Source organism: Carcharhinus amblyrhynchos, chromosome 3 (genome assembly GCF_965287045.1).
Source record: "Carcharhinus amblyrhynchos chromosome 3, sCarAmb.v2.hapA, whole genome shotgun sequence".
NCBI classification, from domain to species: domain Eukaryota; kingdom Metazoa; phylum Chordata; class Chondrichthyes; order Carcharhiniformes; family Carcharhinidae; genus Carcharhinus; species Carcharhinus amblyrhynchos.
The window spans coordinates 77,347,867-77,593,748 of NC_137326.1; the positions used below are offsets into that span (position 1 = coordinate 77,347,867).

The 245,882-nt window shown below is 43.0% G+C and overlaps 3 protein-coding genes and 2 non-coding genes across 16 annotated transcripts; 1 reads left to right on the top strand and 4 right to left on the bottom strand.

The window, feature by feature from the left end:
* The first annotated feature begins 47,261 nt into the window (after positions 1 to 47,261).
* LOC145340879 (beta-arrestin-1-like) lies at positions 47,262 to 106,690 on the top strand. The gene is made up of 15 exons (XM_080185397.1): positions 47,262 to 47,461; positions 54,448 to 54,583; positions 59,758 to 59,818; positions 65,658 to 65,702; positions 68,432 to 68,631; positions 72,913 to 72,972; positions 80,417 to 80,490; positions 85,425 to 85,560; positions 89,239 to 89,323; positions 91,254 to 91,326; positions 91,909 to 92,046; positions 96,754 to 96,831; positions 98,632 to 98,655; positions 101,916 to 101,968; positions 102,375 to 106,690. The coding sequence occupies exons 2-15, from the start codon at positions 54,467 to 54,469 to the stop codon at positions 102,383 to 102,385; spliced, it is 1,155 nt and encodes a 384-aa protein (XP_080041523.1). The 5' UTR covers positions 47,262 to 47,461; positions 54,448 to 54,466; the 3' UTR covers positions 102,386 to 106,690.
* Positions 106,691 to 117,136: 10,446 nt separating this feature from the next.
* Positions 117,137 to 167,460, bottom strand: LOC145340880 (S-arrestin-like). Of its 3 annotated transcripts, none has more exons than XM_080185400.1 (16): positions 167,191 to 167,460; positions 165,974 to 166,152; positions 160,339 to 160,428; positions 156,883 to 156,943; positions 155,471 to 155,515; positions 153,858 to 154,054; positions 153,275 to 153,334; positions 143,392 to 143,459; positions 136,965 to 137,100; positions 135,544 to 135,628; positions 132,411 to 132,483; positions 129,713 to 129,850; positions 124,186 to 124,263; positions 122,160 to 122,183; positions 120,503 to 120,549; positions 117,137 to 117,165 (listed from the first exon to the last, which is right to left on the bottom strand). In XM_080185400.1, the coding sequence occupies exons 3-16, from the start codon at positions 160,390 to 160,392 to the stop codon at positions 117,152 to 117,154; spliced, it is 1,080 nt and encodes a 359-aa protein (XP_080041526.1). In that variant the 5' UTR covers positions 160,393 to 160,428; positions 165,974 to 166,152; positions 167,191 to 167,460; the 3' UTR covers positions 117,137 to 117,151. The 3 variants fall into 3 exon arrangements, with proteins under 3 accessions (XP_080041526.1, XP_080041527.1, XP_080041524.1); XM_080185401.1 differs by having other exon boundaries at positions 165,974 to 166,164; XM_080185398.1 differs by lacking the exon at positions 165,974 to 166,152 and having other exon boundaries at positions 167,191 to 167,459.
* A 5,157-nt stretch (positions 167,461 to 172,617) lies between these two features.
* On the bottom strand, positions 172,618 to 243,574 carry atg16l1 (ATG16 autophagy related 16-like 1 (S. cerevisiae)). 10 transcript variants are annotated; one of them, XM_080185404.1, is made up of 18 exons: positions 236,292 to 236,365; positions 208,912 to 209,005; positions 203,773 to 203,875; positions 202,673 to 202,746; positions 201,831 to 202,082; positions 198,151 to 198,216; positions 197,777 to 197,863; positions 195,045 to 195,095; positions 193,955 to 194,057; positions 191,193 to 191,298; positions 189,498 to 189,568; positions 188,815 to 188,886; positions 185,950 to 186,070; positions 185,017 to 185,122; positions 182,954 to 183,103; positions 180,162 to 180,209; positions 177,770 to 177,871; positions 172,618 to 176,667 (listed from the first exon to the last, which is right to left on the bottom strand). In XM_080185404.1, exons 1-18 carry the CDS (start codon positions 236,299 to 236,301, stop codon positions 176,574 to 176,576), a joined length of 1,710 nt encoding a protein of 569 aa, XP_080041530.1. In that variant the 5' UTR covers positions 236,302 to 236,365; the 3' UTR covers positions 172,618 to 176,573. The 10 variants fall into 10 exon arrangements, with proteins under 10 accessions (XP_080041530.1, XP_080041528.1, XP_080041532.1 ...); XM_080185402.1 differs by lacking the exon at positions 236,292 to 236,365 and adding an exon at positions 214,071 to 214,219; XM_080185406.1 differs by lacking the exon at positions 236,292 to 236,365 and adding an exon at positions 214,071 to 214,184 and having other exon boundaries at positions 203,778 to 203,875.
* On the bottom strand, positions 188,079 to 188,343 carry LOC145341642 (small Cajal body-specific RNA 6). The gene has a single exon (XR_013886408.1).
* On the bottom strand, positions 190,340 to 190,590 carry LOC145341641 (small Cajal body-specific RNA 6). Its single transcript, XR_013886407.1, has one exon.
* Positions 243,575 to 245,882: the final 2,308 nt, after the last annotated feature.

The window sequence follows — 245,882 nt, forward strand, 5'->3', positions numbered from 1 at the left end:
GTGGAACCATTAGCATCAATGATACCGAATAGTACTTCTTAATATTCAAATCTAACCCTTTTGGATATTTTGACAGTACCTACAAATTGCTGACATTACTGTTAAAATTCTTGCAAATTATTGATTCTTTGCCCAGAATTATCACACATCAGTGCTTTTTTAAAAAATTGATAGATTTATAACATTGTATCATGTAATTATCCTTAGCCACAATTACAAAATAAACTAAAATGATAGACACTTTGACACTAATCTCTAACAAAATTTTACTGTGGTAAATATTACTGAGCTAGTGAACCGCTTATAACATTGCACTATTTATAAAGACCAATAGGAGCCTTTAAATAAAACATTTTGCCAACTGGGCTTGAAAAAATCAGTATTGACACTAAGGGTAACAGCCAGTGTATAGCTTTATTTTTGTCAACTTTTAAAATTAAACATCTGAATATATATAAAGAATAAAGATCATTTCATTAGTTAAAAGAACTGGGATAGCATCAGCTGGACCAGGATTGCTGAACCAATATGTCACCAGTTGGACTGAGAGCTGTTCGACCAAGAAAGATATCACCCACTGAACCAAGATTTGACTAAATGGACAAAGATGCTGCTGATTGAACAGAGATGGCTCTAGCTACAAGGCCTTTACAATGAATAACCTAATGGCATTCACTATCTATGTATTCACATTGATACTGAATACTTGGATAATGTATAAGAAGCTGACTGGTGCTCTAGGGAGAGAGAAATCAGAGGGAAGTTAAAAAAATGAGTGCAGCCAGTGATTGAACAGCTTTTCTAATCTCCAAAAAATAAACTCAAGCTGAAGAATTCATAATGGAGCTTGACAGTAGATTTCCCTAAAAGCAAATTTAAACTCATGTAAAGTTTGTCCTGCTCTTTATTCGTAGCAGCATTGGAACTTGCATCCTATTATGTATTATCAGCTTGGGAATTCTTCTTTTAATATTAGTGAAAGAATAATGGAGAAATGTTACTATTGAATGAATTAAATACATATACTTCCTTTCCCTGGGTTGCTCAATTAATGTTTTCCTCCTGAGATTTACATGAATGAACAGAGGATGAAGGCAACTAAGCAGCTTGTTAGGCAAATTAGGTAATTTGCCATCTTTGCTCTGTAACTTTTTCTGTCTCCATTGATAGTATTCTTAGTTCTGAGTCAGAAGCTTAAAGCTCACATAATTCTGGTTGCTTCTTCATTCCATTACTAAGGAGTGTTATAAAGGCACCTTCCTTCAGGTGGAGACCCTATATTGGTGTGCCACCAAAATCCAATCATCTGATCATTTATCGCATTTGCAGTTTCTAGGACCTAATCTTATGCCAAATGTGCCTATAGAAAAACAGTAACAGCATTTCAAAAGTCATTATCGCATGGATGCTTCTGAGAGTTATGATAAGGCATAATATAAAATGACATCTCTTTTTCTTTCTCTTAGTGTGAAGTCCCCAACTTTGTTATGTGCTTCCTTCAGCCAGAATACCAAAACTGTTCATTAGTGTCAGACTCGCATTTTTATTCAATTGAACAGCTCTAGATCCTGTATGAATGGATAGATGGAAGTCGGTAGTAAGCAATAGAGGAATAAGCCACTTTGACTTTGCCCCCTTGCAGTCAGAGTTGTTACATTGCCTGGCAAGCAGTACAATGGGATACAACCTATGCCATGTAAATTATAACTTGATATGCATTGACACTCCATCACTTGGATAAATAAGATTAATTCTGAATGTTCCCTTCATCACAGGTTTTGGAGTGGGAGTAAGAATGCTGAATGTAATCACAGTGCTGGCTCTGCTAACGATTGCAGAAGGTACCCCTCCAAATGAAACTGCACAACCATTGAACCGTGGACTTTCTGATTCAGTTGTTGAATATAACATGTGCCCGCTTCCAGACCAAGAGTATCCTTTTAGCACAGATATGGTCCCATCGTATTGTGTCTGCATGCATTGTCAAGGGCCAAAAGGAGATCTGGGTCCTAAAGGGGACAGAGGAAACCCAGGACCACCAGGTATGTTGGAAAAAATTTTGTTTAGACCTGCAAGTTATTTGATAACAAATGTCTTCCTTGCACATTATTGGAAGAACCTTCTTTAGTTATGAGCTTAGAAAACTAAACAAGTCCCGTAAACTAGACCAATCAGGTAAAGCTAAACAGCCTTACTAAACCAATCGAGCAAAACTAAACAACCCTGTGTAAAGGTGAAGGAAATCAAATAAAACTGAACCAATACAGGTAGCTGTAAAATCAAACCAATCCTGTAAAACTGAGTCAATCCCTTTAAAAATGAACAAAGCCATATAAAACTGAACCTGTCTCTGTAAAGGTGACAACCTCATTGTAAAACTAAACCAAACCCTTGAAACCAAATTGGTATCCAAAACTGAACTAACTCTTAACACTGAATCAGTCCCTATAAAAATTCACCAGACCCAATGAAATAGAACCAGCCAATGTAAAGCAGAGCCACCCTTTATAAAACTGAACCAGTTCCTATCCACCTGGAAAATAGTCATTTGCTGTAAAACTGAACATGTTCCTTAAAGTGGTTAGATGGTGTAAGCTAATTAGCACAATTTGTAAATGTCTGTAGATTATAGGAGGAAGGCTTGACAGGGACAAAGGAATTCCAGAGATTTGAGATCCTAATTTTTATCCCAAACTATGAATCAGTAAATAAAATGTAACTCAATCCAGCTCACTCTATCATGATGATTATTGATTTTGTAAATTGTGTATAAAACCATCTAATAACTCTTGCAAGAATACTCAGATCATGTGAATCATATTACACATTACAATGTGCTCTTCTTCTGGAAACCATCCTTTGAAAAGTGCAGAACAATGAGAATGCACAATCTGTTTTATAATATGCTCTTTTTTCAGGTAAATAAATCTGTAATTATAAATGAGCAATATTCATTTTCAAAAGTTAATTGTGAAAAGGACTGGACATGAGCACAAGGCTGAAGGTTCTCATCAGATGCTTGATACTCTTGCAGTGATTCTGAAGTCCCTATCCTCCGCCTGCAGACCTCGGAAGCCCTTAAGTGGTCACTACTTGGCCACTTGGGGTGAGGGTGGGCTCTTAGTCTCACCCGCCCTTTGTAAAGTCAAGGATAGATCAGGAGACGGCAGTGGGAAGGCCATCCAGGGAATATTACGGGCTCCCCTTACCTGTAAATCCACCAGCAGGGGACTATAAAATTCTGCCCAAGGAGTTAAAAAAATTTTAAGTTGAAGTTGAAACGTTAAAGAACAATTACTTGCATTTGTAAAGCATACAACATAGTAGCATTTCTATAGATGATTGCCAGGAGTGGTTCTCAAACAAATGAAGTGATGTTGTATAGAAGTACATAGAATATACAGCCATTCAGCTTTACCAGCTCAAGTGGTTTGTGTTCCATTTGAGTCTCCTTCCGTCCTTCCTCATCTAATTCTTTCATATCTCCTTCTACCTTATATGTTTATTTAACTTCCCCTTAAATGCATGTTTGCCCAATTCCTCCTGGATGCGCGTTCCATGTTTTTTCTGAGAAGTTTCTTCTGAATTCCCATTTTGATTTCTTTGTGGCCACCTTATATTGATATCTTCTAATGTGCTCTTCCCAACAAGTGGACTCAATCCTGCTTCTACTTTTCATAATGTTAACCTCTATTAGGTCGCCTCTATTTATCCCTTCCTAATACATACAGGTCAGGATTTTCTGGTGGTGGAGGCAGCCTGGTATTACCTGGAGATGGGATCGCCTGGTCCCGCCAATATCTGCACGGTTTTGTGCGCCCTGCACCCACCGCTGGTAGGGAACGCACCAGAAGGGGTCACCATCAGCAGGACCAGGGGGAAGGGCTGGAAAATTTTGGCCATTATCTCACAGTTTAGGTATTATGCATTTAAATCTTCATTTGCACCTTCTCCATTATGTCTATAATTCTTATTAAGCTCGTGGCAACCAAAATGATGCACAATATTCCAAGGTTTAAAACAAGTGACGACAGGCTGAGTCAAAGAGGTAGGTTTTAAGGAGCATCTTAAAGGAGAGAGAATTAGAGGGGCTTCTAATCTTGCAATTCTGGAATCAGGTTTTTTGCACCCTTGCCAGTGCCTCTACATCTTTTTTATGAGAGAGGTAGAGAACTGAATTAATTCAGGAAGTGAATTCCACAGCTTAGGGTCTAGGCAATTGAAGGCATGGTCACTAGTGACAGTGAAGAAAATTCAGAATGTTCAAGAAGCCAGAACTGGAGGAGTGCAAGGATCTCAGAAGTGTTGCCTTGGTGTAAATCTCGCCAGGGAAAAAGATATTATGAAGAGTTGTTTACTTCCAGCTTAAGAGAAATTAAGGGTCAAAAGAGGAAGCTTGGGAGGAACAATGACCAAATATAATGATTACAAATATAAATGGAAATATCTCTTTATGTAGGCAACCTGGGATAAAAATTTGCTGGAGCATTTTGGGCAGATTGCAGAGCAAATTTTCATCTGATGCTTTGCCTCATTGTTAACTAAATTCCTTTAAAGTGTTAATAGGACTTTCGGAGAGGCATCCAAGCCTTTGACAATTGTCACTGGATCCAAATCTAGGAATTTCCTTCCCAAAAGCATTCTACATGTAACTCCACCCAGTGGACTGCAATGGTGTAAGGTGGCAGCTCACCATCGTTTTCTTAAGCGCAATTAGGGATGAGCAAGAAATGTTAGCCTTGCCAGCCACACTCACATCCCATGAAATAATGAAAAAAAAAACCGCTTTCACTGGAATTCTGTATTATGGGAATTAAGGGACTAATTTCAATAATACATATTAGGAGACACTAGGAATTGATTTGTATCATTTGAAAATATGTAGAACAAAGAGTGTTGCCATCCACTGGAATTCTCTATAATTAAAGTGAATAAGTTAGGGGGTGGGAGGGGTTCATTGGGCCTTTGTGTAATTAAATTAAATTGAATGTGAAAGGGTTTAGTGACTTGGGATTATTTGTAATAAGAGTGTGTTGTAATTTGCAATAGCTGTACATTTTGACTTTTTAAAGCTACCAGCATTATATTCTTCTTTATTGAGCAAACTGACATTTATGTTCTTTTGTTGCAGGAAAACCAGGCTTGCCTGGCATAAAAGGAATAATGGGATCAGTAGGACACCTAGGTCCAAGAGGCTTTAGAGGGATAAAAGGTTTGTATTTGTTAAACCTTGTTTCGTCCTATGCAGATGCGTATAGAAGCATCATTGGAATGACACTGATGCATCAAAGGTTCATTATGATATGATACGAAAGAACTACATAGTCAGTGAATCCAACAAAATGAATATTTATCTGTAACCTTTTTTTATTTGTTAATCCAAATTGTCTGACTGAAATTAACAATATTCAACCTAAGTGTATTCCACAAAGATCTTGTAGTCAAAACCAAGATTCATTTTTGTACTAAGCTATATAGATCAGAATGTCTTGGGTTGGCTGTTTTCAGTTAGGTTGCTACAATTAGTTCGGTTTCCAATTATAATGATTTTAAAGGAACCATTAGTGGAGAATGTTTACATATGTTAAATGGATGAGGACAGAATTAGGTTTTATTTGAATGCTGCCCATAGTTAAATAGTCCTGCTAATATTTTTCCAGAATGCCCATTTGAGTGAGGCACTGGTGAGCTGTCAGCCCTATTTAAACTGCGCTGCTTCAAAAGCCACTCTTCCGGAGGAAGGGAATGGAAAGACTGATCAGTGTATAACACTGTGGAGACAAAGTGGGAGAAAGTGGTCTTCTAAAATTCTAATGGTGAAATTTTACAACCTCATCATGTCTGTTTTTGGTATGTAAGATGACAAGATCGTGTGAGAAGGATCGTACCAAACTGTTTTTCCATGTGTGATGAAAAGCACACCCAAAATAGGCAAGATGTCAATTTGCATGCACAATTAACATGGTAGTCACACAATCGTCCCCCCTTACTTACCTTAACAACCTTGTTGGTGAGACTTCATGCCAGCGAGGAAAACACCTGCTCCATAAAAGGCTGCTGCAGGTGCAGCAGTAGTGAAGGGGAGTGAGGAGGCAAGTTGATATCAGTACCAGCCACCATGGAAGCTTGACCATGGGTGTGGTTGGGGACTTGCATGGTTGTTGTGGGGTAGGGGTGCTGGTGCCAGTTATGGAATTGCCAAGCTCTTGGCTCAGTGCTGGCTAAGGCCAGCAGTGTGGGGGAAGGTGCTGCTGGTTATGAGGGTGCAGATCAGGGGCCCAGCGCTTGCTGGGGCCAGTAGTCAGGTTGTCACGCCAGTCTGGGGGTGCAGAGCTCGGAGTTCAGTGCTGGCTGAGACCAGCAGTGAGGGGGGGTGCTTGTCATGCCCATGTGGGGGTGTAGAGCTCGGGGTTTGGCGCTGGCTGGTATTGAATGAATTTCCTGGCTGCTGATTGAAACCCCTGAGGGCTTGCTTATGAATACGGACACCAACCTTCCATTTGTCAGCTACACAGGCTGTCCAGCTGACGGTGATGTTCCATCCCAGAAATCTCAATAACACAAAAAAAAAGCAGGTCTTAAAGGTGCTGCTCAAAGTAAGAGACCACAGGTGTTAACATGGCTTCTTACAGAGCATGAACACGTCAGTGCTGCCCTCCATGGGAACCCATCCTGTGATGGTAAGAAGAGTGCCCCACCTCCTCCTTCTGTGTAAACTTATAGCCATTCCTGGAAGCTACTGCACCTGACATCCAGGTGGACACCCCATGTTTATGCTTGAAGGTTTCCCAATACAGACCTCCGCAAAGCACCCATATACTCTCTGTACTGCACATAGTGAGGGTACAGTAACGCTCATCATTCCATCGAGGTGGAACATGGCATCGGGTATGGTGTCAGCTCGCCACCATCCATGCTGAGTTGGGACATGGATTGCTGGGAGGGAGTATGGTCCCGGGATGGAGAACCTGACAGAATTACACTCTCTCTCTCTTCTCCCCACCACCAACCCCACCTTTCAGATCAATGATGGACTTCGCCATGTAGCCAGTAAACCTGACAGTGATTCTTGTGACTGCTGCTGTGGAAGAGGAGACACTGCAAGGCCAGCCTAGGCCTGAGGCTGCAACAGGAGGACAGGGAGCTGCCGGTTGAGGGCAGGAGGCAGGTGGCCATTGGCCCCAGGGTGGTGCCAGGGCACAGAGGAGACAGAGACCCCGGCAGTTCAGGACATACATGTCCTTCGAAGAGCCACCAGACAGCATATACCACCGCCGCAGACTCCAGCTCCACAAGGAGATAGTGCGGAACCTGTTTCAGGTCCTCGTGGACTTGGCACCTCGAGAGACAGGGAAATAACAGCAACCGGTGGATGTGAAGTCGCAGCAGCCTTCAACCTTTACACAACTGTGTCCTTCCAGGCCGCCAGCAGGGATCTTTGTGAGATCTCTCAGTCCTCGGTGCGTCCACAAGGTGACAGATGGCCTGTTCGCCCGGGCTGGCCAGTACATCAACTTCAACCTGAAGCAGGCCCAGCAGGAAGCCAAGGCCACAGGATTTGCCACCATCCCATGATGCCGAACATGCAAGGGCAATTGATTGCATACAGGTTGCCCCTGCGGTCCCCACAATGCCAGTAGTGCACTTTGTCAACAGGAAGGGGTTCCACTCTTTGAATGTTCATTTGGTTTGTGACCATAGAATGAACATCACACACACATGTGCACAACACCCAGGCAGCATGCATGATAGCTTTAGCCCACAGAGCTCTGAAATCCCTGAAGTCTTCGGAGACTAGCCTAGGCTACCAGGATGGCAGGGGTTAGACAACAAGGACTTGACTGATGATGCTGATGTAAAAACCAGAAACTGAGATGGAGACCTGTTACAATGAGGCACATGATGCCACCCGGTCCATTGTGGAGCAGTGCATTGGGAGGCCTTCATCAACACAAGGTTCTCAGACTAGGGGGTGTCAGATATAACAGATGCAAACCTCATCTCCTCTTCCTAGTAGCCTGCATTGACGTGTCCCCCCAGGATATATATCAGAGGTGGTGGCAATCAGTTAGGTGCCAGTGCATCATTGCCTGTGATGCCCTTGGCAGGCATCCTCTCGAGGGACAGGACCTGGAGGGCATAGGCTTACGGCAGCCTGTTTATCCCATTGCCCTTGAGATACTGGTGTCAGGAAGGGGGGAGTCAGAAGACTCTGCGATGGCATGAGTCCCCAAGTGGAAGGTCCTGGAATAGATTCGAGCCCTAACCCCTCCCTCTGGGTGCTAGTGGGCCCTTGGGTTACTCCATGGGGCAGTGGAGCAGGTGGACTGAGCTCCAGAGGCCCTGGCATCTCCTGGCCCTGCCAGTCCTGGAGCCCAACTGCATTTGCTCCATGGTGTGTGAGATCTCAGTGATGGCCCTTGGAGTCTGGGCCAATCTCATGATGCCCGCAGCAAGTGCCCTCTGAGACTGGACCAAATTCTGCAGCCCCTCAGCCATGTCTCACTGTAACTAGACCATGCTTTTGTGGCCTGCAGCTGTAACCTACTGTGTCTCAACCATGGCCCACTGGGTCTCCATGATGCTTCCAAGCCCCAAAGCCATGGGCCACAGTGGCTGGACAAGGGTCCCGATGCCCTCAGCGGTGGTCCGCAGGGACTCAGCAATGGCCAGCTGTGATTCGGCCATGGCCTGTCGTGACTCTGCCATGCCTTGGACCCTGACAATCATGGTGACCATTTCCTGCTGAAGAGTTCTACTGTTGATGCCACCCTTGCAGTGTTGGCCCGGGTGCCCCGCTGTGCTTGCAACCATATACTACAGCTGAAGGATGTGGGACTCCTGCCAACAGCTTCGCAAGTTGATGCAATGTTGCTGACAGCCCCTCCTGCATTGTTGGAGTGGCCCAGCACCTTGCTTGGCGTTGGCTGAATCCATGCCTCTGGCAGGCCCCCATGTGCTAGAAGCCTCGGATGTTCCCGCCTCCACCCAATGTACGTTAACTAATTCCAGTGGCTTGGTACCTGGCTTGAGGCCAACTGATTCCTTGCCTCCGGCAGATCTCCGTGTACCCAAAGCTTGGATGTTCTCGCCTCCATCTGCTGTAGAATGAGAGTAACCCAGAAGCCTCACCACTGCCTTGTCCCACCATACTGGTAGTATCTGCTCTGATGGATTGTGTGGTGGAAACCTGTGAACTGACTGCTAGCCTCGGAGATTTCCTTGGACCCTTCCTTTGAGGTTTCCTCCAAGTATTATAGAGCATCTTGGTGGGCGCAGCTGCAGGAGGGAAAGGTGGGTGGGGGGGTTTGGATAGGTATCTGGGCTGCATGCCACTTACTTGAGTTATGTCATATGGATGAAGGATTGGCGGATGCTCACTCTTATGACGCAGGCCAACCTGGCTGTCAGTGTGGTCCTGTCTTCCCCCACCAGATCATGACTATCCCCTCAAAGGGAATAAGGATTTTCAGGTCAGATACCTGCCCTCACTACCTGTCTTCTCCTGCTCCCAGCGGTTATGGGTCATCTTCTCCTGTGGGGACAGAAAGGGATTTGAAAGCTTGATGATGGAAGGGCACGGAGTGTCAGGGGATGAAGTTGGTTGGGTGAAGTCAGTCTGTCAGGGCTGTGCCTCGGCAGGCAGGAGTTGTGGTGAGAGGTGCCAGAGGGGTTGGAGGCTAGTGCGAGGGCATTAGGTAGGGGGCTGGAAGGCCACGGGGGGGTCAAGAAGTGGATGGACATTGCAGGCACCACATGTGGGACCGATGCCAGGACAGGATGGACACTCACCCTTGCTGCCCGAAGGAGGTCATTAATCTTCCGCACCGGTGGCAGGTCCTACATGCCAATGGATGGACACTGACTGCCACTGCCACCACCTCCCAGACCACTTTGCCTTCCCAACCCCTGGCTTGTCGACTGTTCTCGCGGGAGGGGGAGGAATGTTTCCTTCCTCCCTTCCACTGAGCCTAGCTGTCCCTCAGAAAATCTTGGGACTGTACTTCTGGGTGCCATCTTCTTGGCATGACTGCCTGTATGCCCATTGTTAGAGCTTATATGGAGCTCTCCCTCGTTAAGAGAATTCAGCTGCAGGCAGTTTGGGCAAGTCACATACCTGGAGGCTCCATTCCAACAAGAATCACTAGAGGCTGTTTTGCTGCAATAAGGGAGGAGGCAAGGGGAACTCTGCAGGGGTGGTGATCAAGAGTGGGTGGTTTGGGAGGGGAAGAGGAATCTCTGCTGAGGTTGAAAGAGAGGGGGGAGTTTTGCAATGGGAATAGTTTCGGGAGGGGGGAGAGAGGGCAATTCTGCAGTAGTGGTTGCTCGAGGAGGGGGTCGAGAAGTGGGAATTCTGCAGTGGTAGTCGATCGAGGAAGAAGGTGAGAAGTAGGAATTCTGCAATGATGGGAAAGGGAACTCTGCAGAGGGGGGCAATTCTCGCGTGCTGGGTGGGAGAGGCAATGTCTGTTACAGGAGGGGGGATGCCAGTAGAAGATCTCCTGGAACACTGGGAGACCAGGGTGCATGCGCAATGGCACACCCCAATTTCAGCAGCTGGCTTCCCAGCAAGATTAGGCTTTGCTTCCACCCTGCTGATGGCATTGCAAGCCAGACATCCTGGCAGTGCCTAGGGGCAGAAACCACTGAGAGAGGGCCGGGCCTGGAGGGGTGGGGCCTGAAAGGACAGGTCCATGACGGCAAGTGGGTGGGGGTAGCTCTTTAAGGAGGGTTCTCTGCATCAGGGATCATTCGGAGCTGTGAACATCTTGGGGGAATGTTGGGGCGGCGATCGCCCAGGGGGAGTGAGGGAAATTATATGAGGTAATCAGCCAGGGCAATGATCAGGATGGGAGAGGCAATATCCGGGTATTGACTTATTGATTGGGAGGGGGGTGATATATGCGGAGTGGATTGGGGAGATGCGATGTCCAATGGCGGGATGGGTGGGGGGGCAGTTGAGGGATGACATGATGTCTGAAGAGTGACAGATCTCCCAGAGCACTGTGTACACACTGTACAGTGCACTGAAAAATCAGGATCCCTGCGCAATGATGCCCCTACAACTTAGCAGCCGACTTCCTGGCTTCCTGACCCAGTCCTCCTGCTGATGAGAATAATAGTTTGCCTGTTTTTGCTTAGTACTATATCATTATGTCTGGGAACTCACCCAAAAAATGAGTATGACTCTCTCCTGTTTGCAGGCTTGTTCGGCATTTTTTTTGGTTACATCATCCCCAGGACTTTTTCATAAGATTGCCCCCTAAATGCTGAACGAGTGAGAAAACAGGAGGGAGTAGCACCTGTTTTTTTTTAGCAAGCTGTAAGTTGCAGTTTTACGACATTGAGTGCAATAAAAGAGCATCGATGAGATTCCCACGAGAATAGACCCTCCAGATGCGAGAGTCACCCAAAATGCTGCAACTATATGCCATTACAATGGAGAGCTAATGATGGATACACAGTCAATCACACCAGGAAGATGGCACCAGAAGATTTACTGAGGGAGAACTGGGCCATCTGTTGGATGCAGTTGAGAGGAGGGACATTTTCCTGCCGCTGAATGGGTGACAAGCCATGGGTGGCACTTGCACTGGCAATGAGGCCTGGGAGGCAGAGGTGGTGGCAGTCAGTGCCCATGCACAGGCACAGAGGACCAGCTAGAAGAAAATGAATGACCTTGTTCAGGCAGCAAGGGTGAGTGTCCATCCCATCCGGCCATCAATACTGTTTGTTGTACCTGCCATGCCCATGAAGATCCACACCCTGACACCTCATGGTCTTCCAGCACCTGATCCCATAGCACCTTCCTCCAACTCATCTGGCAACCACTGTCACAACCCCTACCTGCTGAGGCACAGCCCCACTCAACTGACGCTACCCCTGGCATCTCCAACACCCTGTGCTCTTCCAGCCATCAGGCTTCAACCCCCCACTTACTGACCCCACAAGGGTAGATGGCCAATAACAGGAGAGAGTGGGAGAAAACATGAGGGAAGGTCGCTGACCTGCGAGTCCGCATTCCTTTTGAGGATAGAGCCTTGATCTGGCAAGGAAGAAGGAGGACAGGGCCATGAATGACAGACAGGTCAGAGTGCGACCAGGAAGTGAGTATCCACAAATCATAGAACATAGAACATTACAGCACAGTACAGGCCCTTCGGCCCTTGATGTTGCACTGACCTGTGAAACCAATCTTAAGCCCATCTAACCTACACTATTCCAATATCATCCATATGTTTATCCAATGACACTTAAATGCCCTTAATGTTGGTGAGTCCACTACTGTTGCAGGCAGGGCATTCCATGCCCTTACGACTCTCTGAGTAAAAAACCTACCCCTGACATCTGCCCTATATCTATCACCCCTCAATTTAAAGCTATGTCCCCTCGAGCCATCTCCAACCAAGGAAAAAGGCTCTCACTGTCTACCCTATCTAATCCTCTGATCATCTTATATGCCTCTATTAAATCACCTCTTAACCTTCTCTCTAACAAAAATAGCCTCAAGTCCCTCAGCATTTCCTCATAAGACCTTCCCACCATACCAGGCAACATCCTGGTAAATCTCCTCTGCACCCTTTCCAATGCTTCCACATCCTTCCTATAATGCAGTGACCAGAACTGTACTCAATACTCCAAGTGTGGCTGCACCAGAGTTTTGTACAGCTGTAACATGACCTCATGGCTCCAAAACTCAATCCCTCTACCAATAAAAGCTAAAAATCCTTCATTCATATAACATACCTCAAGTACATGGCATACTTCCCAGATACTCATCCCTTCCTTACACTAAACTCATGCCCTTTGTTGCAGGAGACAACCATGATGCACCTGGCCTGTCTGGAGTCACTGTCCTTCCCCCTCCTTCCTCACCCCCTGCTGATCCCATTGAGATGCCCTACAACAGCTTGGAGGAAACCCCTGAGGAAACCTCTGAGGTCCGTGCCAGTCAATCTGCACAGATTTTCACCACACAATCCACCAGAATGGATACTATCACCACATTGTGACAAGTTAGTGGTGAAGTTTCTAGGTCACTCTCTGGTAGACACAACACAGCCATTGATGTACATTGGGTGGAGGCAGGAATGTCCAAGGCCTTGGGTAAACGAAGGTCTTCAGGAGCCAAGGAATCAGCTAGCCCCAAACCAGGTGCAGAGTCACGGGAATTAGTACTCCCTAAGCAGCTGAAGATGTAAAAGCAGAGCTGCAGAATGCAGGAGATATCAACAACTCTGCAGCAACTACAGTGCTGTCGGGAGGAGTCCCGACTGCATATGGAGGAGATATTGCTGGCATTGTGTGCTACCCAGGCCAATACTACAAGGGTAGCGACCGCAGTGGAAAGGCTGGGTCAGGAAATCGTTGCCATGTGTGGCAGTGTCCAAGGCATGGCCAAGTCACAGTGGGCCATGGATGAGATAAAGCTGAGGGGCTTGGGAGCATTCTCGAACACAGCTTCGAGAGCGTGGCCCAGTCACAGCGGGCCATCGCTGGGGGGCTTAGTATCAGAGGATACTTGCTGTGGGCATCAAGAGCTTGGCCCAGATTCAGAGAGCCATTGCCGAGAGTATGCATACCATGGCTAAACGCAATTGGGCTTCCAGGACTGGCAGGCCCAGATGACAGCTGGGCTTCTGGAGCTCACTCCAGGTGCTTTGCCATCCAATGGAGTGTCTCCAAGGCCCATTGGCATCCCAAGGAAGAATGAATAGCTCACGCTGGAGCTTCCACCCAAGAGACCCTGGCAGTCGTTAGTTATTCTCAATCCCCCCTTCATGACATCAGGGCGTTTCATGGGCTGTGCAATGAGCAGGGTGGCATGGATATATCCATGACACCAGAAGGTCGGCCAGTGTCCTCCGGGGGCACCAAGGGACACCCACCAAGGGCATCACAGGGCACAGGGCACAGGATGCAGCTGACTGCCTCCAGCTCAGATGTATATCTTGTGGGAACACCCTAACATAGCGGTAGGCCACACAAGATAAACAAGTTGTAGGGTCACCAAGAGGGACAGGTACTGCACCATCTCCTTGCTGAGCTAGAGCCTGCGATGGCACACGGCATTAGCTCATTAAAGGACTGCGTGTTCTGAACTGCCAGGTTGCCCATTTTCTCTGTGCTCTGGTTCCCTCCTCAGGTCAATGGGCGCCAACCTGCTGCCTCTGACCGGCAGCCCCCTGTCCTCCTGCTGCAGACTCTAGCCTGGGCTGGCCTTACAGTGCATGGACATCTCCCTCCTCCTCATCGAACTCCTCTTCTGCAGCAGCAGCCACAAGCCATTGGGTTGGGAGGGAAGAGAGAGAGACAGTCTGTGAGGTTAACCATCCCGCGATCCACACTCCCTCCCAGTAGCCCTCTGTGGGTGTGGAAGGCAATCTGACACCATCCCCAGTGTCATGCACTACCTGGCAATGTTGACGACCATCACTGCATCCTTTCTATTCAGGGCATGGAGAGCATGCAGGTGGCTGTGCGAGGGTCCCCATTGGGAACCCTTGAAGCATAAGCGCGATGCACTCACCTAGATATCTGGTGCAATGGCTTCCACGAATGACTTGCAGTTTAGACAGCTGGGGAGAAGCACCCTTGTGATTGTACGAGCTGAGCTCCCATCGAAGGCAGCACTGCATAGTCCATGCAGTGAGAGGAGCCATGTTAACACCTGCCAAGCTCCCTTGATTGGAACAGGAGCTGCCAGATCTGCTGCTTGTTTCTGTTAGTGGGGCCTGGGATGGGGTGTCGGCAACCAGCCGGAGAGCCTTCCAGCACACAGATGGCAGGGTAACCTTGGCAATGTCAGTGGAGTTGGGAGTCAACCTCATAGGCAACCCCTCGTGGCTCATTCATTTGGAAGGAGGAATGCGGGCAACACAGGACTCAGGCCTATGCCGACCCCCGACTGTAGCCCAGACCTCCCTCAAACAACTGCACCCATGCAAGCCTCCCATCCCATCCTGCACCATGGCTGTGGCTGAGACACCCCCTCCCGCACCCTGGAGGTTGTTACTCAGTGGTACTCACCTCCTCACACGCCTTTGTCACTGCTGCATCTGAATATAGAGCAGCTTATATAGAGCAGCTGTAATTTTTCCTGGTGTTGCATCTGACCGATGACATGGTTGACCTAAGTGAGGGGGATGGATTCATGCTGCACTCACTAATTGAAATGCATTCAAATGCATGCAAACTGACATCTTGACCCTTTTAGGCACAAAGCTGTTTATGCCCGGAAACAGTGACTTGTGAGTTTATTTATTTATTTGTCACAAGTGGGCTTACACTAACACTGAAATGAAGTTACTATGAAAATCCCCGAGTCGCCACTATATTTTTATATTTTTGAATATAAAAGTAGGGAGGTCTTGCTGCGGCTGTATAGGGCATTGGTGAGGCCGCAGCTGGAGTACTGTGTGCAGTTTTGGTCGCCACACTTACGCAAGGATATTTTGGCCTTGGAGGGAGTGCAGAGGAGGTTTACTAGGCTGATAGCGGAGTTGAGGGGGTTGAGCTATGAGGAGAGGCTGAATAAACTAGGCTTGTACTCGTTAGAGTTTAGAAAAATGAGGGGAGATCTCATTGAGACGTATAAGATGATGAATGGGATGGATAGGATAGAGGTGGAGAGACTCTTCCCGCTCAGAAAGGACAATAGGACTAGGGGGCACAGCCTCAAGATAAAGGGGGGACGGTTTAGAATGGAGTTGAGGAGGAACTTCTTCACTCAAAGGGTGGTGAATCTCTGGAATTCTCTGCCCGTTGAGGTGGTGGAGGCTGCCTCGCTAAATATTTTTAAGACGCGGGTTGATGGGTTTTTGATAAGCGAGGGGATTAAGGGTTATGGGGAGAGGGCGGGAATGTGGAACTGAGCCACGACAGATCAGCCATGATCTTATTGAATGGAACTGAGCCACGACAGATCAGCCATGATCTTATTGAATGGCGGGGCAGGCTCGAAGGGCAAGATGGCCTACTCCTGCTCCTATTTCTTATGTTCTTATGCCACACTCTGGCACCTGTTCAGGTATGCTGAGGGAGAATTTAGCAAAACCAATGCACCTAACAAGCATATTTTTCTTGATTGTGGGAGGAAACTGGAGCACCTGAAGGAAACCCACACAGACATGGAGAGCATGTGCAAACTCCACACAGACAGTGGCCCAAGCTGGGAATCAAACTTGGGTCCCTGGTGCTGTGAGGCAGCAGTGCTAACCACTGTGCCACCATGGGAACTGGCGTGAAACTGGGTGCATTTCTGAAATATCGCTTCACACGCAACCTGACCAAATGACAGGTGGGATGAGGGTCTAAGATCACGCCCTTTATCTTTAGTACACGATGGATAATAGCTAGTTAGCAGCCCCCTTTAAAACTCCTTGACTTATTTACTTTTCTAATTGAAATCAAAGGAAAAGACAATTGGGCAGTTCTGCACCCTCTCCTTTCCTTCTCCATATATGATGTTTTGTCTATAAAGCATGCAAGAAACTGTATATTAATACACATGACAGTATTAAATCAAATCAAATTATCAACTGTTTGTTTTAACCAATGACTAATTTTATCCCCATGAACTTTTTTTATTATCTTGAGTAAGAGAAATCCATTTTATCTGTAACATAGAATGAAACCATTCACACCTTAGCCAGTATTACTTTGGATTTACAATTTTTATCAATGAAGGGAACAATCTTGATTCATTGCAAATATAAGTCAATATTGTGATTCTGGAAGAGGTGCTGCAAAGGTGGTGTAATAGCCAATAATGAATTCTTTACTCTTAAAGCCCATTTACTATCATTCTGTGTACAAGGCTTCCATTATCATTACAACATGTATCAGGAAAACTGCCAATAAATTCCAGGGTTTTTTGATAATTGACAGTGTGCAACTTGAGTTTATCTTGCTTGCTTCTAATTGCAGGTCAGAAAGGTAGTCGAGGACCTAGGGGCATGATGGGACTCAAGGGGATTCGAGGACGTAGGGGCTTTCGTGGTCTTAGAGGTAAGCGATAGAAATGTTTAATTCCCACTTGTATTTTACTCTTTTTCTTATCATACTAGTGAAAATGGCCACTTGACCTAAGTCATGGAAGATTGCCAACCACTATGGAACTCAGGAAAAATTTTGCATTTTCAGGAGATAAGGGGAGAAAGTAATTCCTGATTGTTAAACCAACCTATTATTTGAGTACAGATTGGCCCAAACTACATTAGGTTGACTTTCTTATCTGGATTGTGAGAAAGTGTTGAGACACATCTGGTTAGTGAGGGACCTGGAGCTGAATAAATCTGGCACTGACAGCAAGCTGTGTAACTGAGTAGTCAGTGTATGGGAATGCATTCATCTTCAAAGTTATTAGAGATATAATTGGGTAGAATTTCCACTGGTCTTCCTCAATCTCCCATCACTTCAGCAAAAGCTTCGGAGAGACAGTATAAATGTCTCCAATGTTTTACTCGTCCTTGCTGATTTTTCATTAAAGTTATGGCAGGAATTCACGTGAACCCTGCCAGAAATTATTGGTACATATTTGTAGCATGAGGGCTGAAAGTGACTAATGGCATCTATCAATTTCAAAGCAAAAATTCAAGATAGAGCTACAATATGGTAACCATTTTTCTGATTCATAGTCCCTTCATGTGCAAGCCCACATTTTGAGTGGAGGATTAGCCAATTTTTATACTGGTGTTGAGTAGACCCTTACTGATGTACAGAGCAGTTCCCTTCATTTTTTCTTGTCCTCTTTGAAACTTAGGCTGGAATTTGCTAGCCATTCACACACTGCCACCACTGCCAGTAAGAACAGAGAATTTGGCACTCAGCTAAATCTCTGTTCAGCTCAGCAGCACCAGAGAATCTCAGCTGCAAGCAAGGTGGGAGAATCCGGTTCTTAAGCTCTGGGACAGAAGTTAGTTGAGAATGTTATGAAGATGTGTTAATGTAGAACATTAATTTTTAATGCTGGATGTATACATATTGAATATTTGAAAAAATAAATTTTGCAAAGAAAAAAACACTAATCTATGGTAGCTTCTATTTTGCATTTACTAAAAACACAAGCTGTTTATGGAGACACAGATGGCGCTCTCTGAGGGAATTGCTGAAATAAGACCAGATTGAAATCAGAATGAAGTCAGGTGATCAAGCTCTTGGGTGAAAAAGATTCTGTATTTGAACTAACAGTCTGAGAGACTGCCATGGGGCAACAGTCTAACCCCTCCCTTTTGCTCTGAAACTCTTGCATTAGAGCTGAGATGTTTGTGATGTGAAAACCCACCAGAAGATTTTGGTGTTGCTGCAAAATAAAAGTTGTTAAAATAAAATTCCAAATTAACCCTATGGTCTCCAAGGGAAAAGAAAATTAACCATCATGATTACAGAACGATTATTGCAGTGAGAATCCCAAGTACAGCAGCTACTGTGGAAAGTGCCCCGTCAACTGTAAACAAATACCTGGACAATCGGTGAATTTTTTAGGTCTCACTTTAACTTTTACAATGCCATGTTTTAAGATTTGATACTCTGAAGAGTATTATTTATTTTTTGCATTGTTGGGAGGCTGGAGTGGGGTGGGAATGATGATGATTGTGTGTGTGTTGATTTTGCATTTGTAAGTAGTTGGACATATTTGCACTTTTTAAACATTTTGTTAATAATTTTCACATCTTTAGCTGAGTGAGTTTTAACAATAAAACCAAGTCTTTACTTCTTAACTTAAGGAACTGGCTGGCCTACTTCTTATGCTAAATACACACAATTAAAGATATATAGGTATTGAATTGGCAATATCATCTTTTTAAATTCAAACTCAGTTATAACTAACCCAGGAGTGCGACAAAAAGAGGTCTCCACCCCTACTAACCTGGTCGTAACAAAGTTTTGAATCCACCTAATTACAATTAAGCCACAGCCTCAACAAAGCAATTTTATTCTCTTCATTAAATTCAGAAAGGAATCAAAATATAGAATATATTTAATTGCTAACTTTCCATTTTTTGATTCTAGGTCCGAGGGGTATCCCAGGTGCTAATGGACTTCCAGGCCTTAAAGGAAGTGCAGGTTTACCTGGCCAATGCCCAGCTGATTGCCTTAGCCAAAAAGGAGATAGCGGTCCGAAAGGTGATATTGGTCTCCGTGGTCCAAAGGGGGAAATAGGTGATTCTGGCTTGGTTGGGCAACCTGGAAGAAAAGGTGAACCAGGAAGCATTGGACTGAAAGGAGATGAAGGAGTTAAAGGAGTAAAAGGTGACCAAGGGGAAAAAGGTATTTGTGACTGTGTGGATGGAGAGAAAGGTGAACATGGAAATGATGGAGCTGCTGGACCACAGGGAGCCAAAGGAGACCCAGGGCCAATGGGTCAGCAAGGAAATCAGGGTGAGAAAGGAGACAAAGGTGAAAAGGGCAAAGAAGGTGAGATAGGACCTCCTGGCCCATGTGTTCCTACTAAACAATCTGCATTTTCTGCTGGTCGAAGTGCTGAAGAAGGCTTACCAAGTCCGTATTTCCCAATACCATTCACTGTTGTCTTCTACAATTTGCAAGGACATTTCAATCCTCCAGTTGGAGTTTACACAGCCCCAGTGAATGGAACATATGTATTTAGTTATCATTTGTCAATAGCTGAAAATCCTGTTAAAATGGGATTATTCAAAAACCGTAAATTAATTGTCAAAACAGCTAACAAAGTTAACAAGGACCAGGCTTCCCAAACTCTAATAATACACCTTGATGAAGGGGACAAGGTATGGTTACAAGTAAAGGATTCCAGTTTCAATGGCATATACGCAAATCAGGACACGGACAGCACATTCAGTGGCTTTCTGCTTTATCCGGATTCCTGTCATCCAGCTAATTTCAGGGAGTGGTTTCCACCCATTGGACAACAAAGTTCTGATTATTACAATCCTGATTTTGGCAATGAAAACCCAGCACACCCTGACGATGATGGCTCTGGCTCCGGTTCTGACTATGGGTATGGCTCAGGCAGTGGCTCCAGCTCAGGCTCAGGCTCCGGCTCTGGCTTAGACACAGGCTCCGGCTCTGGCTCCGGCTCAGGCTCCGGCTCCGGCTCCGGCTCTGGCTTAGGCTCAGGCTCAGGCTCCGGCTCAAGCTCTGGCTTAGGCTCAGGCTCAGGCTCAGGCTCAGGCTCAGGCTCAGGCTCAGGCTCCGGCTTAGGCTCAGGCTCAGGCTTAGGCTCCGGCTCTGGCTTAGGCCCAGGCTCAGGCTCCGGCTCAAGCTCTGGCTTAGGCTCAGGCTCAGGCTCAGGCTCAGGCTCAGGCTCAGGCTCCGGCTCAGGCTCAGGCTCCGGCTCAGGCTCCGGCTCTGGCTCAGGCTCAGGCTCCGGCTCCGGCTTAGGCTCAGGCTCAGGCTCAGGCTCAGGCTCTGGCTTAGGCTCAGGCTCCGGCTTTGGCTCAGGCTCAGGCTCCGGCTCTGGCTTAGGCTCCGGCTCTGGCTCTGGCTCTGGCTCCGGCTCCGGCTCAGGCTCAGGCTCCGGCTCTGGCTTAGGCTCCGGCTCTGGCTCTGGCTCTGGCTTAGGCTCAGGCTCAGGCTCAGGCTCCAGCTCTGGCTCAGGCTCCGGCTCTGGCTCAGGCTCCGGCTCTGGCTTAGGCTCAGGCTCAGGCTCCGGCTCTGGCTCTGGCTTAGGCTCCAGCATTGGTTCTGGCTCTGGCTCGGATTCTGACTCTGGCTCCGGCTCCAGCTCTGGCTATGGCTCTGGCTCCGGCTCTGGCTCTGGCTCTGGCTCCAACTCCGGTTCAGGCTCTGGCATTGGCTCCGGCTCTGGGTCTGGCTCTGGCTCAACATCCGGATCTGGTTCCAGTTTTCATTAATTTGAGTCCAATGCTCAAATATCAGTGAAGCCCGATGGTAGAAGCAAGCACACTTTAAATCTCTGAGAGATCAAAGTCAAAAACTCAAGATCACCAACTTCAAGATTGCACTCATTTCCACAGTCTTCTCAGCTGTAATCACCAATTAGGCTAACTAGTTCATAAGGAAGCATCCAAAATATTGATTTAATTATATTGTAAAATCATGAGCCAAGGCTTGTAGTTATTTGTTTGTTACACTGCGAGCAAACCATTATTATCATTTGCTAAATAGGAATGTAAACATAGCGTTTGTTTCTTTCCCCTCTGAACCCAAACAGCTTTAATTTTGCTCTCCTAAGTTTAGGAACCTAAAGACATGTTTCAGGTATGCTGATTGACATACTTACAGTTGGCTGCTTTATTTGATTCCATTCACATGCTACTTTTGAACCAGGTAGTTCCCTTATTAACTGTTCAAACTTAGTTATTAGATGAAGGTGTCAGTCAATGGAAGTCAAGAATTCCAGATGCGTTGCACCAACAAAACGTTCCATCTCAAATATGTGGATAGGAAGCATGGTTCAGATACTGCTCAGTTTACCTAGGACATGGCTGTTTCAGAGAATGTATGAATTAGAATAAAATTCTGAAAATACATGCAGTGTGGTTTTCAATTTCTCTCAAACTAACTCTGTCTTTTCGCTTCAACACATTAACATGAAACTGCATCGGGCCATGTTATCAGACATATACATGGTCAGTGTGTGTTTCAAATCCCTCTGTATGATATTCTAATGGAAAAGTTGGAACATGGAAACAGACTGGATCTGAAAAAAACCTATTTGGCATATATAGTCAAACACAAGTTTCAGTACAGTCTTTACTGTTCACTACTAGTGTCCCTTTTCTTAACTTTCACACCAAATAGCTGATGTTATCAGCCTTAATCACCCATCTAAGCAGTCCATCACAAACATTTACCACCCATGTGTGAAGTAATTACATCTGTTCTATTCATCCTCCCTGTTCTGCAATTCAAACTATCTCCCTTATATAATAACTGGGTTAGCAGTTTCTCAGGATGCAATTTGTTGAATCCTTAAGTATCTTGAATATCTGAATAAGATTTCTCTCAGCCTTTTCTCCAGTATAAACAAACTCAGTTTTGTAGATTAAGTGTTATGAGTCGATTAGGTGTCCAGTACCTAATTATTAGATGAGTAGCCCTTTGTTGCACCTTTTTAGTGCCAAAAAGAGCATCCTGTAGTAAGATGACTAGAACTACTCAAAACACTTCACAAAGGAATGAACCAATGTCCTAGATAGACTCAAATATCAAAACCTGAGATTTATATTCCATGTGTGAAATATCCTCTTTTTTAATTTGTTCATGGGATATGGGTATCACTGGTAAGGCCAGCATTTATTGTCTATCCCAAATTGATATTGAGAAGGTAACCTTCTTGAACTACTGCAGTCCATCTGATTTGATACACCCAAATCTGCTGTTTGGAAAGGAAGTTCAGGACTTTGACGCAGGGGAAAAAGTGATTATATAGTTCCAAGTCAAGGTGTTGTTTGATTTGGAGGGGAACTTGCAGGTGGTGCTGATGTCCTCATGTGCCTGCTACCCTTGTTTTTTTAGATACTAGATGGTAACAGTTGTGGTTTGGAAGATGCTGGTAAAGGAGCCCTGATGAATTACTACAATGTATTTTGCAGATGGTAAACACTGTTGGTACACTAAGCTGATCATGAAGGGAAGATAAGGTGCCAGTCAAGCAGCCTACTTTGTCCTGAATAGAGTTAACCTTCTTGATTTTGAGAGCTGTGTGAATCCATGTAAGTGGAGAGTATACTTTCCTGCTCTCATATCCTGTAGATAGTGGAAATGCTTTGGGAAGTCATGGGGCAAGTTATATGCCACAAAACTCACAGCTTTTCTCCTGTCTTGCAACCACAGCACTTATATGGCTGGTTCAGTTAAGTTTGATAAATGGTCACCCAAAAATGTTTGTGAGAACTCTGTGATAGTAATGTAATTGAACATCAAAATGAGATGGTTAGATTCTTTCTTGTTGGAAATGGTCATTTCCTAGCCCTAGTGTGAAACAAAGGTTACTTGCCATTTACCAGCCTAAGTTTAAACGTTGTAAATTTCTGCTACAATTGCCTTATTGACACTTCCTGTGCACATTTTGAATGAACTGACCAGCAACACCCTAGCTCTCTTTCTAGGCTATATAAATATCCTTTGGACCAATGTATTTTGTTACATGCCAGTCTTCATTCTTTTTACCTTTCCTCATCATGTTGCTCTTGTTGACATTAAATCTCATTTACCATTTCTCAGACCAGCTACTCAATCTACCTGCATCCAGGTTATTGCCCTCATATCGAACATTATTTCAGTCACCACTTTTAGTACAGCTTGAATACAGCTTTTAAAGATCATAATAGCGCATGATCTCAAAATGACAAAATGCTAGTATAGTTTCACAGCAATTAAGTACATCAGACTCAATCAGCCACAGTATAAACTTCTCCTACCCTCTCCTGTCTTTCCTTTTTTTCATAGAATCATAGAACCCCTGCAGCGCAGAAGGAGGCCCACCAATCACAATCCCACCCAGACCCTATTCCCGTAACCCCTCATATTTACCCTGCTAATCCCCCTGACACTAAGGTCAATTTAGCACGGACAATCAACCTAACCCGCACATCTTTGGACTGTGGGAGGAAACTGGAGCATCCAGAGGAAATCCATGCAGACAAGATGAGAATGTGCAAACTCCACACAGACAGTCACCCAAGGCCAGAATTGAATCCTGATTCCTGGCGCTATGAGACAGCAGTGCTAACCAGTGTGCCACCATGCCACCCCCAAAGTTTCTTTATTTATTATTAGTCACAAATAAGGTTTACATTAACACTGCAGTGAAGTTACTATGAAATTCCTCTAGTCGCCACACTCCGGTGACTGGATCAATGCATCTAACCAGCATATCTTTCAGACTGGAGGAGAAAACCTGAGCACCTAGGCTCAGGATTCCCTGCAATCCTCTTGTTTCCTTTTTCAGTTAATTGTTCTGCACTCTATTGCTGCCCCCGTCCCATTCTTTTCCACCCTGTTCTTTCTCTCTTTCCATTTTTCCTCTCCTCTTCTGCACTTATCTCTTTCCTTTTACATAGTATTAAGTGATATTCACAGCACAGAAAATGCCTATTTGGCTCAACTGGTCTGTGTCATTGTTGTGCTCCACAGAAGCATTCTTCTGCCCTTCATCTAATCCTGTCAACATATCCATCTTTTTCTTCTTTTTATCTTGCTTCTCTTTCAATGCATCTGTGTAATTTGCGTTGTAGTAGTGAGTTCCATGTTCTCATTACTCTCGGGGTAAAGATGTTTATCCTGAATCTCCCATTTGTTGGTGACTATCATATTTATGAACCCCAATTGTAATTTTAGTCATAATCATAAATACCTCTCCCAAGTCATTTCCCAGTCTTCTGTTTTCTAGAGAAAAGAGCTCTGCATAGCTTACTCACAGAATCAGAGCCTTACAGTACACAAAGAAGCCATTTAACCCATCGTGCTTGCATTAGCTGTTCGAAAAAACTCGCACTTAATCTCACATCCCCACTTTTTATCCATAACCTGTAAGTTTCTCTACCTCAAGTACTTCCTTTTAAATTATTTATGGAATCAGCTATCACCTTTTCAGAGTCCAATTCCAAAACTCAGTGAAAACATTGCTCCCTATCTACAATCTAAATTTTTTGCCAATGATTTTATATCTATGACCTCTGATAATTAATCTGCTTACCAGTGGGAATAACTTTTTTCTAACTGTTCAGTCAAACCTCCCATCTTGAAATCCTCTATTGGGTCAACTCTGAAACCTTCTCTGGTTCCAAGGAGAATAGTCTTAATTCTTCCAACTGTCCCTTGTAATTATACTCCCTCATCCCTAATAATGTCCTTATAAAACTTCTCTGCACCCTCATCCTTCTCAGTTCTTCTCCTCCGTCCCCTTCCTGCCCTTTCAAAAGATTGGTTCTTTGCAGAGGTTCATTTCCATAACCAACATACTCTGCGTCTTGACCAGGTAACATTCTTTATATATGAATCTCTACAGAGAATGTGGCCATTCATGTAGAAACTAAACAAATGCATTGGATGGAAAAAGTTACTGAGTCGAACATGGATTAACATCAGTAGAAATGCAGTCAGATATGGCAAGGAAATGGCTTTGGTGAATAATTCAATCTAATAATGGAGGTATTTTCCGGACAAGCTGTGAGAATCCTGATGTCCCGTTGAATGGGGTGTCAGCCAAAAATTAGGATTCCCTCCGGTTGGGAAGGCAAAAGGGGTTCACCCAACCCACTTCAACAACCCTAATCGAAAATTATTCAAACCTGCAAGTCGTAATACAATTTCAATTGTAATACATATCTCCTAAAAGGGGGAGTGGGAGGGCGCTTCTGAGGGGGAAGGGGGATGGAGTAGGTGCCTGAGGGGGAGGGAGTTGTGTGGGATCTGAGGGCTTGGAGGTGTCAGGTCCCCCTCATCCCTGTGTGGCTGTGTGGGGATGGGAGATTGCATCACCCTCATGCCTGTGTGGTTTTTGGTGAGGGGGTGGGGGATGGTGATGACCCATGGCTTGAGTGGTGGGCAGGAGGATGTCCCTTTTGGCTGAGGGATTGGTTGTTCTCCCTTGGTCAGCGGGGATAGGGGGGGATGCCATTTATAAAAGGCATCCTGATCTCTGAAAAGCCAGGCTGGCCAGCGTGATTCGTGGGGTACATGAATTTGCATTCATCAGATGGAATTCATCGGTGGGAAACACTTTGTTTTTTTCGCTGGTGTGGTTGCTTAGTCCCAATTCAGGAGAAATATGCTCATTGTGTGGGAGCTGGTGGTTGTACCTTTGAAGCAGAGTATTGAGAAGTTTGCCCACATAATCCAGGCTGATATTTTAGTGCAATACTGAGGCAGTATTATTTTGTTGGAGATGCCTGGCCTGGATATTTGCTACTGAGGCGGGTTGATGATATGGAAAATTTCCCAGCTCAGCAGATTAGTCTCAGTGGAAAGTACCCCATCAGACCCAATTTTCACTTGGGGAGAATGGTGCAGGATGGAGTCGGACTTGATGGCCCACTAGCAGATCAGAGGTAGTCACAGAAAATATAGCTTGTTAATACATCATAGTGCTGTCAATCTTCTCTGCTTCTCTGTACCTATGTCAACAAACTCACATAATTCTTTTATGAGAGTCTGGACTTTCAGTCAAGCATTCGTAATGAGAGTGGGAGGCATGAATTGCGACGGAAAAGATTTTTTGATCTTACCTTTCAAAAGGTTCCTGAATCCAGACCGTGGCCAATGACTCCTCTGATTGGCTGTGAGCCACAAATCATGGAGAAACTAGCCCAACTCCACGAAAGTTATAGGATTTGGGTTATTTGTGAAATGCCTATTCCAGAAAGGAGTCAGCCAGAGCAGGAGAGCAGGGTGCAGTGGTTAGCACTGCTGCCTCACAATGCTAGAAACCTGGGTTTGACTCCAGCCTTGGGTTTAGTTTATTTTTTAAACATTTATTTATTATTGTCACAGTAGGCTTAAATTAACAATTGCTATGAAGATACTGTGAAAATCCTCCAGTCACCAACCCCGGCACCTGTTCGGGTACACTGAGGGAGAACTTAGCATGACCAATGCACCTAACCAACACATTGGAACACCCAGAGGACACCCATGCAGACACAGGGAGAATGTGTAGATTCCACACAGGCAGTGACACAAGCCGGGAATTGAATGGGGCTCTCTGGCGCTGTAAGACAGCAGTGCTAACCACGCGGCACCATGCTGCTTCAAAAGGGTGATGATCTGTGGAGTTTGCATGTTCTCTCACTATCTGTCTGGGTTTCCTCCAGGTGCTCCAGTTTCCTCCCATAGTCCAAAGATGTACAAGTTAGGTGAATTGGCCATGTTAAACTGCCCCTTAATGTCCAAAGATATGTAGGTTAGTTGGATTGGTCATGGTAAATGCAGGGGGTTGTGGGAATAGGGTGGGGAGTTGAGCCTGGGTATGATGTTCTTTCAGAGAGTTTGTGCAGACTCAATGGGCTGAATGGCCATCTCTTCACCTTAGAGATTCAATGGAAAATTGAGTGTACCAGGAATGGAATGGAAATCCTGTAGTCATGTCCTGTTAGCCATTTTTAAATACATAGAAACATGCATGGAAAATAAGCAGGAATCAGCCATTTGGCTCGTTGAGCCTGCTCTGACATTCATTGTGATCATGACTGATCACCAAATTCAATGCTATGTTTCCACCTTCCGCCTAAATTCCTTGGCACCTTTAGCCCTAAGAACTATGTCTAATACCTTCTTGGAATCACAGAACAATCACTCAACTACTTTCTGTGGCAGTGAATTCCACAGATACACCACTCTCTGAGTGAAGAAATTTCTCCTCACCTCAGTCCTGGAAGGTTTACCCTTGTCCTCAAACTCCTAGTTTGATCCCTAGTTCTGAACTCTTCCCACCCCCAATCCCCACTACCAATCCCCACCACCCCTCCCCCCCCATCTTCCTCCCACCTCCCACCATCCCAATTGGGAACATTGTTTCTGAATCTACCCTGTTTAATCCTGCTAGATTTTTATCAGTGAGATCCCTCTCCCTCTTCTAAACTGAAATGAATATAATCCCAACCGATTTAGTCTCTCATTGTATGAAAGTCCTGCCACCCAAGGAATCAACCTGGTAAATCTTCACTGTCCTCCCTCCATAGCAAGAACATCCTTCAACACAAACTCCTTACCAATGTCCTGCACAACAACAGTAAAATATCCCTATTCTTATACTCAAAACTTCCTGTTATGAAAGACAACGTACCATTTGCCTTCTTTACTCTTGCTGTATATGCTCGCTTATTTTCAGTGACTAATGCATGAATCAATTCTCTCTCAGTTTACACTCAATAACCTAAATAATAACCTGCCTTCCTATTTTTGCTATTGAAGTGGATAACCTTGCATTTGTTCACATTATACTGCATCTGCCATGCATATGCCTCCTCACTCAGCTTGTCCAAATCATACTGAAGCATTTCTGCATCCTCCTCACAACTCACCCTTCCGCCCAACCTGTAAATTTGGAAATAATACATTTGGTTTTCTCATCCAAATCATTAACATATAATGTGAACAGTTGGGGTCCTAGCACAGATCCCTGTGGTATTCCACTAGTCGTAGCCTGCCAATCGGTAAAAGCCCATTTATTCTAACTCTTTGTTTCCTGACTGCTAAGCAGCTTTCTATCCATCTCATGACTCACTACCCACAGTCCCATGCACTTTAAACTTTACATAGTAATCTGCTATGTAAGACTTTGTCAAAAGCCTGCTGAAAGTAAAATCAACCACATCCACCAGTTCTCCCTGGTCAACTCTATTGGATACATCCTCAAAGAATTCCAGTAGATTTGTCAGGCATGATTCCCCCTTTTGAAAATCCATGCTGACTTAGAAACATAGAAAATAGGAGCAAGAGGAAGCCATTCTTTCCTTTGAGCCTGCTCTGCCATTCGTTACTCAATAGCCAACTCAATGGCCTGATCCCACTTTCCCCCATATCCTCAGTCCAGCCAGTTGCAAGTCTCCCAGCGCTTTTTCTTTTAACCGCAATTGGTTCCACACCAGAAATTGGAGCAGAGCTGATTATCAAATGGAAATTAGAATTTCCACACGATTAGCAGGCGTGGGACACTATTCTTTGCACCTGTGAGCATGTCTCCCACCCACCCACTGGGAGTGATTCCCACCAGCAGCGTTTACGACTGCTCCCTACGAACAGGAATAGGTATCCTCACTTCACTGGGGGGGACAGAAGCCATTGAGGCCCTCTGGGAGGTCAGAGGCAAAGGGAGGGGTACCCCTTGTTTAGTGCATCCTGGCACCCTGGTACTGCCCAAGGGCCAAACTGGCAGTGCCAAAAGAGCAGGACCAGAGAGAGGCAGGCCATACTGGGTGTGGGGCTGATGGGGGATAATCGGTGTGGGGGAGGAGCACCAAATGCTGCTCTGAAAGTGGAACTGGTGGGAGAGGGAGGGAGGAGGTGATCGGGGCTGGCCATGAAGGAAGTTTCGGGCCTCATCTTCGGGCTGGGGAGGTTGGAGTGGCCACTGGGGTGGGGGGTGAGGGGTGGGGGGGGGGGTCAGGGTTGGCCATGGGAGGAGTTGGGCCTGGCCAGGGGAGTGCAAGGTGGGGGTTGGGGCTAGCTGGGAATAGAGATCTGGGCTGGGCTAGGGAAGTCTGGTAGGCCACGATCAGTGGATGGTGGGGTATGGAATGCCAGTGATCACGGGTGTCACGGGGCAGGCCAGTGATCAGAGGCCAACGGTCCAGAGGCTGGAGATGCGGGGAGAGGGGGACCGGTGCTCACATGTCAGTCTCCTTGTTGACAGATTGGCACATGCGCATTGGCCCACTCAGCATTGATGCCAGCCCCTTGAGTGGGTAAAGGTCCCACCCCCTTCTTTTCAGAGTGAATCACGCTGACGCATTCTGCATTTCACAGAGTATTGGAATTCGTTCTGGCATGTACGCTCAAAAAATGGGCAGGGAATACTGATGTTTTCCTGCCTGTTTGGCACTTAGTTTTGTTTTTGGAGAATATCAGCAACAAAATTTTGGCCTCAACTATTTTCTGGTGTAGGGAATTCCACAGGTTGACCACTCTCTGGGCGAAGAATCTTTTCCCAATCTCGGTCCTAAATTGTCTACCCTCTATCCTCAGATTGTGACCTCTGGTTCTGGACACCGCCAGCATCAGGAACATCCTTCTTGCATCTACCATGTCTATTGCTATTTGAATTTTATAGGTTTGTACAAGATCCCCCCTCATTCTTCTGAATTTCACTGAATACAATTCGAATTGACTTAATCTTTCCTTATACGTCAATTCCATCATCTCAGGAATTAGTCTGGTAAGCCTTTTCTGCACTCACTCTAGCACAAGAACATCCTTCCTCAGATAAGGTGACCAAAGTTGCACACAATATTCCAGGTCTGGCCTCATCAAAGCCCTGTATAATTGCAGCAAGTCATCCCTGTACGTTAATCCTCTCGCTATGAAGGCCAACATGTTATTTGCCTTTTTTACTGCCTGCTACACCTGCATGCTTACCTTAAGTGACTGATGTATGAGGATACCCAGGTCTTGTTGCACATTCCCTTTTCCTAATTTATGGCCATTCAAATGGTAATCTGGAGTAATTCCTGTTTTGCATCCAAAGTGGATAATCTCACATTTATTCAAATTATACTGCATCTGCCTTAATTTGCCTACTCACTCAACTTGTCCAAATCATACTGAAGCATCTCTGCATCCTCCTCACAGCTCACCCTCCCACCCAACTCTGAGTCATCTGCAATTTGGAGATATTACATTCAATTCCCTCATCTAAATCATTATATACAGTGAATAGCTAGGGTCCCAGCAGTAATCCCTGCAAAACCCCACTAGTCACTGCTTGCCATTTGAAATAAGACCCATTTATTCATACTCTTTGTTTCTTGTCCATCAATTAGTTTTCTATCCTTTGTCATAGTCATAGAGGTTTACAGCATGGAAACAGGCCCTTTGGCCCAACTTGTCCATGCTGCCCTTATTTTTTAAACCCCTAAACTAAACTTGGTGGTTATTTTCCAAACGTCGCTGGATTCCGGGGAAGTGCCGGATGATTGGAAATCGGCTAATGTTACGCCGTTGTTTAAGAAGGGTGCCAGGCAAAAGGCGGGGAATTATAGGCCGGTTAGTTTAACATCTGTGGTAGGTAAAATGTTAGAATCTGTCATTAAGGAGGAAATTGCGAGGCATCTTGAAGGGAATTGCTTGATAGAGCAGACGCAGCACGGTTTCATTAAAGGGAAGTCGTGTCTGACAAATTTACTGGAGTTCTATGAGGATGTGTCTAGGGTGGTGGATAGAGGAGAGCCGGTGGATGTGGTCTTTCTAGATTTTCAGAAAGCGTTTGACAAAGTGCCTCACAAGAGGTTATTGCAGAAGGTCGAGGGACATGGAGTTGGGGGTAGGGTGTTAGCGTGGATAGAAGATTGGTTGTCAAATAGGAGGCAGAGAGTGGGGGTCAACGGGTGCTATTCGGATTGGCGGATGGTGACTAGTGGAGTGCCCCAGGGGTCGGTGCTGGGGCCTCAGCTTTTTACCATTTATATAGATGATCTGGAGGAGGGAACCGAGTGTAGAGTGTCGAAATTTGCTGATGACACCAAGATTGGTGGAACGGCAAATTGTGCGGAGGGTGTGGAGAGTCTGCAGAAGGATCTAGATAGGCTGGGCAAATGGTCCAGGAAATGGCAAATGGAATTTAATGTTGGCAAGTGTGAGGTGGTCCACTTTGGTAAGAAAAATGGTAGGAAGGACTATTACTTACGAGGCGAAAAACTGCAGCAGGCAACGGTGCAGAGGGACCTCGGGGTCCTTGTGCATGAGTCGCAAAAACCCAGCTTGCAGGTGCAGCAGGTGGTCAGGAAGGCGAATGGGATGCTGGCCTTCATAGCGAAGGGGATTGAATATAAAAGTAGGGAGGTCTTGCTGCAGCTGTATAGGGCATTGGTGAGGCCGCAACTGGAGTACTGTGTGCATTTTTGGGCGCCGCACCTGCGCAAAGATATTTTGGCCTTGGAGGGAGTGCAGAGGAGGTTTACTAGGCTGATGCCGGAGTTGAGGGGGTTGAGCTATGAGGAGAGGCTGAATAAACTGGGCTTGTACTCGTTAGAGTTTAGAAGAATGAGAGGAGATCTCATTGAGACGTATAAGATGATGAATGGGATGGATAGGATAGAGGTGGAAAGACTCTTCCCGCTCAAAAAAGACAATAGGACTAGGGGGCACAGCCTCAAGATAAAAGAGGGGCGGTTTAGAACGGAGTTGAGGAGGAACTTCTTCACTCAAAGGGTGGTGAATCTCTGGAATTCTCTGCCCGTTGAAGTGGTGGAGGCTGCCTCGCTAAATATTTTTAAGACGCGGGTTGATGGGTTTTTGATAGGAGAGGGGATTAAGGGTTATGGGGAGAAGGCGGGAAAGTGGAACTGAGCAGCGACAGATCAGCCATGATCTTATTGAATGGCGGGGCAGGCTCGAAGGGCTGGATGGCCTACTCCTGCTCCTATTTCTTATGTTCTTATGTTCTTAATCCCAATTGCCCACCATTTGGCCCATGTCCCTCTATACCCATCGTACCCATGTAACTAGCTGAATGCTTTTTAAAAGATATAATTGTACCTGCTTCTGCTACTACTGCTGGCAGCCTGTCCAGACATTTGCCACCTCTGTATGAAAAAATTGCCCCTGTAGACACTTCTGTATCTTTCCCCCATCACCTTAAATCTATGCCCTCTAGTTTTAGACTCCCCTACCTTTGGGAAAAGATATTGACTATCTATCTTGTCTTTGCCCCTTATTGTTTTATAGACCTCTATAAGGTTACCCCTCAGCTTCCTATGCTCCAGAGAAAAAAGTCCCAGTCAATTCTGCCTCTCCTCATTACCCTGTAGCATCTTAGTAAATCTTTTCTGCACTCTTTCTGGTTTAATAATATCATTTCTATAATAGGGTGACCAGAATTGCACACAGCATTTCAAGTGTGGCCTTACCAATGTCTTGTACAACTTTAACAAGATGTCCCAACTCCTGTATTCAATGTTGTGACCGATAAAACCAAGCATGCCGAATGCCTTCTTCACCATTTCGTCCACCTGTGACTCTACTTTCAAGGAGCTATGAACATGCACCCCTAGATCTCTTTGTTCTGTAATTCTCCCCAATGCCTTACCATTTAACTGAGTAAGTCCTACCCTGGTTCAATCTACCAAAATGCATTACCTCGCATTTGTCTAAATTAAACTCCGTCTACCATTCATCAGCCCACTGGCTCAATTGATCAAGATGCCGCTGCAAATGAAGATAATCTTCCTCACTGTGCACCATGCCACCAATCTTGGTGTCATCTGCAAACTTACTAACCATGCCCCCTATGAAGAACAAAGAACAAAATCAGCCCGGGAAACAGGCCCTTCGTCCCAACGAGCCCGCGCCGCCATCTCAACACCACCAGTCCACCTCTCTACTCATGACCCCTATCTAATGTTTTATGGCCATCCAGATTGAGGGAAACTGATTTAGGGACAATTTATTCCTGCCAATCAGCCTAACAGCACATCTTTGGGGTGTGGGAGGAAACCGGAGCACCCAGAGAAAACCCACGCAAGCACGGGGAGAATGCGCAAACTCCCACAGACACCGGCCCATAACATAAATTTCAAATAACAGTGGGCCCAGCACTGATCCCTGAGGCACACCGCTGGTCACAGGCCTCCAGTTTGAAAAACAATTCTCTACAACTACCCTCTGGTTTCTGTCAAGAAGCCAATTTTGTATCCATTTAGATACCTCACCCTGGATCCCGTGAGATTTAACTTTATGCAACAACCTACCATGCGGTACCTTGTCATAGGCCTTGCTAAAGTCCATGTAGACAACATCAACTGCACTGCCTTCATCTACCTTCTTGGTTACCCCTTCAAAAAACTCAATTAAGTTTGTAAGACATGATTTTCCACTCACATAGCCGCGCTGACTGTCCCTAATCAGTCCTTGCGTATCTAAATGCCTGTAGATCCTGTCTGTCAAAATACCTTTCAACAATTTACCCACCACAGATGTGACACTCACTGGCCTGTAGTTCCCAAGCTTTTCCCTGCAGTCCTTTTTAAACAAAGCACAACATTTGCCAATTTCCAACCTTCAGGCATCTCCCCCATGACTATTGATGATTCAAATATCTCAGCTAGGGGACCTGCAATTTCCTCCCTAGCCTCCCAAATATCCTGGCATATACCTCATCAGATCCTGCAGATTTATTTACCTTAATGCGCTTTAAGACTTCCAGTACCTCATTTTCTGTAATATGTACACTCCTCAAGACATCAATATTTATTTTCCCAAGTTCTCTAACATTCATGCTTTTCTTAACAGTAAATACTTTGTCTATCAGACTTTGGATTCTACCACTGCTTTCTAAATGCTGAAATACAAAATCCTTGATAATGGACTCAAGCAACTGCTCCACTAATTAAGTTAGTATCACTAGTTTATAGTTCCCTGTTTTCTCTCCACCTTCCTTTTTGAATAGTGGGCTTACATTAGTTCTGTAGGAATTATCCCAGAGACCAAAGAATTTTGGAAAAGACGAGCAATGGATCCACTGTTTGTGAGGCCACTTTCTTAAATATTCGAGGATGAGGATCATCAGGCCCTGGAGCTTTAACCACCTTCAATCCCATCAATTTCCCCAAAACAATTTATCTACTAATACTGATTTCCATCAGCTTCTCACTAAAACTTGCAGTGCATTATCATGTCTTCTTTTGTGTAGATAGAAGCAAAATATGAATTTAGTTCCTCAGTCATTTTTATTATCCCTCATTTTGAATTTCCCTGTTTCTAATTGTAAGGGCTCTACATTTGTTTTTGTCAATCTTTTTCTTTTTACGTACCTATAGAAAATTTTACATTCCACTTTGATGTTTCTTGCTAGCTTACTTTCATCCTCTATTTTCCCATTCTTAATCAATTCCTTGGTCCACTTCTGCTGACTTTTAAACAGCTCCCAATCCTCAGGTCTATTGTTTTTTGTTGTCAATTTGTATGCTCTTCTTTGAATCTAAAACTGTCTCTAATTTCCCTTGTAAGCCATAGTTTGGCCACACTTGCCCTTCTACTCTTATGCTTGATAGGAACAAACAACTTTTGGCATTCACTTATTCATCCCTTGAAAACCTGCCATTGTCTGTCCACTGTCCTTCCTTTTAGTAATGTTTCCCAGTCCATCATAGCCAGTTGGGGCCTCACACTATCATAGTTATCTATATTGAGATTCAGGACCCTGGTCTCAGAATCAACTACCTCACTGTCCACCTTGATAAAGAATTCTATCGTATTATGGTCACTCATCCCCAAGGGTTCTCTTACAACTAGATTGCCAACTAATCCTTTCTCATTGCACAATACCCAGTCCAAGATGTTTCTTTATTGGTTCTTCAATGCATTGGTTTAGGAAACCATCCTGTGTACACCCAGAAATTCTTCCTCTATTATACTGTGATTAACTTGACTCACCCAATCTATATGCAGATTAAAGTCACCCATATCACAGGCGTTCCTTAACAATAACATAACGACTCAAAGCATATTCTCTATCCAATTCATGTCATATAATCATAGAAACCCCACAGTGCAGAAGGAGGCCCTCTGGCCCATCGAGTCCACACCGACCACAATCCCACCCAGGCCATACCCCCATATACTTGACCCACCAATCCCTCTAAGCTACGCATCTCAGGTCACTAAGGGGCAATTTTTTAGCATGGCCAATCAACCTAACCTGCACATCTTTGGACTTTGATTCCCTGATCTTTGATTCCCTGTCCAATGCTATTCCCAACTTTACCAGTACAGTTTGGTGGTCTGTATATCACCCCCATGAATGTTTTTGCCCCTTGATGTTTCTTAATTTGACCCATACATATTCCACATTGTCTATGCTAATAATACCTTTTCTCAATATTTTATCAATATCTTCCTTAATCATAGTTAATATCTTATTTAATAATGGTTCCAGAGTTCTCAAAACTCCATGAAAATCCAGCCTACTGTCTTTTAGGTCAGACAAGTCAGGGTACATCCTGCCCCCTCATATAGATTTAAAAAAAATCCCATGGCACTATTCAATAAGAACAAGGGTGACCTCCCATTGTCTTGGCAAATATGACCTACAAAAGATTAAGTACAGCTCAGCAAGGCAAAATGTGAATTATCAATTTTCTGATGAGGAGGAGCCTTTGGTACAGAAGATATTTTGCTTTGATAAATAGAGTAGTTGCATACAAAAACAGGGAAATTACTCTGAACTTTTATAAAGCTCTGGTTAGGTCTCAACCTGAGTATTGCATCTGTTTTGGGGAAATTCTATTACGGTCTATAATTTAAAGAGGGCTACAACTTGCTGAATTGAGGATGGCCTAGAGAGACAAAGAAACAACAATGAGCCTCCAACTGAATGCAAAATTACAGTAGACTTTATTATTGTTGCAACGAGAGATGTGAGCTTTCAGAAAGAGCCATCCTTGCAGAGAAAGCTATTACCGAATTTTTATAGTGTGGCTTTTACACTCTCTCCCATTGAAACATATCTTTCTGGAGGTCATGTCCACGCTTGGAGATTGTTTACCATTACATATTTAATGATGTTACACAGCAGAATTGTGGTTTCTATGGGTCGAGGGTGCATATTAATATCTCCCAATTCGTTGTTAACGTATAGAGACAAGATCCGCTAAATATTAATGTAGATCCATTGTCAATTTCCAGACATTTTACAGCCCTGTAACAATAACCTCTCCCAGCACTTTGAGTTTTAAGACAGTTCTGATTGTGTTCAAATACACAGATGCTTATTTCACTCCTCTGATTGCTTTTAAATCAGCCCAACCTTAGTTTTTGTTTTAACATCTGCAAGGAGTCCCAAGTTTTGGCACCAAGGTATGTATTCCTATTAATTCTGCTGTGCAGCTATGTCTGTGAATTTCCTATCTACTCAGGGAGCATGACTCCTTTTCTGAAATCCACAACAACAATCCAATTCTGGCCACTACACTTTAGAAAGGCTATAAGGGTCCTTGAGAAGTTTCAAAGGAGAATTACCAGAATGCCTTCAGGAATGAGGAATCTTAACTACAAAGTCTGATTGAAAAAAATTGGACTTGTTCTGCTTGTAGTGAAGAAGATAGAGGTGTGATTTGATTGAGGTGTACAAGACTATGATGGGTTTGGAAAAAGTAGACAAAGACAAACTGTTTCCATTAGCTGATGATACAAGGACTAAGATCCACAAATTTAAGGTTTTGGGCAAGGAATACAGGGATATGAGGAAAAATATTTTTACATGTTGTGTTTTAATGATCTGAAACCCACTGCTTGCAAGATTTTCAAAAGAAAATCAGATGGACACTTGAGGGAAATAACCTTGCAGGGCTATGGGAACAAAATGGGAGGATGAGACAGATTGGATTGCTCTACAGAGAGCTGGCATGAACCCAATGACCTTTTTCTGTGGCCAGTCTGGCTTTGCCACTGTCTATGTTTTTGGCTGAAGGGGTGGGGTATGCATATAATACAAACGGTGGCAATCCCACCATCTTCCTGCTCATCCCTGTCCTGGTCCCATGAGAAGTACCTTTATCTTTCCCACCCTTGGCATCTAAAATTGGACTTGCGTTCCTCTCCTCATGCCCCTTCACAGAGGTCTCTCTGCCAGGCCCTTCCAAAATGCTGGTTCTGTTCTTTTGTATCTTTTTCCCGACAGAGGAAGGTACAGGAGAGTATTTCCTGGGTGCATGGGGACTTGATTATGCTGGCTACTGTTCCAAGGTAGGATGGATAGGGGAGCTTACATGATGGATTGGGCTATGTTCACACCCTTTGTAGTTTCTTGCAGACTTGATAGAGCAGAAGCTATACCAAGCTGTGATATGTCTGGAAAGGATGCTTTCTATGGTCCATCTGTAAAAATTTGTAAGAATCGTGGTGGACATGCTGAATTTCCTGAGCCTACTGAGTAAGTAGAGGTGTTGGTGGGCTTTTTTAATCAAAACTTCAGCATGGAGGGTCAAGGACACATTGGTGATCTGGTTATCTAGGAATTTGAAACTCTCCACCATTTCCACTTCATACCCATTGATGTAGACAGGGACATGTCCTCCACTATGCTTCCTGAAATCTACCTCCTTCATTTTACTGACATTGAGGGAGAAATTATTGTCATTGCACCAATAGCTAAAGCTTGATTGATGTTTAAAGGATTTTGCCGGTTTTTGGAACTCTCACTCTCTCTGAAAGCTTCAAAACTGCTTATACTCATTATAGCAAGTTTATGGTTTTTATAGTTGCTAACTCTATATTAAGTGATTTTTAAGTATGTAAGAAGAATGTTGCTATTTGGAACTGAAACAGTGATAAATTATAAATTAAAGTTGTATCCTTTTCAATTTTAAATATTGTTCAATTGTTAATAGTTAAGTTGTTTCATTTGTTAGAGTGATATTTAAACTATGTTATTAAATAAAATTTGTCTTACTATTAAAGATCCCTACTTTGTCAGTGGAATCATCCTGGAAGGAAGCACCTTTTCCTCACAATTAAAAAACTGTTGGGGTCTAATCTGGCTTCATAATATACCTCGGGATTCTTGTCCAAGATCCTAATGCCTGTCTTCGACTAGGAGCCTCTCTTTCTACTTGACTTAACTGAATAGAACTCTTTCTCAAGATCTCTTCTCTTCCTTTATCTTCCTCTTTTGCCCAATTCCCTGATTTCTGGGACTCTCTGTTCTTTAGCTTTTTGTTCATTGGATGCTGTACTCTTTACACTACAATAGTGACTAGTCTTCAAAGCAAGTACTTATTTGGCTGTGGAGCACTCTGGAACATCCTGACAGCATGAAAGGCACCATATTCTTTCCATGTCAACAAGCATTTATAAATAAAGAAATAATAATTTGGCCAATCTAGTGTGATGAGATACCGTGCTCCTTTAATGTGCCATTGTGTCTACTGGTCCCTGCTAATGCAGGCAGTGATGACCAAGGGAGGTGTAGATTACATAGGGATTACAGTGTAATGACATCAGCTGGACTCATTAATGTACTAAACTCTAGAGGGTTTCTAACCTTATTTATTACTGATACAAATCATACAAAGCAGTGACCTGCAGAGATGGCTGTTAAATCTATACACAGGATGGTTCCTGTGCAGTAACAACCCCTTTCTTTCAATTTCAGACTTATTTTTTGGTGGTAATACTGAAAGATTACAGTTGAGGAACTGAAGATTGTTATACAACAAGACATCTCATTTGGAACACTGAAAGTTCCTTGCAGAAGGAATAAAAGAACTAGAAACCTAATGATGTAAATCTCCCCATCATACTCACTGACAAATGTACTCTAATAAGATGTATTGTGTGTCTTAGTAAAATCCCTATACATCTATATCTAAAATCTGGAATACTGAGGCAAAGTTTGTTAATTTAATAAAATTTGTTAATTTAATAAAACCCAAGTCACCTCTAACACCCAATGCTACTGCTGGTCGTGCTCATGCTTTTTCACATGCCATGCCGGCAGCAGCTAAGGTCCTACACTCTGCTATACCCTCCCTCACCCCTTTGCCTTTCCACCTCTCTTTCCTCCTTTAAGACACCAAAACTACCTCTTTGACAAAGTGCCCTAATGTCTCCTTATGCTGCTCAGTATCAAATTTTGTTTGATAATGTTCCTTTGAAGGGCCTTAGGGCATTATTAATGTCAAAGGTGCTATATAAATACATGTTACTGTTGTTGAATACTGCTGTCTGCTCATCTTTACCTTTTCTGTAAAATCTTGTTGCCTTAGCAGCTGATTTTCACTCTCTGTCTTGCTGAGTGCTTGTCCCTGCTCTGTCATCCATTGCATTCCATATTGCAAGTTTCCCTAAGTTCCAGGATGTGATTGATGAAACACATTGCCATCTGAATCCCTACATAGAATGTGTCTCCTGGGAGAATGAAACTATGCTTCAACAGTAGCACAGTTACAATCAGCAGCTTAGTGAAACTGACATCCATGCCACCACTTGAAATATTATATAAACATCTTGAAGCAACATTTCAGTAATGGCACATTGTCCAAAAGAATATCATACTCTACTACATGCTGCATTTTGTCATCCAGAGCGGCAATTGAAACCAAGTGGTGGTTATCCAATAGCAAATAACAATGAGGCTAGAGAAGCGACACCCTTGGAACATGGAGCCCAAGGTTTCTAAGCAATAATGTGAATATTTGCTGGAAGTACTCCCACTGTGTGAGGGATGTCGGACTGGGCTGTGCTGCAGAGGTGACCCTGATATTGCCACATATTGCAAGCTATGTTGCAATTAAGCCATGCAGTAATGCTTCAATGCACAGCTATAGCTGTTCTTTTTCCTTCACAGTTATTCCATATGTAATGGAGTGTTTTGCGCTGTGCGTAGAATGTTAATGCTCAAAGTAAAATCTTTTGATGAAAGACCTACATTGTATATGTAGATGATTAGGAGTTGGGGACCAAGTGTACTGTATCAAAATTCGCAGATGACACTAAGATGAGTGGAAGAACAAAGTGTGCAGAAGATGCTAAAAATGTGCAAAGGGACATAGATAGTCTAAGTGTTTGGGTGAGGGTCTGGCAGATGGAATACAATGTTGGTAAATGTGGTAGGAATAATAGCAAAATGGGCTGTTATTTAAATGGTAAAAAATTGCAGCATGCTGTTGTGCAGAGGGACCTGGGTGTTGTGCAGGAATCTCAGCGAGTTGGTTTGTAGGTGCAACTGGTAATTAAGAAGGTAAATGGAACTTTGTCCTTCATTGCTAGAGGGGTGGAGTTTCAAAACAGCGAGGTTATGTTGCAGCTGTATAAGGTACTGGTGAGACCACACCTGGAGTACTGTATATAGTTTTGGTCTCCTTACTTGAGAAAGGATATATTGACACTAGAGGGGGTGCAGAGGAGATTCACCAGGTTGATTCCGGAGTTGAGACAGCTGGCTTATGAGGTGAGACTGAGTAGACTGGGGCTATACTCATTGGAATTCAGAAGAATGAGGGGAGATCTTACAGAAGCATATAAGATTCTGAAGGGGAATAGATAAGATAGAAGCAGGGAAGTCGTTTCCACTGGCAAGTGAAACTAGAACTGGGGGCATAGCATCAAAATAAGGTGAAGCATATTTAGGACTGAGTTAAAGAGGAACTTCTTCACACAAAGAGTTGTGAATCTGTGGAATTCCCTGCCCAGTGAAGCAGTTGAGGCTACCTCATTGAATGTTTTTAAGGCAAGGATAGATAAATTTTTGAACAGTAAAGGAATTAAGGATTATGGTGAGTGGGCAGGTAAGTGGAGCTGAGCCCATGAAAAGATCAACCATGATCTTATTGAATGGCAGAGCAGGCTCGAGGGGCCAGATGGCCTACTCCTGCTCCATGTTCTTATGTTCTTACGTTCTTTTAGAGATCCAAATTGACCTACTGTGTACTTCCAATGCATGCAGGTTTTCCTGCAGCCCTAGCTAGAGTATTCTGGCTGTTAAGGCCTTAGACAGGGATGATAGACTTTAGTTTTGTGGAAACTGCCAGGGCATGATTTTTCAGCTGTGTTTGCCCCGAAACCAGAAAATCCCTCCCAAAGTCAACAGACCTTTCCATGGTCACCCCTCACTTGCTACAATTTCCATGGCGGGTGGAATGTGAAAATTCACCCCATGATATTTTCCTTGGAACAAAGAAAGCCATAGGGAGATTTGATAAAGTTGTTCAAAACCATGAAGGGCTTTGTTAGGGAAACTGTTCCACCTGGCAGAAGGGTCAATTCCCAGTTCACGCAAATTTATGATAATTAGCAACAGTGACTAGAGGAAAAAGTATTATACAGTGAACTATTTATTATGTTCTGGAATACTCTGTCTGAAAGAATGGTGGAAGCAGATTCAATCATAACTTTCAAAAGGGAATTGGATAAACATTTGAAGGGAGAAAATTGCAGCAATTTGCAGCTCTGTCATCGAGAAGGACAAGAGAAGCAAGTGAATGGGAACATCACCACCTACAAGTTGTCCATCATACCATCTTGACTGTTGTTGAGTCAAAATCCTAAAACTCCTTCCCAAAAAGTACTATGGGTGTACCCACAAGCAGGTAATTCATCACCATCTCAATGGCAATTAGGGATAGGCAATAAAAATGCTGGTCTAGCAAAGCTCACAGAATAAGAAAAAAAGTGAACCTAATTTGATTTCAAGAAGCCAGCACAGACTGTGTGAATTGAGTGTCTTCCTTTCTACCCTGTATTGTTCTAGAATTAAAACAAGCATAAATAAATAGATGCAGGATGGTTGGCTTCGCTTTTGTTTAGATTTATTTTTCAGTGATATGCTTTTAAAGTTCAGATACAGACGACTGCTACACAAAACACCTCATTGAACCATTGAAGGTTCTTTGGAGAAGAAATTATAAAAACATTCTGGGGGCATGGTGATGTACAAAAGAGATTACCTGCAAATCCTGTCTTCATACTGTCACTGCTTGAATGCATTCTAATGAGATTTGTATGTGTCTTAGACAGAAAATCCTATACATCAACACTGTCCCTAACATCTGAGATACTGAGGCAAAGATTTATTTCTAAGATTGTTGAAAGGTGAGAAGTGGAACACAACTGGTCTACTGGCCAAACGATCACCTTTTAATTGAATTAAAATGCACACGGAACTGTTACATTTTTGACAAGAGAACCATTAGTTACTCTAGAAACATGGGAGCAGGCAGAAATAGAAGCAGACAGGAGTAGGTCAATCCGTTGACAAAGAAATATGGCAAAAGTAGCAATAACTTACTCCTTGTTAAAAATCAAAATCATTGCAACTGAAACTAGACTTCTGAGTGCATGTAACTAAGTAAGAAAGGATTTGTAGCCCTAGCAGTCCTTTTATTTAGCACTCTGCATACATTTTCCATTCAGCTTTTGGGAATTTAAGTGCAGGAAATCCATCCATGATAGAGGCGTTTCATTTTAATTTGTTGATGGTGGCCCAATTTTATCAATTAAATAGGGACATTGTTTTTGGAAATTCCCATTCCCATAATGCTTTTCAAGTTGTTACTCAGTAAAGGTGGGTAGGGAAAGAGCTGGATGTAGATGCAGCTTTCTCCTATCTGATAACAGTTAACAGCATCTTCTCAGCATTTCTGATCCTTTTACTTTCACCTCTCACTTTTTTTTACTCCAACTCAGGTGTTTGGAACTATAGTGACAATCATTATGATGCAGCTTTTATTTGTCATTGGCAGCAATATTGGCACAATAGATACCCCGCGTGGGATTCTTCTTAAACTCTTATTTTGGAGGACAAACAGAACTCAGATGCAGCAGGGGCAGTTGATGCTCGATCATACACTTACATTTACAGATTGTGGCAATCAGATCTGATGGGCCCGATTTTATCATCAAATTGCGCCTGTTTTTGTGCACGAAAACTCAGTAAAGTCGGGCATGAAGCGAGTAGCACGATCCAAGTCCACCTCTGTGCCCGTTCCCCCTTTACCAATGGCTGAAAATGGCCACCATTGGACTGTGCCCAAAACCATTTGCATGCATTTAAATTGACATAATGGACTGCACACCCAAACTTACCGGCACTTCCCCCTTTACCACCATGTTTGCCTGTCCAGACTCAGTGCACAGGTCTGATTCGGGCACTCCAGCTTCTGAGGAGGTAAGTTCAGAGCTTCTGGCGGCTCTCTGATTCAGATTGGTGGTGGGCGTTGGGGGAGGTGATGGGGAGGGGGTCAGATGGCTGTCTGGTAGGGGGGAAGGAGTAGGTCAAATGGCTCTTGGGGGGGCATGGGGGTGGGGGAGGCAGGTCAGGTGGCTCTCTAGGAGGGGGCAAGTGAGACGGATTAGACAGCCCTCTGGTGGGGGGGAGGGGGTCCAGGGAGGGCAGGGGCATGGAGGGTCTGCTGCCACTCTGCATGCGAGCGGTGTGGAAGGGAAGAGGGCAGGGGGCTGCAATCAGTCTGGGGGTGGGAGGGGTGGGGGGATAACTGGATCAGTTATGTTGTGGGGGTAGGTCTGTGGGAGCTGGGGGGAAGCATTATCCAGCCCAGGAGCCATGTTGCAAGGGAGCATTTTTCAATTTTTTTTTACTGCGCATGCATAGCAGAAGGCTCCGATCGGAGCCATAAGATTTCAGGTGTGTTTTAAGCCCCATCCCCAGACTTCTGCAGCACAATTCAGAACCGCTGCTATTTTTTCAGGCTGAGTGCATTTTGGAGTGCCTGAGAATGGGTATAAAAGTTGGATCTGAAACACTCCCAGTTTCAAGTCCACCCTGCACTTAGAGTTAAAATGGTAAAATGGAACTCAATATGCCAGGACAGCAGTATTTGTCAAGACTGCGTTCCATCAGATTTACATGTACTTCAAAGTGATCTGCAACTAAAATCATCCTTAGATACAATATGACATAGTCAGTGGCTGTGAAGATTACAGTAGCCTTTAACTTCCACTCCCCCACTTCAAGATACTCTAGCCAATTATCCATATTAATCAATCCACAGTGTATAGATTTATCAAGCAATGGTGGATGCCTTGATTGATCAAACAAGTAACTTCACTCTTTTATCTCTTTGCCTATAGTCAGCCAGCAGCAGCAACATAAAAGGAATGAGGAATGTTATTGAATGGCAGAATTGTTAAAGGTCTGGACAATTATTGATTGTATCCATTAAACACCATTGAACAATGCCACTATCCACATGAATAATAAAGAATTCCATCCACTGAATGTTCAGTTTGTTTATGACCAGTTTACACAAAATTGTAATCACTTCCGAGTCACCTACCCCTATTTAAACATACTCCAGCATCCCACCACATTGGATGTATCAGGAAGATTCATGAGTGACCAAGGCAGCCCTTGGAGCAATGGTTCACGGTACCTGTGCTGTATCTCAGGACACCAGATGAATGCTGGTACAGTGAAGTTTTGGGCTGCAATGATTCCAGTCCAGGTGCTGCAGTATCTTGGGATGTGGCCATCACTGTAATTTTCCCATTCCTAGTTGCCTGGTGTAGTTTGATACAACCAGACCAGGGAACAATGGCCAATTTATTTTTCTAAAGGACATTAGGGAAGCAATTGTGTTTTCAACAACAAACTGATAGCCACATGGCCGTCAGTTTTTATTTTACAGACATTTTTCTAGCTAAGATTTCGAAGAGTGTAATAATTTGGTGCTTGTTGTTCAACTTGTAAAGATTTCCCACAATGGGGGCTGATACAAAAGCCAAATACTGGTAGGTGTTGGAAATCTGAAATAAGAACAATATTTTTTCAGCATTTCCTGTTCTTATTCCTATTATGAAGGCTCTGGGAGACAAAGCTTCCCAGTGGCAGCACGAACACTATTAAGAGGAGAAGAATTAATCTCAACAAACTGCATGAGAGAGCTTTCATACAAGGTACCCTCTCTCAACCTTGCAACTTGGCCATGCATTATCAACTTTGTCAACATCTTCTTAGACAGAGGTGAACCGGTAGATGTGGTGTTTCTAGATTTTCAAAAGGCCTTTGATAAGGTGCCTCATAAAAGGTTGCTACAGAAGGTTAGGGTGCACGGAGTTGGGGGTAAGGTGTTAGCGTGGATAGAGGATTGATTGTCTAATAGGAGGCAGAGAGTTGGTATCAATGGGTGCTATTCTGATTGGCAGTTGGTAACTAGTGGAGTGCCGCAGGGATTGGTGCTGGGGCCTCAGCTATTTACCATTTATATAGATGATCTGGAGGAGGGGGCTGAGTGTAGGGTGACAAACTTTGCTGATGACACAAAGATGAGTGGAAAAGCAAATTGCGCAGAGGGTATGGAAAGTCTGCAGAGGGATCTGGATAGGCTGAGCGAGTGGGCGAGGACCTGGCAGATGGAGTATAATGTTAGCAAGTGTGAGGTTATCCACTTTGGCAGAAATAATAGCAGAAGGGATTACTATTTAAAGGGCAAAAAGTTGCAGCATGCTACGGTGCAGAGGGACCTGAGGGTCCTTGTGCATGAGTCACAAAAACCCAGTCTGCAGGTGCAGCAGGTGATCAAGAAGGCGAATGGTATGCTGGCCTTTATAGCTAGGGGGATAGAATATAAAAGCAGGGAGGTCTTGCTGCAACTGTACAGGGTACTGGTGAGGCCGCAGCTGGAGTACTGTGTGCAGTTTTGGTCGCCGCACTTGCGTAAGGATATTTGGCCTTGGAGGGAGTGCAGAGGAGGTTCACTAGGCTGATACCAGAGATGAGGGGGTTGGACTATGAAGAGAGATTAAATAGACTGGGTCTGTACTCGCTGGAGTTTAGAAGGATAAGGGGGGATCTTATAGAGACGTATAAGATAATGAAGGGGATGGATAGGGTAGAGGTAGAGAGAAAGGATAGCAGGACTAGAGGGCACAGCCTCAAGATAAGGGGGGGGCAGTTTAGTTCAGAGTTGAGGAGGAGCTTCTTCACTCAAAGGGTGGTGAATCTCTGGAATTCTCTGCCTGTTGAAGTGGTGGAGGCTACCTCGCTAAATATATTTAAGTCACGGGTAGATAGGTTTTTGACAGACAAGGGAATTAAGGGTTATGGGGAGAAAGCAGGAAAGTGGACTAGACTGGGATGGGAGCTGCAGTGAAGTACTCCCAACCAACTAGAACCAGATGCAGGAAACTGCAGGGATACTCAACCAAAGGTTATGATGTATTGTTTGACCTGGTGAAATCCTTTAAGGTTGCTGTGATTACCTGCCATATCATCAAAAATATTTTGCACTGTGCAGCACTGTCAAAGAACAGATTGAAACTCAGCATGAAACAAGATGTAAGCAGACCAGTAGCCTGGTCCTTGTACTCAGCCCATTCATATGCATCCAGTAGAATGTCTGTTAGCCAGCGCAGCAGTGAATAGTCTTACTCACTGTCCATTCAGGCTTCTTGGTCTTAACTCTAATAATTTCCCACATATTAGGACAGCAAGCAATAAAATTCATGATTTTCTTCCTGTGATCATAGCCTGATTGCTTGCTGTTAGAATGTCAGCTGTCTTGTGCATTAGAGGAACATTATTGGGCCTGTAGAAGTATGAGTTCTAACAATAATGCTCCGTAGTTTGAGAAATCCATCTAGATGATAGAATGTATCGTTCCTTTGTGCTGCTGACATGTTGACACAGGCTTCCTGCACCTCCAAATTGACAGGACTTAACCGTACCACAAAAGTGCACTCTGACATAAACCAGTTTTCCAACTTTATGATTTTGTCGCAATTTTCACAAGCTTCCCTGGTAATACCTGCCAGGTAATGGGAATAGAGAATAACTATAATACAGCAGTATTCTTGCATCCACCATACCATTGACATAAGCCAAAAAAAAGTAAGAACTTTCAAATTGATTAGATGGACCGGCACAGGGAAAGCTGCCAATGACATCTGTTCATCGTTTGCACATTTTTACAAGATGATACTAAAGGTCACCAGTGAGTGAGAAAATGGCTCCTTCCTCTTCCCCTTTCCACCACACCAAATTCTGCTCAGAAATAACTGGGGAGATAACAGAAGATCCCCATATCGTTGTAAATCTTTTGCGTAACATCGGACAATTAAAAGATTATAAAAAGAAGCTTTATAATGTGGAGCTATAACCTTGGGCAGGATTTGATGTACTTATATTGTCTCCTCATCACAAACTATAATCCACTCAGATACTGACACATGTGGTGACAACAAATTTGTACAATTGCTGACTTGCAACTATCAGAATTTCAATAGACAAAGGTTTGTCTTTCTCACTGACTGAGGCTTCTGAAGGAAGAAAGGGAATTGTCGAGAGGTTCTTCTGTCAAAACCCTTGTTGGTCTTTCAGCCCCGTACCAAGGGTGCTGTTAAGGTACTCTGTTAAAAATTTATCTCTGCTGTGTTAAATCAGACTGATAAACTGAAAGATAAGTACCAGCATAGTGTTTAGGTTTAAGTGGACTTTGTCTGCGTCAGCTGCTTATTTCATAGCAAGTAAACAAAATAATTATAGAAAAATCATGAAATAAAAGGTGTTAATTTCAAATGGTTGTCAAACATTGTACTTGCATTATCCAATTCCAACAGTTTTAGTCTGTGAAATGTTCAGGAAATTCAATTTTACTACAGCTTTTGTTTTAAGGTTAAGAAAACCAGGACTGAGGACATGTTAGCTAGCTTCAACCAAAGTTTTCAGAATTATTAAAGGAATTAAGAAAACTGATTTGGGAAAATTGCTCCCTATGAAAAGGGTTCAAATCCCAGGAGAATTGAAGTTAGGACTGAGGAAAGTGACATCATCCAAAGAGTAAATGACTTATAAAATAAGTTCCAGGGAAGGATGCTGAAACTTTTAAATTGGATCAGAAAGCGAATCATATATGTTCTTTTAAAGAAAAGAAACTGTAGGATGCGGCAAGAAGGTAACAGGTGGGGTTGATAAGTCTGGTGAGAAGGTGGACAGATGAGGTAAAAGGATACGGTGACAAGGTCAGTGGATTAGGTGATCCATAAGGTCAGGTCTGCTGAACCCAATTGGCTTTTTGTTAAAATTTTCCATGCCCTAGAATGCTGTGCCATGTCTTAGAATGCTGTGAATGTTGTGCTATATTCTAGAATTTTCTGCTGTGTTCCAGAGTGTTATGATTCTGAGACTGAGCAAGTCTACACATCACAGAATTCACCAGACAGGCTGTGGCATGACCACAGCGAATATATCAATATGTAACGGCACCCAGAGCAGCAATAACAATATATTGATATCCCTGTGTCAATATCGCATCATGACAGAACACCACACTGCCACAACAGGACACCCCGTCATCATAACATTATGCCAGCATACCTCCTTTTACACTAATATACTTTATTGAATATCTCTCCCATGTCCTTTGAAATTCAAAACTATCATAAAGAAATCAAAATGTGTCTTCCATAGTTGAATCAAGCAAATGCAAGTTATTATCAATTTAACATAGCCCCATCAAGTCAGCCCATTTCCACATCTCAACCAGCATATTGCCTTAAATTGAGTGTGGTCACATAGGGTCATAGAGGTTTACAGCATGGAAATAGGGTCCTTCAGCCCAACTTGTCCGTGCCACCTTTATTTTTTAAAAATCCTAAACTAATCCCAATTGCCTGCATTTGGCCCATATCCCTCTATACCCATCGTACCCATGTAACATCTAAATGTTTTTTAAAAGATAAAATTGTACCCACCTCTACTACTATCTCTGGCAGCTTGTTCCAGACACTCACCACCCTCTGTGTGAAAAAATTGCCCCTCTGGACACTTTTGTATCTCTCCCCTCTCACCTTAAACCTATGCCCTCTAGTTTTAGACTCCTCTACCTTTGGGAAAAGATATTGACTATCTACTTTGTCTATGCCCCTCATTATTTTGTAGACCTCTATAAGATCACTCCTCAGCCTCCTACGTTCCAAAAAGAAGTCCCAGTCTATTCTGCCTCTCCTCATAACTCAATCCATCAAATCCTAATAACATCCTAGTAAATCTTTTCTGCACTCTTTCTAGTTTAATAATATCTTTTCTATAATAGGGTGACCAGAATTGCACGCAGTACTCCAAGTGTGGCCTTACCAATGTCTTGTACAACTTTAACAAGATGCCCCAACTCCTGTATTCAATGTTCTGACCAATGAAACCAAGCATGCCGACTGCCTTCTTCACCACTTTGTCCACCTGTGACTCCACTTTCAAGGAACTATGAACATGTATCCCTAGATCTCTTTGTTCTGTAACTCTCCCCAGTGCCCTACCATTAACTGAGTAAATCCTGCCCTGGTTCCATCTATCAAAATGCATTACCTCACATTTGTTTAAGTTAAACTCCATCTGCCATTCGTCAGCCCACTGGCCCAATTGATCAAGATGCTGTTGCAATTGGAGATAACTTTCTTCACTGTGCACCATGCCACCTATCTTGGTGTCATCTGCAAACTTACTAACCATGCCCCCTATATTCTCACCCAAGTCATTAACATAAATGACAAATAACAGTGGGCCCAGCACTGACCCCTGAGGCACACCGCTGGTCACAGGCCTCCGTTTGAAAAGCAACTCTCCACAATGACCCTCTGGCTTCTGTAAAGAAGCCAAGTTTGTATCCATTTTGATACCTCACCCTGGATCCTGTGAGATTTAACTTTATGCAACAACCTACCATGCAGCCCCTTGTCAAAGGCCTTACTAAAGTCCATGTAGACAACATCAACTGCACTGCCCTCATCTATCTCCTTGGTTACCCCTCCAAAAGACTCAAGTAAACCTGTGAGACATGATTTTCCACTCGCAAAGCCATGCTGACTGTCCCTAATCAGTTCTTGCATCTCTAAATGCCTGTAGATCCTGTCCCTCAAAATACCTTCCAAAATTTACCCACCACAGATGTGAAGCTCACTGGCCTGTAGTTCCCAGGCTTTTCCCTGCAGCCCTTTTTAAACAAAGGCACAACATTTGCCACTCTCCAATCTTCAGGCACCTTACTTGTGGCTATCAATGATTCAAGTATCTCAGCTAGGGGACCCACAATTTCCTCCCGAGCCTCCAACAACGTCCTGGGATATACTTCATCAGGTCCCGGAGATTTATCTACCTTGATGCGCTTTAAGACTTCTAGCACCTCCTTCTCTGTAATATGTACACTCCTCAAGACTTCAATATTTATTTCCCCAAGTTCTCTAACACCCATGCTAACATACTATCCATAACTATCCATCTCTAACATACATAGCCAGCATTCTGTAATAACTCCAGGGTTTATAAACAAAAGTTCATTTGCACATGCCTTTGAAGTAACATTTTGCCTGCTGGATAGTAATGTGTATCTTTCCTGCCATGTCTTTGAAGAGTGATGGTGTCATCTTTGAGTTGGAAATCAATAAGCACGAGTTGAAAATCAAATAATTTTCCTCAGTCTTGGCATTCTGCAGCCCCATAAGATGTCCAGTGGAACTAGATGCAAGATAGTTACTACTAAAAGATTACTACTTACTAATACTATTTAAAGAGCGAAAAGCTGCAGCATGCTACGGTGCAGAGGGACGTGGGGGTCCTTGTGCATGAATCGCAAAAACCCAGTCTGCAGGTGCAGCAGGTGATCAGGAAGGCAAATGGGATGCTGGCCTTCATAGCGAGGGGGATAGAATATAAAAGTAGGGAGGTCTTGCTGCAACTGTACAGGGTACTGATGAGGCCGCAGCTGGAGTACTGTGTGCAGTTTTGGTCGCCGCACTTGCGCAAGGATATTTTGGCCTTGGAGGGAGTGCAGAGGAGGTTCACTAGGCTGATACTGGAGATGAGGGGGTTGGACTATGAAGAGAGGCTGAATAGATTGGGTTTGTATTCGTTGGAGTTTAGAAGGATAAGGGGGGATCTTATAGAGACGTATAAGATAATGAAAGGGATGGATAGGGTAGAGGAAGAGAGATTCTTCCCGCTCAGGAAGAACAGCAGGACTAGAGGGCACAGCCTCAAGATAAGGGAGGGGTCAGTTTAGAACGGAATTGAGGAGGAACTTCTTCACTCAAAGGGTGGTGAATCTCTGGAATTCTTTGCCCGTTGATGTGGTGGAGGCTGCCTCGCTAAATATATTTAAGACATGGGTAGATAGGTTTTTGGTAGGCAAGGGAATTAAGGGTTATGGGGAGAAAGTGGGAAAGTGGAACTGAGCCACTTCAGATCAGCCATGTTCTTATTGAATGGTGGGGCAGGCTCGAAGGGCTAGATGGCCTACCCCTGCTCCTATTTCTGATGTTCTTATGTTCTTATAGCAGGGGTAGGGTTCAAAGTGAAGCCTGAAGCAGTTGGATTTGCTCAGGGCAGTCATTGGCTATAACAACAACTTCCATATATAGCTTCTTTAGTGAAACACCCCAAGGTACTTCAGAGGAACTTTATCAAACAAATTTCCACGCCAAATTACAAAAAGCAATGTTAGGTTAGGGGACCAAAGTATTGTTCAAAGAAGTAGGTTTTAAAGTGGGTCTTAAAGGTAGAGAGAGATCATTTTGAGCATTTCCCTGGACTGACTGGTGAATCCTCAGCGCTTGCAACTGTACCGGAGAGCTAGCTGGTTCAAGCAAATAGCAGGAGTAAAGGTTGGTTATTTACAGTAGTAGGAGGTGGGAGTCAGGCTTCACAAGGATCAGTACTATGACCACTATTGCTATTGCTCACAATCTGTATTATTGATTTAGACTTTGGGAATCAAAATCCTAATTCCTCAGTGTGAAGGTGATACCAAATTTATGAGGGGCAGCCAATACAGTGGAGGATGCAACAAATTGCAGAAATGAATATGGTCAGAAATTCTCTGGCCATTCACATCCCATCACTGCTGCCAGCAAGAACAGAGAATTTGGTGCTCAGGCAAATCTCCATTCACTGTAGTGGGACCAGAGAATCCCAGCTGCAGGTGAGGTCAGCGAATCTGGCTCTTTGATAACCTCGCAGGATGGGCATAAGATTGACAAATAAATTTCAATATGGATAATTGTGAGGTGTTACATTTTGGTAAGAAAAATAAGGAGGTGACATATAATTTATAAATCTAAATTGGGCAGAGCAGCAAAGCAAGTGTACAAATCACTCCAAAGAGCAACAAAGATTAGTAAAGTTTAAAGCTTATTTATTAGGGTCACATGCAGGCTCGCTTTAACACTGCAATATCTTCAAAAAAATGAGCAAACCTCAAGTATTTATTTCTAGAGGAAAAGAATTGAGAAGTAGAGAAGTAATGCTAAACCGGTATTGAACATCATACAGATCACATGGAGTAGCAGACAGGCGCAGTTCTGGTCACCACGAGGCGGCACTGTGACACAATGGTTCACATTGCTGCCTCACAGCACCAGGGACCTGGGTTCAATTCTGGCCTCACGTGACTGTGTGGAGTTTGCATATTCTCCTCGTGTCTGCGTGGGTTTCTTCTGGGTGCTCTGGTTTCCTCCAGCAGTTCAAAGATGTGCTGGTTAGGCTGATTGGCCCAGGTAAATTGCCCCATAGTGCCAGGGGGAATAGCAGGGTAAATGCATGGAGTTAAGGAGGTAGGGCCTGGTTGGGATTGTGGTTGGTGCAGACTTGATGGGCCAAATGGCCTCCTTCTGTACTGTAGGGATTCTATGTTGATTCTATGTCTGTATTAGAAAAAGAATATAGAAGCACTGGAGAGAGTGTAAAAAACTTTACAAGGATGAAACAAAGCTGTGAAGTTATACCAATTAGGAAGATATGAACAGGCTGGGTCTCCAGTCTTGTGAAGAGAAAAGGCTGAGGGGTAACCTAATCGAAATCTTCAAAATTATGAAATATTTGGAAGAGTAGAACCAGCAGTACATTTCCACTTGTGGGGAAGAGCAAAAACCAAGGCAAATCCATATGAAGAAATCAAATAGCGAATTCAGAGGAAACATCTTGACACAAATAGTGTTGTGAATGTGGAGCTTGTGATCCATATAACCTTTTCACTTTTCCTTCATATACTTAATTAACTTCCCCTTATTTATACTATTCATCTCAGCTACACATATATTATAGATGCCGATCCAGGTTATGGAAGTATTAGGGAAATTAGTGAGAGTTATGACTAATGGGTGATTTTGCCCAAATAAATTCTGTAATCAACTGTATTGATTTCCTATGTTTGTATAGTTTTTACTGTTAACAAATTTGATTTAAAATTTATAATCTGAGTCACATAGTTTGATAGAATATTTATTCTTGATTTTTCAGCGATAAGGGAATGAGTATGTCATATTTATTAAGCTAACTACAGTAAAAAAGGTGTCTATTTGACCTGGTGCCAATGCTATGGCTGGATTATAATTGGGATGTGGTGGCCCCACCCACTGACTGGGAAGCCAGGGTGAGTAAGCCTTCACTGTCCCTGGAAGTCATGACTGGATTATCAGGCATTTGGATGCCTGAAGTTCACCTAGACACAGGATATCCCACATGCAAAAGCTGCCAGCAGTGCCATTCAGAATGGTGGCCACTTGCTGGGACTGAAGCAAGTCCTCAATGGAGACCAAAGAAATAGACAAGTAAGGTGGGCTGCCAGGTGAGATTGGGGTAGTGGTGGTAGTCAATAGAGTAATCAAATGAGGCCAGCCCTTTCCAATGGAAAGACCCATAAGAGTGCCCTAACAGGAGGGAGCCATCTCTCTAAGCCCACAGTCAGACTGCCAGGGAATACCTGGTAGTCTCACCATGTGTCATGGCCATTCCCCCTCCCCTTAACTGCCATAGTAAAATATGAATGGCAGTAGGGGGAGAGCTTACTTAGCCACTGAAATGCTTCAATTGATCCAAGGATGGACAGGGTACCAACCACCTCCTTGCAGGTTGTAAAATGTCAGTGGAGGTAGGCAGGCAGTGGGCATAGTTATGCTACTCCCAACCCCATTGCCAGATTGCTCTCGAGGGGGGCCATAAAGTTCTGATTTATATTGCCAGAGTTTAAGTGCAGATGTGTGTATGTAAGATCACACAACAATTGGTAGTGGGTGAGAGCCTGTTTACACAAGTGACACTTGGAAAAGAGCGCAAAAATAATGTCAGGATCAACCCTAAAAATAAGCCAGGGCACTGTATAATGTAAAGCGATTTAATCAGTTAATAATTAAAGGTTAGAAATGATGGCTTAGACAATTTACCAAATTCCTTCACCACCATTTCAGTGACATTTATATTCTGATGTGTGAACAAGTCAAATTCTTGTTCTCTAGCGTTACAATTATCTAGTCTTCAATCTGTTGAAAGGGAAATTTCTTTGAACAGAATGAGAATGTGCTGTTGTTTATTTACCATTTTTTTAAACCATTTTTGCTTCTCAGTCTTACCACACCAGGAAAGATGAGCCTCCCCCAGACCGAGAAGACCCCCACTCCCAGTGTGGTCATTGCCAAAATGAACCCTCCATCTGCAGCTCCCAAAAACGTTATCTTCAAAAAGACTACCCCTGACAAGTCGGTACGTGATCAACTTTCGGTTTTCCTCTCTTTTTCCCTTTTCCTCCTCAAAGACTTAATTTCCAGCCTATGTTTTTCATCTGTGACCACAGCGCCAGATGGATGTGTGGGAGATTCAGGCTGGGCCAACAGTTGGAAATTGAGGAAGGTGCACAGCCAAAAAACATAGGTTGTACTTCTGAAATCTAACCCGCTGCACAGTGGAGGCTACAATTTTTCTGCTGCCATTGGGGCTTTACGATGCAAATGGCACCAGTTCCAGAGCAGCAATGTTACCAAAATAACAAATGAAATCACTTCTACTTAGGGCATTGCAGTGTAATATTCAGGTATTGATGCCCATCAATACACCAATTGCCCTAAATATGCTGGATAAAGATGTCTCATCACATCTGTAGCAGGCCTATGCTGACACTTCAGTACAATGCTGAGGGAGAGCTGAACCATCAGAGATGCTGGCTTTCAGTTAAGACATTTACTAAGATAGGTGGGCATTAATGATCCTAAAACAGTATACTCAATGAAGAGCTGTGCAGTTCTCTTCATGATTCCAGTTAAGATGCACCTCTCAATAAACACAACCAGCTGCTCATTATCACAACATTGTTTATGGGAACTTGCTGTGCACAAATTGACTGTTGCACTTAATACATTACAAATGGTTGTAACTTCAAAAAAGTTCCCCATTGGCTGCACTTTCAGCTGCCTTCTGGTCATAAAAGCTGCTATATAAATGTAAATGCTTTCATTCTATGCTTGATACTTGCATTCAGTGATCAACCACTGATCTGCAGCTTTGCATTTTGATCTGTATTTTGTGTCAAAAATAGACAGGTCTTTGTGATTTACATTTAAAGATCAATCTTTCAGCTGGTTATAAATTCAGAAAGTGGTAGGGATCAACCTGGAAGTTTTGGTGCCTTAAACACCAGGCAGCTTGATGAAAGGGAGTAGTGTCTACCATCTTCTGCCTACACAATTAACAAAACAATACCTCAAGAAATAACCTTTATACTGCGTTGCTCCTGATATCAGTTTCTTCTTTGTAGGCTGTTCACCGGAGGCCCTAGTGCTCTGTACAGAACTAACAATACTAAATTGTAGTTCTAAGTACAGGAAAACATTTTAAAACTTTAAATTCAGACAGGGCAGGTGATTATGTTTTAGCCATTAGCAAAGACTGTATGCAAGAGCTGCCTGAACTGCCATCCACTCCTTTGATCCTTTAAAGTCCTGCATATTGGAGGCTGAACAAAATCCATGAATTAAAGCGATCCCTGGAGAAAAGATATTTGGAAATGTTCTGATCGTATTTTTCACACTTTTCAGTCAGATGGGTTAGAAAAACTGGTTCTTCGCCAGACTTGGAGCGAGTTGTCAGTTATCTAAGTGCTACTTAAGAGGAACATATTATGCCACTTTCTTTATTTTCTGTCCTGAGGCCATTAGAGGAAGGCTCACAGCACCAGGTTAAAGTCCAACAGGTTTATTTGGTAGCACAAGCCACTAGCTTTCGGAGCACTGCTCCTTCGTCAGGTAAATGGGAGTTCTGTTCACAAACAGGGCACATAAAGACACAAACTCAATTTACAAAATAATGGTTGGAATACCAGCCTTAATAGGTAATCAAATCTTAAAAGTACAGACAATGTGAGTGGAGAGAGGGTTAAGCACAGGTTAAAGAGATGTGTATTGTCTCCAGCCAGGAAATCAGTGAGATTTTGCAAGCCCAGGCAAGTTGTGGGGGTTACAGATAATGTGACATGAATCCAAGATCCTGGTTGAGGCCATTCTCATGTGTGCGGAACTTAGCTATCAGTCTCTGCTCAGTGACTCTGCATTGTCGTGTGTCATGAAGGCTGCCTTGGAGAATGCTTACCTGAAGATCAGAGGCCGAATGCCTGTGATCACTGAAGTGTTCCCCAACAGGAAGAGAACAGTCTTGCTTTTTGCAAGCGTATGTATCGTGTTCTTTTTGCAAGTGTATGCACCATCAGTGACATGTTGTAGGCCCCGGAGGAGATGCCGTAGCTTCACCGCTCTGGGGAAGTACTGGACGATGAAGGTTACTCCGTCTACCATGTCCCGTGGTTGTCTTCCGAGGAGATTGGTGTGTTCTTTTGCTGTGCGCATCGGAACTGTCGATCGATGAGTTGAGTGCCATATTCTGTTCTTATGAGGGCATCTTTCAGTACATGGTACATATATATGCAAAGGTACATGGTACATACACTTGCAAAAAGAACACCATCCACCAGGTACATGGTACATACACTTGCAACTCGGCCAACATTGTCTATCTGATACGCTGCAGGAAAGGATGTCCCAAGGCATGATACTTTGGGGAGACCATGCAGACACTATGACAACAGATGAATGAACACCACTAGACAATCACCAGGCAAGAGTGTTCTCTTCCTATTGGGGAACACTTCAGAGGTCACGGGCCTTCGGCCCCTGATCTTTGGGTAAGCGTTCTCCAAGGCGACCTTCATGACACACGACAATGTAGAGTCGCTGAGCAGAGACTGACAGCCAACTTCCGCACACATGAGGATGGCCTCAACCAGGATCTTGGATTCATGTCACACTATCTGTAACCCCCATGACTTGCCTGGGCTTGCAAAATCTCACTAGCTGTTCTGTCTGAAGACAATATACATCTCTTTAACCTGTGCTTAACCCTCTCTCCACTTATGTTGCCTGTACCTTTAAGACTAGATTACTTGTAAAGACTCACATTCCAACCATTATTTTGTAAATTGAGTTTGCCCTTATCTGATGAAGAGGCAGTTCTCTGAAAGCTAGTGGCTTGTGCTACCAAATAAATCTGTTGGACTTTAACCTGGTGTTGTGAGACTTCTTACTTTGTTTACCCCAGTCCAACACTAGTATTTCCACATCATGGCCATTAGAGGAAACAGAGTTGCAACCTGTTCGTTATTAGACTTGAGAAATGCTTATCAGATGTTCTAGATCAGGCTTTATCTAAGTAAGGGTCATGACCCATGGGTGGGTCACGGGTGGGTGTAAGAAGAATCATGGTATTTCCCAAAGATCACCTGATTTTGGTGCTAAGAACTGCACACTATAAATGCAACCAAACCCCACTGCCTCAATTTTTTACTCCCTTGGACATTATGTTGATGAACCATAAAGGTAGTGAATAGAGTGAAGCACTGAGACCATCGGATGTGCGTCTCAAGCAGGAGAAGTAAAAGAGATTTTGTAACATCTTCTGGCTGGAGAAACCAACTTTTGTGCCCTGTGAGTTGAAATAAGCATAATTAATAGCAGTCTCTGACCACAAGAGGCAACAGTGAACAGGTCAGTGAGTCCTGTATGTACACTTGGCACTAAGCGCCCTGGAAGTACATGCCTTTGTCACAAATTCACCTGGAGGCGAGCTTCTTTTGTTTGTGAGCTCAACAAAAAAACTGTAGATATGGTGACACCAATAGGCAGTGTACCCGCTGGCCAGAATCTCTCATCAGATTCTGCCAGAGACAGCTGCTCCAGAGAGTCCATTACAAGACAGAACAGCACTACTATTAGCTCTGTACAGAGAGCCAGGGCCTCTGGTGAACAGCCTACAAAGAAGAAATTGAAACCAGAAACAAAGCTGCGTAAAGATGATTTCTTGAGGTATGGTTTTGATAATTGTGCTGATGCAAATCAGGATGCAAAGCCCATGTATGTTATATGCGGGGAAGTACTGGCGAATGAAAATTTAAAACTCTCGAAACTGCAAAGGCATTTGAAGACTAAGTATGACGATCTTGAGAACAAACCTATTGATTTTTTCGAAGGACACAGCAAGAACTGAAACCATCAGCTCAAGTTCTTAGCAGAAATTTTACATTGAATGACAAAGCACAATTAGCCCCTTACATGGTAGCTTACTGTGTAGCTATGGAGACAACGCCCCATATTATTGCAGAGAGAGTAATTCTCCCTGCAGTGGCAGACGTGGCTCATATGGTCCTAGATGAGAGGTCAGCTGAAAGACGCTGAAAGACTGAAATGTATCCCATTTAGTGATGAGATAGAGTGGCTTGTTGAACTAATGATATTGCTGAGAATTTAGAAGTACAACTTATTTTTTGTTTAAAGTTAGTAAGGGAGTTCTCAATGAAGTTGGATGAAGGGACAGACATTACAGATTGTGCAACCTTGCTAGTTTACATGAGATATGTTTGGCACAATGGTTCTTTGAGGATTTGCTATGCTCCTTGACATAACAGCCAGCATGACCCGCACACAGATCTTTGAAGTGTTGAGTAGGTACGTGGTTGAAAAGTGTCAGCAGCCAACATGACTGGGAAAAACAGTGAAGTTATAATCAGGACTAAGGAGGCAGCTGGTCAGGACAATGTCTAGAATCATTGCTTCATTCACCATGAGGCATTAGGCAACAAGAGGAATTCCACCTGATCTTAAAGTGGCGTTGAAAGGAACTGTGAAATTTGTGGATTTCATTAAACACAGCGTACTCAAAAGCAGGATTTTTGAGTCTCTGTATTCTGAAATTGGGGCCGAGCACACATTTATTGTTCCACACCAGACTCAAAACATTGGCTCTATTCTCTCACCACTGATCCTGTCAGACCTGCTGCGTTTCTCCAGCATTTTCTGTTTTTGTTTCAGATTCCAGCATCTGCAATATTTTGGCTTCATCAGTCTTGAGGCAGTTTTGTTGGAGGTGCTGTCTTTCAGGTGAAATATTAAAATATGATCCTCTTCACCTTTTCTGATGGATGTAAAGTATTTCATGGTATTGTTTGAAGAAGAGGAAGAGAGTTCCCTTGAACATTTTTGTTCCGCCAACCAACATCACCACAGCAGATTATCTCATTGCTTTTGTGGGTCGTTGCTTTGTGCAAATTGGCTGCCAGGATTTCCTACACTTTAACGAGTCAATGAGTCAACAATGAGTCCACTTAAAGAAACACTCCGTTGGCTATGAAGTATTTTTGTCTTAGCTTCAAGTGCTATATTATTGTTCTATTTTCATGTAAACCACAATGATTTTATTCTTAAACTAATTTTAGGTCATGAGTATCCACAATAGTCAGATGATGTTACAGAGATTATTGTGACATGCGGCAGATATAATTGGCAATGACTATCTCATACCTGGGTTGTGCTAACAGCATCTTATCTCCATTTTAACAGATTGCTGTCTACACGGGCAAGAGAGACTTTATAGATCATGTCACCCATACTGATCTTGTGGGTAAGTGTTTGTTCCGAGAAAGAACCTGCTGCTTAACAGCAGGAGATGCTACACTTCAATGTAACTAAGATTAAGTCAGGAAAGTTGTTTTCATGGAATCTCTACAGCGCAGAAGGAGGTTATTCAGACCATCGAGTCTGCACTGACTCTTCAACAGGGCATCCTACCCAGGCCCTATCCCTGTAACCCCATGTATACATTCTACTAATTCCCCTAACTCACACATCCTGGGATGCTAAGGGTTAATTTAGTATGGCCAATCCACCTAAACGGCACATCTTTAGACTGTGAGAGGCAATTGGCGCACCCAGAGGAAATCCTGCAGTCACAGGAAGAACATGCAAACTGTATGCAGACAGTTGCCCAAGGCCAGGATCAAATCGGAGTCCTTGGCACTGTGAGACAGCAGTGCCAACCACTGTGCCAGCGTGCTGCAAGTAGCAACTGTGCCTTTGCATAAATTAGCTTGCCCACTGTTAAGTGTTTATTAGCTAGCATTAGAAAGAACTCATAGAACATAGAACATAGAACATTACAGCGCAGAACAGGCCCTTCGGCCCACGATGTTGCGCCGACCAGCTTTTTAAAAAAAAACAACACTAACCCACTAATCTAAACCAATCCCATTTCGTCCATAAACCTATCCACAGATCTCTTAAACGCCCCCAAACTAGGCGCATTTACAACTGCAGCTGGCAGGGCATTCCAGTCCCTCACCACCCTCTGGGTAAAGAACCTACCCCTGACATCAGTCCTATAACTACCCCCCCTTAATTTAAAGCCATGCCCCCTCGTGCTAGCTTTCTCCATCCTAGGAAAAAGGCTATCACTATCCACCCTGTCTAAACCTCTAATCATCTTATATGTTTCTATAAGGTCCCCTCTTAGCCGCCTTCTTTCCAGCGAAAACAACCCCAAATCTCTCAGTCTCTCCTCATAGGATCTCCCCTCCATACCAGGCAACATCCTGGTAAACCTCCTCTGCACCCTCTCCAAAGCCTCTACATCCTTCCTGTAATGTGGGGACCAGAACTGCACACAATACTCCAAGTGCGGCCGCACCAGAGTTGTGTACAGTTGCATCATGACGCTGCGACTCCTAAATTCAATCCCCCTACCAATAAACGCCAAGACACCGTATGCCTTCTTAACAACCTTATCTACTTGATTCCCAACTTTCAGGGATCTATGTACACATACACCTAGATCCCTCTGCTCCTCCACACTATTCAAAGTCCTCCCGTTAGCCCTATACTCAACACATCTGTTATTCCTACCAAAATGAATTACCTCACACTTCTCCACATTAAACTCCATCCGCCACCTTGCGGCCCAGCTCTGCAACCTTTCTAAGTCACCCTGCAAACTATAACACCCTTCCTCACAATCTACCACACCTCCGACTTTGGTGTCATCAGCAAACTTACTAATCCACCCAACTATACCCTCATCCAGATCATTAATAAAAATTACAAACAGCAGTGGCCCCAAAACAGATCCCTGAGGCACGCCACTCGTAACTGAACTCCATGACGAATATTTACCATCAACCACCACCCTCTGTCTCCTATCTGCTAGCCAATTCCTGATCCAATTACCTAGATCACCCCCAATCCCATACATCTGCATTTTCTGCAGAAGCCTACCATGGTGAACCTTATCAAACGCCTTACTAAAATCCATATACACCACGTCAACTGCCTTACCCCTATCCACCTCTTTGGTCACTTTCTCAAAGAACTCGATAAGGTTAGTAAGGCACGACCTACCCGCTACAAAACCATGCTGACTGTCTCTAATCAATTCATTACTCTCCAAATAACTATAAATCCTGTCTCTAATAATCCTTTCCAAAACCTTACCCACCACAGAAGTAAGACTCACCGGTCTATAATTCCCAGGGAAGTCTCTTCTCCCCTTCTTAAACAATGGGACAACATTTGCTGTCCTCCAATCTTCCGGTACTATACCAGAGACCAACGACGACCTAAAGGTCAGAGCCAGAGGCTCCGCAATCACCTCTCTTGCCTCCCAGAGAATCCTAGGGTAAATCCCATCCGGACCAGGGGACTTATCTATTTTCAAACCCTCTAAAATATCCAGCACATTAACTCATGCTAATTTCCTCAGGCATTTTTTAAATGAAAAGACTGTGTGACAATTATTTAGAGATGTCAATATAGCCATGGAAGGAAAAGAAATACAAGGCATTGGACAGCTAATAAAGCTGAGGAGAATTAATGAGAGACTTTTAATTTGTTATTCCTCACGCCAGCTGGTCTAGTCCAGAGAATTCTCGTGACAAGATTGCAGCAAGGTATAGATTTGTATTTCATCCTGAGCCGTTGACCATTGCTCAAAACAGAGTTAAGGAAGAAGGAGATGAAGGGAGGGATGGGGATGCTTACAAGGGGCATGCAGATGAATGGCAACCAAGTCGTGACTGCAAACTTTCACCCTTTTGGGGAAAGGAGCTGCCTGACAAGAGCCCTTGTGGGGCACAATGTAAAAATGGAATAACTATGATTCGCCGTGGAATCCCAAGGGCAGTGAGACAAGCAGAATTGCATGAGTGGGAGGCCTCTTGCACATGGCAGTCACCACCATTGTCAAAGAACAAAATTCTCACTGCACAGCCACTTACTGGGGGAGAAAGATTCATCCTTGGTCTCACCTGGAAGGAATGCATTGCACATGATCATTAAGAATACTAGCAGCAAGAATGAAGGTGGCACAGTGGTTCGCCCTGCTGCCTCACAGCATCGGGGATCTGGGTTCAATCCCCGGCTTGGATTATTGTTCGTGCAGAGTTTGCACATTCTCTCCGTGTCTCCCTGGGTTTTCTCAGGGTGCTCCAGTTTCCTCTGGGTGCTGATTAGGTGCATTGGCCATGCTAAATTCTCCCTCAGTGTACCTGAACAGGTGCCAGAGTTTGGTGACCCAGGGATTTTCACAGTAACTTCATTGCAGTGTTAATGTAAGCCTACTTGTGAAACTAATAAATAAAGTTTAACTTTAGAAGCAGGGTCACCCAGAGGAAGGTCAAAATGCCCCATCCCCTCTTGTGTAACCACCGCAAAAGCTCATCCATGGCTACAGTGATGGAGTGGAGATTGGAGCGCATCTCTGGCAGAAACTGGGCATTCTGCTGGACGAAGTTCCCCATGGTGTCTGCTGTATTCTCCATGGAGACTTTGATGCATTTACATTTTGAAGCCACTACGTCAAAGATCATGTGGATGAACACCTGACTGATGCTCCTCTGCATCTCGCGAGACTCCAGAATCCTCTTCTTGACCACTTCCAAAGGCTCATCACCTGACACAGACTTAGTAAAGGCCTCTTCTTCACTGTCCTCTGAGTGCCAGAGACTTTGGCTGTCACTGCCTCCTCCTGCTGTGGACATGTGCAGTGACCTCAAGAATGTGAGCATAAACCTAAACTAGTTCTATGAACCACTGAGGTGTGTGTTTCTGTGCTGGTGGCGGGTGCAGGTGAATGCTGTAATGGCTCTACAGGTGAGAAGTCACCCTGGACTTCTTCTGAGGCTTTCTGCAAGTTGAGGCTGACTTCAGTGTGAGGGCTGGTCTCACCCTCTGCTGACACCTAGAATGGAGAGAGGAAAGATGATGTGACTGCCTAGGGTGGCTCAAACTTGACACTCAGCAATTACCTTGATAACTGAGATTTCTGTGGCTACTTACTCACCTCCAGACTCCCAAAAGCCTAGGCACCATCTATAAGATATAGGCCAGGAATGTGAGGGAATACTCTCTACTTGCCTAGATGAGTGCTGTTCCAAGAACACTGAAGAAGCTCAACTCCACAGGAAAAAAGTAGCTCTATTGATTGGCATCCCATTCACCAACTTCTACATTCACTCCCTCAATCAGTGATACATGGTGGCAGCTTTGTGTATCATCTACAAGATCCTCAATAGAAACTCAGCAAGGTTCCTTCAATAACACCTTCCAAACCCACATCCACTACCACCGAGAAGGACAAAGGCAGAGGTGCATGAGAACACTGCTTTCTGTATGTTCCCCACAAAACCACACACCATCCAACTTAGTACTACATGGCTGTCTCACCATTAATGCTGGGTCAAACTCCTGGCACTGTGGGTGCACCTACATAAAATGGACTGCAGTGGTTCAAGAAGGCAACTCACAACCAACTTCTCAGAGGAAACTAAGGATGGACAATAAAATGCTGGCCTAGCCAGTAATGCATGTCCCATCACAGAATGCCAAAAATTTGGTACAAGGGTGAGTTTAGAGGAAGTTGAATTGTTCACTTACCCTTGTGGAATGAGAAAGATCATGAGAAAGTCCTCCTTTGAAGCGCATGGGCTCAGGCCATCCAGTGATATTTTCTCAGGCATGGTGGGCAGATATGAATGCCTCTTGTGGCCATCGTTTGGAAAGAAGACCTCCTGTCTTTCCTCAATGACCTGGAGTCTCCAGGGAGGCAGTGCTGAACACGGGGCCAGAGCTTGCTGGCTTCTGGTCTCTGAAGACAATGGCACATTGTCTGAATGAGTCCAGGTACCTTTAAAATATGGCAGCCAGACATGACAGTGTGGCAGTTGACTCCTGCCCGACCTTGGCACAGGATCGGCATGAACCTCGCCTGGTGCATTATTAATTAGCTGAACACTGGGTGATTTAGCTGGTTTATATTGGAAGCTGTTTAGATTCTGCAATAAAGTACGTGGACTGTCCTCATGGTACAGAAGTTGTCAGGAGGATCATTAACTATTGCCGTTAAGGTTTTGTTGTAGGGGATACTACAGGTTTCCATGTAAGATGTGAAGCCAAACCAGAAATTTCAGCTAAGAGGTGAATTTTACATTGTGAATGATTATGAAGAATTTAGGAGCGTAATATTGCAAAGAGGATTGTCAACAAAAACTATTAAAATTCCAGTAGGCATTTAGAAATGAAGGCTGATAAGAACACCTGAGAAAAAAATACCTTTGCAACTTATAATATGTCAAAGTGATCTTTCAGAACAAAGCACAGGAAAAGGTTCATGACAGTTCAGCAATACAGATTTATAACCCCCAGTATGATACAACTTAGTGTTACATAATCCATCTTCAATACAATACACTTCCAATATTATCCATCCCCATATAATACATTAACAATACATATCCAACATGACCCCTTCACAAAATATTATATGGTCAGTATAACCCATGCTGAATATAAATCATCTCCATCTGTATAATACACACAATGTAATAGTTTTCCTTTATAATTAATCCCTAATTCAAACTATCTCCAGTATAACCTTTCTCCAATCAAATCCATTTCTAACATAATCCATCCCCAAATTACAGATTCCCAATATAATATATTCACAATGTACATCTCCCAAATAATGTATCAATAATCCAGGATGTATTCTAGCTTCTATTGATGGATCACAGTCATTGGTGGAGGCAGGCATTGGCAATGCCATCAACTGCGCCATCTACACTGGTTTACTGATTGATATCAGAGAGGAAACTGCACAGGTCATTCAAGTAGCATCCTGTGCATTGCTCGCTGCATTGTTGGTGGAGTTAACAGTGGGCTGCACCACAAAAGCAACCCAAGATAGGTGGATGGGAGGGTTGCCACTGGGCTGAATCACAGTGGTTACTGAGAGGAGTAGCACTCAGGATGGTGTGGAGTGTGTCCCTAAGTGTTTAATAGGAGATCTGGGACTGTTACTGGATGAATCACAGTCTTTCTCAGCTGATTAATGAGAAAGCCAGTTAGTGCTGGATGAACAAGACAACATGGCCAGAGCTAGTTTCAGTAACTGATCTTGTCTGATTTCTCTGCAGATGGCGTGCTTGTATTAGATACTGGCTACATAAAGGATAGGAAAGGTGAGAAATCGCTGTCATTGTTGACAATTTGAACAACCTGCTTAGATTGCCTTTCTGTAAGTTTTGTGTCTAATCAGAGAAGTAAAGACAACAGACATTAAATTGTTTGGGGGCTGCAATAATACTTCAAATCAAAAATCAAAAACATGGCATTTGCATTAACAGACTGCTTCATACTACCCAGCCTCACACACAAAACCTCAAAAACACAAAACCTCAGATACAAAAACTCAAAGACACACCAAACCCTCAAACAAATGTTGTGCCTCACACATAAAACATTTTACATACATTAAACCCTGTCACATTCAAACCAAACCCTCACAGATACACTGAACAGTCGTATTCAAACTCAACCCTCACTCAACCTTCTGACATATACTGAACAGTCATTGTTAAAAACACTCTGAACCTTCACACACTCTAAGCCCTCAAACACTGTGCCCTCACACATACTGAACCCGTGCACATAGAACACTCACACTCTGAGCCATCACACTCTGAATATTCACCCACAGAACCATCACACTCTGAACCCTCGCATTCTGAACCCTTTTACACACTGAACTCTCACATTCTGAAGACTCACACACTGAACCCTGAACCACTGAACCTTCGCACACCAAACCCTCACGCATTGGACCTTCACATACTGAACCCTCACACACTGAACCTTCGCACACTGAATCTTCACACATTGGACCCTCATACACTGAATGCTTGCACACTGAATCATCACACACACTGAGCCCATTTCTTGAAAGACACAATCAGATTCAGTGTAAAATAGATAGACAATTTGCTATCACACACTTTAGTCAACTTTCCAAGACAAATTTATACCTTTTTGTGTCTTGCTCATATGTACACTCAACGGACAGACAATATCCTCTACATACATAAGTGTCCTCACATTTATAAATATGAATGATTGATAACATAAAGGTGATGGCGCATATATTGATACGTGGTGTACTCACCTATGAGTTTGTAAATTGGGTACAAACCACACTAATTTAACATTGAAACATTCTGCACCCAACTTTCACAGTTATTGATCACATTGTTAAATTCCTGAGGCCCAACTTTTAGGTATCTTGGGTAGATTCAGTAAACACGGGTGAGGGTCCTGGAATATAGTAACTAGGTTCCTGTTTGAAGGTGCCATTGGAACCACTAATCAGCAACCAACATCAAGCTTACCATTCTTCAGCAACCTCTCATCTGTATTAGTTAATTTCTAAAAAACATGTTCAGGGGAAGCCAGGAGGAATGGGCTGCTCCCCCAATGATGAAATTTCATCTTGCAGCATAAGGCTTGCTCTAAACCTCTCCTGTGTTTGAACTGTGTGGACAATACCTGAGTGACAATTGCCTTTAAATTCACATTTTGCACTTGGCAAGCTGCTTGTCATAGTGTGACCAGCACAACCTGGAGGTACAGACGAAGCCCATGACCAATTTGCATTAATCTTTAGATCTCTTGGTTCGGGTGTACCCTGGCCAGACAACACCAATCCTTGGTCCGATTACAGGCCATTCAATTACCCACTTTAGTTTCCTCTGTCTTTGAAATGTGATTTTGAGTGATAAGAACATAAGAACATAAGAAATAGGAGCAGGAGTAGGCCATCTGGCTCTTCGAGCCTGCCCCGCCATTCAATAAGATCATGGCTGATCTGTCGTGGCTCAGTTCCACATTCCCGCCCTCTCCCCATAACCCTTAATCCCCTCTCTTATCAAAAACCCATCAACCCGCTTCTTAAAAATATTTAGCGAGGCAGCCTCCACCACTTCAACAGGCAGAGAATTCCAGAGATTCACCACCCTTTGAGTGAAGAAGTTCCTCCTCAACTCCGTTCTAAACCGCCCCCCCTTTATCTTGAGGCTGTGCCCCCTAGTCCTACTGTCCTTTCTGATCTGGTTCTAAAAGATCAAAAATATTCAGTTTCCCATGTTTATGTTCTCAGACTGACACATCAACCCACCATCCCAATTAGCTTCACCTTTGAGAAGTTCATAGCCAGTCCAACAGCTGTAAAGGCTTTGATTATTGAAGCTGTTTGTGTTCCAATTCTGTTTCTCTCCAAAGATGCTGTCTGAATATTGAATATTTCCAGCATTTTCTGTTTTCATTTCAAAGACATTATCACGTTATTTCATTAGTGCATTGTTCCCCTTTCTTCTCTTGCCCCCTTTCACCTAGCTTTGTGATTTACAAATCTTTTCTCCTGCTTTCCAACACAGTAGACAGCAATGGAGAGAGGACAGCTCTAGTATCTATAACAGGAGCACCAGCTGGATATTAAACTATTTTTGCTAAAGCTTTAATAGATCAGTTTCACAGTTGCAGTGGATGATGGGATAGACCCACATTTATAAATTCCAGCAGTTTTTGAAAAATTTACATAATGGGATTTAATGGCCCACGGGTAGAACAAAGAACAAAGAACAAAAACAGCCTGGGAAGCAAGCCCTTTGGTAGGAAGAAGAATTGGTGGGACAGCTGAAATGAAGAACCCAAAGCCCAGAAAGCTTTAAGTATGAGACCTCAGTATGTCATGTCATGAGCTGATGAGCGAAAAATAACTAATTGAACTGAATATAGATCTACTCTGAGGTAGCCTGCAGTAGGGAGCTTCAAGAAAATATCCTTGCAGCACAAGTTGCAAAATAATATTGAACATTGTTTACTGCTGATGGCTATTATTTCTGAATTGTTGCATCAGTTTATTGCAGACTGCTCTGTTCATTCCGCTATGGACGTGAGGATGTAGATGTTTGTGGGTTAAAGTTCAGAAGAGACCTGTATGAGACCACGCTGCAAGTCTATCCTCCTCCCTCGGGAGAAAAGCCAAAACCCCAAACCAAATTGCAAGAACGTTTAGTAAAGAAGTTTGGAGATAAAGCTTATCCGTTCCACTTTCAGGTATTTCTTTCTCTTTGTGTCATAGAGCCACTGTTGTCCTTGTCAGTAAAGAAGAGCTAACAAGTCAAGTGATTATTTCTGAAGATTGTAATAGCTTAACCTGGCATGACTGCTTTTTAATAAGCAAAGAACAAAGAACAACCCAGCACGGGAAACAGGCCCTTCGGCCCAACGAGCCCACGCCGCCGCATCACCCTACACCTATTCTACCCTGCGTGTCTACGAATGAAACCCCTAACTTAGCCAGATTCAGGAGAGAATAGTGTCAATTTGGTAAACCAATCAGCCTAAGAGCACATCTTTGGGGTGTGGGAGGAAACCGGAGCTCCCGGAGGAAACCCACCCAACCACAGGGAGAATGCGCAAACTCCCACAGACACAGGCCCAAATCCATGTATCTGCACAGCTAGCAGTGCTAGTCACTGAGCTGTTGCGGTGCCCGTCTACCGGCCCAGGGTCAAGCACACACACCGACACAAAGTACTAGGCCACTCCCAGAACCTCCAAGAGCAGCCCTTGCACGACCCACCGTGTGCATGCCCCTCGTTTGACAATGAGGTGGACCTCCACCTGCGGAGTGAAAAGACAAAAACGTTAACTTACAAGTCTGCATTTCTGGTGTCTCCCGAGGTTCTGACCTTATTTAATAGCCCCTACTATAACCCTCCATCCTCGTTTCACTCATGTGTCTGTCTAACTGAACCTTAAACGAGTCCAACGTTCCTGCCTCCACCACCCTACTCGGTAGCGCGTTCCATACCCCCACAACTCTCTGCGTAAAGAACCTTCCTCTCACTTCCAAATTATACCTCTCCCCCCTCACCCTTAAATCATGCCCTCTCGTATTTGTACCCAGTCTAGGGAGCAGTCTCTCACTATTGACTCTATCTATTCCCTTCAGTATCTTATATACCTCTATCATGTCTCCCCTCAACCTCCGTCTTTCCAAGGAGAAAAGTCCCAGTTTCTCCAACCTTTCCTCATACCCCAGCCCCTCCATGCCAGGCAACATCCTGGTAAACCTCCTCTGAACCCTCTCCAGAGCCTCCACGTCCTTCCGGTAGTAAGGTGACCAGAACTGGACGCAGTACTCCAAATGCGGTCTAACCAACGTTCTATACAACTGAAGCATTAGACGGCAGCTTTTATACTCTATACCCCTTCCTATAAAGGCTAGCATTCCATAAGCCTTCCTAACAACCTTCTCCACTTGTGTCGCAACCCTCAAGGATTTGTGAACCTGCACTCCCAGGTCCCTCTGTATGTCTATACTCCTAATCAGTCTACCTTTTATCACATAGCTCCTCTCCGCATTATTCCTTCCAAAATGCATCACCTCGCATTTGTCAGGATTAAATTCCATCTGCAACCTATCTGCCCAATGCACCAACCTATCTATATCCTGTTGTATCACCTGACATTCCCCTTCAGTACCCCCCAACCCTGCCATCTTGGTGTCATCTGCAAACTTGCTGATCACACCACCTACGCTCTCTTCCAAGTCATTTATGTAGACTACAAAGAGGAGAGGTCCCAGTACTGAGCCCTGCGGCACACCACTGGTCACTGGCCTCCAGCCCGAAAAGGTCCCCTCCACAACTACCCTCTGTCTCCTATTGCCCAGCCAGTTCTCAATCCACCTAGATACCTGACCTCGTATCCCATGTGCCTTAACCTTTTCTACCAGCCTACCATGAGGGACTTTGTCTAACGCCTTACTGAAATCCATATAGATGACATCAACGGCTCGCCCATCGTCAACCGTTTTTGTCACCTCCTCAAAGAATTCCACCAGATTCGTAAGGCAAGACCTCCCTCTAACAAAGCCATGTTGCGTATCCCTAATCAGATCGCAACGCTCCAAATGCTCATACATCCTACCCCTAAGTATTTTTTCCATTAATTTCCCTACCACCGATGTCAAACTCACCGGTCTATAATTTCCAGGGTTATCCCTACTACCCTTTTTAAACAGCGGTACCACATTTGCTACCCTCCAGTCTTCTGGGACCTCACCTGTGTCCAAAGAAGAGACAAAGATTTGCGCCAGAGGCCCAGCAATTTCATCTTTCACCTCCCTAAGCAGCCTGGGATAAATACCATCAGGCCCCGGAGCTTTATCCGTCCTTACGCTACCTAAAAGCCCTAGCACTTCCTCCCTCGTAATAGATATTTCCTGCAACTGATCCTCAGCTCCCTCCAAGAGACCGCACGATTCCGAACCCCTCTCCTTCGTGAATACCGACGCAAAGTATTCATTCAGGAGCTCCCCCATTCCCTCCGACTCAATACATAACTCCCCACTTTTGTCCCTAAGAGGACCAATTTTCCCTCTAACTACTCTCTTGCTCCTAATATAGGAATAAAATGCCTTTGGATTTTCCTTAATCCGACCAGCCAAAGCCATTTCATGCCCTCTCTTCGCCCTTCTAATTCCCCTTTTTAGCTCCCTTCTACTCTCTCTATATTCCTCCAGCGCACTCTCCGTACCCAGTTGTTTCGATCTAACATACGCCTCCCTCTTCTTCCTGACCAAGTCTTCAATACCCCCTGTAATCCACGGCTCTCTAATCCTACCTTTCCCATCCTTCCGCTTAACCGGAACATACCTCCCCTGCAACCATTTCATTTTGCCCTTAAAAGCCTCCCACTTGCCAACCGTGGACTTGCCAGCTAACAGTCCCTCCCAATCAGTGTCCTTCAGCTCCCTCCTAATCCGGCTATAGCTCGCCTTTCCCCAGTTCAGCACACTCCCGTTCGGCCGGCACTCATCCCTTTCCATTCTTATCCTAAAGTAGACGGACCTGTGGTCACTGTTAGTCACATGTTCGCCTACCTCTACCTCTCCCACCTGCCCTGGCTCATTACCCAACACTAAATCCAGTATAGCCCCTCCCCTAGTCGGGCTAGTTACGTACTGCTCTAGAGACCCTTCCAAAACACATTTTACAAACTCCTCTCCCTCCATACCCCCAGCTCTAGGCCCCCTCCAATCCACTCCAGGTAGATTAAAGTCACCCACTACAACCACCCTATTCCTCCCGCACCTATCCAAAATGCCCCTGCAAATGCCTTCCTCCACTGACCTCGGGCTGTTGGGTGGCCTATAGTACACCCCTAGCAACGTAATCTCTCCCTTTTTATTTCTCAACTCCACCCACAGTGACTCAATCCCTAACTCCTCCATATTGTCCTCCCTCTGCACTACTGTGATGTTCTCCTTTACTAACAGTGCCACCCCTCCACCTCTATAATATTATGTAATCTTCAATAAGTGCTAGGGTGGTTCATAATTGTGGTTTTGTTAAAATGAATTCAGCTATTTCTAGAGCCAGGCCACTCCTGCCTGCCAATGAACTTGGTGGGATATGGTGGCATAGTGGTTATGTTAACTGAACTAGTTAAAGATCCAACAGCCATGACCGATGATGGAGAGAATGAGTTCAAATCCCATGATGCGGGAATTTAAATCCAATTAAACATAATCTGGAATAAGATGCTAGTCCTTATGATAATAAGTGAAACAACCAAATTGCCATAGAAACCCACTTCATTCAGAAAAACCTTCAGGGAAGGAAGTCTGTTTTCTGTACACAGTCTGGCTTTGATATGACTCACAGTCCCAGGAAAGTGACTCTTAACTGCCCTCAAGGTAGTCAGTTGGACTCAGGAAGGCAGCTCACCATCACCTTCTCTAGGGCAAGTAGGGATGGACAATACACCAGCAATGCCCACATCCTGAGAATTTTTATGGCTAGAATTTTATGGCTGCTCAGTGGGATATTATGGTCCTGCTGAAGTAAATTGCAATCCATGAGGGGTGGAGACATGCTGTGGTAGAGATGAAAATCCTAGCTTTTGTAATTATTTTCCACATATCAGCATTATGTCCTGAAGGGGAACTAACTACTACAGAATGGCCAAACAAAGCTTGAAGCAGGGATGTGCCAGTACACATGAGTAGGCCTGACTCTTTACAGAAAGGACTTAATGATTGCTTCACCCATTTGGTTGTAATTTACAGTTAATGGGAGATGCAGGTCTGACTATGGAGCTGCCTTTTACAGTGAACACGAATAAAAGGTTTTGGAAGATGTCTTGAATTGGAAAATAGGTCCCAGACTGCTCCCTCAACATTGTGTGATGCAAGAGACATAATCAACTGTGAATAAAAAAGAAATACAGATGGAAAATACTGCAGCTTATTTTTCTTAGATTTGTGCTGCATTGAAAGGTGGATTTACCTCAAAGTGTTAATGCTTTTTCTTTTACCTTTGACAGTTTCCAGACTATCTACCTTGCTCCATTACCTTGCAACTTGGTCCAAATGAAATTGATAAGGTGAGATCTTTATGTTGCTGCATGGGGTAATGAGGCAAAACAGAAGTGAATGTCTGAAGGAATTTAGAACATAGGCTCAATATAGCTCATTTCTTATAGTGTCATCAACTTGGTACAATCAATATTAAGAGTACTCAAACTTCCAAGCTTTATCACTTGTTCACAAGGAGGACACACACACAGTGGGATGCAGCGCCACATGTTCTGTCGATTCACACAGATGATTGCATTTATAGTTCATGACAGCAAATGAGAAGAGTAACATTCTAATCCTTAATTTAGATACATAGCCCACCAAACATAGCATAGCTTTTTGTCCTTTCTTATCCAATAGAAAACCGTCTCCTTCTAATCCAGCATTAGCATAATATGTCTCCATAATCTTGTTTTTGGTAATTGTTCTTGTGCTTGTTTTTGGTTCATTCTCTGGCCACATTCATGATTGGGAACACACTGTTTAGGAAACTGACACAAGGTTAGATTAGTCACTTCTCTGAATAAGCAACTGCTGACCTCACCCAGGCCTTGTCTACACTACACATAAGCACTTTCCATTCTTACTGACAAAGCTGTCTGCCATAGGTGTTGTAACTTAATTTTCGTACTTCCCCTGTTTTGTCCTTTGAGGACAATCTGAGAGGCCCTCTACGAGCTCTATGCGCATTAATTTTCTAAATTATTCCTTGGCTTATTCATAGGCCGGGAGGAGAGGGAGGAGATGGGGAGCTAGGCTGTGGATAGGACCAAGAGAGCGGAAAATAGAGCAGATGCAGCAAGGAAAAAGTTGGATGACAACATACAGGACAATGAGCAAGGTCAAGCCCATGACAAGGCATTTGAGAAGAGTCTTTAAAAAAAGCCTCCAAACCATCTGCAAAATATTAGGGAGCGAACCCCATGAGTCACATGGTATTTTCTGAGCAACTGAATAGAGGACGTGCACCTGCTCCTGAATGACGTATACATCTGCCTCAATCATATGATCCTCATTGACGTAGAAGCAGCATGTCTCATTGACAGCTGAACAAATTCACCTTTGCGCTGCTAATAAGAAATCAAACACCATGCGGTCCTGAAGCACCACCTTAGAAAGAGACCAAATTTCCGACTGCAGACCCTGTCTGGTGTCTATGATACTATTCTCAATTAGTTCCGTGGTAGCAGAAATATTAATAATGGCCTTTTTAAATTCTGTGACCCCTAGATTTGGGAGGAGGGCTCGGACAAACTGGTGGAAACCGGTATTACGGGTTCTGGAGCAACAGTTTGTAACACCCCATATATCCTAGGTAGTTGTGGTGGGAGTGGATAGCTAGGCGCTTGACCCCAAAGGCCTCAGGGACAATGTGGCCTATGACGCAGGTACCGGCCCAATCGACAGGAAGGGTCTTGAATGCTCTGTCCCCACAAAGCCAGTATGAGCCATTGTGAACAAGGGTCAAGTACCATTATATGAAGTTTCAGCAATAGGTAAGCCAATACTGGGTAAGGGGAAAATTCTTCTGGGCACACCAATGGATACAACAAGTTTGGCTAGGGTATAAAACCCACAGAGCCAACAGGTCAGTGCACCTGGACCAATCCCTATAATTACAAGACCTTGATCCTTTAAGATAGAAACTGTCAGAAGTCCAAATGACAACAAAACCATTAAGGGTGAGGTTGTATAATCACTGACAATCACACCCACCCTTGGTGTAGGTGAGTTTAGCCTCAGAGGTGGGGGCCTGCAAGATGCATAAGGGATCATTACTCATGCAATCCCAAACGAATGATACGGGACCAGATAGATTGTGGAAGCAAAGTCGGGCACCCAGTTGTCATAATCAGCAAGGTAGGTACAAGAGTTCAAAAACATATCACACACCTGAATGTTACCATCGGTATAATTCCTTCTAACACTCAACATGGTAATCCAGGGTCAGGCTCTGCATGGAAATAACAGCCAAGTAAGTAGCCACAATGGATTGGAGGCAGGAAGATAATCTTTGTACAAGGGGGTCAAGGTGAGTGCTATAGTAGGATACTTCCATGGGATTGGGTGAGGATGACCTGGGAGAACCCCTTTTGCTCATGGACAGAAACATTAAAAGGCATATTGTAATCCAGCAGCCCTAATGCAGGGTGCAGAGGCTAGAGCGGTCTTTAAGGAGGTGAAAGTGGCCTCCGAATCGGAGTCCCAGAGGACATTGTTAGGGGCTGAGGGAAGGGCGAGGTCCTGGAGGAAACGACTGATTCCAGCACAGTTGGGAATCCATTCATATACCTATATCTGCATTTGATAGAATTTTGTGCCATTAAACAAGAGGGAGAAAATAACTGGTGAGAAGTGATAGACAAGACGCTAAGGCAGTAGTAATGGGATGCCATTCTGAACTTTTGACACAATCTTATAACTACTATGGCAGCTGAAGTTAGTTCCAATTAACACCATACAGTTTTTGTTGTGCATCTTGGATGATCCCATGTCAATCCACCACAAGTGACACATTGAAATCTGTAGCTTAATGTCACACAAATTTCTATGCCAGAAAGTAAACTTCTTTTATATATATAAAAGAAAGTTGACAATTAGAGTTAACCCTTAGTGTTAATGCCAGTAACTTATTTTAACGTTTAAAACAGGAAATATAACGCAATCTACTTGCTGTGTGACTCAATTTGGCGTTGACTGTAATTTAAATAGCAATGAGACTGTGGCAAAGTACCAAAAAAAATCACAAGATTCAATGGCCATAAATTAATTAATGGCAATGGTGTAAAATGGGCGATCACAGTTCACCACCTGTTACACATCTCTCCTGATTTTCCTACCTGAGAGAAGTGTAATATGAGCAGCAGATTCAAAATCGCTTATTTCTGGCAAATGACAAAAGTAAAAATTGCCCCAATCGTTCAATATTGAACACGAAAAGAAATGTCTAAATGACTGTCCGAAATATTTGTAATCATGACGTTATCACATTTGTATGGAGTTCCCCATTATATTTTTTGTATTTGATTACATAAATTATTTTAGATGAGTTAACAAATGCATTAAAATAATGCACAAAATAAATTTGTGTTTGTAACATTTGGGTTTTGGAACATTGAGTGAAAAAAAAATTTTACCTTTTATGGCCTCAGGATGCCTCAAACTACAGCGACTGAAGTGTTTTTCTGTTGTAATGTAGAAACTCTTTTTTTCTTAAAATACATTTTATATAGATAAAAAGCATAAATGTAAGATTCCTCCTGAAAGATTCATACCTTGCATGTCCACCTGATTTGATTACAGTGATGTCAGATGTGTGATGGTATAGTTAAGTTTAACATTAGCATAAATCAGTGTTAAGAAGAGACAATCGGGATTGCCTCCCTATCACAAGTTCCATTGCTGAATGATTGTCTTTACAAAAAAAACCTATCACATGAGCAATATTTGCATAAAATAATTATACAAGTAAATTATGCAATACTTTAAGCAACGGCAACATGAACTGACATTTATGACTAAATTAAATGTAAATGTGGCACAGATCCATAAATCAATGTACATAATGTATAGATCACAACAACATTGTTCCCAATCCTTTCACAGGAGATATGCAGCTCCTAATATTATACTACTTTTCATTGTACATCTGTATAATACATATGTGTTCATCCTTTAAATATTTTATAGAACATTTAACAAATAATTAAATAGATTAACAGTTGCAGTAAACTGTTTCCCAGTTTAGGACCACCTGTGTTTATAGCCTGAATTTTGAATGACTGTGCAAATGAAGAGTTTTTTCATCTTTAGCCATCTGTGCATCATAAATGCCATGATAATGTGTTCTGTTCCCTTGGGGGTGGGGGCTGGGGGGCGGGGGGGAGGGGCTGGTGGTGCGGCCGGGGGCGGGGGGGGGGGGTGGTGGTGGTGGTGGTGGGGTGTGGGGGTGGGGGTGGGCATATTTCACTCCTGATGAATTCCCCATAATTATAAAAGGTCAGATCTTATTTCACCAGCTCGAGTTTAGGTATTAACCTCAGAAGGAGCCTCTAACCCTGAGGGGGACTCGGACCTCCCTTATCAACTTCCTTGATCTCTAATCCCCTGCACAGTGTTGAAATGGAGCCTCTAACCCCCTAAACCCCACCCAAACAGGGCCTCTAACCCCTTGTATCGTACCCAAATAGAGCCTTTAACTGCCTGTGCCTTACCCAAACAGGGCCTCTAACCCCAGGAAAAACAGGGCTTCGAACCCCAGAGTGGGGGATTCGAACATCCCCTCTACATTATGTATATTGATCTATGGATCTGTGCCACATTTACACTTAATTTAGTCATAAATGTCAGCACATGTTGCTGCTGCTTAAAATATTGTATAATTTACTTGTATAATTATTTTACGCAAATATTGGTCATGTGATAAAATTTTTTGTAAAGACATATATTCAGCAATGGAACTTGCGATAGGGAGGCTTAAGTCCAATCCTGACTGTCTCTTCTTAACACTGATTTATGTTAATGTTAAACTTATCTACTACCACACATTTGGCATCACTGTAATCAAATCAGATGGACATGAAAGGTATGAATCTTTCAGGAGGACTCTTATATTTATATTTTTTACCTATATAAAATGTATTTTAAGGAAAAAAAGAGTTTCTACATTATAACAGAAACTGTTGATGGTGCTCCCTGATAACGTCCCACAGGTCAGTGCTTGCATTTCAATTAGCAACATAGTCAGTTTGCCACCATCAATGTTGATCAATGAGGCACTGTGCCATAACTTGTGCGGGCGCATCAAGGGTTGGCCATCTCGGTGGAACCTCCAAGAAACCGTCATCGACTTGGATACAATCAAGACTATGTAGTTGAGTTGGGTACAATCAACTGTATGGCACTAAGAGTACTCAAACTTCCAAGCTTTATTACTGGACACACATACAGTGGGATTCAAATGAGGTATTCTGTCGATTCATACAGATGATTGCAGTTTCATTACAGCAAATGAGAAATGCTCAACATTCTCATCCTTAATTTACATTCATTGTCCACCAATCATAGCATAGCTTTTTATCCTGTCTTATCCAATAGAAAAATATTTCCTTCCAATCCATCATGAGCATAATATATCACCACAATCTTGTTTTTGGTATTTGTTCTTGTGCTTGTTTTTGATTCATTCCCTGGCCATGGTCATGATTAGGAACACAATGTTTAAGAAACCGACGCAAGGTTAGAAAAGCCACTTCTCTGCATAAGCAATTGCTGACCTCACCCAGGCCTTGTCTGCACACAAGCACTTTCCATTCTTGCTGACAGGGCTGTCTGCCATAGTTTTTACGATTTAATTTCCACAATAGTGCATTAAAGTAAGGCCCAAATATTGCTGACATCTGCCCATGGGCCTGAGCTAGAAGATGCTGAAAAAAGCTAAAACCTTAGAGGCAGTGACACATGGCCAGATTAGTAGCATCTGAATTTGTGTCTGCCATTAAACTCACTGTTGACAGGTTGGAGGGGCAGCAGGTAAAATTGGAAGCACACCTCCCACTCCCTTAAAAAGGACCATGACAGTATAAAATCAGATCGGGGCCACCTTGAAATGTTTGTTTGCAGGTGTTATTGGCTGGTGTCAAGTCAGCACAGACAAAGTTTAGAAGTGAGTTACCCTCACTCCACAGTTTGTTCTTGGCGCATTGGCTTGGGAACAGCTGGGCTGCTATTATGCCACCAGGATGCAGTCTTAACATTCAGAAAATACTGGATGGTGCTAGCTTGACAAGCAACTGATACAGCACCACCCAACTGAACATTCAGACCTACCCCAAGATGCCTTAAACACATATATATGGTGCCTTTAGGCCCCTCAACACTATACAATACAGAAATATTTTGTTGCCTCGGTGTGTGCAGACTCAATAGCTTTGAGGAGGAAAAACTAAATATTGTCAACATCAAGGTAATGAATTCTTGCAATGGAGACACAAGTTCCCCCAGTGTTCTCTTGATAAAAATGCATGACCAAGGGCAAAACCTGTCTAGAAGGCTCCAGATTCACCTCTGATCTATTTTAGAGTAGCACTCAGGTTCTTACAATTGGTCTCAAATTGGAAAGAATCATAGAACCCTGCAGTGCAGAAAGAGGCCCTTCGACCCATCAAGTCTGCACTAAGCACAATCCTACCCAGGCCCTGCCCCCATATCCCTACATATTATAGCCACTAATCCCTCTAACCTACACATCCCTGGATACTAAGGGGCAATTTCTTAGCATAGCCAATCAACCTAACCCGCACATCTTTGGACTGTGGGAGGAAACTGGAGTACCTGGAGGAAACCCACGCAGACACGAGGAGAATGTGCAAACTCCACACAGACAGTGACCCAAGCCGAGAATCGAACCCAGGACCCTAGAGCTGTGAAGCAGCAGTGCTAACCACTGTGCTACCATGCCACCCACAAGGAGTAGAATTGTCTAGCAGCACTGCTTCTGACCATTATCCAGAGATATCTGCTGGGAAAGTGCATATCAGCGTACAATGGGTGAGCCTAGTTGTGATGCTCCACTGAATGTACCAGAGCAACATCTCATATAACACTAGTGGTTCACAAAGAAAAATGGCCACTTGAGTGAGGTATCAGAGGAAAACCAGCATCTATGAAGTCTACATCCAGCAGGATTCATTGTCTTATTTTTAAGAGTACAGGAGTTCTGTGGCTCTAGGTGTGATAAAAAAAAAGTGGCTGAATGGATAAAATCTGAACCTAACTGGAGATAAATAGAGATTCTGATGTGGTTTCTCTAATAGAAGGTCCTTTGTTTTATGTTCAGTATTGGGTAATGACACAAGTGTGTGCAGTTTGTATGAGTTTGATTGTCTATTATGGTAAGAGAGAATTATGTTGTTGCAGTTAGAGGCCAAATTTCCTTTTCTTACTGCTGGAAGTGCTAATTTTTTGGGCAAGTGATAAAGGTGGGGAGGGGGGGTGCAAGGGTCTACACCCTTTTTTGCTACCCATGTAGAAGTTGAGAGAAGGTGATTACAGTAGTTGAGATTCAAGAGGGTGCCACTGAGCAAATGAAAGGGTAAAATTGGCCTTTTGGAGTAAGATTTTGAGTGATGACTGGAAGTGGACTGGAGCCTTCGATATTATGTTCCATTTTCAGGTCTTTTTGAGGGGGAATGAGAGTTTAATCAAGCCAGCCCCATACTGTGTGCACAGTGTGTGTAGCATGTGATTTCTTGAATTTGCTCTACCTTGCTTGTCATGCCCTCAGTTTTCCACCCACCATCTTTGCCTTGTTCTTGGAGGGAACAAACTCACCCTCACTGGGTTGAGCTCAGTGCTATTCCTTGGCATCAAGATGTGTTGGTTGTGTCCAGTAGAAGTTTAAACAAGAGACTGATGGTCTTTCAACCCTATTGTATATATGTTTTAGGAGAATTTCTCTGCTTTCTGTAGTGTTGTGGAGTGGACTTTCAAATCTCGGCGTTTTGTGCAAAGACTCTCAACATTGATATGAAAATCTCCAAAAGGTAAATGTACTTTCATCTAAACCTGGAAAGTGATTGGCATTGGTTCCTTTCTACAGGATCTTAAACCTGACGCAGTCAGGCAGAAAGTAGTAACTGTTCTCAGGGTCCACCTATTACACTAGGTTGACTTACACAAGTACATAAGGTATCAGTGTGCACACAATCAATCTGCTAATGCTTGACAGTTGATCCACTTGTTTGTAATGGATATGCACATCCATTGAGGAATAGGAAGGGAGCCATTACTATGCTAGGAGTGTACTACAGGCCGCTCAACAGCCCACGGGCAGTGGAAGAGGGTATATGTAGAGACATTTTGGACAAGCGTAGGAAGAACAGGGTTGTTGTAGTGGAGATATTAATCTCCCTGGGGTGGATTGGAAGGCGCCTAGAGCTGGGGGTTCGGACGGGGAGGAATTCGTAAGATGTGTATTGGAAGGATCCTTGCAGCAGTATGTAGATAGCTCGACCAGAGAGGGGGCTATACTGGATTTAGTTCTGGGCAATGAGCCAGGTCAGGTGGTTGAGGTTGCGGTAGGTGAACATGTGGCTAATAGTGACCACAACTCTGTCTACTTTAGGATACAAATGGAAAAAGATGCGTGCTGTCCTAAGAGGAGGGTGCTAAATTGGGGGAAGGCTAGATACAGCCGGATTAGGCAGGAGCTTAGGGATACAGACTGGGATAGGCTGTTGGAGGGCAAGTCCATGGTTGGCATGTAGGAGTCTTTCAAGGGAAAACTGCAATGGGTGCAGGAAAGGCATGTGCCGGTTAGGAGGAAGGATGGGAAAGGTAGGATTAGAGAGCCGTGGATTACTAGAGATATAGAAGACCTGGTTAGGAAGAAACGAGAGGTGTATGTCAGGTCTAAGCAGCTGGGAACGGAGAGAGCGTTGGAGGAGTACAGAGAGAGTAGGAGGGATCTCAAAAGGGGAGTTAGGAGGGCAAAAAGGGGGCATGAGATGGCTTTGGCAGGTAGGATTAAGGAAAATCCAAAAGCGTTTTACTCCTATGTTAGGAGCAAAAGGGTGGCTAGGGGTAAAATCGGTCATCTCAGGGACAGACGAGGGGAATTGTGCTTGGAGTCTGAGGGAATGGGGGAGATCCTGAATGAATACTTTGCGTCGGTATTCACGAAGGAGAGGGGCTTAATGTCTGGTACAGTCATCGAGGGAGCAGTAGACCAATTGAAGGATCTATCGATTACGAGGGAAGAAGTGTTAGGGCTTTTAGGTAACATTAAAACTGATAAATCTCCGGGGCCCGATGGCATTTATCCTAGGCTGCTTAGGGAGGCGAGGGATGAGATTGCTGGGCCTCTAACGCAAATCTTTGTCTCTTCTTTGGACACAGGTGAGGTCCCAGAGGACTGGAGGATAGCGAACGTGGTACCGTTGTTTAAAAAGGGTAGGAGGGATAACCCGGGTAACTATAGGCCGGTGAGTTTGACGTCAGTGGTAGGCAAGTTGATGGAAAGGATTCTTAGGGATAGGATGTATGAGCACTTAGAGCGTTGTGATCTGATTAAGGACACGCAGCATGGCTTTGTAAAGGGGGAGTCTTGCCTTACGAATCTGGTAGGATTTTTTGACGAGGTGACAAAAATGGTCGACGAAGGACGAGCCGTTGATGTCGTCTATATGGATTTCAGTAAGGCGTTTGACAAAGTCCCTCATGGTAGGTTGGTAGAAAATATTAAGGCTCATGGGATATGTGGCCAGGTATCTAGATGGGTTGAGAACTGGCTTGCAAAGAGGAGACAGAGTAGTAATGGAAGGGTCCTTTTCCAGCTGGAGGTCTGTCACTAGTGGTGTGCCGCAGGGCTCAGTACTGGGACCTCTTCTCTTTGTAGTGTATATAAATGACTTGGAAGAGGGAGTAAGTGGTGTGATCAGCAAATTTGCTGATGACACCAAGATGGCTGGATTGGCAGGCAGTGAGGAGCAGTGTCTGGCAATACAACGGGATATTGATAGGCTGGTATATTGGGCAGATACATGGCAAATGGAGTTTAATCCGGATAAATGTGAGGTGATGCATTTTGGCCGGAATAATGTAGGGGGGAGTTATATGATTAAGGGTAAGCCCATAAGGAGTATAGAATCGCAGCGAGACCTGGGGGTACAAGTGCACAAGTCTTTGAAGGTGGCAGTACAAATGGAGAATGTTGTGTAGAAAGCCTATGGTATGTTAGCCTTTATGGGAAGGGGTATAGAATATAAGAGCTGGAGTCTAATGTTGCAGTTGTATAGAACGTTGGTTAGGCCGCATTTGGAGTACTGCGTCCAGTTCTGGTTGCCTTACTAGCGGAAGGACGTGGAGGCTCTGGAGAGAGTGCAGAGGAGGTTTACCAGGATGTTGCCTGGTATGGAAGGACTGGGTTATGAGGAAAGATTGAAGAAATTGGGGCTTTTTTCCCTTGAAAGACGGCGACTGAGGGGGGATCTAATAGAGGTATATAAGATTATGAAGGGTATAGATAGAGTAAACAGAGGTAAGCTATTTCCTATGGTAGAGACACACAATACGAGGGGCCGTGGGCTTTAGGTGAGGGATGAGAGGTATAACACAGATATTAGAGGGAGGTTTTTCACACAGAGGGTGGTGGGGGTATGGAATGCTCTGCCAAGTAAGGTGGTGGAGGCAAGCACGCTAGAGTTGTTTAAGAGTAACTTAGACAAGCACATGAGTGGGTTGGAGATGAGTGGGTATAGGAGATTGTTTTAAACAAGGGTCATTAACATTGGGGCATCCCTGGTAAGGTAAATGGATATGGTGTGATAATAATGTTTTTTCTCTTTTCATTCACAGGTTTTAAGTCGGTCCGCCTTGTTGCCCAACAAGGGGCATACACGTGATGGGTCGTACTCGGGCTGCTCTTGGTTGTTCGAGATTGGCCTAGTGCTTCATGTCGTTAGTGTGTGCTTACACTGGACCAGATGCTGGGCAAGACGACAGCTCAGTGACTATCACTGATTGCTGTGCAGACACATGGATTTGGGCCAGTGTCTGTGGGAGTTTGCGCATTCTCCCCGTGCTTGCCTGGGTTTTCTCCGGGTGCTCCGGTTTCCTCCCACACCCCAAAGATGTGCTATTAGGCTGATTGGCAGGAATAAATTGTCCCTAAATCAGTTTCCCTCAATGTGGATGGCCATAAAACAATAGATAAGGGTTATGGGTGGAGGGGGAGACTGGTAGTGTTAAAATGGCAGCGTGGGCTTGTTGGGCCGAAGGGCCTGTTTCCTGGACTGTTTTGTTCTTTGTTCTTTGTTCACATACCTGAGCACAATAGACCTCTACAACAGATCCTTATGCAAGTACATGCAACAGATCCTCTCATAAGAACACACACAGATTGAGTGATGTGTGCACAGTATGTTGTATTAAAGGAGCCCAGACAATCACTGTCCAGTTCATAAGAACATAAGAAATAGGAGCAGGAGTAGGCCATCTAGCCCTTCGAGCCTGCCCCGCCATTCAATAAGATCATGGCTGATCTGAAGTGGATCAGTTCCACTTTCCCGCTTTCTCCCCATAACCCTTAATTCCCTTGTCTGTCAAAAACCTATCTACCCGTGACTTAAATATATTTAGCGAGGTAGCCTCCACCACTTCAACGGGCAGAGAATTCCAGAGATTCACCACCCTTTGAGTGAAGAAGTTCCTCCTCAACTCCGATCTAAACTGACCCCCCCCCCCACCCCTTATCTTGAGGCTGTGCCCTCTAGTCCTGTATCCTTTCTAAGCGGGAAGAATCTCTCTACCTCTACCCTATCCATCCCCTTCATTACCTTATAGGTCTCTATAAGATCCCCCCTCATCCTTCTAAACTCCAACGAGTACAGACCCAGTCTATTTAGTCTCTGTTCATAGTCCAACCCCCTCATCTCCGGTATCAGCCTAGTGAACCTCCTCTGCACTCCCTCCAAGGCCAAAATATCCTTGCGCAAGTGCGGTGACCAAAACTGCACACGGTACTCCAGTTGCGGCCTCACCAGTGCCCTGTACAGTTGCAGCAAGACCTCCCTGCTTTTATATTCTATCCCCCTAGCTATAAAGGCCAGCATACCATTCGCCTTCTTGATCACCTGCTGCACCTGCAGACTGGGTTTTTGTGACTCATGCACAAGGACCCTCAGGTCCCTCTGCACCGTAGCATGCTGCAGCTTTTCGCCCTTTAAATAGTAATCCCTCCTACTATTATTTCTGCCAAAGTGGATAACCTCACACTTGCTAACATTATGCTCCATCTGCCAGGTCCTCGCCCACTCGCTCAGCCTATCCAGATCCCTCTGCAGACTTTCCACACCCTCCGCGCAACTTGCTTTTCCACTCACCTTTGTGTCGTCAGCAAATTTTGTCACCCTACACTCAGCCCCCTCCTCCAGATCATCTATATAAATGGTAAATAGCTGAGGCCCCAGCACCGATCCCTGCAGCACTCCACTAGTTACCAACTGCCAATCAGAATAGCACCCATTGATACCAACTCTCTGCCTCCTATTAGACAACCAATCCTCCATCCACACTAACACCTTACCCCCAACTCCATGCACCTTAACCTTCTGAAGCAACCTTTTATGAGGCACCTTATCAAATGCCTTTTGAAAATCTAGAAACACCACATCCATCGGTCCCCCTCTGTCTACCGCACTAGTCACATCCTCACAGAAATCCAATAAATTCGTTAAACACGACTTCCCTGTATCAAATCCATGCTGCGTCTGCTCTATCAAACCATTCCTTTCCAGGTGCCTCGCTATTTCTTCTTTGATGACAGATTCAAGCATTTTTCCAACTACATTCAAGCATTTTTCCAACTACGCAACTACATCTGAACAACTAGTTCAAATGTGGTTTTATTGCTAATAGTATGACTGGTTATAATTAGCTGTTGTGAGTGATCCATTTTCCCAAATATTTTCTCTGCCAGGAGTTCTGTGTTTATGGTTATCCGTAAGATGCAATATGCTCCCGATAAGCCGATTTTTCAGCCAGTGGCTAAAATTACCAGACAATTCCTCATGTCAGACAAACCTCTCCATCTAGAAGCATCACTCAACAAAGAGGTGAGCTTTTGATAAATCAGGTTTTATCTTGGCAGTTGGAGACAAACAGAGATATTGGGGGCGATTCTCCCAAAGAAATCTTAATTGCCAAATTCACATGAAAACTGGAGTAACTCCCGCCGATTTTCTTTTAGCGTGACTTTCAGAATGAATCTCCCACATTCTGAGCAGTGCAGAATGCCCTAGCAGGATTCACTCTGAAAATCAGGGGCTGGAGAATCTGGAGCAAAGTGCTGAGTGGACCGCTGAGCATGTGCTGATTAGTCAGCTGGCCAGCTCCACGATCCTGCATTGCTCCCTCACCTTTCCGGGAAAGCCCTGATGTCCCCACCTCAACCAGCCCCAATTTCCCTGACTCTCCCCACCCCTGGAGCCCTGATTCCCCACCCCCCCACCCAGGTGGGGGGGGGGTCCCAACACCCCCTCTCCCCCCACCTGGATGGCCAACCTGATCACCCTCTTCCCTCCCTCTGCTTCCAATCCCTATGCAGAGTGGCACCAGGTCCCCCCCAACCCCCACCGATCAAGCCCCTAAAGCCCCCCAGTAGGCTCCTCCTCCTTTGGCCCTGCCCCCTTGGCATTGTCCAGTGGGCAGTGTCAAGGTGTTCTTTGGCATTGCCAGTTTATGCCTTGGTAATGCCAGGGGGCACCTAACCTTATCCCCATTCTCCATGGCCTCTGTTCCCTCCAGCAGGGTCGGCTGCCTGTTCCCATTAGTGGGGAGCTGTAGTAAACGTCACTGGAGGGATCCATTCCTGGAGGGGTTGGGAAGAGATGTCTAGCGAGTCCAGAGACTTCAGTTCCAGGCTCACTAATGCACTGGAAATGGCAATTTAAATATTTAAATCAGCTCTGCGTCAATTCCCAGCATGGAGCTGATTGCTCCAAAATTCTTGGACCTGGAGATGTGCACCCAGCGGCCTCCACTGATGTCTCCTGGTCCATTGTGCTGCTAGAGCAATGCAGCGGGCTGGGAGAATTGCCCCATTTATGTACATATATAGACACAAATGACAGAACATGCTTGGCTAATTGAATAACAGTGTTTGAGATGAGGCTTCACCTTCCTGCTCAGGTAAATACAAAAATCCTTTGATATATTTGGAGATGCCTCCTTGTGGTCTGATAACTTTCAAATTGTGGCATTTTGTGCAAAAACTCTCAGCATTAATATGAAAATCTCTGAAAGGTAAATGTATTTTCATTTAAACCTGGAGAGTGATTGACATTGACTTCTACCTACAGCAAAACTGGGGTCAATGGGGAAAACTTTCCGCTGGTTGAAGTCATACTTGGCACAAAGGAAGATGGTTGTGGTCAAACATCTCAGCTCCAGAACATCACTGCAGGAGTTCCTCAGGCTAGTGTCCTAGACCCAACCATTTTCATCTTCTTCATCAATGACCTTCCCTCCGGTATAAGGTCAGAAGTGAGGATGTTCACTGATGATTGCACAATGTTCAGTATCATTTGCGACTCCTCAGATACTGAGATTAGTCTATGTCAAAGTGCAGTAAGACTTGGACAATATCCAGGTTTGGGTTGTCAAGTGCCAAGTAACATTCACTCACAGAAGTGCCAGGCAAAAACCATTGCCGACAATAGAAAATCCAATCATCGTCCTTTGACACTCAATGGCATTATCATCACTAAATCCTCATCATCAACATCCTGGGATTACCACTGACCATAAATGGAACTGGACCTGTGGCTACCAAAGCAGGTCAGAAACTAGGAATACGGCAGCGAGTAACTCAACCCCGACTCTCCGAAGTCTGTCTACCATCTACAGGGCACAAGTCATGAATGTCATTGAATCCTCTCCACTTGCTTGGATGACTGCAGCTCCAACAACATTCAGGAAGCTTGACAGAATCCAAGACAAAGCATCCAGCTTCATTGGTACCCCTTCCACAGACATTCAATCCCTCCACTACCAGTGAACATTTGGAGCAGCATATAAAATACACTGCAGGAACTCACTAAGGTTCCTTAGGTTTCACCTTCCAAACTCATGACCATCAATATCTAGGACAAGAGCAGCAGATTTCTGAGAATCTGGAGGTTGCCCTCCAAGTCACCCACCATCCTGACTTGCCTCCCACAGTCCAAAGATGTGCAGGTTAGATGAATTGGCCATGCTAAATTCTCCCTCAGGTGCCGGAGTCTGACTAGAGGATTTTTCACAATAATTTCATTGCAATGTTAATGTAAGCCTATTTGTGACTAATAAATAAACTTTAACTTTAACTGACTTGGAAATATATTGCCATTCCTTCAATGTCAAAATCCTGAAACCTCCTCCCTAACAGCACTGTGAGTATACTTGTACTCGTGATGTGGAGATGCCAGCGTTGGACTGGGGTAAACACAATAAAAAGTGTCACAACACTGGGTTAAAGCCTAACAGGTTTATTTGGTAGTGAAATCCACTAGCTTTCGGAGTGTTGCTCCTTCGTTAGGTAAGTGGAAGTTCTGTTCACAAACAGAGCATATAAAGACACAAACTCTATTTACAAAATAATGGTTGGAATGTGAATCTTCATAGGTAAACAAGTCTTAAAGGTACCAACAATGTGAGTGGAGAGAGTGTTAAGCACAGGTTAAAGAGGTGGGTTAAAGAGATGGGGGTTACAGATAATGTGACAAGATCTTGGGTTCATGTCACATTATCTGTAACCCCCATGACTTGCCTGGGCTTGCAAAATCTCACTAACTGTCCTGTCTGGAGACGATACACATCTCTTTAACCTGTGCTTAACCCTCTCTCCACTCACATTGCCTGTACTTTTAAGGCTTGATTACCTGTAAAGATTTGCATTCCAACCATTATTTTGTAAATTGAGTTTGTGTCTTTATGTGCCCTGTTTGTGAACAGAACTCCTACTTATCTGGTGAAGGAGCAGTGCTCTGAAAGCTAATGGATTTTGCCACCAAATAAACCTGTTGGACTTTAACCTGGTGTTGTGAGACTTCTTACAGTGTACTTGTACCTCAGGGGCTGCAATGGTTCAAGGAGGCAGCTCACTGCCACCTTCTCAAGGGCAACTAGAGATGGGCACTAAATCCTGGCTTAACCAGTAGTGCCCACATCCTGTAAATGAATTTTGAATTCATTCTGATCAGGAGGGTGTCTGTCAGGGCTTATTCAATGCTGTGGGTGGGAAAACAATGTCTGGGCATGAAAATGGATCAGTCCTCCCTCTGATATCATTGGCAGGAGCAGACCCCCACATTTCCCCACTCTGTGACTGCACACACAATAGTCACCAGACTTGAAATTCAGCTCCCCTCCCCTAATTCCTAGCATTAGAGGACTGAACAACACAATCATGTTCAGCTCTTCATGTCTGAAGGAAAAGGAAACAAGAGGTTGACAATACACCAAGTGAACTAATGACAATAACCCGAGTCAGTATTTAAAGTTAAACTAGGAGCACAAAGGTGTGTAGATACAAATTGGTGATATGCAAAGCTCAGAGCTGAGATCAGGCTCTTTACAGGAAGAATGATCAGTACCTGGGGTAGAGTTTGGGTGAAGGCAAAACTTTCAATTTTTCAACAGGCTGTTAGGTTTTGTGAGTGCAGAGTGATAGGTTGGCACGGAAGGATGAATTTACTGGGCCAAATGTGATCTTTGTAAGATATTGTCCTGATTTAAACAGCATTCTTTTATAGATCTTTTACCATGGTGAGCCGGTTGAAGTCAGTGTTGAGGTGATCAATCATTCCACCAAGACTGTGAAAAAGATTAAAGTAACAGGTATGAAAAAAAGGCAGGGTGATTTTAAAAAATTCATTCATGGAATGTAGACATTGCAGGCAAGTCCAATATTTGTTACCTATCCCTAATTATCTCGAGAAGGTGTGCCTAGCCACCTTCTTGAACTATTGTTGTCCATGCAGTGAAGACAGACCTACAGTTTGGCGAGGGACAAAGATCCAGGGTTTTGATTCTCAGAGCATGAATATGTGAGGCTGTTGTTTGTCAAATCTGAGGGCCAAATCTTTTAATTTTGTCAGAAGTCTGAAGGTGTTAGTGAGTTGGACTTTGCAAGGTTGACTGGGCTAGGGGTATAACTTTGTCATGTTTGAATTTGATGCTGATGACAAAGGCTCCATTCAGTTCCATTCTTAATATACCTTGTCTAAGGATCGGCACAACTGAGAGACTTGCTAGGCCAAATTGATTTATGTGATATAGTCAACATTACCAAGGCGAGCTTTTTATTTCAGCATTTTAAATTAGTTCCTAAGTTGCCATGATGGAATTTGAACTTGGAGGCTGAGATTTTACCAGCCCTCTGGAGAAAGGCTGGGAGATGGGAGTGATGATGGAAAACAGCAGGAGGGAAACCCAATGTTAAAAGTTGGGAAGGACAGTGGCTGGGCTACCTGCCAACCAGAAGTGGGTGGTCAATTCACCCAATTAACAGATTTATTAATAGCCATCAATGCCCCTGTGAGTGTGGAATGGACCCTGGCATATGTGGGGACTACCAGAGATCAAAGTGGCCTATCAACAGCTTCACAGGGAGGTTGGGTCTTCTTTTGCTGAGGCTTTATGTTTTATGGAAAGCCCTCACCTATCCTGCAGAATTGGATTCACCTGAGGCTCCAAAATTGCCACTGGATTGTTTACCCTCCTCCAGTCAACACAGTCTGCCTGCCCTGCTGTGACACATTGAAAAACCTTCTCACCTGTGCTATGTAAATACATGAACATGGGCATGTCCTGTCCTTCCTGCAGCCTTAGGGATAGTCACCTCTATTAGCAGAGCAGCCCAGACTGAGTGTCATTGATCCTTTGATTGAGCCGATAGCTTGGAGAGGTGGCCATCATTCATAATTAGGTGGCAATCTCGATATCAGCCATCATTGGTAAAATCTCCTTCTCAGCTCCACTTATACAGGCTCGAGGCCTACATTCGAACCCAACTGCGGGACCCACGCATGTCAGTACAATTCCAGCCAAATCTCTAGAACATTAATCAAGATTATCTTAGGGAAGGAAATCTGCCATACTCACTTGCTATGGCCTACATGTGACTCCAGATCCAAAGCACTGTGCTTGAATCTTAACTGCTCTCTGAAATTACTTAGTTAGCTACTCAGTTCAGAGGCAATTAGTGATAGACAACAAATGCTGGCTTTGCCAGTGACATTTCATGAAAGAATAAAAAGAAAAACCAAATGTTTAAATGCAAAATGCAACCCGGTATATTGCCACTTAAATCCAATAGATTCATGTTACAAGGATGTTAATTCAGGCTTATTCCCCAGTTGCCCAATTGTACTGAGCAATTGTACTTTGTGGGAATGTAATTTGGTCAGTTTGTGGCATTTGATCTGCTTTTCTGGTTTATGTCCTGGCTTTAAATTTAAAATAAACCCCAAAAAGTTCATTGGTGCTGCCAAGGCACTCCCTTCCCAAATAATAAATTAAAATGGATTTCAAAAGGCAGGTAATGTCAAGATCATATGGGATCTTGTTTTGTGCAAATTGTCTGCCATGTTTTCTCCATTACAGCAGCTTCAGGAGTATTTCGTGGGCCTTCAAATGTTTTGGGACGTCCTGTGGTTGTGAAATATGCTCAATAAATGCATTTTTTTTTCTTTCTTCTTGTTCCTGAATGTTGTTGTGTATCTTTGAACTGTTCAGAGATTTGTAACTATATTGTCTTTATCTTCAGCTGATCAGATTATATCAGTGGTATTGTACTCGCATGACAAGTACATTCAGAACGTGGCTGAGGAGGAAATGGAGTAAGTGAAACATTCAGTCCAGTTCTTTGGCACAGTTTCCTAGCAGCAAGCAATATAAGTGGTGGTTGCTCAGTATGTGAATTTATTTATCTTTGCAACCAGTGAAGAATTTGCACACCTAGTTCAGTTCTCCATAGCTCGACAGTCCATATGCAAAGAAAATAAAAGCATACTTTTGTAGAGTTATGGTGCTACATTTCTATGTAACCAGATGGCTTCTGGTCTGCAGTAGGTCAAGTATGTTGGATATCATTCTTATCCTTAATCCTAACGGATTTAGAAAGCTAGGGACATCTGACCATTAACTTTATTTATTATTGTTTCAAAACATGCACTTTAAAATCACACACTGAGCAATTCACACAGTGCTTACTTAATTCTAGTTGAGTTTTACCTTGAAATAATGATGGCGTAGAATATTTGGATTGGTGGTAGGGTCAATTTGGAGTGATGATGGGATATATTTGGAGTGATGATGGAGTATATTTGGAATGGTAATGGGTATATTTAAATGCACAGTAGATGTTTGGAGATTGTGTTCAGGTTTATTTCACTTGTGTTGATAAATGTTTTTCTGTACAGTGAACAGGTCACTCCAGGTTCCACTCTGAAGAAGATTTACACACTCTACCCTATAATTGCTAATAACCGTGAGAAGCATGGTATGGCATTGGATGGAAAAATCAGAGATCAGGATACCAACTTGGCTTCTACTACTATGTAAGATGGGCAAGCGTGATGCTGCAATGAGTAACTCATGCAACAATGGTTCAACATTTTCTTTCAAAGATCTATCTCCTACATGTGACATAGTCCCTGTATTTGTTTTGGGATTCAGGCATGTGCAGTGCACACTGCAATCATTTGCCTCATTTTGTCATCAGCAACAATTTGCAGCCCCTTTAGCACAATGTTATTGTTTCTCTTCCCATGCCAAGACAGACTTGCATCTGTTCCTATAGCAAGGTTTACCCTGGAACAGATCTGTCACCAGAGGCTAATAGCTTGACGGATGCCACTCCGTATCAAGTATGACTGACCAGGCGTTTCCCCCCACCCTTACCACCTTCCATTGGTGTGAATTAGAAGTATTTCGCAATTTGCTGCTCAACTTGTTTGGCCACATTATGAACGCACCATCCTTGGCCATCAAGTCCTATGGTGAGACTTGAACCTAGACTTCCTGGCTCAGAGCTAGTGATACTACCGACCACGTCACAACATCCCCTTTAACACAATGAATCCATCCCAGGTCATGTGTAGCAATACAGTGAAGGTAGAGAAAGATTTCTGAGAGTGCAAAATGGAGCCGCCCATAATGGAATCCACACTCATGAGATACCTTAATGAGAACTTCAATGTGTTCGTAAAACTTTGGTGATGCATATACAAATTGCAATATTTATGTCCATGCATATTATGAGATTCAGGAATGTGTTCTGTGACAGTGTACAGTGTACACTTCTCTTGAGTCATCCAGGCTCGAAATGTTAGCTCTTTTCCCTCTCCACAGACCTGCTGAGATATTTCAGCATTTTCTGTTTTCGTTGCAGCCAATGTTAATGTTCATCCTATGAGATAAGAGCAGTCATAATCCTGTGGCCCAAATTATCACTCACAAGGAGGGTAGCTCAAAACAGGAAATTTCCCATTCATTGCACGCACCTTGAGGGAAAACAGTCCCCTAGATGGTGGGATCATTGTTCAGGGGAGGAACGGGTGCCAGATAGAGGCAGACCTACCACTTCGCGATGCAGATCAAAGGTGGCCACATGGGCTGCCAAGTATTGAGGTGGGCTATTTAAAAGGCTACGCCAGTTTTCTGGGACTTTGTCCTGGTTGTTTCCTTAAAAATTATACCCTCTAACTCTCACTCCTCACCTTCCCTCACCTCTCATCCACTGCACATGCCCATACATGCCAACCCATGCTTCCACCCACCACCATGGACCAGCATATCCTCTATGCCAACCCACAGCCTCCAACTACCCCATAGCCTCTTGTAGCCCCTGTACCAACTTAGTATCAATTCATAATCTGCCCATTCCCATGGCCCCTTAGGGCATCACACCATCTTAATGCCAACCCAAGCTCTCCAGCAGCACCACTTCCCTTTACATCTTCCAAGTCAACTCAGTATCTACTATAGGCAAAACTCCAGGGGCATGCTGAAATGGAATAAAATAAACTTCCAATATCTATTATGGACTTCACTGTATAAAAAGTTCCATTCATGAAAGCCCATTCAAAACATTTTAAATCCCCTCAAATTCTTAACCTTATAAAACATTTGTTTTCATAACCCCATATTAAAGACATATAATACTTCTAATAAGTATTAAGGCAGGCTATTTAAAAGGATCATGCTGATTCTCTAGGATATCACCCTAGTTGTTTTCTTAAAGATTAGGCCCTCTTGCTCTGACCCCTCACCTTCCCTCACCTCCCATCCACAGCCTATGCCCATACGTGCTTAACCATGCCTTTACCCACCCCCAATGCACCACTATGTCCTCCATGCCAACCTATGACCCTGATACATCTAATAACCTTTCTGAGCTGCCAATCAAACTGTGAGCTTACAATCCCCACTGTGATAATGATAGGTTGTATAAAGCAGCAACATATTAATAATGCTATAATCATGGCAATTAGGGTAATTCCAACAAACATCTATTGTAACTATTAGAACAGATTTTTACAACTCTTGCAGATAGAGGTAGGCAGTTTTTATTTCATTTTTAAAGGACTGGCCATTTAAATAATTTAATAACTTGATAGTTCTCTGGAGCTTATGTGCCCTTCAAGACCATGCAAACTTCTCTAAAGATTCATACCTCCTGCACGACAGGATAGGGCCCTTTTCCCAATCAGAAATGTGTTCTGTTTGAACTCAGCCCTGAGTTGACTTCAACCAACTACATGACCTATTCTTTAATATTGGCACTTGTTTCTAAATTGGGTTGTGATGCTGGCACTATGTGGCACCAACTGGTCCATTAAGGAACCAACATAGTAGTCAGGGAGCAGGTGCACATTTCTGACTCCAGGTCTATGGAATTTACCATATTGATAAAGGCAAGAAGAATCAGAAAATTTGCCCATGGCTGATACAGCAGATCTGTTGTCATTTTCATTTGTAAATAAGGAGGCTAAACTTGTTTGATGCCTCCCTTGCAAAACAAGTTTACCCTGAGACAGGATGTACCCATTACTGGAATCCTGTACAGCTGTAAAATGAATATTCATGGGAAATATCTGACTTGATGAGAGTCACTTTACTGTTTGTTGGCATTCTAAGCATAAACCAATATTGCAAATAATGGTTGTGATCAGTATGAGGCACTGGCCAGATTTTAACAAGAATTCCCAAACCGCTTTTACATCAACAGGAATTCCCATTCTGATTGCTCTCCCGCTCCCTTTTCATCCATTGACGTAATGGGGTACCTGTTATGAAAGGTCAGGAACCTCATTACCATACATTAACATGTCATTAGTGGGCCTCCCCACTGTATTACCCCCCCAGTATTAGGATTTCCTCCCATTGCCAATGTGCTGTCACGTCAGAAGGTTTTGCAACAGGTCCTGACAAATGCTGACCTAGCAAAGAAAGCCGACAGATAAGTACAGCCCCCAGGGAGGAAGAGGTACTGCCTGGGCAGTACCCTGACACTGTGCCCCCTGGCACTGGGGGAAGTGCCAAGGTGGGGGTGCGTCTGATGGGGGGTCTGTGAAAGGAGGGTTTCCCTGTGTCCACGGGAAAGGCCCCACTGTTGGTGAGAGTGCCTGGCATAAGGGGTAGTTCCATTTCTTAATAGGAAGGAGGATGGGCCGGGCTGTGTACATGTGTGGAGGTTTCCCTTGTCCGATTTTTTTATTCTTTTTAGGTTGTGTTGCCCTATAAACAGGGCATCACGATCTTTTGGAGACCAAGAGTTCCTGGCAAGCACCCACATCCAGGATTTCCAGCTGGCTTTACACTGCTTTTCGTGCCTGAGTTGATACTTAGCCAAATAAAAAGAAAATTCTGGTTACTGCTTAATTGATGTATTTGATACAACACTGTTGTATTGCCAAAGCACTACTTGAACTTCCTTTATGCAATACCTTTTTTAGAAGTTTAGTGCCAGGATTTCACAGCCTCCCTCCCAATGGGATATTCCAGTCCTGCTGAAGTAAACAGCAGTTTGAATGACCCGCCACATCTACTGGGGGTGGGGGGCGGAATCACTGGCAGGGCAGAAAAATCCTGGCCTAGGTGAAAGGCCAATTAAACCCAAAGTGCAGAAGCCTTTAATTGTAACATGGAAATAATTCACTTCCTAAAGCTTTCTAAATCTCTTTAAATTTGATGACATGCCTGCACCTTTACCTTGTATCCTGGCATCCCTTTGTCACATGCTTTTGGTGTCATATTCCAATGTCAAGCCCCACGTGAAGTTGAGGGATAATGTTGGCGAGTGGCCTGTCCTTAGATTTCCACTTTTGTGACTCAGGGCCTAGGTTAAAGGATGCGATGCACATGCTTGTTATCTGAAGTAACTCTTTGAGATTTTCCCCTCTCCCATTGAGAAAGGCTGATTTTTCTCAGCAGATTCTCACAGCAAACCCAGCTCGTTGGGAATGCAGTGATATTGTATTACTGGTACTGTGGGTACATTTTCAACCAACCCTCTGCCGCTTTCTTGATGTGATTTAGGTGAGCAGTTCAATACTTAGCAGAGGATGAACCTGACCATCAATGTTGGACTCCGCTGTACATCAAGCTTTTATATCTGAGAGGAGGAGAAACTGAGTTAATCTGATTGATTTTTTTCAAGATTATGAATGAAATCCAAATTGTTCCTTGTGATAAGAGATTCAAATCCCAAGGAATATAAGTTAAAAATAAGCAAGTCAGACATGGGTAGAGAGGTCAGGCCATTTTATTTTAAAATCAAAGTATTATAAGAATTATACAATTAAATAAATGACCAGGAAAGGGTATTGAAGCAATGGTGACCAATAGACCTCAAATTCAGCGATTTCAGAATTCCACTGTTGTAATGACGTGAAGGACATACAGGGCAGAAAACTAAGATAATTGTGTTGCAGCCCAACTCAGACTACCATCAGGCCCCAACATGCTGCTGGGAGCCAGTAACTGATGAATTTACCTGTAAATGTGTTGATGATGTGAGAAGGGATCGAGGGACACAAGGGCCAGTTTGCACCATAGGTGCACTTAGCCCTATTAAATTCTTATTACAAAGTGCTGAATTTTTTGAAACAGGTCTATGGAAGAAAGGCAAACAATTATCTCACAGTTAAACAAATATTAAATTTTTGAGCCTACAAAGGTCCTTTCCTCTTTCTATAAATGTTTTGTTTTTTCTAATGTCTGTCTTCCTCAGAGGAACTAACACTACCATTTTGTGTTTCCAGCTTAAAGGAAGGAATAGATCATGAGGTTTGGGGCATTCTTGTCTCCTATAGAGTGAAGGTGAAGCTGGTTGTATCAGGGTAAGTGTCACCCATGCAATTTCTCTCTTTCCCAATGACTGACAAACATGGCTTCCCCATTACAAAGAACTCCAGGAAACATGTGAGGTGAGATTGAGTAAACTGGAGTTGTTGTCCCTGGAAAGACAGAGGTTGAGGGGCGACTTAATAGAAGTTTATAAAATTATAGAACATAGAAAAACTACAGCACAAACAGGTCCTTCCAGTGTTCCCTCCTCCAGCTGCATCATCTCTTGCAGGCTGAAGCAAGAGAACAATTTTGGAAAAAACTGGTTTTAGTACTTAATATCGATTTCACCATAATTTTCTTGTAATGTTTCTCAGGAAGACTCTTCCCGCTCAAAAAAGACAGTAGGACTAGGGGGCACAGCCTCAAGATAAAAGGGGGGTGGTTTAGAACGGAGTTGAGGAGGAACTTCTTCACTCAAAGGGTGGTGAATCTCTGGAATTCTCTGCCCGTTGAAGTGGTGGAGGCTGCCTCGCTAAATATTTTTAAGACGCGGGTTGATGGGTTTTTGATAGGAGAGGGGATTAAGGGTTATGGGGAGAGGGCGGGAAAGTGGAACTGAGCAGCGACAGATCAGCCATGATCTTATTGAATGGCGGGGCAGGCTCGAAGGGCCAGGTGGCCTACTCCTGCTCCTATTTCTTATGTTCTTATGATGTGAAACTCATGAAAAGAGCTGTTATTTGATTGCTTTCCTGCTAGCTAAATACTGAATGCTGCTAACTTTGGGGTGCAGTGTGGCAGCATAAAGCTAGGGCAAAGACTAGCAACTGTGGGTGGAATGATCTCAGCTGAGCTGTACAGCCCAAGACACTGAATAGTGCGTTGGCACTGCCATAAAAGTAGGGAGAGGAAAGGCAGAGTTATCCTGTATTGCTTCATGACTCCATTCGGTGAGAAAGGGTGGGTGGTAAGGAGCAGACCTGGCCCATCTGTCTAGGATCACAGAGCAGAAAACTGGCAATAGTTTCATCCACAAAATAAATAAGATCCAGCACCAAGCAGAGTCTGCAAGGTTTTGATTGATTTCTTGCCTGCTTTATGTTTGTTTTTGTACAACTTCTGCAATAACTCCTCCTCCACCTGAGGGTCCCACTATTAAGAACATGTTAAATCACAATTCCGCAGCCCAGGACGGAAAGGTAAATATGCCTGCACACAGCCACCAATCATTTGATGGACGACCAGCTGGCATGTGGCACTGTGGTTAGCACTTCTGCCTTACAGTACCAGGGATCTGGGTTTGATTCCTGGCTTGGGTCACTGTCCGTATGGAATTTGCACATGCACCCTGTGTCTGCATGGGTTTCCCCTAGGTGCTCTGGTTTTCTCCCACAGCCCAAAGATGTATGGATTAGATGGATTGTCATGATGTGGAGATGCCGGCGTCGGACTGGGGTAAACACAGTAAGAAGTCTCATAACACCAGGTTAAAGTCTAACAGGTTTATTTGGTAGCAAAAGCCACTAGCTTTCAGAGTGCTGCTGCTTTGCCATGTGACTTAGTGTCTTTTGCGACCAAATAAACCTCTGGACTTTTATCTGGTGTTGTGAGACTTCTAACTTAGGTGGATTGGCCATGCTAAATTGTCCATCACTATCAGGGGGCTAGCTAAGGTAAATGCATGAAGTCATCGGGATAGGACCTGGGTGGGATTGTGGTTGGTGCAGACTCGATGGGCTGAATGGCCTCCTTCTGCACTGTAGGATTCTATGAAAGTTTTAACTGGATATTTAAAACATTATGAGTGTCATTTTCTTATTGGTAAAATTGTCCCTTTGCTTATCTTTCAGGATGCTGGGAGATGTTTTGTTCAGGTAAGAATTTATATTAAATCATTCAAATTTGAGATCAGTCCCTAAATCACTGTGGGCTTTCTGAAGGTCAGAATCAGAGTTTGATTTTCAACTTACCTCTGAAGTGTAAAACTGACAGGGTGCCCATTATAGAAACCACCCCTGTGTCTCAAAGCACAACTGAGTGTAATTCAAAATCATACCAATTAAATGGTTTCAGTTTGGATTTCAGGTCTGTGTTGGATTCTCACAGCCTTCAGGGCCATCACTGAAGAACACTGGAAAGCAACTGTCCTGGACATCAGGGAAGAACTAGATTATCAGCTTCCACAACTTTCAGCCTTTCAGCACTCATCACCTAAGCTGACTCAAAGAATTAATGGGGCGTTCTGACTTACTGTAGAATAATTTGAATCATGAGGAACCATCTCTTTGAGAGGTTGTATTAGGGAAAAAAAGAAAGATCACACTTGGAGTGCACCACACTGGCACAGAATTGCAGAACAATATTGGCAATAACTACTTCTCATCATGACCCAGCACTGTGTCTCAACAAACAGATAGTTTTCATTAGTTTAATATCGACAGGGGAGAGGTCATGTAAGCCTGCCCCTGATATCTCTGTACCAAACTATGCCAATCCTCAGTAGCCACCCTCTTCCGTCGAGGGGATAAGGGCTACTGACTCATCAATTGGCTCATGATTTCTCTCAGGAACTGGGGCACAGATGCAGAATGCCAGTAGAATGAGTACCATGTAGCAACAAGATTTTTGATTGAGAAAACCACTGTTGTTTGACAGCTGGGAAGAAGTCCTTTCGTACAGCTCACAGCATCAGACTCTCAGCTCTTCTCCCACTTCTGATGTGTAACTTGCTTTGATATCTTTCTGCTGCCTGATAAATAACAGATTCCCTTCATCTTGTTGATCTCCTCCATCTTTATGCCAACCCTGAAATGGAAAATTGGGCAGCTCTTACAGTTTCTCCAATGTCAATTACCACACTGCCATTGTCCACAATCTTCAGTTATTTTTGCTCAATGCTAAAGTGCCAATTCTGTTTAAAAGGTGTCTGTAACACATCCATCAATAGGCAAACTGCCTGAACAGTGCACGTAATGCTTTAAGTTTGTTTTATTTAAATAAGATAGCAAACTCATTTTGGGGCCTTTAGTTATGTCCAGAGATCAGGTACAAGCTCTAAGCCTGATCGAGCCCCAAAATACAAAAAAAAAACTCCTGGGGCTAAAGGGATCAAAGGTTATTGGGGGGAAATGGGAACAGGTTACTGAGTTGGATGATCAGGATGAATGGTGAAGAAAGCTCGAATGGCCAGGTGGCTTACTCCTGCTTCTATTTTTTATGTTTGTTCCATCATTTACCACTGTATCTTGAGAGATTCCTAATTTAGATCATTGTGCAATTCACTTATACATTCCATCCATCCATCCTTTCTCTACTACGTCCTTTACCGACAATATTTCCCCATCTTTGTTTTCTTATGAGCCTACTATCTATTGTCACCCTTTCTAGAAAAGATTTCATCTTTTGGTTGTTGTGAGACTTCTTACTGGATTAGAAACAAGGGAAGGAATATTTAACCAAAGAAAACTAAATATCAAGAAGTAAACAAGAACATTTACATAGATCATGAAAAAGATTTTGATCATACTTATCACTAAAAATCAATAGATATGCTGCTGAAATGTGGCATTGACAGTAAAGATATGTGATTTATCCAGAGCATATACTGGGACCAAATAATGAGCATCAGACTAGAAGATAGAAAATCAGACACGTTTCAAGTGCAGAGAGGACTACGACAAAGCTCTGTACTGTCACCAAAATTATTCAATCTATACACAGAACAAATATTCAGGGAATTAGATGTAATTCCAGGGGTAAGAATTGGAGGTAAAAACATAGCAAACTTGTGGAACACTGATGACACAGCGGCATGGTGACACAGCGATTAGCACTGCTGTCTCATTGCGCCAGGGACCCAGGTTCGACTCCTGGCGTGGATCACTGTCTGTGCAGGTTTCCTCTGGGTGCTCTGGTTTCCTCCCACAGTCCGAAAGATGTGCTGGTTAGGTGCATTGGCCATGTTAAATTCTTCCTCAGTGTACACTAACAGATGCCAGAGTGTGGTAACTAGGGGATTTTCATGGTAATTTCATTGCAGTGTTAATGTAAGCCTACCTGTGACACTAATAAATAAGCTTTCAAAACTAATAGCAAAATCAAATTACAAAATATAGATCAATCAGAATCTAAAAATTTAGAATTTGGGTTGAGTATGAACAGCAAAAAGAAAAGAAAGGTAGAAATATATTAGAAGAAACTAGAGTGAAGATTAAAGTGGATGGTGTCACACTGGAACAAGTAGATACGTTTGTCTATTTAGGAGAAATGGTAACAGATGGTAGATGTGATTCAGAAGTTAGAAGAAGGATAGAGATAATCAGAGTAATTTTGTGAAGATGAAGATTTTATTAACAAGCGTTCTCAAATTAGTAACAAGGAAAAACCCATAAGATGCGACATTCTATCCACATTCCTATCTGCCCCAGAAACCTTGACAATAAATAAGGATCTGTGGAAGTAAATAGAAGCTTCTGAAATGTGGATGCTAAAATATGTGCTAAAAATTTCATATACAAACCTTGAAATAGCAAGAGTGAGACTAAGTCTAAAAAGTGACATCAAGAAATGAAAATGGCAGTATTTTGACCATTTGATCAGAGCTGAAAGCTCCATAGCTCTCTTCTACAGGGCAAAGTGCACAGCAGGAGAGAGAGCGGGGTCGACCTTGGTGTAGTTGAATGATGGCTGTCACAGAGCGGTTGTAGACAAACTGCAGTGGATGTATGATGATGGTGCAAAACAGCCAAGTGTGGCAAAGCATTATAGTAGCCGCAATAAGCTCTCCAACCCACACCTTCCCGCTCCTTGCCTCACAGCCCAATCCTAAGGAGGAAATACATTCTGCTCCTTGTTCTCCTTAACCTTCTCACTTGTCAGTAGATTTTGGTCACATGCCTTTCACATGTAGGATCAATCTTGTTGCTGTTACTTAGAAAATACAGCTGGGCAATATATTGAAGGATGCTGTAAGCATTGCATCCCAAGCCATCAGGAACAGAAGGTCACTGGAGGATCAAAAGTGAAGTTGGAAAAAATTGAAAGATTTCCATTCAGGCTTTCAAGTGCTCTGAATTATTTAGATTCTCCTGGAACTGAGCGTTTATGATTTTCTTGTTTTGTTTTCCGTTGGCAGTGATGTTGCTGTGGAATTACCCTTCCTTCTCATGCAACCTAAACCTCTAAGCGGTGAGTATCAAATATATTGCAACATCTGCAAAGGGCTGAGTTGTGAATGGGTTCACCATTTAAATCCAGTACTATAGTTACAGATTGGAAGGAATTTTGTCCATTGGAATTCTATTTAATTGGAGTGAATGGGTTCATTAAAATTCAACATAATTGGAATAAATAAGAGTCTTGGTACATTGATATTTTAAACAATGGGAGAGACTAGGAAAGGAGGGATTTAAATGTTACCACAGAGGCTGAATCGCTTATGGATTCCAATACCTTTGAGGTATTTATAAGTGTGTCTGAGCTAAGTTATTATTGATCCTATACCTGTCTAGTTTCTTATAATTGAATTTTGACATTGAATTAAACACACCTTAATTTTTCTTTATTTGTTCTTCCTCACGTTCACAATACATAGAAAGCCTGTAAGTATTTGGTTTATTTCTTTTCACGTTTGCCTGACAGTTTATCCAAAATCCAGGGTTTTTTTTTTGCTGTAGTCATTGTATCCCAGCTATAGAGTTAAGATTTAGACTTATGAGATTCCTCCCGCCTAGAGATGCTTGGGGTAGATAAACCACATGCCTCTGTTTTCTGTAACTTGTTTTTCCTGAATCAGAGTCCTTCAATGCTGAAGGAGGCCATTTGGCCCATCAAATTGACTCCCTGATAGGGTATCTTACTCAGGCCCTATCCCCCAACCCATGTATTTACCCCACTAATTCCCTTACACATCTTGAGACACTAAGGGGCAATTTAGCATGGCCAGTGAACCTGACCTGCACATCTTTGAACTGAGAGAAGAAACCGGAGCAAATACGTGCAGACATAGGGAGAACATGCAAACTCCACACAGACAGACACCCAAGGCTGGAACTGAACCCAGGTCCCTGGTGCTGTAGGTGGCAGTGCTAACCACTGTGTCACCATGCCGTCCTAAAGCAGGTCACTAGTCTGAAACCAGAGGCTATAGTTTGAGGGGTGCCACTCTGTACCAAACAAGGCTGACCAGGAATCTCTCCCACTCCAACCACTGCCATAGATATATTGGATTTGCAGGTCGATAATCAACCTATTTGGCCATGTTATGAACCCACATTCCTTGGCCATCAAGCCCCGGAGTCAGACTCAAATCAGGAGCTTCTGTGTCACAAGATGTCCCCTGTACAGAGTTCAGTAAATACAAAATATGCAACCTTCTTACGCAGCCGTCAGATCAGATCAGTACACAAATCTACCCTCATTATATCCCAATGAATCACTACACATACTCACTTCTCCCAGTACATCATATAACCCATCTGGTTCACTAATGTGTTTTAGGGAAGGAAATCTGCCATCCTTATCTGATCTTGTATATGTGCGACATAGAAATGCGGTTGACTCGCAACTGACCTCAGGCAACTAGGGGTGGGCAATAAATGCTGGCCAGCCAGCAATGCCCATGTCCCATGAAAAATTTTAAAAAACCCTCCACTTCCCTAATTGCTTCAGATTTTACTGTAGCAGGACATCTAATGGCATCAGGCTTTTTAAAAAATTGTAAGATAAATGGCTGAAAGCGCAAACGGGTCACATCATCATGAGGGAAAGTAGCACATGCAACCATGCATCTCCTTAATCGGTCAGATTGTAGATTCAGAAAGAAACAAACAATGGTAGGGCTGAGAAGGAATAGTAAAATTATTGAGTGAATTTAATGTCCAGTTGGGAACTGTGGACAATAAAGACAGGGAAAGACAGATTGGATACGGAGAGAGAAAGACAAATGAAACTACACAAAATGTTTTATATTTTTAAAATTTCTAATAATTAAAATCTGACGCTCCATATTGCTCATACTTAATTTTCAGTGCCAGAGTTTACTTGGAAACAATTATCACATACCACATTGTTAAAAAGGTACTCAGACCAGAATGACAGGACTTAGCATTCTGTGACTAGTGTAGCTTGCATCAAATGCATAAACTTGGGAACTTACACCATTCAGTGCATTTCAGTAGGAAATCAGACAGAGAAGCTAATAGCGAATAGAACAACTTGAACGTTAACTTTTTGACATGCAGAATTAAACTGTGTATCTGTCCCTCGCCTGTGCATTTACTTGTACACAATGGCGAGCACCATTAGCCTTAGTTATTTTAACAGCAAACTTTAGCCCATAATCTGACACTCCTTTGTCTGTGGGGCAAGCACCATTTTGTGGTTATCTCTTATCCACTAACAACAGTTGTCCAGTTGATTACTATGTGTTGCATGGCTGCCCATTTCATTGCAAGTGCCAACCATATGTGACTGTATATTTTTAATGGTTATTTTTTCTTCAGTGATGATGATGATGATATTCAGTTTGAAGATTTTGATCAAGGTGGCCCAATGGCGGTGACAGAAGATCTCAAGGAGGGGGCGGAATCTCTTTTCAAATCTTCAAATGCCTGTCACTAGAATCCAGCTAATAGTGCATAGGAAATTCAGCAAGAAGTTTTGCAAAGTAGTTGCTTCAGTTCATGGGTTTTGAAGAAATTTGTAAGTTATCTCAATACTCCAGGTTTGGTACGTTGTGAGGTATTTAAGTTTTAACAGTTACAGTGAGCTCTGCCCACATGTGCATCCAAGTCATGTACAGTGATTATTCTGAGCAGTTTAGACTTCCAGCCATAGACAGGCTACAGGATTCTACCTGCCAGCACCCCAGCTGTAAAATCTATCTCAGGCAGTAGAATTGCACATCATGATAGTGCTGGAGGTTTTAGGGAAGAATGAAATATTTTCTTAATGGTGAGAGGTTAGGAGCTGGAGAGGAACAAATGGATTGAAGTCTCCATGTTCACAAATCACGAAAGACTAGGGGATAGGTAGAAAAGTTAATCCAAATGGCTAGTATCTTGTTAGTAGCTATCTCAAAGAAGCTGTAAACTAGACAATCATTATATTTCAATTGTACAAAGCCATGGTCAGATGTCAATTGGACTGCTGTTTAGGACACCACACCTGAAGAAAAATCCTTTGAAAACATGCACTGTAGTTTCTTCAGATTGATAGAAGGGTTGAAAGGGTTAGTTTATGAGGATTGGTTCAGTAAGTTTTGTATGCCCTTGAGTTTCGAATGTTGAGGGATGATTTAATTGAGGTATTTAAAATATTGAAGGAATTTGATGGGTAAGTGCAGAGCAACTATTCCCTCTCCTAACCTTAAACTTAGAGAGAGATTAATCAGGACTGGGGTGAGGAAGAAAGTGGAATTGATCTACAAGTCAACCATGAAATGGAATAAGCCAAAGGGCCTATTCCTATGGATAAGAAGAGCTTTCCTTATTACAATCAACCATGTGCTTTTGTAATGTATTCCACGATTCAATTGTCCTTTGATTGGGAAAGATTCACCCAACTTTATTTTCCTTTCTTGTTCCCGATTTTCCTCATTTACAGTTTATGTCCATTGGGATTTGGCATCTTCACTATGGGGAATAATTCGTCAGTATCTGGTTTGCTAATTCCTTTCATACTCTTAGTTTCTTCATTAGATTAATTCAAAAAGCCTTTTCCAACTTCTTCTCTGAAGTTAAAGCTTTGAGATGGTGATATAGTGGTAATGTCACTGGACTAGTAATGCAGTAGCCCAGGCTAATGCTCAAGGGGACCTAGGTTCAAATGGCAGCTGGTGGTGGAATTTAAATTTGGTTAATAAAATCTGGAATTGAAAACAAGTCTCGCTAATGATGGCCATGGAATCATTGTCAATTGTTGTAAAAAAAAAACCCCAGCTGATTCACTAGTGTTGTTTAGAGAAGGAAATCTGCCATCCTTACCTCATCTGGCCTACATGTGCCTCCAGACCCACAGCAAGGCACTTGGCTCTTATCTGCCCCTCTGAAATGGCCTAGCAAGCTAATCAGTTCAAGGATATTTTAGGAATGGGCAACAAATGCTGGTCTTAGCACCCACATCTCATGAACGAATAAAATATATTCAGTGCTCTTGTAATGAGGCTGATTAAAAATCTTATCAATTAACAGAGATATAGATGTTAAGGAACTGTCTGAGGATTATGGCCAGTTGTCCTGGAATTGAGGGGGGAGGAGCGGGATGCAAAGAACAGAGCTGGAATAGAGAAGTGGAAAAATGGAAGTGAGAAAGAAGGATGATAGATATGGATGAATGAGATGAAAGAAACAAAATGAAATAAAATAAATGGAAATGGGGTGAATGTGGAGGGGAGTGTTTATGCTCTGAAATTTTAGAACTCAATATTCAGTCCGGAAGGCTGTAAAGTGCCCAACTAGAAGATGAGGTGCTGTTCCTCTAGTTTGCGTTCGGGTCCTTTAAACATCTGTACCTCTGTTCTGCCATTCACACATTCTGATCACTTAATGGACACTTTTAGCACCTTGCTCAACCTTTTTCATCCTCATTTACATTCCCTTTGTCTAATTACGCCCCCCCTCCCAGCCTCTGCTGATTCTCTATGCTCTTAGCTCTGATAAAGAGTCATCTAGATTTGAAACTTTGGCTTTATTCTTTGCTGAGATTTTCCAGCATTTTCTGTTTTATTTCAGATTCCAGCACCTGCAATATTTTGCTTTTATCTCCATAAAACTTGGATTATTGCCTTACAGCCACTTTATGTAGAAAATGTCAGCTGTCAGTTACTAACGGAATATACGTGAAATAAAATAATGCCTGTTTCAGAGCTTTCCAGTACAGATGAAAATAAAACAAAATAGATTGAAATAGTCAGCCTGTTCCATGTAATCTTTCTTAATTCAGATGGAAACTCGAGAGTACAACTTTAAAGGGAACATAGAGGCTGAAAACCTTATAAAATGGAATGCACTGCTTGGAAGGGTGGTAAAGGCGAATTGCTTCATATCCTTAATCCTTGGATGAGCACTTGCCATGCCAAAACATTCAAGGCAATGGGCCAAGTGCTGGGAAATAGGATTAGGTGGGATGTCAGATGTTTCACACATGTCAGTGCAGACTCGATGGGCCAAAGGGCCTCTTCTGCACTATATGATTCTATGATTCAATAACTGTGCGTGCATGCATATATTTCTCTTCACCTTTTAATAAACAAGTGATGTTGAATAAGTCATTATGGTACCCATCTGGGCACCCATTACAAAAGAATATTTGAACCATGGAGAGGCTAAAGCAGCTTTTCATTAGAAAGATACATAGCAAGCATAGAAAATAGAAGCAGGAGTTGGCCATTCAGCCCTTCAAGCCTGCTTCACCATTCATTTTGATCATGGCTGATCATCAAAAGCAATATCCTGATTCCTGCTGCACCACGTATCCCTTGATCTCTTAGCCGCAAGAGTTAGTTCTAATTTCTTCTTGAAATCACTCAACATTTTGGCCTCAACTACTTTCTGTGCTAGTGAATTTCACAGATTCATCATAAGAACATAAGAAATAGGAGCAGGAGTAGGCCATCTAGCCCTTCGAGCCTGCCCCGCCATTCAATAAGATCATGGCTGATCTGTCGTGGCTCAGTTCCACTTTCCCGCCCTCTCCCCATAACCCTTAATCCCCTCTCTTATCAAGAACCCATCAACCCGCTTCTTAAAAATATTTAGCGAGGTAGCCTCCACCACTTCAACGGGCAGAGAATTCCAGAGATTCACCACCCTTTGAGTGAAGAAGTTCCTCCTCAACTCCGTTCTAAACCGCCTCCCCTTTATCTTGAGGCTGTGCCCCCTAGTCCTACTGTCTTTTTTGAGCGGGAAGAGTCTCTCCACCTCTATCCTATCCATCCCATTCATTATCTTATACGTCTCAATGAGATCCCCCCTCATTCTTTTAAACTCTAACGAGTACAAGCCTAGTTTATTCAGCCTCTCCTCATAGCTCAATCCCCTCAACTCCGGTATCAGCCTAGTAAACCTCCTCTGCACTCCCTCCAGGGCCAAAATATCCTTGCGCAGGTGCGGCGCCCAAAACTGCACACAGTACTCCAGCTGCGGCCTCACCAATGCCCTATACAGCTGCAGCAAGACCTCCCTACTTTTATATTCAATCCCCCTCGCTATGAAGGCCAGCATCCCATTCGCCTTCCTGACCACCTGCTGCACCTGCAAGCTGGGTTTTTGCGACTCATGCACAAGGACCCCGAGGTCCCTCTGCACCGTCGCCTGCTGCAGTTTTTCGCCAGGTAAGTAATAGTCCTTCCTACCATTCTTCCTATTCTTCCTACCAAAGTGGACCACCTCGCACTTGCCAACATTAAATTCCATTTGCCAGTTCCTGGCCCATTCGCCCAGCCTATCTAGATCCTTCTGCAGACTCTCCACACCCTCCGCACAATTTGCCTTTCCCCCAATCTTGGTGTCATCAGCAAATTTCGACACCCTGCACTCGGTTCCCTCCTCCAGATCATCTATATAAATGGTAAATAGCTGAGGCCCCAGAACCGACCCCTGGGGCACCCCACTAGTCACCAACCGCCAATCCGAATAGCACCCATTGACCCCCACTCTCTGCCTCCTATTTGACAACCAATCCCCTACCCACGCTAACACCCTACCCCCAACTCCATGTCCCCTGACCTTCTGCAATAACCTCTTGTGAGGTACCTTGTCAAACGCCTTCTGAAAATCCAGAAAGACCACATCCACCGGCTCTCCTCTATCCACTGCCCTAGACACATCCTCATAGAACTCCAGTAAATTTGTCAGACACGACTTCCCTTTAATGAAACCGTGTTGCGTCTGCTCTATCAAGCAATTCCCTTCAAGATACCTCACAAGTGAAGAAATTTCTCCACACCTCAGTCCTACCAAGAAAGAAAGGGTATAAATATGTTATAGAGCAGTGAAATGCTGTCTAGAGGTTTGTCAAATCAGCATTGCTGATTCATAAAATATCAGGTGTCCTTTAGTGAAATCTAAATTTACAGATGAACTTTGATGAATTATTCATAAATTATTGGGTTTAATTATTTATTAACAAAAAGATAGATATTCACACCTGATCAATTAAAAATATTCCTTAGGTATAAATTCAGTTCACTGTAGAACAATCAATTAATTTTTCTGGAAATCATGTGCTGACAGGGTAAAGTAAACGATAAGGTACTGTAAGGATTTTTTTTAAACAGGATCTTTAGCTGACTATGGTTGCAGCTGTTTAATAATGCAGCCCAAACCTCTTGTTACCTATTGCCTGAGTTCACGTTAGAACTTAAAAACTACTTAAAGGCTGAGTGGGGAGTTATATAGAACTAAAAATCAAAATTCTGAATGGTCTTGAGGCACTGAGGCAGTATGTTTCAAGGGCAAATGAACAGATAAAATGCTAATTTGCCAGGAGAGGTTATTACTTTGTTTAATTATCACTGTTCAACATTCCGAATCAAGTGCTTGCAATTCTTCAGTTACAGTTCAATATTAATGTTATGGGTGCTTCAAGTCATCCAGTTGTAAGTATAGGTGAAATATGGACCAATGTTTAGCAGAGTAGTAGTCAAAATTGTGACTTCATATTGTTTGGTCTGAATTATTTTATCATTGGGCAGTGACATAACTTCAGTTTGGGAATTAGGGACCAAAGTAAGACTGAGCAATAGACAGACATTGCTTTGGTCATTTTTACCTCAGCAAATCCTTGGCAACACAAAAGTGTTTGATTCATTGCATTTGACATTAACTTCTAAAAGGAATTGAATCTGTTTATTTGAAGTAACTTACAAAAAGCTTTTCCCAAAATTGTACACAATGACCCCCAGAAAGCTCCATTCAAACTTACAGTATACAGTGCAGTGAAATGCTGACTATAGGTTTACCAAATTGGCACTGCTCACTTACAGAAATATCAGGTGCTCTTTACTAAAATCTAAATTTACAGATACATTATTCATAAATGATGGGTTGACATTCATAATAGAAGATATAGATATTCACACCCATTTAATTAAAAATATTCTTTAGGCATTATTTCAGTTCACAATAATGAATTATTTTTTCTGGAAACCATTTGCTGACAGAATAATGTGAATGACAAGATACTTCAAGGGTATTTTTTTAAACAGTTGACTACGGTTGCAGTTGTTTAATAATGCAGCCAATACCTATTGTCACCCATTGCCTGAGTTCATGTTTGCTCCACCAAGTAATCTTCAAACCGTGTTTTTGGCTCTGACTTCACTTTAAATAAAGAACTTGCATTGTTTTTGCTGACAATCAATCGGGTATTACATTGGACTTTCATTTCTATTTATCACTTCAGCGCTCTCAATGTTACACATTTGAAACGTAAATGGTTATAACAGGATGGCAGTCATTTTCCACGCAGCAAGGTGCAATATGATAATGATTAGATAATCTGTTTGGGTTGATGTTGGTTAAGGAATGGTTATTTTCCACGACACTAGGGAAAACTCACCTGCTCTTTGAAATAATATAAGAAGTCTGACAACACCGGGTTTTAGTCCAACGCCAGCACATCCACACTTTGAAATAATGTCATGGGATCTTCTATGTCCCCTTAATATACTTCATGCAAAAACCAGCACCTGACCGTGCAGCACTACCTCCACACTGTAATAGTGTCAGCATTAAGTTCATACTTAAATCTCAATCTGATGTCAAAATCCCACAACTGTTCCTAACAGCATTATGGGTGCAACTATACCACGTGGCCTGCAGTTGTTCAAGATGAGAGCTCACCACCATCTTCTCAGGAACAATTAGAGATATTCAATAAATGTTGACCTAGCCAGATCCATGAATGAATATATAAAAACAAAGTGGGACTAGAACCTATTCCTAACCCCATTAAAGGCAACACTGCCATGATTGGGAGGAACAAGTAATAACATATTTCCAGGAGTAGTAAATAGAACTCTTCATAAAATGGGAGTCACGCAGATCCAGAAACGTAATTCGAGTGGCTACTATAGGCAGATACTTGACCGAGATTGACAGGAAAATGGCTGAAATATAGAAATAATCCAAAGGGCTAGGGAGGCATACATGAGCTCTGACTTGAAAGCAGCATGCATTAGAGGAAAAATACAGGAATTAATATACTGAAAATGAGCAACAGCAATGTCACACTTTTAACCATAAGACATAGGAGCAGAAGTAGGCCATTCAGTGAGGTCATGACTGATCTATGATAATTCTCAACTCCACTTTCCTGCCTTATCCTCAAAACCCTTGATTCCCTCAGATTAAAAATCTATCTGCGTAAGTCTTGAACATACTCAATGCCCCAACCCCTACAGCCTTCTGCAGTAAAGAATCCCATGGATTCATTACTCTCAGAAGAAATTCCTCCTCCTTCTCTGCCTAAATTGGCAATCCCTTACTCTGAGATGATGCCCTCTGGACCTAGACTCCACCCCATGGGAAACAAGTGCTGAATTGCCTCCCAAAAGTGCAGAATTGGCGGGAAAACTATTCTAAATCCCGACTGTTTTGTCAGTTCAGCTTCTCATCTGAATCTCCGCACTCTGTGCACTGCAGAGGTCCCAGTCGTGAACATCATTAAAAACTTGGCCGGAGCGGGGGGGGGGTGCGCTATTCACATTTGAGTTTGGCAGCTCTGGAACCCTGGCGCATGCCCGATCGCTGGCCAGCTTGGGAGCACTGCAATGCTGCCTCTCCAGCCCTGCCCTCGTGGCCCAATTACAGCCCCCACAACAATTTCCAGGCCAGCCCTGACACCCCTCTCGAGCCAGAGCATCTCAATGCACAGCCTATTCCCCCAGCAGTAGCCATCCTTCTACCTCAGCAGAACCTCCTTGCTGACACCCTCCCCTCCCCCCCCCCCAAAGCAACACCTACCTGTAGCAAACAACCCCCCCAGAGGCAGCCACGCCACCCCCCACTTCCCCCATTACTGACTGACCAACCCCCTCCCCAATCGCTATCCTCCCTCCATCTAAGACTGATCCTGTCTGCAGTGTGGCAGTGGGACCACCACCCCCCACCCCCCACTCCCACCGATTGTCCCTAGGCCGCACTCACAATAGGCTCCATTCCCTTGGCACTGCCTGATATCTGGTGGGCAGTGCCAAGGTGCTCCCTGCGCACAGGCACATTGCCCCTTGGGGGCACCATCCAACCTCCTGGTGCACCCCAATTGCCTCCCTTCATTCTGGAGGGGTCTCCCGCTAGTTCCCTGAATGTGGGGAGCTAGTCTAAACCCTGCCAGAATGAAGTACTTCTGTTAGGGCGGGATATTCAATGGAGATCCGAACATTCCCAATAATGAACTAATAAACATATTTAAAATACATTTTAAAAAGATTTAAATTACTTACCTGTCTTCCCGTCAGTTTCAGTGTGGTCTGACCAGTGACTTGTTTGTCAGCTCATGGAGATACGCATGCATTCCCAGCGCACGTGCAAATCCCTGTTCAAGGCCAGCAACATGCGTCTCCCACCGCGACCCGCCAGAAAAGTTGTGGATCACAATGGAAAAATTGCGGTCAATGTTTCAGCATCACCCTGTCAAACCCCTTGAGAATCTACGCATCTCAAAAGCACAATTTTACAAACACTCACATACCATCCACCTGCCAGTCAACTCCCAAAGGGGTTGTAAAATTTCACTCATGTTTCACAATAGAGACAAGCAGCTTATCTTTGTACTTCAGGATGAGGCAGATGAAAGCAGGACCTTGTGCCGTTCCATGTGGTCCAGTCAGATGTGGAGGTGAATGAGAACAGCTGCCTGCCCTTTTCTTTCAAGAATTTACTTAAAAGTGAGCAAATACAATGACTGTACCAATAAAAATGCCAAGGATAGAGAGAATAATAGTTTTAATGGAGACCAAGGTGTTGGAAGTGTGATTCAGCAGATTGGAGGGTCACAGGCAAGACATGCAACTGGATTTTACTGGGTGGGGAGGAAGAAAAGTCATCTTATATTAAGCAGCCTGTCTTATTGATAACACGCTGGGTGGCATAAACAGCTGAGGTTTAGGCTGCTGCAGAACTGTGACAGGAAGTCACATCCTTGAGAGCTATCAGACAATCTGATTGGTTGGCAGCTGTGGCAGTGCCAGAACTCAGCTCAAGCTTTTGAAAAAGAGATGGTCATGGGTGCGACCTAAATCCTGGAGTTTTATGATAGAAAGAGGTGGAAACCCTGGTGAGAGGGAGGAGGGGACTCATTTTGGAGGCCAAGTAGAGAGGAACAAAAAGGAGGGTGGTTTCATCTTGGGGAAAGTGCTGTTAAAGCACACAGGGCACTGTTCCCTGTCCTCCCATCACCTACCTTTCAGCCTTTTAAAAAAAAAGTTTTAGGAAAATAGGAACATCAAAGTAGCAATGGGCCATTTGGCCCATTGAATCTGTTCCACCATTCCAACAGACTATGCTGATCAGCGACCTCCATGCCATTTTTCCCAGCTATTCCCTCTACCCCTTGATGTCACTTGTATCCAGAAACTTATATCTCCTTTGAACATGCTCAATGACTGAGCTTCCACCATTCTCTTGGATAGAGAATTTCAAAGATTCACCACAGTGCGTGTGAAGAGATTCCTCTTCATCTCAATTCTAGATGGCCTGGCCCCTATGCTGAGAAAGACAACCTTTGCACTCTGGCTGTGTTTTAAAGGCAGTGGATTGAGGGCCTTAACTCCACTTAATCAGACAGTTAAGGACCTGAATATGTCTAAGGACCGGCAACCTAGTGGGCACTTAATTACATCCCCATATGAAGGATATCTGTCATTGAGCCAATAGGAGTTGAAGCCACGTGAGATATAGTTAAACAAAATATTTAGAAGGAAACATTTTTTCCTCACTGCAATCTTTACTCTGGTCTTTTTGATATATTTCCTTATATATATTTTTAGGCAAATCTGAATTGTCATTAATTAGTTTCTATAAAAGATTTATTGCACCCTCCAAAGTGCTGTACCTGAAATAAGTTCTCTGGGTCCACGGCTGGTACAGCGTGATACTCTTGGTGCATCTTCATAGCACATGTAGTGCAGTACTTCTGATTATCTAGCATCGGTATAATACAGTCTTGCTTATTTGTAATATTGAAATAGGAAGTGCTTTAAACCATGAATGTCACATTTTATATTGAAAGATTGCAATTGTTCTAAATACACTGCAATTCAGAAAAGAAAGAGACAAGGAATTTGAATGCATTTTTATTTTAAACTAATTGCTGCAAATAAGCAAAAAAACCATAACCAAACTATCCAACTGCTTCCTCCTGCCTACCAGGAAGAGTGCATGTCATGGCATCATAGCATCTTGAAGATCAATTGGAGAAATAGTAACCAGGCCTCCAGAAGAAGGAGCCACACATTTGATATGATTGTTGTTTTGGAGGTAGAGTGGAAGCTGATGGGGTTATGGTAGATTTGTCTGGGAGCAAGTTAGAAGCTGGAATCTGAGCAATAGGTTTGTATGGTTTAAATCGATAGAAGAACAGGTTCCTGGGAGAGAGTGGTAGGCTGCTATCTATTTGATGGGTCTGTGTAATTTATATACAGAATAAGGGATATCTTGGGACTGAACAACCTGAAGTCTAATTGAGGATTTCAGGCTTTTTTTTTAAATGGAGAATTGTGAATGCTGAACATGAATCATCTGACATTATAACCTACAGGAGTAATGCTCAGATAATTCCCTGCATCTCCATGTGAGCATAATCTTTCCTGTTTTTAGAATACACAGAGTTTGCAGGGATGGTTTTGCTCTATCATTTTCTTTGTGGAGGATTTCAGGGCTGACAATAACCTCTGTGCACTCTGCCATAGCTCTCTGCCATCATTTACTCTAAATGAGTCACGATTGGCACATCACCTACGCAAATTTAATCAAGTGATAATCAGCTAATTAGCATAAAGTAGTAAGCTTGTATCACCCTCCATTAAAGCTAATGATCCAACTTGAAAATATTTAATTAATCTTTGTGCAACATTTATTCTTTTCATAGAATCTGAACATATCCCTGAAACTGAAATCAACCCACATCAAAAAAAAGCTTGATAAAGTCCTTCCTTCTCATGATCTACCTGGCCCTCATTCTGAGCAGGATTAAGAATATCTCCTGATTCCTTCCTGGGTCAGGTGAAGAAATCGCAAACCCTATTCCACTAAACAATTAATCAGTTCACAGCCATATTTAATTGAGCTACAAACAAACAAGTGAAATCGACATGGTTAGACAGGGTGCGACTGCGATCATTCATCATCCTCTGCTTCCAATGGTGAAAGATCTGCTTCATCCTCAATAGCGATGTCTTCATCGTCTGGTTTTCTGAAGATAAAGCCAGCAGAGTTTCCAATTAGAAAAGTCATGCTCACAACTTCCTTCCACTTGACTACTAAATGAGACAAAGAATCACAGAATCTCTACAGTGCAGGAGGCGGCAAGTCAGCCCATGGAATCTAAGCATATAACAGTACAGCACAGTACAGGTCCTTCAGCCCTCAGTGTTGTGCCGAGCTATGTCCAAACCCAAGATCAAGCTATCCCACTCCCTATAATTCTGGTGTGCTCCATGTGCCTATCCAATAGTCGCTTGAAAGTTTCTAAAGTGTCCGACTCTACTATCACAGCAGGCAGTCTATTCCACACCCCTACCACTCTCTGAGTGTAGAATCTACCTTGGACATCTCTCCTATATCTCCCAACATGAACTTATAGTTATGCCAACTCTGCACCAACTCTCTGACGGAGTATCTTACCCAGGCCCTCTCCCCCATCCTATTCCTGTTATCTTACAAACTTACGATGGCTAATCCATCTAACGTGCACGTGTTTGGAATGTGGGAGGAAACCAGAGCACCCAAAGGAAATTTTCAGAAACACAGGTTACAGCACATTCCAAATAAACAATAAATTTCAAACCATGCAGATTAAATCTCCCCCATTAAAGACTAAATTAAAGCCATATGAAGGATAACCTCAACCAGAAAAATGGCATCATACTGGGAATACCCTCAAAGAATCTAATGAGTAACCACCAAAGCTTTGACAAAAACTCCTGAACAAATGCATAGATAATTATTTTCCCCACTAGTGAGGGACATCATGAGACATAACCTTAAAACCTGGAGACAGGTCTTTCGGGAGAGAAGTGGGGAAAATCTTCTTCACACAAAGGATAGTAGAAAATGTGAGCTCAAATTAATAATTTAATATCTGAGATTGAGAGATTTTTGCTAGACATGTATATAAGAAAGCCAAGGTTGATAGAGTTACAATATAGATCAGCCATGATCTCATTGAATGACATGGAACAGGCACAAGGGGCTGAATGGCATTCTCCTGTTCTTATGTGAATGGGGTGACCATTGATCTTTCATTGAACTTAAAGTAGCCAATGAAAATTCCAAGCATACATCCTCAAAATTAATCCAAATCAAGGCTCACAACCAACAAAAAGTTAATCCCAATTAATATTAAAATTAAGCATTAAAAAAATCTGACAGTTACACCTAACACGGACATATGAATTCTTAATACATTGACATCCAATGTGGGCTGTATTAAACAAGAGGTGAAGTTAATCTATTTAAAATTACTAACTAAAGCAAATCAAAACAAGAAGCTAAATTCCAACAATTAAATAATTCCCATTATTGATGACTAAGCCCACAAGATGAAAAGCCACTGAAGACTCATTTAATCATGAATAAACCCACTCACTATCGATTAAATACCATTTTATAGAATCTAAATCTCAATGAAACCTATACCCAAACTGTTAAATTCAGATATCAATGAAATTCAAAATCATGAAAAGCAAATTTTAGCCAATAAAGAATAATCGCTGGCTATTAAATTTTAAATTCAAGTAATTGAAGAGTATCTCAAATAGAATGAACACCTAATCACACTGGTAGCTGACTAAGGGCCATTCTGTGAAGATTAATTTCTATTCATTGATGACCAACTCCTCCTGATAAGTCTAAATCCTATTTCATGAAGGTCTATCCCCTGTCAAGCAAGTTTGCTTTCCCACTGTAAACTGTAATCTCATCAGTTTATTATAGAATGGCAGCTGTCCAGCACTTTGTAAAAAAGCAGGATCATACAAAATAAAGCAAAGCTAATTTCTAGGGAACAATACAGTTTCACACATAGCCCATCCTCCACATCAAGGCCAAAAACAGCTCTTTCATATCAAGTTTTTTCTTTACATGATCATTTTGGGGTTTCTCCACCAAATAAAGGAACAGCGAATGATTTTTTAAAAAATATAACTTCTTACTTGGTAGCTTCTATCAAGGGAATCCCACGGTGAGAGAACCAAAGAGATGAGAAAAGAGAAAAGGGAAAATACAGGAATTAGTGTGAATCCAATAATATTACACACACATGCACAGAGACATATACAGACACACAGTGACACACAGACATACAGACAGACATATGTGTAGACACCCATATACAAACTCTCAGAAATATGGGGCAGAATTTAAGAGTCTCCAGCCAGTGGGCCTGTGGGGGCGGGCTGTTGAGTATAAAATTCCTTGGATTCCTTCTTGAGAGGTTCCCTCTTACCTCAACTTCTCCACAATTTCGGGCTGCTGGGCACTGCCTTTAGCCCGATTGAAGCCCTTAAGTGTCCAACTATTGACCTCTTAGGCTAGGAGTCCTGGGATTTGAGGAGAACCTCGAATATAAACTGGGTTCAGACTTAGAGCAGGAAGTGGGGAAGGGAAGGGGGAAATAGGCATGGCTCTATCTGCATCCTCCACTCAATTTCCTTCTGTCCATCTTGTCAGATCTCACCTACCCTCCCTATCCTAAACCCCCCAAAACATACCCAGTACTGGGCTCCTGGACTGGGACTACAAGCAATCCTCGCAGCCAAAGTCATTTCCACTGCCCCTTCTGGCACTGCAGGGACTAGAGCACTGTTGGTCAATCCTCCTGAGTGAAGGTGGAAATCCTGCCTTCAGCCAATTATGTGATATACATGTAGACACACAGGACCATATTAACTAAGATACATATAGAAACATGGGAATACACAAACATTCAGGGATAGAAACATATAAAGAACAGAGAAATAGTGATACATCAATAAAGGCATACAAACACACAGAGGCATTTTTAGTGCAACATGCACATACGCACATACACAAACGCACACGCACAGATTCAGACACAAGTGCATGTATAGATTTACACAGGCAAATGCCATTATCCCTTTCTCTCTGACACATGCACCAACTAATATTTGACTATGAAATATAATTTTGTTTAGGAAAACCAGAATTCCACTGGGGCCAACAACTCTGGCCTTTATTCATAAATCAGATACATCTTTGCCTCTTATCTTCAGCTCTATCTATTCCACTTCTCTCCATATCCCTCAACCCATTATCTCCCTAGAAATGAATATGGTTGCTTCTCAACTCCATTGAGTCTGTTCATTTCCACTATCCAATATTATTGCACAACACAACTTTTCACATGTATTACCCAGCACATCTGATTGAACTTTCTTTATTTTAACTGAACTGACTAAAGTAACGCAGATGAATAGTTTGCTACGGTGGAGGGTTCAAATCTCAGGGGACACGAGTTAAAAATGAGGTGTTTGGACCAAGAAAGGAAGCTGGGGGAATTTTTTGAGTCAATGAATGACTACCTGACTTGAATTACCAGATGGGACATTGATGTGGGCAGTACAAATCAAATTGAGACAGTGTACAGATGATTGTTAGAACATAAAGTTTTGTGCTAAATGTGCCAGAATGGGAATTGGCCAGTTGTGAGTTTAAAGTGATGTCAAACTCCCTCTGATCTCGGCAGTGTGGGGCCCAGAAGATTACAACCCTTAGGCCTCTTGTCAGTTGGCTATCCAAAATTGGCAGGAATCTGCAGCTAGTCAGCACAAAGAAAAAGATATCAGATACCAGGAAACAGACGGCCAGGGCCGAAAGGCTGTTAGCTAGTGACAGGGGTAGGGTGGGGGAGCACGGGGAATCGTCTGGAGGTTCCTGCGATCTGGAGAGCAGGAGTCCAGTTTTTCCTTATGGGGTGCTGTGGAATATTCTCCTGTCCTTCATGGATCCCTGAGGAAAGTAGGAAATTTTAAATTTGTATTCTCTTTGGACCACTTGAGATTTTAACTCCTCACTGTGCCCTTCAGCTGTCACGGAAGTCGCAGTGGGACTCGGGCCACGAGTTAAAATAGCAGTTGAGGCCAGAGACATAATCAGATCTCAATCTACAAGTTTAGTAATGGAGGTGATTTGCTGGTGATTTTAGAGGAGAATATCCTCAGTGCTTGCTCAGAAGAGTAGTTGAAAATTGAAGACATTCAGATGGCTCCCAGACCATTTTCATGAGGTTCCTGCCAAGTGGCAAGATTAAAATGATTCTTTTCCTGACAGCAACATGGAGACCTAGTTCCACAGAAATAGTGTCAACTAGTGTCTTACCCAGTTTGATATATTTGAGTTCAACAGTAAATCGTGCCATATTATTTGGGTGTGATTGGCATTACAATTGAGTCTGAACTTATCCTCAATATAGCCTGGACAGTGGTCGAGACTAAGCTCTGGCTGATATATTTTTCCAATTTTCGTCCAGGGACACAGAGATGAATTGTACACTGTCCCCATCCAGGATCAGCCAGCTCAGCTACACCTTCCAGTTCTTTGTGGCTCAGTGTGACATCAGTGTGATATCTAACACTGAGTCAATTGGGGAGGTTTCCATTAATATCACTAACAGTCTAACTTATTCCTATAAATCAAACTTCTAATGAAGGCCCAGAAGAGATTATACTGCACTTCCACTCCCTCCCTATGGGGGAAAGTTATGTTTGAGGTAAATGATAGCCACTTGATTTAGAGATTCTACCTCAATCTCATTACAGAATTCCCAACCACACATTCCCAAATCACATCTAGCATGCAGTTCTTGAGGCCTGTGCAGTACATAGAATGTCATATACATATTAGTGATAACATAGATTTCATTGTTAAAGTTCCATTTTGTTTTATTTAAACATATTTCATCGAATAGCTTGCTTACTATATTAGTGGTGTCCTTAAAAGGGCACTTAAAGTGTTGACTCATATCAGATGACACTGGGCCAACTCAGTCCTACTCCTATTGCTCAATGAAATATTACAATGACATGTAATCTCCATGGATCGCTCATTTAGCCATCTTCCCCCCATTCAATACCAATCCAAAAAATCCTAAGATTTCCAAACATTCTTTTCCTTGTGCTTAGGAATGCATCCAAATGGGTGGATGGGTGGGGGTGGTAGGATTTTCACAGGGACCTCTATAGAGAGTCTGCAGTAGTCCCAGGACTAAGCTGAAGAAAATAGGTGGGTGAAAATGAACATCCCTTTTTCTCTCACAAACACCATTTCAGAGCGCAGGGATTTTAGAGTGTTGCCCTTCAGTATTAGTCAGAATGCCCTGCAGGCCTCTGTTGCACTTCCTGTCTCTATCTCTACACTCAGTGCAACGTTTGTCACATGGTTAGTTCTGGGCAGTGTAAATGCATACACTCTTTTAGCAAGCTATGGAGAATTGCTATTAGGAGCTCGATTCCAGAATCTCTTATTGACAGTTGATACCCACCAGGATTGGGATGCATGAGTAGGAAAGGTATTTCCACTGCGACATCGCTGCAGAAGGAAAAAAAGTATCAGCAAATGAGGCTTTAAAACATTAAACTGCAATCACACTGGGTTACACATTAATGACTTTGACTAATCAGAGTTATCAGGGTGAAATTTCCTCTATTCACTGAACGGATTCACAAACTTGCATTTATATCGAGTCTTTAATGACCCCCAAAAAAAGCTTTACACCAAAAAAGCATTTTTGAAATGTATATTCACTGTTCTAATGTAGGATAATGCTGTGGGATCTACAAACAGCAACAGAAGAGTTTGCTAATGGTGCTATTAAGTGAGAAGACATCAAATGAACACCCCTGCTCTTTTTCAATTTGTGTCATGCGATCTATCTATTATATTCACTTGGAAATTTAACTGATTATCCTAAAGACTGATCCTCTGCTGATGCAGAACCCCCTCATGACTGCACTGGTGTCATAGAATCCCTACAGTTCAGAAGAGGCCATGGAGTCTGCACTGACTGGGCTCAAGAGGATAATTTTCACCTCCTTGCCTGGACAATCATTTGGCAGAACTCGAATGGCTACCTATTGTAGAACCAAATCAATGGGATGGAAGTTAAGCAGCTTCTACAAAAGCTGGATGATCCACCCCACCAGATGACTAACCCCAGTTAGAGTAGAAATTACATCACTTCTCTAGAATGGAGTTTGAACTCAGCCTTCTGGCTCAGAGATAAAAATAGGGCTTAGATACCAACAGTATTTGCCAACTAGGAGGCTCCATAATGGTAAAGGCACTCTGAATCTTGGCACCTGATCAGAAGACATTGCATCATGATATGTGAGGCATGTTCCAGTGACACTCAGCACAGAAATTGTTTGGGTTTGACTATACCATCTGACAATGATGTAGGCACAGGGAAATACAGTGAGTAACAGATATAGGCTACACTGTCTGTATTTATATATAATACATGATGTCCATAATCCCCTATTTCTTAACATTGTGCTCTGAGCTCTTTAGCCTCCACAAACATAACTTGCACTGTTGCCCCATAACTGTTAGACACATTGACTAAGAGTAGAAAGTTTCAGTTAATATGCTTCCACTGGCTCAAAAAAGAGCTAAATGTCATCCTACTGTGCTGTCTTTTGATTCTATGTTGGTATGTGGTGATTATTAAAACAAATCATTCAAAAACCAGTTATTGAATCAGTCAGGATATGAAATATTTAGGATGATTATGTTAAATGCATGTTTCAGATCATCTTTCTATTTAGTTTATATATTCATTCATGGGATGCAGGCACCACTGGCCAAGACAGCACTTACTGCCCATCCCTGAATGGCCTTGAACTAAATGACATTTCAAAGGGCATTTAAAAGTCAACCACACATTGCGTTGGATCAAGAGTCGCATATAGGCCAGATCAGGTAAGGGCAGCAGATTTCCTTCCCTAAGAGATATTAGTAAACCAGATGGGTCTTATAACAATTGACAATGACTGCATGGTCATTATTAGACTTTTATTTCCATATGTTTTGTTGAATTCAAATTTCACCATCTGCTGTGCTGGGATTGGAACACAGGTCCCCAGAGTTACAATTAATTTAAGAATAACTATTGATAGATACAAGTGACATTACTTCACCTGGCTGTCAGGTCACCCAATACACTACAAGAAAGAAACAACAACAAAGTTAGTATTTTGCAAAAATGTCTAATACATCTGAATTCATTTCAGACAATTCTTGCTTAACTACTTTGCACAGAGTGTGAAGAATGTGGGGAATAGTTTAATCATAGACACAGTGGAGAGTGGATAGCATCAAGAGGGTCCAGGGAGTGACGCCAGGTTTGCAACCCAACACTAGAAGTTGATGAGACTAGTTATTCACAAATGTGAAAAAAACACTATTAACTTCCTATTGTATATCAATGGCCTTTTAACTTAAAGCCAATCTAGTGGATAAAGGCGGCTAAGCATGTGACCAAAACTGACTTCTGATGCTGAGATCCTATGTTATCTCAAGATCCAGGAGAGAACTGAGCAGACTGCAGAGAAAGGATGTGCTATCCTTGCCTTTAAGAACCATCAGTCATCAGCCAGTTTGAGAACCAGATTCTGAAACTAATTGCAAATAATCAAGCAGCCAAAGTATTTAAGCTGCTCCAGTTCAACATTCACCCAAGCTCCAACTTTCTAAATCATAGAAGCCCTACAGTGAAGAAGGAGACCAGTTGACCCATCAAGTCTGGACAATTCTCTGACAGAGTACATTACCCAGGCACAACCCTCACACTACCCCTGTAACATCGCACATTTACCATGGTCAATCCACCTAACCTGTACACCTTTGGACTGTGGGAGGAAACCGGAGCACCCAGAGGAAATCCACACAGACACAGAGAGAATATGCAAACTCCACAAGCAGTCATCTAAGGCCAGAATTGAATCTGGGTTCCTGGCACTGTGAGGCAGCAGTGCTATCCACTGTACTACAACGCTGCCCATAACATTATTCAATTACAAGAAACCTCACAGTCTGCTGGGAACCTTCACTTTAAGGCCCTCACTTCAACTTTAATTCATCAAATCCATTCAAGAAACCAGAGGCTTGCCATGTGGGAGACTGGAAATTGTAGATCAGAGACTGAATTAACTATAAGCTCTAAAAATGTACAATCTTTTTCTGTATTATTGAAAAAAAAGACATAGTTTCAAATAATTATACTGAAAACCAATTTATGATCATCAGTCAGCTGACAGTGTGGTTCACTTGTGTGTGCTAGAAGTTACATTTATTCGCACAGACAGCCTTGTCCTTTACAAACAAAAAAAATGTCCACACATTGCAGCTTTTTCAACTATACAAACGCTTGGGGTACAGCAATTCCCTGATTCATCTCCCATAGAAGTGTCTCAATTAATTATAGTAAACCTGTCTAGTTTGAATTTCAACAAAAGTGAATAAAAGTTCACTATTCCCTGGGGCATTTTCCATGGCATTGCCTCCGTCAATCAGAATGTTTATGCCAACTATTTACATACAGTAAAAATTGTCGTTCCCTTAAATGTAATACCGTACAAACTTATCTTGATCAGTGCATGACAAAAAGCTGTGACAGAATGTTGCTATTTTCAGCAATATTCAAGTTCTGTACTACCAAGTGACTATCTTTAGTTGCATTTAGTCTTTGTGTACTTCCATGAGACCAAGTGTGTGATGTTGTATTAATTCTGGGTACATATGCGAAGATAAATATCATCTTTATTTAAACTCACAAAAGCCTGCTGCTGAACTATTTAGTTGGAATACACGCTTCAGCATTACAGAAGACACATCTCTTTCTATTAAAGCAACATAATTTTGGGCAGGAATAACTTCTGTCTGTAATGGTTACCACTAATCCAAGTTTGACAATTTAGGAAGCAGCGACTGTAGTTTAATTAGATTCACGTTGAGACTCAAGTGTTTTATACAGGAAAGAGTTCAGACACTTATGGTGTGGATCACGTCTCTCAGTTGATATGAACATAATAAAGACCACCTTTTATCAACCAAAATAAGAGCTGTACATAGGACAGATAGAGATATAACAAGAAGACTCAAATTAGAATGCTGAGTATAAAATGGTCCTGGGAATTTAAAGAAATGTTGATTCACGCCACTTACCCAGGAATTGACAAACTGACTTTCACTACATAGGACACCAACATCCCCTGAACTTCCCGATCAGCTCCTTCCTTTAAACTGAAGCAGAAAAAAGACAAGTTACTCTGGTATTGAGGCAATTTAAATATCTTTAGCAAATCTTTGTCACTCCTCAGATTCTGTTCTTGATCTAAAGCATCCTTAGTGGTGAACTGAACCCATTGCTTTCACTGCCTCTCTTAAAGCCAGTAAGTTACTACAGTGCCAGTAGAGAGGCTGTAATTCTGTGTCACTTCTTCATGACTTGGGACACTAATGTTGCACACTTCATGAATGATGCTTGATTCATCCAGTAAGAACTCAAATCAGATTTTTCATCCCATGTAGTTTGTGCACAAATGTGAAAATGCAGTGGGAGTGGGAAATGGATCATGCAGTGCATATCATCCTAGCCTTTCACCTCTGGGATGTGATTTCAAATGTAGTGCAGAGCCAATACAAATGGGATTTGTGCAATTAACTTATGCCTATCGATTGCAATATAAGTTTCCCATCAACTCTATGCAGCTTGCAGATTTTCATGGTTGCAGAAGCGGCAATCATTTGCTGCACTGTTAACTGGCTGCATAGACCAGAGAGCCCAGTATCAAATGTGTGGCACTACTTAAAACCAGTCTGTATCTTTTAAAGAAGGGGTGGTTTGTGATTGCTCATGGGCTGAATCATTCTGAATATCATGCTGTGGAAGAATCAAGAGTAAAACAGCTAATCACTGGGGAAACAACCTCTTAGCATCGACCCTATCAAGCCCTTTCAGAACCTTATATGTTTCGACAAGATCATTCGTTCATTCTTCTAAACTCCAATGAGTATGGGCCCAACCTGCCCAAACTTCCTTCATAAGGCAACCCTTCAGCCAAGGAATCAGCCAAATGGGATGTGGGGTGGGCAACACGGCATCTTTCAGGCAATCCTTTGAGAGCTATGCGATCGGGTCAGACCCCACAGAGAGGCCACGTGGGAAACTGAGCCAATCTGGAATAAGAGCACACATTCTGGGATGGGGAGGATCCTTGGTTGTAGCCAGGGAGAATAAAGTAGACATGTGCATTAGTTCGGTCAGATCCTTGTTGGAGCCACAATGAGTCACATCCCAAGTTACTACATGAACTACTTCCAATGCAAGTATATCCCTCAAGTAAGGAGATCCAAATTGCAATAGTATTTTAGGTATAGTTTCACCAATGCCCTATACAGTTGTACATGACTTCTCTACTGTTATACTATACCCCCCTGTGCTAAAAGCCAACATTCCGTTAACTTTCCTAACCTACTATATCTGCATGCTAACATTTTATGATTCATGTACAAAGATACCCAGATTCCTCTGTAATGCAGTATTCTGTGGTAAATAATAATCTACTTTTCTATTCTTCTCACCAAAGTAAATAATCTCACATTTTCCCACATTATACTCCATCTGTCAAATTTTTTGCCCATTTATTTAATGTATCAATATCCTTTTGTAAACTCTTTGGGTAGGATTTTCAAGCTGTTCCCACCATTAGGATCCTCTGGTCCCACTGACAGCAATTTTCCACCACAGGTTCCTCAGCAGCAGATGTGAACAACAGGCAACCCTGTTGACAGCGGTTGGACCAGAAGATCCCGCCACCAGCAGCCAATGGAGGGCCGCCTCTGCTACATGCTGTATGGGGGCGGGGGTGTAAAATCCAGCCCTTTGTATCCTCCTCACAACTTGTATTCCTTGACTCAAGTAAATTGGCTTCAAAGATTGGCCGGCAAAACTCTAATGAAATAATGGGTTGTCTTTGAAAATTTAGATAGTTTGGATATTGTCGAGGGTGATACCCACAAGGAGGAAAGGTGGGACAAACAAATCCAGAGCTTCCTGGGTGATAATAGCAATAGGGAGTTAGGTAAAGCAAAAAGCATGCATATGACATGTTAATTGAATAACACAACTTAGGACCAGGTAGAACATTGAAAATTCAGAAAGAAGTAATAAATAAGAGAAGCAATAAGAACATAAGAACATAAGAAATAGGAGCAGGAGTAGGCCATCTAGCCCCTCGAGCCTGCCCTGCCATTCAATAAGATCATGGCTGATCTGTCGTGGCTCAGTTCCACATTCCCGCCCTCTCCCCATAACCCTTAATCCCCTCTCTTATCAAAAACCCATCAACCCGCTTCTTAAAAATATTGAGCAAGGCAGCCTCCACCACTTCAACAGGCAGAGAATTCCAGAGATTCACCACCCTTTGAGTGAAGAAGTTCCTCCTCAACTCCATTCTAAACTGCCCCCCCTTTATCTTGAGGCTGTGCCCTCTAGTCCTACTGTCCTTTGAGCGGGAAGAGCCTCTCCACCTCTATCCTATCCATCCCATTCAACATCTTATACGTCTCAATGAGATCTCCCCTCATTCTTCTAAACTCTAACGAGTACAAGCCTAGTTTATTCAGCCTCTCCTCATAGCTCAACCCCCTCAACTCCGGAATCAGCCTAGTAAACCTCCTCTGCACTCCCTCCAAGGCCAAAATATCCTTGCGTAAGTGCGCCGACCAAAACTGCACATAGTACTCCAGCTGCGGCCTCACCAGTGCCCTATACAGCTGCAGCAAGACCTCCCTACTTTTATATTCAATCCCCTCGCTATGAAGGCCAGCATCCCATTCGCCTTCCTGACCACCTGCTGCACCTGCAGGCTGGGTTTTTGCGACTCATGCACAAGGGCCCCGAGGTCCCTCTGCACCGTAGCATGCTGCAGTTTTTCGCCACATAAGTAATAGTCCTTCCTACCATTATTCCTACCAAAGTGGACAACCTTACATTTGCCAACATTAAATTCCATTTGCCAGTTCCTGGCCCATTCGCCCAGCCTATCTAGATCCTTCTGCAGACTCTCCGCACCCTCCGCACAATTTGCCGTTCCACCAATCTTGGTGTCATCAGCAAATTTCGACACCATACACTCGGTTCCCTCCTCCAGATCATCTATATAAATGGTGAATAGCTGAGGCCCCAGCACCGACCCCTGGGGCACTCCATTAGTCACCAACCTCCAATCCGAATAGCACCCATTGACCCCCACTCTCTGCCTCCTATTTGACAGCCAATCCTCTATCCACGCTAACACCCTACCCCCAACTCCATGCCCCCTGACCTTCTGTAATAACCTCTTGTGAGGCACCTTGTCAAACGCCTTCTGAAAATCAAGAAACACCACAGCCATCGGCTCTCCTCTATCCACCACCCTAGACACATCCTCATAGAACTCCAATAAATTCATCAGACACGACTTCCCCTTAACGAAACCGTGCTGCGTCTGCTCTACCAAACAATTCTCCTCAAGATGCCTCGCTATTTTCTCCTAATGGATATTAGGAGAGGCTGGCAGTTAACATAAAATGATATATAAACGTCTTCTATAGGCATATAAATAGTAAAAGGAGGAGTGAGTTGATTGGGGTTCAAAAAGTGGAGTTATGAATGAATAAAAGCAAAATACTGCAGACATTGGAATCTTTGCACTTTACCAAAGAAGATGATGCTGCTCCGGTTATGCAGGAAGAATTAGTCAGTCACTGTATAAAGTAACAATTGGAAAAGAGGAGGCAATTGAGGGAAGCATGCAATGAAATTGTGGAAATGCTGGCCTTAATCTTCCAACCCTTCTAAAAAGCAAGGATGGTACTAGAGGATGGATGAATTGCAAATGATACATTTGGTCAAAAATATGTAAGAATAAGTCCAGCAACTATTGGCCAGTTAGTTTAACATCAGTAATAGAAGAGTTTTTTGGAACGTTAACTTGGGAAAAAAAAATCAAGTCATATGGACAAATCTGGATTGTTTAAGAAATGGCAGCACAGACTTTTAAGGACAAATTGTGGTTAACTGGCTTGAGTTTTTTGATGAATTAACAGAAAGGACTGATAAGGGTCATACAGTTTATGTAGGGTACATAAGCTTCCAAAGGCATTTGAGAGGATGTTCCGTACCAAACTAGTCAGCAAAATTGTGTAGTACAAAGGGTTAATGTTGAATATATAAATATAGTCTACATGATCAAAATCATGTGATAATAGAGTATGGAGAGAGATAGTTCTTGGTCATTGTGCAGAGACTGTTTCATAAGTAGTTTGCATAATGTTAAATAAAATATAGAGTTTGCTAACAGTATCACCTCCAGCCTTACTGGTAAGTGCCTGACCATGATCATCATATACCCCAGGCCAAAACCAACAATAATAGAAATGAGAGCAAGAGGGTGCAAAAGGGACAGTGGCAGCATGGATCCAAAGTTGGCTGGTTAACAAGCAACATATGATGAACTGCTGTTTTTAGGACTGGAGGAAATTATATAGCAAAGTTCCCCAGAATTAAAACCACCACCTTCCTTGATCTATATTACTGAATCTGACTTTGGCAATTTCAAATTTTGTAGGTGATACTTATAAGTATTTTGAACTGTGATAGTGGAGCGATAGTGATAAACTTCAAGGGGACTTACACAGGCTGGTGCAATAGGCGGACAAGCAGCAAATGAATTTTAATTTAGAAAAGTGAGGCATGATTCATATTGGTGGGAAAAATGAGGAGGCAAAATAAAATAAAGGGTACTGTGGTAGATTTCTAAAGGGGTGCAGGACCTGAGTATAATCATTGAAGGTGACAGATCAGGATGAGAAAACAGTAAAATATACCTCATACTGGACTTTAGCAATAAGAGCAAGAAGTGTAAAAACAAGGAAGTTATGATAAATTTGTATAACTCCCTGGTTTGGCTCAACAGGATCATTGTGGGCGTCACATTATAGGAAGGCTTCAGTTATGTGAACACATAGGGGAAGCTGGGGCTATTCTCTACGGGAAACAGAAGATGAAGAGGAGATTTATAGCAACTTTCAAAATCATGAGGCATCTGGACAGACAAACTATGGAAAAACTGTTTCCATTGGTGGAAAGGTTGGGATTCAGAGGACAATTATTTAAGGCGAGTAAGTAGCAATGGCAACACAAGGAAAAAACTTTATTATTCAGCAAGCGGTTAGGATCTGGAATGTACCATGTGTACCAGAGGCAGATTCCAGGAAGGTCTTCAAAAGAGATTTGTACAATTATCTGAAGTTAAATGTTTGCAAGACTATGAGGAAGAGGCAGGGAGTGAGATGAGGTGAGCTGATCTTCCAGAGAACCAGCATTTATTCAACAGGTCAAATGGCCTCATTCTCAGCAGTAACCATTATATGAATGTATGCTCCCACCCCTGCCGTTCTGCCAATGTCTCTGCTGTTGCTTGTCAGTCAACCAAGCCCAGACTGCTACCACCCAGGCCAAGAGAGTGCAGTCTGAAGTTGATCTATACAGGCTCAGAGCAACTCGACCTCCTTCCTTCACATTTGTCCCACATCTATCTCCCTTCCATCCCCAGTCAATCTACCCTCCTTTCCTCTTTCTCTGCACTGCCTCTCCCATTCTCACATACTCTGTCACTATTCCCCAAGTCAAACCTGATTCCCTTACATAGTGGAAGAAGCCAGGTTGCTGTCCTCCTGTTTGATTCTGCCATCAAGAGCGATGCCATGCTTGCTGCGGTTGTTGGTCAGTGAAGGCAAGATCACATAGGACTTAGAGAGCTTGGAACCTGAAGCAACGTGGTCACTGAATAAAAAGAAAATGTTTAGAAATGCAAACCTAATCAACTATAACCAAACATCCTTTATGCTACAATACATCCAGCCATACCTTTCAGAATACTACCTGCCAAAGTGTGACGGGTCCTCACCACCCTGAGCTACGTCGTGAAAATACTCCTGAAAGGCCTGTTGGACACACTGAAGTCACAGGCATTCACACAATTGTGTTGTATCCACAGGATGCAAGAGAATTGTGTCCCTCATTTCTATCCAGTCCGAAATCCAGATGGATGAGACTTTGATTAATTGGCAATATATTGGGTTTAGAAATTCCCTCTACTGCAGGATTTTCTCTTTTCAGCCCTCAAAGATCTCAAACTGCCTATAGTATCTAAGAATCACCAAAAAAAAGTGTCTGGTTGAAAACCAGACTCGTGGTTATCCTAATGTGGTCAAGCCTGGCATCTTACACTACACTGAGGGAAAATGGTGACAACCTGATGTACAACAAGGATTAGTACTGGGACCCTAATTGTTATGTACATAAATGATATAGATCAAAATGCGGGGTAAGGTTAAGCAAGTTTGCAGACAACACCAAGATGGTAGGGTGATTAAGAGGAAAGATGATTGTCGTAGGTTACAAGAAGATATAGATGGGTTGGTCAGATGGGCAGAGCAGTGGTAGATAGTATTTAACCCTGATAAGTGCAAGGCAATGCATTTTGGAAGAAGAAACAAGATGAGGGAGTATTTAATGAATGGCAGGACACTGGGAAGCTCAGAGGAACAGATGGATCTTGGGGTACGTATTCACAGATCCCCGAGTTGGCAGAGCACATGAATAGGGTACTTGAGGAGGCATATGGGACACTTCATTTTATCAGTCATGGCAGAAGAGTATAAGAACAATGAGGTAATGACGGCATCGTACAGAGCATTGGTTAGGCCACAGCTAGAGTATTGTGTGCAGTTCTGGTCAACTCACTATAGGAAGGATGTGATAGCACAAGAGGGGATACAAGGTAGGTTCACCAGGATGTTGCCTGGGATGGAGCGTGAGCTATAAAGAGAGATTGGATAAGCTTAGATTGTTTTCTTTAAAGCAGAGAAGGTTGAGGGGGGGGGACATGATTGAGGCGTATAAGATTATGAGGGTATGAACAGGATGAGTAGGAAGCAGCTGTTCCTTCGTTCCGGGGGTCAATCACAAGGGGGGTTAGTTTTACAGTAAAGGGCAGGAAATTCAGAGGGGATGTGAGAAAAAATAATTTCACTTAATGAGTGGTGGGAATTTGGAATGCACTGCCTGGGTAGATAGTGGAGGCCGGAAACCTTACAACCTTTAAAAAATATTTGGATGAGCACTTGAAACATCATGACATTCAAGGATATGGAAGTACAGGAAAATGGGATATCTTGGTGGTAGCTATTGTCAATGCAGATTCAATGAGCTGAAGGCCCTTTTCTACTCTTTACAATTCCATGACACTGTCTGTGTTCTTCTGATAGGGAATGTTATCTTGGGATTGGTGGTTCCTATAGATGGGATGCACTATGGGTAGCACAGTGGCAAGCACTGCTGCCTCACAGCGCCAGGGACCCAGATTTGATTCCCAGCTTGGGTCAGTATCTGTGTAAAGTTTGCACGTTCTCCCCATGTTTGCGTGGATTTCCTCCGGATGCTCTGGTTTCCTCCCACACTCTGAAAGACATACTGGTTTGGTGCATTGGCCATGCTAAATTCTCCCTCATATATCCAAACAGGTGCCGGAGAGTGGCAACTAGAGGGTTTTCACAATAACTTCACTGCAGTGTTAATGTAAGCCTACTTGTAACACTAATAAATAAACTTTAAACTGTATCCTCTCAAAGGAACACAATCTCATTGAGCTCACTGTCCAGGTTATACAGGGCTGACAGGGATAAAATGGGACTTTAATCTGTGACCACAGGCAACAACTCTCAGCTGCGGGCTCTTTAACTGTGGTGGGTGGGGGGCATAGTAGCCAAGCCTGAACATGACTCCTGCACACAACTCCTTTCTACTAACAGACTTTAATGTTGATCAAGCGTTTGATCCTTAGATAATTTTCTCCTCCTTAGCACATGGATCTTAGGCTGATTGGACCAACCTGGCTACCAGCTGAACACATGCTGGGTTCTTCCTGATCTTCTGATGTTACTTCATGCTCAGTTGCTTCACAATTTCCACCAATCTCCCAACAACCATTCAGCAGCAAAAAGGAGCATAGGAATCAGAGGAGACCAGTCAACTTTTGAACTAGATTGAGTGGAATTTTTGTTTCATCTGCTATGATGGTCACTCAATGGCACTTCAGCCAACTCACAGTTAACTCAAAGAGCTGCAGACTGTCTATTGCATCCTCACCATCCAGATATTCCTGGAGGATCAAGTCCATACTACAGGGCTCCAGAAGTCCCATGTCCCAGTAATTTTGCATGGTTCCTTTCATTCTATATAGTTGAGGCTGTCCCACTGAGTTCAGGTCATTCCTCAGGGTTTTTATCATCCTTGACCACCCACTAAGGTTCTCTTCATGCTACCAAAATGCTTTACTTACTTTGATTCCTCCACAGCAATCTCCTCAGCATATGTATCATTCGAGTACAGGACCACATTAGTTGATTGTACAACTGAGAACAAAGAAAAGATATTCAGACCCACTAAACACACAGTATTTGTAGCTGGTAAAATCTTTCATATTCTGAGATAAAAGGCCTGATTTTAACTCGCTGTAAATAAATGGGTTTCAAGTGAGTTAGAATTGAGCCTTTCAAAAAGTTTCAGAATTTGTAGAGGATATGAAATTGGGGGGAGGGGAGGGGGATGGGTAGGAATAGTTTATATGGGGGTAATATACATTAATATGCAGAATGGGAACATAATTAGCAAATAGGTACATTTGAGGCAGTACATTTTGGTAGGAAGAATAAGGAAACCACAAACTGCATTGATAGAAAGAGTCTAAATGGGGAAGGAAAGCAGAGAGATCTGGGGGTACAGGTACATAAATGACTAAAACTAATGATACAGGTTAATAAGGCCACTAAAAAGTCTATAAAAATACTGAGGTTCATTTCCAAACAAACTAAATTGAAAGAGAGGAACTTTTGTAAAGAACCTTTGTTAGTGTGTATTTTTAGCACTCTCTGTGGCTAGTTTTACACAATAGATGTAGAGGCATTGAAAAAGATATAAGTAATTTCTAGAACAAGAAAAGAATACTTAAATTCATATAGTGTCTTTCACAATCTTGAAGCAACCTAAAACGTTCTTCAGCCAATGAACCACCCTTTGAATTGTAATCACTGCTACAATGTAGGAAACAAGACAGCCAGTCTGTATCCGGTAGGCTTTCACAAAGAGCAATGTGATAGTGACCAGATAAATGTTTCTTTAATGTCTCGATTGACGGATAAAGGTTAAGCAGGAGACCTGGTCTTCCATCTACAAATCAGATGGCTGAGGAGTGACCTGGTAGAAGTCTTTAATCTGAAAAAATTTGTTAAAGTAGATATAGAGAAGATATACGCATTGTGATAGAAAATTGGGACTATAAAGTCATTAAATAATCTAATAGGAAATTCAGAAGAAACCTCTTTACCTAAAGAGTGGTTTGGAGGTAGAACATACTACCACATGGAGTTGTTGAAGCAAATAGCATTGATGTCTGAAGGGGATGTATGAAGAAGAAGGAAAAAAAAGAGGGAGATGTTGATGGGTTTCAATATAAAAATGTGGGAGCAGGCTCTTGTGGAGCATAAGGGCCAGCTTGGACTAATTGGGCTGAATGACTCTTTTCTCTGCTGTAAGTGCTACACCATTCTATGTAAAGAAGAAGGTAAGGGAAGAATTGAGAGTTTTTGTATGTCTGGAACAGGCTAGTTTACACTTGGAAACTGTTAGGTTTCTACTCAAGTTTCCATAATGTTTATATACAAGATGTGTCCAAAATAAGATGAATCAACAGCGACTTGCTGCACTGTCATCTGCTTGTACTTTCTAGCTGTTGTTTGCAGTCAACATCTTCTCCTGTTGCCACGTGATGGTATGCATCAAGACACACATTAGAATGGCACTCTTTTACAAGTGCTCATTAGTTAGCACTGTTTACTCAATTCCCCAATTTACTGCTGTTTCACTAATCCTACAATGTTCATTCAGACACTTGTTAGTTGGAACTTTACAAGAGACACGAGTTAACATTGTTTACTCAAAGATTAATTAGCATTGTTTACTCAGAGACTCACCTTTTAACATACTCATAGAATCACTAGTTTAATCTATTTACTCTGAGCCTAACTCATCCAACATTGTTTAGTCAAGAGACTCATTAGTTAGCTCTGTTTACCCAAACACTGTAAGAAGTCTCACAACACCAGATTAAAGTCCAACAGGTTTATTTGGTAGAAAAGCCACCAGCTTTTGGAGCGCTGCTCCTTCGTCAGGTGAGTGGAAGTTCTATTCACAAACAGGGCATATAAAGACACAAACTCAATTGACAAAATAATGGTTGGAATGCGAGTTTTTACAGGTAATCAAGTCTTAAAGGTACAGACAAATGTGAGTGGAGAGAGCGTTAAGCACAGGTTAAAGAGATGTGTATTGTCTCCAGACAGTGCAGTTAGTGAGATTTTGCAAACCCAAGTAAGTCATGGAGGTTACAGATAGTGTGACATGAATCCAAGATCCCGCTTGAGGCTGTCCTCATGTCCTATTTGTGACTAGAACTCCCACTCACCTGATGAAGGGGCAGCGCTCTGAAAGATTTACCAGAATGTTGCCTGGTATGGAGGGCATTAGTTATGAGGAGAGGTTGGAGAAACTTTGTTTGTTCTCAATGGAACGATGGAGGTTAAGGGGCGACCTGATAGAAATCTACATTATGAGGGGCATGGACAGAGTGGATAGTCAGAAGCTTTTTCCCAGGGTGAAAGAGTCAATTGCTAGGGGGCATAGGTTTAAGGTGCGAGGTGCAAGATTTGAAGGAGAGGCAAGTGTTTTACTCAGAGTGGTGGGTGCCTGGAACTTGTTCCTGGAAAAGGTAGTGGAAGCAGATATGATAGTGACTTTTAAGGGGTGTCTTGACAAAAACATGAATACGATGGGAATAGAGGGATATGGTCCCTGGAAGGGTAGAGGGGGTCGGTGCAGGCTTGGAGAGCCAAAAGCCCTGTTCCTGTGCTGTAATTTTCTTTGTTCAAACACGTACTGATGAAATTATACACACAATATAATTGCTTGCTCAATCATATTTCAAAATCAGGGAAGTGTTTCACTTTGTACAAGAATCTTTGAAGTCAGTGGAAGGGATTAGTAATCCCAGAGAGGAAGTGCTGTCCGGATGTTTGATCTTGGGTCATGGGCAAATTGCTGAATTTACTGTCCACTCGTAATTGTTTTGAGAAGGTGGTGATCCTTCTCCTCGAACTTTGCAATGCACTGCATCACTGAGTGCCTTGAGAGGCCTTAAGGATGGTAACAATCAACCCTACAGTGTGGGGGACTACAGTTACATGTAGCCTCGTCCAGATAAGACTGGCAAGATCTCTTATCCAGGAGTCAGTTATGTTATTATGGCTATTTTGTGGTCACTTGATCAGATTTATCAAATTTAATTTTACAGCTTGCTGAGATAGGATTTGAATTCATGACCCTAGTATTGATAGTCCATAACCGCGACACCACCATACCTGATACTCTGACACCCTTCACATCCTTGTTAGAATTATTTGTTACTTCAACACTGACAGTGATGGGGTCTCCGTGGTAGTATACCTGAGGAAGGAATATAATCATTAGCTCAAGGGTTGTCCTTTAGGTTTCACTTTCTCCCTTTTTCAGGGAACCAGGCTTCTCAGATGCTGCCCTGCTTCAGTGGCTCATCCAAATGTCATCCTCCTATCTGAGCCTGGTGAGGCTATCCAGCTGCCAGGACACCACAACCAAGCCCAATTCTGTCCTCACTTGAGGCTCATGGTCACAACTGGAAGAATCAGTGGATCGTGACTGGGAGCTGGTAAACAAGCTGAGTTCTTCCCTCCAGTGGCACTATTTGATTTGATTTATTGTCAAATGTATTAGTATACAGTAAAAAGTATTGTTTCTTGCCTGCTATACAGACAAACTTCACGAAGGCCGATTATAGTGTCCCAACCATTGCCCTGCCTGAAATCAGCTCACTGCAGTACAGATCTCAGATCCCCTGCAATTTAGTTGGAAGTTGGATTTACCAACTACAATATCAGGGCCAGACAAATCCATTGAAATGGTCTTCAGTACCAGTTTATCAGCGTAGCTTTCCTAATGAGCTGATAAAGACTGTAAAGGCAGTCAGGTTTTTCAAGCAGAAAGTTGAGAATTTCAGCTTTGGCTTGACATTGAGGGAGAATATAGAAATATGGTTTGGAGAGATTTTGTTTAAGCCATTGATGTGGAGAATCATGTTCATTATTTTCTACTATAACATCAAAAGAATTAATGCCCATTAAACTCTATGTCTGATCAAAATGGTAACTCTGCACTTTGACTTGCTATGAAGTTTGGAGGGCCAGTAAATGGTAGTCCAAACAGACAAATCATTAAGAGCTTGATAGTGTATAAAGCTGTAGTCAGATCCTGTCCACAGTTCTGCATTCAGTTCTAGGCACTGCACCATCCAAAGTTTGAAAAAGTGCTATACAGATTCACCAGAATGACACCATGGCTTTAAGGTTTACATTGTGAAGATGGGTGACAAAAACATGGAATGCATTCCTTTGCATTTTGAAGATAGAGGTTTATTTGATGGGGGGAATGAAAGAAAGGGGACATAATCTTAAAATTAGCACTGAACCATGCACCAGTGAAATAAAGAAACACTTTTTCCACACAGCAGAGATCTGGAGCTTGTGTTGATATGAAGATAATTGCAGCTGTCAAGATTGAGAAAGATTTTGTTAGCAATTGCTGTGAAGGGATATGGAACAAAGGCGGGTAAATGAGATTGAGGTATGGATTTAAAGGAATAGCGAAGGACCTGCTCCTTTCCCATGTTCCTTTTGAAACACAGTTTCTTCATCTTTCAAGAGTGAAGCATTGTTTTTTTAGTGTCTTCTGTCAGGTATTTCCTTACCTCTTTATTCAGAGTTGCAGTCAGGTGGAGTGGCTGGTTTGACATCAGGAAATGCTTGCTGATATTTGCAGTCGGCTGTGGCCCAGACCGATCTGGAGCATACTGTATTTTACGGATAGTCAGACGCACAGAGCTTCTGAAAAAATAAAGCGGAAAAACAAGACAAGTGAGCACCAACAAGTTCGCAGAAAACATGACCCAAACTAAAATTGAAAAAAATATATAGAATATAGAACATAGAAAAACTACAGCACAAACAGGCTCTTCGGCCCACAAGTTGCGCCGAACATATCCCTACCAACTAGGCTTATCTATAACCCTCTATCTTACTAAGTCCCATGTACTTATTCAAAAGTGTCTTAAAAGACCCTATTGAATCCGCCTCCACCACCACCACCACCACCCGATTCCACACACCCACCACCCTCTGAGTGAAAAACTTACCCCTGACATCTCCTCTGTACTTACTCCCCAGCACCCTAAACCTGTGTCCAGCCATTTATGGCAGCCATTTCAGCCCTGGGAAAAAGTCTCTGAGAATCCACCCGATCAATACCTCTCAACATCTCATACACCTCTATCAAGTCATCTCTCATCCTTCATCTCGCCCAGGAAAAAAAAACCGAGCTCTCTCAACCTATCCTCATAAGACATGCCACCTAATCCAGGCAACATCCTTGTAAATCTCCTCTGCACCCTGTCTATGGCTTCCACATCCTTCCTGTAATGAGGTGACCAGAACCAAGCACAGTACTCCAAGAGGGGTCTGACTAGGGTCTTATAAAGCTGCAGCATTATCTCCTGACTCCTAAACTCAATTCCTTGATTGATGAAGGCCAGTACACCATACGCCTTCTTAACCACATCCTCTACCTGCGAAGCTGATTTGAGCGTCCTATGAACCCAGACCCCAAGATCCTTCTGATCTTCCACACTGCCAAGAGTCCTACCCTTAATATTATATTCCATCATCCCATTTGATCTGCCAAAATGAACCACCACACATTTATCTGGGTTGAAGTCCATCTGCCACTTCTCCGCCCAGTCCTGCATCCTATCTTTGTCTCATTGCAACTTCTGACATCCCTCCAAACTTTCCACAACACCTCCAACCTTCGTGTCATTGGCAAACTTACCAACCCATCCCTCCACTTCCTCATCCAGGTCATTTATAAAAATCACAAACAGCAAGGGTCCCAGAACACATCCCTGGGGCACTCCATTGGTGACTGACATCCATGCAGAAAAAGACCCATCTACAACCACTCTTTGCCTTCTGTGGGCAAGCCAGTTCTGGATCCACAAAGCAATGTCCCCTTGGATCCTATGCCCCCTCACTTTCTCAATAAGCCTTGCATGGGGGACCTTATTGAACACCTTGTTGAAGTCCATTTAAACCACGTCTACTACTCTTCCTTCGTCAACGTGTTTAGTCACAACTTCAAAAAACTCAACCAGGCTCGTAAGGCATATTCTGCCTTTGACAAAGCCGTGCTATTTTTGACCATACTGTACCTCTCCAAATATTCATAAATCCTGTCTCTCAGGATCTTCACCATCAACTTACCAACCACTGAAGTTAGACTCACCGGTCAATAATTTCCTTGGCTATCTCCTCTCCCTTTCCTGAATATAGGAACCACATCCGCAATCCTCCAGTCCTTCAGAACCTCTCCTATCTCCACTGATGATGCGAAGATCATCACCAGAGGCTCAGCAATCTCTTCCCTCGCCTCCCACAGTAATCTGGGGTACATCCCATCTGGTCCCAGTGACGTATCTAACTTGATGCTTTTCAAAAGCTCCAACACATCCTCTTTCTTAATGTCAACATAGTCAAGCTTTTCAGTCCGCTGCAAGCCTGCGCTACAGCCATCAAGATCCTTTTCCACCATGAATACCGAAGTAAAGTATTCATTGAGCACCTCTGCTATTTCTACCGGTTCTATACAAACTTTCCCACCGTCACATTTGATAGGTCCTATTCCTTCGCATCTCAACCTTTTGCTCTTCATATACTTGTAGAATGCCTTGGGGTTTTCCTTAATCTTACCTGCCAAGACCTTCTCATGACCCCTTCTGGTTCTCCTAATTTGCTTCTTAAGTTCCTTCCTACAAGGCGTATACTCCTCTAGATCCCTAACATTACCTAGCTCCCTGAACCTTTTGTACGCTTTTTTCTTCTTGACTAAATTCATCACAACTTTTGTACACCATGGTTCCTAAAACCTACCAAAACTTCCCTGTCTCATCGGAACACTGTCATGCAAAACTCCAGAAAATCTGCCACATTACTTCTGTATATTTCCCCGAGAAAACCTCCTTTCAATTTATGCCTCTAATTTCCTGCCTGATGGCGTCATAATTCCCCTTACTCCAGATAAACACTTTTCTAGCTTGTCTGATCCTATCTCTCTCCAATGCTAGTGTAAAGGAGATAGAGTTCTGATCACTATCCCCAAAATGCTCTCCCACTAAGAGATCTGACACCTGTCCAGGTTCATTCCCCAATACCAAATCAAGTACAGCCTCTCCTCTTGTAGGCTTATCCACATACTGTGTCAGGAAACCCTCCTGAACACACCAAACAAACTCCTCCCCATCTAAACCCCTTATCCTAGGGAGATCCCAATCGATATTTGGGAAATTAAAGTCTCTCATCACAACAACTCTGTGATTATTACATCTCTCCAGGATCTGTTTCCCTATCTGTTCCTCAACATCCCTGTTACTATTGGGCAGCCTATAGAGGACACCCAGTAAAGTTATTGACCCTCCTGTTCCAAACCTCCACCCACAGAGACTCCTTAGACAATCCTTCCATGGCATCCATCTTTTCTACAGCCATGACACTATTTCTGATCATCAGTGCCATCCCCCAACTCTTTTACCTCCCTCCCTGTCCCTCCTGAAACATCTGAAACCCAGCACTTGAAGTATCCAGTCCTGTCCCTGAAATGGCCACCACATCACATTTCCAAGTAGTGATCCAAACTCGTAGCTCATCCACTTTGTTAACAACACTCCTAGCGTTAAAATAGACTCATCTCAAACCTTTGGCCTGAGCGCTCCCCTTCTCCATCACCCGCCTATCCTCCCTCTCACACTGTCAACAATCTTTCTCTATTTGCGAGCTAGCCTCCTCTCTCCCAGTCACTTCATTTTGATTCCCTCCCCCCAACCATTCTAGTTTAAAATCTCCCCAGTAGCCTTAGCAAACCTTCCCGCTAGGCTATTGGGATTCAAGCGCAACCCATTCAAGTGCAATATGTACGGCCAACATCATGAATGTTGCTGGATTCACATGAAAACTTCAGTGGTTCAGGGAATAGATTTGCCATCCTTACCTGGTCTGTCAGCCCACATTGTGTGGGTGATTCTTAGATATCCAAATCAGAAAGAAAGAAGACTTTGTGTTCTGCTTAGAATCCCTACAGTACAGAGAGAGGCCATTCGGCCCATCGAGTCTGCACCAACCACCAACCAGGCCCTAACCCCGTATCCGTACATATTTTACCCACTGATCCTCTAACCTATACATCTACGGCCAATTTAGCATGGCCAATCAACCTAACCCGCACATCTTTGGACTGTGGGAGAAAACCAGAGCACCCGGAGGAAACGCATGCAGACGAGGAGAATGTGTAAACTCCACACAGGCAGTGACCCAAGTTGGGAATCAAACCCAGGTCCCTGGAGCTGTGAAGCAGCAGTGCTAACCACTGTCCTACCGTGCCGCCCAAAGAAAAGAACAAATTAAATACTAAATTAAACCACATAACTTCTATTTATATAGCATCTTTAACATAGTAAAATCATTTCACAGGAATGTTATCAACCAACATTTGACACTGAGGCACATAAGGAGTTATTAGGTAGGTGGCCAAAAGCTAGCCGAAGGAGGTAGGCTTTGTGGAGTGTATTAAAGGAGGAAAGAAAGTTAAGAAGGGAGAAATTAAAGGAGGGAGGTCCAGAGTTTAGGGCCTTGGCAGCTGAAGGCAGGAGTGGCAATTAGAATTGCACACTTTAAGTTCCCTCTACACTGTTCTATCAAAACTCCCAGGGCAGGTACAGTATGGGGTAGATACAGAATCACCATTCGAACACACTACACTGTCCTTACAATATTCTTAACTACGTGACCAATGAAGAATTTTTCCTCTTCTCACACTATCATATGTAATTTCTTGAAATTGCCAACTGAATGTCCATCGGTGCTGAATCAGACATGGTCTAACATTGTAGGCCATTGCTTTTTGTGAATGAGGCTAACACTAACCCTGATTAAAAACAGCCAATTTCTCTGTGGTAAAAGGTTAGTGTCTAACCTCACCCCCTGTACTACCAAGTCCTCAAGTTACTAACTAGCTTTGTTAAGGGGAAGTCTTGCCTTACGAATCTGGTAGAATTCTTTGAGGAGGTGACAAAAACGGTTGACGAAGGACGAGCCGTTGATGTCGTCTATATGGATTTCAGTAAGGCGTTTGACAAAGTCCCTCATGGTAGGTTGGTACAGAAGATTAAAGCTCATGGGATATGTGGTCAGGTATCTAGATGGGTAGAGAACTGGCTTGCAAAGAGGAGTCAGAGAGTAGTTGTGGAGGGGTCTTTTTCTAGTTGGAGGTCTGTCACTAGTGGTGTGCCGCAGGGCTCGGTACTGGGACCTCTTCTCTTTGTAGTGTATATAAATGACTTGGAAGAGGGAGTAGGTGGTGTGATCAGCAAATTTGCTGATGACACCAAGATGGCTGGATTGGCGGGCAGTGAGGAGCAGTGTCTGGCAATACAGCGGGATATTGATAGGCTGGTTGACTGGGCAGATACGTGGCAAATGGAGTTTAATCCGGATAAATGTGAGGTGATGCATTTTGGCCGGAATAATGTAGGGGGAAGTTATATGATAAAGGGTAAGCCCGTAAGGAGTATAGAGTCACAGCGAGACCTGGGGGTGCAAGTGCACGTCTTTGAAGGTGGCAGTGCAAGTGGAGAGTGTGGTGAAGAAAGCCTATGGTATGTTAGCCTTTATAGGAAGGGGTATAGAATATAAGAGCTGGAGTCTAATGTTGCAGTTATACAGAACATTGGTTAGGCCGCATTTGGAGTACTGCGTCCAGTTCTGGTCGCCTTACTACTGGAAGGACGTGGAGACTCTGGAGAGAGTGCAGAGGAGGTTTACCAGGATGTTGCCTGGTATGGAAGGACTGGGGTATGAGGAAAGATTGAAGAAATTGGGGCTCTTTTCCCTTGAAAGACGCCGACTGAGGGGGGGATCTAATAGAGGTATATAAGATTATGAAGGGTATAGATAGAGTAGACAGAGGTAAGCTATTTCCTATAATAGAGACACTAGGGGCCATGGACTTAAGGTGAGGGGGGAGCGGTACAACACAGATATCAGAGAGAGGCTTTTCACACAGAGGATAGTGGGGGTATGGAATGCTCTGCCAAGTAAGGTGGTGGAGGCAAACATGCTAGAGTCCTTTAAGAGTAACTTAGACAGGCACATGACTGAGTTGGAGATGGGTGGATATAGGAGAATCTTTTAAGTAAGGGTCATTAGCATTGGGGCATCCCTGGTAATGTAACTGGGTATAGTATGATAATAGTGTTTTCTCTCTTTTCATTCACAGGTTTTAAGTCGGTCCACCTCGTGTCCAATGAGGGGCACACACGCGATGGGTTGTACTGGGGCTGCTCTTGGTTGTTCGAGATTGGCCTAGTGCTTCATGTCGTTAGTGTGTGCCTAAACTGGACAAGATACTGGGCAAGACGACAGCTCAGTGACTATCGCTGATTGCTGTGCAGACACATGGATTTGGGCCAGTGTCTGTGGGAGTTTGCGCATTCTCCCCGTGCTTGCGTGGGTTTTCTCCGGGTGCTCCGGTTTCCTCCCACACCCCAAAGATGTGCTGTTAGGCTGATTGGCAGGAATAAATTGTCCCTAAATCAGTTTCCCTCAATCTGGATGGCCATAAAACATTAGATAGGGGTCACGTGTAGAGAGGTGGACTGGTGGTGTTGAGAATGGCGGCGCGGGCTCGTTGGGCCGAAGGGCCTGTTTCCCAGGCTGACTTTGTTCTTTGTTAGATGAGGCCCAGTGTGTGTTTCACACTGTAAAGGTTGTAGCAGGTAGTTTAGCAAGGACTCACTAAAGAATTGCTCAATGAGTGGCAGCTCACAATTTTATGTATCTACCTATTATTGTTCCTCTTTCAGCTGGTAATACACAAACCGTTAATTGAACAGATTGTTGCAGCCAATAGGTTCAATTATGTGCTGCACAAGGTACAAAGCAATAAGTTGCTGTATTGTAGTGAATGTGTTGCAGCTATCATAATGGTGTTAGAACTTGAATCTTCTCACAGACTATGAAGAATACATCAGGGTCAATTGTCTTCCAGAACATAACATATTCCTATTTGTTTACCTCTTACGGATCTTATCCTCCAAACTGTTTACGCAAAAAGCTAGTACCTCAAAATCAACGGAACAGAACTGCAGAGAAAGCAGAAAGATCAAGAATCAGAGTTATCCATTACAAAAGGTAGGTGAGGTTACACATTTGTGATTCATGATCACTCTGAGGTACAGGTTCATTGCTACTAGAGTATGCTAGGTTACATAAAATTACACAGAATATACAGCATACAGATCATTCAGTTCAACTAGCCCATTCTAGAATTTATATTCCAGTTGAATCTCTGCCCATCCTTCTTTATCTAACATAGAAAACAGGAGTAGGCTAATCAGCCCTTTGAGCCTGCTCAGCCACTTAATGTGATCATGGCTAATTCTCTTTCTCAACCTCATTCTCTAGGACTCTCCCCATATTCCTTGATACCATTAGAGTCTAAAAATCTAATTCCTTCTTAAATATATTCAGTGATTTGGCCTCCACAGTCTTCTGTGGTAGAGAATTCCAAAGGTTTATCACCTTACCAGCATAACCCTCTTGCATTTATCTAGCATCTGCTTAAGTACACCTAGATGCTTCACCTCAACTACTCCTATATAGGAGCAAGTTTCAAATTATTTTGGTGAAATATATTCTTATGATTTCCCTATTTAATTTCTTTGTGATTACCTCCCATTGATAATCTCCAGTTTGCTCCACTTAGAGACAACAAATTGAACACTAATGACACATCATAAAGACAGGGAATAATGGAAAGGAACATAGACTAAGTGGATGGAAAGTAGGGAAAGTATGACAAGGAAGAATACAAAGAGACTAGGACTAGATAGTCTGTGACCTTTATTGACCTATTATCCACAGGGATAAAAACAGTAAGTGCTGGAAATACTCAGCAGGTCTGGCAGCATCTGTGGAGAGACTTAATGCTCTAAGTTGAATATGACTTTACTTTGTCAAAACTCTCATTTTTAAAACCATTTTAAAACCATTCCCCTTATCATGTCCATTGCAAGGAGAACAGTCCTAACTTTTCCAACTCCTCACTCTAACTGAAGTCCCTCAGCCATGATAAGCTTCCACTGAACACTTTCTAAGGCCTTTCCTGAAGTCTGAAGCCCAGAATTGTCCACAAAACTCCAGCTGAGGCCTAACCAGTGTTTTAGTAAGTTCCAGTCTGATCTCTTAAGATTCTGTGCCTCCATTAAAAAACCTAAGTAACTCATGTGATTTTTTTTTCTTAATCACATTATCAACTTAACCCACACCTTTAATAATTTGTGTATATCCTCCCCAAGGTCTCTTTGTTCACCTGACTTAAAATAGTCTCATTGCCTTTCTAGCCAAGTCTATCCAAAGTGCTTCTTTTAGTACTTCTCTGTATTGAACCATATTTGCCATGATTTTGCCCATTTCACTATTCTGTCTGTGACATCCTGAAATTTCCAAGTCTCTTTATGACTATCTATCACTTGATCAAATTTTATATTGTCTGCAAACTTTATAATACTGCTCCCTATGGCCGAGTCTGGGTCATTTACAAAAGTTGAAGAATGATGGATTCCAAAGCAAACCAATATGAAAAACTTCCACCTGCCACCAAGTCTGCTTTTTACACTCAGCCAATTCCATACCCATACTAAAATAAAAGCAAAAATACTGCGGACTCCAGATGTCTAAAATACAAGCAGAAAGCACTAGAAAACTCAAAGACTGGCAACATTTACAAAGTGAGAAACAGTTAATGTTTCTCTTTGTACATTACTCTTTGTAACACCCTCAAGACCAAGCAACATCCTGGTGAACCTTCTCTGCACACTTTCCAAAGCTTCCACATCCTTCTGGTAGTGTGAACTCCATATGCCATTTCTGTGCCCAAGTCTCCAATCTATCTATATCTTGTCAGGTTCCGAAGTCGAACCATGCAAAGTCAAAACATTATCTATGTTTCTCTTTCCACAGATGCTCCCAGGCCTCCTGAGTTTTCCAAAATTTTCTCTTTTATTCCTCACTCAGACTATTACTTCCTCATAATCCATTTTCCATTTTCATAGCAAGTCTCCTGTGTAACATTTTACCAAATGCCTTCCAGGCGTTCTCATCAAAGGATATTCCAGGAAATTATAGGCTGGTGAGTTTAGCATCAGTGATGGGGAAGCTTTTGGAGAAGATACTGAGGGACAGGAAGAAAACGGGCTGGTTAGTAACAGGCAGCATGGTTTTGTACAGGGAAAGTCATGTCACACCAACTTGTTTGAGTATTTTGAAAAGGTGACAAAGATAACTGATGAGGGAAGGGCTGTGGATGTAGTTTATATGAACTTTTACATTTGACAAGGTTCCACATGGCAGACTGATACAAAAACTAAAATCACATGGGATTCGGGCTAGATGGATACAGATCTCTTGGTTATAGACAACAGAGTAGTGGTGGAAAGGTGTTTTTTCAGAATGGAGATCTGTAGCTAGTGGTGTTCTGCAGGGATCAGTATGGGGACCTCTGTTGTTTGTAGTATATGTAAATTATTTGGAGGAAAATATGGGTGGTCTCATTAGTAAGTTTGTGGATGACACGCAGATTGATGGAGTTGCTGACAGTGCCAGGGATTGTCAGAGATACAAGATACAGATAAATTGGAGACTTGGGCACAGAAATGGCATATGGAGTCAATCCAGACAAATGCGAGGAAATGCATTTGAATTATACTGTAAATGGCAGCACCCTTAGGAACATTAACATACATAGGGATCTGGGCGTGCAGGTCCATAGTTCACTAAAAATGGCAACAATGGGTGGCCAAGGTGATTAAGAAGGTGAATAGCATGCTTGCCTTCATTGGCCGGGGCATTGAATACAAGAGTTGTGAAATCATGTTGCAACTATATAAAAGGTTGATCAGGTTTCATTTGTGTGCAGTTCTGGTCACTACACTACCAGAAGGATGTGGAAGCTTTGGAGACCGTGCAAAGAAGGTTCACCAGGATGTTGCTTGGTCTTGAGGGTGTTGACTATGAGGAGAGGTTAAACAAATTAGGATTGTCTTCACTGGAAAGACAGAGGCTGAGGGAAAACCTGATAAAGATCTACAAAATTATGAGAGGCATAGATAGGGTGGATATTCAGAGGTTTTTCCCTAGGGTGGAAATGTCAATTACAAGGGGGCACATGTTCAAGATAAGAGGGGGAAAGTTTAAAGAACATACGTGTGAGGGAGGTTTTTCATGCAGAGAGTGGGGTACTTGAAAACACTGCCAGAGGACGTGGTTGAAGCAGGCACATTAACAACATTGAAGAGGCATCTGAATGAGTACATGAATAGGGAGTGAATAGAGGGATACAGACCGATTAAGGGCAGAAGGTTATTTTCTAGTTTAGTTAGGGCATCATGATCAGTCAGGCTTGGAAGTTGAAGGGCCTGTTCCAGTGCTGTACTTTGTTCTTTGATTCAACCTAATCAAGACACAATTTTCCTTCTGTAAATCCATACTGGCTCTCGCTGATTAACCCATGCCTTTTCAAATTAAAATTTATTTTTTCCCTGTACATCTTTTGCAATAACTTCCCATCATCAGTTTTAGACTGATTAAGCTGTATTTTTCTGGTTTATCCTTTCTTAATTGTGGTACCATTAGCAATCCTCCAGTTCTCTGGCAATGTTCCTGTATCTAATGAGATTTGAAAGATTGTGATTAGTGTCTCAGACGTTCCTGTATTCCATCTGGATCAAGTGACTTACCAAGTTTCAGTAATGTTTAATATGTCTTCTCTATCTATTACTATCTTCTTACTACCTTCCCTCTCCTCTTTTAGTATAACTGTTATGTTAGCCATTCCCTTTGTGGAGTATGATGTAAGGTATTATTTTAGTACTTTTGCCATATGTGCTCTACGTGAAGATTTCCCTGCGGGTCCTGAAGAACTATTTCCTGACTGAGCTTATGGTAGTGTGGCCCTTTAAGGCCACAGTCACAGTGGCATATCAAAGTCAAATGGCGATATCCAAGTCTTGGTAATTAAAAGTCACAGACCTTGTCTAATGGGCTGTGATTGGTTAAAGCAAATACGACAAAATATTAAACTTGAGATGGAGGTTTTCAGGATATTCTGAGGCATTCCAGATGAATTAGGATGTATACCAGGAGCTGAAGCCAAAATCTACCTGAATCTGGATGCAATGCCTACATGTTTTTGGATCCATCCAGGGTCTGATGCCTGTTTTCAGAAAGTTGAAGTTGAACTGAGGAGGTTGGAAGATTTCGGTATCATAAAGCCCGTACAATTCTCTGAATGGGCTCCACGAATAGTCCCCATCCTTAAACCGGATCGTGTAGTAAGGATTTGTAAGGATTACAAATGAACCGTCAATAGAGCAGCTCAGATAGATAAACTAGTCGGAGGTTTAAAATGTACAAAACTAGACCACAGACATGCCTACCAGCACAGAGTTGGATGAGGATTCGTAAAGGCAAGGGGAGGCGGTTTAGAACGGAGTTGAGGAGGAACTTCTTCACTCAAAGGGTGGTGAATCTCTGGAATTCTCTGCCCGTTGAAGTGGTGGAGGCTGCCTCGCTAAATATTTTTAAGAAGCTGGTTGATGGGTTCTTGATAAGAGAGGGGATTAAGGGTTATGGGGAGAGGGCGGGAAAGTGGAACTGAGCCACGACAGATCAGCCATGATCTTATTGAATGGCGGGGCAGGCTCGAAGGGCTAGATGGCCTACTCCTGCTCCTATTTCTTATGTTCTTATTTCTTATGTTCTTAAGGCTGGTTACAATCAACATTCATTAGGAACTGTATCAGTATACAAGGTTGCCTTTTGGAATATCATCAGCCTGTGCCATTTTCCAATGTACAATGGAAAGACTATTACAAGGCAGACTAACTTAGTGGTTTATCTTGATGGCGTACCTTGCCTGAAGAATACAGATCAAATTTGAAGTATCGGGGTGTTTAAAGAAGCAGTTGTGAAGTTGAAACTGCGACGGTAGGTGACATTACGAGGCCTAAAGTTAAGGAGAGGGTACAGGTAAGGGTGCAGGCCGAGGATGTCCCAATAATAAAGGGAGTAGGGGGCGTGAGTATCAATAGGGTCCAGGGGAAGGCTGGGATGAAGGCACTTTATCTGAATGCACGAAGCATTCGGAATAAAGTGGATGAGCTGGTGGCGCAGATCAGCACAAATGGATATGATCTGGTGGCCATTACAGAGACGTGGCTGCAAGGTGACAGGGACTGGGAGTTGAATGTCCAGGGGTATCAAGTGTTTAGGAAGGATAGGCGGGAGGGAAAAGGGGGGGGCGTAGCTCTGCTGATTAAGGATAGCATCAGGGTGGTAGCAAGGGATGATATTGGAGCCAAGGAGCAGAAAGTGGAATCGTTGTGGGTAGAGATTAGGAACAACAAAGGGAGGAAGACGCTGGTGGGTGTCGTCTATAGGCCCCCGAATAATGATCTGGAGGTGGGGTGGGCTGTTAACGCGCAAATAAGTGCGGCATGCAGGAATGGAACAGCGATACTTATGGGGGATTTCAATCTGCATATTGATTGGTCGACCCATGTTGGACGCAGTGGGCTCGAGGAGGAGTTCTTGGAATGCTGCCGGGATAGTTTCCTTGAACAGTGTGTGTTGGAGCCGATGATGGAGCGAGCTATCTTGGATCTGGTGTTATGTAATGAGGCGGGTAGAATCAGGGACCTTGCGGTGAAGGATCCTCTTGGGGAGAGTGATCATTGTATGGTGGAGTTTCTGGTGCAGATGGAGGAGGACAAAGTGGGTTCCCGGACACGTGTCCTTTGTTTGAACAGAGGGGAGTACAGTAGGATGAGAGAGGAATTGGCGAATGTGGACTGGGGGAGCGTGTTGGAAGGTAGATCTGCTGAGGAGCAGTGGAGGATTTTTAAGGAGATCTTTCTTGGTGCTCAGCAGAAATTTATTCCGATGGTCAAAAAGGACCGTAGGAGGAGAGGTAATAAGCCGTGGGTAACGAAGGAGGTGAAGGAAAGTGTTAAATTAAAAGTGGAGGCTTTTAGAGTAGCTAAGAGTAGTGGGCGAGAAGAGGATTGGGAGAGGTTTAAATGTCAACAAAGATTGACAAAGAAATTGATAAAGAAGGGTAGGAGAAACTATGAAGCTGGGCTAGCGCTTAATATAAAAAAGGATAGCAGGAGTTTTTATAAGTATATAAAAAGGAAGAGGCTGGCTAGGGTGAACGTTGGACCCTTAGAGGATGAGAAGGGGGGACTTAGTGGTAGGGGATGGGGAAATGGCTGAGGTCTTGAATAACTTTTTTGTTTCGGTCTTCACGGAGCAGGACGTGAATAATTTGCCAGGTGTTAGCGATGGAAAGGTGGTAGGACTGGAGGGTCTCAATGACATTACTGTTACTAGAGAGGCGGTGTTCGACAGACTGGAGGGGCTGATTGTGGACAAGTCCCCAGGACTGGATGGAATGCATCCGAGGGTTCTGAAAGAATTGGCGGAGGTGATAGTGGATGCCTTGGTGGTTATTTTCCAGACGTCGCTGGATTCCGGGGAAGTGCCGGAAGATTGGAAAGCAGCTAATGTTACGCCGTTGTTTAAGAAGGGTGCCAGGCAAAATGCGGGGAATTATAGGCCGGTTAGTTTAACGTCTGTTGTAGGTAAAATGTTAGAATCGGTCATCAAGGAGGAAATAGCAAGGCATCTTGAGGGGAATTGCTTGATAGAGCAGACGCAGCACGGTTTCGTTAAGGGGAAGTCGTGTCTGACAAATTTACTGGGGTTCTATGAGGATGTGTCTAGGGCGGTGGATAGAGGAGAGCCGGTGGATGTGGTCTTTCTTGATTTTCAGAAGGCGTTTGACAAGGTACCTCACAAGAGGTTATTGCAGATGGTCAGGGGACATGGAGTTGGGGGTAGGGTGTTAGCATGGATAGAGGACTGGTTGTCAAATAGGAGGCAGAGAGTGGGGGTCAATGGGTGCTATTCGGATTGGCGGTTGGTGACTAGTGGAGTGCCCCAGGGGTCGGTGCTGGGGCCTCAGCTATTCACCATTTATATAGATGATCTGGAGGAGGGAACTGAGTGTATGGTGTCAAAATTTGCTGATGACACCAAGATTGGTGGAACGGCAAATTGTGCGGAGGGTGTGGAGAGTCTGCAGAAGGATCTAGATAGGCTGGGCGAATGGGCCAGGAAATGGCAAATGGAATTTAATGTTGGCAAGTGCGAGGTGGTCCACTTTGGTAGGAATAATGGTAGGAAGGATTATTACTTACGTGGAGAAAAGCTGCAGCAGGCGACGGTGCAGAGGGACCTCGGGGTCCTTGTGCATGAGTCGCAAAAACCCAGCTTGCAGGTGCAGCAGGTGGTCAGGAAGGCGAATGGGATGCCGGCCTTCATAGCGAGGGGGATTGAATATAAAAGTAGGGAGGTCTTGCTGCGGCTGTATAGGGCATTGATGAGGCCACAGCTGGAGTACTGTGTGCAGTTTTGGGCGCCGTACTTACGCAAGGATATTTTGGCCTTGGAGGGAGTGCAGAGGAGGTTTACTAGGCTGATGCCGGAGTTGAGGGGGCTATGAGGAGAGGCTGAATAAACTAGGCTTGTACTCGTTTTAGAAGAATGAGGGGAGATCTCATTGAGACGTATAAGATGATGAATGGGATGGATAGGATAGAGGTGGAGAGACTCTTCCCGCTCAGAAAGGACGGTAGGACTAGGGGGCACAGCCTCAAGATAAAGGGGGGGCGGTTTAGAACGGAGTTGAGGAAGAACTTCTTCACTCAAAGGGTGGTGAATCTCTGGAATTCTCTGCCCGTTGAAGTGGTGGAGGCTACCTCGCTAAATATTTTTAAGACGCGGGTTGATGGGTTTTTGATAAGAGAGGGGATTAAGGGTTATGGGGAGAGGGCGGGAATGTGGAACTGAGCCACGACAGATCAGCCATGATCTTATTGAATGGCGGGGCAGGCTTGAAGGGCCAGATGGCCTACTCCTGCTCCTATTTCTTATGTTCTTATGAAATGGGAGAAAGGTACATTCCAATGAGAGGGAGTTACATTTTTAAGTTTTAGGGTCAATGTAAAAGGATCACATCTTTTGGAAGAGAAAGTAAAAGACCATCTAAGGAAGGCAACAGGGATGGACATTAGGGATCAAGAGGCCACTGGTGCTGTAATTTTGAAGGTATCAGGCTACATTACTGGGATTTCGGTTGAGAATATGGGACCAGAGCAACCAATGCTCTTGGTAAGTAAGAAGCCAGCAGCTACTGAAGAGCAAATAGACCTTGGGTTGATGGGTCTGTCATTTGCCTCTGTCTGGTCTGATCTTTCAAATTACAAACAGCCTATCACAGAACTGAGGCAGAGCCCAGGACTTTCTGGATGGACTAAACTTATGATGCATTTTTCCATGGGATATTCCTGTTGCCTTTTTATGAAAAAAAAACTTACCTTACTAATCCTTTTCTTTGTTCTTCTATAGGGAAATTCTGGAGATAAGAGGGAAGGAGTATGGTCGTGTAATCCTTTAACAGGGCATTACCTAAGGGCCATGTGATCAGGCCAGAGCCAATGAATTGTCAAAGCAGGAAGCAGAGCCAATTAGGAAGGAGGATGAGGAGTCTGATCTTTTGTATGTATAATTATTTATTGATGGCAATGAAGTCTTTGTTAATTCAACCCAAATTGAGTTGCCTTTGATCTACTACAGAACTGCTGTATTTTGTGGCTGGAATCTCATTCTGGAGTCTAATTTTGATGGTGGCTGTGAAAGTGTGTGCGATTTCTTTTGTGGGACAGAATGGCTGTTCAGCTTATTGCATATGCATCTGCAAATAGCCCAGAGCTCATTGATTCTTGCATCAGGGGCAGGCAGGACTTCACCATCCCCATTTTTAACCACGAGGATCGAATGTCCACGCTCCACATTTGAAGGACATCCGGAAAAACTGCACTTTCCCTTTCAACTTTGTCCAGGCAGTACTCTACCCTACCCTTCTAAACCTTCCTCCCTTTCTTGGTCCATCCTCCATGCAACTTGCAATGCCACCATCCAGTCTCAAAAATACTCTGGCACTTATAGACACTCCCCAAAGAGGATAATGTAGTGGCAGCTCACCATTAACTATAGAAATCTAACTCGCCAGGTACACATCAGTTACAAGCAGTTGGGAATGTAAACTTTCTAATTTCTTGTTGGCAGGGAACCTAATTCTGGTGAAATGGCCTTTTAATGAGCATATGTTTTGAGCTAATACATGAGAGCCTCCTACCATTGTTTGCCAAGAAATTCAAATCACCTTTAAAACGCTGAGAATATAATTGCTAAGGTTCATCCAATCATCCAGAAACTGATTTTTGACCTCCTGCGGGCTCCCTGTTGCCAGTGGGCCTGGAAAATACTGCCTCATATGTTTTTAAGATCTTTTGTGTTCACTTTAATGTTAGCTGCTAATTTGTTCTCATAACCTCTCTTTGCCTCACACATTAGCATTGTCAGTTCCCTCCTGTACTTTCCATAATCTCCCTGGTCATTAACTGAATCCTGCTCCTGATATTTGTCATGCACTTCCTTTAGCTATTGTATTTGATTTTTTTTCCTTTGCCATCCACGGAACATTAGCTTTGGACATTCGTTATTTTCCCTTTAAAGGGATATGCCTTGTTTCTCCCCGAATTATCTCTTCCCTGATCTGCAACCCTTCTCCACCGATGCAATTACATACACTTGCCCTCTTGTTTCTATACAGATGAGCATGTGGCATTGGAGTAATCGTTTGAAGTCTTTTTTAATATCTTCTTCCTAACTCCTGAAAGTCTGCCGATTTCATTGGTTCCAACGTGACTTCCAACTGCTTCCTTTTTGCTCACAGTGTGCCCTATACTCATTTTGTAGAACTTTCAGATCTTACCTTTTCTGGGTCGTTGGCAGCAGGCTGAAGACATACAGAACAGGGAAGATGGTTTGGGAACTGTTAAAGGGAAAGACATAAATGTTAATTGTGGCTAACAGATAATCTAACACTTAGAGTAGTAACCTCACTTAGTTTGCATTCCTCTTCATTAGCTGCTCCCTTATTTTGTTGCGTCACCCCAGCCCTTCTTCACACAGTGATTTTTCTAGTCAAGCTCCTTTGACCTTGCAGGAAATGATCATGTCGCTTCCATGGCTGAAGCTGCCTTACAGATACTTGATCAACTTTGTGTGCCAAGCACTCCATTTCATTCAATCACATGGGAATTTCCATAAAACCTGACTCTGCCTGATGCTCGAATCCTGTTCCCATATTTGGGAAGTTTTATTAACTTGGTGATGTGACTGCAGTGCTGAATAGGAATCCAGATGATATTCTGGTCTATTGGAAAGGCTTGGAGCTCATTTTGGTAGGAATGGCCATGATATCAAACCCTCTGCTCAACCAACTCTTCCCAACCCACCAGCTGAAATCTGCTCAACCAGTCTTTTCTGTTGCTAATGCGGATTGCAGAACACACCTCAAAGCAGAAGGGCAAAGCTTTGTCTCCAATCTTCTTCATCAGACGCTCCTGTGCCTTGGTCAGGGGTTTTGCCTGTTCGCCTGTTGGAGGGTACACCTGGATTGTGGAGACATATAGGTCTCTTTTAAATGCCTGCCCAATCATCTCTATGTCCTCTGATCCATAGTGGAAAATACAGTTCAATCTGCAATAAACTGAGGATAGATCAAGAGCATAAGATTAGACAGATAGGAAGAATTGAAGAAAGAAGTGATAGTGCGGAAATACACAGCAGGTCAGTGGGATCTTCAGGAAGCAAGTGAGGTCAGTTTGTGCCAACAAAATATCTTCAAGCAGCTCCAAAATGGCTATCCTTGGAGACCTGACAAAATATTCTACCTACTTGCACGTTCTCCTCATCAGCATCTCATGCCTGAAATCACAGTGTTCTAAAAGTGGGGCAATCTGCATACAAATGAGGACTATTTCTGAATGGTGACTTTACGTGATGCCCTTGCATCCCATAATGGCAATTTAAAATTTCCCTCAGGCCCACACAACCAGTCCTTCTTAACCCAAAATAAAGGTGTAATGCCAAGTCCATTTACAAATGTGCTATTCATTGAAATCTGTTTGCGAATTCTGAAGTGAAATTAAAAGAATGTTAAACAAAAGTCAAAATTCAGGCCTGAAAATTGAACTGTGTCCCACTAACAGCATCCCAGGACACATAATCTGTTTTAGTGATGTTTGATTGAAGAACAAATGTTGGCCAAAACACCAGGGAGGAAGTTTTATAGGATCCTTAATATCCATTTTTCTGGGCAGATGGGGTCTTGGGGCGGCACGGTAACACAGTGGTTAGCACTGCTGCTTCACAGCTCCAGGGACCTGCGTTCGATTCCCGGCTCGGGTCACTGACTGTGTGGAGTTTACACATTCTCATGTCTGTGTGGGTTTCCTCCGGGTGCTTCGATTTCCTCCCACAGTCCAAAGATGTGTGGGTTAGGTTGATTGGCCATGCTAAGATTGTCCCTTAGTGTCCTGGGATGCGTAGGTTAGAGGGATTAGTGGGTAAATGTGTGTAGGGATGTGGGGGTGGGGCCTGGGTGAGATTGTGGGTGGTGCAGACTCGATGGGCCGAAGGGCCTCTTTCTGCACTGTAGGGTTCTGTGATTATTATCTTAACTAAAATATGGCACTTCTATTAGTGCAGCACTCACTTAAGAAGTTCCAGCATCTGTGCCACATTCTCAAGGCAAGTGACAACGGGTAATAAATCGCGGCCTTTCTGACATCTTGGGAATTAGTAAGGATAAAATGAATTTTTTAAATGATCAACATCTCCATTAAACCCAAGACAAAGGAGAGTAAGTAGGTGACTGGTAAGTAAAATATTTGTCTCTAACATCAGATATCAGAAGCTGTCACTTCCAGGTTTCATTCCACTGTGTTGGAGAGTAACTCTGACCCAAATCCACTTTCAAAAGTATGCTGAGTATTTTGGGGCTAAATTTTATTTGGCCTTTTTTTCTGTAAAAACTTAATCAGTGGTGTGAAGACATGATGACTGTGGTTCACTTCACAAGCGGAGAGGGCCCTTCTCATACTGCTGATGGGACAGAACTCACCCTTTTGCTCCTTTAAGAAACCAGTATCTACCAGCAGCACGCCATCTACAGAGAGAAGCAGAATATTGGTTATACCGACTTTACATAATGCCCATGAATCCCATAACAGCAATTCATAACTTCCCTCAGGCCCACTCAACCAGCCCTTCTCAACCCAAAGATGTAAACTACAAAAGCCAAGTCCACACACCTTCAATCAATTTAAACACCAGCATTATAGACACAAATAAATTTGAGATATTTAAAAAAAAATCAGCCAGAGGCTTCACCACTGACGTCTTGTGGAAAGTGCACGTGTGGGGACTTTGCGGGAGGACAGAATTGGTTCAAGCTATGGAGTTAACTACAGCAAAACTAACACTGGACATTCATTGCCTAAGCTTGCTAGATTAGCCACTTGAGTCAGTTACCAGGAGGCTACAAGTGGAACCTGTATGCAATCATGAGCTGACACTTTCAAAGAGCAAGATTCAATTGGTCATCGAATTGTACAACAAGGCAGGAGTCTACATTCCATCCTGCGTGTGCTAGCGCTTCATAAAAGCTATCCAATTTGTTCCACTCATCTACTCTTTCCCCATAATTTGACAAATATTTTCTTTTCAAGTAAGTATCCAATCTGTTTTTCAAAGTTACTGTTGAATCTGCTTCCAGCCGCTTACTCTAGGTCACAACAGCTCACTGAGTAGACAAACCTCCTAGACAACATCTCTGGTTTTTCTGTCAATTGCATTAAATCTCTGGTTACTGATTGTTCTGCCAATGAAAATATATAGAGTGTCAGAGTGAGACCTCCAAATAAGGGACATACCCCACAGAGTCAGACCCCAGAGTGAGGGGCACGATCCCACAGAGTCAGACCCCAGAGTGAGGGACACTACCCCACAGACTCAGACCCCAGAGTGAGGGGCACTACCCCACAGAGTCAGACACCAGAGTGATGGACACTACCCCATGGTCAGACCCCAGAGTGAGGGGCACTACCCCACAGAGTCAGACACCAGAGTGAGGGGCACTACCCCATGGTCAGACCCCAGAGTGAGGGGCACTACCCCACAGAGTCAGACACCAGAGTGATGAACACTACTCCATGGCCAGACCCCAGAGTGAGGGGCACTACCCCACAGAGTCAGACACCAGAGTGAGGGGCACTACCCCATGGTCAGACCCCAGAGTGAGGGGCACTACCCCACAGAGTCAGACACCAGAGTGATGAACACTACCCCATAGAATTAAATTTTCCAGGCGGTCTATGGCACTCTCAGCCTGGAGTGAGATCTGAGAGCAGGAAGACAGATTGGATTCGTGCAGTAGGAACTCTTCCTAATATTTTGATGGGGTTAAAAGTGGAAGAAAATGATAAATTACCATGTTATTGTGGAACAGGAAAGACCAGACACTGATTCACTTACCCACAAGGTCAGTATGGCTGCCATGATCCACAAAGTCTCTTTTGCTTAAATACGTGGCAATCTATAAAATAATTAAAGCAGATAGAGTAGTTAGAAATGATTGGCAATATTATAAGACAATTTCTTGCTATATTTTTTCCATTAAATGAATGCATCCATTAACCTGCTGTCAAGTAATCCAAACAGAAAATAGCAGAAAAATAAACCATGTTAACAGAATTTAGGAAGTCAATTTAGTAAAGGAACAAAAAACACATTAGAGAGTTTAAATTAATAAGGAAATAGGGACAGTGCAGAGTTTAAAACAACTGGAGTATAGAGATAGGGGCACAGTGTGGAGTTTAAAATAATTGGAGTGTGGAGATAGGGGTATTGTAGAGTTTAAAATAACTGGAGTATAGAGGTGAGGAGAGTGTAGAGGTTACAACAATTGGATGAAAGAGACAGAGGAACAGTGTAGATTTTAAAGTAATTCACGTAGCGAAATAGGGACAGTGTAGAGTTTAAAACTGGAGTGTTGAGATGGTGACAGTGTGGAGTTTAAAGTAACAAATAGAGAGATAGGGACAATGTAGAGTTTACAATAATTGGATTAGAGATTTAGATTTGAATTATTATTGTCACATGTATTAACAGTGAAAAGTATTGTTTCTTGCACGCTATACAGACAAAGCATATCGTTCATAGAGAAGGTAACGAGACAGTGCAGTATGTAGTGTTACAGTCATAGCTAGGGTATAAAGAAAGATCAACTTAATGCAAGGTAGGTCCATTCAAAAGTCTGACAGCAGCAGGGAAAAAGCTGTTCTTGAGTGGGTTGGTACACAACCTCAGACTTTTGTATCTTTTTCCCGACGGAAGAACACGGAAAAGAGAATGTCTGGAGAGTGTGGGGTCCTTAATTATGCTGGCTGCTTTGCCGAGGTAGCAGGAAGTGTAGACAGAGTCAATGGATGGGAGGCTGGTTTGCGTGATGGATTAGACTACGTTCACGATATTTTGTCGTTCCTTGTGGTCTCTGATAGAGCAGGAGCCATACCAAGTTGTGATACAACCAGAAAGAATGCTTTCTATGGTGCATCTTTAAAAGTTGGTGAGAGTCATAGCTTACATCCAAATTTCCTTAGTCTTCTGAGAAAGTAGAGGTATTGGCAGGGGAGACCAGAACAAGTTGTTGGTGATCTGGACATCTAAAAACTTGAAATTCTCAACCCTTTCTACTTCGTCCCCATTGATGTAGACAGGGGCATGTTCTCCTTTACTCTTCCTGTAGTTGATGACAATCTCCTTCGTTTTGTTGACATGGATGGAGAGATTATTGTTGCTGCACCAGTTCACCAGATTCTCTATCTCATTCCTGTACTCTGTCTCGTCATTGTTTGAAATCCAACCCATGACAGTGGTGTCGTCAGCAAACTTGAAAATTGACTTGGAGGGGAATTTGGCCACATAGTCATAGGTGTATAAGGATTATAGTAGGGGGCTGAGAACACAGCCTTGTGGGGCATCAGTGTTGAGGATGATTGTGGAGGTGGTGTTGTTGCCTATCCTTACTGATTGTAGTCTGTGAATTATGAAGTTCAGGATCCAGAGAGAGAGAGAGAGAGACTGTACAGATTTTAAAATAACTGGTGTAAAGAAAGTGTTTAAAACTAGAGTGTTGAGATGAGAACAGTATAGAGTAGTATTAGACAAACTAATGGGGCTAAAAGCAGATAAGTTCCCTGGCCCTGATGGCAGTCTTGGTTCCTAAAAGAAGTAGCTACAGTAATAGTGGTTGTAATTTTCCAAAATTCTTTGGATTTTGGAGAAGTGTTGGACAATTGAAAAACTGCAAATGTGACACTCCTATTCAAAAATAGAGGAAATCAAAAAGTGGATGACAAAGACTGTTTAGCCTAACATCCAATGTTGCAAAAATATTAGAATCAATTATTGTGGATGTAGTAGCAGCACATTTGGAAATTCATAACCTATTGAAGCAGAATCAGCATGGCTTCATGAAAGGGAGACTAATTCATTAGCTTTTCAAGTAAGTCTCAACCAGAATGGATAGAGGGGAATCAGTAATTGTGTTGTATTGGGACTCCCAGAATGTGTTTGGCAAAGTACCTCACAAAAGGTTAAGTCACAAGATAAGAGCTCCTATGTTGGAAGTAGTATATTTGCATGGATAGAGAATTGGCTAAAGGGCAGGAAACAGCAAGTGGGGCTCAGGGGATTTTTTTTCAAGTTGGCAACCTGTAACTAGTAGGCTTCCACAGGGATCAATGCTGGAAGCGCAACTGTTTACAATATATATTAATGATTTGGAAGGAGGAAGCAAATATACTGAGAATAGCACTGAGAACTGGAGGACATGGCCTACATTTGAGGAGGTGAGAATCTTATTCTCTGGGAATATTACTTTATTGAGTGTGTGATCAATTGATGGATAGATTACGCATGGAGAAGAAGGTATCAGTTAACACAGTGATTGATTCAAAGGCAATTTAGAACAATTTGTGTAGTAAAATTATACTCTGGGTTACAATATATGAATAATTTGAGGCACAACTAATGATAAGTGCTCAGGAGAAGCAAGTGAATTTAGACTTTTGCTTTCCAACATAGCAGTTTTCTATGTCTCATGTCTTAGTCTTTGTGAACTAATTCACTGAAAATAATTATCTTAATTAGTTAATCAATTCTCTCTGCATCATGCAACTATGAAGATCGTAGGTGGTGAATCTACGGTCTTTCTCCTCAAGCTGTTCCTGAGAATTCTGGGGTGCCCAGTGTTCCTGGACTTGGGGTGCCCGGTGCTGCAGGCCCTGGCATGTCCTGACTCTAATTGGTCAAGGACTCTGAGGAATGAACCAGTGAATGGTTGTCACTTATTTTGTTTAGCTGAAACAGGCGCAATGTGTGTGCATGTTCTTTCTGAATGCACAGAGCAGGGCACTATGTAATATATGCAGCTCCCTGTACATGCAAATGACCATGCTATGAGCCTGACTGACTTTTAAATTGGTCGTCAGCATTTTTCTTAGCAGACAGAAGATTGTTTACCAAATGTTGTCCAATCTTGGAATCACATATAATTATGGATGCTATGATTTGCATTTTGCAACTACAGACTGGTTGGGTACAGTCTGTAATTTTATAAATAAATAATTCACAATGGGCAAGCTGTCTGGTTTAAATTTCAAACAATGCTTGGCATTTAAACTGTCAGTCACCATCAAATTGTGCATTCTCCATTGTAATGCCTCTACCAGATTCCACTTGCCAACCAGTGTTTTCTTTTGAATCAGTCTGAAATTATTGATTCTCCTTGTATTGTATTCTGTGGTTAGGTTCCATAGCATGGTAGATTGTATAGAGCTTGTATGCACAGCAAAAACTTTTCTTGTTCTGTTTGCTTGTGTTCTTAGAAAAAAAGAGGCAAGGAAGAAAAGAAGAAAAAGTACAAACCGCTTTGTCACGAGAGAGTTTTTTGTAGACAATATTTTTCTTGTTGGCACTCATCCTTTGTGCAATGTTACTGTATGATAAATGTGGGACCTGGGTGGAAAAAAAGGCAAAAAAAAAAAAATCTTGATCAACTCCTCAAATATAGGATCTTTCATATACAGCAGGATAATAAAAAGAACATCCAAGCAAGGAACCAGGATTATGCACTGATTAATTCCTTTCACATTCTGGGACTGGAGAGGACAGTGGGTCAGGCACAGGCCTTTCACTTTCTGGGACTGCAGGGGCAGTGGGTCAGACACTATGCTTTTGCTCTCTGGGACTAGAGAGGACAGTGGGTCAGAGACTTTCTTTCACACTCTGGAACTAGAGGACAGTGGGTCAGACACTGTCTATTCAGTCTCTGGGACTGGAGAGGACAGTGGGTCAGGCACAGGTCTTTCACACCCTGGGACTGGGTGGGACATCGGGTCAAACACTATCCTTTCACACTCTGACTCAAATACAAATATATAGACAAATCTTTGAAGATGGCAGGACAATGTGAGAAAGCTATTCAAAAGCAGATGGATCTTTGGTTTTATGACTAAAGCATAGATTACAAAAGTGGGTGGGACAGGCTTAATCTTTTTGAAATAGTGGTTAGCTCCTAACTGGAAAATTGTGGCAAAGTCTGGGCACTCTGTTAAAGCTGTCAAAGCTTTAGAGAGAGAGTACAAAGGGGATTTACTAGAGTAAAGCTCGAGTTATACAGAGAGACAAGAGCAACTGGACTTCTTCCCTCTACAGCAAAGGATGTCAAGGAGAAATTTGATAAAGAATTTGATAAAGATATTTAGAATTTTCAATCATTTGATAGATTAAATCATTTTATCCCTTGTTTAACTCAACAGAGGGGAGCAGGAGATTAGCAGCTTGCATGGAGGCTAGGAACCAGGAAGGACGAGTCATTGGTGAGACCGGCAGGGCCAGCCTGTGTTTTTAAACTTAACTCTGGGCAATCATGAGGACAGTAATGCTGAGATGGTTGAAGTGAATTGGCAAATTAGGTTAAGGGAGAGGTCAACAGAGATGCAGTGGCAAATATTTGATGGGATATTTCAGACAGAAGAGATACATTCCAACAAGTAAGGAAAAGACTGAGAGACGGACCCACCATCCATGGTTAACTAAAAAGATTAAATTTAGTATCAAACTTAACGAAAAACATTTGATCGTGCAAAGACAGGTGGCAGGTCCAAAGACTGAACAGGATATAAGGAACAGCAACGAATTACAGGGATCAGTATCGGGACATCAACTCTTTACAATTTTTATAAATGACTTGGATGACGTCTAAGGACACTCTCAACAGGGTTAATTAAAATAACTCAAAATCCTGTATGGACACTGCCAACAAATACCCAGAGAAGGATTCACATGTGGCCTGTATGATACCAGCTTTTAGGCTCTTAATTTTCTTAACTGATTGTTCCCACCAGACCTACACCACACCCAGGACACATGGCCCTTTCCACTTTACTCTCCACACCCTATGTCCTCTCCTAGATCCCTCATCCATTCTTTCAATACTGCAACATCACTCCAACCAGTCCCACCTGCCATGGGAATCGGTGTGAGCAAGGGGCAGATCATGGAAAGATCCTTTAATCTTGGGCAGGATTTTACGGTTTCAGGAGGAGCGACGGCGTAAAATCCCACCCATAGTGTCATAGTCTCTCTTCCTCAAACTGTAATTAAAATTCAATCGTATTTTGCTCACGACTATTAAGGGGTGTCTTCACTGAGACTGTTAATTATCCCCATCTCGCTACATAATACCAGGCCTGCTCTCTGAATGTGCTGTTCTAAGAAACTATCCCAAATAAATCAATTAACTCCTTATCTAGGCTACCTTTCTCCATCTGACTTTTCCAGTCTTCATGTAAAATTAAGATTTTCCATGAAGATCTCTGTGCCTTTCTGACAAGCTCCAATTATTTCTTCCTTTATGCTCTACCCTACGATGTGCTTACTGTTAGGTGGGGGCCTGTACACAATTTCCACAAATAACTTCTTACCTTTACCATTTCTTATCTCTACCCAAACCATTTCCGTATCCTGATTTCCCAAACTTAAATTATCCCGCTCTATTGTGCTAATAACATCGTTGACTGACAGAATCACCCCTCCACTTTTTCTTCACTTTCTGTAGTTCTTAAGTATCCTGTACCCTTCAATAATTAGGTCCCAATCTATGTTCTCTTGCAGCCAGGTCTCCATAAAGGCTATCAAATTGTACTTATTTAATTTAACGTGCGCTGTCAGTTAATCTGTTTTGTATCAAACACTTTGTGCATTTAGATAGAGCTTTTAGTTTTAGCCTTTTATCTTTTTTTCTCATCTCATCTGTTGATTTACTGTCAGATTTGTACTTTCTATCCCTTCCTGTAATGGTCTGTTTTTCATTTCCCATAATAACACCTTTCTCTTTTGCCTTGTCTCTGATCTTTGATTTACCAGATCTTCCCAAATATGAAACCTTGCTCAAATAATTTAGTTTAAAACTGTCTCTACTTCCCAGTTACATGGCCTGCAAGAACACAAGTCCCAACATGATTCAGGTGTAGACTGTCCCAAAGGTAGAGATCCCACTTTCCCCAGTATTGGTGCTAGTGCCCCACGAACTGGAACCCTTTCCTCTCGCACCAGTCTTTAAGCCACTCTTACATTTCACTAATCTGATTTGTCATAGGCCAATTTGCATTTGGCTCAGGTAATAATTCAGAGAGTATGACCTTTGACGTTCTGCTTCTTACTTTAGTTCCAAGATTCTCATATTGACTATGCAGAACTTCCTTCTTTGACCTGCCTATGTCATTGGTATATACATGGAGTGGAATGACGGGTCCTCCCCCTCCCAATGCACATGCCACTACAGCCCTGAGTAGATATTCCCAAACCCTTGAACAGGGCAGACAACGCAGCCATCTGGACTCATGCTCTTTGCACAAAGATCTTTCTGACTGTACTATACCTACTAGTAATACATTCATTCCTCCCCTCCCCTGCTTGAATAGCTTCCTGTACCACAATGCCATGTTAGTTAGCTCATCCAATGTGCAGCCCTCACTCTCGCCCGAACAAGCTGAAGAAACCTCAAACCTGTTGGACAACTGTAAAGGCTGAGACTCCTGTACTCCTGTCCCTTAACTGTCTCACCTGCACTCACGTCCTACCGTCCCTGAAAACAGACCAAATCAAAAGATCCTGTCCTAAGAGTTGTGACTGCCTCTTGATACAAAGAATCCAGGTAACCTCCCTCCTCCCTGACATGTCACAGTGTCAGCACTTCAACCTCTAGCTCATGAAGTCTGAGCCAAAGCTGCTTGAACGTAACATTTACTGTAGATGTGTTTGTCACGGATTAAATGGGCATCCAGGAGTACCCACATGCTGCAGCTGTAACACATCACCTGTTAATGCAGGCCAATTAACTATTTAATTATTTTATTCAATTTTATATTTAATGTTTAATTTCCATACCACCAGTTGCAAGACTACTTGAAAGCTTAGGAATGGACTAAACTGTAGTCACTTATCAGATCCTCACCAAATAACCAGCTTCTTCTGCTGTAGCAGGCTAAGGCCATTTTCTGAAAGCTGAGAAAGTTAGAAAAGAAAAAGGAAAAGAATATCTCCTTCCCTTCTTTCCTTAATTACCCATCTCCCAGCACTCTTATCTTAATCACACTTTCTGCAGCAAACTTATCTAAAGCATTCCTTGCCTCCTATATACCAAACTTCCACTTTGAACCAAATTCCCCAAATATACTCACTCAGTCTCTGTCTCACTCAGGCTGAAATCTCCCCTCACTGATCACACGTCCTTACTGATCTGGATGATCCATCTCGACCTCCTCTGGAATTCCCCAGCATCACAGATGTCAATCTTCAGCAAATTTGATTCACTCCACATGATATCAAGAAATGGCTGAAGGTACTGGATGCTGCAAAGGCTATGGGCCCTGCCAATATTCCAGCAATAGTACTGAAAGCTTCTGCCCCAGAACTTATCACATCTCTAAACAAACTATTCCAGTGCATCTACCCAACAATGTGGAAAAATGCCCAGGTATGTCCTATACACAGAAAGCAACTCAACTCTAACCTGGTCAATTGTTGCCCATTAGTTGTCTCTCGATCATCAGTAAAGTGATGAAAGGGATCATCAAATAGCATTTGCTTAGGAATCACCTGCTCACTGATGCTTAATTTGGATTCCACCAGGTCTACTTAGCTCTTGAGCTCATTACAGCTTTCATTCAAACGTGGAAAAAGGGCTGAACTCTTGAGTGATTTCCCTTGACTTGAAGGCCATATTGACTGAGTGTGGCATTAAGGAACCTAAGCAAAACTGGAACTAGTGAGGAAAGGGGAAACCTCTCTGATGGTTGGAGTCCTTCTTAGCAAAAAGGAGATGATTGTGGTTGTTAGTAGTCAGTCATCTCAGACCAAAGACCAGAAGACATAGGAGCAGAAGTGAACCATTTGACCCATCAAACCCACTCTGCCATTCAATGAGATTATGACAGATCTGATGTGAAAATCCTCTACTCTGCTTTCTTGCCTCATCCCATAACATTTGATTCCTTTACTGATTAAAACTGTGTCTATATCAGTCTGGAGCATACTTAACAACACAATCTTTACAGCCCTCTATGGTAAAGAATACCATAAATTTACTACCTTTTGGCAGAAGACATTTTTCCTCATCCCTATTTTAGCTGGCGACATCACTGAAGTAAGTTGGATCTCAAACAATGATGAGACAGAGTACAGGAATGAGTTAAAGAATCTGGTGAACTGCCATGGTAACAATAATCTATCCCTCAATGTCAACATATTGAAGGAGACTGTTATCAACTTCAGGAAGCGTAAAGGAGAACATGCCACTTTCTACATCAATGGGGACAAAGTAGAAAGCATTGAGACATTCAAGTTTTTAGTGTCTGAAACACCAACGTCCTGGTCCCCTTATGCCAACACTATAGTTAAGAAAGCACACAAATGCCTCTACTTTCTCAGAAGACTAAGAAAATTTGACATGTCAACTACGATTCTCACCAATGTTTACAGATGCACCATGGAAAGCATTCTTTCTGATTGTGTCACAGCTCGGTATGGCTCCTGCTCTGCCCAAGACCGCAAGGAACTACAAAAGGTTGTGAACGTAGTCCAGTCCATCACGCAAACCAGCCTCCCATCCGTCGACACTGTCTACATTTCCCACTGCTTTGGCATAATTAAGGACTCCACACACCCCAGACATTCTCTCTTCCACCTTCTTCCGTCAGAGTCATGTACAACCGTCTCAAGAACTGTTTCTTCCCTGCTGTTGTCAGACTTTTGCATGGACTTACCTTGCATTAAATTGATCTTTCTCTACACCCTAACTATGACTGTAACACTACATTCTGAACTCTCTCGTTTCCTTCTCTTTAAACGGTATGCTTTGTCATTACTATTGCTGAATCCCCTACAATCATCATCCAGGGGGTTACCATTGATTAGAAACTCACCTGGACTAGCCATATAAATACTGTGCCCTAAAAGAGCAGGTCAGAGGCAAGGGATTCTGTGGCAAGTAACTCACCTCCTGACTCCCCAAAGTCAACACAGTCCACAGTGTGATGGAATGCTCTCCACTTGCCTAGATGAATGCATCTCCAACACTCAAGAAGCTTGACACCATCCAGGACAAAGCAACCCACTTGATTGGCACCACATTCACTCCCTCCACCACCGATGCACAGTGGCAGCAGTGTGTACTATCTGCAAGATGAACTGCAGCAAATCAGCTCCTTCAACAACATGTTTCAAACCCACGACCACTACCACCTAGAAGGATAAGCAGATACACCATCACCTGGAAGACCCTTCTAAGCCACTCACCATCCTTACTTGGAAATATATTGCCATTCTTTCACTGCTGCTAGGTCAGTGAAAGACCTAGGAAGAAAGAGAAAGAGAAGGAATTCAGGACTACTGAATTCCTTCTCCAACAGTACTGTGGGTATACCTATACCACCAGGGCTCCAGCAGCTCAAGAAGCCAGCTCACCACTACCTTCTCAAGGGCAATTAGGGCTGGACAATAAATGCTAGTCTAATCAGCAACACCCACATCTCTTGAAAAATATAAAAAAGACCATGCTAGTCTCAACAAATAACAATGATGCACACACAAATAAAATGAACTAATGTAATGTGAAATACTTGTTAGTGAAATTTCGTTTTGTAAAACATCCTTTATATAAGTCTTATATTAATTGCAATGGTGTGGGAAGGTGAGTTTTGGCTCAGGTGCAGAGTCTCCCTGTTTGTCTGGAAGGCTCTTTCAAAGCCCACCTGTAGCTACCAACAGTAGATTACACACCCAGAAGCTTCCCCCATTGCAGAATCACATATGCGCCCCATTCACACTATCAGCACTTAACATTTTTATTGCTAATTGCGTGAACAATGGAGAAAAAGTAAGAAAGCAGAAATGGCATTCGACAAAACCTCCCATGCTGTATTAGAATGGAATGACAATGCTACATTCAAATTAAAGACTTTTTTTGACATCGGAGCAATGTTAAGAGTAACACTTAGCAATGGAAAGACTGAGACAGATCAGAGGCATGACGACAAACAGGGTGCTAAGTTTATCTTTAACAGTGATGCTTTTCAAAATAAAGTGATGTTTTTAAACAAACTGAGTGACAAACCTCCTGGGAGCTTTGCTAAAACTCTTGGCCGCAGCAATAATTTTCAATCAAACAACAATGAAACAATGAAAATAAACACTGGGAGCTTCTTGAATGAGTACCTGAAAAGCCTTCGAACAAAAACACACAAGAAGTCAGCTAGTCACTAGCCTTCAACACCTCCTGGACAATCCCTTTGGGCAAGTAGCTACTCTTGGCCTGCAGGCACACCAGATAATAACTCTTCAGAGGCCAGGTGAGCCCAACAACAGCACCTAGAAATGGAAACTGGAGTCCTTTATAGTAAGGAAGATTTGCTGGAACCATCCCTAAGCCATTGGAAAATGGTTCATAATTCCCATTCACGTGTCCAAGATCTGAAATCTTCTGGCAAGTTTGAGTAAATCTTTGCAGACCCGTCAGCCTGAGAAGCTTACAGGGCATTGTCAGCACAGCAAATCCTCATCAAGGTTACACCTCTTCATGTACAAATCTTTTAATAACTACAAATAATCTGATAACAGCTTGAAGAGATTTACGACAACAGTTTGCAAATTAACACCTGACGTACACAAGAAACCACTCACTTGTCAGGACACCCCAATTAAACATAACAGCATAATCCTGGTAACTCAGGTTGGTAAGGGTACTGCTTGATATGGTTTTGACCAATAGCCCCAGTGGCTGCAGTGAGTCAACTGGTCACCATTCGGGCAACAGTTGTGTGAGTTGCAACTGGCCAGATCATTGCTGGTTCAGGAAGGGGACAAGACACCTTGGAGTCCCATTTTTGTGGTTGGGGCAGGTGCGTATGGACATTGGGCAAGAACAATTTCATTGTTGGCCAGGAGGGAATACTATAATTGAAATTACCTCACCTGCTAAGTGAATGGTTGCTTAAGTGAGGTACCATAAGATATTCAGTGTATAGAACTGCACACAAAGCATAAGTCAGGAAATTGTTGGAGAGAAGAGAAAGAATAGGTTTAGTAAATGTTCATGATACTGTAGCCTATTGTTTGGCCTGTACTGGAATATACCCTGGGGTCTAGACAGTAATGCAATCCTTGAAACCTATGTTTTATATTAAGAAGCCAAGCACTTTAAAGTTTGTTTATAAGGGAACCCATATTAATTGATCAAATTTTACTTTTCCTAAGAAAACACACATACATGGATTTTCTGTAGTCATTGCATATTTAATGACTGAGCTTACACAGATCTGTGGGGTAGATGCTTGGATGTATATTTGCTAGAGATGGTGCACCTTTTTTGAATTCTCTAATAATCTGACAGCAAAAGAGCCTGGGTAGTAAAATGATGGTTTTGATAAAGAGTTGGGACTCCTCCTTTGATTAGGGAGTTGAATAAACACTTGGGGGGGGTGGGGGGGGGAATTCACACAGAAAAAGTGCATTTAATGGGAAAGTTCCTTTAAAGACAGCACAAGCATGTTGGACCAAATTAGCTTCTTCTGTAGTGTCAAATTCTACAATTTGGTAATCCAGCTCATACTTTACGAATGCCTTTTCAGTCATCATCAGAAGCAAATACACTGCTCAGGTGATTTATTGAGCAGAATTGTCACAAAAGGAAGGGTGGAGTGGGCAGGTCCTATTCGTGAAACTCATATGGATGAGTCTTGGAAGAGACATGTAGTTTGGACATGGTTGAATTCTACCCCATTCAACATTATAAAGTATTAATAACCTTGCACAAAACTTGCCCCAAATACATAAAAGGCACTTGAGATTATAGTCTAGAAATTCCTTCCTGCTTTACACAGGTGGATAGCATTCTGAAATGTGGATGATGTCTTACACGATAAACTTGAATCAGTACATACTCCAAAAATCCAGACTCTTCCAGAGTAGTGGTTGAATCCTGCCCCCCGCTCCCCCCCGCAAACAAAGAGGTACAAATGGGACCAAATCTCTCATTGATCAGGCCGTAAAATTAGTAACAATAATTTGCTTTATGTAGCAACTTTAATTTAATAAAGCATTTCACAGGGGGATTATAAAATAATATTTGACACCCAGCATCAGAAGTAGATGTTATGAAATATTGGACAAAAGGTTGGTCAAAGTGGTCAGCTTTAAGGAGTATTTTTAAGGTGAAAAGAGAGGTAGAGATAGAGAGGTTCAAGGAGGGAATTCCAGAGCCAGGACCTAGGCAGCTTTATACACAACCTGTTGCGCAGGAGCAATTAAGGTCAGGGATGCTCAAGAGGCCATGTTAAAGAAGTGTGATTATCTCAGGGGGTTGAAGGGCTAGAGGAGATTTGAGAGATGGGAGGAGCAAGGCAATGGAGGGATCTGAAAACAAGGATGAGAATTCTAAAAGCGAGGCATTACTTAAGCAGGAGCTAATGTAGGTCAGTGAGCCCAGAAGTGATGGATTAATTGGACTTAATATGTGTAAGGATGAGAGAGGCTTGGATTTCAAATTTATGGAATATGGAACTCCCCGGAAACAGAGAGTTTGGATACAAGAGCAATGTCGAGAGAGACCAAATCTTATTTCTCTATGCTGGTGATTTTTGCAATTAATCCAACTTACTCACTGTTCCATCTTGAAATGAATTATCCAAAAAGTTTCAGAAAGTTCAGGGATTGAAAAGTATTTAAAAACATCTGATGAATTAAATACATTTTATTTATTTTCTCTCAGGAATAGGGATTCATCAGTGACTAGGACCCTTGTCTGGTAATGCTAAGAATATCTCTAATCCTGCTTATAATCAGAATCTGCCTGACTCATCAGCTCTTGTATTACTGGAATTTTTTTTCATCACTTGGCCTAGAACAGAATGTCCTGGTAACTATAAACAAACGTAGTTATATAAGTGAAGCTAAAAGAAGCTTAATAGTTAGGCTTCTCCCTCTCTCCACTGCAAATATTCTATTTTATCGATACTATAACACTCTCTGCTCCTTGAATTCCCCTCCCAGTTCCTTCTAATATACTTCTTCCTCCACACATTGAGATCATCACAGCTGCACATTTCTTATATACTCTAAGAATCTCCAACCTGTGCAATTCTCCCTTCAATAATCCATAGCTAATCATTTCTTCCAGGTCTTTCTTCAACCTTGGTGTTCAGCGCCATGAGCACTGACAATTATAAAGCAGCAGTGAAGATGAAAATAATGCACACATTAAGAGAAAACGTGGAAAGGAGAGCAAGTCAGCCCTGGATGGAAAAAGGCAACAGAAAGATAGGATGTAAGGGATATTGGGATCAGGCAGAGATGCACTATAAAGGTTGACGGAGAGGCTGGTTGGAGACAATTTGTGTGTGTGTGTAATGTCTTTTAACATTCATGGTCATGGAAGGACTTGAAACCATTATAGGCCAGCGAGCACAGTGGTGATAGGGCAATGGGACTTGTTACAAGTTAACACGTGGCAGCAGTTATGGAACACCTCAATTTTATAGAGGGTAGAGTGTGGGAGATGAACCATAAATGCATTGGAATAGTCATAAAGAGGAAACAAAGACATGGATGAAGCTTTCAGTAGCAAATGAGACAGCAGTGCAGTAATAATGTCACAAATAGTAATCAAGATCTAGACTAATGTTCTGGGGAAATGGGTTTAAATACCACTCTGAAAACTTGTGGAATTTAAATTCAATTAATACATTTTATAAATCTGGCCTCAGAAATGACGACCATGAATCCATCAATTGTCACCAAAACCCATTTAGTTCATTAATGGCCCCTTAAGGAAGGAACTCTGTCGATCTTACCTAGCTTGGCCTACATTTAACTCCAGGCCCACAGCACAGCAGTGTAGTCAACTCAACTACTATTTGAAATGGCATAGCAAACCATTCATTTCAAGGGCAATTAGGGATACATGACAAACACTGCCTTTGCCAGCAATGCCCACAGAACATGAAAGAAGAAAGATGAGCTGTTTGAATTTTTTTTTAAAATCACAACCTGCATCACAGGACTAGAGAGCTAAAGTATAGGAGATAGGACATGATCACAGCATCACAAAGGAGTGATTGGACAATTTCACTTCTGGAGAAAAGGTCTAGAAATATTGATTTAGGAAGTTGTCAGGATATTTCCAACTTGTTCAAAAACCTTACCTGATCTAGAGTGTAACTTTAATCCTCTACTTAGCCCCAAGCCATGCTCTGGCCACCACACTTCAGGAAGGGTATGAAAAGTACTGGAGAAGGTGAAGAAAAGATCCATCAGAATGGATCCATGGATGAGAAACTTTGGCTACTTGAATTAGAAAAGCAGGGGCTGTACTTTTTGGAAAAATAGATTGCAAGATTTGATAGAAGTGTTCAGAATCATGAGGTGTACGGACAAGATTGATAGAATGTGTTTCTATTGACAGAAGGGTTAAGAACAAGAGGGCACCAAACTAAGGCGAATGGCAAAAGCACCAGAAAGATGAACCGTAGAATCCCAACAGCGCAGAAAAAGGCCACTTGACTCAGAATTTGCACCAACTTTCTGAAGGAGCACCCCACCCATGCTCTCCTCTCTGTCCTATCCCCCCCATATTTACCATGACTAATCCATACAACCTGCACATCTTTGGACTGTGGGAGGAAACTGGAGCACCAGGAAGAAACCCACGCAGACTCAGGGAGAATGTGCAAACTCCACACTGACATTGAGAAAAGCTTTTGATCCAGCGAGTGTTTAGGATCTGGAAATCACAGCTCAAGTGTGTGGTAGGGACAGATTCAATCGTGGATTTTGAAAAGGAAGTGGATAATTATCTGGAAAGAATTTAAGTCTTGGGGAAAAGGCATGGAACTTGAAGAGAAAAGTTGCTCTACCAGAGAGCCAACACGGACAGAAGGGGCCAAACATGAATTACCCAAATGACTAGTGCCAATGTGCGCTGAGGTGATTAGTGGTGGCAAGTCATTCAAACATTAGTGCATCCATTTCCATCCTTACTCAACATACACACTCTTCTGTCTGCAAGAGACTAAGTAACGATCAGGAATTGTGATCCCCACCGTCCTTGCCCTATAGATACTATGGCCAGTGCAGTACCATAGTTCATCAGCTGAGAACAACAAACTTAGCATAAGCACAGTTTCAAATCCACACAGAACTGCTGTATAGCCCAGGCAAAACAGACCCAGTGGCCTGCTTCTCTACTATATCATTTTAGGTCAACTAGTACCATACCAAAACCAAAACCTGGTGTTATGTGCAGCTTTAGCCATGTAGCAGAAAAGGAGGGCAAGGACTGGTCATGATAAATTGCCCTTTATTGTCTGAAGTTGTGCCAGTTATGTGGATTTCGGGCCCTAAAATTATCGCAGGATAAATGTGTAGTGTTATAGGGATGGAGGATGGGCATTGGTGGGATGCTGTATTGAAGAGCTGGTGCAGACATGATTGGCCAAATGGCCTCCTTCTGCACTCACTGTAGGGATTCTAGGATTCCAAGAATTTAAAAACAACCTCACTCTCAAATTGTCTCAAACATTTGTTCACAAATTTAAACACAAAACATCACCTGAAGTTGAAAAGGCGACTCAGAACTCGATACAGCTTTTAGAATTCACTTTATTTTTTATAAAAAAACATTTATAATGAAGCAGCACTGGCAGATTTACAGAGCAAGTTGGTGGTGATTACACAGGATTCAGCCATAACAAGTAAGCCAAATCTCAGCCAGGCAACATGGCAGTTACAATGCCATGTTCTTCAGGAAAAAAATTTAAAGTGCATGTGGCAAGTACTCTTAAAGCATCGATACAAACGAGGTAATTGGAACATGCCACTCAACTACACACACAGAACAAAGTTTGGACCCTGCCTTCATTGCTTTCGCCCTAGTTCATGAGCACAAATCTGTCTGCAGTCACAGTGCAAGTAATTTCTTAATGGTGCATTTGGTAAAACCGTTGTCATCAAGGAAAGTTTGGGTCTGAGTGTTCAACTACAGCAGGAGACACTTTTTTGCTCTTTTCTCAATTCAGAGTGGGCTGCAGTGACAACAGGCCAGACATGCAATGGGCATCCACAACAAAACTGAACTCTCTTCCATGTGGATCAGTAATAATAAAAAGTTTCAAGTGCTTGAACATTCAATATGCAACTTTGAGGGGCAAGTATAAAGTCTTGACCTTAAAGAGCATGTAAATGTGCACACCACCCACCTCCCCAACTCTACCCCCAATAGAAACTAAATAGAAAGGCTGCTCAATATGAGCATTGTTACACATGGAACAGTGTTACACAGCGAATGCTTACAAAATGAACAGCTCCTTCAGTATTGCCAAAACTCATTGGGATGGGCAAACACCAAACAGCTGACAGACTGATGCACCTCTGGGAAAATACTTAGGAAGAGCACCTCATCTTTCATTTAGGCACTTCATAGCCTTCATGACTCAATAATTTCAGACCAAAATCTTGCTGCCCATTTTGTTTCCTTTCCGTTTCTTTTGTTTGCAATCAGCAGTACACCTGCTCTAGGCACCAATTATTTATTTTCTTGCCCCATTATCATTTTCTGTGATCCTGGCACTAACTCTTCTGTCTTTCGGTCTTTTCCACCTTCTACCCTCTCACAGACCATCCTTCGGTACTTGTCCACCCACCCCCTGCTCAAAAACTAGCACACTTCTAACATTTCCCAGTTCTGATGGGAGATCACAGGGCCCAAAATGTTAACTGTTTCTCTCTCCACGGATGGAACCTTAATCTGACTGTATTTAGCATTTTGTTTTCATTTCAGATTTCTAGCATCTGCAGTATTCTGCTTTTTGATGTATGGGAATTGTTGTTGAAGGCTTTATTTTGATTAAATGTGGGACTACCTGATGCAGTGGATTAGGTCTTAGCCTTTATGAATATGGGTTTAAATCCAGAAAGACAGATAGGATGGAAAATTGAAAGTTTATCCTTTTTCAAAAAAAAACTTTAAAACTCACATGAGCTGAGTTTGCACAGTCTCAGTTCCTGGTGAAAACTGGGCCCAGCTCAAGCAATCTGCCAACCACACTTTTCAGACTAAAGCTGAAACGTACTGGAACAGAAGGAGATTTACTCTCTATTTAAACTGTGTATTGGACCCAGCTCAGGTTCAATATGGGTTTGATACAGAGTAAAGTTAGGGTTGCAGCAAGTATTTCCAGGTTTGACAAGAGTACTGACCCCTTGACATTGCCTCATCAGCATTCCAATATCATACACAACTTGGACTAAATGCACAATGAAGGTCCCTCTGCAATGTCTTAAACTCTCAGATCAGATGCCACCTGTGTTATAGAGTAAAGCTCCCTTTACACTTTTTTCACAAAGCATTCAAGGACCAGGTACAGCATTGGGTCAGCATGAACAAGATAATTTCCTCTTAACCTCCGGTGGAGTTCTTCCGCTGTGCGGTTGAGAAGTTTCTCCATGCAACACATCAGGTTTTAAACCAATCAGTTAAGTGCAAATAATGGGTAATTGCGCACCTAATAGGGGCTTGGCTGCAAGTGTCGTTCCACACAAATGTATTTGATCAGCCCTCATCCCATTGGCTCAGATCAGACTTGAACCCAGATCCCAGAAGTCCACATTACAGAGACTATACTCGGCTCTCCAGCAATTGTGTTATGGCAAAGTGTCTACTGCGACCAACAAGCCTCCTCTCTGCTGCCAAAGAGTCTGCTGTTATTGCGGCAATTTCTTTTCATCTCCGCCATCAGTGAGCATCTGTACAAAGCACATGTACCTGTGAACACTCCATTAGTCAGCTGCTGAATAGTGCAAACATTGCTTGGCAAAAGCAGATTGTTCTTCAGTTGGTATGGGCTGTTAGAATGAGGGATGCTGTTGATATGGATTGCACACAGTAATTCATTTAAAAACTTGGATCTGCGCATGAGCTGCATGAAGTTTTAATGAGTGCATATCTTGAAGCTTCTTGTCGAAATTTGCTTCATATGTAGAAACAATCAATACCTTTACAACACGTGCTGCCTGAAAGTTATTATCTTAGACACAGCTTTTTTTCCGCTCCTCTTCTAAATGTGCCAACTCTTATTAGTGTACAGTTTCATAGGCATCCTCCAGGATTTTTTAGTACTCAGTTTAAATGTGCGTGCCTAAAATGAGAATGCTGGCAGGCCATGTGGTTAGCAAAACTAAACGCTTCCCCCACCCTACCCAACGCCCATACTTTCTAATCACTCACTCAGCAATAGTCAGACCTGGGAATCCTGGCTGATCTTTCCCCTACCTAGACGAGGAACACCAAGAACAACTATAAGGCTCCAAACTAATGCCTCAAACACCAGCTAAGATAACAAGCTGAGAATCCATCCTGGGATCTTCTCATCTGTGTTTTTCAGTGTTATCCTGGCAGCATCCTCAGCATCTTCGGAAAAAACATTTTGAATGTGAGATTGGAATGTGCCTCTCTGGTGCAGTAGGAACAAAGTGCAGAATCTAGGAGCTGCTCCTCTGTACAAAGGATACAGATTAGAGTGTGGGGCGATCAACTTACCAGAGGGAAGAAGACTGAGCAATACGTTACCTTGTTAACTTAGGGCACATCATGAAAAGCAGAATGCAAGATTAAATAGAATGAGGAGCGAGATCAATCAGTGATTACTGAAGACAAACAGAGGATATAATTAGATAGATTTGGGCAAGGTGCATCAGTATGTTATTAAAGATAAACAGAACAAAATTGTGTAGCTCGGTTATCAGTGCCAGTGTGTGTATATTCCCCACCTGAAAAGATTCTGCAATTCAACTCTGAGGGCAACTCTGATGGGAAATAAATTGGCCTTTCCATTGTGGTCCATATGCAAAAAACAAGTGCAAAAAGAATTGCTTGTTCTTTCAGTAAATTGCCCTTTTGGGGAAATCTTTTCACACATGGTTTACAGCTCCTTACAGGAAAAGCAAACTACACAATATCACCCTCCTCCCCCCTTATTACAGCACATCAAACCATCACTTCAAGCTACTTCACCAGAGAACTTAAATAATCAAACACATACCATCTGTCGCTACCCCATACTTTTGTTTCTCATGTCTTCCAAAAAAATTAAGATCAATATACTTATCCAGGTCAGAAGGGAGAGCGTAGGGAGGGAGGCAGGCAAAGCAGACACAATGGCAATAACCACTACCATTGCTATGGCATCAGGAAGCCACGGGCAGAGTAAACAACTGGGCACCTTGGGTGGCTAACCCATGTCAAGTTGGGTGGCTCCACATCCCTAAGTAGATCACAGCAGCTGGTACACAGCACAGACCCTCCATATAGTTCCTAAAGCAATATACTCCAGCAGGTGGAGAATGTGTTTCGCATGGTTGACTGTAAATGTACAAGAGTTCACTGCTGTTGTCTGACTGCCCTTTCAGTGATGCTGATGTACCAGAGGAGGCTCACTCTGTCACACTGCGTGCCATGGTTTGGACCGTGGTACAGGCCAACCTCCTGCGTGGGGCTGGAAGTTGTGTGCATATAAGGGACTGCCTGGTCATCTTCCAGTCACGTCAAATTAAACCTCTGACCAAAGTACCACACGGCTTCCTTTATCCACACTGATCACATGCTCTCCAGACGGCGACCACGACACTGCATTTACAGAGGAGCTGAACCGGGGAGGAAGAGAAAAGAAAAAAAGTACAAGTAAGGATTAGAGATACTCTTCAGCCCTTTTATTACCCCTAGCTGAGCTGCTGGGTCTCACCTTCCAGCCTTTGCTAGCCTCAGCTGATCTGAAACACTTCAGGAGAATTAAGAAGCAAGTTTAGAAAAATGCCTCTCTTGCAAAGCACGTCGCAAGCAACTGAATTATTTATTTGCCAGAAATAATGAACTGGAGCTTGAACTCACAACCTCTGACCCAGGGATCAAAGTGCTATGAATTGGCACAATTTGGGAATCTGAAAAGGGGAAAATTGTACTTAACATATCTTCAGTTCCATCTGCCCCATAGTAAACAGCACAATTAATGTGCAGTTGTTCTCTGACTGCCCAGTGATGTTGCTGCAGAGTGCTCTTAATCTCTTTTTTGGTGCAGGGTAAGTGGACAAATCAAACACCACTCTCCTACGAGTTGGGTTTGCATTCCAATAGCTGAGGGCGAGGGGATGGGAGGAATAAACAGGATACCCTTGAGAAGTTCCAACATGGCAAACCAAATGCTGGAAGATCAGGAATCAAGTCAACCCCATGACAGACTGAGTAATCATATTCCTGATAGCTAATGTAACTTTCTGATTTAACTTGCAAGTCCTGTCACGAATATTCTGCGATAATAGAGTATGCAACCTTAGCTGGTTTAACTCCAGAAGTATCCTCAGAAAATACTGCCTTGGAACAGGAGATGATAGGATTTCATTATTAGTCAGGATGACATTTCAGAATCAATGTCTACTAATTCTTTTCGGCCAGTGCCTGTCTGAGGACCTCAGGTGCAAGGTCAGTTGTAATGCCCTTTACAGTATTTTAGACACTGGCACTGTAGGCTCATACATGAAGCAAAACCACTTGGGGGCAGTGGTAAGGAAAGACTATTGGAACACAACTAAAATGGTGCCGAACAAAAACTTTAAACAGCTGAATTTGTAACAGCCCAATTGCTTGAAGGCAGTAAAAGGTCCCTCAACCAAGTATATCTTTGGGCAGGAGGCAATCACAGTATTACAAGCAACTATTACAAGCACATGCTCAGCAGTCAGTCTAACAAACCTGTGGTGCTTTCCCAGAGTTCTTTCTATCTTCCCAGATTCAACACCCCACACATAAAGCGTTCCATCCGAAGAGCCAGCAGCCACAAACTTCCCATCCGGACTGGAAAAGAGAGCATGAATTGGTGTCGAGCAATTTCACACGGCTGGATCCCCTTGAACACAAGCTGCACATATTACTTTAGAAGTCAATACCACACTGATTCAATGGTTAATGATTCAAACAAGAGGTTATTGCAGAAGGTCAGGGGACATGGAGTTGGGGGTAGGGTGTTAGCGTGGATAGAGGATTGGTTGTCAAATAGGAGGCAGAGAGTGGGGGTCAATGGGTGCTATTCGGATTGGCGGATGGTGACTAGTGGGGTGCCCCAGGGGTCGGTGCTGGGGCCTCAGCTATTTACCATTTATATAGATGATCTGGAGGAGGGAACCGAGTGCAGGGTGTCAAAATTTGCTGATGACACCAAGATTGGGGGAAAGGCAAATTGTGCGGAGGGTGTGGAGAGTCTGCAGAAGGATCTAGATAGGCTGGGCGAATGGGCCAGGAAATGGCAAATGGAATTTAATGTTGGCAAGTGTGAGGTGGTCCACTTTGGTAGGAAGAATGGTAGGAAGGACTATTACTTACGTGGCGAAAAACTGCAGCAGGCGACGGTGCAGAGGGACCTCGGGGTCCTTGTGCATGAGTCGCAAAAACCCAGCTTGCAGGTGCAGCAGGTGGTCAGGAAGGCGAATGGGATGCTGGCCTTCATAGCGAGGGGGATTGAATATAAAAGTAGGGAGGTCTTGCTGCAGCTGTATAGGGTATTGGTGAGGCCGCAGCTGGAGTACTGTGTGCAGTTTTGGGCGCCGCACCTGCGCAAGGATATTTTGGCCCTGGAGGGAGTGCAGAGGAGGTTTACTAGGCTGATACCGGAGTTGAGGGGATTGAGCTATGAGGAGAGGCTGAATAAACTAGGCTTGTACTCGTTAGAGTTTAGAAGAATGAGGGGAGATCTCATTGAGACGTATAAGATGATGAATGGGATGGATAGGATAGAGGTGGAGAGACTCTTCCCGCTCAAAAAAGACAGTAGGACTAGGGGGCACAGCCTCAAGATAAAGGGGAGGCGGTTTAGAACGGAGTTGAGGAGGAACTTCTTCACTCAAAGGGTGGTGAATCTCTGGAATTCTCTGCCCGTTGAAGTGGTGGAGGCTGCCTCGCTAAATATTTTTAAGAAGCAGGTTGATGGGTTCTTGATAAGAGAGGGGATTAAGGGTTATGGGGAGAGGGCAGGAAAGTGGAACTGAGCCACGACAGATCAGCCATGATCTTATTGAATGGCGGGGCAGGCTCGAAGGGCTAGATGGCCTACTCCTGCTCCTATTTCTTATGTTCTTATGTTCTTAAACCATTCAAACTGAGTCATGCAGTCTGAGGAGCTGTGACATGGCTGTTTATTTGCTGATGAGCTGAATTCATGGAAGCCCCAGAGGACTTACCAGGACAAGAGATACAGTAATGTAGTGCTTTGTTATTGGAATATTGATCAAGTGAATGCGAGTTTAAATCCCCTCAAATCAGTTTCTGAATTTGAATTTGGCTGAAAAATATATATATGAAACTGGTCATCAGTAAAAGTGACTATTAACCAATTAAACAAAATACTCTTCACTAATCCCCTTCACGGAAGGAAATCTACTGCTTTTAGGTTTGGCTCATATGTTTCAAGCCAAAATGGTTGACAACTTAACCATCTGCTTAAAGGCCAGGCAATTTTTGCCAGCATTGTTCACATCTGAAAATAAAAAAAGAAAGTGAGATTTTTACAGTGGGTGAAAATAATGAGCTGGTGTTATAGGTTTTCAGTATGTTAATAGAGTAAATGTCATATACTCTGAGTATCCATTAATTACTAGCACGAAACTCAGATTGGCCAAAAACTTTCCAGAATAGACATAGGCACATCTAAAAATTTCACGAGGCTGATCTGTTGGAGCCTTGCATCATCTATAACAACAATAAAAAAAAACAGAAGATTAACTTTACCTGCCCTTGTGGATTTGACCACGAATCTTCAAACTGTTCGGAGGGCCCAAAAAGGTGCCAGAGAGACATGTTTAGCTTTACCACCAGCAATCAGCAAGGGTTGGAGGCAAGATATGAAGCATCATTGATACTTCCCACATTTTGAGAAATGGGTCAACGAAACCAAGTGCTGCCATTCAATGCTCTCATCATCAGAAACACAGAGTATTTAATGTAATGTGAAGATGATTTTAACTTGTAAATGGTGGGGGCCACCGAATTAAAGCATTAACCCAGTCTGTGCACTCATAATTCCAAAACACAGGAATTTAAAAGATACTCCCTCGTTAATGTTGTCCTTACACAGACATTAGACCTCAATTACCTGAATGTTACTCTTGTCCAATCTGACCCACACTTGAATCCAGGTGCGCTGTGAAAAGAAATTGTACACTATCAAAGGCAGCACCAATCACCCACATTGGTTGATGTGATGAAGTACATTAAGTGTTTGTGTTACTGGACTACTAATCCAGTAGCTGAGACAAAATTATTCACAATTCAAATTTCACTACAGCTGCTGCAGCATTTAAATTCAGCCAATTCAATAAAAATTGGCAATAAAACGTTAGGCTCAGAAATGCTGACTATGAACTCACTGGATTGTCATTAAAGTCCATTTGGGGCGGCATGGTAGTTAGCTACTGTCTCACAGTGCCAGGGGACTGGATTCAATTCCAGTCTTGCGCGATTGTCGGTGTGGAGTTTGCACGTTCTCACCATGTCTCTGTGGGTTTCCTCCCACAATTCAAAGGTGTGCAAGTTACGTGGATTGGCTATGGTAAATGTGTGGCGTTACAGGTATAGGGCAAAGGAAAAGGGCATAGATGGGATGCTCTCTTTGAGAGTTAGTGTAGACTCGATGGGCAGGACAGCCTCTTTCTGCAATGAGGGGTTCTGTTATTCTGTGTGGTTCACTGGTGACCTTCAGGAAGGAAATCTGCTGTATTTCCTGTTGCTTGCCACTTCAATTCCTCACCCTGCTCTCCTGTCCCCATGTCCATTCTGGGCCTTTTGCAATGTTCTAGTGAACCCAAACTGGAGGAACAGCACCTCATTTTCTGACTGTTCAGTCCAGAAGGCCATGAAGTGCCCACTGAGTTCAACAACTTCAGAGAATGAACTCTCTCCTCCACTTTCACCCTATTTCCATTTATTTTATTCCATTTAATCTCATTCATCCATTTTATCATCCTTCCTTTTCACTTCTATTTTTCCACTTCGCCATCCAGCTCTCCTTCTTTCCACATGCTCCTTCCCCCTTAAGTGCAACTGCCACATTCCTCAGGCAGTCCTTTAAGAATCTGTACCTCTGTTTTGCTATTCACGCACTCTGATCACTTAATGGACACTCCTAACACGTTCTCAGCCTTCCATATCCTCATTTACATTTGCTATGTCCAGTTCCACACCCTCTCCCCTCCCACCCCAATAGTATAAATCTCTGCTGATTCTCTTTGCTCTTAGCTCTGACAAAGGGTCATCTAGACTCAAAAAGTTGGCTCTATTCTCTCCCCATAGATGCTGAGAGACTTGCTGAGATTTTCCAGCATTTTCTGTTTTTGTTTCGAATTCCAGCAAATGCAGTACCTTGGCTTTTATAATCTGGTGTTCTTACTGGTCTGACCTATATATGACTCCGAACCCACCGTAATGTAATTGATTGTTCTCTGAAATGGCCTAATAAGTCAGTGGGATCAAACTGCTACAAATGTCACTGCAGGAGTATCTTCAGCAAACGGACTGCAGCGGTTCATGAAGGCAACACACCAGATCCTTGTCAAAGGCAATTAAGGATGGGCAATAAATACTTGCCCACATCACGTGCATGAATGAAAAAACGGACCAGAGGGTGACAACCAACCACATAGGCTGGAGTAGGATATCAATACTATACAGTGATTTTGTTGCAGGAGTTCTTCAGGATAGTATCCTTGTCTCAATCACCTCCTGTTGCTTCGTTAACAATTTCCAACAAAGTGAGAAGTTTGCTGATACTTGTAGTGTTCAGTACCATTTGCATTCCTTCAGTTACTGAACAAGTCCATGCCCACATACAGTGACCTGAACAACATACAGACTTGGGCTGGGAAGTAACTTACACACTACACAAGTGACAAGCAATGACCATCTTCAATTCAAATTTAACCACCTTCCCTTGACATTTGGCGTCATTCCCATCACTGAATCCCCCAACATCAATATTGTGGGGGTTACCATTGAACAGAAACTTACTAGCTATATAAATACTGTGGCTAGAAGAGGTCTGAGGCTGGAAATTCTGTGGCGAATGACTCACCTCCTGTTTCCCAAAGCACGTCCATCATTTACAATTGATAAGCCAGGAGTGTGATGGAACAGTCACCACTTGCCTGGATGATTGCAGTTCCAATACTCATGAAAGCTCAACATCATCCATAACAAAGCAGAAGTGATCAACACTCCATTTTCACATACCTTAACCGCTCATTCCCTCCACAATGAGCACCCAATAAGAGCAGTGTGTACCATCTACAAGATGTACTATAATGACTTGCCAAAATATCTTTGATAGTACTTCCAAAACTGTGACCTCTACCACCTAGAACAAGGGCAGCAAATGCATGGGAACACCACCAGCTTCAAATTCCCTTCCAAACATACGCTGACTTGGAATTATGTTGTCATTCCTTTGCTGCCAACGGGTCAAAATTCTGAAACTCCCTCGTTATGAACACTGTTGGTGTAACTAAACCACATGGTCTGCCAAGGTTCAAGAAGGCAGTTCACCATCATCTTCCCAAGGACAATTGGGGATGGGCAACAAATATTGGCCTTGCTCATACCCCATAAGCAAATAAGAAAATAAATATGGACATGATCCTCAGATATAGACATGTGGAACCATAACAGTACTTCCTAAATGTAAACAGTCTTTATTGCAATTCTTTGGTATAAACAGAAAGATAGACACTGACTGCCAGTTATAAACAGACATACAATTTTACAGTATGGGGTAGCCATCAAGCATCTATCTATTCTAATCCCATTTCCCAGCACATGGTCTGTAACCTTGTATGTTATGGCATTTCAAGTGCTCATCTAAACGGTTGAAGAAGCCCGGGCCACCCCAATTACCTGAAGGACTGTCTGGTGACATTTGTGCGTAGGTCAATGATTTTTAACAAATCGTCTCTGGAGCAGGTGAGTAGCTCTGTCCGTTCTGGATTGAGATCGAGTGCCGTGATACGGCCCTGTAGTTCCACCTCACGTACAATACTCTCCGTCCTAGAGAAGGAATATAATACACATAGATTAATATAATTCTGGGACTGTAGAGATCCAGCATCAGGTTATTCACAGAACTTGAAGTCTCACTCTTTGGTCATTCAACAATGGTATTGTTACAATCTCCATGGAGGCCGACAGCTTTTAAGGAGATCTGAACTTCCAGTAATTAGCTGAAAGTATGGCACAAAATTTATGGTTTAAAACTTCTACTGTAACAAATGACTAACAACACTACAACTGAACACTTTCTGTTGGTAATTTATAAACTACAGAGAAGAACACTGCCTTCTACATTGTTCACACATTATACTCATCACTGAATTATAGTCCTTTTGGCAAACAAATTATCCCAGCTTGGATTCCAGAACTCCTGCTTCTCAAATAGTAACTTTGAGTAACTGTCACCAAACACTTTCCTTGGGTTCTAAATAATTTCCCAAATCCACCATTGGCAGCAAAGTTTGTTCCAATGATTCTTCTTGCCCCGAACATGCCAGAAGGATGTAGGAAGTGACTTTTCAATGAGTGACCATCTCTATCTCTTGCATCCAGCTGTGATAGCGCGAGGTCAAGCAACTTTCTCTATTAACCACACAGAACCTTCGTTGGATAGTCATTGATTTGTTGGGAAGCGTGTAACATGATCTCAAAAAAAATCAGCTCTCTCTGCTCTCTTCCCTGTGGCAATGTAATACACAACTTTGTAGTGAGGTAGTGATGTTAATTAGATATCTTTGATCCCAACTGTTTTTCATCTTAAATGAAATAGACAGTTTACAGTAGAACTGTTTACAACCTGATACCTTTAATGCCTCTCTGGGACTTCAGGAGAATCAATCTTCTCCTTGCAAACTCATGAGACTGTTGCCATTGTCTCCAAGAATAAATACTACATACTTTCTTTCCAATAAAACAATCTAAGGCTTCCTTTTATATCTATAACAATCAAGTTACTCAGGCTTGTCAGGCAGACTGCAGAACAGGTCACATCACTGCCTTCATTTACCCCAAGTTTAAATCTAGTCTCAAAGTATAGTTCTACAAATCTCACATCTGTAATAATGTCTAGACTGTTATAATGTGTTGATATAACTGGAAAGTACAGAACTGAAAAAGATCTAGCAATCTTCCAATTCCAAAATGAATACTTCCCAGTTGGCCATTCTGTTAAACAGCTATCTAAATCAGCCCATATTCACTGGCACTTAGAAGAACGAGGGATAATCTTATTGAAATGTATAAAATTCTGAAGGAGCTTGTCAGATAGAAGCTCTTTCTTTGATGGGAGAGTCTAGCATCTTGGGATAAGAGTCAGCCAGTTAGGACTGAGACAAGGGGAAATCACTTACTCAGAATTCTCTCCAAAGAATGTTGTGGATGTCTGACCCCATGGTATTTTCAGCCCTGAGATTGATATGATTTTTAGTCACTTAGGCATTCAAGGTGTATCGAAAAAGGCTGGGAAGTTAAGTTAATGCTCAAATTCAACCATGATACTGAATAGCACAAGTGATTCAATGGCCTGCACTGCCTACTTATGCTGCTCTTTGTTTCTTAGTTAAGTCTGCATAAAACTGTCTAGCCTATCTGTGCCCACTATCCCATCTCATGGGCAGCTTGCTCCACATGTTCACCAAATTCTGCACAATTTTCTGTGCAGCCTCAAAACAACGTCCAAAGATTGAACCTTTGGTCCTGCTTCTGCAGTTTGCAATAAACTCAAATGCATTCTCATCTATTCCTTGAAGGACTTGATAAAAATCTCAGTGTGAGCTCTTATTCAGACTGAACTGTCATATAAATTGTCCAGTCTACCATACCTAGCCTTTTGGCATTTGTATCAATAACATGATAAATTTTCATAAGCACATTAAATGATTCTGGAGAAAGGACTATCACAAACATTTCACCTGATGTCCCAGAACCGAATCTTCTTGTCATAGTGCCCACTCATAACACATTGCTCAGTGCAAACAATGTCATTGCAGCTCGAACCAGCAAATACAGTCTTTATACCTGGAACAGAGATGGAAATAAGACACAACAATACTCCTTAACAGCTTGATTTTGTTTTTTCCATATGACTTGCATGCTAATATTTGCACACATCAAGATGTTGGGGAATGGAACACTTCCCCACTGTTTTCTTTAAAATATTGTGTTACACATTGTTACTTAGATCTGGCTCCCCACCTGCTGCTCGACACATCTGCCAGGCATTGGTGAGCTGTCTACTTGATACACAAATTGCTGGATATCCACAAAAGTCAAGAGGTTTAACAATTGATCTCTTGAGTTGTTGAGTTTTTTCCCCTCTTGAAATGTTTTCTCTCTTTGGGCAATGATGGGTTGCTGGGCATTTCATTTCTTCCCCCCCATCCCCTTCCCAGCATTTTCTAATTTGTCTTTCTCCTTCATTGAAATCTGTACAGCTTCCTGAAGTAACATTCCACCAGGTCCAGTGGTCTCCTCAACATGCAGGAAACAGTCAGTGAATCATGGAAAGCACTTACCTAATTATGTCCTGCATCCCATTTTTACACACGCACAATCTAGCTGAATAATGATCGGACATGGGGACCGCTGTTAGTTTTCTCTATCCATAGCGCACATGTGGTCCCAGTTGCCGAAAGTGGCTACCTTGATAATGAAATGTGCGACTTTCTAGTGGTTGTGGTGACTTTTTAGTGGTCACTAGGTCACTCGGCTACTGACTGAACTATTTTAAGCTGCTTCCAAACAAATCACAGCCTGGCCTGTGACTGCACTGGATAAGGAGGAGAAGATTTGCATTGCAAACTGTTTCTTGCCACTTACCCTCACATCACCCTAACAGAACTTACAGATCTTACGGCTCAAGTCCCACAGCTTGAGAGTTCGGTCATGGCTACCCGACACTACTCGGGCATTGTCCAAAAGGAATTTTGCAGAAAGTACCTTCCCACTGTGTCCTGTCAACGTGTGCTGTGATGGAAAGAGAAAGCACAAGGAGCAAGAGGTCAATGTTAAACTATAATGTATAAAAAGTGCAATCAGTTTTATGCGCTGCTCTACTCAATTAAAGAGCCTGCATTGATGTAGCTTCTTCCATGACCACCATACATAGCAATGCTTTAGAACTGATTACAACAGTGACTACAGCTCAAAAGTTTTTAATGTGGGAAAGTCAGCAGCCAACTTTTGGTAAGCAAACTCCCACAAACAGCGATGTGATAATGACCAGACAAACTGTTCTGGTGGTGTTGATCGAAAGATTAGAATTGGCGGCCAGCAGACCAGGGAGAAGTCTTCTGCTGTTCTTCACAATAGTGCCATGGGATTCTTTGCATTCATCCACGCAGGCAAATGGGACCTCGGTTGAATGTCTCCTCTGAAAGAAGGCACTTCCAGCAGTGCAGTACTCCTCAGTACTGCACCAGAGTGTCAGTCTTGATTTTTGTGCTCGAGCCCTGGAATGGGACTTGAATCCAAACGTTGTCCTTCACAGGAGCAAGTGCCACTCTTAACATAACCTTTTTTCCTCCAAGGAAATGTAAAGCTTTGCTTGAAAATCAAAACTCAAGACCAATGTTTTGCTTAAAGCCACTCTCAGGAGTGATGGGACATAGGGGGTGACTGAACATGCGATTCCGGCAGAGCCTGGTTTTAGTCATAACACCAATGGGCTTGCTGTGTACGAGTCAGGTACTTCCCCACAACAGGTTAAAGCAAAACTAAAAGCACCAGTACTGTTTAATGTGATTCCTTGATTTGGGAGCTGGAATAACCCCAAATATCAAAACTAATCCTTTCCTGGGCAAGGACAGAGAGAGAATAGCACAAATCCTCAATTTACTCTGGCTGTAAGTGGGAGTCAGGAGACACATGAAGCAGTAATTCTGCTGGAGGTCACTGTTAAAAGACAGGTGTGCTGCAAAGGGCAGCATGGTGGCACAGTGGTTAGCACTGCTGCCTCATTGTGCCAGGTTCAATTTTGGCCTTGAATTACTGTGTAGCGTTTGCAAGTTCTCCCTGTGCCTGCAAGTGTCAAAAGTCACAGTCCAAAGGTGTGCACAGATGTGGTGGATTAGCCACGTATGGGATGATGGGGATAGGGTAGGGGGTGTGCCTGGTAAGATGCTGAGTCGGTACAGACTTGTTGGGTTCAATGGCCTCCTCCTGCACTGTAAGGATCCACGGTTCTAAATGGTTCTCATATCAAATGAGCAACAAGATTGTTTTAAACAAAGTCCTACTGCACTCAGCTATAAACATGAAAGACGCATACACACGCTTTATCAGAAGACATGTTCTCAATGTTATAATGTTCATTCTTATAAAACAGGATATCCTCCAACTTAGTACACATCTTGTGTGCTGTCCAACCACTTCCTGTAACACTTTCACACCAACCTCTGTGCCATGTCCAAACTACTTATTTCTGAGTCTTTTAAATTTTCCAGCTCTGACTAAGGATCACAAACCTAAAATATCAACAGATTTTCTCTCCACAGGGGATAGACCAGGGCTCCACATACTACTCTCTACAACTAGTTCTCTTTTACTTTCAAATCCTTCAACACTGCACCTAGTTAACAAAAACAAAGTACTGTGGATGCTGGAAATCTGAAATAAAAACAGGAAAGGCACTGAAAAAGTCACCAGGTCTGACACAAGAGAGAGAATCATTTTGCGTTTGTAAGACTCAGTTTTGCAACTGGACTGCACTGAACTGAACACTTCATCCAGAGACACTGTTTCCCTTTGTGTGCACCCATTCCTGTGGAAACCCCACTCCCTTTACACACGTGCCTATCATTATCATTCTATGGCCTCTCTCCAAAGAAGGATCAAATATTGCTCAGTAAAATCGGTAATATTACAGGAAGTAAGTGCATGCTACTTAAAATATATACAAAAGAAACTGAGGTACACACCGGACACCATGCTTGGTTAGATGCAAAACTTCTTGTACGTAGGGTTCATTATGTGAGGTCTCAGTTTTCAGTTTGCAGTCAGGCAATGGAAATGAACCCCACAACCCTAAACACTCCTGAGGTGAGTAGGTTTGTCAGATGCATACTGCAGACATGCTCCAAATCTCTCAAACGGACTAAAGCAGCAGCATCAATTACTATCAGGAACTCCTGTACCATCGCAGCACACCTCCAGCAGGATGGAAATTGCAGGCTTTCCTGGGAGCGAGAATGTGGGGTAATGTCCCATGCAGTCAGACCTTTTACCTATCATCATTGACCTCTGAATGGTAGCTTTACCTAGTCTTGTCAATTAAGCGTGATGTCACATAAACACGAATCACTGGCCAGGAAACGGTTAGAATAATTACTGATTCAGCCTTACTTAAGGACGTCAAAGCCATGGAGGGATGCAGAGGAGAACTCCAGAATGAAACAAAATATGGGAGGCTTCAGTTTTAGGAGATTAAATCTTGGGTCTTTTCATTAGAATAGAAGCGGTAACGAGGTATTAGAAATTCCAAGTTTATGACCACCTGCTGGTGAAACTATCTACAGATACTGGTCATTAAGCATTAGTCTCTTTTAGAAACTGGGTAAATGTTTATCACTTCCCAATTCATTTCCATTCATAACAAGAATAAAGCATCACAAGGCACTATAACACAGGGAGGATACGAAGGAAGGTGCACATCTTGAGGTCAGAAGAACACGAATAGATTCAGAAAGCAGGCTTGTGCAACTTCAACTTACCCGTAGCCGGGAATCATCCACAGTCCAGATTCTGCTAGCAAAGTCATTGGAGGCAGCTAGCAGGTATGCACCCTGAGAAAAAACATTATCTTAATACTGTGCAAATAAACACAGCTACATAATCAAAACAGAGCATACCATGGCTAGTACTTAGCACCGTTAACCACAATAAATTCATCAGCAATGTATATTGTAAATTCAGCCAAGGCAGTAGTTGAAACTAAATTATCCTTAATGACCCAGGACAATGAGTTTGCATCTACGAGGGCAAAAACTTGACTTTAAACATCCCTGGGTCAACTATAACAACACTGGTTTGGTGCAGAGCAAGCTCTCTCCACAAAGTCCCACAAGCTATTGACTAGATACACACCGGATCTCCCTCGACACTGCCCCAACATGTACTCCCCGATTCTTGGCCCTGGTCACTATCTGGTGAAAGCTAATACAGATGATGGACAGGGACAGAATCAGGCTCAGTGGTAAACCCCTACTCTATCACCACCAATGGCAAATAGACTGCAAAATCTCTTGGCTCACACATGAAGAATGGCCAATTAGTTGAGGCACTGGAAGGTTGGTGACACTTACAAAATCAATTTCCGAAGAGACGTTATTTTGTAAAAAGTAAATTAACTGTAACTTTGGCAACAACTGAGAAAAATGAATCAACTCTGACTTACCATGCTGTCAAATTCCAGGCTGGTAATCCCAGCATTACTGCCAGTCAGTGAGCCCTTCAATTCACATTTTCCTGTACAAAACGAACAACACAGTCTCAATGTATTCAGTGTCACAACCACACAATCTTGGCAAGACACTTATTTTTCTTTAGTTTAATACTTCTGGATGATTCCCACACTCAGCTGGCAATACAATCTTTCCAATGAAGAGACCTAGTTTCAGAACATTCCCAGACCAGATATAGGATGTGTTCCATAAAGATAGTCTCTGTATAATCCCTTACGTGGTAGGGTTGCTGCAATTGTCCTCCACGCCCTGCATTAGGGACTTAAAAATCTTCTAACCTGCTGGTTGTGATCATCGAGTAAGGGCAGGACAGGGTGGAGATGCACTTCACTCACCCACTGGCCTCACATGTTAAGTATGATCACTTGAGCAAAAGAAACTGAGGACGAAGGACTCTGCACCTCAGTAAGAGCTAATATTTTTAAGGGAAGAATGAGAAAGCGACTTAAAAATTAAAACACATCTCCAGGAAGTAGGCCATATACGCTATACCTGCAACTCCAAAGTATAAGGTGGTGCTGTGGGAATCCTAAGAATAATCTTCCAAACCACTGACATTGGCTGCCAGCTTCAGGCATTTCTTCATTGGAATAGAGTGCAAAACTATTAAAAATCAGTTGGAATGAAGCATTCCTGAATGGGTCATCAACGGTGTTCAACTATCAGTCTTGAGTAGCATAATATTGGTATGTAAGTAGCAATCAGACTGGACTAATTATCACCAGCATTTCATATCAACATCTCGAGCAACACAATACACATTGCCCTGAATGGAGGTCTCAGCTTGAAAACTTGCAGTCATGCACCAGAGATAAATCCCACAAAAAGCTCCTGTGTGTTTCATTCTGTGAGATGCCCACTGTAAAGACATTCCAAATCTCTGAAAGAACATCAATTGAAACAGCAGCATCAGTTACTGTCAGGAGCTCTGCTACCATCACAACGCAACTAGTGCGGGATGTCTGGGAGCAAGCATGTGAGCATTTAATAAAGTGACATCAGACCTTTTACCAATCATCACTGACCTCGGTATTTTAGATAACTACAAAAAGACACCACTGGCATATGGAAAAACTGAAACATTACATCCACATCTCTCACTGAGGCAATGAACAACACATTGAGCAAGACCCAAGGTTTATCCTCAGTTACTGCTGTGAAGTCAGGCATCAGTGGGACTGGTGGAGACAAAGCATCTCAGACCCCCTGGAATGCTGGGAAGGGGAAACGCAATAGCCAAGGTGCCTGATCACTACCTGGAAAGCATGTTTGTGTGAAGACTGAACAAGGACAGCATCAGGCTCAGTTATGATATATCCCAAGGTGGAATGCCTATTGATGCTGTCTAGATTCTCCATTTGGCAAAACTCAAAGGACGCTTGGCATGTGTGGAAATGCATTATGTTGAGAGCTAATGTTCATAGGGAGGGAGAGCAAGGAGTAGGAAAAAAAGCAGCTAGAGACTCAAGGCTTGTGACATGTGAGTTGATGGCATAAAGGTATCCAATCAAATCCTGAAAAAGACACTGGAATTGGCCATAATGCTGATAATAAAGTGGCCAACGACACTAGAATCAAGTTCAGCTCAAGTCCAATTACTTGCTAGAGTGTAGATTTTTTTCACATACCTGATGAGACTTCCCAGAGTTTAACTTTCCGGTCTGTCCCACCTGTCACCACCACTCGGGAACCTGGACTGAACTGTACGGCGTTCACCTCTCCATCATGAGCATCCTAAATAAAGTCCAGGGCAAAAGTTGGAAAAAACCATTGATTACTGTGGGATCATCTTAGACAGGAAACCCTTACCAGTTTTGGGCAGTAGAACTTCATCACGGGAATGGGAGCAGGATTGTGTGTTAAAATGGCAAGCAATAGGACAGTTCAGGGTCCGGATTGCACACAGACTGAAGATGCTCAACAAAGCCATCACCCAGTCTATAAACATATACACTTTGCGCATAGGCTAAAGGTGCTTGGTAATCAGGGCCCAGACCTACCTGTTGTTTGCCATTTAAAGTAAAAGTTTATTAGTCATTAGTAGGCTTATATTAATATTGCAATGCAGTTACTGTAAAAATCTCTTCGGCATTTGTTTGGGTACGCGGATGGAGAATTTAGCATGGCCAATGCACCTAATCAGCACGTCTTTGGACAGTGGGAAGAAACTGGAGCACCTGGCAGAAACCCACACAGATGTAAGGAATCTAAATCAGGAATTGAACTGGGTCCCTGGCGCTGTGAGGCAGCAGTGCTAACCACTGTGCCACCATGCCACCCAAATACGATCCTGCTACCATGCCCACTGCAATGCTCCAGAGAAGCTCAACGCAAACTGGAAGAACAGCATCTCATCTTCCTGGTAGGCACATTACACCTTCCGGTCTCAACATCGAACTCAACAACTTCAGATGATTAGCTCCACCCCACCTCGACCCCTTTGTTTTAATTTTATTTAATTTTTTTTATTGTTCTTTGCCTTTTGTTTCTTCATTGTCTTTCTTTATTTTGATTCCCCCCAACTCTTCCCTCTATTCGATCCTCCTATCCTTACCTTTTCTCCCCCTTTCTCCTCTCGTCAATTTTACCTCTCCCACCGATCCCCGTACATCTTCATCTGTCACAGCTTACCCTCCGTTTTCATCTTCTCTGCTGTTTGGCCATTCACACCTTCTACTCTCTCTATGAACTGCCATTAGCAGCCTTTCCCCTTGTTGTTGTGGTTATGACTCATCTTTCATTCCCTCACCCAGCAGTATAAATATCTCCCACTTTCAATGCCTTTTAGCTTTGACAAAAGGTCATCTGGACTTGAAACATCAGCTCTTTTCTCTCCTTACAGATGCTGCCAGACCTGCTGAGGTTTTCCAGCATTTTCTCTTTTGATCCTCCATGGAAAGTCCTAAGATTCTTTCTCCAAAACGCGGGTCTGAAGAGCAGCATCACATACTGGAGGAACCTTTGTACCATCACAACCACCCTGAACAGGATGGTTTCCAAGAACAAAGTTATGGGAGTGACCTCTGTGCCAATAAATCACGTTTACTATCTTGAACTTTACATTTACTTACAACTCACCGAGATAGTAGTCAAAAACTGCACCAGAGTTGTAGCCAAGACACAGTGAACATAGATAGGCAGACTCTGATGTTGCAACCAACAGCCATAAGACTGGTCCTTCACATTTACTCAAGCTGCAAAAATTTAGGCTCTTCAGCCTCAACAGAACATTTCCAGGAGATTGGATAAGATTGCAAATTGTGCAGAAATGTGCACTTGGAATACTACATCAAACTGAATCTTGATAGTTGATAAGACACATGATAAAACCACTGAAAAGCATATTTAGGACTTATATCAGGAATTTCTCCTTCACGAAAGGTGATCAATAGATGCAAAGGTCTCCTAGATGAAGCAATGTATCATTTAACAGCTGAATGCAATGACAGATGAAATTGTAAGGTCTTCCTAGTTAGACAACAGTTACAAATTGATCCATCTTTAACTGTTTCTTTCTTCCAAATTTCAGTCACAATCACAATGCAAATTATATCAGAATTTCCACTCATTTACTCTATAGCCATGCCCAACTGTCAAAAAAAACAAGAGTTAAGAATGCAACCATTGAATGAGAAAAGAACATTAAACTTGAGATGCCAGCTCCTTCCAATGTTGTGTGGAACTGTCAAAACACTCTCAAAGTATTCGGCCTCCCTCTGGATGTACTAAAATTATAAAAATGTTACAATAACTAATAATCTACATTATGCACTCATCTTCTAGTCCTTAGAAGTCAATGCATTTCATAGGTAGTTAATGAAAAGTACTTTGTGATATTCTTTATAGATGTGACAAAAAATAGTTTAAACAAGCAATTCTTTAGTCATATTTCAATCAACTTTTCTGTCAAGTCAGTATTTTATCTCAGCTTTCTTACACTTTTGCTCAATTAAAAAAAGGATACATCATTAGTTTGACCCACCTGAGTCAATTTAATTGTTCAGGTTGGTATTGTGCAGTATATTTCCTAGACATTTCACATACAAGTGGATTGCAAAGATCTTTATATTCTTGTGCATTCCCATACAATACTCACAACTAGTCTAAATGGACACCATGGTATTAATTCAGTGATCGGGAACTCAGTCCAATAGATGAGACCCAATGAGAAGCCAAGGGAGGACTTGCAAAATTTGGCCTTTTGTGTCTCTTGAAGAGCCAAAATGCATTGAAATTACAACACAGAAACAGATCTTTTCACCAAATTAGTCTCTGCACATGAGGCTCTGCCCATCCTACATCATTTAACGCAATTTTCCCTAGTAGGGAAATCCTTCTATTCCTTTCTGCACCATGTACTTATCTGGCCTCCTTTTGCTTGAATACTCACAAATACGTGACGTGCTGTGGTGGGGAGTCGCATCTCATTGCATGGTCCCGTACGGACACTGGGGGCATCAGTCACAGTTCCGTGCAATGTTGGCGAACGTTTTCTAAAGATAGCAAACACACAATCTCTCATTTACTCAGCACCTGCAGAATCTGTTAAATAATCAGGTATCAACATGCACTTGGAACAAAGTGTGTAATTTTTCAAGGGTTCTCGGATCGAATAGTCAAGGCGGGGAGAGTGGGTAGAGAAGCAAGATTCAATAACTGATCTAGAACACGTTAGACCAATTGAAGGAATATTGAAATACAAGTAGCTCTGATGGCTCAATGTGTAGCCCAGTGTTGATTGTCCAGATTGGACAGCCCAATTCCATTGTTATGCAGGTTTAATTGGATATCACTGGAGACAAGAATTGATCTAAGGCTGGAGTGGCGAGGGGATCAAAATCGGCATGATTTTCTTCTCCTGATCACTATTCTATGACTCCTGCCTAGGCCAAAGTCATATGTTGTCGCTCATTGCTTAGTGTTACACACGAAGATTGGCCACATACATTGTGGTAATGGAGAGCAAATGGTGACTAAAGCACTGCACCCAAAGATGAAAAGATAGGGTGCAAATGGCCAGTTCTGGGGTAGGCTTTGTACTCATGTTTGGGATGTGGCCTATGGCAAATTCATAAGAATGAAAATTGATTTGAAAAAAAAAACAGATGAAGTGCTTGAAGAAGAAGGCTTTCTTTTTAAAGAGACAGAGTACCACTGAATATGCTTTACTGGCATATTCACAAACTTAATTTCTGCAAGCTCTCTCCAATTCTCAGTGCTGCTGGACTTGTAACAATCTGGATTCACTGCTGCAGATAGGTGAAAATCTAGAGCAAAGTGCTCACTGCATTAGTAGAAATAGTTTCAAGGAAGAGAGTATGATACAGAAACATATGGCACAGACTAGAATGGATAGGGAAATGTATAATTGTAATCAAGAAAGAAAGAAAAAATGATGTCTGATTAACAACCAGTTTTAGATCAAGTCACATTTTAAATACATAACGTCAAAAAGAAATGTGGGGAAGTGCCTAACCTACCCAAAGATACTACTGATAGAATCCAAGAGACCAGACGTCTGCGAAGTCCTTCTACACAGAACAGAGGAGAAATGACCGTCAGTGTGAGACAGTGCAGTTCAATCAACGTCCACTCACCTTCCGTCCATTAACTGAAACCAGGGCTGAGTTCAGAAATCTTTTTCACCCATTTGACACTGCACCCAAACAAAGAGTCACACAGGTAAGTACTCCCTTAACATACAGCAATGAAACCCCTCCTTTATTCACCTAAAGGTCTGACATACTCTACCACTCCAATCCTCCCCAAGCACTGTCACCCTGGCAGAGGTATGTTTCTTGCACATCCCTAGAAACTCAGCAAAGTGGCACTTCTTCACATGCATGACTGATCATGAGTGCCTCAAAGCTATTTCCTAAATAGGATGGGGGCTTCAGAGTCAAGCTTGTTCGTATCCTCACTCATTAACCATACAGGGGCATCCACACAGGCCATGTTCTGCCATCAGTCATGTATGGCCAAAAGCAGCTGAAACAACATATGATATTTATTACCTGGGTGGGACAATGGGTCAGACAGTCTTTTCACACTCTGGAACCGAGTAGGATAATGAGTTAGATACTGTCCTTTCACACTCTGGAACTGGGTGGGACGGTAGGTCAGACACTGCCCTTTTATACTCAAGTCTTCTTTCCATTTGCCATCCCAATTTATGACCTCTCCAAAATGCACTTGTCGACTTAATGCCTCCAAGGATCTGCATTGAGACAACTCCAATACATTTCTTATAGGGCATGTGTAGCCAACAGAGTACTTAGTCTTGGTTCGACTCAAAATGCAATGTGCCATTACCTTTATAATTTGCTTTGACTTGTCAGCACGTATTTACACTACTGCTGTACTCATTGAAAGACCATGACAGCTCTCCAGAAACATATACCATCACTATTTCCTCTGCATATATTCAAAATGCTAAATGAGTGATACAGTCCATCACTGTGTTTCAGTGTTCCTTACATCCCACCATGAACATACAACTGGATTACATTTAAAGCGGAACTTCACCATAAACCACCGTTTATCATTTTACATCTGTTACAGTGCTGCTTGTGAGGGGCCACTTTACCAAACTGCAGTGATGGTAGGGGAGTCTTGCCTGCTTGCAGTACTACTGAAAATTCAAGTACATGCTAGCTACAATTTTTTTTCTATTTTGTATATCCAGAAGCAGTCCTTGATAGTGATAAAAGATGCTGAGGAGGCAAAGTGACATAGGCACTGGAGGTTCTCCATCATCTCCTGATCCTGACTAGTGAGAACCATAGCAGCATCCTGAATGCTATCGCTATTAAGAACTGCTGCCTCAGCACAGACCAGGACTGAAGAAAATACCTCTCTGTTGTGAATGACTCACCCCTTGCCTACTGACGCTTTCCACAATTCATGAAACTTTATAAATGTTATCTCATGCTGCAGGGCGGACCCACAAAACTGGTGATACCTTCAGGCTAATTTGTTCCCCTAAGCAAAAAGACTGTACATTCAGTGAAACCATGGTCACTGTTGAATAATTCTAATGCATAATTTTTGTCTGAATTCTAAGCATCAGAAACCTCATTTCTGAGAAAATGTTAAAAGTCTGGTTAGTTGGGTTTTTGGGGGAAAAAGAGGAAACTCAGATTGCCTTTTATAAGATCATGAAGAGAATTAATAAAACTGATTGAGACAAATCATTTCCTGGAATGAAACAGTCAGTTTTGGCACAAGGGTCCCCAAGTGACTACCTCCTTTGCCATAACCGTTCTAAACTGTTAAAATGGCAAAGAAAGGAGCAAGAAGTCAGGAGTCTCTGCCTTCAAAGGGGAATTCAGCTGCTGTAAGTTACAAGAAAAGGCTGTTGAAATGGACACTGAAGTGGGATAATTAAATGTGTTTGTGGCATGAGAATGGATTGAAGAAGTTGAGCAGGTGGGGTTGATCTATAGAAACAGATGAAGTTTGTTAGACTTTGCCCATTCCTCAAAATTTTTGATCCCACATATTATGCTGGGACAGAGTTTGGAAGAATTCTAATATCATCAAAAATATGTGTTTTTTTTAAAGAGCGACATTGAGCCTGAAGTGTAATGTTCAGGAAGCAAATATTTGCCCTCCATTTGCAGGAATCATGATAAACTATCAGCAGCATAGCTGTAAATTCAGCATAATTTTCTTTTGAAGACGTACACAACAGTCTAACACTGGTGGGTACAGGTCTCTCACTGTTGGCAGTGATAGGAAAAACTGGTGTGTAGTTACATTATAGAAGCACCACCACCAGAGAGGCAAAATAATTTAAGAATGTGGTGTTTGGGTTAATTTTCTCTCCTGAAGACATGCTTGTTGACCCCACTTCGTGGCCAATCCACATGCATGAATTTAGACAGTGGATTACTGCCACCAACACCTTCATCTGTGTCCTCACACAAATAAATTTTCCAGCAGGGATTACCAAATAGTCATCAGGAGCAGGAACATCTGTCCCAAACTCTGGGTGTGTAGAATATCAACCATCACCCGGTCTGAAATTAGCTGCCGCAACAAAGTTAGAGTTTGAAGCTGGGACCCTCCCTACTTCCTCCTGGCTCAATGCTACATTGGTCAGCACATTCAGCCCCAGAGCAATCAGTGGAGCTAAAGAAAATAATCAGACACAATTATATTTCTTTACAAGTCCTTGCAACTTCCTACAACTCTGAGATCAAGTTCTCACCTGGGGGTCCTGTGTATTGCTCGCACTGGTGACGTTTCTCCAGATGCATCAGGCCCTTCCTCACCTAGCACCTCAATATCATCATCACTGAGAGTCAGAAAGCAGAAGGAAAGTAAACGTCAGATATCAACTTCACTAAGAACAGGTGTAATTGCCATTCACAGAGCAGCAGAAACTCACTCTACACCAGGATTGCTAAATGATTGCACAATCACGCACAAGCACACCTTAAAGGGAGTGTTGCTGTGCAGGACCTGTTTGTTAAACTGTGCATAATGTTTCCGATTGCTGCGCAATGCACGGTTTAGAGAGAACATTGCAGGAGATCGAGTGTATCATGCACTAAAAAACTTACTGCAAGAGAAGCAACTCACGGATCAATGTTCAACGGTTCTTTAGCAGCCTCTGCAAGATCCTTTTTCAGCTTTGCCTGTCGTCTCCTGAGGAGCGGTGGAAAAGACCCAGGTTAGGAGAAAAAGATGAAAGGAAGTGATAATCTCTATCTGAGCCACGCATACAGTAGTGAACTTCAAAGTAGAATTTAGATCCAACAAAACTTCATCCGAGAGAAGGGCGATAGCCCTGTGAAGTGGAACAAATCAAACATCAAGCTTCAGTTTGAAGCCATTAAATGGAAAAAGACGTTGTTCAAATTGACTCATTTCCTCTTTATACACTCAGAGGATACAGGCATCTTTGGGCAGGCCAGCATTTATTGCTTATCCCCAGTTGCCCTTAAGGTGCTTGTGGTGAGTCCATTGGAGGAAGTACACCATTGAGTACAACAGTATATTGGGAAGGGAGTTTCAGAATTTTGACTCAGACACAGTGCAGGAACTGGGATACTTTCCAAGTCAGGATATAATTGAACTTGGAGGGAACCTCCAGGTGGTGGTGTTCCCATGCATCTATGACTATTGATTTTCTAGGTGGTAGAAGTCATAGGTTCGTAGGTGCTACGAAAAGGTGAGTTGCTGCAGTGTAAATTACAGATGATCCACACACAGTTGCCACTGGACAGAGGTGGATGGAGGGTAATCAAGTGGGCAGCTCTGTCCTGGAGCAGTTGAGTTCCCCTATGTTGTTAGAGCTGCATTCATCCAAGCAAGTGGAGAGTATTCTATTACATATTCCATTACACTCCTGACTTGTACCTTGTACATGCTGGACAGGCTGAGTCAGGAGGCGAGTTACTCACTGCAGGATTCCTAACCCCTGTCTTGCTCTTGTAGTTAGTGTTTATATGGCTGGTCTAGTGCAATTTCTGGTGAATGGTGACCACCCCAGGATGTTGATAGTAGGAGATTCAGTGATGGTAATACCATTGAATGTTAAGAGAAAATGGTTAGATTCTCTCTAGTTGGCAATGGTTAGTGCCTGCCATTTATGTATTGTGAACGTTACTTGCTATTTATCAGCCCAAGCCTAAACATTCTCCAGGTCTTGCTGCATTTGTAAATGGACTGCTTTAGTATCTGAGGAGTTGCAAGCGATGAACATTGTGTAGTCATCTGCAAACATCCCCACTTGTGACCTTACGATGGAAGGAAGGTCACTGATGAAACAGCTGAAGATGTTTGAGCCTAGGACACTACCCTGAAAAACTCTTGCAGTGATATCTTGGGATTGAGAAGATTGACCTTCAACAAACAGAACCACTTTCCATTTTGTGGATTCTGAATCCAACCAGTGGAGAGTCTGCCCCCTGATTCCCATTGACTTCAGCTTTGCTACAACTTCTTGATGTCACACTTCGTCAAATGCTGCCTTGGTGTCAAGGGCAGACCCTCTCATCTCACCTGAGATTCAGCTCTTTTGTCCCTGTTTGGATCAAGGCTGTAATGAGGTCATGAGCTGAGCAGTTCTGGTAAAACCCGAACTGTGCATCAGTGACTAAGTCAAGGCAGAGAAATTTTGTTGATGACTGAGAATAGACTGCTCGGAGTGTGATTGATTGGACTGGATTTGTCCTCCTTCTTGAGGACAGGACATACTAGTGTCATTTTCTATTTTTCCACTTTTGTTGATTTTGATTTGATTTATTATTGTCACATGTATTAGTATACAGTGAAAAGTATTGTTTCTTGCGTGCTATACAGACAGAGCATATCGTTCATAGGGAAGGAAAGGAGAGAGTGCTGAATGTAGTTACAGTCAAAGCTAGGGTGGAGAAAGATCAACTTAATGCGAGGTAGGTCCAAAGGTCTGATGGCAGCAGGGAAGAAGCTGTTTTTAAGTCGGTTTGGTCATGATCTCAGACTTTTGCATCTTTTTCCCGATGGAAGGAAGCAGAAGAGAGAATATCCAGGGTGTGTGGGGTCTGTTTTTCCAAGGCAGCAGGTTAGACAGAGTCAATGGATGGGAAGCTGGTTTGAATGATGAACTGGATTTCATTCACCATCCTTTGTAGTTTCTTGCAGTCTTGGACAGAGCAGGAGCCATACCAAGCTATGATACAACTAGAAAGAATGCTTTCTATAGTGCATTTGTAGAATTTGGGGAGAGTTGTAGTAGACATGCTGAACTTGCTTAAATGAGAAGATTGGCTCGAGGTGCCGCTTCTTCAGAAACGTAAGTCTTCAGCACTGTTGCTGGAATGTTGTCAGGGCAGAGAGTTGCAGTAACCAGGGCATTCAGCCATTTCTTGATATCACGTACAGTGAATTGAATAGGCTGAAGATTGGCATCTGTGATGCTGGGGACCCAAGGTGGAGGCATTTGGCACTTCTGGCCAAAGGTGGCTGCAAATGCTTTAGCCTTGTTCAAAAAAAAGGTCAAATCAATTCCTAACTTGACACTAAAGCAAACCAAGACATGACCTCAGCTGGTAATCTTTATATTAGAGTCTCATGCTGTTTTTTTGATTACCAAAGATAAATTTATTATAAAACCATGAATATAGGTCAGTTCAAGCACACCTCGTAGAATGGTTGAGGAACAGCTAACCGATTTCCTCTTCCAGAGCATAGAACCAGTTCAAGTAATTGCCCACAGAGGCCAGCACAGTAATAGTAAAGATGCCAACTTACCCCTGCAATGCCTTCAGTGATTACTACTTAATTTGGACCTTATCATTCAAATTCTTGAAACCGAGAAGTGGCTTTGATTTTTGTATGTACTTTACATTTACAAGCAGTTTTTATTTCTAACTCTCACCGTCCGTCTTATGGTAAAAATAGCACAATTGCAAGAAATTTGAAAGACACTACTGCAGTGCCTGGGTGTCACTGGTGCACAGAGCTTGATAGCCAACATCTGGAGTGTCGGCATGTGAGAACTCATTAATATGGTACTCATACATAGTAAAGCACCAATCTACAAAGCCAACCAGTTGAATGTGAAGAATGCCTACACAGTTTGTATGTGCGGTCTCAACGACATGGAGATGTGGCAGTATACAAAACTGTATACAATGGCCAGATACCACTGTTTCCATGGATGCTTAGTTCCAAACAGCACGTGGTCCAGATTTAGACCAATGTCAAAAGTTTCATTTAGCTTTATATCCGTAGGGCAATCTAACACCATTCCAAACTTCCTGCAATCAAAGTACATGAACTAACATGGCGTTAACGGGCGCATCTGTTCAATGATGAAAGATTTTGGAGTGGCTCCCAGATATCACCCTCTAACACAGGTAAAGGCCTTGACACATAGCAAACATAGTAGTGCAGAGGCTTATTATACTGGATCAGGTTAGGAGATAAATCTGGTTATTTCTGCATTGGATAAGAAAAAAGCCATGAAAACTGCCAGAAGTGATTCACTGATATCCTGGAACCCATTATTTGACCTCCCAGGTGAGGTGAGATTACATAGCTGGCTCTTGTGCAAGCCAATGCGGAGCACATTATGTATTTGTTCAAGACAGGCAGGGTGCCAGAGTGAATTAAGAATAACCAATAACTGCAGTCTTGTCAGCACTGCCCATAATCGGAGAACAAACTGACTAAAAAGGCCAGCCTGTGTCACATACCCTCGGTGCTGACTACTGCCAGTGGAATGACATTTATCCTGTGCAGAAAGCCACAAGCTCTAACAGACTAAAGCATACCAGGTATCCTTCTCATTTTCTGCGTTTAACCGATTAGCCTCCTGTGCTTTCTCAGCCATCCACCGTGAGATTAATTCTCGGTTTTCATCAGAGGTTCTCCGCAGCTTCTCCTCAAGAGCAGTGAAGGTGATCTGGAGGGCATCATATTCATCCTTCAGAGTCTGATTGGCTTGCTCCAACTCTTGGAGCTTGTTCCTCAGCTCCTGGCACTCGCTACTCAGCTGCTGTATTTGCTTCTCATATTCCATCATCCTTAAAATGAAAGAACAAAAAGGCTAGGCAGATTAAAGCTGATGATACAAAAGCTTTAAGATGGCAAATAGGCAGGGAAGCAAGTTTTCGGTCCTAAGATGCCATCCCATCTTCTTTATATTATCCCACGGTCCTTACCTACCCAACACCCCCAGTTACCTTCAAAGACTCAGTGTGTTCAACACCTTTCTCTCCTCTGGATGGTGGCTGGGATGTGCTGAAGCTATTGTTTCTCATCTCTAGTGTTTCACCAATTAATTCAGTGAGTGGCCAAATCACACAGGGCATGAGGCCCTGTGGTCAATTCTCAGTCACAGCCAAGTCATCTGAGCTCAGACATGACAGCAGCTGATCCCAACATCCAATACTGGGGATGGTAATCAAATCTCTCAGTGTCTGAGTTCCAGATCCAGAACGAGGCCCAATGTAAAGTTAATGCATGACTGCTGTCACCCATCAAGATCAGATTTCAACATCTTGCTTGTGATACAAAAATGACACACTGGCACTCACTCAAATAGGGAACAGAAAAGTCTCAGAATTGGGTAAAGGGTAGTGGAATATCTGAACTCTAGTTGGTTGCCACTTACTTTGCTTCATTTGAATGGATCTCTTTGTCCTTTTGTTGAAGTTGGCTGTTGAGTTCAATCACATTCTGGGCAAGCTGAAGAAAGGACAAAAATAATCCACGAATAAAAATTCTCTTCTCACCACACATACACCAAGAAGTCTAACCAAAGGCCATTTAAACTACTAACTTGGAATTTTTACAAGTGTTGTGACTGGTACAGGCATTAAATTACAAATTTTAAAACTATAGTTTTAAAAATGAAGAAAACAGCTTTAATTGATCAACAACATATTCCATAGCTTCCCTACAGTGCAGAAGGAAGCCATTCGATCCATTAAGTCTACACCAACTCTTCAAAAGAGCATCTTACCCAGGCCCACTTCCCCTATCCCTGTAACACCACACACTTAACATGGCTAATCCACCTAAACAACATCTTTGGACGCTAAGGGGCAATTCATTTTGACCAATCCACCTAACCAGCACATACTGGACTTTGGGAAGAAATGAACACCTAGAGGAAATCCACGCAGACAAGGGGAAAACGTGCAAATCCCACACAGCCAGCCACCAAGACACCACAGCAAAAGCGAAACAGCTACAATTTGAAAGTGGGAGAAGGTTTCTCCAATTTATCCAAGAGCTTACCTCCTCACAATTCAACAACAAAAAAACCTCACAGCTTCCTAAGAATTCTCTGCTTTACAAGGCCTCCACTCCAACTAAATTCACCTTAAAAAACTACAGGCCTGTTACAAAGGAGATTCATCTGTTTTCAAACTATGCGTGTGGATGATAGTGCGTGAGATTTTAATCTTCAGTCAATCTGTGTCAATAAATAATCTTGTTTTAAATTTACTAAAAGCTTACTGTTGGAAATTATTTAAATAAAGACACCCTACTTTCGACAGCAATGCACCATACTAACTTCATATGTAAAATACTTTGATCATGGATAATAAGCAAGTACAAACTCTGTGCCTTTAAAAAAATCCTTACATAGATCATTTCTTGGAGCCACACCAAGACATTCAAGAACTAGTGTGGTCCACAATAGGAGCTACATCAAAGCAGGACAGATACACACACACACACACACACACACACACACACACACACCTCACCACGCTTCTTGTGGAGTTCCGTGAGCTCTTCCTGATGACGGATTCGCATTTGGGCAATTTCATGTGTCGTCTCGTTCCGTGCTCCATCAGAGGCTGGGCTGGAGTACCACGGAAACAACAAGAGAACACAAACTTTAATTTGGAACAAAAAAAAGCATAAATTTGCTGTGGCACATTTCTTTCTAACCCACTTAAACATACCAATTCCTATTGGGGCACAAGATTGATGGGTGTTGTAAGAGCCAAGATCGTTGTCACCAACAGGGAGTGGGTTATGGATGAGGGCTGGCATTACAATCTATCCTATCCTCTCCCAAAATCTATAGAGATACATTCCTTGATACGGTTAAATAAGGAAGGAGTAGCAAACCTCTTCAATTTCTCCGCACTCCACCAAGGGCTGGAGAATGATAGCATGTCAGTGCTCCCTATAGGCTGAAATTACTCGATGTGGTATGGCCCAGGGACCAAACTTTCAATCTTTCTATTCTCTGCGGCCCAACCATTCACTGAATAATGCCCACTTCACTAACAGAAACAGTACACTTTAAAGTTAAATCAGAATTGCACTGAAATATTTTACCACGTTGGCTGCTTTCTAGGCAACCTCCACCTGAATGGACAGTAATTACAGAAGACACCCAATGTTTGGTCATTCTCTGCCAAAGCACTTTTGACCTTCGTTAAAAAAATTTATCCTCATTTAACAACCAAAGTGAACTGCCGAGACCCACAGCTAATCTAAACAGAAGGAGCAATGAGACATCAGCAAGCCTGGGCTTCTGAAAGCCAGATTTAGAGTAAAGCTTGTGAATAAAGCGGGGGGGTGGGGCTGGTGACAGAGTAAACAGTTGTATAACAGTTATGCCATTGTTAAACCCATTTCCTACGTAGACTCAAAAATTTACAACATCTATTTCAAAGGGAAACTCCCCAAAACACCTCACAAGAGTGCAATCGTACACCAAGTCATTGAAGATGATTTACGGATTGGTGAACGAGCTTAATCAAAGAAGGAGATTTTGAGGATCTTAAGAGACAGGCTGAATAGTAGAGAGATTTAGGAAGGGAATTTCAGACCTTAGGACCTAGGCATCTGAAGATACCTAATGCAGAGCAGAAGAACTAGGTGGAACGTACAAGAGGCGAAGGTTAGAGAAATGCAGAACTCCTGGGCTGCATAAGGTTAGAAAGATAAGGAAATACAATGTCTCATGGTGGTGGTGGTGGTGTGTTTGCTTGTGTGTGTGTGTGTGTGTTTGCTTGTGTGTGTGTGTGTGTGTGTGTGTGTGTGTGTGCGCACGCGTGCGTTATCGTGATGTTGGTGGATTGGAACCCAATGATGGATGAACAAGACTTGATGTGGATTAGAATAGGGGAGCAACATTTTAGATGAGCTCAAATTTATGGAAAGTGAGAGTGAGTATCATCTGCAAGGTGCACTGCAGCAACTTGCTAAGGATCCCTCAACAAAACTTCCAAACTCATGACTTTTGCCACATAGAAGGACAAGGGCAACAGATGGGTTTCCCTCCGAGCCATGCACCATTGTGACCTGGAACTACATTCTCCCTCCCTTCACTTTTGCTGAGTCAGATTCCTGGTACTCTCTCTAATACTGCCTGGGCCTAAACTACATGGACTGCAGCAGTTCAAGAAAATGTTTTACTATGATCTTCTGTAGGGCAATTAGCAATGGACAGTAAATGCTGGCTTGTCAGCAATGCTCTCACTTCATGAATAAATAAAAAACATTCAGAAAATACCCATTGTATTTCAACAGGGCAGAGGAAGGTGTAAGGGGGCGGGGGGGGGCAGGGAAAATGGCTATTGGGTCCAATGTCCACGTTAGTGACAATGTTTTATCTGACATGATTTAATCAAACTCAACATTCCATCAGCTTCTCTACTGGGACTCTTCCTTCAGTATCAGTACTCTCTTTGGGGTTCACTTCCCCCCCCCCTTTAGTAGCAATGTCCCCCTGGAGTTCACTCTAGCACCCCCCCCCCCTTCAGTAGCATTGTGCCCATGGGGTTCACCCCCCTTTCAACAGAAGGGTCCCTCTGGGGTTCACTCCCTCCTTCAGCAACACTGTCCCTGAGGTCCGCTTCACATTTCAGTAGCAGTGACCCATGGGATTCATTCCTCTCCCCCATCCCCTTCAGCAGCAACTACTTTCCCATCAGTTAGGTTCCGTTTCTCAGTGGGTGAATGTCCTCATTACTATATTTCTAACTACGTAACTGCAGAAAACTCCATCAGCTCAACCAAAAGCACAATGATCAACAGCCGCCACGATGTGAAGTACACCTCACTATGGTTCAAACTGTACATTGAATAATGGGGTGCTTCACTGCAAGCAAGTCTTATTTAAGGCACCCATAGGTTTTGTTTGGAAAGCAGAAATGGCATAGATTTTAGTAGCATTAATCAGCAGCCTCTCCATCGTCTTTTCTAACAGTGCCAATGCCACTTTCATATGACATTGGCAATACCCAGGATGGGGGTCACCATTTGATAGGAAGGATGCTAAAGACCTTAGGAAAGGTACAAAGGAGAGTATCAGAATGTAATCAAGGATGAATGAAAGGGTGGTTAGAGGAAAAATCGGTCCTTTCAGGGACAGAGGAGGGGAACTGTGCTTAGAGTCTGAGGGAATGGGGGAAATCCTGAATGAATACTTTGTGTCAGTATTCACGAAGGAGAGGGGCTTGATGTCTGCTACTGTCATGGAGGGAGCTGTAGACCAACTGAAGGAACTATCCATTACGAGGGAGGAGGTGTCAGGGCTTTTAGGTAGCATTAAAACTGATAAATCTCTGGGGCCTGATGGCATTTATCCTAGGCTGCTTAGGGAGGCGAGAGATGAAATTGCTGGGCCTCTGACGCAAATCTTTGTCTCTTCTTTGGACACAGGTGAGGTCCCAAAGGACTGGGGGATAGCGAACGTAGTAACATTGTTTAAAAAAGGTAGGGGGGATAACCCTGGTAACTATAGGCCGGTGAGTTTGACGTCAGTGGTAGGCAAGTTGATGGACAGGATTCTTAGGGATAGGATGTATGAGCATTCAAGCGTTGTGATCTGATTAGGGATACACAGCATGGCTTTGTAAAGGGGAAGTCTTGTCTTACGAATCTGGTAGAATTTTTTTGAGGATGTGACAAAACGGTCGACGAAGGATGAGCCGTTGATGTTGTCTATATGGATTTCAGTAAGGCATTTGACAAAGTCCCTCACGGTAGGTTGGTTGAAAAGGTTAAGGCTCATGGGATACAAGTACAGATATCTAGATGGATTGAGAACTGGCTTGGGAAAAGGAGACAGAGTAGTAGTGGAAGGGTCCTTTTCTAGCTGGAGGTCTGTCACTAGTGGTGCGCCACAGGGCTCAGTACTGGGGCCTCTTCTATTTGTAATATACATAAATGACTTGGAAGAAGGAGTAAGTGGTGTGATCAGCAAATTTGCAGATGACACTAAGATGGCTGGATTGGCGGGCAGTGAGGAGCAGTGTCAGGCAATACAACGGGATATAGATAGGCTGGTATATTGGGCAGATAAATGGCAAATGGAGTTAATCCTGATAAATGTGAGGTGATACATTTTGGCAGGAAGTAATGTAGGGGGGAGTTATATGATAAAGGGTAGACCTATAGAGAGTATGGAAACGCAGCAGGACCTGGGGGTGCAAGTGCACAAGTCTTTGAAGGTGGCAGTACAAGTAGAGAAGGTTGTAAAGAAAGCTTATGGTATGTTAGCCTTTATAGGAAGGAGTATAGAGTATAAGAGCTGGAGTCTAATGTTGCAGTTGTATAGAACGTTGGTTAGGCTGCATTTGGAGTACTGCATCCAGTTCTGGTTGCCTTACTAGCGGAAAGACGTGGAGACCCTGGACAGAGTGCAGAGGAGGTTTACCAGGATGCTGCCTGGTATGGAAGAACTGGGTTACGAGGAAAGATTGAGCAAATTGGGGCTGTTTTCCCTTGAAGGATGGCGACTGAGGGGAGATCTAATAGAGGCGTATAAGATTATGAAGGGTATAGATAGAGTAAACAGTGGTAAGCTTTTTCCCATGTTGGAAACGCACATTACGAGGGGCCATGGGCTTAGGGTGAGGGGGGTGAGGTATAATTCGGATGTTAGAGGGAGGTTTTTCACATAGAGGGTAATGGGGGTATGGAATGCTCTGCTAAGCAAGGTGGAGGAGGCAGGCATGCTGGAGATGTTTAAGAGTTACTTAGACAAGCACATGAGCGGGTTGGAGATGAGGGATATAGGAGATTGTTTTAAATAAGGTTCAGGAGCCTTGGGACATCCCTGGTAATGTATAAGGATGTGGATAATACTGATGTTTTTCTCTTTTAATTCACAGGTGCTTCAGTCCGCCTTGTTGTCCAACGAGGGGCACACGCGTGATGGGTCGTATGAGGGCTGCTCTTGACTGTTCTCAAAACAACCTAGTACTTCATGTCGTTAGTGTACGCTTAAACTGGACCAGATGCTGGGCAACATGACAGCTCAGTGACTATCACTGTTTGCTGTGCAGACACATGGATTTGGGCCAGCGTCTGTGGGAGTTTGCGCATTCTCCCCGTGCTTGCGTAGGTTTTCTCCAGGTGCTCCTGTTTCCTCCCACACCCCAAAGATGTGCTATTAGGCTGATTGGTGTAATAAATTGTCCCTAAATTAATCTTCCCTCGATGTGTAATGCCATAAGCATAGACAAGGGTCATTGGTGGAGGGGGGACTCGTAATGTTAAAATGGCGGCGCGGGCTCGTTGGGCCAAAGGGCCTGTTTCCTGGGCTGTTTTGTTCTTTGTTCTAAGTGGTACAGAACTACAGAAGCTGATTATTCGCCTTCGACTAGAGAAAATTAAGGGGAAGTGCAACGTGGGTGTCCAAAATTATATAAAGTTTTGATAGTGTAAATAAAGATAAACTGTTTCCATTGGCAGGAGGGTGCCAGTAATTACCACGAGATGAGAGAAGAGAAAGGCAGAATTATTTTACAGTTAACAAACTGTAATGATCTGGAACACACTGTCAGAAAGAATTCTGATACAATCTATTGGAAGCTATGCAGCAGTCAGGGGGACAGTAAACAGAAAAAGTGAGCACTTACACGTGCTACGTACCTAACATCTTGTCTGTTGTGAAGGTCATACTTCTCCCCCTGAAACCTCTCAGCCAGGACAGTCTGTAGGTCTGACTTCTCCAAAAGCTTATTGTCTGCGAAGACAGAACATTAAATGGTGAACACATTCACACACTACAAACAACAAATGCAGCAAATGCTGAAAATACTCAGCAGGGTAGGCAATGCTTGAGAAAAATAGTTATGGTTCAGTTCAATGAAGAAAGGTCAAAAAAAGGAAAGTTTTATTAATATATTTCTCTTTACGACTTCATTTGGGCAAGATGGGCTCATCAAGGCATTGAGGAATGAAACTCTTCCCATTTCGTGCCAGTTTCAAGCAGTCCCAGTGGCCCCATAAGGAACTGGATTTATATTGTCCACATATAGTTAATTCCGGAAGCTTAGAGCGTACAGGCAGCATTCTTTCCAACTGTTTAAGTGTGGTAATAGCTGAATGAATTGTTGGGTGAACATTAATTACAGAAGAGACATTAGACCAGGTGAGGGGCTGCTGACTAAGAGGACACCATTTTGGTTTGATTTACATTTCAATCTAAAACCAGTTTGGGAGGAAGATGGCCCTTTAATGGAAAGCTCTTGTTCGTGTTTCCGTGGGAATGAACTTGCCTGACCCCTAATTCAAATTAACTTGGAAGGGTAAAGCTTCTCAAAATTTATGCCAACAAGTGAAATTGGCATTGCATACAGTTACTTGACAGTGACAACACAAGCGGGATTTTTCACAAACAGGGTTCCGCCACCAAGCCAAAAAGACATTCTGCCTACCACATAGGAGAAATATGGTATATGAATATCAATGTTGGTGTGATGCCAGGTGTGTAGGCTGTGAGCACCAACAACAGGTGGATCATGTCAAACAGCACATCGCCTTGGCTGTTCACAATAGGCAAAATACTGACTGTACTTAACTAAGCTGTGCTTTTTAAAATTCGTTCATAGAGTGTGGGCATCACTAGCCAGTAAAAAGTCTGACAACACCAGGTTTTAGTCCAACCTATTTATTTGATAATATACTCACAAGCTTTCGAGGGACACCCTCTTCGTCAGGTGAATGGCATCTCCATTAAGGACGGTCACCTCAGCACCTCACTGTACCGCAAGCCCACAGACAATCTCACAATGCTCCACTTCTCCAGTTTCCACCCTAAACATGTTAAAGAAGCTATTCCCTATGGACAAGCCCTCCGTATACACAGGATTTGCTCAGATGAGGAGGATCGTGACAGACACCTCCAGACCCTGAAAGATGCCCTCATAAGAACAGGATATGGTGCTCGACTCATAGATCGGCAGTTCCGATGCGCCACAGCGAAAAACCGCACCGATCTCCTCAGAAGACAAACACAGGACACAGTGGACAGAGTACCCTTCGTCGTCCAGTACTTCCCCGGAGTGGAGAAGCTACGACATCTTCTCCGGAGTCTTCAACATATCATTGATGAAGACGAACATCTCGCCAGGGCTATCCCCACACCCCCACTTCTTGCTTTCAGACAACCACACAACCTCAAACAGACCATTGTTCGCAGCAAACTACCCAGCCTTCGGGAGAACAGTGACCACAATACCACACAACCCTGCCACAGCAACCTCTGCAAGACATGCCGGATCATCGACATGGATACCATCATCACACGTGAGAATACCGTCCACCAGGTACATGGTAAATACTCTTGCAACTCGGCCAACATTGTCTACCTGATACGTTGCAAGAAAGGATGTCCCGAAGCATGGTACATTGGGGAGACCATGCAGACGCTACGACAACGGATGAATGAACATCGCTCGACAGTCACCAGGCAAGACTGTTCCCTTCCTGTTGGCGAACACTTCAGTGGTCACGGGCATTCAGCCTCTGACCTTCGGGTAAGCATTCTCCAAGGCGGCCTTCATGACACACGACAGCGCAGAGTCGCTGAACAGAGACTGATAGCCAAGTTACGCACACATGAGGACGGTCTCAACAGGGATCTTGGGTTCATGTCGCACTATCTGTAACCCCCGTGACTTGCCTGGGTTTGCAAAACCTCACTTACTGTACTGTCTGGAGACAATACACATCTCTTTAAACTGTGATCAGTGCTCCTTCCACTCACATTATCAGCCACTTCAGGTCTTGAACAGCAGGTTAGGTGTAAAGATTCGCATTCTAATCAGTAATCTCTAAACTGTCTGTGCTTTATATGCTCTGTCTGAGGCCAGAACTCTCCATTCACCTGACGAAGAGGGTGTCCCTCGAAAGCTTGTGAGTATATTATCAAATAAATAGGTTGGACTAAAACCTGGTGTTGTCAGACTTTTTACTGTGTTTACGCCGGTCCAATGCCGGCATACCCACATCATCACTAGCCAGGCCAGGATTTATTGCACAGCCCTAATAGCCCTTGAACCAAGGACATTTAAGAGTCAACTACATTGCTGTGGAAGCTATCTACCTCTGCCTTAAAATTATTCAATTACCCTGTTACCACTGCTCCCTGGGGAAGAGAGTTCTAAAAAAAAAGCAGTTTTTGCATCCAGGAAGAAGGTAGGCTGGTTAGCCATTGTGCAGCACTGAGTGGAGGCTTTCAGTCCATTTTGGTACTTAACCTCTCACAGGAGTAATTCTCACCCCATGTTCCTGCTCTGTTTCCATCTCCTAAACTGTAAATACTACTTCCATGAGACTCATCTGCATCAGTATGTTTCACTGCATTGTTTCCTAATATAATATTTTATGATTCAAGGGCCCAATTTCAAAAAGACTGGTAAGCATAGACTCCTCCATTTAAATCATAATACTATTTCATATTTGTATGTTGTATGTAAATAGTAATTTAACAATGCTTGTAAGAAAACAGGCATGTATTTTCACATTACACTCAGCATGCCTTCACCTGTACACACTGCCCAAATAGAACATAGAACACTACAGCACGAACAGGCCCTTCAGCCCACAAGTTGCGCCGATCATATCCATACCTATCAGGCTATAGAACTATCTATAACTCCCAATCCCATGTACTCATCCAGAAGTCTTTTAACGAGTTTGTCTCTACCACCACCGACGGCAGCCAATTCCACTCACTCACCACCATCTGAAATGAAAAACTTACCCCTGACATCTCCTCTGTACCTGCTCCCCAGCACCTTAAACCTGTGTCCTCTCATAGTGACCATTTCAGCCCTGGGAAGTAGCCTCCGAGAATTCACCCTATCTATCTCTCTCAACATTTTATAAACCTCTATCAGGTCGTCTCTCAACCTTCGTCTCTCCAGGGAGAAGAGACCTGGCTCCCTCAACCTGTCTTCATAAGGCATGCCTCCCAATCCAGGCAACATCCTTGCAAATCTCCTCTGCACCCTCTCAATAGCCTCCACATCCTTCCTGTAGTGAGGTCACCAGAACTGCGCACAATACTCCAAATGGGGTCTGACAAGGGCCTTATAAAGTTGCAGCATTACCTCTCGACTCCTAAACGCAATCTCTCGATTAACGAAGGCTAGCACACCATACGCCTTCTTGACCACATCCTCCACCTGCGAGGCCGATTTAAGAGTCCTATGGACCCGGACTCCGACCCCAAGGTCTTTCTGCTCCTCAGCACTGCTAATACTCAGAGCCTCGAGCCTGCTTTGCCATTCAGTATGATCATGACTGATCTGACTGTAACCTCAACCCCAAATAGCCTTCCATCCCTTGTTCATCAAGATTCCAACCAGCTCTGTCTTAAAAATATTCAAATATTCTGCTTTTGCTGCCTTTCAAGAAGGCAAAACAACACATTATCCAGCATGTGTGGTGATGGCACTCTGTTCCTACTTGCACATTATCTTGGAGACACCCTGCAGACTCTACAAATCTCTTAGGACTCCTATCACAGGATCTGTTTTACATTAACTTGCTCCATCCCTGGCTCTCTGAACCACAGACCTCAGACTTCCATCTTCCTACAGTTCACAGATCTTTAAAACAAGTGCTTCACATCAATTAACCAAAATCTCCTAATTTATTGAATCTTCCTTTTCACTTTAATAGTTTTTAGAATTATAGGATGATTACAGCAGAGAAGACAGTCATTCAGCCCATCTCATACATTTCAGCTCTATAGGGCAACTTAACTAGTTGCACTCCCTGCCTTTTCCGTGTAGCCTGTCTGGACCTTGAAGCCCTGTAACTTTTCTCTTTTAGGCTGCTTATCCAATACCCTTTTGAAAGGCATGCTTAATCCTTCATCCCACTCTCAAACCCTGATAGGCTCTCATCCCACTGAAATTGGTCCTCTTCCAACGGAATATTTTCATTCCAGATTGCTCTTCATCTTTTTCCATTGCCAACATAACTCTTACAATACTATCGTCTCTGTTCCCTAAATTTTCCTCTACTCACCCCTGACCCACCTCATTCCCCAGAACCAGATTCAGCAATACCCTTTCCTTATTTAGCTGGCAACAGTTTGATCTAAAAAATTCTCCTGAATGCACACTTCAGAAACTCCCCCTGCCACTCCAACTTTATACTATTACCATCCCAGTCTATATGAGGATAATGAAATGATTTTCACTATTCTATGGGTTTTGCGCCTTTCTGGAACTTCCTCTGTATCTTTCCCACTAGTAAATAATATTCACAGTACCAGACATAAACTTGCCAGCAGAAACATGAAAACTAGAATCTGGAGTAGGCCATTTAGCCCTTCAAGCCTACTCCCCATTAATTTTGATCATTGAATATCCTGATCCCCCTTCCCCTCCATATCACTTCATTCCTTTAGCCCCAAGAGATATATTTATTTTGGGATACGAGATTGAAACCCACACTGAAGAATATCATGGGTGATATCAGAGACCCGGCTCAGAAAAGGGCATTAAATGTGCCTGGACACATGAAAGACAGGGAAGAAAGGATGGGGTGGCAGTTAGAGACAGAGAATGCCCACTGGGTCAGGACACAATTTATTTGGTTCCAGTGAAGAGGAAGGGGTGGATGGATACTGGGCCTTTCACCCAGTGCCCTGAGCCCGAGCTGCTGCCACTCACACCCGGGGAATCCGTTAGGCCGGCACAAATCCAGAGTCAACCCCCAGGCCGCCTTTAGCTCGGCACTTTGGGCCCGGCTCCTCCGTTCTCTCTCCCCAGATCGGCTTTCACACTCACAGGCCTGAATCAGCTCCTCGAAGGCCTGGCGCTGCAGGCGGTCTCGGAGCCGCAGCTGTTCGCTGATGTTTCTCCTCCATCCCTCCGCCGCCGCTGCCATTGCTTCACGCCGACCTCAAGCCCAGGCCCCTCTCTCTGCTCTGCCCCGCCCCGGGGCCTCGATAGCGCCGCTCACTTGCCTGGCCCAGGGATGTTGCACATGCGCAGACTGAAATACGACTGCCGGTTATCAGCGCCGCCATGTTTGATAAAGGCATCAGCGGGTCAGTCTCAACCCAATTGTCAGGGGGATTCGCGGAGTAAATACGTGAGATTGTTGTTGCTGCAGGCTTGATGGGCTGAATGGACTTCTTTTGCACTGCAGCGATTCTATGACTGGCCTGACCCCTAGCCCCCACGTTGGCCCCAGCAACGAAGATCCCACCTTTGTGGGCACTTTCTCCTAAAGCGGATAGGCAAAAGCAGGAATTTTCCCGACGCTCCCTTGTGGATAAGAATCCAGGCTGTTGATATTTAAAGTAAAATGTGCTTTAAATAGAAGGTGCTTATGAAATTTGGCCAGAGAGAGAGAGAGAGAGCTAGGCTAAGGGCAACCTGGGGGTTGACTCTGGATCACACAATTCACAACTTACTTTGTTTAATCCAATTCAATCAAATCAAGTCCAATTCAGAGTCTCAACAAGTGACACATTCCTGATCCAAGCTGACAAGACAGGGCTCTCAGCTCCTGTCTTGGGCTTGATTTACATGATCCAAGCTGATTGGAGTAGGTATTGCAACTCCTCCAAGGCTTGATCTCATTTGTATCTTAGCCAAAAGGCCAAGATGCCACTTTTAAAAATTGCTTCAAATGAAGCTAAAATGTAACCTAATGACTTGAACAAAGTACAGCACGTTGAAACTAAACTTGACGTTAGCCAAAAGGTTGAGAAACGATACATTTCACCACTACTCCCTCCCACTTAACTGACGTAATACTACCTATATCCAAATCCCATTAACTCATACATTCTACTTTAAACATCAACAGAGATTCCCCTTAATTATACCAATCGGATTAGGGGGTCAACTTGTTGCAGAGGATGGGTCTGGCCACACTGACGCAGAATGCTCCAAGTAGTTGGACTGGACCGCAGCGCACCGCAGCACCTGTCCTTCGAGAGAAATTTTTCCGCAAACACACCTTTGACCACATGGCGATTAAGCAGTGGTCAGCGTGTAATGTCCTTGGGGCCCTGAGAGAAAAGGAGACGGTGGATCCTGCCAGATGGTTCCTTGAGCAGACTGTCAGTGTCATCTGGCAGAATGCCTCATCACCATAACTCACAAACAAGCACCAAGATCTGGCTTGGCTAGTGGTGGGAAGGGCACTCCCTGTCAGATCCTTTATGCACGCTCGAGGTCTCAACATCACCGTACACTGCCCTCGAAGCAGCTGCAGGGCTGATGAGATGGTCACACAGCTCCTTGTGGAATATGCCTTTGCAAAGAAAACCTGGAGTGAGATGCAGTGGTATTTGTCGAGGTACACCCCGAGCAGCTCGGTGACGTAGGACTCTGTGCTGTATGAGCTGTTTCCGGGGCCGCACACCGAGACAAATATCAACTGCTGCTGGAGGGTCATCAACTCAGTGAAGGACGCACTTTGGTCCACCCAAAACTTGCTGATCTTCCAGTTGAAAGAACTGTCTGCGACCGAGTGTTGCAGACTGGCACATTCCAAGGTCTAGGACTACGTGCTGAGGGATGCGCTGAAGCTTGGGGTAGCCACCGCAAAGGCACAATGGGGAAAGGCCACACTATAAGGCCTTTTAACGGAGGCAGACCGAGGGCCTGGGAACTGCAGAATACCCTCGACCTGCGTAACTGTATGCCAATCTGAGAAATAATGGCACACAGTAAATTTTGAGGCATGTATATAGTTTTAAGTTTTGAAATATAATGACTGTAATTGTATATAACTGTAAAAATGTTTTTATTCTGCACTGTTTGCAATTTATAGACATATAGGTTTGCACTGGTTTAATTGAGATTTTAATGAATAAAGTATATTTTTGGAAAAAAAATCAAAGTGGGGGGTCAACCAACATAGACCATTACAGCACAGTACAACCCCTTCAGCCCCCAATGTTCCCCCAGTGGAATGAATTTAATGACCCTCTAACCTAAACTATTCCAATATTATCCATATGCCTATCTAATGACCATTTGAATGCCCTTAAAGTTGGCACGTCCACAACTGCTGCAGGCAAGCCATTCCACACCCTTACTACCCTCTGAGTAAAGAACCTACCTCTGACATCCGTCCCATAATTATCACCCCTCAATTTAAAGCTATGTTGTCACGTGTTAGCCAACACCATCCGAGGAAAAAGGCACTCACTGTCCACCCTATCTAATCCTGTGATCATCTTGTGTACCTCAATTAGGTCACCTCTTAACCTTCTTCTCTCTAATGAAAACAACCTTAAGTCCCTCAGCCTATCCTCATAAGACCTTCCCACCATACCAGGCAACATTCTGGTAAACCTCCTCTGCACCCTTTCCAATGCTTCCACATCTTTCTTATAATGCGGCAACCAGAACTGTACGCAATACTCCAAGTGTGGCCGCACCAGAGTTTTGTACAGTTGTAACATGATCTCTCGACTCCAAAATTCAATCCCTCTACCACTAAAAGCTAACACACCGTACACCTTAACAACCTTATCAACCTGGGTGCCAACTTTCAGGGATCTATGCACATGTACCCCGAGATCTCTCTGCTCGTCAACACTACCAAGAGTCCTTCCATTAGCCCTATATTCTGTAATCCTGTTACTCTTTCCAAAGTGAATCACTTCACACTTTTCCGCAATAAACTCCATTTGCCACCTCTCAGCCCAGCTCTGCAGCTTATCTATGTCCCTCTGCAAACTGTAACATCCATCCTCACTGTCTACAACTCCTCCGACTTTAGTGTCATCCACAAATTTACTAACCCATCCTTCTACACTCTCATCTAGGTCATTTATAAAAATGACAAACAGCAGTGTCCCCAAAACAGATCCCTGCGGTACACCACTAGGAACTGAACTCCAGGTTGAACATTTCCCATCAACCACCACCCTCTGGCTTCTATCAGCTAGCCAATTCCTGATCCAAACTGCTAAATCACCTTCAATCCCATGCATCCGTATTTTCTGCAGTAGCCTACCATGAGGAAACCTTATTGAAGGCTTTGCTAAATCCATATACACCATGTCAACTGCTTTACCCTTATCCACCTCTCAAAAGAAGGTCACCTTCTCAAAGAACCCAAAAAGGTTTGTGAGGCACGATCTACCCTTCACAAAACCGTGCTGACTATCCCTAATCAAGTTATTTCTCTCTAGATAATTATAAATCCTCTTATAATCCTTTCCAAATTTGCCCACAACAGAAGTAAGTCTCACAGGTCTATAATTCCCAGGATGGTCTCTACTCCCCTTCTTGAACAAGGGGTCATCCTCCAGTCTTCAGGCACTATACCTGTAGCCAATGACAACATAAAGAACAAAGCCAAAGGCTCTGCAATCTCCTCCCTAGCCTCCCAGCTCAGGGGACTTATCTATTTTCATACTCTCAAGAATTGCTAACACATCCTCCTTATGAACCTCAATTCCATCTAGTCTAGAAGCCTGTATCTCAGTATTCTCCTCAACTACATTGATTTTTTCCTGCATGAATACTGATGAAAAATATTCATTTAGTGCCTCTCCTAACTCTTCAGGCTCCACTCAACTTTTCATTACTGTCCCTAATCAATCTTTTATTCCTGACATACCTATAGAAAGCTTTAGGGTTCTCCTTGATCCTACCTGTCAAAGTCTTCTCATGTCCTCTTCTAGCTCTTAACTCACAAATTAGCCAGGAAAGAGCTAAAGAAAAACTCTCCAGTGCCCCAACTGAGCCTTCACGTCTCATCTTTACATAAGCCTCCTCCTTCCTCTTCACCAGAGATTCAACTTCCTTAGTACACCACGGTTCCCTCACTTGACCACTTCCTCTCTGCTTGATGGGTACATATTTATCAAGGACTCACAGTAGCTGTTCCTTGAACAAGCTCCACATTTCAGTTGTTCCCAGCCTCTGCAGTTTCATACTCCATCCTAGGTATCCTAAATCTCGCCTAATCGCCTCAATTTCCTTTCCCCCAGCTATATCTTCTGCCCTTCGGTATATACCTATCCTTTTCCATTACTAAGGTAAACGTAACCGAATTGTGGTCACTATCACCAAAGTGCTCACCTACCTCCAAGTCTAACACCTGGTCTGGTTCATCACCCAGTACCAAATCCAATGTGGCCTCACCTCTTGTTAGCCTATCCACATACTGTGTCAGGAAACCCTCCTGCACACATTGGACAAAAACTGACCCCTCTAAATGTACTTGAACTATAGCTTTTCCAATCAATATTTGTAAAGTCCCCCATAACAACTACCCTGTTACTTTCACTCTTATTCAGGATCATCTTTGCAATCCTTTCCTCTACATCTCTGGAATTTTTTGGAGGCCTATAAAATACCCCCAGCAGGGTGACCTCTCCTTTCCTGTTTCTAATCTCAGCCCATATTACCTCAATAGACAAGTCCACATCAAACATCCTTTCTGCCACCGTAATACTGTCTTTGACTAACAATGCCATGCCTCCCCCTCTTCGACCACCTTCTCTGCTCTGACTGAAACATCTGAATCCCGGAACCTGCAACAACGATTCCTGTCCCTGCTCTATCCATGTCTCTGAAATGGCCACAACATCGAAGTCCCAGGTACCAATTCAGGCTCCAAGTTCATCCACCTTATTCCGAATGCTCCTAGCATTAAAGTATACACACTTCAAACCACCCTCCCACCTGCCAATACTGCTGAAACCTTATCCACGACCTCCTTATTCTCAACCTCCTGTACGTTGGAGCTATAATTCAGGTTCCCATCCCCCTTCTGAATCAGTTCAAACCCCCCACCTCCCGCCCTCGCCCGAATTGCACTGGCAAAAAACCAGGCTGACGAACTGTCCCTTATTTTAAGGTGTGATGTGGAGATGCTGGCATTGGACTGGGGTGGGCACTGTAAGAAGTCTCACAACCCCAGGCTGCTGATGTTTAAAAGTATAATGTGCTTTAAATAGAAGGTGCTTATGGAATTTGGCCTGAGAGAGAGAGCCAGGCTAAGGGCAGCCTGGGGGTTGACTCTGGATCACACAATTCACCGTTGCTTACTTTTTTTAATCCAATTCAATCAAATCAAGTCCAATTCAGAGTCTCAACAAGTGACACATTCCTGATCCAAGCTGACAAGACAGGGCTCTCAGCTCCTGTCTTGGGCTTGATTTACATGATCCAAGCTGATTGGAGTAGGTATTGCAACTCCTCCAAGGCTTGATCTCATTTGCATCTTAGCCAAAAGGCCAAGATGCCACTTTTAAAAATTGCTTCAAATGAAGCTAAAATGTAACTTAATGACTTGAACCAAGTACAGCATGTCGATACTAAACTTCATCTTAGCCAAAAGGTTGAGAAACAATACAATTCACCACTGCTTATACTCCACATGAGCTCCCTCCCACTTAACTGACGTAATACTACCTATATCCAAATCCCATTAACTCATACATTCTACCTTAATTATACCAATCGGATTAGGGGGTCAACCAGGTTGACAAATTGTCCCTTATTTTAAGGTGTGATGTGGAGATGCTGGCATTGGACTGGGGTGGGCACTGTAAGAAGTCTCACAACCCCAGATTAAAGTCCACGATCCCTCCAAAAGCTTGTGATTCCAAATAAACCTGTTGGACTTTAAAAAAGTAAAAGCAAATTACTGCAGATGCTGGAACCTCAAACCAAAAGACAAAGGGTCATCTGGACTTAAAATGTCAGGTCTTTTCTTTCCTTACAGATGCTGTCGGACCTGCTGACATTTTCCAGCATTTTCTCTGTTGAACTTTAAAGAGATTGTCCCTTACTTTGTTTGTCCTGTGTCCTTTAAGTTTTTTTGTTCATTATTTCTAAGATAACCTGTGGGAAACTGAAATAAAAGCAAAAATGTTGGAAGTACTCAACAAATGTGGAGCGAAACAATAATAGCCTGGAATTTTATATATAAGGGAGGGTCGGGAAAATTCCTGTTTTTGCCCATTCGCTTTAGGAGAAAGTGCCCACAAAGACGGGATCTTCATTGCTGGGGCCAAGGTGTGGATTCGGGTCAGGCCAGTCATAGAATCGCTACAGTGCAGGAGGAGGCCATTCGGCTTACACCACAACAATCCCATCTAGGTCTTATCCTCAGAGCCCCATGTATTTACCTGACACTAAGGGGCAACTTGGAATGGCCAATCCACCCAATCTGCACATCTTTGGACGGTGGGAGGAAACTGGACCACCCAGAGGAAACCCACACTGACACGGTGAGAAATGCAAACACCAGTCACCCGAAGATGAAATTGAACCAGGGGCCCTGGCGCTGTGAGGCAGCAACGCTAACACTATGCCAGTCGACCTGGAGGAAGTGCAGATGCCACAAGCTACCAAATGCCTGTGGTAGATTGTTTGAAAGGCCCACCTTGGTCCCAGTGAAAAAATAAACAAAGGCTTTCCAACCCTCACTCCTCAAAACCCCTAAACATCCCCCATCCATGCTACCTCATTCCTTTTCCCAATACACAGCTCTGGCCTTCCATCTGTCTCCTCATGCCAAGCTCTGTCCTTGTTTCCACAGGCCCCTTATGCCCAGGTCTGTCCTTTCATCCACCCCTAGGTCCATTACGTACCCTTTGTCCCTCTACCCACCCTCTATGGTCCCTTATGCCAAGCTATGGCACTTTCAAGCCCATTGATCCACTGTATACTTTCTAGAACTAATGAACCCCATGCTGTATAATGGAACGTCTACAAACAAGCTTTGAAAAAAGTAATCCATTGATAACTTTCCATGCTTGGAAAAAGTCTGAACTGTTGCAAATAAAAGAATCATCCAAGTCTTTTAAAATTTCAAATACCACAAATCCATGAAACCACTTAATTTGTGCCAACAAATACTGTGAAATTAAGCACAGAGGTCAGTGGGCTGTGGTGTCAGTGTTTCCATGGGAATGCAGACTATAGTGGTCCGGGCTCTCACGTTAAGTATTTTGCTTTTGTAATACTGTGGGAGATTGAACCACTATGTTTTACTTGTTAGCATGTGCACTGTGCCGATGAGCTGTCAGGGGAAGTTACGGTCATCAGCACACAAACCACCTTCCCCCAACACCATCCTTTTGCAAATGTTAAAGTTCCCTTTATTTTAATTTAAATGAGTTGGCTACCCTGGGGTTAGCATGACTCTGGTCCTAGTGGGTTCAAGGCCTACTCCAAGACATGAACACACAAAAAGCTTCCAGTTCAGTTCTATCATAGGTGCCATCTTTACAATAAGACATTAAACCAAAGCATCATCCTTGGGTGGATGTAAAAGATATCAATGCCCTATTTCAAAAAAGAACAAAAAAGTTCTCCTTAATGCTCTGAGCAATATTGATCCCTCAAACATCATAAAACCAAATCAGATTGCAGTCTGTGGGAACTTGCTGAGCACATATTAGCTAATGTATTTCCTACATTACAACATTAACTATACTTCAAAAAGTACTTTATTAGCTGCAAAGTGCTTGGATACAGTAATTGAGAAAAGTGATTTGCAAATGCAAGCTTTTCTTTGTAACACCATCTACTTCAACCACTATATGGGCCACTGAGTTCCACGTTTCTCACAATGTGCTCTCAAATTCTTCATTTGATGCGAGAATGATTTTATCACCTATGCCCTCTCATTCTGGAACTCTCTCAGAATTGGTTGTGGGGTAAATATTGATTTGGACATCAGTGAAACCCTCCTGTTCGTCTTCAAATAATGTCACGGGAACTTTCACAGTCATTTGAATGCTCACTCATCAGTGCTGCATCTAAGTGTCAGAACGTAGTGTCTCTGGAGTTTGGATTTAATCCATAATTTCCTGACAGTGCAACCAGCTAGCCAAAGAGAAACAGCACTTAATAGTAGCACTTTCTTTTGTTATCAAATACAGGGGGTGACTCTGTTCCATACCACAGAGGAAATATGTCAGATTAGTGTGTTCAGGTAACCAGGAAAGCATTAACAATAGAAACGTAACAACTGCCTACAAATAAAATAAACTAACATAAAAAACAGGATGTTGCCTGATATGGTGGGAAGGTCTTATGAGGAAAGGCTGAGGGACTTCAGGTTGTTTTCGTTAGAGAGAAAGTTAAGAGGTGACAATTGAGGCATACAAGATGATCAGAGGATTAGATAGGCTCTCACTGTCCACTCTTTCTCCTTGGATGGTGATGGCTAACACAAGGGGACATAGCTTTAAATTGAGGGTTGATAAATATAGGACAGATGTCAGAGATAGGTTCTTTACTCAGAGGAAAGTAAGGGCGTGGAATGCCCTGCCTGCAGCAGTAGTGGACTCGCCAACTTTAAGGGCATTCAAGTGGACAGGCATATGGATAATATTGGAATAGTTTAGGTTAGAGGGTCATTAGATTGTTTCCACTGGTCAGCGCAACATCAAGAGCCGAAGGGCCTGTACTGCACTGTAATGTTCTATATACATTTCTGGCTTTGAATGTTCTCTTTTTGCCCCTTTCCCATCTATAATGTAATGATAAATTCACAATAATCTCACTTGTTTCTGTAAGCAAAGATTGTTCGACATCTCTCCCAGCTCAAGTACACTCCACACACTCCTACAATATGTTGAAAAAAATTTCTGTATAATTGCTCCCCAGTTCAAAAGGTAATTCAGCAACTCTTCAATTTACCGTATTCCCACACTTGGCCTGACATTGAATCAGCCACTTGTACTCCTTACATTGGATATCTTTCCAGCTTATCAACACCTGTGAATCAAACATTTATGGCATATCACACAAACCCATGATCTTGAGGGAATATTTCCTGGTACAGTGTTTTTGCTCCAGACAAGCCTCCTTCATATGGTTCTTTTTCCCCTCATTCATTTATTTAGCTTTCCTTTAAAGACATCGATGCAATTTGATTTGCTTACTCTATATGGTAGCAAATTCCATTTCCTGGGTAAAGAGGATTTGCCCAAATTCCTAACTGCATATATTAATGACTATCTTATGTTGATAATCCCTAGGGGCAGAATTACACAGCCTCTCCAACCAGTGGGTTTTTCTGTTCTCAAAGTCCCTGCTGCAACAGGGCAGTAAAATTCCACCACCAGATTCCCCAACAAGCGAAACTTTTCTTCATACCTATCCTATTAAACCGTGTCATTTTAAATATTTGTATTTGGTCACCCCTCAGCTTTTCCTTTTCTGTTCAGTCTTTCCTGATAATTTTGCCTTTTCAACATTTAGAAACCTGGAGCATGTTCCCTTCTCTATTATGCCAGAGCTGTGTAAGATGTGCAGAGCTGAAAAGTTGTTTGTAAAGCCTACTTTACAATACAGAAACTCATTGCAAAACCCCTATAACTTGGTGACTGCGGCAGCAATTATTGAATGTATTATTTCTGGGACGTGCAGTGGTCAGCTCAGTTCCTCGGTCACCAGCAATATTTATTTTACATCCATTTACCCAGCACTAAATGATAACATCTTTGTCTAGCCACAGGGGTTCACCAACAGAAAGAACATTACACATTCTCACCCTGCAAATGTTTTGCTGAGAGTTTCACATGCATAGGAGTTTGTATGAACAGAGATTATTAACAAAGGCAAAGGGGGTGCTGTTGTCATTGGGCGTACTGACCTCTACCTCGCAGAGGCTGAGCACCAACTCAGATACTTCCTCATACCTCCCCTTGGACCACGACCACACCACTAAACATCAAGCCATTATCTCCAACACCATTTAATTCAGATGCCTTACCCCCCGCACAGCTTCCAACCTCAGTTTCCCAACCCTGGACAGTCTGCTTCTACCTACTTCCCAAAATTCACAAAAAGGACTGTTCTGGTAGGCCCATTGTGTCAGTATGCTCCTGCCCCACTGAATTTATTTCCTCTTGGTTTGAATCCACCCTTACTCTTGTAGTCCATTCCCTCCCCTCCTGGGATTCCTCTGATGCCAAGTCGTATTGGCAGCTTCCAGTTCACAGGCCCTAACTGCCTTCTACTCACCATGGATGTGCAACCTCTCTACACTTCCATACCACACCAGGATGGCCTGAGAGCTCTTTACTTCTTTCTTGAAAAGAGGCCTGAACAATTCCCATTTATCATCACCCACCTCTACCTGGCTGAACACATTCTCTCAACAAACTTCTCCTTTAATTCATCCCACTTTCTCCAAATCAAAAGGTGTAGCAATGGGTATCCGCATGGGTCCTAGCTACGCTTGTCTTTTTAATGGGGCATGTAAAACATTCCTTGTTCCAGGCCTATCCGGGTCCCCTCCCACAATTCCGTTACTGGTACATCGATGACTATTTCAGTGCCACTTCACGCCCTCGTCTGGACCTAGAAAAATTCATCAACTTTGTTTCCAGTTTCCAGCCCTCCATCATCTTCACCTGGTCCATCTCAGACACTTGCCTTCTCTTCCTTGACTTTTCTGTCTCCATTTTCAGCAATAGACTACCTACCAATATCTATTACAAGCCCACTCACCCCCATAGATATCTGGACTACAGTTCTTCACACCCTGCATTCTGTAAAATAAAGATCCCTTTCTCTCAGCTCCTTCACCTCAGTCACATTTGTTTCGATGATGCCACTTTCCAACCGTGGATTCCCATCTACAGTTATCGATAGGGCCCTCAACAGCATGTAGTCCATTTCCCGTGCCACAACCCTCACTCCCTCCCAGAACATGATAGAGTCCCCCTTGTTCTCAAATTTCACCCCACCAGCATTCACATGCAAAGCATAATCTTCTGCCATTTTCCCCCAACTCCAGCATGACACCACCACCAAACATCTTCCCTTCACTTTCTCTTCAGCATTCTACAGAGATCATTCCCTCTGGATAACCTAGTCCACTCTTCCACTTTACCCAACACCTCTCCCGTAACTCACCATATCTTCCCATGCAATTGCAGAAGGTGTAAAACCTGTCCCTTTATCTCTTCCATGCTTGCCATCCAAGATCCAAAACACTCATTCCAGGTTAAGTAGTGTTTCACTTGGACCTCTTTCAGTTTGGTGCACTGCATTTGCTGCTCCCAATGTGGTCTCCTCTATAATCAGAGAAACCAAGCATACATTGGGTGATCGCTTTGCAGAGCACCTTTGGTCTGTGTGCAATCAGGACCCTGACCTTCCACTTGTTTGCCATTTAACACATGATCCCACTCCCATGCCCACATGTCTGTCATTGCCCTGCTGCAATGTTTCAGTGAAGGTCATAGCAAACTGGAGAAACAGCATCTCATTTTCCAGGTAGGCACGTTACAGCCTTCCGGTCTCATCATCGAATTCAAAAACTTTATATGATTAGTTCCACCCCACCTCGACCCATTTGTTTTCATTATACTTAATTTTTCACTGTTCTCTGCCTTTTATTTCTTTATTGTCTTTCTTTACTTTTCTTCCCTCCCCAATCTTTCCCCCTACTTTATACCCCTTTTCTTACCTTTTCTCCTTTGCTTCCCCTTTCCCTAAATTTTACCTCTCCCCACATCTTCATCTGTCACAGGTTACCCTCTGATTTCAGATTCTCTGCCATTTGGCCATTCACACCCTTTATTCCCTCTATGGGCTTCCATTAGCAGTCTTTTCCCCAGATTTCTGTGACTATGACTCATGCCTTTTAACTTTGACGAAGGGTCATCTGGAAACATTAGCTCTTTTCTCTCCTTACAGATTCTGCCAGACCCACACATTTTCCAGCATTTTCTCTTTTGATTAAGAAAGGCAATGCAGCTTTGCTGAGTTAAGGTGTAGATATTCAATCTGGGCACCTGACAGATAATACTGGTATATTCTAGCACGTGTCAATGTGCACTTCAGTAAATGTCAGTGTACATTTTTTTTTCATAAAAGCGTCTCATTTCTGGCTTCGGCAGAGAGGCACAACTATCAGGATATTCTGTTGGTGTTTCATTCAAGTTGCTATTCAAAATGTAAACACAATGAATTGTGGCCATTTCAATACAATCGCTAGCAATTGGTTATTACAGGTTTGAATTATTTTCTGGTTGTAAAATGTTTATAGTTGAACCAAGTTGCCAGGTTGAAATAAACCTGCAATAAACATTTGCCAGCTCTGGAATTCTCTCACCATTATCATGTTACATGAAACAGAATTCCATGCAATTTCAATATTCATCCAGTTCAAAAACTGATTTTGTTTCAAAGAATGATCTAAACCATTGGTGTAAGGTTAACATTCTGCAGCAGTTTATCTAAATACACCCCTTGTAATAAACTCAAATTGTAGATGGATCTTTTTTGTCTATACATCCTACCAATGCATAACTCACTAAAACAGCTTCAATTTTTCAGCACACTAACACATTCACTCTATTGATGAGTTGTATAAGTTTCATTTTGTTGGGAGTGTGGGCCATTTACTATGAAAATTGACTTGCTGTGAGTATGAATAAAAGTATTGAGAAAGCCCAAATTGCAACACTGGCTGGAGATCATCTGCACAAATGTCACTCAAATCCAATCCAAAAGAACCCTGTCAGGCATCAATCATTAATAGTCTGTCAACAAGGATTCCATGCAACCTCACTGACCACACCAAATAGTTCAATTTGTTTAAATGGGTTTGGAATCCATATTAAATCTCTTCACTTTCTAACTATCAATCTTACTTCTCCAGTATCAACAAATCTACACCGATACAGGGATCACAAATAACATGCAGTTTACTCCAGGCTTACAACACTGTACTATTTTATTGTATGAAGTGGGAACAGCACTAAATGTTCAGTTACACCACAGTGCAATTTGGCTCTCACCATCTAGAAGGGCAAGGGCAGCAGATACATGGGAACACTGCCACTTCCACGTTCCCCTTGGAAATATATCGCTGTTCCTTCAGTCACTGGGTTAAAATCCTAACGTGGAGATGCCAGCGTTGGACTGGGGTAAACACAGTAAGAAGTCTCACAACACCAGGTTAAAAGTACAGATTTATTTGGTAGTAAACGCCACTAGCTTTTGGGGTTGGCCCTTCATCAGATGAAGGGACAAACCCTGAAAGCTAGTGGCATTTACTACCAAATAAACCTGTTGGAATTTAACCTGGTGTTGAGAGACTTCTTACTGTCAAAAACCTAACAGTGGGTGTACCTACACCACACGGACCTCAGTTCAAAAAGGCAGCTCATCACCATCTTTCCAAGGACAGTTAACAATGGTGTCATACTCAACGACGCCTATGAATGATAAAAAGAAAACATTAACTGAGACCATTCCATGCACACCTGTGGTATCATACTACCAATATTTCCATTCTTGTAAGGGAATGGTAGTCAATTTCATTTAAGTTATAGTGGGTAGTGCTTTTCAGTCCAGCAATTAGCATAGACAACGCAGTCTTCAATACTGAAGTGAACATCTGTTTGACACCATTACAAACATTAAATCCCATTAATGTTGTGACGCAATTGTATTAAATGCTAAACCGAAGCCTGCATAGGATTCAACTACCCGTTTATTAATGTGTATAAAAAAGTTTCTCTAAAATAAATTAGTGGAGTTTTTTTTGTATGATACAACATACTTTCATATCCTCACTGCTGTTCAGTATGTAACGTACCCCAGATTCATGTATAAAAACCATTGAGAAATCAGTTCAAGTCAGAAAGCAAAACAGAAACTGCCAGACTCTCACTAGGTCAGTCAATTCTCTTTGAGATGTTGATGTCACACCTTGGATCCATCAATAACGTACATTTATATAGTGCCTTATGGTAGTAAAAGCTCCTAATGCACTTCACAGGAGTATAATCAAACTTCGACAAACCAACCACAAAGAGCTTTAAAGGTGAGTGGCTAAAAGCTTATTCAAAGAGGTAGGTCTTAAGAAATACTTAATGGTAAGAGAAAGAGCAAGAGAGAGGGAGGTTCAGAAAGAGAATTCCAGAGCCATGGCAGCTGAAGCCATAGCCATTCATCAGTACAGAAAACTGACAAGCCTTTGTAAGAGTCCTAGCCTTTCCTTTTTCCAGTTCCAACAAAGAGGTGCATTTCCAGAATTTTCCACTTTCATTCCCAACACTCCAGCTTTTTGTAACTTCCTTTTCATCTCTGGCAAACCCCAATGTCTACCTCAGGGAAGTTGCCACTGCAGTTTGTACGTCCCGTAGCATGCACAGCATTGGCTCGTAAATTCCCGATGGTCCTTGGAGTTGAAGCCAGTTTCCCAGCTTGCTGACGCACTCTAGCGCCTCGTTGCTGGTGACTGAAGAGGCTGTGCTCGGCAACACTCCGCCAACCATGTGCTTTTGTGCTGAATCCTCCAGACGGGGCCTCTTGGCTATGGCACAATTGTCCTCAAACTTTAGTTGTGGGCCAGGCAACCCCTCCTGTTTCATTGGGAGCAAGAGGGGGCAGGAATTGGTTGAGCTTAAATCACCTCCAGGGAGCCTGGGACCCAGACAGGTCGCATCTTTTTTTAACTGTGCTCCATGAAGGGGGTCAGCACAGGCAGTCTGCTCCACATTCCCATAGGCTCGATACAGCATTTGGATTGCATCAAGTAGCGTCACATTATGGCCAATATCAGGCACTCTGGCCCCAACTTCAGCACTCTCTGGAGTGTGGCCATCTGCCACAGGACCATCATAATCGTGCCGCTCGCTGGAGTCCTTCTTAAAAACAATGTTGTTCCGGGCCTTCCATCGCGAAAGCCACCCATCAGTCGGCTCAAAGTCATCATGGCCCAGCTCCTCTGCGAACTCTTTGGCTTTCGTCTTCAGCATGGGGCCCGAGACACGGAGTCCCTCAGACACAGCCTGCTGGAACCAGAACAGAAGAGCATCCTCCACCTCAATGTCCTTCCCCTTCCTCTTTCTCTTGCGGTTGGGATTAGCATTCTGCCGCCATTCCTCCAGAATCTTCTCTCTGTTCTGGCTGATGCGCCCCACCTGACTCTTCGAGATGCTGAACATCTTGGCCACAGAGGCATAGGAGGCTTTTGGGCCTTGTAAGGCTGCAACCACTTTCACCTTCTCAGCAAGTGGCAGATCTGTGCGTTTGTGATTCGTGGGCATCACAGGCAATGTTCCGATTTCTCCCAGCAGGATGAATGATCTGCCACAAAAAAAAAGCATTGGTGAGATTTTGTACAGTGAACAGAACCTGGGTAATGACAAAAATTAATGAATAAGTTACACATACATGGATGGATAAGCGGACATATTGCAGCAAATGGTTACGAGATAATCTATCCGACTAGGAGATTTCCCACCCTACCAGTCACGTATTGAGTCAGATTCTAATACACCAAGATGCTCATGTCATAACTTACTGAACTCAGCAGGGTTTCAGTGGACCAGGAATAAAAGCAGAAAATGCCAGAAATACTGAGCTGTTCAAGAAGTATCTATGGAGCAATCAACTGAAATGTCAACTTGGCTTCTCATTCACAAATGCTACTTGACCTGTTGAATATTTCCAGCATTTTCTGTTTTCATTTCGGACTTCCAGTATTCACAGTATTCTGTGTTTCATTCAATGTACCAGGCTGCCTCTGTCACCAGTTACTGACTAAGCTAGACTTCCATGGAGACTACCTATCACAGATTGAATTTACTTCAATGTGTATCAGAAGCTAAGTTGCAAGCGAAGGGTTCGCAAGGCAATTAACAACAGACAAAGGAGAAAAGACAAGGTAAAACTGGAAACCTTGAGTAGATGGCACCGAAGTGTTTTGAAGATTGAAGGAGTTTGAGGAGTTCAATGCATTCTGAGATCCTGGGAAAAAAATGATTTAGAGTAGGAGTCAGAATTAACTGCATATCAATTGTGTTAATTATTTGTAGATCAAGGATATGGATTGTGGTTTCACTTGATCACATACATAGACGAGTATGGAAACTGTAATGTGGTTGCGTTAGGAGGTGTGCATGTTTGTAATGTTTTCTCTGTAAATAAATGTAAGTCTGAGTAAAGAGTGACTCCAATATCATCAAAATAGCTTTCTGGAATAAAATAGTCAGGATATTAAACTCAGTTTTTGGAAGGAGGATCCAGACAGAAGAAAGAGCAGGCAAAGCTGCCTATAATCACAACAAAAAGTGAAAATAAAAGCCATGCTCTTAAGGATACTGACCACCCAAGTGTTAATTATTGACAAGCAAGAAAGGAACAAGACAGGAGCTAGGAAGCAGCGGTTGACAGAACGTGTGAGTTTACATTGAATTTAGATTTGCAGAAACAGGCATCAGGCCAACAAGCCAAGCTGGTGTTCATACCACCTTACTTCATCTCACTTTAAAAATGACTAGTTTCTTGTGCCTCATTCAGGAGTACATGGAAAGTGTTAGAAGAACTGAGAGTAGGACTCAAGCTTTGAACAGACTTGGACTTTACTGAGTTAAAAGCTGCTGAGTGGAAATGTTTCTCATTTTACAACAGAAGAAAGTGATAATTCTACAGCTTTAGCAACAGAAAAGATAATGATGCCTAGTGGAAAGATATGTTGAGAATTAAGGGTGAGATACCAAAGGAAAAGAGAGTAAATGGGCTTCTGCGAAACATGGAAGGCCCATACCTTTGAAGAATGGGAAGAAACAACATTGTGAAGCATTTGGTTCATCAAAAAGCAACAATTCAGCTAATAGACTGAGAGAAATGAAAACCTCAGGACTCTAAATTATCCCTTGGTGTCCCAAGTCACGTAGATTAGGGGATTAGCAGGTTAAATATGTGGGGTTACAGGGATAGGGCCTGGGTAAATGTCAATGCAGACACAGTGAGCCAAATAGTCTCCTTCTGCACCGTAGGGATTCTCTGATTCAATAACTTGTTTTTATCCCCACTGTTACAATTTCACTTCTTACACAACAGTAGTAAATCAAATCCCACTGAATTGCAGTGTTTACCTGGAGTCCTTTTCATTCTCTGTATTCAGCCTGCTTGCATCCTGTGTTTTCTCACTCATCCACCGTGTGATTAGCTCACGGTTCGCATCAGCCATTTTCTGCAGCCGCTCCTCGAGGGTGTTGAAGGTGACATGGAGAGTGTTGTATTCATTCTTCAATGTGTGATTGGCTCGCTCCAAATCCTGCAGGTTAGTCCGCAACTCCCGACATTCGACCTCCAGCTTCTTAATTCGCTTGTGGTACTCTACCATTCTGAAATCCATCAGGTTACAAGGTACAGGCTTTACTTGGAGAGTTTACAGAGATCACGTGCAGTAGATAGATATGGATTGCGATTATATTTTCTACACAAATTAATGAGCAGAACCACAACAGGTCATGAATAGCTCTGTATTTTAGTTTTATTTGGTCAGATTACAGCAGAGGCATGGCCAATACTAACAAAAACTGTTGTCACTCTCTGAGACAAAATGAAATGATGAAAAATGCAATCTAATGAGACTGCACGATATCTCCATTTTAGAAATGGTACACTCAACATGTCTGTCACACTCAAGTGCCAGAATACATTTTCTGTGCCATACTCCAAAAAAAAAGCCTAAAAAAAACTGTCCAGGAACAAAAAGCAGCTTTACCAGATTCCCTGTACTATAGTCTCCAATGTTGCAAATACTTCATTTTTCCCAATGTTTTACCTAATAGCAGCAACTTCAAAATTGATCTCTGTACAAACTCAATACTTATCAGTTTGACTGTAATCTTAAAGAACAGATCATCTATATGTTCAGAATCTAAAATTCTTCTGTGTAAAAAGTGTATAATCTAAGGAAGATTGGTTTGATAATAGGATTATAGAACCGTACAGTGCAAAAAGAGGCCCTTCGGCTACACTGAACACAATCCCACCCAGGCCCTACCCCATATCCCTACATATTATATCCACTAATCCCTCTAACTTACACATCCCTGGACACTAAGGGGCAATTTCTTAGCATGGACAATGAACCTAACCCGCACATCTTTGGACTGTGGGAGGAAACCAGAGTACCCAGAAGAAATCCACGCAGACACAAGGAGAACGTGCAAACTCCACACAGTGACCTGAGCTGGGAATTGAACCCAGGACCCTGGAGCTGTGAAGCAGCAGTGCTAACCACTGTGCTACTGTGCCACCCTATAGATTATTGTTGCACTATAAAACACTCCTCCATCATACCTGATCTCAAAGTTATTCTAAATTGGGCAAATTTATTCCATTATTTACTGGGTTAATTGTCCAACAAGATTGCTTCTGTGCTTTTCAAAGCTGCCGCAGATCACTGACAAGTTAAAACAAATGTTAAAAGCAATTAAGCAACATCAAGCAAGGTGTAAATGTAGAAAAAGATTAGCAATATAAAATAATAATTGTTACAACTTACACTTTTTAACCTCCTGTACATCCTTACTGGTGCAAAGCAACCATAACAAACTGAGCTCAATCTCTCCCAACAACATACTGGCTCCACAACAGCTCTGCCTTGTTAACTGACCTGCCAATCCAGCAGCTGTAGAATATTTATCTGCACTTTGTCCTGCAAGTCTCATCACCTTGAGAATAGAGGTTCCGACTTGCTAAAATAAAGACGGAGGGAGGCTCCTAAATTTCCAGAGGCAGACTGATTTCCATTAAGTGAAACAAGGCTTAATATAAGTCATTAACGTGCCAATTTCAGAAGATACTGAGTAACTATAATGATCAGATGCACTTATTTCCATTAATACTATTTACCTTGACATAATCAAAAAGGTGTTAGAGTTCTCATTTGTTGGGAATGTCATATCCTTCAAAACAATATTTTTTATTATCTGTGTGCTTGGATACAGACCTGGAGAATTCAAAAAGGTCATAAATTCACCTTGGACTGGGAACAAGCCTGACTTCTAAGAAATCACCTAACCTGCATGGTACTTGTGGGTGGCACAGTGGTTAGCACTGCTGCCTCACAGCATCAGGGACCCAGGATTGATTCCCGGCTTGGGTCACTGTATGTGCGGAGTTTGCACGTTCTCCCTGTGTCTGCATGGGTTTCCTCTGGTTTTCTCCTCACATCTGAAAGACGTGCTGATTAGGTGCATTGACCCAAACAGGCGCCAGAATGTGGTGTCTAGGGAATTTCACAGAAACTTTATTGCAATGTTAATGTAAGCCTTACTTGTGACTAATAAATAAAACTTGGGGAAGAGCTGTTTTTGTTTGTTTTGAATTGCAGTCACTAATTTATGGGAAAAGAAACTGAAAGGCAAAGGCTAGTGACTTGCTGGAAATCACATGGCAGATCTCACCTTTTACTGGTTTTGAAGACTTGTTGGGGAATAAGCTGAGAGGGGAAGGCTATCCTACCAGACTCCCCCTCTCTCTACCTCACCTGAAATTGGATGTGGTTCACTACTGCTGCCAAGAATCCTCATGACTATAATCTGCCTACATTTGGACCTACAAAGTTGAAACAAAAACTGATCCAGTCCTATATTCTCCTCTACGCCAAAGTTCCATTTGTGGGAACTTCCAGATATCCATTAGGAACATTGGCTTGTCTTTACATGAAAAAATTCCAGATTGACAGCATCAAGACTCTGTCAAACTTATCCTTTATTTTATAATGCCTATTCTCTAAAGCCCATTTCTGCAGAGACTGTTTTTCCTTTGTTTGCCTGCATGTGTGTATGCTGGGGAATTTTATACTTCCAGGTTACAATTGTGTGTTAACCAGTACTTGCAACATGTTAAAAAGTAGTTCAGTTTTATAATAAACAAATAAGTTTGTCACTTATTGAAAGAAGCCTGGTTGAAGTCTCTTTTATTCTGGGTACCTACAGAGGAGGTAAACAATTGGCCTTTTGGTGAGTAAACTGAACTTTTAAACTAATGGTACAATCTCCAGAGTAGTGGGGTTAGATAATACATGTACTCTTCCTATCCCATAGCAAGTTTGGCTTAAATCTAGTTTTCTAGTACACCCCCTGAATTCCAGCCTGCTTAAAGTCCCTTAACAACTGATTGTGCTAGCTTCCACATCTCTCCATTTACAAAATCCAGTTTTCCTATGTGTGTTTGAGTGAGTCTGACTGAATACCATCAGAAGTAAACCAGAAACTTTCCAAGGCAATGTATGTGAAGCATTTATCAAATACTGAAAAAAGCTAACAAAATTATTTGCAATCGACAAAGGAACATTAAAGATAATTCTTTTGCATTGTGTGTGCTCATTCTCTCAGACTCCCTTTACTTTGTTAGCAGTTTTCACCACACTTTGGCAGAATACAACATGGGAGAAATAGAGATAGCTTAGCAAATATTCAGAGGAAGCTGCTTAAATTGAGTAAATGCAAATACAAAGGGAGATTTGAATGATTAGGTCCGTTTTTGCTACACCAAAAAAGGGTTAAGGAATTATTTGAAAAAATTGCTTTTTGTTTTTAAAGCTATTTAAAACAATGAAAAGGAAGGACAGTGTTGACAGATACAGACAGTTTCTGGAATTGAAGGATTTAGAATGAGGGGAACATCAATGTAAGGTTAAATGCAAGAGGTTTAGGACAGAGTAAAGGACACATGTTTTTGTTGAAAAGAACAGTGGATTTAGGGCATATACTATCAGCATTAGTGATTTTGTTTTTCCACCTCAAAATTAGCTTTTGAATTGAAAGCTCAAACTCCAAAAGGCAATCAGTTTTAGGCAATTTGCAGCAGCAATGAACAGGCCAAACAAAATTCTCAGAATTTTGTTTCACTTTTTAAATTACTTTGAAGGAAACACTGGAATACAACTGAACTAAATTATAACACCATTCTTGGCGTTAACAAAAAACTACTCTCTGCAGTATCCACCAGTCATGGAAGGCTTCTTGCATACCAATGGACAGTGGATGATCCATCTCAGGACCACCTTGGACTGGGAACAAGCCTGAAGATCATGGGAGGCAGGCAGCCACAGCTCCTGGGCCATATCCACCCTGGGCCTATAATGGTCACCTTGGCCAGGCCCAGTCCAGAAGCAGATCCTCAGTCTTAATCACCTCCATCTATTTCCTGTGGCCAAAAATCAGAAGCCCTGAAGCTGAAGCCAGAAATTGAGCACCAGCCTCCTTACATAGTCAAACAGTGACAGCAACTAACACTTCGTATTACACGTGAAATATGGACCCATTCTTTAAAGGTTACAAACAATCTGTTTATTGGACCTGCTCTGTGCAATAGTGTGCAGCCCATATCACCACTAGTACAGTGGAGGACACGCAAATACAGAGACTAGAGACCTCCACTGGAGACCCCTGCCCTGGCTGGATGGCACAGCCAGATGGAAGATGAAGGCAAGGAAGAGTTTAATGTGCAATAGCAGCCAATGCAGGAAATCCCTCCATGTTCAGTAAAGTGGCTCAGAGAGAATTTCCAAGGGGTTTGCAAAGGAGGATTCAAGGCCCCATAATAGATGAGAAATTCCATCCAAACTGATGCAACATAGGCAGAATTTCTCCATGCATTTGAATCTTTTAACGTACATGGTGGAATAGGTGCTGAGCCTGTAGATGCCTTTGACCATGGATGGCAGCAGGACATCTGGCTGCCAGTGGTTCTCCTGCATCCCCGATAGTGGCTACCACTGTAGCCAGGACTCTCCGCTTTGCCAGCCAATTGTCGCTGAAACCAATTATGAGGAGGTGTTTGGTTCCAAAGTGGTGGCTACGTTACAACATTCTGTTTCCCAGTGTTAAAAAATTGTACCCAGATCAGAGTTAGTGCTGGAAGCAGAGACCATGTCAACATTTAAAGATAGATTGGTGGTGAACAGGGAAGTAACAGCATCTGGGAACAAAATCTTACTGGAACAAGACCACTGTTTAGGAGGTTAAACACCTTTTGAGTCTTATGCCATCTAGATTGCAAAGATTAATAAGGCTAAAAGTGACAGATAATTTAGATTGGCCACTAAAGCAGTTATATGAGGGAACAAATTTAATTTAGTCAAAAAGTTAATTACGGTTATAACTTATTGGGCTAAATGAGCCATTTATGTCATGTAGATCATTGCAAAATGTATCCAAATCCAGGCTGATAGACATTTTAACCATTCCCTCTCACTCTAAAAGGAACCAGAATCTGAACTGCCCACTAACTTACTTTGCTTCATTAGTCAGGATCTCTCGGTCCTTTTGCTGCAGTCTGCTATTGAGTTCAATCATGCTTTGTGCAAGCTGGGCAAGGGAGAGAGGAAGAAAATTGTCACAAAACTGCACAAGTATAAAACCAAAGTTTCTACCACACACAAATTTTAAACCATATAAATAAATCCAACCATTCATACTCAATTCCTTCAGATACAATTAATGTAAGTGAAGCAACAAAAAGGGGGGGGTTCTCTATTTAAATAGTGAACTTCTGAATCTAACGCCATTGAGATTGCAAAGTTATAAGAAGTGACTGACAATTTTGACTAGCCACTAACAGTTAAAAGAGGGAATAAATTTATCAAAAAATTCACTATGGTTATGGTTTAGTTAGAGTGCAAATTTAGATCACAGCGATGCACAATCCATTCTTTTAAAGTGGAATTAAGTAGTTGTTTGAAAAAAAAAACCAAGCAACAATCAATGGCTCAAGAAGAATAGAACACCAGCACAGATTTGCTCTGATTGCCTATTGTTGTAGTTATTTTTGAAATTGCTCCTTTCGAAGCGGTGTTTGCTGGTCACGCAGCAGTCACCAGAGTTCCTAGAGACCCTTCGCGGACACCCAAAGATCCACAGACTCAGTTCAGGAACCTCTGCTGTCAGATGATTTCTTGCACGTTGTATAAACAAAGTCCCAGGCAAGTTTTGCCATTGCCACACCTTTTGGTTCTGACAGAATTACTCATTAGAAACTAAAATCAGAGATCTGGAACACCAGATGAAAGTAACTGCACTGCTACATCTAGAATCATCCAAATACAAAAGCGTACAACACAGGAAGGAGACCACCATTTGGCCCATCATGTCCATGTTAGCTCTGAAAAAACTATGCAATTAATTGCACTCCTCAATTCTTCCCCCACAGCCCCGAGTTTTCTTTTCAATCATCTACCTACTTCCATTTGAAAAGTTACCACTGAATCGGCTCCCTGCATTTTCAGGCAGTGTGTTTCAGATTATCATGACTCACAACAAAAAAATTCTCATCTCCCTTCTGGCTCTTTTGCTACTTATTTTTGCAACAAAAAGAGCAGAGCTAGGAACCACTGCAGGGAACTGTCTTCATTTGGTACTGATACCTACATCTCCGTGATTTTTATGAAACTCTGTCAACTCATCTTGTTGCCAGACCCAGGTCTGTGTGCCTTTCTGTAACATCATTTCGTTCTGCGTCCCATCCAAAGCTGGGCTAACGTATGGAAGAGAAGAAAATACAATGTTAGCAATTTGTAGTCCAAGAATGGATTTCAGATACACCATGCTTACAAACTAGGCAAATAGACTTAATATGACACTGGCACAGTGAAACCCATTTAAGGATGGTAAAGGTAATGTCAATAAGTGAACGAAAGTTACTGGAAAGAATATCCACAATTTATTTCTTTTCTTTTAAGGAAATCAGTGAAACTCGTTAGCATTATTACACAACAATAAGAAGCTTTTGCATCGTGCCTTTTAAAATAACAAGGAGGCTACGGTGCTTTACAAGCTTATAAGACAACCAAATTTAATGCCAAGCCAAAAAAACATATTAGGACATGTGATCAAAAGCTTGGTCAAACTGCATCATCTCCCGCTTGTTCTACTGTCACTCACTTCACTCTTAACCCTCCATTCACTTCCTTCCCATGAGTAGCTTTTTAAAACATTCTAACTCCAAGCTATGAGAAAACAGAATGTCTATCTCAGAGCTGAGAGAAACAATAGACTAACTTTGCCATTTTGACGACAGAATAATAGAATTGTTCAGCACTGTAATATTTCTGTTATTATGTCAACAAAGCACAGGTGAGGTGAAAAGGTGGCTTCAAAATCATTGCTTTCTTTTGAACATTTAAAAATTGACCAGAGAAAGGTGTGCTCTTTCTTCTATTCAATTCTCTCCCACTGTCTGCAAAGAACAAATTACAAAGCTGAAGCTATCAGAGTAATCAGAACACTACATACCTGTCCTCCAACCCCAAATTCACACACACAAGCAGACGCTTAAAACTGTTGAACTCTACATATAACTTGAGAACATTTTTCAGCAGCAACCGAAGGAAACATATTCCTCCATGCGAGCTGACTGACAAAAATACATCTGGAAAATTATTGATGTTACCCATGCTCAAGATTTAATTCAAAATGAAGTCAACATACATTCATAAAACTAATAGAAGTGGACATGTTGGCTGCTTGTATCTGCTCACCCTTAAGAGTGCAGCTAATGAACTTAAATGGCAAAATATCTGGCAGGGATATTAGGAAGTAACTTTGCAATGTAAAACCTGAACACTGCTGAAAGTCCTTGTTGATGAATCACAGAAAGTTAACATAGAAGTACAACAATTAGGAAAACAAATGGTATGTTAGCTTTTTCTACACAAAGGGATTGGATTACAAGAGAAAAGGCCTTAGAACAACTGAAATACTGTATATAATTCTGGTGCGCTTACCTAAAGACACATTTGCCCGAAAGGGAGAACAACAGAGACTCAATGGACGGATTCCTGAGACGAGGGTTGACTCCCATGAGACTGAATAGATGAGATTCATATTTCCTTAGTATTTGGAAGATGGAAAAGTGATCTCATTAAAACATGCAAAATCCTTAAGGGGCTTGACAGGTTAATTGCTGGAAGGACATTTCCTCATTGAGAGACTAGGGTCACAGTATCAGAATAAGGACTCAGTCACTTCTAATTGAGAACGAGGAGAAATGTCTTCACAGTGGGCTGCGAATCTTTCAAATTCCCTACCCTAGAGAGCTATGGTTGTTCAGTCATTGAGTACAGGTACTGGACCTTGTATGCAGTACGTGTACCACATATGCGGATTTTTCGATTTTGAAACTGGTGGGAGTGAGGAAGTGAATACAACTTAAGGCCAGGCTGATTTCTGTGCCAAGCTGGGATAAAGAAAGGAAGAGTTGAGGGGCAAGACTATGCCAGCTTCCATCACTAATCCCGGGAGAGGATCAGCATGTTGTGACCAGGATATGACAGGATTGTATATTCCAGGTCTGGACCCGATTTTTGAGATACTGGTTAAGGAGTCTGGTACCTGTATACGAGATCAACAGATTAGAAAATTCAGAGGGTACAGGAGGTGGGGTTGAAATAGAAAATTTGCCATGATCTTATTGAATAGTGGAGCAAGTTCAATGGGACAAATAGCCAACCCCAGCTCCTATTAATGTTCACAAAAGCATAACCAAACAAAACCTGACACCAAGCAGAGATATTAGGACACGTGTCCAAAATGATTTTATTTATTTGTTCACATAATGTGGACATCACTGGCTAGACCAGCATTTATTGCCCATCCCTGTCGCCACGCTGTTGGTGAGTTGCCTTCTTGAACCATTACAGTCCATGTGCTGTATGTACACCTGCAGTACTATTAAAATGAGATTATCAGGAATTTAATGCAGCAGTGAAGGAATAGCAATATAGTTCTGAGTCAGGATGAGGTGTGGTTTGGAGGGGAACTTGCAGATGATGCTGCTCCCATATACCTAATTCTAAGTGCTAGAAATCACAGGTTTGGAAGGTGCTGCCAAAGGAGCCTTGTGAGTTGATGCAGTTCATTCGTAGACGGTGGACACTGTTGCTACTGTGTCTCAGCTGTAGACAGAATGAATGCTGAAAGTGGTAGATAGCGTGCCAATCAAGCAGGCTGCTTTGTCCTGGATGGTGTTGAGTTTCTTGAGTATTATTGGAGCCAAGCAAGTGAGAGTCACTCCTGACTTGTGCCTTATAAATGGTGGACATGCTTTTTAACCTGCAGGATGTTGATAGTGGTTTACGTAGCTGGTAATCTTATTCAAAGAGCTAGGTTTTAAGGAATCTCTTATGAGGAGAGGCAGAAGGTTAGGGATGGAATTCTGGAGATTAGAGCCTACATCCTTGAAGGCACAACCACCAGTGATGGCTTAGAAGAAAGCAAGGATATGCAAGAGGACAGAATTGGAAGAATATTCCAGTTTCCGCCCAGTCTGAAAGATGTGCCGGTTAGGTGCATTGCCCATGCTAAATTCTCCCTCAGTACCGAATAAGCGCTCGAGTGTGGCAACCAGGGGATTTTCACAGTAACTTCATTGGATTGTAAATGTAAGCCTCCTTCTGACACTAAAAGAATAAGCAAACAAACTTCTGAATGTTGGAGATGGTCACAGAGATGGGAAGCATTGAGGTCATGGTGGAATTTGAATTCTAGGGCAAGAATTTTGAACTCCAACCATGAACAGATTACAAGTCTGTAAGCTACAAGTCTGAAATACAAAGAAAAACACGGCTATCTGCATAATTCCTCAGGTGTATGCCCAACAGTCATGGTTTCAAAGTGGCATTTCATGTATCACCCACCCAGAGGCTCCATGGTACAAACATACGTAGCTGTGAAGACTACATTATTGGACACTCCTGTCCATACCTGATGGGCTGCAGGTCACATTTTTCACCCTGAATTTTCTCAGTCAGAGCTGCCTGCAGATCAGATTTGTCCAGCAGCTTAGTATCTGCAGTAGATACAAAAAAAACAAATAAAAAGGCATCAGTATGATTCCCACTACTAACAAAACTGTTTGACCTGTCCCCTCTCTATCCCCACTGGCTTACTAAGTCAAATCAATGTGCTACATGACATTGAACTAGATGGACCAGGTGAGCCCAGGTTTGGTACTTACTCTAGAAAGCTGAATACACAGACACCATCTCAGTTTCATCATATTATCTAGCCCTGAAGTTGTTAATTCCAAATCAGCATAACTTCAACATGTTGTATAATTAACTCAGGAAAAATTACAGACACCTTACCAAAGGGATACAGCTATTGTCTATAATGCTAAGCCATACAGAACACAATGTGCTAATTCAATAGGCAGGATCAAGTCAGTCACCAGGTCATACATCAGTTGAGGGAGGCTATAACTGTCCTCAAACCAAACTGCAAAAGGGGTTTGTTTGTGGAGAGCCAGCAAAACTGAAAAATGTTGGGAAAGAACAGGATCACTTTCAGTTGTGTTTACTAGGGCTGAATGAGCTGTGATACAGAACAGGTCCTGGAATCTAAAACAATCTGAATTTGTTGCTGAACAATTAGTGCTTGGGCAAGTTACATGAGGGCTGCTGGGGCTTATGTAACCGCCATCAATAAGCAGATCAGTGGAAAACTAGTCAGGCTCACAGCCCAGTAAGTCAGTCTTCACTGGGACTGCAACCCACATGGTGGATGGGGTGCCATGATCATATGTCCAAACTCACATTCATTATCCTGGATGTGTACATCCTGTGAACGGATCTGTAACCTATTGTTGATAATACTGGATTCACAGCCATGAGGATCAGAGTACAAATACAACCATGGCATGTTGTGTCATCCTATTGACAGAAACTGGTCACTGGTAGTTGGAAATTTTTAACAATGACAGCAAAATCTGTTAAATGACCTGATAAACCCAACTGTTTCACCAATGTGCTTTAGAGAAGGGAGCCCATTGCCTTACTTGGCCTGGTAATACCTCACTCCAGTCCCACTCTATTTGGTTGAGTCATGATATAAAAATCGTTCTTGCTGACTGCTAAAGAGAGAGAAAGAAAGAGTGAGATTCTTGTCTGGATCCTTCTGAACCAAGACATTGCTACCAACAGTGCTCTTCCTTGGAGCCAGCACAGATTGAGATCCAAGCAAAACACTCACTATGTGATTCTTGTCGCAGAACAATTTCAGGAGAAACATGGAGATGTTTACTGATTTGGCAATGACTGCAGGCAGGGCTTAGAAGCTGCTGTGCTGAAGGGTTTATCTGCCTTATTTGATGCTACATAATGGCATATCAGGGACTGTGACTACTGACTTTAGGTGTCTGATGCTTTCTTCATTGCCTCAGAATAAACCAGGGCTGAGTTCTGACAACCAGCTTGCTTTGGTCCACCATGTTTTGGGAAGCTATGACAGAATTCCCAGCTAGGCTCCCAGAGCAAACACTATACCTCTGTTGCAGGCTACTAGCAAAAATGAGAATTAAGCAAGCTATCATTCACAAGGTCTTATTCACTGCTGACCCACACATTGGAAAATCTCCAAACCATAAGATGCTGATGATTTAGCTAAGGTGCAAAACAGCCAGAAGAACAGAGGGATTAGTTTCTAACCAGCACCTTTCACCCAATAAGTGCCTTCATTATTGAATGAGTGCAGTTGGCTTCAGCCCAACAATTTACCCCATCATCTACTTGCCATTTTATTGACTCCAAGTCCTGCTCATCTTTTATCTGATTAATAAAACTAAGATAATTAAGAGTCAGACCACATAAATATACATGTATTGCATATAAAGCAGCACCTAGATCACCTCCTCTCAAAACCTGGGAAAACTGGACAATCTACAAACGGCATACAAAAAGCTTAAATTTAGAATTTCACCTCTACTACACAAACACATAGAAAAGTCAGTTTTCAAAACAAAACAGCCCTGCATTGCCAGGGGGTCAACAAGCTACCTGTCTAACTGGAGCAACATTAAACAAATGTTGAGGCTGTTTAACAACAAACTGTCAAAGGGAGTATCTGTGCTAGAAGCGAACGAGGAGAAAACTGGGAGGTAGCAGCAGCTGGATCCCTAAGTGCTCCCGTCCAGCGTCGTGGGTAGTGGCAACGCCGTCAAGGGCAGGCACTCCCTACGGGCAAAAACCTGGAAATTTCAGGAGCCTCCAGTAAGGGCCCAGCTGCTGGGAAAGAGTGGATCTGAATCCCAGGAACATCCAGAAACCACCCCGAAGTCACAAGGTGAAGGTTTCAGCAGTAGATCAGCCAGTGTAGGGGCGGTGGTGGAGCTGGGTTGTCTTAGAGGGAGGCTGTGCAGAGCCTGAGTCACAGAAACAAGCTCCATTCCGGGACAGCCCGAGGAGTCTGCCTTCCGCCCCGCAAGGAGGGCGAGTGAGAAAGGCGGGCGGCCTGCCCAAGCCGGTACCTACAGCCCCCCAGCAGCGCTCCCAGCGCCTGCCGCTCCAGCCTCTCCCTCAGCCGCTGCTGCTCCGCCATCTTCCCCCGAAGGTCTTTCCGCACTGCCGACGCAGAGCTACGAACAGCCCGCCTGTGAACAAGCAGGGGAAGAGCGGAACATAAGGGGCAGCTGTCTGGGATTGAGGGTAGGGAAGATCAGCAGTCCCGTTTCGCTGAGTGGCTGGGGCGTCTTTTAAAAGCAGCCGAACTTCAAACAAACAGCTGTTTGGACACCGATATGGACCTCCTGCCGCCATCTTTGATACAGTCACTGTGACCTGGAAACACGTGCCAGTCATCGCTTCACTCCCATCTCTACATTGACCCTGAGCTGATCATGTCTGTAACCTTGAGCGTACTTGTAGTACTGCAGATAATGTTCCCGTAGATGACAAGATTTCATTTATTTATCTTTCCGTATAAATATAATATATGTCTACATTAAAAGTACTGTTAGCAAAACTCACCAAATTCAGGAGTCAGCTCGTAACCCCATCGACCTTACCAAGTATTCCCATTTGTCTAGCACTTAAATGAAGGAAGTGAACTGAAACAATATCACTTTTTAATTTTCTGATGGAGTCTGTTGCTATGGGGCCCCACTTTTGCTGGTGCACGATTCTCTGTGTCAAGGAATAGGAAATACCGCAACAGCTTGGTGACTAGCACTGCTAGCTGTGCAGATACATGGATTTGGGCCTGTGTCTGTGGGAGTTTGCGCATTCTCCCTGCGGATGCGTGGATTTCCTCCGGGCGCTCCGGTTTCCTCCCACACCCCAAAGATGTGCTCTTAGGCTGATTGGTTTTACCAAATTGACACTATTCTCCCCTGAATCTGGCTAAGTCAGGGGTTCTATTTGTAGATACGCAAGGTAGAATAGGTGTAGGGTGATGCGGCGGCGCGGGCTTGTTGGGCCGAAGGGCCTGTTTCCTGTGCTGGGTTGTTCTTTGTTCTTTGTTTAAATACAAAAAGATCAACTTGCAGCATAAGTGATTAGCTGAGGGCTGGTGTTGCTGTATTACATATATGTGCTCAGGTGCTCTTTTGTATCCACACTACACCACCCATGACTGAAAATAAGTGAATAATCTCCTTTGAAGCTTCAGTTTCCTCAAAAGCCAGCCAGTTTTCGACTGAAGTATGTAATCCATATCAGTGGTAGCAATAAGGCCACAAAGAAAATCAAAATATATAGTAATACAGGAATATTTATAAAGACATTTCAAAGGGACAATTGGGAAACTGACTTAAATATAAAAATCAATATACGAATCCTTTGCACTGCTGACATATAATACATCAATGCAACAAACCTTATTTCCTCTGGATGCCAACTCCCCACAGTTTCCTCATAGTCTCCCAAACCCAGACAGCCCGCTTCTATCTACTTCCCAAAATCCAGAAGAAGGACTGACTTGGTAGGCCCAGTATGTCAGCATTCTCCTGCCCCAATGAACTTATTTCCTCTTATCTTGGCTCTATCCCCATCTGCATCCGGGATTCCTCTGATGCCCTAAGACATATTGACAGCTTCCAGTTGGCAGGCTCTAGCCACCTCCTATTCATCACGGATGTGCAATTTCTCTACACCTCCCACACCAGGATCACCTAAGAGCTCTTTGCTTCTTTCTTGAAAAGAGGCATGAACAATTCCCATCCACCATCACTCTCCTCCACCTAGCTGAACTCGTTCTATCAACAACTTCTCCTTTAACTCATCCCACTTTCTCCAAATCAAAGGTGTAGCAATGGGTACCCGCATGGGTCCTACGTATGCTTGTCTTTTCATGGGGTACGTTCCTATCCTAGTTCTTTGTGAAACAATCTTTATTTTACAACTCAGTTTAAGTATAACAAATTAATTAACTTAACTTTTAACAATTAAACAGTACTTAAACATGACAAGATACAATTCTTAACCACTTACCTATCTCTGAGCTCCAATCAAACAATATTCCACTCAAGACCTATATGGGTCCCTCCCACAACTCCTTTACCGGTACTTCGATGCTTATTTCGGTGTTGCTTCACACTCTCATCTGGACCTGGAAAAATTAATCAACTTTGCTTCCAGTTTCCAACCCTCCATCACCTTCACCTGCTTCATCTCAGACACTTCCCTTCCCTTACTTGACCTTTCTGTGTCCATTTCCAGCAATAGACTATTTACCAATATCCATCACAAGCCCACTGACTCCCACAGCTATCTGGCTACAGCTCTTCGCATCCTACATCCTGTAAGGTCTCCATCCCTTTCAGTTCCTTCACCTCCGTTGCATTTGTTCCAATGATGCCACTTTCCAAAGTGGTACTCCTAATGTTTGCTCCTTTTTCCTCTGTAGGTGGTTTCCCGCCTACAGTTGTCACCAAGGCCCTCAAAAGCATGTGGTCCATCTCCCACCCCCTCTCCTCCCTTCCAAAACAAGGATAGCGTCCCCCTTGTTCTCACATTTCACCCTACCAGCCTCTGCATGCAAAGCATAATCCTCTGCCATTTTTGCCATCTTCAGCGTGATGCCACCACCAAATGCATCTTCCCTTCGCTCCCTCTGT

Bases quoted from the DNA above. Each gene is read 5' to 3' on its own strand.
- LOC145340880 (XM_080185400.1), bottom strand. From the start codon at position 160,392: ATGAGTGCCAACAAGAAAAATATTGTCTACAAAAAACTCTCTCGTGAC. The intron at 153,335-153,857 runs GTGTGTTCTGCA...TCCCTTTAACAG, and splicing joins CTTTGCCCTTCTGCTTTGAG to TTCCCAAACCATCTTCCCTG. The intron at 122,184-124,185 runs GTAAGTGGCGTG...TCTTTCTTGTAG, and splicing joins GTCAGTTTGTCAATTCCTGG to TGTATTGGGTGACCTGACAG.
- LOC145340879 (XM_080185397.1), top strand. From the start codon at position 54,467: ATGAGCCTCCCCCAGACCGAGAAGACCCCCACTCCCAGTGTGGTCATT. The intron at 54,584-59,757 runs GTACGTGATCAA...CCATTTTAACAG, and splicing joins AGACTACCCCTGACAAGTCG to ATTGCTGTCTACACGGGCAA. The intron at 68,632-72,912 runs GTATTTCTTTCT...TACCTTTGACAG, and splicing joins CTTATCCGTTCCACTTTCAG to TTTCCAGACTATCTACCTTG.
- atg16l1 (XM_080185402.1), bottom strand. From the start codon at position 214,170: ATGGCAGCGGCGGCGGAGGGATGGAGGAGAAACATCAGCGAACAGCTG. The intron at 177,872-180,161 runs GTAATTGAGGTC...TCTCTTTTCCAG, and splicing joins TGGACAAGAGTAACATTCAG to TCCGGATGGGAAGTTTGTGG. The intron at 176,668-177,769 runs GTTTGTTAGACT...TCCCCGGTTCAG, and splicing joins ACTCTGGGAAAGCACCACAG to CTCCTCTGTAAATGCAGTGT.